This window comes from Delphinus delphis, chromosome 7, assembly GCF_949987515.2.
Source record: "Delphinus delphis chromosome 7, mDelDel1.2, whole genome shotgun sequence".
In the NCBI taxonomy this organism is placed as follows: domain Eukaryota; kingdom Metazoa; phylum Chordata; class Mammalia; order Artiodactyla; family Delphinidae; genus Delphinus; species Delphinus delphis.
The window spans coordinates 90,926,118-91,204,187 of NC_082689.1; the positions used below are offsets into that span (position 1 = coordinate 90,926,118).

The following is a 278,070-nucleotide window of genomic DNA, read 5'->3' on the forward strand; positions in this document are numbered from 1 at the left end:
TGCCCCAGATGTGTTGAAACTGCTGTATCTGCTATCATCCTTATAAAATAAATATTCTCACCCCCTTATATGTTGTTGCCAGTTTATTTTGCATTTTGCTGGCGAGAGGATATTTCCTGTGCTAGGTGTTTTGTAGCACTTCTGCAGCTTTGTTGTGTAGTGATACATTTAGGCTCTAGTAAATTTTCTCATAATAAGAGTTTCAATTATTTTTGGAACATGAGAAAAAAAATTGTGGACTGTTTCTCTCACAGACCTCTTATCTGTCACCCCCACACACACTCTGACTTTCATTTTTCTACTATGTCCTGCATGTTTTACTTCTGTGCTTCCTCTCTCTGTTCCAGCAGTGGTCATTCGAGTAGTTGGTGCCATGTAATGAAGCAGAAAAGTTAGGCAGCCGGGCTTGCACAGAGTCAAATCCTGCCTGAGCCAGTTATTAGCTGTGTGACCTTGGGCAAGTCATTTAGCTTCTCCAGCTCAGCGTTATCACTTCTAATGTAAAGAAAATGACACTTTGTTGATATAGTTTTTGTGGGAATTAAATAATAATGTTAATGTGGAAAGTTTACACTCTGTGGGTCAACTTTATTTTTAAGATTTTTTTTTTGATGTGGACCATTTTTGAAGTCTTTATTGAATTTACGGCAGCTCAACTTTTTGATGTACCCATTTTAACACTATGAAAAAGTTGATAGTCTCACGTATTTAGTGTCCTCTCCCAAAGAAATCATTAGTTTAAAAATATTTTAAAAATAAGCAGACAGACTTACCCTAATCCCCAGCTTATCCAATTATAAAGTCATACCATGCCTTGAGACTTGCCCCATTATTGATACCTCAATCTGTAATTTTTACTCAGATTTCTGAAGTAAGTTTGAAAGTAAGGTGAGGCTTTTGGAGAGGATGATGATATAGTTGGGCACTTTAGTGGGTAGTAAAACAAAGCTGAAAACAGAATTTATCTTTAGGATGTACTACAGTGTCTCCTGAGCTAAATAAAATAGTGAAAGCTCTCGGTACAATTTCTGTTCAAAATGGCAGAGAGAGAATGAGAAACTCACTCATAAAAATGCTGAAACTAAAGGGAGGTAGTGACAAAGTATACCAAAGATTTTGATAAACTTTTGGAAGACAGAAGGTGTGTAGAACCATATTGACAGATGAATCACAGAGGAGAGAACCGCTATTGACAGCAGGCACATGAGAAAATTCTCAGTTGAGGAGGAAGTTGTTCTTCATGGTGGAGGCTCCTGGATTTAGCTTGTGCAGAGTTCATATGAGAAAAGGAAATGAAGTTGAGGCTCTTGTTTAAAGAGCTATTTAACAGAATGTACCTAGGGACCTCATCTCCTCCTTGAAATGGTCCTTGCCCAGCGCTGCTTGTGTTGTCAGGGTCTGCAACAGGCCAGAAGCTAGAGAGATGCTCTATGCAGGATATTGAGCCTTCCTTCTGTCCGGGAATGGCTGACCGAAGCCCCATTGGAAAATGAACTCGAAATGTGTGTTGGTTTCTGCTATTTAGAAGTAAAGCAAGTGTGATTAAAACTAACATCACCACCGCCAACATTACTTTGCCTTTGCCTTTAATTCAGTCCTTAAAGAGACATGAAGGGGCTTCCCTGGCGGTCCAGTGGTTAAGACTTTGCCTTCCAATGCTGGGGGTGCGGGTTCAATCCCTGGTCAGGGAGCTAAGATCCCACATGCCTAATGGCCAAAAAAACCAAAAAACACCCCATAAAACAGAAGCAATATTGTAGCAATAAACACTTTAAAAATGGTCCACATCAAAAAAAATCTTTAAGAAAAAGTAAGACATGAAAAACAAGAAAGAAAAATTGCTCCCTCAACAAGACATATTCATCCCTTTCTCCTTCCTAACCACTAGCAACAACTGACCTTCTTACTCTCTCCATAGTTTTGTCTTTTCCAGAATGTCATATACTTGGAATCACACAGTATATAGACTTTTTAGAATGGCTTCTTTCACTTTGTAATATGCATTTAAGATTCCTCCATGTGTTGTCATGGCTTGATAGCTCATTTTTTCTTAGAGATAAATAATATTCCCTTGTCTGAATGTGCCAAAGTTAATTTATCTATTCACTTATTGGAGGACATCTTGGTTGCTTTCAGGTTTTGGCAACTATGAATAAACCACCTATAATTACTATTATGCAGGTTTTTGTGTAGACATAAGTTTTCCATTCAATTGGATAAATACCAAAGAGCACAACTGCTGAATTATATGGTAAGAGTATGCTTGATTTTGTAAGAAACTACCAAACTGTCTTCCAAAGGGAGCGATGAATGAGAGTTCCTATTCCTCTAATCCTCACCAGCTTTCCGTGTTTCTGATTTTGACCATCCTAATAGATGTGTAGTGGTATCTCATTGTTGTTTTAATTTGCAATTCCCACAATTCCATTTACCATCATATCAAAAAGAATAAAATACCTAGGAATAAACCTACCTAAGGAGGCAAAAGACCTGTACTACAAAAACTATAAGACGCTGATGAAAGAAATTGAAGATGACACAAACAGATGGAAAGATATACTGTGTTCTTGGACTGGAAGAATCAATACTGTTAGAATGACTATACTACCCAAGGCAATCTACAGATTCAATGCAATCCCTATCAAATTATCAATGGCATTTTTCACAGAACTAGAACAAAAAATTTTAAATTTGTATGGAAACACAAAAGACCCTGAATAGCCAAAGCAATTGAGAGAGAAAAACAGAGCTGGAGGAATCAGGCTCCCTGACTTTAGACTATACTACAAAGCTGCAGTAATCAAGACAGTATAGTACTGGCACAAAAACAAATATATAGATCAATGGAACATGATAGAAAGCTCAGAAATAAAACCACACACCTGTGGTCAACTAATCGACAGCAAAGGAGGCAAGAATATACAATGGAGAAAAGATAGTCTCTTCAGTAAGTGGTGCTGGGGAAACTGGACAGCTACATGTAAAAGAAACTAGAATATTCTCTAACACCATATACAAAAATAAACTCAAAATGGATTAAAGACCTAAATGTAAGACAGAATACTATAAAACTCTTAGGGGAAAACATAGGCAGAACACTCTTTGACATAAATCACAGGAATGTCTTTTTGGATCCACCTGCTAGAGTAATGAATATAAAAAGATAAGCAAATGGGACCTAATTAAACTCAAAAGCTTTTGCACAGCAAAGAAAACCATAAACAAAGTGAAAAGACAACCTACAGAATGGGAGAAAATATTTGAAAACAATGTGACAAATAAGGGATTAATTTCCAAAATATACAAATAACTCATACAACTCACTCTCAAAAAACAAACAACCCAATCAAAAAATGGAAGAAGACCTAAATAGACATTTCTCCAAAGAAGACATACAGATGGCCAATAGGCACATGAAAAATGCTCAACATTGCTAATTATTAGAGAAATGCAAATCAAAACTACAAGGAGGGATCACCTCACACCAGTCAGAATGCCCATCATTAAAAAATCTATAGGGACTTCCCTGGTAGTCCAGTGGGTAAGACTCCATGCTCCCAATGCAGGGGGCCCAGGCTTGATCCCTGGTCAGGGAACTAGGTCCCATATGCATGCCACAACTAAGAAGTCTGCATGCAACAACTAAGAAGACTGTATGCCACAACTAAGAAGGCTGCATGCCTCAACTAAAGATCCCGCATGCTGCAACTAAGACCCGGTGCAGCCAAAATAAATAAATAAATATTTTAAAAAATAAAAATTCTATAAATAACAAATGCTGGAAAGGGTGTGGAGAAAAGGGAACCCTCCTACACTTTTGGTAAGAATGTAAATTGGTGCAGCCACAATGGACAACAGTATGGAGGTTCCTCAAAAAACTAAAAATAGAGTTGTCATATGATCCAGCAATTCCACTCCTGGGCATATATCTGGACAGAACTATAATTTGAAAAGATACATTCACTCATATGTTCATAGTAGCACTGTTTACAATAGTCAAGACATGGAAATAACCTAAATGTCCCTCAACAGATGAATGGATAAAGAAGATGTAGTATATATAAGCAATGGAATATTACTCAGCCTAAAAAGAATGAAATAATGCCATTTGCAGTTACATGTATGGACCTAGAGATTATCGTACTAAGTGAAGTAAGTCAGAAAGAGAAAGACAAATACCATATGATATCACTTATATGTGGAATCTAAAATGTGACATAAATGAACATATCTATGAAACAAACAGACTCACAGACACAGAGAACAGACTTGTGGTGCCCAGTGGGAGGGGGTGGGGAAGGGTTGGATTGAGAGTTTGGGATTAGCAGATGCAAACTATTATATATAGAATGGATACACAACAAGGTCCTACTGTATAGCACAGGGAACTATATTCAGTATCCTGTGATAAACCATAATGGAAAAGAATATGAAAAAGAATATATATATATAACTGAATCACTTTGCTGTACAACAGAAACTAACATGACAGTGTAAATCAACTACACTTCAATAAAAAAATTTCACCCCCTCCAATTTTCAATTCCCTAGTGACATGTGCTGATGAACAACTGTTCATATGCTTTCTTGCCATCTGTATATCTTCTTTGATGAGGTGACTATTCAGGTCTTTTGGCCATTTTTTTAATAAAAATAATTTATTTTTTCATTTTCCACAGTTACTTAAATTTACAGTTTTATGAAAATATATTTAAATTTTATAGACTGAATACAGTTACATTTCACTTTTAAATTACTGTCAACAGAACAGAGTGTTTGTGAAAAGTCTTGATTAAAATAATTAATGATTTTACTAAACTAAAGGCAAGTAAAATAAATTTTATGAAAAAATATGTAATAGTTTATAAGTTATGTGAACCCGTATTTTATTATTAATCCAAATATCAGTGGTACATGAATAGAACAACCAGATGTGCACAAAAACTATGCAATTGTCTTTGATATTTTGCAAATATTCAGTCACTTAAAAATGATAACTTTAGGGAGTTCCCTGGTGGTCCAGTGGTTAAGACTGCGAGCTTCCAATGCAGGGGATACAGGTTCGATCCCTGGTCGGGGAACTCTCATACTGTGCAGTGTGGCCAAAAAAAAAAAAAAAAAGATGACTTTACACACAGTTGTCATTGTAAAGGTACATTTTCAAAGCAGGACAATAAAATGTTTGTTGAACAGTGTGATAGCTTTAGTTATAATGTTTGTATATTTCTACGTATGGTATGGAGGCTTCCATTTCTACTCTGTCCTGGGCTCCCTGAGTGTTATGGGCAGAACTAAACCCTATTCTCTCCCACTGGCTGACAATTTGTTGTGCACCAGATTCTCCCACCCCAGGGGCTTTGAAAAGAAAATTCCATAAGACTGCTCCCTGCCCCCCCGCCGCTACACTGTTTTCCCCCCATTACACTCCTCTGCTGAGGCTGTGGGCACAGAGACCAACATCTGCTTGAATAGAGAGGAAAGGAACAGGAAGAATATAGAACTACAAAGTTGTTTTTAAGAAGGGTTACTATTTACAAACACTACCTTACCACACCTGGATAAAGGTGTGAACAATATTCCCCCGGAGCACAGAGGAGTCGAAGTGGTGAACACTCCATACACAGGCAGTTTAAGGACAGCCTCCCTGTTGTGCCTTGAAGTTTTTAAGTGAACTTCTAGATTATGGGTTGTGGGTCCTGAATCCTGTGATGGCCTTGCACCAAAGAGGACGAAAGATCAATCAGTTATGATTCAATAATAAAATAATAAAGTGAAATATATCTATATGTATATAGACATGTTTCAATTATAAATATTCATATTTTTGAAGGTGTCTCCTTAAGCATATTTTACCTCTCCGGTTGTAAAATTAAAAGAGTTTGGAAATCACTGCAGTGAGGCAGTGTGTCAGTATGTGGCCTACAGACCACCTGGTGCCGAATGGAGGTCCTAGGGCATGCCGCAGCAGTGTGTGAAGGTGTGTCTTGGGAGTTTTTCTGTAACAAGCTGCCGAGTTCTTGTGCACACTAGTGTTGGAAAACCATTGTGCATAAGGGCTAAGGAAGACTGTCCTGCTGCACTGTGGAGAAAGGAAAAGAGGGTCAAGAAAGTGAAGTTAAGAACAGGTACTGTGGTTTTATTTTTAAAATTTTTTTTCACATTTTAAAAAAATTGAAGTATAGTTGATTACAAAGCTGTGTTTCAGGTGTACAGCAATGTGATTTAGTTATATATATATATCTGTTCTTTTTCTGATTCTTTTCCCTTATAGGCTATTACCAGATATTGAATATAGTCGCTGTGCTATACATTAGGTCCTTGTTGGTTATCTATTTTATACGTAGTAGTGTGTATATGTTAATCCCAGACTCCCAATTTACCCCTCTTCCTACTGCAGTTTATTAATTCAAAACTTAGATGGTGATGGGCTTCCCTGGTGGCGCAGTGGTTGAGAGTCCGCCTGCCGATGCAGGGGACACGGGTTCGTGCCCCGGTCCGGGAAGATCCCACATGCTGCGGAGCGGCTGGGCCCGTGAGCCATGGCCGCTGAGCCTGCGCGTCCGGAGCCTGTGCTCCGCAACGGGGGAGGCCAAAACAGTGAGAGGCCCGCAAAACTTAGATGGTGAAAGCCAGCTCTAAGGGGAGTGGCAGTGGGAACAGGGAAGAAAGTATGGACCCGAAGAACATCTTGAAGGTAAATTATATAAACTTTATTGTCTAGATATAGGGAGTTTAGGAAGAGAATAAATCTTAGATTTCACATTTTCTAAATTAATTAATTTTATTTTTGGCTGCGTTGCATCTTTGTTGCTGTGCACGGGTTTTCTCTAGTTGTGGCAAGCAGGGACTACTCTTTGTTGTGGTGCGTGGGCTTCTCATTGCAGTGTCTTCTCTCGTTTTGGAGCACAGGCTCTAGGCACGTGGGCTTCAGTAGTTGTGGCACGTGGGCTCAGTAGTTGTGGCACACAGTCTTAATTGCTCCGCGGCATGTGGGATCTTCCCAGACCACGGCTCAAACCCCTGTCCCCTGCATTGGCAGGTGGATTCTTAACCACTGTGCCACCAGGGAAGCCCAGAGTTCACATTTTAAAGAATTATTTCTCCCAATAAACTATCTAGTTGCCCATTCCTCTCCCACCCTCCCACCTCCCAATTTGTAGGCCCGTTGAGAATAAGCGATTTGCCCAAGGTCACACATCTACATAGTGACAAACTTTGAATAGAGACCAAACCTTTAGGCACTAAGGCCAATAGTCTTGCCACCAAACCATGAGTCACACATGTTTCCAGGTATTGAGAAAATGGGTCTGCCATTCAGTATTTTGTTGAAGATCATCTACATGTTGAGCAATGGGCACTGTGCTAAGGGCTGGGATTAGAATGGTGAATAAATATGTTACCTGCTCCCCATTTAACTCACTGTCTGGTTGATAACACAGTGATACTTTTGCCAGAGAAGGTTCAGGATGGGAGGCTGATGCAGTGATGGGGATGTGATGAGTTATTTTAATGTACGTTAGTTTGGGGCATGCTGGATTTGATGTCTACATTTCATGTACATACAAATTGCCTCATTCTCCCTGCAAAATACATGGACGTATTTATTTATGTATATGTGTAGGTTAAGCAAACCTTCCCTAGGTGTCTCTTGGGATAAGGGAGAGAAGTGTAAATAGTGAGGAGAAGGTTTATCACATCCGTTAAAAATACCCTTCCTGAGTTTGTAGCAATGCGACCTCTGGCTTGTGGAAAAGAATATGAGGTTGTTTTACCAGATAGAACAAAGTTGCAGGTTTTTGATGTGATTTTTTTTATCATTACTGAGATATATCTTTCTTCTGTAAAGTGTGTCTTGCCTCCAGGGTGGGTTATTTTTTTAGATTCTTCTATCCTTTGGAAAGAGACAAAGCACAAAGGCAGTATTAGCTGTTTGCAGCCTATACTCTGTAAATTGGCTCTTAGCCAGGTTTCTTCACAGAGATGGGCAGTGTGCCTTTGCCCTACCTTGCGTTGGGAACAGGAAAATGAATTAACTTGGACATACTTTGGATGATTTGCAGCATGAAAACTGATATCCATAGGTTTAAAATGAATGTACTCTCTAAATACTTGGACTCAGAAAAGTTTAGATGAAAATACTCTGTGACGATTCAAAGACAGAACATTGAGAAATAATAAAATTATAATCACTTCAGAGAATTTAAAGAGACACATTGAACAAAGTACCTGTGGATGGAAGTGGACACAGCTCTGAATGTGACTGCTTGAATATACTTCTGAGAGATTTTTCTAGCTGTTAAAGAAAATTTTTATGTTGAGGAAGAGGTCTTGGGTTTTTTATATGCTCACGTGATACAATCTACTTCTTTTCTTCTTCCCTCAAGTAAGGAAGCATAAACATCAAGGAAAAATTTGAAAACTGTAATATTTAATAATTTACTAATAGCAAAATGTCTTCATACCTTATACCATTTTGAGTATTGAATAATAAAAAATAGAATAGAGCCACGAAATCAAGTTCTATATGATTATAGAGAAGTAGAAATATTTTTATTTCTTTTGGTTTATAACTTGAATTTAAAATGAAAAAAGAAGAAACAGAAGAGGAAGAGGAGAAAAGGGAAAGGGGAATATTTTGATAGATTTTAAAAATTCTTTTGAAGACTTTTTGTTTGTTTGTTTAGAGAAACAGGCACAATTTATCCTGATTTTGCGTACACCATATCAATTATTGTTAATATGATCTAGAAGGCTTTCTTTTCCATATTTAGACATTATGTTGGTATAGCTAATAATTACCATAAAAGAAAAAAGTACCCTCATATTAAATGGGGTGGAAGTAACTTAACGAACGCTTACACAGTCACAAGTGGAACAGTTTGAAAAACGCTGCTTATATTTCTTAATTATCGATATTTATTTATGAGCGTAATTCTCTGTTTACCAATCGTCATTAATCCTTACAGCTTTATGGTTTATGTGCTCCCTTAGGCATGAGGTAATGACTTTGGTTAACAAATTTTACTATTCTTACAGTTTTCTGGATTTACCTTAGCAACTTGGCATTCTACAAAGTCATGAACTGAAGGAAAGGATTTTCCTGAGAAGAGAACTTACAACAGCCTAACAGAAGCATGAGCACACGGTACGTGATCAAAGACCCCAAAGAGTTTCTGTCAATAACTAGGTAAATGGGAATCTCAGTGGTACAACTTAAGGGTAAGAAGTTCTGAGCAGACTCAGTGAGGGCTTTATTGTCTGAGAGTTTGCAGTTCCAAGGGGAAATGAATATATCTCTTCATTTCACTGTTCCCGGAGCCCTAATCACTGGTGAAAATAGTATATTCCATGAATTTATCAATATTTAACAATATTTCTCAAAGCAAGTTCACGTGTTTAACAAGAAATACCCCTGAGTGCTGCTTAAACGTACTTATAGTTCTCTTATGAAGACAATTGGCAAAGACTTGTTATGCTCTGATTAGTTTATTAGTTCATTCTGGATCTGATAGAGAGTTTTGAGGCATTGTCTGTCAACTTGCAAGAAATTAGGACAGGAAATGCCTTTGAATTGTCTTTGCTCATTTAACCATGTCTCTGCAGATGTTCACTATTTTAATACGTCTTTTATTTGGAAAGTGCACTATTTGTGTAATCAATTAGAGATGTACAATTCTGAATAAATGGAGAAGTTTATAAGTAGATTAAAATGCTAAAGAGACATACTTCCCCTTCAAATGAGTGTCAACCTGCACATCAACATATGATTAATTCTGAGTGTCAAAAGATGATTTCAGGCTCCCTAGTTACTTCATGCAGTGATAATAAAAAATTACACAGTATAATGTTTACAAAGGCAGCCCATAATGATAGTTTAGCTTGTACGTAGGTTATTTACAAATGATCATAAATTACTTTTTCTGTAAGAATGGAAATATGAAAGAGTTGTTGCTTTAAGGATCAAATTACTTAAAATAATTCTGTAGAAATAGTAGTGGTGTTTTCAAGAAGTGCAGTGCAAAACTCAACTCTCACTGTTTTTTCTTTCCCCAACTCCTGTTTAATCTTGTTATTTTAATATGAATGAGTTAGTGAGATGGAAATACAGCGCAGTAAAGAGAGATTAGACTTTTGAGCTAGATACAGGGCTGTGGCACTGGATAGCTCCAAGGGGTACCATTCATATAATAGGCTCTGTGAATGGCATTCCTGGAGTTGTGCAGTATACACCATGGCTCACCATACACAGTGGCCTTGTGGTAGAATAATGTTGGAGACTTGATTAAATAGTGTTGGGCAAAATTCTTGACTCTCTTTGCACCTTCGTTTCCTTGTCTATAAACTGCAGATGATTTTACCTACCAGATGTGGTTCTTTTGTGAAGATGGGGTTTTACAAGGGTTTATTTCCATAACAGTACTTAACATAGTACCAAGCACATGGTAAGTGCTTAATAACTTAGCCCTGAAAGTAGGTAAATGAGATGAAATCTGACAAGTTGATTAAAAGAGGGGAAAAGATGATATTCACTTAGGGTCTACAACTTAAAAGAAAGGAAAAATGAAATCAGTCTGGAAAGGCGGCCTAAGCCTTTATGTGGCACCTGAGGTTTGCTCCTTGTACTGAATGCAGGCCTTAAGAGGGCAGGTGACACAGAATGGATATATGCATATTATCAGAAGTTTGAAACCTTCAAATATTTAAAACTAGCCCTGCTTATGTATCATGACAAACAGCAAAACTAAATCAGAGAGTTGGTGGTGCTTTCCATCTCAGTTTTAAAATTCTTTCAAAGTAATTCATTTTACTATTTCTGTTCCAACCCATTTTTTCTAAGTGCTTTAGCAAAGACTTTATTAGCAATGCTACACACATGTGTATGCATGCACACACACAAATAAGTGCACACACACCCCCTATAGATTTTGGATACTGAATTTTAAAATGTTAATTTCTATCATATAAACTTTAGACTTTTACAACAAAATATAAAGCAGACATTGGAAATTGTATTTCAGAAAAAGACATTACAACAAAGAAAAAAGATAGAAGAGAGTTTGTATAATTCAATATAATAAAAATAAAAGTGTAATAACAATTACTATAGCTATCAATCTTCAATAATTTGTGAAAAATCTAGCCTCAAATGCAATGAAGCTTTATAAGATTTGTGATTACAGAGTGTAAAATATAACAGATGCTACAATATTTAGATGCCTGCTGGCATTTACCTTTTTCTCTGCACAGTTCATTTCAACTATATGAAAATTTTATGTGCTATATAAAAGTAGAGAAAAAGAAATTTATTTGTAAAATAACCACAGGAGAATTGATGGTGCTTCAGCGATGTGGTATTTGATTCTCTTTGACCAGATGAACTATGTGAGAAAGTGGAGAATTTGATGATACAGTATTACTTTCAGTTTTCATATGGTAGGAGATGCACAGGGCAAAAAATAACACTGGTGTTGAATTCAATTACTTTCTCTGTGGTGTTCAGAGCTGACTTTTTAAGATAGGAGCCCTATTGTCCACAGGAGAAATGGTTTTGCTTTGAGGATTGCAATGGAAATGTATTGGCTTTGGTGACTTTGGAGAAATGGCCAATGTTATATTTCAGAGGCAAGATACTGGGGGTGCAACATCTCATTTTTTAAAAACACATTTTACAGGTTATTAAATATTAGTCGTCTTCTTTTAAAAAAATCCTTTTGCTATCTTACCTATGTTCACATTGTAAACATGATTTTAAATTCCAGATCCCCTAAAAAACACAAAACCCTAAACTGTCTACTTTTGAAGATTTATGCTCCCTCTTTTAAAAGGTTTATTTTAAAATTTCCCATTATATCTTTTTTTTTTCAGAAAAACCTTTTTATTGAGAAAATAATGAAAAAAAATTCTAGATCTGCAAACTAGAAACCTAGAAGTCATTCTTGGATACCTTTACCTCCATCTTCCCCCCATCCCCAAATCACTAACTTCTATCAATTTTTATCTTCTAGTATCCATTAAATCTGTCTGCTTTTCTCTGTTACCACTTGTACTACTCTGCCTGGAACGATGGAAACATATCTTATTCTCCCTGCATCTACATTTCTAAAGCAAATTCATTTTCCATAATGTTTCAAAATGTAAATCTGACCTTGTTCTACCTATATTTACTTCAAGGAATTCCCACTGATCTTAGAACGGAGACCAACATTCTCAGTAGGGCCCACAAGCACTGAGTTGGCTTTGAAACAGCCGACTCTCAGCTGCATCTCCCCTGGCTCTCTGCAGTCTCCAGTCCTCTTCTACATTTCTAGGATCTGAAAGCCTTTATTATTATTTTTCAAAATTAGGAACTTCCCCCCTGCCAGCAGTACTTCAGTTGAAATTCATGCAACCTTGGATGTGCATGAAGGTGTACCATGCACAATGGTAGTTTTATTTTTTATTTTTATTTTTTAAATAAATGTATTTATTTTATTTATTTTTAATTTTGGCTGCATTGGGTCTTTGTTGCTGCACGCGGGCTTTCTCTAGTTGTGGCGAGCGGGGGCTACTCTTCGCTGTGGTGCGCGGGCTTCTCACCGCAGTGGCTTCTCTTGTTGCGGAGCATGGGCTCTAGGCACGTGGGCTTCAGTAGTTGTGGCACGCAGGCTCAGTAGTTGTGGCTCGTGGGCTCTAGAGCGCAGGCTCAGTAGTTGTGGCACATGGGCTTAGTTACTCCATTGCATGTGGGATCTTCCCGGACCAGGGCTCGAACCCGTGTCCCCTGCACTGGCAGGCGGATTCTTAACCACTGGGCCCCCAGGGAAGACCCCACACTGGTAGTTTTAAAAGAGTCGGTTTCCAGGTCCACAACATCCACATGTATTTTTCTCCTATGAACCATCTGCCTCAAGAACATCTGCAGGTGAGGCGTCCAGCTGCTTCCCCCCTCCATTCTCACTTTCACAGTCACTCTTTTGCTTTACAAACAAACAAAAGAAGGTGGACCTTTCATTCATTCTGATTCTTATTGTGGAACACTGCATCTCACTGTAGTTTTGATTTGCATTTCCCGTATGATTAGTGATGTTGAGCATCCTTTCAAATGCGTATAGGCCACGTATTGGTTTGCCTTTTTTGGAGAAATGTCTATTCAGATCCTTTGCCCATTTTTTAAATGGGTTATTTTTTTTTTTTTTTTTACTATTGAGTTGTAGGAGTTCCTTATAAATAAGGATAACAACCCCTTATCAGATGTATGGTTTGCAAAATTTTTCTCCCATTCCATAGGCTGTCTTTTCTCTCTGTTCGATTGTTGCCTTTGCCACACAGCAAAGTTTGATATAGCCCCACTTACATATTTTTGCGTTCGTTGCCTGTGCTTTTGATGTTGTATCCATCTCTGAGAATATTGATAGTAGTATGTGTTTGTTTACATTTTTAGTTCTTTGCATGGTCTACTGCTTCCAACTTGTTTTTGTTCAGTTCTTTCATTTCAGTCTTTCTTTTTCCTCTCAAAGTCTTCCTCCACTGTTTTGTAACCCTTGATTGTCTCTCGCTACAAGAGAATGTGGTTTGGCTGCTTTCTTTTTTTTTTTTTTTATGTTAGTTTCCCGACCAGGGATCAAACCTATGCCCTCTGCAGTGGAAGTGCGAAGTCCTAACCACTGGACCGCCAGGGAATTCCCCATGGTTTGGCTACTGTATTGAGGAGCCCCTTATATTCATCTCTTTAGGACTTTTTTCTTGTGCTGGTCACATTCCCCAGGGAAGATCCATCCAGTCTCCTGCCTACAGGATAAAGTCATGGCTGCCAACGTTCCAGGAGCTGATGAAAAAAGAAGAGAGCTAAGGGGATGTCAGCCTTCAGTAAAAATTCATCCCTTTAATATCCGTTTCCAGTACTCTACCTTAGAATGCATGGTGACACAGAGACCCTCTGTTCAAGGCAAAAGCAAACTTCCAGCCCTCTGCCGGGGTAGGGATGAGGCCAAGTGGAAGAGGGGATCAGCTTCTGCTTCTTATGGAATTTTGGAACAGTTCTCCTTATTTTAGTTCCCGCTCATTCACTTCCACAATTGGAAGTACCTGATGCCACTAATTCCTGAGACTTTGGAGGTCGTGTCATTTAAAACATTGCCTTAATTTTTAGCTTTCAAATTTAGCAACCAGTTTTTTGTTTTGGCATGTTTGTTTTCTGCTTCCGTTCTCACGCTCATTCTTCTGATTTCTAGACTGAAGACGTGTATTGCCAGTTCCCCTTCTCTGTCACCCTCCTCATCCTTATGAAATTAAACATGTTAAAATATATCTTTATGGTACTCTGTTGAGGTTTCAGGAGATAGTGCATTTATATATGTATGTATTCAATCTCCTGACTATTTGGAACCTTGCTTGTTTTTAAAATCCTTGTTTTTGTTGTCTTTCAGGGAACAAAAGTGTGTGTGTGCATCCGAATCTGTCCATTTTTTTCAATATGTTTCTGAATTTTTTTTGAGAAGGGCTTCCTTATATCGAGGTTAAAACAACTCTTTTCTTAAGCTTTTACTCCTTCTGGAGCTTATTTTCGTCTATGAAATGAGGTAGAATCCAATTTTATTATTTTCAAAATGTCTCAATTCTGTTTTTCAAGCAGCTAATAATTTCCCAACTGATATATAATGACATCTTTACCTTTAGAAAATTTTTATACAGTTTACAGATCCAGTTTTTGCTTTTTCTCTTTCACTTTCTCTTCTTCTGCCCAAATTGGATTTTTTTTTTTTTTTTTTTTTTTTTTTTTGGCCTCGCCACATCTTGCAGGATGTTTGTTTCCCAACCAGGGATCAAACCCGGGCCCTTGCAGTGTAAATGTGGAGTCCTAACCACTAACCACCAGTCCTAACCACCAGGGAATTGCCTGGAATATTTTGAATTATTATGGTCTTATGGTCTTATGACATATTTTGACATCTGAAAGATTATTCCCCACATTTTCCTTTTTCAAAAAATTTACTTGGTCTTGCTTATTTCCATTAGTTGCATAGTTATGTATTTGCATTATTTAAAAAGTCATGCTATACTGTCTTTGAAATCAAAGATTATTTGGTCAAACAAGGAAATTAATAATCCAGAAGTATTGTGAGTTTTCTCTATTTATTGTAATCTCCTTTCATGTCTTGTTTGGCTGTATAAGACCCTCTATTTCTTTTTGTTTATTTTATACTTTCATTGCTATTGTGAACATGCCAGAATATGGCATAGAAGGAGACAGAACCTTGCTTTGACTTTTCTTCAAAGCCTGGGCTCTAACATACTTCCCAGCCTCGTCTATACTGGGGTTTCTCAAACTTGACTCTTCATAAAAATCATAAGGCATGCTTTTAAAATACCTTTATACCTAGTCCCACTCCCTTGAAGTTCTGATTTGATTAGCCTAGTCTGGGTCTGGAGTATTAGTATATTTTTAAAACTCCCTTGCAATGTCTAATGTTTGAACAAGCTTGAGAATCACTCCTCTGTACCAGTAACTCTCAAACTTTGCATACATTAGAATCATCTGAAAAGCTTTTAAAAAAGCAACGAAACAACAACAGCAATAACAAAACAGATGCACACACTGCACACCACAAAAATTAGTTTAGAATTTTTGGGGTGGGTCCTAGGCAGCAGGATTTTAAAAAATCTCCAGTTGATCCCAATGGGCAGCCAGGTGTGAGAACCGCTGCCCACCTCTTGCAACTCAAATGGTTGTCCAAGGACCAGTAAAATCGGCATCACCTATGAGCCTGTTAGATGTATAACATCTGAGTCCCAACCCCAGACCTATGGAATCAAAATCTGAGAGTGAATAAGATGCACCAGGTGATTTGTATGCACCTTCAAGTTTGAGGCACACTGCCACATACAATACTATCAATAAATGTGTTCCCAAACTTGCCTGAACATTCCACTCAATTCAGGAGTTTTTAAAAATGCTGTTGCAAGGCCTTAGACTAGATTAATTGGATCAGTACCTTCAGGAGACGGGCCGTAGGCATAAAATATTTTTAAAAAAATTCTTCAGGTGATTATGAGGTGAAGCCAAATTATACCCGTGGACCTATGTATTAAGGCTACCACGTTTGATGTCATTTATCATTTAATAAAAGTAACATGTATGTGACTCTTGTCTGCACAGTCATTAAAATAGGTGTTTCTGGAGACTGCAGCCAAGAGAGCGCACCTCCTCTCATGAGCACACCAAAAGCACAACTATCTGCAGAACAGCCATTGATGAAAAAGACTGGAATATACCAGAAGAGATCTTCTACAGCTAAAGACATAAAGAAGGAACCAAAATGAGACAGGTAGGAGGGGTAGACTCGTGATATCCTCAAATCCCATACCCCTCCAGGTGGCTGACCCACAAATGGGAGAAAAATTCTATTGCAGAATTTCTCCCACAGGAGCGCAAGTTCTGAGCCCCACGTCAGGCTCTCCAGCCTGGGGGCACAGCACCAGGAAGAGGAGCCCCCAGAGCACGTGGCTTTGAAGGCCAGCAGGGCTTAACTGCAGGAGCCCCACAGGCCTGGGAAGAACAGAGACTTCACTCTTAAAGGGTGCACACAAAATCTCACGTGCACTGGGACCCAGGGCAAAAGGAGTAATTTGATGGGAGCCTGGGCTGGGCCTACCTGCTGGTCTTGGAGGGTCTCCTGGGAAGGTGAGGGGGTGAGGGAGGCTGCAGCTCACTCTGGGGATGAAGACACTGGTGTTGGACATATGGGGGAGTATTCAGCCACGTGAACACTGCTGCTGACATCTTGGATCGTTAGCTCCAAGACCTGGCCCTACCCAACAGCCTGCAAATGATAGTGCTGGGACGCCTCAGGCCCAACAACTACCTGGGCAGGGACACAGCCCCACCCATCAGCAGACAGGCTGCCTAAAGACTAAAGACCCCGTAACCACCTCTGGGCTCTACCCCAGACACAGCCCAGCCCACCAGAGGGCCAAGACCCAGCTCCACTCACCAGTAGACAGGCACCGGCCCCTCCCACCAGGAAGCCTCATCCACCAGGGAGCAGACACCAGAAGCAAGAAAACTACAATCCCACAATGCAGGCCAGACCCTAGCCTAGGACCAGTTGGGCCCTGGCCCAGCCCACTAACAGGCCAAGGCAGCCTGTGGGACACCCCAGACCCCAGACCCAGCTATATCAGGAACCGGCCCCTCCCCCCATCCCCCTGCAACAAGCTGAAGTGAGCTCTGGATCCCTGGGCCCTGCAGCCAGACTCTAGGAACCAGCAGTCTGCACTAACCCCAGGATCTGCCTTCACCAGCTAGTGAGTGGGCGACAGCCCCAGACTCTTCGGGGCCCTGACTCTGCTCACCAGTGAGCCGGCACTGGCCCCTGGGTCCCCTAGGATTCTGCAACCAGCCACCTTGTGACCAGGCCCCACTAAACATCAGCCAGAAGCATCCGTACAAGTCAGGGCCTGGCAGCCAACCAGGCCAGGGGCTTACCAGCCTGACCAGTTAGCCCGCTACAACAGAAGGACCCACGTAGCTCTCTTAGGGGGAACCCCCAGAGCATGTAACTTGGGGAACGAAAGGGGAGTGCACTGCTGGGATGCAGAGGATGCCTCCTCCAGAGGGCCACTCCTCCAAGGTGGAGAAACGTAACTGACCTACCACATACCTAAAAATACAGATAGAAATCTAGACAGAATGAGGCCTCAGAGGAATATGTTTCAGCCAAAGGAACAAGATAAAACCTCAGAAGAACTCAGTGAAGTGGAGAGAAGCAGTCTACCAGAGAAAGAGTTCAGAGTGCTGGTCATAAAGATGATCAAGGAAAGTGGGAGGAGAATGGATACAGAGCGAGAAGTTAGAAGTTTTGAATAAAGAGAAGATATAAAGAACAGCCTAACAGAAATGAAGAATACAATAACTGAAATAAAAAATACTCTGGAAGGAATAAATAGTAGACTAAATGATTCAGAAGAATGGATCAGTGAGCAGGAAGACAGAGTAGTGGAAATCACTGCTGCAGAACAGAAAAAAGAATGAAAAGAAATGAGGACAGCATGAGACCTCTGGGACGACATCAAGTGCACTAATACTTGCATTATAAGCGTCCCAGAAAAAGAGAGAGAAAGGGCCCGAGAAAAATATTTGAAGAGACAATAGCTGTAAACCTCCCTAACCTGAGAAAGGAAATAATCACCCGAGTCTGGGAAGCAGGGAGAGTCCCATACAGGCTCAACCCAAAGAGGAACACACCAAGACACGTTGTAATCAAAATGACAAAAATTAAAGAAGAAATACTAAAAGCAGCAAGTGAAAACAACAAATAACGTACAAGGGAACTCCCATGAGACTATCAGTTGATTTCTCAGCAGAAACTCTGCAGGCCAGAAGGGAGTGGCACAACATATCTAAAGTGATGAAAGGGAAAAAGCTACAACCAAAAATACTCTACCCAGCGAGACTCTCATTCAGATTTAATGGAGAAATCAAAAGCTTTACAGACAAGCAAAAGCTAAAAGAATTCAGCACCACCAAACCTTCTTTGCAAGAAATGTTAAAGGAACTTCTCTAGGCAACAAAGAAAAGACCACAACTAGAATTAAGAAAATTGCAGAATGAAAAAGCAGAAAAGGCAAACATATAGCAAAAGTAGGTAATCATCCACAAACAAAGCTAGTAGGTTAAAAGACAAAAGTAGTAAAAATCATCTATATCCACAATAAGCAGTTAGGGGATACACGAAACAAACAATTAGATGTAAAATATGATATCAAAAACAGTAACCACGAGGGGAGGAGAGTACAGATGCAGAGTATTTAAAATGCGTTTGAAATTAAGAGATCAGCAACTTAAAACAATCACGTATGCATATAGACTGCTATACAAAAACCTCAAGGTAACTGCAAACCAAAAATCTGTAATAGATATAAAAAAGGTGTTTCTGTACTCTTGGCATCGTTTCAAATTATTTTGAACAATATATATTTAAAAAACAAAAAAGGATAGCCTTATCTAGCACACATGCCAAAAGCAGGCTTGCTTTACTTGTAAGAGACACAGGCAAATTGAAGTGCTCTAGAGTACACGTGACACACATGGAAATAATGAATGAAAATAGCATTTGAAGCTCTAATGCATGCTGAGATGATCTGCATTTTAAAAGAGTCTACAGGCCACCTTATGGACCCACACGACCTACCAGAAGTCTCATTTTGAGGCCCCCTGTGCTAGATTATAGATGCTTCACTTGCAGGAGTACTTACTTGATTGCTGTATTTTAATTCATAGAATGGCATTGTTGATTGAGTACCCTGAGCCAAATAAATGAGCCACTTATGTTAGGCACTTGTTCACATTCATAAAAACAGCAAATAATATTATCTTCATCAAGCCCTTCCTAAGAAATAGTGATTGAATGATATCTGGTGTTTTCTTTGTGTGCAATTCCTTTCCAAGAGGTGGAGGAAACTGATTTGCTTTTGATGAACCTGTGTTGCCTCCAAACTGATGTCCACAGATTTCCTACTTCGTTAATTGTCCCAGCAATTTAGCAAGCAGTGATTTATATGAAATATTCCCTCTTGTTGCAGGCTCTACAGTCAGCTAATTGATTGCTGTATGAATTATGCATCCTAAACCGAATGCAAGGGTGCATGAAAGATGCAGCCAAGGTCATTTCCACCAAAGAGAACTACGGTGACTAAATGCCTTTTTAAGACAGGCTTTATTACTTTAATTTTGCTGCTTTCTTCATGTATACATCGAGTCCAGAGTAGTGAGCAGACTCTAAAATCGTACCTTTAATTTATAAAAAGATGCATGCACCCACAGTTCAGTGTTCTGCTGCCTGACAAAGGCTATCACTGAATTAATTTGGTAGCACTAAGGAAAGAACCAGAAATGGCATACAGGTGCTTTTTATCTAATTCCAAAATATGCCAAATCCCATCAAATTTGCCTATAGTTTATTAACATTCAAAAGTGCCTGCTCCCAAAATAAGCACTTTGATTAGATGAAGGCCATGTTGGGACTAAATACAGATGATTTGGCATTTCGGCAGGTGATGGACAGTTTTGAAAAGATATTCATACTAAGAGAAGTGAATGATTTGTACATTCGAGACGCTGTATAAAGGAGAAGAATGATGCTTTACTAAAGCTTTCAGGATTAAAGAAATCAAATTGGAATAATGAAAAGATCTTCATTTTCGCTGTCTCCGTGGCTTGGTTTGAATTATCACTTAGCCGTTTATTAGTTGAGTGACTTTAGGCGATTTAACCCTTCTGGACTTCAGTTGCCTTCTGCAAAAATGGTCATAATAATACTTTACTTACATAGTTATTGTAAAGATAAACATGACTGTAAGAGTCATTAAAATCAATAACTTAACCTTAGACAGTACCTTGTTGCTTATACAACAGAGCATACTACCAGGTATAGTGTTCCTCGAATTACAAGTTGCGTGTGAGGTCTGTAAAGAAAACTTCCAATTTGCTCTTAAAATCACCCCCAGAATGGCCATGAGACCATATCAGTATATGCCCCCTAAACCAAACAAGCATCTTCTGATGTGAATGTTTCCGTATGCTCAAAGAACTCTTCTCGGGCATTAATCCACATAAAAGTACATGTTTCAGGACAAACTACAGATACTTGAGGCATACCAAATCACACTCAGGCTGTGCTGGATAATGTATGTGCTATGATTTCACATTAGGAGAACAGACACCTCACAAGAGAGGAATCAATCACAAACCCTTCAGACCAGCACTTCACGCTTTAATGCACTTAGCAATCAGCTGCGGGTCTTGTTAAAATGCTGATTGTGGTTCAGCAAGCTTGGGTTGGGGCCTGAGATTCTGTAGTTCTAACAAACTTCCTGATGACGTGATGCATCTGGTCCATGAGCCACAATTTGAGTTGCAAGGCTGAGTGCTTTTCAAACCCAGCTGCATGTGAGATTTGCCTGAAGATCTCCTTAAAAATAATGATGCCTGGGCTCTTCCTCAGATTAGCTGAATCTCTGGAATTCAATCCCTGGCTTAGGTACGTTTTTAAAGCTCCCTGAGTGATCTTTATTTGTAGAGCCATGGCTGAGAACCAGTGTTTTAGACGTAAAGGCAAGTACTTCCATCACCTCATATCATGTGATCTTTCTAAAATCATTTATTAGCAAAGCCCAGACTGTGTAACATAGAGAGCCCAGGACTTGGGCTTCAGAACGCGACAGTAAGTGTAGCAGGGCTTCTGCTTCTCACAAGGGCCTCGAGGAGGGCTCCACCCGTGTTCCACTTCCCTAATCTGGAATAGAGCTGTCAGGATAGCTTTTCACCAGGCCCTGGGACAGGATCAACACCTCATCGCTTCCCAGTAAGAAAGATCACCCCTATCAGTGATTCTGGAGCTTTGACTTGAACCTGGAGTGGAAGGAAATGCCATATAGCATTGAAGGACCATAAGATTCACGGATTATACTTACAGAGTAGAAAATGCACATGATGGGGAAGTTTTGCTGCTATGGAAGATATCGGTTCTACTTCCAACTACCAGTGACCTCATGCCTTTAAAATTAGCATGCATAATATGCTGTCTGTAAGTTAACTCTACTTTTTCTAAGTTCCCACAGTAGGTTTTTCTTCTTGCTTGTTACATTCCCAACATTGTAATTTTAATTCAATACCTGGTTTCTCCGTTTCAGTGGCACCTGCATCCGATGACCTGGAGCCTTTTAAGGCCATACTGGTGTGCCCATCTACTATAGTTCCTGGTTCAGTAGGTCTGGGGTCAGGACCGAGAAATGGCATTTCTAACAAATGCCTATGAGATGCTCTTAGATATTGGGCCAGGAACTACCCCCTCCTCCATCCTTTGAGAACTACTCCTTTATCATTTCATGAGCTTCATGGGAAGAGGTATTGTGCTTTTATATTCTCCATGCACCACCAGTGCCTAGTATGTAGATGGCATGAACAAATATGGTTTGAATAAAAAGTGATCACCAAGCCCCATCTCATTCATAGTGAAAACACTTATGGAATGTTGGACATTTCATCCAGCCTGTTAAGGATAATGCTTTCCAAAGAAACTCAAAAAATAACATTGACTTAGGGATTTCTGCTACTGTGGAATCTAGAGCATCTGGAGTCACTTTCTAGGAAAGCTTTCTTTTTTTTTTTTCTCAGCCACTAAGGTATGGTAATGAAATCAGCATGACACACAGGTGTGTTGACTGTTTAGGCTTCCATTCAAGGTGCTTTGAAAGCAGAAGCAACAGAATCCCCTCCTGTAGGGCCATCTGCTTTCAATTTTTCAGCTGAACCTCCTGAAGACTCACCAGGTGCTAATTTTGTATATGACTCCATTGGAATTCTATCACTTTTCTTTAGATTTTAATTCCCAAAGGAAGGGAAAGATTCACTGAAGCAGAAAAGCTCCCTGACACAGAGAAGATCGGGAATGATCTCTAGCTGAACAAAGGCCAATTCTACAAATAGTTGACAAATTGTCTGAGTTTTAGTCAACTCATTTTTTAAAGTCACCTCCTGAACGTGTAGGCTTTTGCAATCACTGGATCAGCCGTGCAGTCAATCCAATTCAGTCTCAGAAGGAGGAAATAGATTGTTTTTAAACCTATAGTTTTTACTTTCCTAACTCGGGCAGTCGATACTTTGGACAATTTCGAACACAGAAACCATAACTTTATGAAAATCTGCTGCGTGATTTCCTTTTCACATTCAAGTACTTAGAAATCTCTTGCCCTTGTTACTAGAAAAACTAATGTTGGGCAAGTGATTAGAATCTCTTCTAATCCTCATGTTTCCTGAATTCATATTAACCGAAAGGAGAGAGACCAACAACCTAATCTGCAGTCATTCCAAATAAAGTCTGAGCTTCATCTTCACATTTGAGCACTAAATTTAAGAGCAAAACTCATGACAGAGCAGAGAAAAGGGGCACATTTTAGCAGTTAAGCTTTAGGCCGGCTTGATCCGAACTAAATGCTTTGTAATCTCTCTTTAAACAAAAGCTTTAGCTTCTGTAATCCTCCTTTTTATCTATCCCTATGAAGCCTCCTGAGGTTAAAGCTGCTGCTCATGTAATTTTTTATAAACAGCCTAGATCTTTGCCCACAAATTGCTTTCCAAGGGTGATGGCAGCAGTGTCAACTTAGCTCAAGTGTCATGAGTCATGTTCCCCTCCCTTTGGAGACACCTGCCCAAGCAAAGCCCGAGCATCCTTTGCTGGTATTCTCACTGCACAGACGTCCTGCTACTGAGCATCCATCCAGCCGAGGGCCCTGGCTCAATAAAGCATGGCTGAGAGACTATTGCGTCTATCTGCACCTTCTGTTCTTGAAATCCCAAGGAAAGCTTCCATTTGTCACATTGAACCATGCCCCGTTATACTCTGGCTCCACCCAAAGTCTGGTGTCTTTGATGGGGTTCTTCAGTGCCTGTGAACTTCCACTGCCTTTCCTGAGGGGAAACAGCAAGGAAGCTGAGGCTCCATGACAGACTGATGCCCTAATGAAGCAGCCCAGCCAGGACTGAAACGTCTCACGCTTGCCATTGTGTGGTCACTGTAACTTTCCAACAGGCATCTTTAACGCTGCTTGTGAAAGCCTGCATGTAGAGACAACGAAAAGCTGAACTTCATATAAATGCCAAAAAATAAAAATACATCACTATGCAGAAACATCAGAGAGAGCATACAACTTTTGCTGCACCTATTATAGTAGGACCATGTGTTCACATGTGAGTATAGGCGCACATGCGTGTGCACACACACACACACACACAGACTCCTCCACAAGAGAGCAGCTGTCTTATCTTCTCACAAGCCCAAGCTCTAGCTATGTGTGTAAGAGAAACAATCTCTAGATAAATCCTCATAAGATAAAGACCAATTTTGACTTTCCCTTTGACTTAGAAATCTAGGCTCAGACTCCTTGATAAGAAAGTTGCTATAACTGGGAACTTAAAAATAATCCTGGATTCTCAAGAAGTGGCCTAGTTTAATGGAAGGACTATGGGCTTTAGAGTTAAACAGACCTGGCTTTAAATCCCTCATATTCCATTTATTAATGGTGCAGCTATGAGCAAATACCTTAAACTCTCTGAGCTTTGGTTTCCTTAAATGCATAAAGCTTCTCAGAAGCATTAAAGATGATATGTGTGATGTGGCTAGAAGAGAGTGAAACCTCAGGAATGGTAGGTAGCTTCTACCACTGGCCAACTCATTCTTATTGGACAAGATGCGTTACCTTTTGGGGCCCTGGTTTCTTCCTCAAAGAATCAATTCTAGTGCTCCAAGATTCAAAACTTAGTGCTTATACTTTACTTAGGGAAGGAGGACAGATGTAAAGAATCAGGATTTTCTCAACAAAAGCTGATGAATCTCCTTCTCCTTGGTGTTCCTGGGTGGGTGGTGGATGGGCAAAAGTTCGGTCTCCACATATGTACAGGTGTTAATAAAATGGGGCAAGATGATGATAAATCCTTAGGGAAGAAAGTGTAAAGCCTCCACTTTCATCTTGTCATCTTGGCTTTCTCTCTCTTTCTCTCTCTCTCCTCCCCTGCTTCTCTCTCTCTCTCTATTTCTCTTTCTCTCCCTCTCTCCAAATGAAAATAATGTAATATCTTAGCCTTACATTTCAAAGGTCATTAACACAAACACACTTATAAAACTATATATAAGCATCAGTTATTATTGCTAGCTATGTAATCATCACTGCAGATATTTAACTCTAAATCACAATGTCTCCAGCTTTCCTTGGCTATGAATTATGTTCAACTCTGGACTGTCCTAGAAAGTACTATCTGAAGAAAAGTTAATGTTCCTAAAGTTCTCTACATAGAGAATACTAGGTAAAAGTATCACACCTTCTTGCATTTGGTGAGTTTTCTAAGAGTTCTCTTTTCTACACCCCGTATTTGATTTCTATTAAGCAATGTCATCTGTCATCCAGGACTGCCACTTATTCCCTACAAAGGGAACTCACGCAGCTAGACTCAGTGTCATCATTTCAAAGATGTGTGCACATACAAGGACTCTCTTGATCCTTTATTTAAAAGGTAGGTAACAAAATTTAGATGGGATTAATCAGTGTGCATAGATGATAGATATTATTTTGAGTTGACTAACTGGCATTTTTCACTTGTTTTTTTCAGGCGATCAATCTATTTTAAAATTGCCTTCAAAAGACATGAACTAGTCTGGCTCCAACACTTGAATTTTCATGCTGTCTCATATTGACTATAGTAACTACAGTAACAAACCAACATCCACAGGGTGAAGCTACCCTCTCTCATGCTGGTGAACAGGTGATGAATTCCACTGACCCATTTTTCTTGAATGAAGTAAAGTATGTTTACTCTTTAGAGGTGCCGTCATATTGCCTGAATCCCACTTGTTTTTCAGCTTGGAGGGGCTCTTATAAGTTAGTGATAACTCCCACAGACCAAACCTTTTATAAATGACTTGCTGAAAGCCATAAGCCCCGACCACAGAGCAAATGCTACAGATAAGATGGAGTGTTACAACTTACACCTAGTCCCAACTTGACTCATCTTTATCGTCATTCTGATTTGTGTTTCTGGATAGATGTAATAGTTTTCTCTTGCTATGTAACAAATGATCACAAATCTAGGAGCTTAAAACAACACACGTTTACTATCTCATAGTTTTAGTTTGGGCACCTCTTTACTGGGTCCTTTGCTTAGGGTCTCACAAGGCTTCAATCAAAATGTTAGCTAGGCTGAGTTCTCAGCTGAAGGCTTTATTGGGAAACCTTTCACTTCCAAACTCACTCTGATGGTTGGCAGAATTCACTTCTTTGTGGTTGTAGGGCTGAGAGCCCCAACTTCTTACTGGTTAGAGGCTGGAGGCTGCCCTCAGCTCCTACACACTTCCTGCAGTTCCTCGCCATGTGGACTTCCCAACATGGCTGCTCAGTTTAGCAAGGCAAGTCTCTAGAGTAGGTCTGCTACCAAGTCATAGTCTTATTACATGTGAATGTTATTGCATTAACAATGTAATCATGGGGGTGACATCCTTTACTTTTGCCATATTGTATTGGTTAGAAGTAAGTCACAGGTCCCACCCACACACAAGAGAAGGGATTATACAAGAGCATAAAAACCAGGAGACAGGAAGCATGGCAGGATGAACCCACCTTAGAATCTGTCCAACACAGCAGGTAAAGAAGGCAAAATCTTGGGAATGGGCTAAAGGAGCATTCAGGGGCAACCCACATGCTTCAAGAAGGTAAGATTCAAGGCAGAGATGGAAATGAAAGTGTCGCCAGCCCAGGAAGACTAACATTTGACACATTTCTAAGCTCGTGTTTTAAAAACATTTACTCCGTGTTTATAGAGAGAAGAAATAAAGAGCTGTGAGGAGGGGAAAGAGATAAAAGAATGTCGAAGACAACAGTCTAGTTTGGAAACTCACTCATTAACATCAATTCTTGCATTGAGCTGCCAGCATCTTCTTTACAAGGTGGTCTCCTGACCGTCTGTTGTCACTCAGTTATGCTCTCCATGCCTTCTCATCCCCAAATAGACATGACAATATTTCTTTAACTACAAGTAATAGTCATCTTAAGATGAATTTTGGTAAATTCAATTTCCTGTAACTCTCTTCAATTTCCTGTCATTCCCAATGATATTATATCAGAGTCTAACAGATCAGCTCCCAAGTAAAAGACCGTACTCTTAACTGAGCTATGCTTTTATGCTTACATAGCAGAGTCTTTAAACCTGGCAATGCAAAGAACCAGGATGGGTAGTAGCCTTGACTACTATTAGGTTTTTTGCAAATACTACCTGGAACGGCTTCTAACAATACACGTGTCTCTTTCTAATTCCTTGATTTAGGATTCTGGAGACCTCATTTTGGTAGAATTCAGGGTTGGGGAATTTACCAGCCTTTATGGAAATTAGGGTGGGACATTAACATTATGCAAGTGAAACTATAGAAGGACTTATAAATATTTTCATATTCTTTGAAACAAAACAATACAGATGAAACAACAAAGAGAATACCCATTATGGTATATTATGATCAAGCTACTTAAATTAGGTAAAAAAAAAAAAAGTACAGAAAAAGAAACATACAATCTTTCACTTACTATCACTTTCTCATAGGGTACTTTTTGGAAGTCAGCACTTTGGCCAACAGAGCTTCTGAGGTAAGGGCCCTACATAAGGGGAGCTTCTGGGCCTTCCCATGCCCAATAAGTAGTTTTACCACCACTTGTGCTACCTACCTGGCCTCTGTATGCATTGAATGGTAACCCTAGGTTTCGTACCTCATTTAATTACGTTAGTGCTTTCTCTCCTTTAGGAGAGACCCGTGAGGAAAACAAACAAACATAAAAAACACCTCTTGGCCAAAACTTTGTCTTTTATTTTCAATTTCCGAATCCCCTGTTTCCCTTATTTCTAGATATCACCAAAAGAATTACTTCAAAACTCACTGAAATTAAAATATTCATTGTTCCCCAAAAGCTATCCAAAGAAACCTTCATGAACTAAAGCAGAACTTAAAGGAAGGGTGTTTGTGGTGGAGGAATTCCTATACTCCCAAACCAGCCCCAGCCTCTACCTCTACCTTCCCAACAAGGAGGCACTAGCTTAGGTCAGGCCCTCTCCTCACAGCCCAATCTGGGGCCAATCTCAAGTTCAGCTGTTTGTTCTCACACCAGTCTCAAGCCAGGTTGCCATTTTTACTCCTCCCATGTATGGAAATCGGGGCAAGGCTTCAGGGTTCATCTTCAGTCCCTGGGACTCTCTTCCTCTGCTCCAGTAGTTCTCACCCCTGGCTGTGTAACAGAATCTCCTGGGAGATTTAAATGGAAAAACAAATGCCCATGTCCAGATCCCAAGCACGCTTATTTCCTTGGTCCAGGTTGGAGCATGGTCATTGGAATGTTTGAAGAGGTCCCCAGGTGATTCTAATGTGCAGCAGGCTTATACTTAGTTCCACTCAACTTGAATCATCACATTCCATTTCATAATTTAATTACATTTCCCATCTATGTATGTTTAAATGTCTCAGCTTTGAATGAAAAAAGTCTATTGCTCCTCCAGTTGTGGTTCTTTCTTTGCTCATCTAGTCAAGAGGTCCTTATCTTTAAAATATAAAACAGACTCTAGTTGTCTTGAGCTTATAAGAAAGGAGGAAGAGTGCCACTTTGGGGCATGGGGTAGAGAACATCCCTGTTTCACAGTTACCACGTGCAAAGAATATCAAAGTCTCGGTTTCTGGCAGAATAGGAGTTAACCGTGTGCTGGGATTTGAGGGGTTCTTCGCATGGCTTTTGATTTAAATATCTGTTTTACTCTCGGTGCCACAAGAGAACTTCTGCCATTAGAGATTCACTTACGTGGATTGAGCTTTCACCTTTTTAGGAGTTTTTCATTAGGGATGAATAATCCTAGGAGGATTCATTAAGACCTTTGTGTGAAATAGCTCATGGGGTCACTGTTGCTTGTGACAAAAGGAGGCACATAATTACCTTTTGTAGTAGCCTTTAGTCTGCTTCCTTCTCTAGGCTGTGCTCTCCATAAACGCAGGGCTGTGCCTCTATTATTTCCTAGCACCTAGCTCAGTATCTGGCACAAAGCAGACTCACGGTAAATATCTTTTTGAATGAATGAACGGTGGATGAATAAAACAATGAATGAATAAACACACTTGAGCAAAGCAGTGGCCATAATTAGTCATGAATCCTGGAAGAAGGAAAAGAAACAAAAAGAGAAAAAAAAATAGAATTCTTAGAGGAAAAACATTACCATGTCATAGTTTTCTTGGAGGTCTGAGGCTTTGCACACATCATAGAGAAAGTGCATTAAAGACAACTCACTAATAGTTCCATTTTGAGTCTGTTGACTTATTTGCTGGAATTTCCCCCTCATCTTTCTTCTTCAATAACAATAATAAGAACAATGAGAGCTACCATTTATTAAGCTTTTACTGAGAACCAGACATCATACTAATTGTTTCAGTGTTTTTACTGATCCTCCCAATAACTCTTTGAAGTGGGTATTTTCATTTACCAATTTACAGATGAGGAAACCTAAGCTTACAGAGGATGTAAATTGTAAATGTAATGTAAATGTAAGTTGTGACAATCAGATGGCAGACATGGGATTTGAGCCACAATCTGTCTGATGCCATGTGGTTTCATTGGCTCCTGGTGTGCCTCCTTCCATCTGTTTGCCCTGCCCCAGCACACACTCTCTCTCCTCTGTTCTCTTTCAGGTGGCCACACATAAACATTGGGGATGAGGATGCAGTTGACCCGGTCTGAATGTATGGTGGCATAGAGAGGTTTGAGTAAAGAGGATGAAAGCAATACTCCAACAATAAGGATCAGCGCAGCTTCTGGAATTAAACATAAAACTCACAAACTTTCTCAGGTGCCAATATGCAGAGGAAAATATGGTGAGATCTTAATATATTTTGTTCCTCAAGGAGACAAAGTTTTTCTTCCTATCAAACTTGGGAAGAGATTTCCTGCATTGAAAAGGGGACATATATGGTCTAAAAGTAAAAATTCTCAGCCCTTATGTCACATCAAATGCAGAAGAATCGTATGACAGTGCTTACAGAGACCTTTGATAACAAAGTGCAATTTAGTAGCTCTGATTCAGATGGTAGGGTGTACATCGGGGTGGTCTCATATGGTAGCACTTGCTGAGGAAAGAAAAAGCATAAGTAAGCCTCTGTGAACAAAGCTTGCTTGAAAGTCCATGGAGAAAGTGGAGTATGAGGGTCCAAATACTTAGAATATAGAGTACACGCTTTTAATATGATCATCTCTAAATATCACTTTGTACAATTAGATTTCGTAAAGAAGAGGTGTCTCTTAGATGAAGATTTTATTTTCTATTCAGTGACTGGAGGGGTAGTATTCTGGGGCCCAGATTCTGGAGATTTTCTTTCTTTTTTTTTTTTTTATAAATTTATTTATTTTATTTATTTATTTTTGGCTGTGTTGTGTCTTCATTGCTGCGCGTGGGCTTTCTCTAGTTGCGGTGAGCGGGGGCTACTCTTCGTTGCAGTGCACGGGCTTCTCATTGCAGTGGCTTCTCTTGTTGCAGAGCATGGGCTCTAGGCGCGTGGGCTTCAGTAGTTGTGGCACATGGGCTCTGTAGTTGTGGCACACGGGCTTAGTTGCTCCGTGGCATGTGGGATCTTCCCCGACCAGGGCTCAAACCCGCGTCCCGTGCATTGGCAGGTGGATTCTCAACCACTGTGCCACCAGGGAAGCCCTGGAGATTTTCTGAAGTTTGGCAAACCATATAAGTACTTGCTGAAGTAACGTTCTCTTGTGGCTTAAACAATTTTAACCAACATTTTTACACAGATGGGAAGATCAGGCCCCTTCTCAGGACGAGGCCCTGCCTGGATGGAGTACCTGCAAGACAGAGCAAGTATTTCATCTTCGAGTACTTAGGAGAGAGGCCCCATTTCACTTTACTGAGGAGGGCAAAATTAGTCTGGTAAGTTCTCAGAAGTAGTATTCTACTTGCTCTTTCTGTTGACCATGCTTATCCTCACAGAAGGACCCAGGCTGATGGATTCACCACTGTCTGGATCTTACCAGTCCCTGTGGCAGTGGGAAGAGTATACTCGGGAGGGTCTTGTAACAGCAATTACATGCTCCAACTCGATGCAGCTGTAATTTTTGCTTACACCCTACTGGCCACAACAAGCCGTAGGAGCCACGCACCCACCAAAAGGCATACCTTCGAGGTCAGAGGGCGCTGCGAGCTCAGCGCTGAGTCCTTCACCCGCTGTCCCGCATCGCGCTCACGCACCACGTGGAGAAGCGCTGGAGGCCCCACCGAGTGTTCAGCCCGCAGTACTTCTGCCGCCAGGCCACCGACTCCCGCATCCCTGCGCACCGCCTTGACCAGCTCCCGCGGCCCGCCGCCATCAAAAGCCTCGCCGAGTCCTTCTCCGTGGCCAGCGGCGTTCATGACGCACGGGCGCGCCTACTCGCGGGCCAGTGGGAACGGGGACGGCGGCAGCAAGGGCGGCAGCCTCCAAAACGTCCGAGCCGACCCGGCCCCGCCCCGAGCACGCCCTATCCCCGCCCCCCATCCAGGCCACGCTCCTTTCCAGAGGGCTCGCGCTGGGGGCCGCTCCCGGCCCGGCGCTGAGGCCGGCTCTGGATGCGGGGAAGACTTTGGCCACAGAGCCCCTCCTGCGAAGCGTGGGGACGCACCTCGGTGGCCGCAGCCAGAGTGATGTCCACGGAAGGACAGTGGGCCGCGTGGGGTACTGCGGCGGTCTTGGCAGGACAAGGGCGGACCCCGTGGTGCGTGAAAAGCCGTCCGGGGGTGCTCTGCCTGGCCCGAGCCCCCGGCCTCTCGGGAGCCGTCCCTGGGTAGCTGAGAGGCCTGGCTCCCTTTTAATTTGTAACCGAAGACTTTTCACCCCTTTGGTGCACTTCTCTGGGGCCATCCGGGAAGCCTCCAGACGGCCAAGCGGTGAGCCGACATCAACTGTGGGGACGAACTTGAGCCCTTTGGAGAGGGAGGGAGTTTAAGGCAAAGATGGGAGAGAATTCGCCTTCAGAGTTGACTCTCTCACCGTGTTGGTTTTGTTTTGTTTTATTTGTATCTCATTTTAAGCTTAAGCAAACACAATTTCGGTGATGGATTGGGAAAGAGAAGTTTCAAGGCTGAGTGCTAAGTTTTGGCCTGCTCACCTGAGTGAATTAAGCTGTTTATTGCTAAGTAGAATATTAGTGGTAACAGCTGGGTTAGAGACGAGAATCGAGAGGTTTCCTTTTTTTTGACATGTTAATTGTCAATGCCTAGGTTTACCAGACTGAAGCCCAGGGGAAAGATTTAGGAGTCATCACCTTAGAGATGATGTGTATCTCCGCGAAATCACCACGAGACCTTCTAAGAAGTGGGTTTCGTAGAGAACTTAAGAAGTCAAAGGACTGAACCCTTGAGTAATGTGAGTAAACGGTGTGTTTTATTATTTTTTAATCTTGGAGACTAACAATGCATTGGTATTATGATGGGAAATTGGTGAAGCAGGGAAGATGTGGAGTGACTGCAGGAGCAAATTCCTCAAGAGGGAGAGAGGAATTAGGACACAGTGAACGCAGACTCACTCTGAAAAGCATAAAGTACTAATTCAGGGAAGTTCTATTAGTAAACTGTGTCCTCTAGAAAGAAAAACTCAGTTCTGACTTTAAATTGTCAATGATAAATGCTAAGGGGGAAAAAAACCCCATAGAAGTGCATTAAAAAAGCTGAGCGATGGCTTAAGCTTTCTACAGCTTGAGAGGCATAGCACCAACACCATATAATTTAGGTTAGGAGGTCCAGCTGATTTAGAGAACCTAAAATCACACCAAAAGAGTGCAGACTTCATTGGTAATGTTCTTGTAAGGTTCTCCTGCCTGCTTCAAATTAAAAACTCTCCCAAGACTTCCTTCAGTTACAAAACAAAAAAATATGCTCTCATCAATATGCATAATTTTACATATTATATTCTGTACTGTATTATAGTATGAAGATGATCAGCTTGTCTCTTGGAAAGTTGTGGTAACCGCCTTTTAGTAGTGCTGTCCTGGGGTTTCGAGAGAGCCCCTCTGGTTCCTGGGCTATTGCTCTCCTCCCACATACCTACAATTCTATACAAATGGGACTGTGCTCACCCTCCATACCCCATTTCACTCTCGACCCTACTGCTCTATGGTATCAGCCTTTACTACTTCTGAAAATGTTGTCATTCCAGTGCCAGTAATGACCACTGCATTCATCTGGTAAGGCTGTCATAGCAAAATGCCACAGGCTGGGTGGCTCAAACAACAGAAATTTATTTCTCACAGTTCTGGAGGCTGGAAGTCCAAGATCAAAGTGTCAGCAGGGTTGGCTTCTCCTGAGGCCTCTCTCCTTGGCTTGAGGATGGCTGCCTTCTCTCTGTGTCCTCCCGTGGCTTTTCCTCTGTAAGGTTGCAACCTTGGTGTCTCTCTCTCTTTTTACGGGGACACCAGTCCTATTGAATTAGCTCCCCCCACCGCCACGAGCTTATTTAACCTAGGTTACCTCTGTAAAGGTCCTTTCTCCAAATACAGCCACATCAGGGGTTAGGCCTTTGATGCATGAATCTTAGGGCCACAGCATTTCGTAACAACTATCTTTCTAGTAAACTTGATGGCAATTCTGGCTTTACTTGAATAATGTGGTTTACTTCATGCTTTTGACAGTTCCCTCCTTAAAAAGATTTTTGCTTAATCTCCCTTATTTTCCATGACACTACTCTTTCTTGTTTCTGCCTATTGCATTTATTTTATTGGCCACTCCTACGTTGGTTTCCATCCAAATTCTTCTTCCCACATCTTCCCCTAATTGTTCTTAATCTCTAGGCTTTGTCCTGAACCCTCTTCTTAACTCACTTAAAATGATTTCACTAAGGGGTATTAATCATGCCATAGCTCAAACATGATATGCTTACTACTGACGCATCCTTTTACAACTCTAGTCCAGACCCTCTCTTGAGGTTTGGAATCATGTGTGTTCACTTTCTATTGAACATCCTGGAATTTATTGAACATCTCTGACTAAGATAGATGCATGAGCTCAAAAAGCAATAGGCACTCAATACATATTTGTTGAGCTCATTCAGAACACTCATTCATTCAGCAATATTTGTTGATCACCTACTAAATAGCAGACACTGTTGTAGGTGGTTGGAATACATCAGCGAACAGAAGAGACCAAGGTCCTTGTCTGCAAGGAGATTCCATCATAGCAGATTACTGGCAATGACAAATAAATGCTAAATAAATTATACAGTATGGTGGATGATGTTAAGTAGTTAGATTAAAGAAAAAGTAGACCAGGGTAGGAGGGATCAGGGATGGGTCAAGGAGCGGGTTGAAGAATTAAATTAGGTGGTCAGGTGAACCTCATTGAAAAAGAGCGATTTAAACAGGTTTGAAGAAGGTAAGTGAATAAATACAGTTTACGAAAGGCATCTCAAATATAATACGTCCAAAACTCCACTGAATAAGTCTCTTCCCTAGAATTCTCAGTGTGGTTGCCATTCATTCTTCTACTAGAGTGATCATATAAATCTATCTGCCAAACTAGGACACAATGGAGAATAAAGGATGGTACTACAGGCATTAACCAGCACATCCCCAGACAAACTTGGGTGTATGGATGCATGGATGTATTGATGCCTAGCTGTCACCCCAGGCAGAAACATATGTCATTCTTGTCTTCTCTCACTCCCTCGTCCCTCCCTTCCCCCTTATCTTCTCCGAGTAGATGATCAAGTTCTTTTGATATTACCCAGAATATATCTCTTCTATTTCTAATACTGCTGTCTTAATTCCAGATATCTCAGGATCTCTGACTAGCATAGAGACAGGAGCTCAAAAATGTTCTAACTCTGAGTCTGTTCCTCCTCAAATCCCTTCCCTAGATCTCAGACGGACTCTTCCTAAACACTCTAATCCTGACACTCTCATTTAAAAAATGAGGAGTGAGGGAGTTCCGTGTCAGCCCAGTGGTTAGGACTCCACACTTTCACTGCCGAGGGCGTGGCTTTAATCCCTGGTCAGAGAACTAGGATCCCTGCAAACCGCATGGCGTGGCCAAAAACAAAGTGAAAGGTTTGGGTAGAAAGCACGTAAAGCACATACAGAGGCTGACAAGGCCCTTGCTGGTCCCAGGCCCCCTCCTCTGTTGCCCATCTCCTACTCATGACTTGTATGTAGGCCAGCCCTGTCTGAGTGCCTGTTACAATCTAGCCCTGCCAAATGCCTTCCCTGTAAGGTAAGAACATGGGGCTATCAAGCAGTTTATCTTCAAAACCCACAGTTTGTGTAATTTTAAGTCTAAAACTCGGTGTCTCACAAAGATTAAATGCCCCTTATTGCCCTTAAGTTGTGGGGAATTAAAAATATATCAGATCTCTCTCTAGCTCCTATTTCAGCTCAAATGAATCCAATTAGGTTTCACTGCAAACTATGAAATACGCTAGGCCTATTTCCTCTTTAAATTGATTATAAATGTTGATGCTCTTCAGTATAAGTGCAAATTAATCTAGGGAATTCCATGAAATTTTATTTCTTAATTAAGCAGGTTAGACTAAATTACTTAACTGCAGTGACTACGCTGGCTCCTAAGGTTGTTCAAGGTCAGACACATGTCATCAAATGTAACACAATGATTTTCCGCTTGACACAGACGTTTTCGTCAAACTCATTTCATTGCTTTGGGCTGGAGAGGAGAGGTTGCAGTCTTGAGCCGGGTGATCTCTAGAGACTGGGACCAGGATTATAGGAGGCAACACCAGGTGATGACACTCAGGCCAATTGAAGGAGTTTCTGGAAAATAGAAATGTGGCTTCCATTTAACTAAGAAAAGAACTGGGGCCTTAGACGGTCCAGAAATTAAACTTTCTACTGATATACATCTGGCAATGCTTCAGTGAGCGCAATCCATTTGGTCAGCCAGATGGACCAGTCCTAGCAGCTTTTCAGTCTCATGCACAAAGCACTTCAGCCTGGGGAAGAAAAAAAATCCCCAAACAAAAATATAAATAGAGAAGACCCTAGCATTGTGGCTAAACAATGGGGAAGACTCTTATAAATGAGGTTTCCACAACACTGTGCATTTCAGACATGACAGCTGTTACCTTTTTTCTTTCTTGATTTTTAATAGCTTATTTATCATGGGTGAAGGATGCGATTACTTATCGGAGGCTCCATGCTCTTGGCAGAAAACCTTTACAATGCTCAGTTACTCTCTCCCGGAGGAAAGAAGGCAATTGCTAGCCTCTTTCTGAGAAAATATACTAAATAATACCAACAAAGAACAGTGATAAGAATCTAAACTGAAAAAGATCTTTTGAAAATGCAAACTTCAATATTATGGACTATCAAAGGAACTCCAGCTAAAAGGATGGGCTCACCAAAGAGATTCTCTTTTTCTCATTTAGGAAGCCTTACTCTTTTCTCATTTTCTAACACCATGAATCTAATTCAAGTTCGCCATTAGCTTGAATGAGAATTATCTTCTGTCACTCAAACTATGTGTCTGCGCTGAAGTTCATTGATCATCCTTCAGCTGAACTGCCATGGCTACTCAATAACCATGGCCCATTTCCTACTCCTGAAGTCAAATGCTTAGATGTGACAGCATGCCGTGCACTGAGGAGTCTATGTATGTTTCCTCCTTCCTCGCCCAGAGTTTGCTGAGAGAAGAATAGAGACATAGAAATCCATTCCAAGCAGCCATCCCAATTTATGCCATTTGTAATTATGTACTTCTGAAGTTACTCTTAATAAACATTTTAACTCACTAATCAATAGGTTACTTGGGGGGAGTTAGAGAGTGTAAAGTAAATGAAAAATGTCAATGTCTTTTACTTATTGAACTTTTTATCAAATACGTTTCTTTTTGTCTTTAGATAAATACATCCTGCTAAAACTTAAAATACGGTCCTCCCTTCCCTCTCTTTCCCCCTCTTCTTTCTAGCAAAGATTTACTTAGCTCTCACTCTGTGCCAGGTAACACACTGAGAGATCTGTGTGCATTATCAAGAAAATAAAGCATTTTTGGTGAATTCCAGATTTATACACAAGCTGCCTACATTAGCTAATCTTCAAGTTTCCTCCATTATTTGCATGTTGATGAGATGTCAAGTTCCAGATCAAATATCGCGAATGAAAGTTCCCAGGTGGAGTAGCCCATTTTACATTTTGGTTTTAGTGGGGTTCTTTTGTGGTGTTTGGGTGTTTTTTGTGGTGTTCTGGCTTGTTTAGTGGACTAGATTCCTTAACCCAATCTCAACTCCTCATTCAAAAATATTGGGAATTTTCTTTCTTTATTTCAAGTGAAGAGTAATATGATTTTCTGTCCATTTATACCAGCTACTTTTCAGAATCAGTCCGTTCTTTCATGTTTTTCTATCACTTCTGCATCCAGTCCTTTGCCACGACTGACCTAAGTTCATGATAAAATCCTTAGAATTATGGCATGCTAAAGTCTTTTTGGAGAGTCACTTTCAATGTTTTCCACCATGATGTGAGATTTTTACGTTTCTTATGTTGCTTTCTTGTACTGTCTTAGAGAAACAAATCCAGAATGCTGTGATTGGAATTCTTCAGGTTTGGGTCTTGTCAACTATCCCATAGCTGATATGTTCAGGGAAAACGAGGAATCTTGCAACCGTCAAGCCCTCAGCGCATTTTTCAAAGTGGACCTAATTTGACCTTATCCCTTTATCCAGTACTTTGCTTTCTCAAAGCCTTCATGCTGTTATTCATCCTTTTGTTGGCCAAAGCAAAGCCAATTTAAAAAATCAAGTATATGGTCTAAAGCATTTTGACAAACATATACATTTGTATAACATTCACCACTACAATCAAGATGTAGAACATTTTCATCACCCCCAAAATCTCCCTGTGTCTCTTAAGGTCAGTTCCCCAACCACTCCACATCCTGCCCTCAGGCAGCCGTTGATCTGCTCTCTGTCTCTATAGATTAGTTTGGCTATAAAACTACAGTTCTAGACTATTATACAAATTGAACCACACACACTGTGTTCTTTTGTGTCAGGCTTCTTTCACTCATCATATTGTTTTAAAGATTCATCCACATTCTTGCATGTATTGGTAGTTCATTTTAGTGCTACTAATTTCCATCTTATGGATCTACCACAATGTTTTTACACGTTCACTTGTTAAGGGACATATGGGTTGTTTCTGTTTTTTCTGTTTTGTTTTGCTACTCAAGTAAAGCTGCTATAAACTCACCTGTACAGACTTTGTGTGGATATATCAGGGCTCTTCTGCAAGGAGAGATATTAAAGATATATTCAAGGGCCAAAGTTTAAATGCCAAAGGGAGGAAATAGGTAATATAAATGAAAGAAGCAGAATAATGTAAGAGAAAAGGGGGTGAGGACTGTAGCGATTTGCCACAGATCCAATGTTTAATTCTGTTTCATAATGAAACAATGTTAAGAAAACTGCAGTGATAATGTACCACAGCATCAAAAGAAAAGGTCAGCTCCTATAGGTCAGCTCCTTCCTTGGATCAGGTAACAAACAGCCCTTTTAAGACTTTTTCCTTGCCACAGGCTAAAGTATCATTAAGAATGCATTGTTAAGAAAAATTTAGTTTTAGACAGTCTTGGGTTTGAATTCATAATCTATACATGCTAACTGCATGACCTTAATCAAGCTTCTCCAAATATCTGAACCTTTGTTTTTTATTAGCAAAATGGGGATAATAGTGTTACCCATTTTATAGAATGGAGGTAAAGCATAAAAAAATTAAAGCGTATCTGGAATTAGCCTAAATATTCTTTCTCTCACTTTGGCATAAGCTACAACTTGATTGTCTTCCACATGTCAGGCCCTGTGTGATGTACAGTACTCCATCATCTCTTTTTTTTTAAATTAATTATTTAATTTTGGCTGTGTTGGGTCTGTTGCTGCGCGTGGGCTTTCTTTAGTTGCGGTGAGCAGGGGCTACTCTTCGTCGCCGTGCGCGGGCTTCTCATTGCAGTGGCTTCTCTTGTTGCAGAGCACGGGCTCTAGAGCACAGGCTCAGTAGTTGTGGCACACGGGCTTAGTTGCTCTGCAGCATGTGGGATCTTCCCAGACCAGGGCTCGAACCTGTGTCCCCTGCATTGGCAAGTGGATTCTTAACCTCTGCACCACTCGGGAAGTCCCTCATCATCTCGTTTTATTAAATCTTCACCTCATTAGCTAGACAAGAAACTGAGGTTGAGTGAGGTTGAAGCCATGTGATGAAAGCAGAAAACGAGAACCACTAGCTGTGACTGGAATTTGCTTCCTCGAAGCATGAGTCAATAGCTGACAGGTTTCATTGACTGGGGTCCACCTCTACATTTGCAAAAGGCTGGAGCTCACTTCTTTGCAACCATGTCACTTATGCTACTCGTCCATAACCTGCAGGTCTGATGTCCTCATAACAAGTTGGAGGCCAGGCTTTTCTGAGAGCTTGTCTTTGGCCAACTGTAACCATATTGTCAAAAATATGTGTCTGCCACTGGACTGGGAGCTCCATTCTGAGGACCTGGCAGAGGGCCTCGAACACTGGAGTCAGATCATTTTATGGAGCACAACTTGAACATAGTTTTCCTTCCATTGAATTCAGGAACCAGAATCTTTAGATAAAGAACAAGTGTTTACCTCTTAACACCATCGTGCATGTTACTTTGATCTTTGTGTCATCTTTAATAGCTGAGACAACCACTTAGGTGGTCTCAGTTGGCCTTATGACCAATTATGTATCTCTCTGGGTATAACATCGAGCCATCTATTTTTAAAATGATGTCACTCCACCTCACTGGATCCCTGTTGTTTCTTTGTTTATAAAATGAAGGTATGGACTAGATGCTCTATAAGATCCTTCACATCGTTAACTTCTCTATGATTCAAATAACACCCCCTGGTTCCTGTCCCAGTTCTAATAATTTTGGGGTAACCTGGCATTTTTCTGGGATCAGGTTCCTATAGTGCAGTGGCTCTTCAGACCAGAAACATCAGCAACAACTGGTCCACTGAGTCTCAGAACCACCCCTGCTGAAAGGGGGACCAGCACCCCTCTCCATCTAGTCTGAGTCTTTCCTCAAACATCCAACGCTGGCTCCGACTCCACAGCACCTGCCCGCTGACACCTCCCTGCATTCTGCAGAGGGGAGACAGCCTGGAGAGTGGCTGGAGGAGGTTATGGAGGGGACGTGACCTCCAGTTGACCTGCGAGCTGGACCCGGGCAATCAGAGGTTCCTCATCCCCTCTCCTGTCCTTAGAAGGCACGTTCTGCCCACCATCCCCACATTTGGAAGGAGCCTTGAGAGAGCAATGGATGTTGAGACCATGGATGGCATACATGGCGGAACCCACTTAAGGCCTCTATATCAACTTTTAAATTTCTGGCAGGCAGGTATGGAGATCTCCTGGTCTCACAGCTGCCCAAGACATGCCTCATATGTAAGTTCTCTGGCATATTAATCCTGCCACCTACCTATCTGGAGTGGTCTGCCCCTTTCTTCTGTCTCTTCTTACCCCTGTATGGGGGGCGGGGAGGCCACTTTCAGATTTCACCTGGGCAACCCCTGAGGTTGCAAACCAGCTAGGGTTCTTCAAATTCCACTCCCCCTGCCCTGATGACCCAACATAACATCTTTGTTGGCTTCATTAATGAGTTACGAGGATAATTTCACTTTCCTTAGAAACACATGGCATCCTTCCAAAACTGAGTTTCAGTTTATGAGCAAAGGCTATAAAATGGCTTCTTCCTGGCTGAGGGAGGAAAGGAAAGTGATAGTTGTATGTGTATGTGTGTGGTTGAGGATCAGATCAGGGACTGGCAGTCAAGAAGAGCTTCTGCCTGCGCATCATACCCATGAAAGGGCTTGAACTTAGACTCTTGTTGTAATTTCTAAATTGAATTACGTGTAACCTCACAGCGGCGCACTTGAAAAATAGTCATTATTTCACTTGTGGTCCATATCTGGATTATATCAAGACTTTCTGTAGTGTATTGTGAATTATTTTATAAACAAATGCTGTACTTAACCTTATAGACAACATAATTGTGTTGCATTGGGTTTTCATAAAAGTAATTTGTCACTATATTAAATTCTTGTGCCCTAGTCTTGCAATTATTCAGGATAATGGCCTAAGAGCCTCAATATATCAACTTGCCCTGACCTCTCTCTCCCTTATGAGAAGCTCTGGGAAGATACTCAGTGTCTAGATGAGGTGTTAGGAGGGTCTAACATGAGGCCCCAAATGGATACAATGCAACCTATGCTAATAACTTCCCCTTAACATTGAACTCCGTGAAGCATTCAAAGTACTCCCTAATTTCATATCTTACCTAATTTATATCAAAAGTCAACAAACATTTATCAAGTGCTTACTGTGTGCCAGATACTGTATTAATACTGAGGACGCAAAGATGAAAAGAACAGCCAGTGTTCTCAAAATGCTTGCAGCCTACTGAGGGAAAAATCTTGAATCATGGGTACAATTCATCATACAAAACACTGTGAGGGAAGTACGTACATGATACAAAAATTCCTTTTAACTGGGGAGAAGAGAAAGTGTTCTGGGGAAGACACCCCCAGTAATGGTTATGAATGTGCTATACTACTTCCCAGCACAGGAACGACTGGGGCAGAGGCTAGAGTGTCTGAAATAAGAGTGTGATTATAAAGAGCTAAAGCAACTCTCTGGGTTTTGCTGTGGGCTAAAGGCAGTTTAAGGGGAGTGTGGGCAGGTGGGCCCCATCTCCTGCCCTCAGGCGTTCTTTAAATCTCTAAATCATTTGGTCTAGGTCTGTTGAGAGCTTTTTGCCTAAAAAATTCAGGATTCGGAAGACAGGGACTGGTGAGCTGCTCCCTCCAGGTCTGTCCGGGCACCCAGAAGCTGGCAAAACTGCTAAACAGCTAGGTTGCAGCCGGCCACCACCAGGCTCCAAGTGCTCCTCCCTGGAAAGTGTAGAAGACTGGAAGGATTTGAGGGAAAAAGAAAAGTTCTATGTTAGTGCAGAGAGATCCGTTTATCAGCAGAGAGTTATCAAGGTTAATGAGAAAAATTATCTCATCAGAACAATCCCCGGGTGGAGGCGCGTGCGGGAGCCGTCTCCCACTCTAATCTGCAAGCCTGGGGCCTCCCCGAGCAATACGATCCATCAAAGTCACTTCCTCTGCCTTCCCAGGGGAGCGAGCCCCCTCCTGCCACTGAGGAGGAAGCCGGTGGGAGGGTCCCGCAGATGGCCAGTGGGCGCAAGGGCGATGCCAGGTGTGCCTGGAAGTAGAAAAAGGAGCAGGGGACTGTACCCCAAACCTCCTTCTGGCTTTTAGGGAGCCAGGAACTGAGGACTGAGCAGGTGCCAAGGGAGGGAAGGAAACGTGTGCCCTACACACACACACACACACACATACACACACACACGCACGCACCAGCACACACACCACACCCTGTACTCACGTACACACGTAGTACACACAATATGGACATATGCCGTACACATGCACACTCAGTCACATCCACCACACACATCATGCAAGAACACTCCACACGGTGCACACACACACACACACACAGAGGCATGCTGTGTGTCCTGCTGTCATTTGTTTTCAATCTTTCATCCTTTATGGGAAATAACAACCGTTTAGTCAGATGCATTTTCATAAATGCTTGTCCTTATGGTTCCTTTGGCAGGAGCCTGCAGTTTCCACCTGCTGCCAGCCCTGGGGGTAGAGAGTTTTTTGTTTCGTTTGTTGCAGTTATTGTGGTGGTGTTGGTTTAGTTTTGCATCGTTCCAGGGAAGGCAGGAAGCAGCAGAGAAGTAGCTAGAAAGCCACAACATTTGCAGGTAGGCCGTTCAATATACAGTGCAGTTAGCCAGACTGTGGCTGGCTGGCTCAGGGTCCCGGGACTGCAGTAACTGCCCACTTCCAGTGCCTCCTTCCCATCATTGCCGTACTCCCTTTATGCGAAGGGCAAGCCTTCCACCAGCAGGGGGTGCTACTCTTCGATAAGACCCCCTTCTCTTGGCCACAGCTCCCTTGTTCCCGACACTTCAAATCTTTCCTCAAGCCACGTCCCCTTTGGGAAGCTTTCAGCCTTCACAGATCTTCCCTCTCCTCGGGCATTCTGTAATAAAGTTACGATAACTTTAGTAGTACTCCTCTGTAAAGCACAGTTTAGTCCATGATTTATATCAACTTGTATTCTCACTAGATTTCAAGGATGTCAGTCTCGACTTCTCCAGCCAGCTTGTAAGTGACTGCAGGGCATGATCAGTGTTTTAACACATTCTGGCATGCTCCCTCAGCTCTGAGCAAATGTGGGGAGCTGGGTTGTGATTCTTTTTTTTTTTTTTTTAAACCCACTTTTGTTTATTTATTTATTTTTGGCTGTGTTGGGTCTTCGTTTCTGTGTGAGGGCTTTCTCTAGTTGTGGCGAGCGGGCCTCTCACTGTCGCAGCCTCTCTTATTGCGGAGCACAGGCTCCAGATGTGCAGGCTCAGTAGTTGTGGCTCACGGGCCTAGTTGCTCCACGGCATGTGGGATCTTCCCAGACCAGGGCTCGAACCCGTGTCCCCTGCATTAGCGGGCAGATTCTCAACCACTGCGCCACCAGGGAAGCCCCTGAGTTGCGATTCTTATCTTAAGGCATGGCCAGTAGATTTTATATTCATTACATTTCTTTCTTTGACAGAGGCTTCATTTGAGAAACAACCTATTTTTCTGGATATTCTCTGTGTCTATCCATTGCTAAGAACATTTGAAGGCTTACAAATTGTTCTGCAAGCACAGAACCGCCTTTGACATAACTGCCAGCATTCTTCAGTGGTGAAGCCTTTGCCAGTGGGGAGACAGAGGGGATGATGTCTCAGAAACCATGACCCCTAGCACCTGGAGCCGACCCCATTTGATGACAAGCATGATCTCCTCACATTAGGTAGGCAGAGACACAGTTTCTAGGCATCTCACTGACGTTAACTCCCCAAAGATCCTATACACATTGGTTGGCCAGTATGATCAGAATATAGTGTGATTTATCCATTCATCAGATATTTATTGATTACTTATCAGTTATGCTCTACACTCTGGGCAAGGCACTGGAGGTATGCCTCTGAACAAGCCAATTATAAGACTTGTACTCCAGGGTTACAAATGGTGGTCAGTACCATGAAGGAACTGGAGAATTATGATGACAGAGGAGCTGGAGAGGGAGAGTGGGGCAGGTGTAGCGAGAACTCATCTAGATGGAGTAAGCGGAGAAGGTGAGGACGTTTAGACTAAGACCCTCAGGGGGAGAAGCAGCAGATTTCAGAGCGTAGGGGAAGAGGTCGTTTGTCACGTGGAACGGTTGGTTTGGTTCAGCTCTAACCACGCCTGATTCAGGGCAGCTGCCTCAACAATGAGAGTCCCAGGTCCCAATGATAATAGCTACCTGGTATTTATTGTTCAGTTACAAAATGCCATCCTTACAGGATTGCTCCAGGTAAGCTTATTGCAAGTGAGGAAATGGAGACTCAAAGAGGTAAAGAGAGGGAGTGCATATCCAGCCTGATCTAACGGCCTCCAGAGTGAGTGCCTCTCCCCTCCTTTTCACCATGGTAATGGTAGGTAAGAGAGAGCGTGACCCAGAGCCGCCTAACTCTAGGATCTGAAAAGCTGTTCAGAGAGTGTGTTCTGTTGATGGCCTGTCTGCAAATCAAATCTGAAATAAATTACAGCTGTTTTACTTGTAAAATTTTTCTTGTAAATACCATAAAGTACATTTAGGAGTAGCGAAGAGTCAAAGAATTAAGCAAATAATCCAAAAAGGATAACAATGGCTACCTTGAAGCTTCCTGATCTATATTATATGTTAACATTCACTGGCCCCTGCCTGTATAGACGATAGGCAACCATTATTGACTCTAATTTTTCCTTCTTTCATTCCACAGACACTTTTTGAGCACCTGTTGTATGGCAGACACTGTGGTAGTAGCTCAGGATACGGATAAATATCATGCTCTGTCCTAGATTTACATACAATACTTTGAGAACAAAGAGAAGAAACAATTATAATACAGTGTGGGAAGTGCTGTGATTGAGGGACACAGGGGCATAGAACACAGCCTGGGAGGAGGCACTGTTAGGATTTCAGCAAATGCTCCTTGAAGGAGGTGATTTCTGAACTGAGTCCCTAAAACCTTAGTAGGAGGTAATCAGCTTAAGGCTATAATCCAAAAGTGCTAGCAGGGGACCATTATGGGAACAGCCAGGTATCTGTTGTGGCTGGCCCTAGCATGTGGCCCATGAGAGTAAACACAACAGATGAGGTTGAAATCTAAGCGGAGACCAGACTATGAAGAGCTTCTGCACTGTGGTAAAAAGCTAAGACCTTACTCTGAGTTCTGTGGGATGCCACGGTGTGAAAATGTAAGCAGAGGAATGACATTGTTTTTAGAGTAATCTCTCCGACAGCTAAATGGAGAATGAATGGGAGGGAGGAGAGGCTAGAGGGCTGGCAGAGTGGGGTGGGATCCCTGCTGCGTGCCAGGCGCTGTCCTAGTCACCGGGGCTCCAATTGTGAACAAGGCAAACGTGGAGCAATAGGCTAGTGAGAGAGACACCAAGTTTCACCCATAGATCTCATTTTATATTCATGACCAGCAACCTCCTCTGGGTCCTTTGTGCTGCCCAGCAATCATGCTTTAAGTCCATTCACTCCTCCACTTCCCTAGACACTATTTCATCACTTCTCTTCCCTCAAACTGCTACTTCCTCCCAGAAACTCATACTTCATTGTGGACCTTGCTTCCCACTCAGTGAGAAGATGCAAGCCGCCAGAAGAGACCATCCAGTAGACGCTCAACACCACATCTACCCGCCTTTGGCGTCTGTGCATCCTGACACCTCCTGCCTGGCACCACACAGAGTCCCTGGACTCCCATCTAAAACCAGTCCCTCCCATTCCCAGATCCCATTCCCTCTGGCCTACCCGAAGCAATTCTTTTGCTCTCCAAGACATTTTTTCCCCCCACCCATGGATCATTCCATCAGCATACAATATGCTGTTATTCTTCCCATCTTAAAATTCTTTTGCCCACTTTCCCCACCAACTACTGCCATGTTTCTCTGCTTCTGTTCATAGCACAACTCAGAAGAGTCGTCTCTACTCACTGACCCAATTCCTCTCCTTCCAGTTTCTTTCTGTAAACCTACTATGATTGGGCTTTAAGCCCCACCACTCCACAGAAATTATTTTGCTAAATCCAGTTCTCAGTCCTCATCCCAAGTGGCACTGGTACTGATACAGGGGCATAAATCCTCTTCTTAGATCTCCTCTGTTAACCTTTCCTCCAGGGCACACATTTTCTTGGTTTCTCTTTCACCGGCACTACTTTTTGGTATCTTTTGCTGATTCCACCTCTTCTCCCCAGCTGTTTATGTTAGGGTACCCTGGAACACCACTCCTGATCCTCTTTTCTTTTTTAATAAATTTATTTATTTTATTTTTGGCAGCGTTGGGTCTTTGTTGCTGTGCGCGGGCTTTCTCTAGTTGCGGTGAGCGGGGGCTACTCTTCGTCGCGGTGCGCAGGCTTCTCATTGCGGTGGCTTCTCTTGTTGGGCTTTCTCTAATTGCGGTGAGCGGGGGCTACTCTTAGTCGCAGTGCGCAGGCTTCTCATTGCGGTGGCTTCTCTTGTTGCGGAGCACGGGCTCTAGGCGCAAGGGCTCCAGTAGTTGTGACACGTGGGCTCAGTTGTTGTGGCTTGCAGGCTCTTGAGCGCAGGCTCCGTAGTTGTGGCACACGGGCTTACTTGCTCCACGGCATGTGGGATCTTCTCGGACCAGGGCTCAAACCTGTGTCCCCTGCATTGGCAGACGGATTCTTAACCACTGCGCCACCAGGGAAGTCCCGATCCTCTTTTCTATTTACTTTATACTCTTACCACCTATATGCTGACATCTCACTAATATGTATAAACCTCAGCTCATTCCTCCACACTTTAGGCTCACATATGCATCTGCCTTCTCAAGACCTCCACTAGGACAACTGATAGACACTCAGACTCAGCATGTCCAAAATGGAACTACTGATTCTCCCCTACAAAGCCTGCTCCTTTTCAGGGGGAAGCATCTCCATGTTTCTAGTTGTTCAGGCCAAAAATCTTGAGGACCACCTGGCTTCTGTGTCTTTCACACCCTGCATCCAATACATAAGTAGATCCTATAGCTCTACGGTCATGATGTGGCTAGAATCTTATCGCTTCTGGCCAGCTTCACTGCTACCACTTGATCAGAGTCATCATCTCCTGTTTCAGAAGCCTCCTAATGGGTCTCTCTGCTTTCACTCTTGCCCTTTAAGAAGTCTGCATTCAGCACTAGAACAGTTCTCTTTAAACTTATCACTCTTTGCTCAAAACCCTGAGTAACAGCCAGGGAACCTAAAATCCCTAAAATGTGCTACATAACTTGTCCTCCCCATCACCTCTCTAACCTCACATGCTTTCTCTCCTTTGCTCACTCTCTTCCAGTCATTTTGACCTCTTTCCTGATCAGTCCTTAAATTCTCCAGACGTTCTTCCTCTTAAAGAATTCTGTTTCTCTTTCTGAGAATGTTTTTCCTCTAGATATTCCCATGGTTTGCTCTAGATACACCCTCACCTCGTTTAAATCTTTGTCCAAATGGAACCCTTTTACAAGGCCCACCGTGCGCACCCTATTTTATTTAATTTTTAAAAGATTTTTTTGATGTGGACCATTTTTAAAGTCTTTATTGAATTTGTCACAATATTGCTTCTGTTTTATGCTTTGGTTTTTTGGCCGCGAGGTATGTGGGATCTTAGCTCCCCGACCAGGGATCGAACCCGTACCCCCTGCATTGGAAGGCGAAGTCTTAACCAACTGGGCCACCAGGGAAGTCCTGAGCACCCTATTTTAAATAGCACGCCCCTACCCCTCCAGCATTCTTGATCTTCCTTACCCTGTTTTATTCTGTAGCAATCACTACCTTTTAATTTACCATCTAATAATATGCTTACTTATTATCTTTTATGTTTGTGTCATACTCTGCTTGCCAGAATGTAGGCTTCTCCAGACCAGATCTTTGTACGTTTTGTTCCGTTATGCATCACATGTACCTAGAACAGAGTCTGTCCTATCATAGGCATTTGATGAATACTTGCTGAGTGAATGAATAGCAATGTGTTAAGAAAGAACTGAAAAATGTGCACCCAAGTGAGACAATGTCTATGGAGCAAAGAGAAGAGATACAAGAGATTAAGAAGGTAAAAGAGAGCTCTTTGAATTCAGGGGTAGAAGAAACGAGTAAAAGATGATTCCCAGATTTTAGGCTCAGGTGTCTCTGTGGAGAGTGGTACCATTCAGTGAGATAAGAAATGGGAATTCAGTTTGGTACCTGGATGTGGGACACCACGGTAGAAAGTTCTGTTTGTCAAGGTTTTTTCTTTTAAATTTATTAAGATATAATGCCCATTTAATAAACTTGATCCTTTTAAAGTGTACAATTCAGTAGTTTTTAGTATATTCACAAAGCTGTGTAACCACTGCTACCACCCAATTCCAGAAGATTTTCGTTGTTCCACAGAGAAATCTCAGACATATTAGCAGTCACTCCCCATTCCTCCCTACCTGGAGCCCCTGGAAAACAACTAATAGACTCCCAGTCTCTATGAATTCGGTTACTGTGGATATTTAAAATAAATAGAATCATATATTACATAGCCTTTGTGTATGGCTTCTTTCACTTGGTATAATGTTTTCAAGGTTCATCCATATTGCAGCATATATCAGTACTTCATTACTTTTTATGGCTGAATAATATCCCATTTTCTGAATATACGACATTTTTTTCAGACATTGCTTTTTATTTTTTTTAATTTTTATTTTATATTGGAGTATAGTTGATTTACAATGTTGGGTTAGTTTCAGGTATACAGCAAAGTGATTCAGTTAAACATATACACGTATCCATTCTTATTCAAATTTTTTTCCCATGTAGGTTATTACAAAATATTGAATAGAGTTCCCTGTGCTATACAGTGGGTTCTTGTTGATTATCTGTTTTATATATAGTAGTGTGTATATGTTAATCCCAAACTCCTAATTTATCCCTTCCCCCACAAAGTCTATGAGTCTATCTCTGTTTTGTAAATAAGTTCATTTGTCTCATTTTCTTAGATTCCTCATATAACTGATATCATACGGTATTTGTCTTTCTCTTTCTGACTTACTTTGCTTAGTATGATAATCTCTAGGTCTATCCATGTTGCTGCAAATGGCATTATTTCATTCTTTTTTATGTCTGAGTAATATTCCATTGAATATATGTACCACATCTTCTTTATCCATTCCTCTGTTGATGGATATGTAGGTTGCTTCCATGCTACGATGAACATTGGTGTGCAAGTAACTTTTTGAACTATGGTTTTCTTCAGGTATATGTTCAGGAGTGGGATTGCTAGATCATATGGTAGTTCTATTTTTAGTTTTTTAAGGAACCTCCATACTGTTCTCCATAGTGGCTGTACCAATTTACATTCCTACCAAGAGTTTAGGAGGGTTCCCTTTTCTCCACACCCTCTGCAGCATTTATTGTTTGTGGACTTTCTGATGATGGCCATTCTGACTGGTGTGAGGTGATATCTCATTGTAGTTTTGATTTGCATTTCTTTAATAATTAGCAATGTTGAGCATCTTTTCATGTGCCTATTGGTCATCTGTATGTCTTCTTTGGAGAAATGTCTGTTTAGGTCTTCTGCGCATTTTTGACTGGGTTTTTTTGTTTTTGATATTTAGCTGCATGAACTGTTTGTATATTTTGGAGATTACTCCCTTGTTGGTAGCATTGTTTGCAAATATTTTCTCCCATTTCTGTGAGTTGTGTTTTCATTTTGTTTATGGTTTCCTTTACTATGCAAAAGTTTTTGAGTTTAATTAGGTCCCGTTTGTTGGGTTTTGTTTTTATTTCCATTACTTAGGAGACAGATTAAAAAAGATATTGCTGCAATTTATGTCAAAGAGCATTCTGCCTATGTTTTCCTCTAAGAGGTTTATAGTATCTGGTCTTACATATAGGTCTTTAATCCATTTTGAGTTTATTTTTGTGTATGGTGTTAGGGGGTGTTCTAATTTCATTCTTTTACATGTAGGTGTCCAGTTTTCCCAGCACCACTTATTGAAGAGGCTGTCTTTTCTCCATTGCATATTCTTGCCTTCTTTGTCATAGACTAATTGACCATAGGTGTGTGGATTTATTTCTGGGCTTTCTGTCCTATTCCATTGGTCTATATTTCTGTTTTTTTGCCAATACCATACTGTTTTGATGACTGTAGCTTTGTAGTACAGTCTGAAGCCGGGGAGCCTGATTCCTCCAGCTCTGTTTTTCTTTCTCAGGATTGCTTTGGCTACTTGGGGTCTTTTGTGTCTCCATACAAATTTAAAAATTTTTTGTTCTAGTTCTGTGAAAAATGCCACTGGTAATTTGATAGGGATTATGTTGAATCTGTAGATTACCTTGGGTAGTATAGTTATTTTGATGATATTGATTCCTCCAATCCAAGAGCATGGTATATCTTTCCACTTGTTTGTGTCATCTTTGATTTTTTTCATCAGTGTCTTACAGTTTTCAGGGTATAGGTCTTTTGTCTCTGTAGGTAGTTTATTCCTAGGTATTTTACTCTTTTTGATGCGATAGTAAATGGGATTGTTTCCTTAATTTCTCTTCTGATCTTTGGTTGTTAGTGTACAGAAATGCAAGAGATTTTTGTGTATTAATTTTGTATCCTACAACTTTATGATAAAGTTGCAGGATACCACATTTTGTTTATTCACTCATCAGTTGATGCACATCAAAGTGGGTTGTTTCCACTCTTGGACTATTATGAAAAATGCTGCTGTAAATTTTTATGTGAAGGTATGTTTTTAATTCTCTTGGGTGTATACCTGGGAGTGGCATTGTTGGGTCCTATGATATATCTCTGTGTCATTTTTTAAGAATGTCAGTTGATTTTTAGTAGCATGACCATGTACTTTGGTCTGCCAAGGTGAATCCCAGTCTCTGCCTGCTATCATGGTGAAGTTTTAGTTAGTGCTCCTTTTCACTCTCAAAATAACCCAGATCAGGGCATGAAATCCCATGATCACCTTAGTTGTAAGGGTCTAGAACTGAAGAGGGCAGCAGGACTGTGAATAGTAATTGGAAGGAACAGGCCAAGTGCTACATGAAAGCAGAGAGTCACCCAGAGAGTTTGTAAAATGTAAAGAGAAGGGGGCTAAAGGCAGACATCTGAGATATATGGACATTTAAAGAGTTAAGGAGGAATATGAGCCTATAAAGGTGTAGAGAAGGATCTCCCGGGGTAGGAGGCAAGCCATGGAACAGTATTACGTAAAACTCAAGGGGGAAAATGTGTCAGCAAAGAGAACACGAGCAATAGGATCCGTGGCTGCAAAATGGTTTTTTTTTTTATTTTATTTAAAAATGAATTGGGACCTGTTCAATGAGATAGCATTGATGACCCTGGCAGGAGCAATTTTCATGAAATTTTGAGGAAAATTCCAGACAACAGTACGTAGAACAAGCCTGAAGTCTGCAAAGAGAGGCAATGGAGATAATCAACATGGGTTTCTCTTCTAAGAAGTGTGGCTGTGAAGAAGAGAGATTTAGTTGGTTAATGTTGAGGGAAGGTATATATTTGGGTTTTTGTTGGTGGTGTCTAGTTTTTCTTAAGTAAAGGAGATTTAAATATGTTCAGGGAAGTGGTTGAAGAAAAAAGAGAAAAAGGAGATAACCAGGAAAGCACATCTGCTTAGACCTAGCTAGGCAGGCAGGTAACAGGTGCAAGGGCCAAGGTGGGGAGAGCAGTTCACATGAGACCAGAACCCCTTCTACACTGGGGTTTGGGGTGTGGCAGGAATGGGAGGCTGTGGGGATAATTTAGTGACAAGACCAGACTAGGTAAGGGGAAATTTTTAGAATATTAAGGAAACCGTTAGGAAGACACCTGTTTTCTGTGACAAAGGCAGAGTAGCGTTGAAAGGTGTTTACTAAGTGTGAGGCAGAATGTTGAACAGGTGTCTTGAGGGGAATAGTGAAGGCATGGGAAAGGCAAGAGGCTGATGAGGGAAATTCAGGTTTATGGGCAGCACTGGAAGCGTATCAGAGGTTGAAGATGCTGAATTTGTGTTACTTGGGGTATCTTTAAATAGCAGACTGGGAGAGATGCAGAGAGAGCAACTACTGAGCTGGTCCAGCACTGGATTTCTGCAAGGTGGTCAATCCAGATGTTAAGGGGAAAAGAGGTAGAAAGAGCTGTGATGGTTGAATGTGGGACATATGTGAGTTGAATAGGAAATAACTGATTCCAAACTTCCCGAAGTTTTTTCTCCCTCCAGCCTTATATAAAGAGACATTAAGAGAAAGCAAAAAAGCAAAACCCAAGAAAGGCACAACAGAGAGCCTGTCTTTTTTCTTCTGCAGGTTATTCAGCTTTACCTATCTCAAAATAAATAAATAAAAAGCATTTTCAGATGTTTTCTTTACACTGAACTATGAATAGTTATAAAATGTCACAAATATCTGTTTATGTTCCAATCTGCTCACGGGGAAGAGATGAGTTGAGCTGCAATAAAATTAAATTGACCAAGTATTGAAATCTAACAGATTTTTTTGTTCATTTATGTTGCAGTGCTGAGGTTTAAGATGTGCGTTTACTCTTTCACAATAAATATTTTATTTTTCTTACACTTATGATCAGTTGCATTCATCATAGCCTCACATGACTGATACGATTGGACAGTATTGCCCATTTGCCTTTTATTGTTAAACTTTTGATTGTTAATTTTAATAACCTATACAAAGTGTGAACAATTTTTGATACTTTTCATTTAGATGGTGTGTCCATTATCTGGAACTGTTCCTGAGTTCTTCATACCAGAAAACATAAGGTAGTATAATAAAGGAAAAACAAGGATTCTAAAAATGAGCTTAACATTGATTATATCTAAACTTTCTTAAAATGTTAATTAAAATACAAGCACTATTGGCAAAAGTTAGTTCAGCCCCACTTCCTCTCCAATGACTGGAATAACTGAAGGAATGACAGGCCTTTCATATCAGACAATCATAATATAAATCTGCTTTACACCATGATCTTATTGTTCTAGTTGATACTATGCCCTTCCCCACCTTGCTAATAAATCCTACATATTCTAAGCAGTCAGTCAGTTTTAGTTCTGCTTCCTCTGAATGCCTTCCAGTGGAGGGACACGGTTTCCATGTTATTTATGGTCTATTCTATGCTGTTTCTATACAGCCCAGAATCATCTGACCCAAGCATTCTTTTTCAAACTTATCTCACACCATCTCCCCCTTGCTCATCATACTGCAGCCTCACTGGGTCTGATGGTTAATTTCATGCATCATCAACTTGACTGGGCCACAGGGTGCCCAGGCATTTGGTCAAACATTATTCTGGGTGTATCTGTGAGGGTGTTCCTGGATGAGATTAATATCTGACTCTCCTGGGTTTCCAGCTTGCCAACTGCACATCTTGGGACTTCTCAGCTCCCATAAGTACATGAGCCAGTTCCTTATAAAGTATAATATATATACAGATATATGTGTGTGTGTGTGTGTGTGTATCCATCCTATTGGTTTGTTTCTCTGGAGAACCCATATCAATACACTGGGTTTCTCATTAAGCTCTTTCCTGCCTCAGGGCCCTCCTATGTGCTGTTCCCTTTGCCAGGAACTTCCTTTCCGCCGATCTTTCCATGGCTAATTTTCGTCATTCAGGTCTCTGCTTAAGTTGTTACCTCCTCCTGGAAGTCTTCCCTGAACACTCGAATAAAACCCCTGCTCCCATCACTCCACAAACCCTGATTTTCCATCAAGACACTCTGTTTATTTTCTTCTTATGACTTTGAGGTCTGGAATGATACTTATATGTGTATGTGGTTTTTGGTCTTCCTATTCCTTTACTTGGTTTTACATTACAAGAGAAGCAAACCTCTCATTATTGTTCACCAGTGTATCTCTGTGCCCAGGGAAAAGCCTGGCTCATATTAGCTACTCAAAAAATATACTACCTCTTATTTAATGGTATGAGGAACTCAAGCACAGTTTCAGAAAATTGAAATATCCTATAATTACTTTAAGTATTGTAAGAACACAGGCTACGATGATAAAACCTCAGCTTTGAATCTATATCTTCATCAACCCAAGAAAGCAAGTAATGCTTCCCCTTCCTTCCAACCAAATAAGAACCAAATGGGTGATGTACATGGAAGTGCCCTGAGTACACAAACTATGGTTTATACTATTATATAATAGCTATATATTTTAGTAGTTTCATAATATAATAGTTTAACATTAAACTATTGTATAACTATTACGATACCTTGTTATCCCACTTTGTATCGTGTTTGATTTCCCTTTGACACTTTATGAGCACTTTTGCATGTTATCAAATATTCTTTGCAAACATGATTTAGTGACACTATATGATGCTTCGTGTGGATGTATAATAACTGTAAATCTCCTGATTGCTGGACTTTGAGAGTTTTTTATTTATATTAAACTTACACTGTGATATGCCATAGTAAATCTATATCTGATTATAGTTTCAGGATGGGACTTCAGACATAGAATTAATAGAGCCAAAGAAAGGAATTTTTGTGGCACTGTGAGCATAATGGCAGTTTGTTTTCCATTAGAGATTGTGCCAGTTTTCACACTTAACATCTTCCAAGTATTGAATGAGAATTTTTTTTTTACTTCCAGCACTCATGGGTTTTCTACTGTTTAATGCATATTTATTGCGTTATTGGTGAAGCTGAGCACTTTTGTATATATACTGGACATTTGTATTTCTTTTTCTCAGAATTGCTTGCTGTTATTTTGACCATTTTTCTATTGAATTTAAGGATTTTTTTCATTTAATCAATTTGTATCAGCATATTATAGATTGATGGCTCCTGTCATTTATCATGAATGTTTAAAATATTTTTCCCAATGTGTCCTTTGTCTTAAATTTATATATGACACAGAACTTTTCATTTTCAGGTAGTCAGATTTATTGACAGTTCTTCTGGCTATGATTTCTTTCAGCACTTTTTTAAAAAAAATAAATGTATTTATTTAATTTTGGCTGCGTTGGGTCTTCGTTGCTGTGCGTGGGCTTTCTCTAGTTGCGGCAAACGGGGGCTATTCTTCGTTTTGCAGTGCGCGGACTTCACATTGCTGTGGCTTCTCTTGTTGCAGAGCATGGGCTCTAGGCTTCAGTAGTTGTGGTACATGGGCTCAGTAGTTGTGGCTTGCAGGCTCTAGAGCACAGGCTCAGTAGTCGTGGTGCACGGGCTTAGTTGCTCCCCGGCCTGTGGGATCTTCCGACACCAGGGATCAAACCATGTCCCCTGCAGTGGCAGGTGGATTCTTAACCACTGCACCACCTGGGAAGCTCTTTCATCACTTATATGCTTAGAAAGTTTTTCATTAATTTTAGGTCAGATAATTATTGATATTCTTTTTTTTTCCTGGTTCTGATAGAATTTCATTATTTACTTGAACTCCTAATCCACCTGGAATTTGGGGGTACCTAAATGGGGATTTTACTTGTTCCCCATGCCCGTGTGTAACCAAGCATTGTTCATTGATGTTATCAGTCCCTATAATATATGTCAGTCAGTGTTCACTTTGTTCTGTTCTGATCTATTGGTTGAATTTTGCACTGACACCATTCTGTGTAAAATTTAGACTCTTTAAGTTATGAAAACTCAAACTTACATATTTTGTTGGAATTATACCAAGCCTACAAATTAATTTAGTAGAATTTTATTTTATATTTTTACAATTTCAGGGTTATGTCCCAGCATTAAGACTCTGTTCTTTTCCATTTATTTCAAGAATTGTTTCAGGCTCTACAGTGAAGATTTCTAGTTTTCTTATAGGTCTCTTAAGGTTTTCATTAAGATTATAACTAAATATTGTATATTTGATTTCAGTTCTTATTTAGGTAGCTTTAGTGTTATTATAGTATTTCCAAGGAAGTAAATGTTGCTCATGTGTGTCCTCAGTTTGTCTCATACATTGAGAGAAGAGCTGAGGGGAAACAAGTCCAGGAAATAAGAATTGGAAAGAGAGGACAGAGGATTCAGGTGAGGAGCCATTTCCTCGTGTAGTTTGTAGTTTTGACTTCGTTCCCATCGTGCCTGATTTTTCACTTTTAGACAGTCATTCCTTTGATTTAAAGTATATATACAGGAGTTTATTGTAAAAATGCACACCATTATTATCCTCCAGTACCAGACCATTAAATATTTTAGTAGGTAAAGGAGCAAAAATAAGAGTTGATAATGGTTGAGCAATATCAGAGCAGAAATAATGTAGATATGGTAGAGGAAGAGGATCAAGCTGGTGCTAATGAATATAACCCCTGTGCTGATCATGCTTTACAAGTAGTGTGTGTCCAAAACCAACATGCCAGCAAAATAGTTGTCAGAAATAGAAGCTAGGGCCCCAGAGGTAGAAATGTAGTCATTAGTTTCTGGGTGAAAGGGCTAAACAGAGGAATTCAAGCATGGAAGACTTGATTCAAGGTATTAAGGCAATTTCAAAGAATCTAAGACAGAGAAAGGGGGTGATAAGGTAGCATAAAGGTTAGGCTTCAGTCAGAAAATAAGAAAGTACTATACTAGAAATGACAGAGTAGTCCCAGAAAAATAATAGTATTTGTTTTTTAAAATTTTTTTATTTTATACTGGAGTACAGTTGATTTACAGTGTTGTGTTAGTTTCAGGTGTACAGCAAGGTGATTCAGTTGTGCATTTATCTATTCTTTTTCAAATTCTTTTTCCATTTAGGTTATTACAGATTACTGAGCAAAGTTCCCTGTGCTATGCAGTAGGTCCTTGTTGGTTATCTATTTTAAGTATAGTAGTGTGTATATGTCAATCTCAATCTCCCAGTTTATCCCTCCCTCCCCCCACCTTTCCCCTTTAATAACCATAAGTTTGTTTTCTAAGTCTGCAAGTCTGTTTCTGTCTTGTAAATAAGTTGATTTGTACCCTTCCTTTAGATTCTTCATATAAGTGATATCATATGATGTTTGTCTTTCTCTGTCTGACTTAGTATGATAATCTCTAGGTCCATCCATGTTGCTGCAAATGGCATTATTTCATTCTTTTTAATGGCTGAGTAATATTCCATTGTATATATGTACCACATCTTCTCTATGCATTCATCTGTTGATGGACATTTAGGTTGCTTCCATGTCTTGGCTACTGTAAACAGTGCTGCAGTGAACATTGGGCTGCACCTATCCATTCAAACCATGTTTTTCTCCAGATATAGGCCCAGGAGTGGGATTGCTGAATTATATGGTAGCTCTATTTTTAGTTTTTGAAAGAATCTCCATACCGTTCTCCATAGCAGCTGTACCAATTTACATTTCCATCAACAGTGCAAGAGGGTTCCCTTTTCTCCACACCCTCTCCAGCATTTATTGTTTGTAGACTTTTTGATGATGGCCATTCTGACTGGTGTGAGTTTTGATTTGTGTTTCTCTAATAATTAGCAACGTTGAGCAACTGTTCATTTGCCTCTTGGCCATGTCTTCTTTGGAGAAATGTCTATTTAGGTTTTCTGCCCATTTTTTGATTGTTTATATATATATATATATATATATATATATAGAGCTGCATGACCTATTTGTAAATTTTGGAGATTAACCCCTTGTCACTTGAATCATTTGCAAGTATTTTCTCCCATTCTGTGAGTTGTCTTTTGTTTTTGTTTATGGTTTCCTTTGCTGTGCAAAAGGTTTTGAGTTTCATTAGGTCCCATTTGTTTATTTTTTTTTTTAACTTCCATTACTCTGGGAGATGGATTGAAAAAGATAGTGCTGCAATTTATGTCAGAGAGTGTTCTGCCTGTGTTTTCCTCTAAGAGTTTTAAAGTATCCAGTCTAACACTTAGGTCTTTAATCTATTTTGAGTTTATTTTTGTGTATGGCGTTAGGGAGTGTTCTAATTTCATTCATTTACGTGTAGCTGTCCCGTTTTCCCAGCACCAATTATTAAAGAGACTGTCTTTTCTCCATTTGTATTCTTGCCTCCTTTGTCATAGAATAGGTAACCAGAGGTGTGTGGGTTTATCTCTGGGCTTTCTATCCTGTTCCATTGATGTATATTTCTGTTTTTGTGCCAGTACCATACTATTTTGATTATTGTGCTTTGTAGTATAGTCTGAAGTCAGGGAGCCTGGTTCCTCCTGCTCTGTTCTTCTTTCTCAAGATTGCTTTGGCTATTCGGGGTCTTTTGTGTCTCCATACAAATTTAAAAATTTTTTGTTCTAGTTCTGTGAAAAATACCATTTGTAATTTGATAGGGGTTGCATTCAATCTGTAGATTGCCTTGGATGGTGTAGTCATTTTGACAATATTGATTCTTCCAATCCAAGAACATGGTTTATCTTTCCATCTGTTTGTGTCATCTTCTATTTCTTTCATGAGCTTCTTATAGTTTTTGGAGTACAGGTCTTTTGTCTCCTTAGGTAGGTTTATTCCTAGGTATTTTATTCTTTTTGATGTAGCCGTAAATGGGATTGTTTCTTTAATTTCTCTTTCTGCTCTTTCATTGTTAGTGTATACTAGGCAACAAATTTCTGTGTATTAATTTTGTATTCTGCAACTTTACCAAATTTGTTGATGAACTCTAGTAGTTTTCTGGTAGCACCTTTAGGACTTTCTATGTATAGTATCATGTCATCTGCAGACAGTGACAGTTTTACTTCTTCTTTTCCAATTTGTATTCTTTTTATTTCTTTTTCTTCTCTGATTGCGTGGCTAGGACTTACAAAACTTTGTTGAATAAAAGTGGTGAGAGTGGACATCCTTGTCTTGTTCCTGATCTTAGAAGAAATGGTTTCAGCTTTTCACCATTGAGTATGATGTTAGCTGTAGGTTTGTCATATATGGCCTTTATTATTTTGAGGTATGTTCCCTTTTTTCCCACTTTCTGGAGTTTTTTTAATCATAAATGGGTTTTGAATTTTGTCAAGAGCTTTTTCTACTTCTATTGAGATGATCATATGGTTTTTATTCTTCAATTTGTTAATGTGGTATATCACACTGATTTGCAAATATTGAAAAATCCTTGCATCTGTGGGGTAACTCCCACTTAATCATGGTGTATAATTCCTGCATTTGGTTTGCTGGTACTTTGTTGAGGATTTTTGCATGTATATTCATCAGTGATATTGACCTGTACTTTCCTTCCTTCCTTCCTTCCTTCCTTTATTTCTCTTTCTCTTTCTTTCTTTCCTTCCTTCCTTCTTTCTTTTTTCTTTTCCTTTCTTTCTTTTTTCTTTCTTTCTTGCTTTTCTTTCTTTCTTTTCTTTCTTTCTTTTTTCTTTCTTCCTTCCTTCCTTCCTTCCTTCCTTCCTTTCTTCCTTTCTTCCTTCCTTCCTTCCTTCCTTCCTTCCTTCCTTCCTTCCTTCCTTTCTTCCTTTCTTTCTTTCTTTCTTTCTTTCTTTCTTTCTTTCTTTCTTTCTTTCTTTCTTTTCTTTCTTTCTTTCCTTTCTTTCTTTTCTTTCTTCCTTTCTTTCCTTTCTCTGGTTTTGGTATCAGGGTGATGGTGGCCTCATAGAATGAGTTTGGGAGTGTTCCTTCCTCTGCAATTTTTTGGAAGAGTTTCAGAAGGATAGGTGTTAACTCTTCTCTAAATGTTTGATAGAATTCTCCTGTGAACCCATCTGGTCCTGGACTTTTGTTTGTTGGGAGTTTTTTAATCACAGTTTCAATTTCATTACTTGTGATTGGTCTGTTCATATTTTCTATTTCTTCCTGGTTTAGTCCTGGGAGACTTTACTTTTCTAAGAATTTGTCCATTTCTACCTGGTTGTCCATTTCATTGGCAGATAGTTGCTTGTAGTAGTCTTTCATGATCCTTTGTTTTTCTGTGGTGTCCTTTGTAACTTCTCCTTTTTTATTTTTAATTTCACTGATTTGAGCCCTCTCCCTTTTTTCTTGATGAGTCTGGCTAAAGGTTTATCAATCTTGTTTATCTTTTCAGAGAACCAGATTTTAGTTTCATTGATGTTTTCTATTGTTTTCTTTGTCTCTATTTCATTTATTTCTGAGCTGATCTTTATGATTTCTTTCCTTCTACTAACTTTGTGTTTTGTTCATTCTTTCTCTAGTTGCTTTAGGTGTAAGGTTAGGTTGTTTATTTGGGATTTTTCTTGTTTCTTGAGGTAGGAGTGTATTGCTATAATCTTCCCTCTTAGAACTGCTTTTGCTGCATCCCATAGATTTTGGATTGTCATGCTTTTGTTTTCATTTATTTCTAGGTATCTTTTGATTTCTTCAGTGATCCATTGGTTGTTTAGTAACATGCTGTTTAACCTCCACATTTTTGTGTTTTTTATCATTTTGTTTCCTTATAGTTGATTTCTAATCTCATAGCGTTGTGGTCAGAAAAGATGCTTGATATGATTTAAATTTTCTTAAATTTAACTGAGGCTTGCTTTGTGGCCCAGCATGTGATCAGTCCTGGAGAATGTTCCACGTGCACTTGAGAAGAATGTGTATTCTGCTACTTTTGGATGGAATGCTCTATAAATGTCAGTTATGTGCCTGTGGCCCAATGTGTCATTTAAGGCCTGTGTTTCCCTTTTGATTTTTGGTCTGGATCATCTGTCCATTGACGAAAGTGGGGTGTTCAAGTCCCCCACTATTGCGTTACTGTCTATTTCTCCTTTTATGGTTAATATTTGCCTTATATATTGAGGTGCTCCTATGTTGGGTGCATATATATTTACAATTGTTATATCTTCTTGGATTGACCCTTGATATTATGTAGTGTCTTTCTTTGTCTCTTGTAACAGTCTTAATTTTAATGTCTATTTTGTCTGATATGAGTATTGCTACCCCAGCTTTGTTTTGATTTCCATTTGCATGGAATACCTTTTTCCACCCCCTCACTTTCAGTTTGTATGTATCCCTAGGTCTGAAGTGGGTCTCTTGTAGACAGCATATATTTGGGTCTTTTCTTTGTATCCATTCAGCTAGTTTGTGTCTTTTGGTTGGAGCATTTAATTCGTTTACATTTAAGGTAATTATGGATATGTATGTTCTTATTTCCATCTTGTTAATTGTTTTGGCTTTGTTTTTGTAAGTCTTTTTTTCTTCCCTTCCTCTTTTGTTCTCTTCTCTTGTGACTTGATGACTAACTTTAGTGTTGTGTTTGGATTGCTTTTTCTTTTTTGCCTGTGTATCTATTGTAGATTTTTGGTTTGTAGTTACCATGAGGTTTTGATATAGCAAACTATATATAAACAAGATTGTTTTAAGTTTCTGGGCTTTTAATTTCAAATGCATTCCCAATATCCTGCATTTGTACTCTCCTGTTCACATGATTGCTGGTTTTGATATTATATTTGTGTGTGGATGATCTCCTACCTTCACTGTATGTTTGCCTTTACTGGTGAGCTTTTCCTTTTGTAGTTTTCTTGAATCTAGTTTTGGCCTTTTCTTTTCCACCTAGAGAATTTCCTTTAACATTTGTTTCAAAGCTGGTTTGGTGTTGCTGAATTCTCTTAGTTTTTGCTAATCTGTAAAGCCTTTGATTTCTCTGTCAAATCTGAATGAGAGCATTGCTGGGTAGAGTATTCTTGGTTGTAGCTTCTTCCCTTTCATCACTTTAACTATATCGTGCCACTCCCTTCTGGCCTGCAGAGTTTCTGCTAAAGAATTAGCTGATAACCTTATGGGAATTCCCTTGTATGTTATTGGTTGCTTTTTTTCTTGTTGCTTTTAATATTTTTTCTGTCTTTAATTTTGTCATTTTGATTACTATGTGTCTCGGCATGTTCCTCCTTGAGTTTATCCTGCCTGGGACTCTCTGCACTTCCTGGACTTGGATGACTGTTTCCTTTCCCATGTGAGGGAAGTTTTCAGCTATAATCTCTTCAAATATTTTCTCAGGTCCTTTCTCTCTCTCTTCTCCTTCTGGGACGCCTATAATGTGAATGTTGGTGTGTTTAATGTTGTCCCAGTGGCCTCTTAGACTCTTCATTTCTTTTCATTCTTTTTTCTTTATTCTGTTCCGCAGAAGTGATTTCCACCATTCTGTCTTCTAGCTAACTTATGTGTTCTTCTGCCTCAGTTATTCTGCTGTTGATTGCTTCTAGTGTATTTTTCATTTCAGTTATTGTATTGTTCATCTCTGTTTGTTTGTTCTTTAGATCCTCTGGCTCTTGGTTAAACATTTCCTGTATCTTCTTGATCTGTGCCTCCATTTTTTTCCTGAGATCTTGGATCATCCTTACTATCATACTATGAATTCTTTTTCAGGTAGATTGCCTATCTCCACCTCACTTAGTTGTTCTTCTGGGGTTTTATCTTGTTCCTTTGTCTGGGACATAGTCCTCTGCCATCTCTCTTTATCTAACTTTCTGTGGTTGTGGTTTCCATTTTGCAGGCTGCAGGATTGTAGTTCTTCTTTCTTTTGCTGTCTGCCCCCTGGTGGATGAGGCTGGTCTAAGACGCTTGTGCAGGCTTCCTGGTGGGAGGGACTGGTTTCTGCCCACTGGTGGGTGGTGCTGGGTCTTGTCTCTCAGGTGGGCAGGGCCGTGTCAAGGGGTGTGTTTAGCAGGCAGCTGTGAGCTTACGAAGACTTCAGACAACCTGTCTGCAGATGGGTGGGGCTGTGTTTCCACCCTTTTGGTTGTTTGGCCTGAGGTATCCCAACACTGGAGACTACAAGCTGTTGGGTGAAGCCAGGTCTTGGTGAGAAAATGGTGGCCTTGAGGAGGGCTCATGCCAGTGAACCCAGAACTACCACCACCAGTGTTTTTGTCCCTGCTATGAGCTACAGTTGCCCCCTCCCACCACTGGAGACCCTCCAATGCCAGCCGGTAGGTCTGGACCTGGCTCTCATGAGGTCACTGCTTTTTCCCTTGGGTCCTGGTATGCATAAGACCCTGTGTGCGGCCTCCAAGTGTGGATTTTCTGTTTCCCCCAGTCCTGTGGAAGTCCTGTGATCAAACCCTGCTGGCCTTCAAAGCCAGATGCTCTGGGGGCTCCTCCTCCCATTGCCAGAATCCCAGGATGGGGAGCCTGACATGGGACTCAGAACTTTCACTCTTGTGGGAGAACCTCTGCGATGTAACTATTTTTCAGTTTGTGGGTTGCCCACCTAGTGGGTATGGGATTTGATTTTATTGCAGTTGTGCCCCTCCTACCATCTTGTTATGGCTTCTTCTTTGTCTTTGGATGTAGGGTATCTTTTTTGGTAGGTTCTTGTGTTTTGTAGTTGATAGTTTTTCAGCAGTTCGTTGTGATTTTGGTGTTTCCTCGTGAAAGGAAACATCTTATCTCCCCCAAATAACCGTATTTGGTTCCTTGAAATCCTAGTTAATCATGGTATACTTTTCTATTCAGCAAATCCTGGCTCAAAGCTTAGCCCTTGGATGCCCAAGTCACCTTTTTCCTTTCACCAACTGAAAATGCTGAAAGCAGAGCAAGATGGCTGCCATGGCTGCAGTCCTGGACAGTTGGTGAACATCATGAAGACAGTAAAAATCAATTCATAAATACTGAGAGAGGAGAGAGTGGCCAAAAATGTAGTTGAGGAGAATGTGCTAGTCACCGTATTCGTGTAGCTTACAAGTTTGCCAGTGGTGGTTGAATGAGATGAGAGATTAGAGATTCTGAAAATCTGCCCTGTCATCATATGATGTTCTATTAATAACACTTCACGGGCTTCCCTGGTGGCGCAGTGGTTGAGAGTCCGCCTGCCGATGCAGGGGACACAGGTTCATGCCCCAGTCCGGGAAGATCCCACATGCCGTGGAGCAGCTGGGCCCGTGAGCCATGGCTGCTGAGCCTGTGCGTCCGGAGCCTGTGCTCAGCAAGGGGAGAGGCCACAACAGTGAGAGGACCGCATACCGCAAAACAAAAACAAAAAAAACACTTCACATACAAATTGTATGTTATAGTCTACAAAATGCACCCCAAACCACCCATCCATGGTCTCCTAAATTTTCCTCAGAATCCTGAGGGCTTGTCTGGGAAGTTATAATTAACTCCAATTTATAATTAATAAAAACGAGGTTGTGAGAGATGTAGTGACAAAGCTAGTGAGGTACAGAGATCCTGAATGCAGTCCCTCTGACAGGCCACCTAATTCCCTTTCCATAACCTGCTTTGTTTCTGCTGCTTCTTTAACTCAGCCACTGGTCCTCAAACTTGGTTGCATCTTGAAATCATCTGGGAAGCTTTAAAAATACTGATGCTTGAGTCTTACTCCTTGAAATTTGGATTTAATTGGTGTGACAGGCAACCTGGACTTTGGGATTTTTGAAAGCTCCAAGATGATTCTAATGGAGCAAGGTTTGCGAACCCACTAATTAATTCTCTGATGATAAATGCTTCATTCAGAAAGGTAGCTGGGGATTCAGTGATCCCAGTATCAGCCAAAGTATCCCATTTCAAATCAGCTGGCTGAGTTGGTAGGGGAGGGTGGGTGGTCTGACTCGGGTAACTTTCTTAATTGTAGAGCTAATAAAAGTTAACTGGAGTTGATAAATAGCTCCCTTTCTCATCTTCATATTATGCATTGGAGTATTTTCTCTTCACTTTTGTTACCAAGGAGTACATATGGGCGTCAAGGAGGGTCGTTGGTGGATAATTACTGTCAGGCAGGACATATCAAAGAAAATGCCTCAGCCAGGGTAAACTAAGGTGAGTAAAAGCAGGTTCATAGCAACTGGGTGTTCTGAGTAAGAGTCAGCCAGAGAGGAAGAGCTGAGACAGCAAGGGGAGGTGAGTCAAGTGTAGAAACCAGGCTGGGCTGGAGAGAGTGGGGCGTGGTCCCACATGGAAAATGACATCTATGTAAAATTCCATGTGCTCTCAAAACTGGTCAGGGTGGGTGAACCAGTAGGGCGTGGACAGAACAAAGAAACTGTCCATAGCAGTGGCGGTGAGATGTCATCAGACAGAGTCCGAGCTGGCATTGTCAGGTGCTCATGCAAGCAGTGAGGGGTCACTTTTAACATCTCTGCAGGAAGGGAGCCTTCTGCCCTCTAACTCTCCCGGGCTCTTCTCCCTTTTCAGATGACTTAGCACCAGGAAAGTCAGGTATTTGAATGGATTCTTTCAGAAAAGTATTTCTTATATCCTAGACTGATGCTCAAAATATGTTTCCCACCATAGGAAAAAAAAAAAAACTGCTAGTGAAAGAAGAGTTGAAATAACCCTGTTGGAATAATATGCCAAGAACAAAGCAATTGGGAACTGAAAACCAACTGCTATATTGAACATAATCTCTATGGAGAAGGCATTATAAATTTCAAACTAACTTCCAAATAAACTGGTTTCCACTGCAGCAAGTTTCTTGAGAGCAGGGTCTGTGTCTTCATCATTGCATCCCTGGGGCTTAGCACAGAGCACACTAATGTTGAATTGTTCAAACATGGGCCCATTGTAAGTTGCAAACTGCATCTACTTAATACAGGAATAAGTAAGGCCTCAAACATTTTCATGCACCCTTTTCCCTTCTCTCTTATTTTGATGTGAGGTAAATTGAAGACTGAGTGTTTTATTTATCAAATATAAATTGTAGTACTGGAAGGCAAGTCTAAAGACTTCTTGCCTTGCTGACATTCTAATTTGTGGATGGGAAGAGGTCTTCATCCACCTCCAGTCCAAGGTACCCATGAACATTAACCTGAGAATCTCCCTCCTATTTAGCTTACTGCTCCATTGGTCCTTGTACTGGTTTTGTCTGAGACAGATTGCCCATCACCTGATTTCCCTCTCTCCTTTTTCCTCACTGTGGTTTACCAAGATGCAGCCCTTTTTATCTGCTCACAGACGTGAACTTCTGAGTGCTGGTTTGTGATCAAGAAGCCACAAAGCTGTCATCTCCCTAAACATATTTTTATATTTTGCTTGGTGTTGTCACTATAAGTAAGAGAAAGTATTGCTGGTGGCGTTTTTCATGTGTTGTGCTCTCTTTCTCTCTTCTTCTTTGTCCACGTCATCATCGCCAGGCCCCCAGAGCTGTGTCACCACCCTGAAACGAATGGGGGAAAGCAACCAATGACATTAAAACGCAATATAAATAGAGGGAATAGGCAATTTTTAACTTGGGTTTATTAAAAAACTGTTCACATTCTGGTGGCTAGTCAAGGGAAGGGAACAAACAAAGAGGTTATTTGGCTGTCATTTCATTTGAACTATTACAGGGATCTAAGTGGCCTGGGGAAATAGTCCCACAGAGACCTCTCTGTCTTACAGACAGTTTAGTTTTTGTCTATGTCACTCATTTGGGAGAATACTGAGATACAAGGCATTTCTGTCAGTCTTAGAGAAATTATTCTGGGAACAGGACCTGTGAAGAGGATTGTGAGAATAATGAACATGGAGACTCGAATTCCTCATGTCTTCTAGAAATGGAAAGACAGGAAAAGATAGAAACACTCTGCCAGGTATTGTCATACACATGCCACTCTCTCTTACAGCAGGCAATGCCACCAAGCATCAAGGTGACCTTAGATCCTGAGAATGTGGAAGGAAGAGCTAGTCACACATTTAGCAGGCTACTTGGAAGCATGTGGAGCAGGGGTGATCAGCGTGTCACACATGTGTTGCAGTCTCCCTTGTCATGCCCATGACCGACAGTGTAAACGAATGAAGACCTTCTCCCCCCACAACCCAAATTTAGCCTCGAAATCTATTTCAACTCAGAATGTCGGCTACATTAACCGTCTCCTGGTGACAGCATACCAGGAGAATCTACTTGCTATCGGTGATCTGGAGTGACCTGAAACACCTGCCTGTGAAGTCCGGTGGGAGGAAATGTGATCTGGGCTTTTGATTTAAGTTAGCAAGCACCTGCCCCCTCAACCTGAGCTTCCTGCTCGTACTCCAGGTACCGTCACACCCCTCACCATGATTGCCCCACGATGAGCTTCTACAAATACATTTCTCTCACCATCGTATCCACTTAACTTTGCTTTCTATTCTACCCTGTTACCTCCTGCCTCCTTACTATCCAGGCAAGATCCCAGGGGGCTGCTTTGTGGAGGATGTGGCTGGAATGGAGTTGAAGATGATGATGAGGGAGATGGTACAGGTTTTCTCTCCATCTCTGTCTACCCTCAGATGTACAGTGTATCTCGAGATGTTCCATTCTGTTCATTGAGGTCTGCAACAGAGTCTCCAGATACCTCCACTGGCGTTCTGTTCAGCTGCTATGATGCCCCTTTCTCATTTGTAGGTTATCTGGGAAATCACTGGGCTAATGATGACCATTATAATGATACCTATAAGTAATTTTCCCACAAATAAATTGCTAAGGCACTACAGAGATGACGCTTGAGCTTCATCATTTTTAGACAAAGCTCCCACGCCTGCTTTCATATCAAATGTAGCTGTAATACTGACTTCGGCATACTTTTTATGAAGCTTTCTGGTGCATTCTACCTCCTTCAATTCAAACAATATCACTGAAGTTTGGTAACAGTCTCTGAAAACTCATTTCTGAGGGCCATCGAATCATACTTGTCTACAGTCATGTAGATAAATTTCAACATTTATGATTTATGATTAAAAATTATTTTAATTATAAAACCTTTCAGTCATACTTATCTTCATAATGAGTGTTGTGTTTCTGGAGCTTGAGAGGTGTTTTCTGAGATTCTCATTCTTCAGAGGCTTCTTTCTTCCAAACGTGATTTTTATTTTATTTTTAACATCTTTATTGGAGTATAATTGCTTTACAATGGTGTGTTAGCTTCTGCTTTATAACAAAGTGAATCAGCTATACATATACGTATGTTCCCATATCTCTTCCCTCTTGCATCTCCCTCCCACCCTCCCTATCCCACCCCTCTAGGTGGTCACAGAGCACTGAACTGATCTCCCTGTGCTATGCAGCTGCTTCCCACTAGCTAACTATCTTACATTTGATAGTGTATATATGTCCATGCCACTCTCTCACTTTGTACCAGCTTACCCTTCCCAAATTGAGGAAAATGGTTCAACCTTCAGATCAGGCAGTTGCCTCAGAGTGAGTGGGGTTAGTGGCTGTTCTCAGCTGTGAGGAATTCTGAAATTCTTGCCCACCTCAAATCTGCCTCTTAAATTTCCAACTTTAAGTGTACCCCACTGAGTTAAGACAAGTCTCTTCTTCTTGCTGAGAGAAGTCACTCATGAAACAGTTATTGTTTTATTATCTTTTGATGTAAAGCAGGATGGGAGGGAATGCTCATGCCTTGGAGATCTTGAATAAGACAGAAGCATTAGGCCTTTGGGTCACATCCTCCCCTGTAGCTGGAGTGGCTTTATAGACACTTTGGGGACGTCTTGAAGTCATGGGAGTCACCTTTTTCTTTGACCAGTTTTATGCTACCAGAACATTTTCACAAACTAGACTTCTAACGTAGCTATGGCCTTTGTGGCAGCTCAGCTCCTTAACTCATCACCCCCCTAACATCCTTCATTTGCCACCAAGTGCTAAGCTAGACCCCACCCCTGGTCTCCGCCAGCGTCCAGTTTTCCTTGGAAGCTACTTTTACGCCATCTCTTTTTTTCCCCATGGCCTTTATAGGCAGCAGTTCTCTTCCTATTTCATAGCTCATGGTCCCTGTTGGGATGCTCACTACATTCCCATCTTCTAGAAAAAGGACATCCTCTCAGCTTTCTCACAGCAGTGCTGACAAATGCAACTTGATGACATCAACATATTAAACCCCTCTCATTTTAAGTAGCCTGAGGGAAAGCATACAGAATATTGGCTCTGGCTTGAGCTACACAGAGCAGGGCAAGAGGCTCCCAGTGGACTAACTGATTCACATACATTTGTGAAAAATGCTTTGATGGTTTCAGAAACACTGGTAGGGTGGGAGAAGTGCAGGACCAGAAGAAGGTATGCTGAGGTTCTGAAGTAGGCAAGAGAGGCTAAATGAACCTGGTAGTGCCTTAAAGTTCATTTGTCCTCCCTAGGACTAGGTTGCTGATACCTGGGAATATTTGATTTACCACAGCTACATGATTTCTGTGGGTGTAGGATCAATTGTTCTTAGAAAATATGAGACTCCCATGAGCCGGTGAAGTCACTTTAATTTCTATAATTGTCCATAAGAAGATAATTTGGACAAAAGGTCTTGCAGGTTTATTTTAATAAGCCAATCAACTCAATACTATCTGAAGACCTATCTCTGTGAGTATAAATCTTGTTGATGTTTGGCTTCATAGAGGATGGCTGGATTTCCATATCTGCTTCTGCATTCAATCTGTTTTATGTTGTTTTTGCAGAAATATATGAAGAAATTCTGTGCTCAGACAGACATATAGTTGGAAAAGTAAGGAGAATTCTGCCTTTCTAGATTATTGTAAAACGTACTCTTTTTTTTTGATGGTACACCAAAACTCAACAAGTAGTAGTTTCTTAAAGGCTAGCTGTGTGTGGAAGCTGAATCCATATCAATGGACTTTTCTTATTCTCTTCTGTTACAATCCATTAACTCATCTTGCACTTTGATGACTGTAGCTTTGTAGTATAGTCAAGTCAGGGAGCCTGATTCCTACAGCTCCATTTTCCTTTCTCATCATCTCGTACTTTGAATGGATCTTTTCACTATGCATCATTCTGTAACATCAGGTATTGATAACTTGGAAAATATTGGTTCACTGAGTTACACAGATCTTTCAAATGTTCACGAATTTCATCATACAGTATCAAAAAATGACGTTTATTTGTAATACCACCAAACTCATTAGAAAAATATTTGGAAGCTGGCAAGCTCATGGAGATGGATACAGGTTTTCCAAAATTCAGATTTTCACTTGAAAGCCTGAATTTTATCACTGGCAAAAAATATCCTTGCAGTGATAGGTTTAATTCATTTTCATGATGTTTCCCAAATACCCAGATCTGAATAACTATAGTTTGTCTTTCTTTCATACTTCCAAGTAAAAATGGCATTCATGAATGAAATGAGTAGTTCAGCTTGCAACTCAAACAGTTGCACAAGTGCTTTGTTTCAGGATAACCACCGTCCTTCAGGGCGTGGCAGAAATGCAGTTTTTTATGCATACTTCCCATGTTATTTGTGATGGTTAATTCTGTGTTTCAACTTGGAGGGTGTTTTTGGATGACTTCACTCTTCCTCATCTCTCCTGAAAAGTAAGAAAAGCAAAGAGGTTTCTATAAACTGACAACCAAATGAACGATGTTAAAATCATTCCATAAGGCAATCCCTCCCTGCAACCCTTAGAGTAGCTGCGTGGGTACAAGTGCCTCTCCAGGTTTGATCTCTGTTGGTGCCACGGCCGGTAAGGGGTCAGCACCATCACTCACCCTACTCAGTTTGCTTCAACCCAGTGAGCCCTCTTTAAATAAGAGTACGCATGTCTGCAGTTCCAGACCTCATTTCATGCATCATTGATAGTTCATAAGAAACTATCGTATTCCAAAATATTTTTTTAAAAAAATTGATGAGGTTGAGGTCGTTTATGGTTGTTGTGTATTCACATCAGGGAGAGGAAGCCTTTAAGGAGAAGAATATGGTATTTTAATTTGCATAAAGGCAATAAAACTCTTTCAGCAGCAGTTTCCCCATATATAAAAAGTGAGAACATAGCACCTCAGTGACACAGACATCTGTTACTTAAACAGATGCCACCTTCTAAACTCACTCAAGCAACCCTCTGCTCCAACCAGAGACCCCTAAACCAAAATTCAATGTGCGGATAGAGCTTAAAAGGAGGACTTTGAATAATGATTGATTTTACTTCCCAGCTTTTTTATGAATTTGCTTTGACTTTTGTTTTCAATTTAGCAAAATCTCCATCATCTCTCTCAGTAATTCCTTGCTTCTGACTTAATCTCCACAGTCTGCAAAATCCAGTGCTTCTGTCTTAGGTTCATTGTGATTAACATGAGCCCTCCCGAGGACCGGATAGATCATGGTTTTTGTTTGTTTGTTTGTTTCTTCTTGCAAATGTACTTTAAAGACTTCACAGGGCAGGGCTGCTAGCATCATCTAAGAGAGAAATGAAACTTGGTTTCTTTTTTCTAAATAGCACAAAGAGTCCCAGACTGATTTTTACCAGTTAAGCAATACTTCCCCAGCCTGAGACTGATAAGCGCCTTCAGAAGTTAGGCTTACACTTCTAAATCAGCAGTTCATGAAAGGCATTACGAAAAACTATTATACTGCTATAATGGATGACAGCACAGTTGTATATGTTACACCTTGAAGTAAGCAGTAGGATTTTCAATCACCTGATAACCTTGAAACTGCTAAGGTATCAAATTGCTATCATGAATATTGTGCAGGAGCAGAAATAACTCAGGAAGGTGCCTTTGTGAATAATAGAAAACTGCAACATTTTTACCGAGAAAATGGATTTGAGGCAGTCGTGTATTGACAAACTCTCCAATGGAAAACTAAGGTAGACATTACAAGTACATTTGCATTGGGCTGTGCATCAATCCATCATAAATTCCAACAGCATTGGGTTTGTAAGATCTAGTCAGTAAAAATTTATTAGCAAAGAATCATGTTGTTTGTTAAAACTTCAAGGATGAAGGACAAGGAGAGGCCAGTTATTTTAGAACTGGACACAAGAAACAAAAATCTTTGTTTAGTATTTAAACTTTTCAATGTACTCTTAAATCTAATTCATTTCAATAGAGCATAGACAAGAAGAGACTTGCAAAGTGAGGATTTGCTTAATAGGCATTTAAAACAATTACTACCTGAAGGCATGGTAAAAATTAGACAGTAAATATTTATTACCTATCTCTTTTCTCTAAAATGCGTCGGTTTAATTTTTGCCAAGTCCCGGCTTTGTTCCTGAGCAGAGCACCCAGTGCTGGTCTGTGGCATTTCCAGACACCGGAGTCTCCTGAGAAGCTTCAAGAGCCATATGAAAACTCAGTGTCTGGAGTGATTCATCATCGTGTCAAATTGGCCAGCACTTTGTCACAGTGACTGACAATGGGAGAAACTTGGAAATAATACAGAGATTCTCTGCTCACTGATAGTGTCTGCACTGTGGTTAGAGAAGAAAGCTTTGAGACTGTGAGGAGAATCTGAATTTTCCTCCAAAATTAATTTTGATGTTTTAACCCTTTGTAGGTCAAACCCCACCTAACATCTCCCATTGTGTCTTACTCAAAAGGAGGCATTTTCATTTAAAGTAGTTCCTGGAACTTGAAATCACCACACACTCTACAGCTTATTGGGTAGGGTGAACAATTTTTCACTACTGTTAAGCTAACTATACCAGCTTTATACAAGGCCACTGTATCCACTTGAAAAAGCTAAGTGAAGACAACCTTCAGTAAAAGATTGTCTGGACTGACTGGATGCTACTGATGGTGGTACCAATGCAACCCAAATTTACTCATGCTTAACCCTTTTCTTGGAGTCTGGAATCATTCTGTCTATTCAGTTTGGCAAAATCCTAAAAGGTTAATTATATTAATTGCTGATGTCAGGTAAACTGTTGCTGGATAAAGTATTGGAGAGCATGGGTGCTATTTGTAGAGGTCCTGAGATGCAAATGTAAATGACTTGATGCAAATCCATCCCTTCTCCCTTCTTTAGGAAATAAATAGAATCTTCTGCTGATGGCAGATCAATAATGTCACCTTCTTATTAAAAAAAAAAAGGTTAAAAATGTATCCTATCCAAATAGCCTGATTCTAAGAGGAGTAAATTATCACGGGGTAAACGATCAATCGATACTAGCATTTATTGACTTAAAAGCCAGAAATGATATCTCATTTATTCATAGGAACTCTGTGAGAAACGAATTATCATCATCATTTTATAGATTAGAAAATGGAGACTTAGAGAAGGGTAAATACCTTCTGCAAGCTTATGCAATTTGGAAATGGAGGAATTTGAATTTAAGTTTAAATATGCCAAATATTTTATGTTCCAAGGATATTAGTCATCCCACCAGAGTATCCAGAAGGATTTGAGGTGAGATCCATGAAAGATAAAATCAAGGAATAAAAATTTAAAAAAGAAGAAATGCAGTCAAATATCTATAAGAGGGATGGTCTCAGCCGCATGCAAATCAATGAGGTTAGAACATGCTCTCTCACCATACACAAACATAAACTCAAAATGGCTTAAAGACTTAAATATAAGACATGATACCATAAAACTCCTAGAAGAGATCATAGGCAAAACGTTCTCTGACATAAATCGTACCAATGTTTTCTTAGGTCAGTCTCCCAAGACAATAGAAATAAAAGCAAAACTAAACAGATGGGACCTAATCAAACTTATAAGCTTTTGCCCAGCAAAAGAAACCACAAACAAAATGAAAAGACAACCTACAGACTATGAGAAAATATTTGTGAATGATGTGACCGACAAGGGCTTAATTTCCAAAATATACTCATACAACTCAATAACAAAGAAACAACCCAATCGAAAAATGGGCAGAAGACCTAAATAGACATTTCTCCAAAGAGGACATCCAGATGGCCAATAGGCACATGAAAAGATGCTCATCATCACTAATTATTAGAGAAATGCAAATCAAAACTACAATGAGGTACTGCTTCACACTGGTCAGAATGGCCATCATTAAAAAGTCTACAAATAACAAATGCTGGAGAGGGTGTGGAGAAAAGGGAACAGTTCTACACTGTTGGTGAGAATGTAAGTTGGTGCAGCCACTATGGAAAACAGTATGGAGGTTCCTTAGAAAACTAAAAATAGAGTAGCCATATGATCCAGCATTCCCACTCCTGGGCATATATCCAGACAAAACTATAATTCAAAAAGATACATGCACCCCATTGTTCATAGCAGCACTATTCACAATAGCCAAGACACGGAAGCAGCCTAAATGTCCACTGACAGATGAATGGATAAGGAAGATGTGGTATATATACCCAATGGAATACTACTCAACCATAAAAACTAATGAAATAATACCATTTGCAGCAACATGGATGGAACTAGAGATTACCATACTAAGTGAAGTAAGCCAGAAAGAGAATGACAAATACCATATGATATCACTTATACGTGGAATCTAAAGTATGACAAAAATGAACATATCTATGACTCACAGATATAGAGAGCAGACTTGTGGTTGCCAAGGGGAGGTCAGTGTGGGAGGGAAGGATTGGGAGCTTGGGATTAGCAGAGGTAAACTATTATATATAGAATGGATAAACAACAAGGTCCTTCTGTATAGCACAGGGAACTATACCCAATATCTTGTGGTAAACCATAATGGAAGAGAATATGAAAAAGAATGTATATATGTATAACTGAATCACTTTGCTGTAGAACAGAAGTTAACACAACATTGTAAATCAACTATATATCAATAAAATTTTTTTTAAAAAGAGGGAAGGTCTCAAAATGCAAATCTGATCATATGTCATTCCTCCCTCCCTCTCTCATCTCACCTAAAACTTCACTGCTCTTAAGATTAAAGCCAGACCCCTTATCATGGTCAACAAAGCAACGTGTGATCTGGTGCATCCCTGCCTTCCAAGCCTCATCTTCCACTACCTCGTCCTTCTCTCCATTGCAGCCATGCTGGCTTGTTGGTGGTCCCTTATATCTGTCGTGCTCTCTCCTGAGTTAAGCTGTTTTTAGTCACTGAGATTCTCTTGCTTATCCTCTACCTGGTTAAATTCTTTTCATTCTATGTAGTTCAGTTAAGTGACACCATAAGGAGGTTAGATCCCCCATATCATATAAACCATGTATGTCTTTATTGCCTTTGTCAGAATTGTAACTTATATTTGTCAGAATGATTATTTCTGGATTAATAGTTCTTATCTGTACTTTTTATAGTTTGTATTTAGAGCTTCACTTGGTGTTTTATTGCAACTCAAGGACTAAATAAGCTAGGTATCAGTTTCCGTTTTACAGAAGAAGAAATTGATGCCCAGGGAAGTTTAATGCTCATCTAAATTTACACTGATAATGGCAGAGCCTGCTTAAACCCAAGCCTTCTGAATCCCAGTTTACTGTCGATTACACCAAAGCCTTATTGTGTCATCAGTGGAAATGCAAATTCCTGCTGTCTATCCATAACAGAAGCCAGAAAAAGGGGAGAAAACACACAGAATGTGGTCCTCAGGAACCAAAGAGAAAGCATGAATTTGGGCAGGAATCCTGCAGATACCAGCACTGCTTTCCCAGGTGGGGCTGCCAGAGCCAGCTCAGGGTGCTGGGCAAGCTCACAGACTCTCATAGAGACCCTGGAGGACGAATCCAAAAACTCGAGTGAGGAGTGATCTCTCTAGTCAAGGAGCTGATTGTGAACTCTGAGTGAGTGGGGGAAAGTGGCCAAAGTTCAAGAGCATAGGAGGACACACCTCTGGCCAAGCCTCTGTTTACAGGGAGGCAGCAGGTTCCACTGAGTATTGTGGACATGCCTCCAGCTTTGGACCAGAGCAGAGCAGCTCTTTGTAGGGGAAGGTTGGGGTGGGAGCCCTTGGGACCAAACAGATCCAAGGCCCATTGACGCATTTATTCCCCAAAGACACACAGGCCAGCCCCAACCAACTAAAAAACAAACTAACCAAAACTCCCAAACCAACCAACCAACCAATAAACAAAAACATGCTTTAACTTGCAGACTCCAGCCCAACCAATTTTTGAGCCAGTTTTGACCAGCATAAACAGGCGAGTCTGGGCTGAGCTGTGCAATCAGAGCAGCTGACTGCTATTCCCGGAACAAGCATGCCACAAAGTGTAGAAGTTCCTCTCACCTCAGCTGCATTGCTCAGCCTGAATAACTGTTCTTCAGTTTAATTTTCCCGATTGGTATGACTTCTCTGAAGAAGAGAACATTGCTAGTGACTGTAATCCAATTGGCTGGTTTCCTGCCCAGGACTTCCTATGTCCTTTGCCCCAGAACTTGTCCTTTTCCAGCCCTCCCAGATATTGGTTAGGATCTACTTAAATAGAATAGACCTCTTCACCACATAAAACCATGAAAACCATTACTTTGATTCTCGTGATACCTTGACCTAAGAGAAGACCTGGGTCAGTTCTGGCTCCTGAGCTCCATTGGATAATATCTAGTGGTCTTATCCTCCTCTCAGGAGCTGAATCTAACCCCTAGCTCTAGCTTGGTCTTTCACAAAAGGTCAACCTAGGAAAACTTTGAATGTTATGGCGCACTCATGAGTTTTAACAAATTTTGTCTCAGATTTCTGCATTGCAGATATTTCCTGGTGAATACAGGAATTGCTCAATGCCACTGTTCAAACCAGCACTAGGGTTCTGTTTCCATGTGGCAGGCAATAGCCTTGGACAAGTCTAAGACTTCATGAGAAGCACCTTCCCAGAAGTGTCCACTATACTCATTGTGAAGTTAATCTTTGCTCACCCACTGACCCTGGACTTCTGCACCAAGTCCAGCTTCTCTCCTCAAATTTAATTGACCTTCTTGTGGTTTTCCTTCTGTTGTTTGGACATCTGACTCCCATATGAAATCTTCTCAGGCCTCTGGATACTTCGTTACCAGTTGCCTCTTACCTGCCTGAGCCAATTTCTTAACTCCAAAGGTCTCCCACAGCCTCTCTAAATGTCACCAGAGATTTTTAAAAAAATGAGTAGTACTGCTCAGGGAATTATTGCCTTGTAAACTAGCATGGTGGGAATAATCAAATGGGTGGTTTCAGTGTACAGTCAAGGTAAAGAGCTACTGCTATATTTGCTTAGATTTCAGTGGAAATAGTATTGGAGAGAGAAGGGCAGATGTGAGGGAGAATAGGTTCAAGGCAGAGAAAATAAGTGGGGAAGGTGAGAGCTTAATAGGGGAAGTGTCAGTTGAGAGGTGGGGAGAGATTGAATAAAAGAGAGAATCTGTGCCCTAGGGCCACATAGAAAATGCACTCAGGAGGCAAACAGGAGTGAATCTAACCTAGACTCCTGGTTGTAAACCATTGATAGGAGCAGCACTTACTGGACCTGGTGAAGTCACACTTAGTTCATACAGCTGGAGCACCTAGGCTTGTAAATATCCTTAGAGTCCACACAATCTACCTTCCCACCTTCTCATGGCTTCTGTGAGCATCAAGAATTACTGCATAGGATGGGAATGGGGACGTGGCCGTGGAGAGTGGACTTGGGGACATGGGGAGGGGGAAGGGTAAGCTGGGACGAAGTGAGAGAGTGGCATGGACATATATACACTAGCAAATGTAGGGTGGATAGGATAGCTGGTGGGAAGCAGCTGCATAGTACAGGGAGATCAGCTCAGTGCTTTGTCAGCACCTAGAGGGGTGGGATACAGAGGGTGGGAGGGAGACGCAAGAGGGAGGGGATATGGGGATATATGTATATGTATAGCTGATTCAGTTTGTTATACAGCAGAAACTAACACACCATTGTAAAGCAGTTATACTCCAATAAAGATGTTAAAAAAAAAAAAGAATTACTGCATAGTTCTAACAACCAACTAGAGGACAAAATCAAATCACATGTTGATTTTGATTTTCTTGGCAATCCTGTGAGGTAGGCAAGACAGTTATTATTTTTACCTCAGTTTTATTAGACTCAGAATGGAGGAGTGATTTGCCCAGGGTCACATAGGTACTGAATTCAAGGCAGAACCAAGATTGAAGCTTGGATCGTTTCACTCCAAATGTATATCTTCCTTCACTTCACCACTCTGTCACAAAGGACTGAGAATTCTCTCAAAATACAGAGGTCAGTTTAGGTTGTAATGCCCTGCTTTGCAGCTCTGGGTGGATTGCTGTCATTAAATTAGTGGGAAGGCTGTTTGTTTCCTCATCAGCTGGATCAGTGGTCCTTAAGGGAAATGGTGCCACTTCTTTGGATGCATTTGGAAATCTATAGGGAGTGGGTTTTGGTTGTCACAATGATGAGTCCCTACTGGCATTTAGTGGGTGGGGTCCAAAGATTCTGTAAAAGTCTCATATTACGTTCTCACACAGTAAAGAATTCTAGCATCACAAGTGATGCTGAGAGCCCAGTGGATATCATGTGGGTAAAAAACTTTTGTATAATTACCCAAGTTAAGAAAACTCAATTTTGCATCTACACACAAAATAAGTTACATGGTTTTAATTGTTACTGAATTTTCAGAAACGTGACTCCCAAATAAGTCCAGGGAAAAAATTGTTTATGTTTTTGTCAGAACTTTACAAAGAATTGCTCACCATTTTTAGAAAATCACAATGCATGTGATTTTACCTTAACTTCACTTACTGACTTTATAGTCTTGCCCCAGAGTAGGGGTGGAGGTGGGGGACTTTCACTGTATAGTTGCCAGAAACGGACTTGCACTTTTCTTTAACTTGCTAATTTGTTGATGCTCGACAAACCAGGGCCATAAATTGTAACATATTGAAATTCGTTCTGGGAAAAGCAACTGATTTAATAACCTCATGCTCCACTAATAAAAAGCCTGGATTTTGGCTGAAACAGTGGGTGAGCCAGCTCTTGTCACTGGATCATCCAGAAGCTTACGTGACAAATTTGAATTTGAAATGGAAATGCCTGAATTTGAAAACATTCCACAGAACAGTTTGTTCTATCTTTTCTAGGAGAAGGGATGTTGAGTCTGGATAAGGCATTCTGTCACAGATTCATTTCAGCCTCATGTCATAGCTTGTGTATTATTTAGAGGTAATTTAAGATTCCTGTATATGGTAACAAATACTGAAACTTTCATTTCACCTACTGCACTCTCTCCCTGAACTTTCTAATTCCAGTCTTTGTTTTGGAATGAAACTATTAAGCTGCAATATGAAGTTAAACACACTCAACAGGGAAAGGTGTGTGAGTCAGCAGTTTGTAGATGCCGAGAAAGGAATGAGAGGGCTTTCAAACTCGTGTTATTAATGTGAATTATTTTGAAGACTGTATGGTTGGCGGTTTCACCGAACTTCGGCAGGGATCAGCAATTTGCTGATGATGAAAGTAAAGTAACAAACAACATTACATTCTCCAAGAAGGTTGCAAAGCTGATCATTTGGTAATCAAAAGTTAAAGAGGCAAAGCTGTAGGTGATAGTTTCAGAGTGACCCGTGGAGAAGTCCCCTGACCTCAGCTCATTATTTCGAATGGTCACATCTCAGGTTCACCGTGAATGACAAATCTGCCCCAAATCACATCTGGGCTGTAACTTCTTAGAGCCTTCAGCTCCTCTGTGACAACTGCTTTGGAATCACTTCTAAATATTATGTTCACAGCAATTGTGGGAATACCCAAAGCCCCATTCTGGGAAATCTGATCCAGGTCAATTGCATCAAAATCTTCTGGGGAAAGTAAACAAAACAAAACAAAATAAAAACACGATTCCCAAACACAACCCCCAGCTGCCTGATTTGGTAGTGCTGGTGTGACACCTGGGAATCTGTGTATCAAAGCAATCTACAGATTCAGTGCAATCCCTATTAAACTACCAGTGGCATTTTTCACAGAACTAGAACAAAAAATTTCACAATTTGTATGGAAACACAAAAGACCCCGAGTGGCCAAAGGAATCTTGAGAACAAAAAATGGAGCTGGAGGAATCAGGCTCTCTGACTTCAGACTATACTACAAAACTGCAGTAATCAAGACAGTATGGTACTGGCACAAAAACAGAAATATAGATCAATGGAACAGGATAGAAAGCCCAGAGATAAACCCACGCACATATGGTCACCTTATCTTTGATAAAGGAGGCAGGAATGTACAGTGGAGAAAGGCCAGCCTCTTCAATAAGTGGTGCTGGGAAAACTGGACAGCTACATGTAAAAGTATGAGATTAGAACACTCCCTAACACCATACACAAAAATAAGCTCAAAATGGATTAAAGACCTAAATGTAAGGCCAGAAACTATCAAACTCTTAGAAGAAAACATAGGCAGAACACTCTATGACATAAATCACAGTAAGATCCTTTTTGACCCACCTCCTAGAGAAATGGAAATAAAAACAAAAATAAACAAATGGGACCTAATGAAACTTCAAAGCTTTTGCACAGCAAAGGAAACCATAAACAAGAGCAAAAGACAACCCTCAGAATGAGAGAAAATATTTGCAAATGAAGCAACTGACAAAGGATTAATCTCCAAAATTTACAAGCAGCTCATGCAGCTCAATAACAAAAAAAAACCCAATCCAAAAATGGGCAGAAGACCTAAATAGACATTTCTCCAAAGAAGATATACAGATTGCCAACACACACATGAAAGAATCCTCAACATCATTAATTATTAGAGAAATGCAAATCAAAACTACAATGAGATATCATCTCACACCAGTCAGAATGGCCATCATCAAAAAATCTATAAACAATAAATGCTGGAGAGGGTGTGGAGAAAAGGGAACACTCTTGCACTGCTGGTGGAAATGTGAATTGGTACAGCCACTATGGAGAACAGTATGGAGGTTCCTTAGAAAACTACAAATAGAACTACCATATGACCCAGCAATCCCACTGCTGGGCATATACCCTGAGAAAACCATAATTCAAAAAGAGTCATGTACCAAAATGTCCATTGCAGCTCTATTTACAATAGCCCGGAGATGGAAACAACCTAAGTGCCCATCATCGGATGAATGGATAAAGAAGATGTGGCACATATATACAATGGAATATTACTCAGCCATAAAAAGAAACAAAACTGAGCTATTTGTAATGAGGTGGATGAACCTAGAGTCTGTCATACAGAGTAAAGTAAGTCAGAAAGAGAAAGACAAATACCGTATGCTAACACATATATATGGAATTTAAGAAAAAAAAATGTCACGAAGAACCTAGGGGTAAGACAGGAAGAAAGACACAGACCTACTAGAGAATGGACTTGAGGATATGGGGAGGGGGAGGGGTAAGCTGGGACGAAGTGAGAAAGTGGCATGGACATATGTACACTACCAAACGTAAGGTAGATAGCTAGTGGGAAGCAGCCGCATAGCATAGGGAGATCAGCTCGGTGCTTTGTGACCACCTAGAGGGGTGGGATAGGGAGGGTGGGAGGGAGGGAGACACAAGAGGGAAGAGATATGGGAACATATGTATATGTATAACTGATTCACTTTGTTATAAAGCAGAAACTAACACCATTGTAAAGCAATTATACTCCTATAAAGATGTTAAAAAAAAAAAAAGAATTTCCTGGTAGTTTCCAATGTGCCAACAGGTGTGTTACCTACTGCTTTTGACCACTTATCTATTTAAAAACAGAGTAAATAAGGACAACGTAGAATATCTGTGGGTTCATTTGAATAATTTAGAGTAAATTCTAATTCTCTTCAGCAATTTTACATATTTGATCTGAATATAAAACATTTAATGGTGAAAATGTTAAAAATAAAAGAAGCCCACTTACTGTGGACAAGGCCAGAAAGAAATAGAAAGAATGTTATAGCCCATCTCTTCTTCTGGCCCAGTGTGGAATAATGATCTATGAGCCGCTGGGAACATTTTCTCTATGCATAGCTGTAGCTGGTGGCTTGATGCTAATGGTTGCTCCTGGACTGTGGCTCAGCTTTTTGGGGTCACAGTATTTCAGAGGAAAGCTGGTGAAGGAAGATTTGGTTTCAGAGCATCTAAGGACATGGACACAACACTTCTCCTCAGAGAGTTTCCAGACTCCAATGGCAGACAGAATCTCCATTCCTTTTGCCTATAACACTAGAAAGAACCATTTTCCCTCCAGTGGTTCTTCATTCCTTCTTAAAAAGCAAAGGCTTATGGTTTAATAAGTTTTGACTAAAATATTGTATTATCCCAAGTGAGGCAAGGCTAATAGCTTAGCATTGCTTCTGACTTTGTCTGATGCCTAGTACAATAATATTTGTTGATCATACATTTTGAGCCAATGTACGTTCCCACAATGCTGGCCTTGGCCTCTGCTTTTCCAAAGGGAGAAAAACTCTGCAGCAGTAAATTCTGAAACCCAGGGTGAAAACTGCTTTACCTATTTTATCCCAAACACCAAGTTTTGAGGATCACAAACAATTAGGATGCATCCTCTATAATCAGAGAATCATAAAAGATTATGTTGAGGAGAGATCTTAGGTATGATCTGGTCTACCCCCAACTTGGAGTCATCCCTGATCCCTCTCTATTACACTTTCCATATCTACTAGACAATCCATGGGCAAACTTTTTAGCCTCTATTTTAAATATATCTAGAATAAGACCACTTTTCACCATGTCCTCTGGAGTGACCTTGGGGAGATCCACCATTAGGTCTCACTTGGATTACCCAAATCCCTTCCTACCTGCTATCTCCACTTCTTTCCTGGCCCCCTATGGACTTCCCATCACAGCAGAGAGATACTTTCTTTTTTGTTGTTTTTAATTTGTATTGGAGTATAGTTGGTTTACAATGTTGTGTTAGTTTCAGGTGTACAGCAAAGTGAATCAGTTATACATGTACATATATCCATTCTTTTTTCGATTCTTTTCCCATATAGGTCATTATAGAGTACTGAGTAGAGTTTGCTGTGCTATACAGTAGGTCCTTATTAGTTATCTATTTTATATATAGTAGTGTGTATATGTCAATCCCAATCTCCCAATTTATCCCTCCCACCTCCTTTCTTCCCTGGTGACCATAGTTTGTTTCTACATCTGTGACTCTATTTCTGTTTTGTAAATAAGTTCATTTGTATCATGTTTTTAGATTCCACATATAAGTGCTATCATATGATATTTGTCTTTCTGGGTCCCAGTTACTTCACTTAGTATGATAATCTCCAGGTCCATCCAGGCTGCTGCAAATGACATTATTTCATTCTTTTTTTATGGCTGAGTAATATTCCATATATATATATATATGTACCACATCTTCTTTATTCGTTCCTCTGTTGATGGACATTTAGGTTGCTTCCATGTCTTGGCTATTGTAAATAGTGCTACTGTGAACATTGGGGTGCATGTATCTTTTCTAATTAGAGTTTTCTCCAGATATATGCCCAGGAGTGGGATTGCTGGATCATTTTTAGTTTTTTAAGGAACCTCCGTACTGTTCTCCATAATGGTTGTCAGAGAGAGACTTTCAAAATGCAGATCACATCATGTCATGCCTCAGGGCGAAAAGCCAGTCTTAACAATGACTTGCAAGATTGCTTTCTTTCCCAGTACTTCTCTAATCTCATCTCCTATAATTTCCTACTCTTTCATTCTGCTGCAGACACCCTGGCCTCCTGCCTACTTACTGAACATTTCAAGTATGTATTCCCCTTGTGTCTAATGTGCTGATGGTTCTTCCGTCCAGAATTCTCTTTCCGCATGTATCCCCATGGCCAATTTCTTTAACTCCTTTACATCTTTGCTCAAAGGCCACTTTCTCGATGAGGCCTACCCTGATGAGCCAAATTGAAATTCCCGCTTATCCCCCTCCCTGCACTCTATCCTAGAACTCCATGACTACATTTCCTATCGTTTGTTGAGCCATCTCACACATACCATCACAAGTGGAATTCTTTTTTATTCCCTAAACTTGCTGCTTTACTCAGTGGCATCCGCTCTGTAAAGAAATTCCCAAGCTAGACTTTATTAGGCAAGCTCCATGCCAGAAGCTTTATATGCATTATATCATTTAATATTTTCTCTTGTCCTGTGAAATCAATATACTTACCCTAATTCAAGACAAGAACATCAAGGGCACATAGTGAATGGCAGAGCTGGAATTCAACTTCAGGTCCCAATGACAGCAGAAACAATATCTGTATTCTCTAGCAGGGGTCAGCAAATATGGCTCATAGACCAAATCTAGCCTACCACTTGTTTTTGCATATAAAGTTTTGCTGCAACACAGCTATGCCCATTTGCTTATATGTCAATATTGTCTATGGTTGCTTTCATGCTGCAACAGCAGAGTTGAGGAGTAACCAACAGAAAATGTATGACCTACAAATTCTAAAATATTTACTTTTTGGCCCTTTTGAGAAAGTTTGCCAACTCCTGATCTATACTATGCTGCCCTTCATACAAAGTAGAGGTTAATTTGTCCAGAAATCCCCTGATATATAAATGTATAAGGAAAATTATATAAAGATAAGAGGGTTTAAGAAGAAAAAAAATTGTTTTAAGAATTATTTTAAATTTGTTAAAGTTGTAAATCTCCAAATCAGCTTTTCTTTAGCTTTTAAGTTCAATTTACTAAACTTAATATTCCTTCTGCAGACATAGCAATTATTTATCATCACTGTTGAGGGTGCCTTTGATTATTTTTTGGTCCCAATTATAATATAGTTTAACTTCTTCAAACATTTTAAACCACATTTATAAGTTTAATATTTTTAGTTTCTCCTTTGAGTACTTCAACTCTCTGACATATGCTTATGTAATTTTTAATATAGCAAGTCAATAAAACACGTAGTTATACTTAGATTCCCTAATATATCTCAATATTGTTTATAGATTGAGGAATATTTAAACTTAAAATTCTAAGTCTAAATCTGTTATTCAAATATATATTTTATACTGAAATTATAAATTTCACTTGTTATTCAGTAGGCCAAGTTCTCTTGAACATTATACATATATAAAATTCCAAATGTGCTCTGACTATTTAGCTTAAAAATGCCGTAAGTTTGATTCTTTGAATATCCCTTGCTTGATTCTAAATGTTTTTGTAAGAAAATATGTGTATCATGCCAATCAGTTTTGGGGAACAGTTTCTCAACCAACTGAGACTGGAAAATAACAGGGCTTTTGTTCATAAATTTAACACAGTATGTGTTAATTACATATATATAGGTAGAACATACAATTAGTATATTCTTACTGTAGACCTTATCGAGACATCCTGAGCATTATTTGTAGTTTATAATGGCAGAGTCAGTACTTAAAGAAAGTTAGGCTTTTAGTATGTGTCTCTGTCTACTTAATGTTTGCAACTCTACTAAACAAGTTTACTTTAGTGGATTTTTGCATTTCTTTGCATTCTTTGGCTTTAAAGTGTGTTCTTCAATTTAAAGTCAAAGACTTTGAATAAATAATTTTGGTATTTTTTTTATATATAGTCTTACTTAGAACTTAGAAGTTATGAGAAGACTTAAAATAACAATAATTTGGTAGCAGGTAAATGAATAATCCATGTTTCATCATGCTACCAAAGTTTTGATTTTGGGAGTATCTCTCACCTGTCTGATGCTGGATGAGGTAAAGGAGGTTTTCCAGTTAGGCTTCTTCAATGCAGTAGATCACTTCCTAATTTCACTACAACTCCCCAGGGTGGCTCTGCTCCCCATTCTTCGATACCCATGCTGTCCAATATGGTACGTCTAGTCACACGTAGCTACTGAACTTTGAAATGCAGCTAATGTGACCGAGTGACTGAACTTTTAAGTATGCTCAATTTTAGTTAATTGAAATAAAACTATAAAGACTCAGTTATGGGAAAATTTTTAAGAATATTTGGAACAAGTTAGGAATGTGAAACTACTTTTTCTACTGTAAATTTTATGAAATCTAAATAAAGATCAAAATGTAGATTTAAAGGATGAAAAACTGTAATTGAGATGTGTTCTAAGTGTAAAGGACACACTGACTTTTGAGGCTTAGCATGAAAAAGAATGCAAACTATTTCACTAATCACTTTTGAAGTTGTTTGCATGTTAAAATCATAGTATTTTGGATATGTGGGATTACATAAAATATAGTCTTGAAGTCAATTTCACCTTAATTTTACTATTTTTCAGTGTAGCTACTAGAAAGTTTTGAATTGCATCTGTGGCTTGCATTTATGTCTGTTAGACCATGAGTTTCCCAGCTGTACCTGCATCTATCCAGCATAGTTTTAGCCCTCATCTCCCCGCATATTTCTGAACATTAACTGTTTTACAAAGGGGAGAGGGAATTATTTTCTTTCCCTGGAGGACCCTGGGATTCCCACTCTTTCCATACCAGGTATTTCCAATTTCACAACATTCTTCATCAAACAAATGTCTGTATCCATTCTTTATGGCATCTTCTTCAACTATGAGCTTTCCATTTACAATTTAGTATTGTGTTACAGCTTTATCAAATCATTTTCTGAACAGATCATGAAGGGAAAACTGAGAGGATCCAGGCACCTCTACTGGGGAGATTTTATGAGAGTGGCAAGGTATTGTCTAACCTTGGCATTCTCAGAACATCTCTGAGCGTCAGATTCATATTCTACACCCTGGAAATAATGATACCTGCTTCATAGATTAGATATGAGAATGAAAAGGTATGGAAACTGGGAAAGCACCCAGCACAGTACGTATTTTGGGATTGTTTTTGCTCATTCTGTTTCTAAATTGGCACTTTTATTCAAGTAAAACAATCATCCAGAAAGATGCATGCATCATAAAGGCACAGTTGATGAGCTAGCATAAAGTGAGGGTACCTGTTACCACTACTCAGGTGAAGAAATAGATAACCAGCACCCCAGAAGGTCTCTTCAGGCTCCCTTCAGTGACAATCCACCGGATTTGTTTGGTCTGTTTTCAAACATTATATCCATATAGTCATGTCGTATGCATTCTTTTGTGTTTTGCTTTTCATTTCACATTATATTTCTGAGATATGTCAGTGTTATTGGCATGTAACAATACTTTGTGTTTTGGTGTTACTGCTGTGTAGTTCCCACTTTATACCATGATCAATCTGTTCTTCTCTTGATTGATAAATGAATTGTTTTCACCATGAGGATAGTAAAAATCATGTTGCTATAAACATTTTTGTACATGGTTTCTGGTACTCATAAGTATTTATTTTTGTTAGGTCTGTGACGTGCAGTATTAATAGCTGAGTCACAGGGTGTGTATATGTTAACTTTAGCTGGTACTGCCAATTCCTTTTCAAAGGTGGTTATACCAAATTGATCTTCATACCAGCTATTTATGGAAACTCCAGTTACTCCATATCTTTGATAGCACTTGGTATCTCATTGTGATTTTAATTTGCCTGTCTCTAATCACTAAAGAAATTAAGCTTTTTTTTTAACATCTTTATTGGCGTATAATTGCTTTACAATGGTGTGTTAGTTTCTGCTTTGTAACAAAGTGAATCAGCTATACATATACATATATCCCCATATCTCTTCACTCTTGCGTCTCCCTCCCTCCCACCCTCCCTATCCCACCCCTCTAGGTGGTCACAGAGCACCAGCTGGTCTCTCTGTGCTATGCAGCTGCTTCCCACTAGCTAGCTACTTTACATTTGATAGTGTATATATGTCCATGCCACTCTCTCACTTTGTCACAGTTTACCCTTCCCCCTCCCTGTGTCCTCAAGTCCATTTGCTAGTAGGTCTGCATCTTTTTTCCTGTCTTGCCCCTAGGTTCCTCATGACCTTTTTTTTTGATTCTATATATATGTGTTGGCATACAATATTTGTTTTTCTCTTTCTGACTGACTTCACTCTGTATGACAGACTCTAGGTCCATCCACCTCACTACAAATAACTCAATTTTGTTTCTTTTTATGGCTGAGTAATATTCCATTGTATATGTGTGTCACGTCTTCTTTATCCATTCATCTGTCAATGGGCACTAGGTTGCTTCCATGCCCTGGCTATTGTAAGTAGAGCTGCATTGAACATTGTGGTACATGACTCTTTTTGAATTATGGTTTTCTCAGCGTATATGCCCAGTAGTGGGATTGCTGGGTCATATGGTAGTTCTATTTTTAGTTCTTTAAGGAACCTCCATACTGTTCTCCATAGTGGCTGTACCAATTTACATTCCCACCAACAGTGCAAGAGGGTTCCCTTTTCTCCACACCCTCTCCAGCATTTCCTGTTTGTAGACTTTTTGATGCTGGCCATTCTGACCTGTGTGAGATGAAATCTCATTGTAGTTTTGATTTGCATTTCTCTAATGATTAATGATGTTGAGCATCCTTTCATGTGTTTGCTGGCAATTTGTATCTTCTTTGGAGAAATGTCTATTTAGGTCTTCTGCCCATTTTTCGATTGGGTTGTTTGTTTTGTTGATATTGAGCTGCATGAGCTGTTTGTAAATTTTGGAGATTAATCCTTTGTCAGTTGCTTCATTTGCAAATATTTTCTCCCATTCTGAGGCGTTGTCTTTTTGTCTTCTTTATGGTTTCGTTTGCTATGCAAAAGCTTTGAAGTTTCATTAGGTCCCATTTGTTTATTTTTATTTCCATTTCTCTAGGAGGTGGGTCAAAAAGGATCTTGCTGTGATTTATGTCATAGAGTGTTCTGCCTATGTTTTCCTCTAAGAGTTTGATAGTTTCTGGCCTTACATTTAGGTCTTTAATCCATTTTGAGTTTATTTTTGTGTATGGTGTTAGGGGGTGTTCTAATTTCATTCTTTTACATGTAGCTGTCCAGTTTCCCCAGCACCATTTAGTGAAGAGACTGTCTTTTCTCCACTGTATTCTTGTTTCCTTTATCAAAGATAAGGTGACCATATGTGTGTGGGTTTATCACTGGGCTTTCTATCCTGTTCCATTGATCTATATTTCTGTTTTTGTGCCAGTAACATACTGTCTTGATTACTATAGCTTTGTAGTATAGTCAGAAGTCAGGGAGCCTGATTCCTCCAGCTCTGTTTTTCTTTCTCAAGATTGCTTTGGCTATTCGGGGTCTTTTGTGTTTCCATATAAATTGTGAAATTTTTGCGTTTAGTTCTGTGAAGAATGCCATTGGTAGTTTGATAGGGATTGCACTGAATCTGTAGATTGCTTTGGGTAGTATAGTCATTTTCACAATGTTGATTCTTCCAATCCAAGAACATGATATATCTCTCCATCTGTTTGTATCGTCTTTAATTTCTTTCATCAGTGTCTTATAATTTTTTGCATACAGGTCTTTTGTCTCATTAGGTTTATTGCTACATATTTTATTCTTTTGTGGCAGTGGTGAATGGGAGTGTTCCCTTAATTTCTCTTTCTGATCTTTCATCATTAATGTATAGGAATGCAAGAGATTTCTATGCATTAATTTTGTATCCTGCTACTTTACCAAATTCATTGATTAGCTCTAGTAGTTTTCTGGTAGCATCTTTAGGATTCTCTATGTATAGTATCATGTCATCTGCAAACAGTGACAGCTTTACTTCTTCTTTTCCGAGTTGGATTCTTTTTATTTCTTCTCTGATTGCTGTGGCTAAAACTTCCAAAACTATGTTGAATAATAGTGGTGAGAGTGGGCAACCTTGTCTTGTTCCTGATCTTAGTGGAAATGGTTTCAGGTTTTCACCATTGAAGATGATGCTGGTTGTGGACTTGTCATACATGGTCTTTATTATGTTGAGCTAAGCTCCCTCTATGCCTACTTTCTGGAGGGTTTTTATCATAAACGGGTGTTGAATTTTGTTGAAAACTTCCTCTGCATCTATTGAAATGATCATATGGTTTTTCTCCTTCAGTTTGTTAATATGGTGTATCACATTGATTGATTTGCATATATTCATCAATCCTTGCATTCCTAGCATAGACCCCACTTGAACATGGTGTATGATCCTTTTAATGTGCTGTTGGATTCTGTTTGCTAGTATTTTGTTGAGGATTTTTGTATCTATGTTTATCAGTGACATTGTCCTCTAGTTTTCTTTCTTTGTGACATCTTTGTCTAGTTTTGGTATCAGGGTGATGGTGGCCTCGTACAATGAGTTTGGAAGTGTTCCACCGTCTGCTATATTTTGGAAGAGTTTGAGAAGGATAAGGTGTTAGCTCTTCTCTAAATGTTTGATAGAATTCGCCTGTGAAGCCATCTGGTCCTGGGCTTTTGTTTATTGGAAGATTTTTAATCGCAGTTTCAATTTCAGTGCTGTGATTTGTCTGTTCATATTTTCTATTTCTTCCTGGTTCAGTCTCGGAAGGTTGTACTTTTCTAAGAATTTGTCTGCTTCTTCCAGGTTGTCCATTTTATTGGCATAGATTTGCTTGTAGTAATCTCTCATGATCCTTTGTATTTCTGCAGTGTCAGTTGTTACTTCTTTTTCATTTCTAATTCTATTGATTTGAGTCTTCTCCCTTTTTCTCTTGATGAGTCTGCCTAATGGTTTATCAATTTTGTTTATCTTCTCAAGGAACCAGCTTTTAGTTTTATTGATCTTTGCTCTTGCTTCCCTCATTTCTTTTTCATTTATTTCTGATCTGATCTTTATGATTTCTTTCCTTCTGCTAACTTTGGGGATTTTTGTTCTCTTTTCACTAATTGTTTTAGGTGTAAGGTTAGGTTGTTTATTTGAGATGTTTCTGGTTTCTTAAGGTAGGATTTTACTGCTATAAACTTCCCTCTTAGAACTGCTTTTGCTGCATCCCATAGGTTGGGTCATCGTGTTTTCATTTTCATTTTTTTTCTAGGTAGTTTTTGATTTCCTCTTTGATTTCTTCAGTGATCTCTTGGTTATTAAGTAGTATATTGTTTAGCCTCTATGTGTTTGTATTTTTTACAGATTTTTTCCTGTAATTGATATCTAGTGTCATAGCATTGTGGTCAGAAAAGGTACTTCATATGATTTCAGTTTTCTTAAATTTACCAAGGCTTGTCTTGACTTGTGACCCAAGATATGATCTATCCTGGAGAATGATCCATGAGCACTTGAGAAGAAAGTCTATTCTGTTGTTTTTGGATGGAATGTCCTGTAAATATTAGTTAAGTCCATCTTGTTTAATGTATCATTTCAAGCTTGTATTTCCTTATTCATTTTCATTTTGGATGATCTGTCCATTGGTGAAAGTGGGGTGTTAAAGTCCCCTACTATGATTGTGTTACTGTCGATTTCCCCTTTTATGGCTGTTAGTATTTGCCTTATGTATTGAGGTGCTCCTCTGTTGTGTGCATAAATATTTACAATTGTTATATCTTCTTCTTGGATCGATCCCTTGATCATTATGTAGTGTCCTTCTTTGTCTCTTGTAATAGTCCTTATTTTAAAGTCTATTTTGTGTGATATGAGAATTGCTACTCCAGCTTTGTTTTGATTTCCATTTGCATGGAATATCTTTTTCCATCCCTTCACTTTCAGTCTGTGTGTGTCCCTAGCTCTGAAGTGGGTCTCTTGTAGACAGCATATATATGGATCTTGTTTTTGTATCCATTCAGCCAGTCTATGTGTTTTGATTGGAGCATTTAATCCATTTACATTTAAGGTAGTTATCAATATGTATGTTCCTATTACTGTGTTCTTAATTGTTTTGTGTTTGTTATTGTAGGTCTTTTCCTTCTCTTGTGTTTCCTGCCTAGAGAAGTTCCTTTAGCATTTGTTGTAAAGCTGATTTCATGGTGCTGAATTCTCTTAGCTTTTGCTTGTCTGTAAAGGTTTTAATTTCTCTATCAAATCTGAATGAGATCCTTGCTGGGTAGAGTAATCTTGGTTGTAGGTTTTTCCCTTTCATCACTTTAAATATGTCCTGCCACTCCCTTCTGGCTTGCAGAGGTTCTGCTGAAAGATCAGCTGTTAACCTTATGGGGATTCCTTGTATGTTATTTTTCCCTTGCTGCTTTTAATATTTTTTCTTTGTATTTAATTTTTGATACTTTGATTAATATGTGTCTTGGCATGTTTCTACTTGGATTTATCCTGTATGGGACTCTGTGTGCTTCCTGGACTTGATTAACTATTTCCTTTCCCATATTAGGGAAGTTTTCAACTATAATCTCTTCAAATATTTTCTTAGTCCCTTTCTTTTTCTCTGCTTCTCCTGGGACCCCTATAATTTGAATTTTAGTGCGTTTAATGTTGTCCCAGAGGTCTCTGAGACTGTCCTCAATTCTTTTCATTCTTGTTTCTTTATTCTGCTGTGCGGTAGTTATTTCCACTGTTTTATCTTCCAGGTCACTTATCCATTCTTCTGCCTCAGTTATTCTAATATTGATCCCTTCTAGAGAATTTTTAATTTCATTTATTTTGTTGTTAATCAGTGTTTGTTTCCTCTTTAGTTCTTCTCAGTCCTTGTTAAACGTTTCTTGTATTTTCTCTATTCTATTTCCAAGATTTTGGATCATCTTTACTATCATTACTCTTAATTCTTTTTCAGGTAGACTGCCTATTTCCTCTTCATTTGTTAGGTCTGGTGGGTTTTTATCTTGTTCCTTCATCTGCTGTGTGTTTTTCTGTCTTCTCATTTTGCTTATCTTACTGTGTTTGGGGTCTCCTTTTAACAGGCTGCAGATTCGTAGTTCCCGTTGTTTTTCGTGTCTGCCCCGTCGCTAAGGTTGGTTCAGTGGGTTGTGTAGGCTTCCTGGTGGAGGGGACTAGTGCCTGTGTTCTGGTGGATCAGGCTGGATCTTGTCTTTCTGGTGGTCAGGTCTGCGTCTGGTGGTGTGTTTTGCAGTGACCTTATTATGATTTAAATCAGCCTCTCTGCTAATGGGTGGGGTTGTGTTTCTGTCTTGCTAGTTGTTTGGCATAGGGTGTCAAGCACTGTAGTTGCTGGTCATTGAGTGGAGCTGGGTCTTGGCGTTGAGATGGAGATCTCTGGGAGATTTTCGCCATTTGGTATTACATGGAGCTGGGAGGTCTCTGGTGGACCAGTGTCCTGAAGTTGGCTCTCCCACCTCAGAGGCACAGTGCTGACGCCTGGCCGAGCAACAAGAGGCTGTTATCCACACGGCTCAGAATACAAGGGAGAAAGAAAGAAAGAAAGAAAGAAAAAGATAAAATAAAATAAAGTTATTAAAATAAAAAATAATTATTGAAAAAATTTAAAAAGTAATTTAAAAAAGAAAGAAGGAAAGAAGTGAGCAACCAAACGAAAAAACAAATCCACCAATGATAACAAGCGCTAAAAACTATACTAAAAAAAAAAACAAAACCCAAAATGAACAGACCAGTACCCTAGGACAAATGATAGAAGCAAAGCGCTACGGATAAAATCACACACAGAAGCGTACACATACACACTCACAAAAAGAGAAAAAGGGAAAAAATATATATATATCGTTGCTCCCAAGGTCCACCTCCTCAATTTGGTTTGATTCGTTGTCTATTCAGGTATTCCACAGATGCAGGGTACATCACGTTGATTGTGGAGATTTAATCCGCTGCTCCTGAGGCTGGTGGAAGAGATTTCCCTTTCTCTTCTTTGTTCTCACAGCTTCCAGGGGCTCAGCTTTGGATTTGGCTCCGCCTCTGCGTGTAGGTCGCCTGAGGGCGTCTTTTCTTAGCTCAGACAGGATGGGGTTAAAGGAGCAGCTGCTTCGGGGACTCTGGCTCACTCAGGCCGGGGGGGAGGGAGGGGCACGGAGTGCAGGGCGAGCCTGCGGCTGCAGAGGCTGGCGTGACGTTGCACCAGCCTGAGGCGCACCGTGTGTTCTCCCGGGGAATTTGTCCCTGGATCATGGGACCGTGGCAGTGGCGGGGTGCACAGGCTCCCGGGAGGGGAGGTGTGGAGAGTGACCTGTGCTTGCACACAGGTTTCTTGGTGGCGGCAGCAGCAGCCTTAGCGTCTCATGCCCATCTCTGGGGTCCACGCTTTTAGCCGTGGCTCGTGCCCGTTTCTGGAACTCCTTTAAGCGGCGCTCTTAATCCTCTCTCCTCGCGCACCAGGAAACAAAGAGGGAAGAAAAAGTCTCTTGCCTCTTCAGTAGCTCCAGACTTTTTCCCGGACTCCCTCCCATCTAGCCGTGGTGCACTAGCCCCCTTTAGGCTGTGTTCACGCTGCCAACCCCAGTCCTCTCCCTGGGATCTGACCGAAGCCCGAGCCTCAGCTCCCAGCCCTGCCCGCCCCGGCGTGTGAGCAGACAAGCCTTTCGGGCTGGTGAGTGCTGGCCGGCACCAATCCTCTGTGCAGGAATCTCTACGCTTTGCCCTCCGCACCCCTGTGGCTGTGCTCTCCTCCGCGCCTCCGAAGCTCCCCGCCTCCGCCACCCGCAGTGTCCACCACCGAAGGGGCTTCCTAGTGTGTGGAAACCTTTCCTCCTTCACAGCTCCCTCCCACTGGTATGGGTCCCGTCCCTATTCTTTTGTCTGTTGTTTCTTTTTTCTTTTGCCCTACCCAGGTATGTGGGGAGTTTCTTGCCTTTTGGGAGGTCTGAGGTCTTTTGCCAGCATTCAGTATGTGTTCTGTAGGGGTTGTTCCATGTAGATGTATTTCTGATGTATTTGTGGGGAGGAGGGTGATCTCCACGCCTCACTCTTCCACCCTCTTGAATCCCCTCCAAGCTCTTTTTAATTCCAATGCTGCTTTGTCAGAATTGACCTTTTTTTTTTTTTTTTTTTTTTTGGTGGTACACGGGCCTCTCACTGTTGTGGCCTCTCCCGTTGCAGAGCACAGGCTCTGGACGCGCAGGCTCAGCAGCCATGGCTCATGGGCCCAGCCACTCTGCGACATGTGGGATCTTCCCGGACCGGGGCACGAACCCGTGTCCCCTGCATCAGCAGGCGGACTCTCAACCACTGCGCCATCAGGGAAGCCCAGAATTGACCTTTTTTAAAAAAAATATTTACTTTTTGGCTGCGCCGGGTCTTAGTTGCGGCACGTGGGATCTTTAGTTGAGGCATGTGGGGTCTTTAGTCAAGGCATGCAAACTCATAGTTACAGCATGCAAACTCTTAGATGCGGCATGTGGGATCTAGTTCCCTGACCAGGGATCGAACCTGGCTCCCCTGCATTGGGAATGCAGAATGTTAGCCACTGGACCACCAGGGAAGTCCCAGAATTGACCTTCTGATGTGTTAGATTTATCTTGGCCTGGAACTGCTCTTCATGGTCGACAACTGACTAGTCGGTGCTCTTAATAGGTGTTCTTAGCGAATACAGATTCCTATTCTAAAAATTAGCAAGTGTGTTATGTGGACATTTTCCTCATAGACCAGCACAGTTAAAAATCAACACCTTTTCTAAATATAGTGTTTAAAATATTTCCTTCATTTCTATACCCTGATAAGTACTTGGCAAAGGGTAGAGTAATTTTATTGGTCTAAATGGATATCTTATGATTATCAACAAATAGAATGGATTCCAACTGTGATATTCAGATATCTTTTGAATCAGAAGCTACCGTGAATGCATGTACAATGATAATATCTGCTTATTTTTTAGCCATTAAAAACCATCCCTGCTACCACTCACCCTCATCACAGAGAAGGGCAGAAACAAATTCAGCTACATGAAGGTGACAAATATGTACAAAGGGGAGTCTGTGAGAGGAGATGGATTTAGGTTTTTTGGTTCATGTTCAGGCTTGATATTTTGTAATCTAGTACTGATTTTTTTAATCTCCTTTCTATATTCTGATTAGATAGATCAAACACATGCCTACAAAGAATAAATATATGATGTTATTTCAGATCACACAATTATATGAAGACCCAGGTAACATGTTTGATTTTTTAAGTCTCTGTGTGCTCTGAGAAAAATCTCTCTTTTCATCACTTCACTAGCATGCCAAGTAGTCCCCCATGAAAAAACTGGAAATTGAGAACTGAAACAATGCCAAGAGCGTTACTATATCAGGGACATTGGATTTTGTCTATTTTTACAGTAGAGAAAGCTCAGTATCTATTCTTGCCAGTGTTCTTTAGCAGGATTTGTGATGGTTTAGATTATTGTTCAGCAAATAAATATTAAATCCCTTGCCACTCCTGCTGTGGGGAGAGTCAACTTCCTTGCCTTGTTGATGTTGGGCTTGGAAACTTAGTAGATGTTACACAAGCAGAGTCCTTAATTCTGCTTGTGTGGTTTGGATTGGCTTTTGGACTCCTGGCATTCATCAGGAGAAGAAAATGGCCAGGTGGCCACTGGCCCAAAGAGTGTGAAAATTACGTGTAGCACATCAGAACCCACCCTGGATCCTAGAGTCCAACCTAGCCAAGCTGAGCTGAAGCTGACCAGCCAACTGATCGAGGAGAAATAAGGTCTTGATGTTTGAAGCCACTTAGTTTTGGTGTGGTTTGTTAAGCAGCATTATTATGGAGAAAGCTGACTGAGATAGTTTCTGAGTTTAATGTTTAAGAATATTGACATTGAAGTCCTCAAATATAAGACTTCACTGAATAAATTAGTCAAAAAATATATATGTTTTTGAATATTTATAATGTGTCAGGCACTTTGCTACATTCTAGGGAAAGATGGTGAAGAAAATCAACCTGGGGAAACTTAACAAGGTAATTACAATACAAGATGATCTGTTTCTGAAAGGAATACGCACCTATTACAGGGTGATTTAGAAGGGGGACTGGAACTGGTCTGGACGACTCAAGGAAGTTTTGTCAGAGATGAAGTTTGAGTAGGAATTATCCACGTTATTGTAGGTGGAGGCAATAACATGCTCAAAAACTAAGAAACAGGAAGATATGGTCATTTGGTAGATTACAAGGAATGTTGTAAGGCGGGACTGGATGGCGTACAAAGGACAATGTAAGTCTGAGGGGTAAATAGTTTGAAGGGGCTAAGCAGGGAGAAAGGGTATCTGGAGCTTCTGGCAGCTATCTTGTACACTAAATATAAAGGATGATAAAGCTCATGATATCACTGGTTTTTAAGATTCAGTTATGCATGGAACCAAGGCTAGGTCTCTGAGTAACTCCTACATTTATGAGACAGAAAAAAGGAATGGGTTCATTAATTTAACAGCTATTTTCTGAGTCCTGTGAATGTGGCGGCAAATGAAAATAATACAGTCACTTCCCTCTGAGAGGTTACCATTGGTTAGAAATACAGAGGTAGTAAGAGGCGATTCTAACACATAACGTTAAGGGTTATAATATGAAAATATACGGGACAAAGTGGGGAGAGGACAAGAAAGATTTCAGAGAAAGCAACACCTAAGCTGAGTACATAAAGGAGGAGTAAGAATGACTCAAGTCAAGAGTAAGAAATATATCATTCAGGTAGAGTGGATGGAATGTTTCAGATTCTCAAGGACAGGAGAAAAGATGATGAGTCTATGTAGAGCAGGGGTCCCCAAACCCCGGGCCAAGGACCGGTACCGGTCCACGGCCTGTTAGGAACCAGGCCGTGCAGCAGGAGGTGAGCGGCAGGCGAGCCAGTGAAGCTTCATCTGCCGCTCCCCGTGGCTCCCCGTGGCTCCCCATCGCTCACATTACTTCCTGAACCATCCCCCCACCCCACCCCCTTCAGTGGAAAAATTGTCTTCCACGAAACCGGTCCCTGGTGCCAAAAATGTTGGGGACCGCCGGTGTAGAGGGATGACTGCTTTTAAAAGACAAACTGAGAAAGGTAAATGGGGCCAGACCATAAGTCATGTTATGGATGTTGGATTTTAATTAAGAACAAGGAGAAACCATCGAGGGATTTTAAGGAGGACTGAGAAACATCCATGGCATAGAACAGGCAACACTTGGTGACTGATTACGCAGCTGGGTTAAAGAAGAGGGAGACACGGAGGACACTCAGCTAATGGACTTGGGCACATCACTGAAGGGTGATGCCATTGGGAGCAAAGATGTGGCGCAGGTCTAGAGGGTTGGTGATGAGAATTTAAAGGTAATGTTAAAAAAAAATTAAAGGAAGTGGACAAATAGCCATTAGGGGCAAAGAGAATCAGTGTAGTGCTTATTCACCAGTATAGGGGAAAGACCTAGTTTTAAGAAAGAGGAGATGTTCATCAGTGCCAGTGTGGCAACGAATATGAGAATACGGAGGAGGAAACCATGTTCAGATTGAGATATTGGGGGTCTGTGAGTGACTTTTGTGGAAGCAGTTGTAGTAAATTGGTGTGTGCAGAGACCAGATGATAAGAAGCTTAGGAGGAAGTGAGTGAAGAAATGAAGAAACTGTGGAAGAAATAATGGAATGGCAGCTTAGAGAAGTAGCTGTGTTGAGTCACAGGAGTATTAGGAGAAGGAATTCAAGCCAGTCTGTGTGCTGAGAAGAAAGATCCAGGGGAAAGGAAGAGACCTAAGATATAAGGTGTGTGGGGTCGTGGGGAGACGCTTATAGATCATGTTCTGAGGGAGACAGTTCCACCTCAGGGCTGAAGAACTTATCCCTGAGAAGGAGCGCAGACACTTCATCCTCAGGACGGAAGAACAGAGAAGGGCAGGCTGATGAAAATAAGAAATCTTAAGGTATGGAAAGCACGACTTAAGCCGTTATGTATTGACTGTTACTCCAAAAAGTAGAAGAGGAGGTCGTTGGCTAGCTGCGTTTGAGAAAAGTACAAAAGATTGTAACTGTCCTTCTGAGGAAATCGCTAAGGAGATGGTTCTTAGCTGAAAATCATAGACTTCACTCTAGTTAGTTTTGGTAGAAGTGGAATTTATCCAGGGCTGTTAGGTAGTTCACAGGATTATCAGGAGGTCCAGTGAGCCGCAGCCAGGGACAATGCTCAGCGCGTGATGATCGCTCGTAAGAAGCCCCCGCTGTCAGTACGTGGCGCCTACACCTCAGTCATCAAAATACCATAGCTCGCGCCTGCCGAGCTTAAGATAGGACGTTAGATGTCTCTGAGGGGCCAAGCGCTGGGAGCCGCTGGGAACCACCGGGTGCCAGAAGATGGGCTCAGTGAGTATGTATGTCGTCACATTGCTGCCTTCTGTAGGAGACACTGCCGTTTGGACCCCAGTATATACTCTGTTCTTCTCCCATTGTGATAGAACGTTTAGTCAGTCACATAGCCAGCTGCTCAGAGTAAAAACTACATTTCTCAGCCTCTTTTGAAGCTGAATGTGGCCCTGTGACTACGTTTTGGCCAATGGGAGATAGAAGTATCGTATAGCAGCGATAGTCAGCAGTACTGTATAGCAGCTTCTGACAGAGAAGATGAGCCACTCCCTGGGGTTGGTTAAGTAATCAGCCGAAAGGAGCCTGTGTCCTGTGGGCTGCTTAGAGTAGAGCCATCAGACCAGTCCAGGATGGTCGATTTTTCACTTTTGCATAAGAGAAAAGTAATCTTCTATCTCATTTTCCAAATTCAAAAGCAGTTTTTCATGGCTATGTCTGATGTGTAGCCCAGATCCCTTGCCTCGATCCCGGGATCCAAGGAGTTTGAAGGGAAAGAGTTCAGGTTCTCCCTCTGGCAGCCAGGACTCATAAGGAAGGGAATGTCCCTCAGAAAGGGGAGGCGTTCGAAAGATGTTAGGCAACAGCAATAATCAGTAATAAAACAGATGTTTGTAACAGGGATAAGCAAGGGAGGAGAGGAAGGAAGGAAAAAATGAGTGGCAGAGGGGCCCCAAAGAGCATGAATTCACCAAGATCTGATATCATGGCTTTAAAAGCAAAACAAACCAGAACAAAACAAAACAAACCTTTGACACCGTGGGGGGAAAGAGAAACTAGTCTGAGCCTAGTGAAAAGTGTTGTGGGATCGTCAGACTGTAGAATTCAAATGTGATATAGAAACAACCAGAGATGGAAGAGAGTGAGCGACAGAAAGGCTTTCCCTCCCTCGTGCTTCATCCCAGGGCCTGGTCGGAGGATGGGTATAGGCGGTAGTATGTAGGGTTGAGTGCTGGCAGAAACAGGCAGAGCTTTGGAGTCAGATGTGGATGAGACCCTAACTCTGCCTGACATGCTTACTGTAGAAACTTAGGCAAATTACTTGCCTCTTCAAGTTCATTTCCTCGTCAGTAAAATGGAAAGAATGATAGTACCAGCAAACTTGCACCACAGATAGAGTGTGCTCAGCACCTAACACTGTGTCTGGCACCTTGTAAGCCCTCAAAGTCAAGGTGAACACTTTTTAGTAAAGCTGGAGGGCTCCATTTACTCTTCCACTCTCATCCCCTTGCCCCGTGCCGTCATTCTGAGGCGAATAAAAATACCTAGTTCTATCTGGGGCTGAAAACCACGTGGCATAATTCAAGCCCTTCTCAGAAATAGTGTTTGAACCTAGGAAAAAAAGTCAAGACTCACAATTAGAGAATGGAATCCTCAGGAAAAACCGGCATCTAAACAAGAAAATGAGCTTATTGACATTGAAAAATGTTATTACGTTTTCAATTTCATTAAAGTTTCCAACAGACAAACACATTTATTTCTGTGCTATGTGCCTGATAGCAAAAATGGGCAAAAACATCAGTCTACAAGCTCTGGGACTCTAGACTGTGACAGCACTGATGAAGTATATGTTTCCTGAAGAGACATGCAATCCTCACTATCTGTGACCACTGAAATATTAAGGAAATTACTTATAAAACAGATAAAAATCCATTATGAGAGCATAGCCTAGAAACTGCACAGGAAGATGGGAAGGAGTAATTTCCAATCTTCCTTGGAAATTAAAGAAAAGAATTTTTTTATCTTGTTATTATCCTGGTGAAATTAAATTTCATTGTGTGTTTCTCATCTTCATAATTACCAGGTTGCTTTGAGAATTAGATATAAAAAACCACCTAATTTAAAGGTAGCAGCTGATTTTTCTAAATATTATATTTTTTAAATGATAAAAGAGGAATAACGTTGCAAACGATCATTTTAATCACCATGCTTGTTCTGTGTCAGCCCACCCACCTTTCTCAACACGCTCATTTGCAGCATTGAGGCAGAATAACTATAGGGACATCTACCCAGACCCTAAAACCATCTGGGTCAGTACAGGAATAGGATCCCAAAGAATATGTACTTGGGTTTCTGGAGAAAGTTCCAGAGGCTGGGAGGTATGGTAGGCTAAATGATTGCCCCCAAAGATGTCCACACTCCACTCATCTGGTACCTGTAAATATGCTACCTTACATGACAAAAGGCACTTTGCAGATGTAAGGTTATGGACCACAGAGAGAGTAGCCTGGATTATCCATGTGGGCCCAATCTAATCACAGGGGTCCATAAAAGCAGAGGACCTTTCCCAGCTGTAGCTCATCAGAGAGATTGCTGTGACCTTGGAAGAGAACCAGAGAGATGGCAACATGAGGAGGACTCAGCCGGCTGTCATTGGCTTTGAAGATGGGAAGGGTCATGAGCAAAGGAATGTGGGCAGCCTCTAGATGCTGGGAAAATGAGGAAGTGGATTCTCTCCTAGAGCCTCCAGGAGCAAATGTGGTCTTGCCCACACTTTGACTGCAGCCAAGTGAGACCTTGTTAGACTTTTGACCCACAAATTTGTAAGATATTAAATTTGGATGTTGTTTTAAGACCCTCAGTTTGTGGTATGTGTTGTAGCAGCATAGAAAACAAATACAGGAGGGAACCTATTAATTAACTTGGCACGTTCGCCCAGTTCTTACTGTGTTTGATCTATGACTTTGCTTTTTCGGTATCTCTGCTGAATGTGCCTGTGTGCACATTGGACCTGGGACTGGGCTCTTGTCCCCAGCTCTTTAGACTGAGGTCCTGACAATGTGCCTGCCTCTTAGTAGCTTTTATTTGGGCTCTAGACTCTATTCCAGTGAAAGCAGCAGCCAGCTGGTGTACAGCTCCAATGAGTCATATGCTGCAACCAGTCCTGAAGATTCATTCCTGCTACAGTTCTCGTTTCACCATGTAAGACACATTTGAACATCAGGCATGACCAGGACCTAGTCCTACTCATCAAATATTCCTCCCTCCCTCCCTCCCTCCCTCCCTCCCTTCCTTCCTTCCTCCCCCCCCTCCCCTCCTCCCCCTCCCTCTTCCTCCCCTCCTCCCCCTTCCTCCCCTCCTCCCCTCCTCCCCTCCTCCCCCTCCTCCCCCTCCTCCCCTCCTCCCCCCTCCCCTTCTCCCTCCTCCCCCTCCCCTTCCCCCTCCTCCCCCCTCCTCCCCCTCTCTTCTTCCCTTCCTTCCTCATGATGATGCCCTTTTCTCAAACATCTTAACAAGTAGTACTTATAAAATATTTTTTAAATGTTATTTAATGTTATTAAATGTTATTTTTTAAAAGCTTTCACTGTTATCATCAGCACCATTGTCCTCTTTGTTGACATCATCACCGTCAGTTAAACACATGCACACATGAAAAAAATCAAATGGTAAGAAAAGCATAAAATAAAAACTATTAACCTGCCTTATCACCAGTCACCTTATCACCATACTTCCCAAGATACTAGTGCTTTCATCAACTTCTGCTTTTTATTTACATAATTTAAAAAATTTGGACTAAATGTATATTTACAGAAACGTTGCAAAGGTAGTATAGAGAGTTCTCATGTACCCTTCACTAAGCTTCCCTAATGTTAACAGCTTATATAATCATGGGTACGTTCATTTAAATTTTTTTTCTGCTTTTAATTCTTCTGGTTATTTCTTTCATATTTCTAAATAATATGCTTATAGCTTTATTAATTAATTTATCAAATTTAGAGAGTATCTATTGTCTGTCCCTGTGAAGAAAAAAAATTAGCTTGCATGCACTGTACTCTATTACCCTCCCCCTCGTCTTAATGCATATTAGTTTTATTATATTTTTAGTATCTTATTGGTAAATTTTTTACTTTAAATAACACAACTCAGAAACTATATTGTTTTCAATCATCACTATATCTCTTGTAAGGGAGGAAAAATAATTTTCCCTCTACATTTCTTGGTTCTCAGCTAAGACCCCCCCTGTAATAAGAGACAGATTAACAGAAAACAATTGATTATGTACATATATATGTACAGGAGCCCCACAAAGATATGAGACTCAAAAGACAGTTAGCCAATTGAGACATATACTATCCAGACCTAAGAAGAGAGATAGGGGTCTGGCTTCAAAGAGGGTACAAAAGGGTAACTTCTACTGTTTCCAGAGCTTCTCTAGTCTCTGCTTTTTCTCGGTCTAATCAGCTCGAAAATAATCCTTACGCCAAAGAAGCATATCTTGGGGTGCACTTTCTGTTAGCCTCCACTCTTAAAACTCTACTTTTAAATTCCAGAAACCGGCATGTCTCATTTCCCTCCATTCTGCTCTCCCTGCTTTCTACAACTCAACTTTCATTCAATTATTGATTTGATAATTTTTTGAGCGTGTACTTTCCAGAATTTCCCCAGGATCCATGGATAGAATAATTATAGGTACGAGTAGATGAGATCCCTGGTCTGACAAAGCTTGCAGTTTAGAATTTTGGTCTTGTAAGATAAAAAAATAAACAACAATTTAAAAACTCAGAAAAAACAGTGGTGCAGATAAAAAAAAAAAAAAAGCCTGAAGTGACAGACTAGTTGAGTGTCAGGGAAGACCCCTCTGAGGAGATGACTTTTAAGTTAAGAGGAAATGGTTAGTGTCATGACCCAAAGGTGAGAGTGAGAAAGGAAGGGACAGGCAAACAGGAAAGAGAGGGTGATAAGAGGTGAGGTCAGTATGGTGGGCAGGAGTGAGACTATAATGCAGGTATTTTAAGCAGGGTAAAGAGTTCAGATTTTATTCTAAGCATAATGGGAAGGCTTTGGAAGGCTTTGGGCATGGTGTGGATGTACAGGAACATGGTCTGATGCACAGTTCTAGGAGTTGATTTCAACTGTGTGGAGAATGGATGGCAGGGGTGGGAGGGGCAGGCGTTGCATCAGAGACCAGTTGGGAGATTTTTGCTCTAAAGTGAAAAATCATGATGATTAGACCAATTTGGGATATGTTTTAAAGATAGAGCTCACAGTACTTGCAGATGAATTGGATGCCAGATGTAAATAACAGAATACAGATAAGTCCTATAAGCTGGACAGTGGGTGGTGCTCTTTACTGAGATGGGAAAGCTCAGTGGAAGCCAGTTTAGACGAAAATTGAGATAATCAGTGGTAGCATGATGGTGATGCCAAGAGGCATCTAACTGCTGCCGGTAAGCAGGCAGTAAAATATGCAGGAGGCGGTAAGATAGTCCAGAAGGCGTCATACCTGAGATACACGTTTATAAATTAGTCATAAATAGTTTGCATGTAAAGCACTGAGACTGAATGAGGTCATCTAAGGAGAGACTGGGTGGATGAAGAAGAGAAATGATTTAAGAAGGAGGCTTGGCATGCTCTTACATTTCGATTTCAAGCTGAGAACGAGCCAGCAACAGATTCCGAGAAGTGGCCGATAAGAAGGGAGGAAAACCCGGGGGGAGCACAAGGGAACCCAAGGAGAAAGTGTTTCAGGAAAAAGTGTATATGGTGAACAGTACCCAAAGCTGCTGAGAAGTCAAGTGAGAAAAGGGACTACTGGCCTGGCCATGTTCAGGTCACTGACAATACTCACAAGTGCATTCTCAGAGAAGTGAGAAATAGGAGTTGTCTCCGAGTGGGCTGGAGAAGGGATGGAAGTAAATGGAAACAGGAACTATAGAGAACAACTTTAGGAGGTTTAGCTGGGAAGAAGAGTGAAGAAGTAACATACTCGCTGGAGAGGTGATATTAGAACATATTTGCATCTTTTGGGAAATGATTCAGTGGAGGGGGAGAAAATGAGGATGTAGGGTAGAGAGGACAAAACTCAAGTAGCTCTTACACCTGATATGACAAGAGGGGATGAGACGCAGAACAAAAGTACAGGAATGGCCTGGAGCGCACAGGTAAGGTAAGGGCCTTTATTCATGGCAGTGGAGGAAAGGCAGAACATATGGGCACGTATGCATATAAATTAGTAGATTTGGAGGAGGGATGATAAAGTAGCTACTCTCTGATTATATTCATTTATCACAGAAGTATTGAGCAAGGCCATCAGTTGAGAGAAAGTGGTCATGGGGGCGAGCTGATAATTTGAGGAGAAATAAGTTATGAGGAAGTCATTTTGGAGAGTGTGACAGCAAACAAACTAGAGAAATGCAGTAGGATTTCCCAGAATTTTAATTGCTAACCGAGTCAGTATTGTTTGACAGTTCTGTTCCCAGCTTCTTGGTTGCAGGACAGGAAATGGCACACGGTTGAGTATCACTGCTAAGACTGAGAGTTTGCTAGGCGAGTACAGTGGAAGGAAAGAGGAGTAGAGAGTAAAAAGGTATCATCAGGGGAAGATGACAATGGACTTTGGAAGCCGAGCTGCTTATGGATGGTAGGAATACAGCTGTGGGGGACAGTGAGAAATGAACTAGAGTCAGTGGTTTTGAAATTTTGGTACAGAGTGTTGAGGATACTAAAGACTGTAATATGGAAGGATGTGGTCAGAGAATGAGACACTGGAAGTTATGATTTTAGAGGAGGAGCAGTTCTCAGGGGAACCATACATCAGAAGAACGTAGAGTGTGAGAGAAAAAATTTAATCCCAGTATGAGAAAGCTGAATGGTTAGCACTTACATTATCTTCTCTAACTGAAGTCTTCTGTGCTTTTAAGAATGATTCTAAAAATTAAAAGGACAAATTATCAAATTTGCATTATTGTGACTTTGTCAATAGTGCTTATGTGAAATTTGGTAGCATGATTGAACAAGTAGAGAAGGAAATATAGGAAATTTATATAGGAAATATAAATCTATCCTAACCTGGGGGTACTCAAAGAATAATGTTTCAACTGTCAAAATCAAAGACTTAACTTTTATAACCACTCCATCAAGTGGAAAATCCTGCCACATGCTTTATATTTCAGTCTCTTTATATTTCTTTTTCATTAAATCCTGAGAGAGTTCCTTAACTCTGTTTTATTTTTACTTTTTCTATTGATTTTTTAAAAAATTTCAGCAATCACATTTTTACTTTTCAAGGACTACATTCTGTTCTTTGTTTTCTGTCTTTTTTTTTTTTTTTTTTTTTTTGCAGTACGCGGGCCTCTCACTGTTGTGGCCTCTCCCATCGCGGAGCACAGGCTCCGGACATGCAGGCTCACGGGCCTAGCCGCTCCGTGGCATGTGGGATCTTCCCAGACCAGAGCACGAACCCGTGTCCCCTGCATCGGCAGGCGGACTCTCAACCACTGCGCCACCAGGGAAGCCCTGTTTTCTGTCTTTATATACCAGCCTTTTCTCCTTTTAAATCCCTCTGAATTTTCTAGTTTGAAATTTTTGAAAGTTACCTCTATTCTCTAAATTATATATATTTCTTCTTGAGCCAGTGTCTGCTCGTCTCAGACCTTTTAGTTTATACCATTAGTTTTCCTCAAATGTCTGCTGAACCTTGGCCATCTGAACATTGCTAATATTAATGACATTATTAGTGTCATAAAGTTGGATTATTATTGGAAGCTGATATGAATTTCCTTTGCCATTGATTGTGAACTGTCCTTAAACATTGGGTACATTTTTGGAGAGGCCTCCACACTGAATGAGGAAGTTACTCAGAGCTCTGTGTGCTTGGCAGGATTCTCTCTAGGGTGCATAGGCGAGGAAAATGGCAGATCAAACTTCCATACTTGTACTAGTTTGCTACTGCTACATGTCAAATTACTACAGATTTAGCGGTTTGAAGCAACACAAATTTATTATCTCATAGTTTCCATGGATCAGAGTCAGTCCTGACATGACTGGGGTCTCTGCTGTAGGACTCACAGGCCAAAATCAAGGGATTGGCCAGACTGAGCTCTTGTTTAGAGGCTTTGAGGAAAAATCCACTTTCGAGTTCTTTCAGGTTGTTGGTTGAATTCAGTTCCTTGTGGCTGTAGGACTGAGGTCCCTGTTTCCTTCCACAATGTCAGCTAGGGCTGCTTTCAGCTCCTAAAGGCTGCCTGCATTCCTTAGTGTGTATATCCATCCAGAAATGGAGAATCCCTCTCACATCAAATGCTTCTCATACTTTGAATCTCTCTAACTTCTCTTGCTCTGAGTTTTAGACAACGATTTAAGCACCTCAAGTGATTAGGTCAAGCCCACCTGAATAATCTCTTTTTATTAACTCCAAAGCAACTGATTAACCATAATTACATCTGCAAAATCTCTTTTGTCATATAATGTAACCTAATTATGGGCATAACACTAGGAGGCAGAAGTCATGAGGGCAATCTTAGAATTCTATGATACTCCTCCAGAAGAGATTAGAATATGGGACCTTGTCCTGGTACATTAATATTCCCACTAGAAGCCCTAATTATCCTTAAGCAGATCTTTCCATTTCTTTGAAAAACCGTCCTGCTTAATCCCTGCCATTAAGGCTAAATTCAAGACATTGACCTACATGCATGGGGATAAGTCAGGACACCTGGCACAGTTCTTCAGAAGATAAATGCCTGTCTGTGCACTCCAAATGCTATGTTTCCTACTTGAGTTTGGAGTCCCTCCAGGGCTCTCCCAGTACATTGGCCCCTACTTCCACTGAAGGCTTTCTCAGGTCTCCTTTATTAAAAAAATAAGTATTTTCTGTCTTCTAGAAATGTGTTAATAACCAAATTTTATCCAAACTCAAATTGGAAGTATGCACATTTTTCTTAAGGATAGATTGCTGTATGTGTAATTGCTTAAACTAAGAGTAGGAGTTTCTAAGGGTGAAACCCTCTAATTAAGTTGACCTAAGGTCACATAACTTGTCCCTTTGTAGAATTAGAAGAACAACAGTTTCTCTTCCCCCAGATTAAGCAATTACAATGGGCTGTGGCAAAGTTGCCGCCTTAGTGTCCAGAAAAATGAGAGGACTAAGAGCAGGCTAGGAATGTGGTTTTTCTAGTGAAGCCTAGTGGTTTAAATTCTTTTAAGTAGCTGTCAGTAATCAAAGTTTAGAGAATAGCTAGGGTATATGGGCCGGAAAGTAAATGATGAGAATCTACAGGTGAGGTATAGGTGAGATCTTTGACTCTGGTTACTTGCTCAAGGAATTCACTGGAAGTAAATAGATGGATACCTACCTAGTTTCTGAGGAAACTCGACGTCCAAAGAAGACCTAGACCTGACATGGCCAACAATAGCTTTTGTTCAAATCTAAGGCTATCTCTCACACACACACACACACACACACACACACACACACACACACACACACACACACACACACACACCCCCTCATCCTGCACCTTCAGACTCACAGTGAAATAGAGTAGGCTGTAAAAGTCATGCATACCCTAGGAGGGACATCAATCTGAATTTAAACATCAGAGATGATCCCCCCCAGAGAGCAAATTTATAAGCATGAGTGCGATGGACAAAGAAGGAGATCTTCCCAGAGAGCTACCGTATTGACTAACCAACCAGTTGACTCTGCAGTCAGAGCAGGGCATCTACTGTTCCCATACAGCTGGAGTCGATGTTTGCTACTGATTAGTGACTGCTGGGTAATTCCCATTCTCTCTTGTCCTGAGGAGCAGGTCTTATTATGATTATTCTAGTCCTTGTCCCCCATTGTGTGTAGGATGTGTTATGGGAAGATAACTTTTTAAAAATTCAGAGATCACTGAAACCATGAGAAGCCACATCTGGCTCTCACAGAGAGGAGTGCACATCACCCACTGCAGAAGGTGGGAAAGGCTAGTCTGTCACTCTATTGTGTGTTTCAGGGATCCTAAGGAAACTCTTCCGATGGAACTTGAGCATCCTCCCAGCTACCCTTTAGCAATCTTTTCTTCTTTCTTAGGAAAATAGAGAAAAGTAATATATTGTGACATTTTGGTAAGCAAAGTATGGTGATCAAGGCCACTGTGACTTTTCCTTTAAGATATGTTCACTTTTGTTCCAAGAAGAATGAATTACACTTGCACATCTGTGTGTGCCCTTTCATTTCCAAATAACAAAGGAAAAATCATAGTACTTCTTAACATGGGCAGAAGTCTACTGGGTTTTTACTACCAGTTATACCTAGGATACAGTCTTGCCAGAGGGTTGGAATAAAACGGTATACAACATCAGCAGTCTGGAGGGACCTGGAGAAACTTAGAGCAGGAACAACCAATGTGTCATCATCAGGGTCCAAATACCAAAGACTACTGTCATTTCTGGAGCCCAGCATCCTTCAGATGCATTAAAGTTTACCACCACCAGGCAGATAAATGACCGCAGTGTCGGTAGCGTACAAATATCTTTCAGACGTAGCATAGTGAAGAAAGAGCCTGTGAAGCCCCATGGCCAGTCTCTGGTGTCCTTTGCCATCTGGTGTCCTAAAATTCACACGTATTTGATTAAAAGAATTAAAATACAATCTAGTCCAAGGAAGGGCTACCCTATAACTTCAAATACCCTACTACACTGTTGCAATATATTACAAATGAGACCTAAAAGTATCTATCTGTTTACTTATGTGTATAGTCTAGGAGCCAACAACCCTTTGAAAGATGTAATTTTTCATTGCATCATTTATGCATTTCACAAATATTTATAGACTATTAACTATGTAATATCGAGTAATTTTTAGATAACTAGGAACTGTGTATTAAGCAATATGCTGGATTCTCTGAAAGGACTACAAATGAATTAAGCCCCCTTCAGTGGGTGTCATCAAGGAATACAGTATGCAGAGTGAAAACATTAGAATTTTCATTTCTTTTTTTTTGGCGGAGCCATGCTGTGGGGCATGTGGGATCTTAGTTCCCCGACCAGGGAGCGAACCCGCACCCCCTGCATTGGAAGCGCAGAGTCTTAACCACTGAACCACCAGGGAAGTCCCTCATTTCTTTTTTTTTCCCAGATTTTTTTTTTTTTTTTTTGCGGTTCGCGGGCCTCTCACTGTTGTGGCCTCTCCCGTTGCAGAGCACAGGCTCCAGACGCGCAGGCTCAGCGGCCATGGCTCACGGGCCCAGTTCCCCGACCGGGGCACAAACTCGTGTCCTCGGCATCGGCAGGCGGACTCTTAACCACTGCACCACCAGGGAAGCCCCTCATTTCTTTTTTTTAATCGGATACATTTTAATTTAGATTTTAATATATTTTAGTGTATGTTATAAAATTAAAATATGTTAATATAAAAATAGATGTAATATGTACATAAATTTAATGTGTATGTTAAATTTTACTTTCTTTTTTAACGGCTGGTGGTATAATCAAAAATATTTGGAGAGCACTTGTCGATAGACTGCTGCAGTGTGAGTTGAGATTGCTTTCTATATAATAATGCTAATAGTATTACATAAATTGTAATTACATAAAAATAATTATATAAATGAGCACTTACTATATGCATTACTCTGTCCTTTAGAATTAGTATAAGTATAAATGTTTCTTAAAATAATCCAATAAGTAGGAGTACTTTTTGGCATATTATGAATAGAGGAAATGATGCCTATGGGTTTAAATTATTTGCTCAAGGTTGATTGTCTTAATCAAATATATTGCTCCCAGTTGAAGGAATCAGGGCTCTTGCAGCCCTGTTATTAGGGAGCAGAATGAAAAGGACCAGTATAGATAACCGCATGTGATGTTTCATGCTGGTGAATCCCCTGAGTGTCTCTTTTAAGCCAGTTTGATCATTTCAAGCCATCTCTGAACCCTGGCTGCTGTAAGAAACGGAACCTAAAAATCACAGACCTGAAGCTAATGGCCTAGGAACAGGCTTTAAGTTTCTGGCATCTAAGCTGGCACTCATTTTTCTTCTCTTGACTCACTCTTCAATTTCAGAAATTCCTTAATATATGGTGAGCAGATCAACTCTGCTTACCCATCTCCCAATATAAATGAATGAATATGGTAATTCAATCTAGCCAATGAACATGAATGGGGGAGAGAAATGAATATGAAATAATTGTGAAGATTCTGTGCTCTTTCCTCAATTCTCCTACTAAGCTTTTAGATCTTGGTTTAGATAGCCGTCTCCACTGAGAAGCCTTCCTGACCTCCCAAGCTAAAGTTAAATGACTTCTTCTTCTTTTGTGCTGCCATGCCTCCCAACACTTTGTTTGCCGTGGCTCATGAAAGACTGAGTTTAAACTGTCATCTACTAAATTGTTAGCTTGTTGAGTGTAGAGATAGGTTATCATTCATGGCTATATCCTCAGTGTTTCCATAGCTCCTAACATATTATGTAAACAAAATAGACTCACATACTATGATAAATGAATGCATACAAATGAATGAAGAAATAGCAAGTTGTTAAACTGACCAACAGGTTAAAAGAAGGGAGATTAAACATGGTACAGGGAATCAGCAAAGTAGGGCCATCAGGACTGTGAGAAAAGTTCTGCTTCAGCAAAATCTTACAGACTTTTACAAAAGCTGGAAAATCTAGAAAGAAACTACTCAGTTTCAGCATACATGTAAGTTGTGGATGCACTTGGCCTTGATGATAGCTGGTCACTTATAGAAAGTCCATACAAAAAGCTCCGCTAGTGAAAGGGAGTAGAATATGCCACTCTAAAATATGCCACTTTGTTATATTGATTATTTTGAATTAAAGGTACTTCAGAACATCCAGTGTGAGAAGTACACTCTGACCCTCCTTTGTTCCCTGAAAACAGGAGGTAAGTCGCCCATGTGAAAGGTACCCTCCCTGTACCAGGAGGGTAGAAGGCATCCTTATCACCAAAGATAGGAAATTTAGGGCCAAGAAGGCTCTATAAACAAACCTTGTTGCTTCACCAATTTACTACCCCAAGGCGAAACGCCTTGATCTTGTCAATTCTTCAAAAATTTATTGTTTCTTTGCCTAAAAGGTGTAAAAGCTGCTTTCTTCGGTCACTTTCTTGAGTCTCATGTTTTTATGGGGCTCTCTTACATAGGAAATTAAATTTGGTTTTCTCCTGTTAATGTCTTATGTCAATTTAATTATTAGCCATCCAAAGAACTTAGAAGGGAAGAAGGGAATTTTTTCTACTCAACACTGGTGACCTGTAAAGACAGCTGAATGCAGAACTGAGGCCTTCTGGCTTCACATAAACCACCCTATACCTTTGGTTCCCACAATATCCCATCTCCTGTGTGTGTTTAATTCAAACATGAAGATCTGAAGAGAGGCTGAGGAAAACCAATCAGTTCTTGACCCCTTTCTCCTAGAAATCATAAATCATCCCATGGTCCAGTGGCCACTCTAGACAGAAGATGTACCTCGTTCCTCCTCCTCTCGATCCCCCAAAGGTTAAAGGCATTGTTCCCAGTCAGAAATCTTGTCAAATCTCCTCCAACTTTAAATGACCAAGTGTAGCTCAGGTACTTGAGGAAAAGCTGAGGAGGCAGTGTCCCAAATTGCTAATTGGTCTCACATGGCAAGAGTTGGCAAATCAGCAGCAGAAGTAGAAGACTGGTACTGAGTGGATGATGAAGTATTTGTGAAACCTCCCATTCCGTTCATCTAATAATTTAACACTATGATAGGATAACATCAAGAATGATTTTCCAAACCTGCTTTCTATTTGTTTGTGTTAGAATCCTGTACCTCCCTGGTCATTTTAGTGATTTTTACTTTTTAAGGTTTTTAAGAAGCTGGGCAAATGGTTTTAAGTAAAGAATGGCGTCAGAGCTCATTGTGCTTAAATTGCCCATTATTAGCATGGTTCCTAATAGAGTTTAAACAGCTAGCTATTGACAATCATCTGTGTTTAGACTTCTTTTCTAAGGAGGCCCATAATGTCTGTGTAGCTAAAAGCCCTGGATATCCTCTAGCGATTAATACAGAAGTCATAATAACATAAATCTACATGGTGATCTCTAACATAGACAAATGCCTTTGTCCATATTGGATATAGCAATGAGATTTCTTTAACCCTGGGTGAAAACATAGGCTTTCACAACATACAAAGTTCCTAGGGCCTCTCTAGAAATGCATAGAAGAGCTAATCAAATCAATGGGTTAAAAGCAAAAGTACTTCACCATTAAATGAGAAAAAACTTAGCAAAGCAAAAATGGAACTGTGTTTAACACTGGATAGAAACAACAGAAATGAGAATTTCTAACCTCTTTGGAGAAAGAAATGGTAAGGACAGGAAATGCACATGCATCTCTGTTAGTGAGAGGATGGAACTGAGTGGAAGAAGTAGGAAACAAATGAATTGTCAGTTGAGTGATATTTTGTGCAGTAATCTGAGCCATGTGATAGGCTTATCACCAATTGAGCTAAGGTAGTGAGAGGCTGTTATAAAGACCAGATTGGAAGCAGTGTGGAAACAGAGCAAAGTATTTCTACTAAAAAAAAGTACTAGAGAGGACTAGAAAGGAAATTAGAAGAATTGGGTTTTGGTGTTGCCAGTGACATTTCCTTGTTTGGAGTCCTTGTGTCCGTCCTTGTGAAGGTTATTCAAGGAATGGTATTTTGTACCTTTTCCGGTTTCCAAACTCACTTGTCCAAGTGAAGTGTATTATTTGTCTGCTCTCAAGAACAGCATGGTTTTTAGTAAAAGGGAGGATCAGGAATAACCACCACCACCAATAATGATAGCCTTAATATTTACTGAGGGCATTCTATGTGCCAGAAGCTTCACTAGATGCTACACGTGCACACCCTCATTGAATCAGCACAGCATCCCAATGATGTAGGTTCCACAGTCAAGGACCACCTTATACAGAACTAGGTCCTAAAATTGACCCTTAACTATTTAGTAAATAGCATTAATGTAACTAGAAAACCCCTAGAGACAAATGTGGGATGGATAGATAATTCCTAGAGTCCCTGCTTTCCTAAAGAGTTTACATCTTTCTGTCTTACTGTTAAATCTCAATGACCTTAATATATGTGATTTAAACTAATTACATATAGTGAAATCCCAAGAGAAGAATTAAAATATTTAGAGTAACCCCAGGGGAAGGATGAGTTATAGAAGTAGCACACTCAAATGAATCACAACAGATTCCTGTATTTAATGTTTGAGGAAATTAAAGCTGGAGAGGATAAGTACATTTTCCAAGGTCAAAAAGGTAGTAAGTGATGGAGTTGGGATGACCAATGTGCAATTTACAAGGCCAATGGAGGTAGCATTGTGTACACATTTCAAAAAGATAAAATTTCCTTTGTTGGAAAAGAGTCTAGAAACAGAATATTTATAAAATAGATAATAATCATCTATGTTGAAGCTAAAACATAAACAGAGAAAATGTACACAGCAGGGAAAGAACATTGGCAAATTCATCAATACTCTGGAAGGATAATTTTGTGGACTTACATTTAAAAAAACATGCTTTGATGAATAAGTGAAAACAGCTAATTCCAATGTACCAGAGTTTTAAAATGCTAAAATTTTAAGGTATTTGTGAAAAAAATAATGATTTAGTGACAAATCACAATAAAGCCTGAAGAATTTGGTACAAAAGACACTGAAGTGTAACTCCTCAATTATCTTTTCAACCGGATAGTCACACATTCCCTGCCTAACCAGAACCTTTGTCTGCTTCAAATGGAAGTTGGTTTTTACCTTTACTGAAAAATCCAGAGTGGAGCCAGCAGCCTCAGTCAGCAAATCTTTGGGTGTTCGACCATGTAGGATCACACACATTTCCCCAGAGCTGGCATAAGCTTCTTTTCATTAAAAAAAATAATGTAATTCATTTCATTTTCCTTTTATTTTCCCATTAATTACTAATCATCAGGGCCAGGGACATTTCTGCTTTTAAGTATTTTATATTTAGTAAATCTGACTGGAATCTGAATCTAAATTCATTGCTTTCTCTCTGTTTTGAAGAGCAAAAGTCTTTGCTTCTTGCAGACACCACCCCATCTTGTCACATGGACAGCATCCCTTTGGTGCTGTTCAAGGATTTTGTTCCTTTCTCTCTCTTTGTCCTTCTTAGTCACTGGTACTGTTCTCATCAAGATACAAACAAATTCTATCAACCAGCTTTTAAAAATCTTTCCTTGAGACCAAATATCTCTATTGGTCCTTGCTCCATTTCTCAGTCCCTAATTTGTAGCACAAGTTGAAAAGATCATGGTCAATATTTATTTATTTATTGTCTTCACTTATTTCCTATTCCTTCTTCTTTTTTTTTCTTTTTCTTTTTTTTTTTTTTTTGCGGTATGCGGGCCTCTCACTGTGTGGCCTCTCCCGTTGTGGAGCACAGGCTCCGGAAGCGCCGGCTCAGCGGCCATGGCTCACAGGCTCAGTGGCCACGGCTCACGCACCCAGCCACTCCGCGGCATGTGGGATCCTCCCAGACCGGGGCACGAACCAGTGTCCCTTGCATCGGCAGGCGGACTCTCAACCACTGTGCCACCAGGGAAGCCCCTTCTTTCTTTTATAATTTACTTTGAAGCAATTTTAAACTAATAAAAATTTTGCAAAAGCAGTCCAAAGAATTCCCAAATCTCCTTCACCTAGCTTCCCCAATTGTTCATATTTTACCACATTTGTTCCATCTCCCGGAGAATACTTATAATATGTATCCCATTATCATTATTATATTTCTGGATGACTTACGGGCAACTTGCAGGTATGGTGTCCCTTCCTCTTTAAATACTCCAGTGTGGTTTTCCAAAACTAGGACACTCTCCAACACAACTGCCGTATAATCATCCCAAACAGGAAATCTACATTGATAGAGCACTACAACCAAACCTGAAATCCATTCACATTTTCTGACTACCTCAGTTAGGTCTCTTCCCTTCTGGTCCAAGATGCCATCCAGGATTTTGCTTTACATTTGGTTCTTACGTCTCTTTAAATCTGGAACAGTTCTTCAGCCTTTCCCAGCCTTCTATGTTCTTGGTATTTTTAAAGAGTACAGATCTTTCATTCTGTAGGATGTTACTCAGCCTGGTTTCCTTGGGTCTAGACAGGGCTCATGCGTTCTTGGTAGGAATACCAGAGAAATGATGCTGGGTCCTTCTCTGAAGAGGTGATATCAACCTTCTTGAAGTTGGTGTCTGCCAGATTTTTCGTTTTCCCCTTTGTAAATGATGAGTATTTTGTGGCATGACACACCAAGTCTAAACCTATATCCCACTGTCTTTGGAGTGTGTCAGTCTGGCTGGGCTGAATTACTCTTTCCAGAATGTTTCTGGTTAGGCTGGGCCACACAAGATTCACTATGGGCCATTTTGATGGTGGAAGTGAAGCAGTGGCCATCCTATAGTCTCACACCTGGTCACTTACCTATCGGCTTACCTCACTGGTACGCGGGGCCAGATCTGCAATTGTTCCCCTCTCTCTGGTTCCCTTTTCACCTTCTCTGACTCCTGGGCCAGGTCGAAGGGCACTGACATCTGCAGGTCACACATCATCAACATCAGAAGCAATAAGAATGGACCCAGGTTTCAGTCCATCTTCATGTCTGCAGCTTTTGCTTGTGTTGCAGCTCATTCTTGCTTCCCCCCAGCCCCCAACTATTTTCCATCCATTTTTCCCTTGCTTACTGCCTGCTTTTTGGACTTAAAGCTTCAGCATCACACTGAGACAGCAGCCCACTTAACCTGTTTAACTGACTTCCACAACTGCAGAAGGCCAAATTCTTCTGCAAGGGTATGATTTATATAGAGTGTATCTCAACATTATTTATTATAATTACACTAATTATAAATTATTGTGTAAATAAATATATAATATATATTATCATATATAATGGAATAATTATAAACTATTATATATTAAAATGATATATAAATCATATATCTATAAATCATATCCATATAAAATCTCTGCCTGGATTCTGATTGAGCTGTTCTCCTCCAGCCAGCAGCCTTAGCATCCTTTCATACCTCCCAGTTGAATCAATCATGATTATGATGTTTATCAAATGCTGAGCTGAGTTTATATATCCATAATTCCTCCTAGATTTATTAGTTAGCATTATGCTCTAAGGAAGAACTTTTCCTTCTCCCTGATTTACCTCTTCATTTATTTTTATGTCATGGACCTATGAATTGTTATTTCTTTTAATGGGTTGTAAACCATTACTTCATCATTCATTTTGATGCTCAGGGGGTCTTAGAGTTGGCCACTGGGAATCCTCTTTAATCTGGTCCCATGTCCCCAGCCCTGCTTTTTTTTTTTTTTCTTTTTTTTAATCTTTATTGGAGTGTGATTGCTTTACAGTGGTGTGCTAGTTTCTGCTTTATAACAAAGTGAATCATCTATACATATACATATATCCCCATATCTCTTCCCTCTTGCGTCTCCCTCCCACCCTTCTATCCCGCCCCTCTAGGTGGTCACAAAGCACCGAGCTGATCTCCCTGTGCTATGCGGCTGCTTCCCACTAGCTAGCTATTTTCATTTGATAATGTATATATGTCCATGCCACTCTCTCACTTTCTCCCAGCTTACCCTTCCCCCTCCCCGTGTCCTCAAGTCCATTCTCTAGTAGGTCTGCGTCTTTATTCCTATCCTGCCTCTAGGTTCTTCCTGACCTTTTTTTTCTTTTTTTAGATTCCATATATATGTATTAGCATGCGGTATTTGTTTTTCTGTTTCTGACTTACTTCACTCTGTATGACAGTCTCTGGGTCCATCCACCTCACTACAAGTAACTCAATTTTGTTTATTTTTATGGCTGAGTGATATTCCATTGTGTGTATGTGCCACATCTTCTTTATCCATTCATCTGTCGATGGACACTTAGGTTGCTTCCACGTCCTGGCTATTGTAAATAGAGCTGCAATGAACATTGTGGTACATGACTCTTTTTGAATTATGGTTTTCTCAGGGTATATGCCCAGTAGTGGGATTGCTGGGTCATATGGTAGTTCTATTTTTAGTTTTTTAAGGAACCTCCATACTGTTCTCCACAGTGGCTGTATCAGTTTACATTCCCACCAACAGTGCAAGAGGGTTCCCTTTTTCTCCACACCCTCTCCAGCATTTATTGTTTGTAGATTTTTTGGTGATGGCCATTCTGACTGGTGTGAGATGATATCTCATTGTAGTTTTGATTTGCATTTCTCTAATGATTAATGGTTCTGCTTTTTTTTTTCTATTGATAGTGATGTTTGTTTATTGTTTATTGGAGTACAATTGCTTTACAACAGTGTGTTATTTTTGGCTGTATAGCAAAGTGAGTCAGTTATACATATACATATATTCCTTCATTTTTAGATTTCCTTCCCATTTAAGTCACCACAGAGCATTGAGTAGAGTTCCCTGTGCTATACAGTAGGTTCTCATTAGTCATTTTATACATAGTAGTGTATATATGTCAATCCCAATCTCCCAGTTCATCCCATCCCCCCTTTCCCGTTGGTATCCGTAAGTTCTCTCCATCTGTGTCTTTATTTCTGCTTTGCAAATAAGTTCATCTATACCATTTTTCTAGATTCTACAGATAAGCGATATTATATGATATTTGTTTTTCTCTTTCTGACTTACTTCACTCTATAACAGTCTCTACGTCTATCCATGTTCTGCAAATGGCCGTATTTCGTTCCTTTTTATGACTGAGTAATATTCCATTGCATATATGTACCACATCTTCTTTATCCATTCCTCTGTTGATGGACATAAGTTGCTTCCATGTCCTGGCTATTGTAAATAGTGCTGCAATGAACATTGGGGTGAATGTTTCTTTTTGAATTATGGTTTTCTCCAGATATATGCCCAGGAGTGGGATTGCTGGTAGTTCTATTTTTAGTTTTTTAAGGAACCTCCATACTGTTCTCCATAGTGGCTGTACCAATTTACATTCCCACCAACAGTACAAGAGGGTTCCCTTTTCTCCACACCCTCTCCAGCATTTGTTGTTTGTAGATTTTCTGATGATGCCCATTCTAACCAGTGTGAGGTGATACCTCATTGTAGTTTTGATTTGCATTTCTATAATAATTAGTGATGTTGAGCATCTTTTTATGTGTTTCTTGGCCATCTGCATGTCAGATAGACATTTAGATCTCCCCCCCCATTTTTTGATTGGGTTATTTTTTTGATACTGAGCTGCATGAGCTGTTGTATATTTTGGAGGTTAATCCTTTGTTGGTTGCTTCATTTGCAAATATTTTCTCCCATTCTGAGGGTTGTCTTTTTGTTTTGTTTATGGTTTCCTTTGCTGTACAAAAGCTTTTAAGTTTCATTAGGTCCCATTTGTTTATTTTTGTTTTAATTTTCATTACTCTAGGAGGTGGGTCCTCCAAGTCCCTTTTGACACATCCCTTTCATTCTTTGAGTACTTCCTTCCTTTCTGGCAGAAAAACATACTTGTGGCTCCTTTTGTTTGTTCCTTGATTTAGCCCCAGAATCAGCTATTTTTCTAAGGGAATCTGTTCTTTTAGTGGAGGATGGTATTTGGAAAACAAGCCAAAAATGTTGAACTTCTTGTTTTACACCTTTCTTTTGTCCTCTCCATTATAAACCATGTATTTGTTTTGCATTGCTGCATAACAAATTACAATAAACTTAGTGCATTAAAACAACACAATGTATTTTTCCCTCAGTTTCCATGGATCAGGAGTCCAGGCACTGGTTAGCCACTCAGGGACTCACAGGCTGTAATCAAAGTGTCAGCCGGGCTGTGATGTCATCCAAGGCTTGGGGTCCTCTTCCAAGCTTATCAGGTTGTTGATAGAATTCAGATCCTTGTGGTTGTGGGGCTAACATCCCCTGTCAGTTGGGGGGTCACTTTCAGTACCCAGAGGCTGCTCTCAGGCCCTAGCCACCTGGCCCTCTCCCAGCATGGCAGCTTACTTCTTCAAAGCCAGCAGAAAAATTTCACTCCAGCGTGCCGTGAGGAAATCTCAATCAACATAATATAATCATGGGAGTGACTATCCCATTATATTCACAGGTCCTGTTCACACTCAAGGGAAGGAGATTATACAGGGCATGTACACCAGGGGGCGGAATCTTACGGGTCATCTTAGAATTCTGTCTGCCACAAACCATCAGCAATTTCTAAGAGTTCTACTTCTAATATACACCCAAATCTGGCCTCTTCTCTCCATTTCCCCTGCCACCATCCTAGCCATGACACTGCCATCTCTTTCCTTTGTTCTAATAGTTTTATGATCTTTCTTGCACTTTTGCCTCTCTGTACCATTATCCAAGACTAGACAAAGTGACCTTTCAAAAACGTACATAAGACAATGCTATTAACCTCTTTTAAATTATCAGCAATGTCCCGTTGCTTTCAGAGCAGCATCCACACTTTTTCACGCAGCGCACAAGCTGTCAGTCCCTGCCTACCTATTGCATCATCTTCCTTTTGTTCCCAGGAACTCAGCTCCCATAGCCTCTTTCCCCTATTTTTCAAATCAGCCAAAGTCGTTCCCTCCCTCTGCCTTTGCACTTAATCCGAACAAATTTCTTTGACTATTTGCATCTCAGTACTTCTCTAGAGAAGTCTTTCTGATGCTGTAAAGCAACAACATTCAAGATCAGTCACTCTGAATTACATCAGCTTGTCATTTTCTTCATACTGTTTATCACCATCAGAAAGTATATTTATTTCTCTTTACTTATGTATTATCTGCTACCCCAAGTAGAAGTTTAGCTCCATGAGGCCAGGGACCATGTCTATTTCATTCACTGGTGTATCAGCCGTATCTGATATAGTGCCATGCTTCACACTAAGTAGGCACTTGATTTGTATTATGAAATACATAGAATAATCAGAAGTTTGAGAAGTTACTTAAAAGCACTCAGGCTCTAAGGTCATTTTGTAATGTGAAAATCTATACATACCTACGTACATACGTATATACATACATATTCTCTCAATTGTCTGAAAGTAGGGAATTTAAGAATTACTTTCAAACTATCCTGTTTGATGATATTAAAATCCCCCTTGGACCCTGGAAGGAAAGCATCACTACAGAAACAACCTCTTCACTGCTTCTCCCGTTAGTGCCCTGATATTTTGCAGTGGGCATTTGGCAATGTTCTCCTACAGCAAATTAACATCCTGCTGCAGAATTTCAGTTTATCCCCATTAGCAATAATAATAAAGATCCTTATTCCAGAGACTCTACAGGTGGGAGACTCCTTGACAACGTTAATTCTTCAGCCACTAACCATGAGCAACCCACATCCTGCCAAAGCGATCCCTCTCTATCCTGTTGGGAGCATCTCAGTAGAGAAGGTGCAGTGGGCCTGTTGTTGGCTGGCTCTAGGGTGAGGCCACAGTCTCAAGGGTCCTGCCCCAAGGTGGCAAGAGGGAGGAGCATGGTTAATTGATCTTGGATATGCTCAGTGAGAGCTCTACCTGGGTGACTTCTGGTGTTCCAAATGATTCCACAGCCCTCCAGGTCTTTCCAGGGTGTAGTCCTTAAGAACCTGACTGAAAATAATATGCACTGATGACATTTTCTGTGGTCAGTTTGCTAAGTTAAACTACTATATACAGCTTATGAAATTTAAGAGCCTCTGGCTAAAGGGCTAAATGTAACAGGAATGCTTAGGAACTGTTTATATGCTTGATTTGTTTTACAGTGTTTTTGGTCTTTAGTTTTGATTGGATTGTTTTACTGAAACATGAAGGGCATTTAGAAGGCAAGAAACTGAATAGGATACATTTGCAACAATATGCCCTAAAGCAACATCTTAATGTCAGAAGTAAATAATAACAACTTACATTACTGATGACATACATTATAATTCAAAGCCAGGGGAACTACATCAAGGTTGTTCTCACCAAGATTTAAAAAGGGTTTTCTTTGTACCTTTTGCAACTAGATGAAGACGTTTATTGATGAAAATGGTATCAACAAAAGGTAATAGAAAAAAAAAACATATCTCCTGTGATGCACAAAAACATTTTTTTTCCTGAAGCTTCCCAAAGCCTTTGCATCTATTTCACTGAAAATATTCTTTATTTCATAGACAGCATGGAATGAGTTGCTTTCAGTGTTATATATGTAACTCCCGTGATGTCAAGAGCAAGTATATGTAGAGTTTGGTTGGATCCATTTCTGATCTGAGTATTTAATTGATAATAGCACAAGCTGTAAGTGATGACACTCATAGGATAATGCTTGTGGACAAACTATTAAAACTATTAGGAGCCTAAGTAATTTAGATATATTTGCCTACACAGTCTTTAGTTCCTTCAAACAAACAAACAAACTCTTGCATGCTCTTCTTGGTTAACTTTTGTTATTGTTTATTTGAAGAATGTTTGTTTATATTCATATTCAGATCTTTAAAAAATCTAAATTTAGGCCTGAATTAGCTCTCAAATTATTAACAGAGTAGTCAGATACTTCATGAAAGTTTACTTCATTATTACTGTAAAGATCTTAACATGAGATGAAGACACATGTATAAAGGATAAACATAGAGACATCACAGGAATATTGTCCAACGAAAACAGTAGATCTTATATTCTTTGATTACAGAAGATATAGAGTCTAAAGAGCATACCTTTAATAAGTGTAAGGTCCAATGAGGTATTTCACATCAGTCAAAATATATTTAGTGATTGTCAAATCTCAGTTACTGCCTGTGCCTTATTCTTCATGTGTGTGTGCACACGTGTATGTGTGTGTCTGCAGGTGCAGCTGAATTAGACCTGGGTCTCTGGCACAACTCAACTGCTGACAGGTGCCCAGCGAAGCATTCAGTCAAGAGAGATTCAGCCATTCTTTGCGGCCCAGGCCCCAGTAGCTGAATGCAATAACTTGAAAGCCTAAGGAAAACCTCTCCCTTTCTTTTAGTTTGGTTGTACTATTTCAACCGTCCTGTGGGCTTGCCAGCTTCCTCTGCTGGTATTCCAGGACCTGGCTAAGAATCCTGAAAGGAATTTGGAGATCATCTGAAACATCAGTGGCAGACACGGCAGAGCACCTTCAGGCCTCCCTTCAGGAGAGAACCAACTAATAATATTCATATACTCATATATTATGACCGTAGATAATAATGACTCTTGAATTATGTCTGTGGGTACGTTGGCACCATGGTTCCCTGAAAACCTAGAGGAGGGAATAAACTCTTTTGCTTGTTTCCTTTCTCATCTAAAGACAGCCTTACTTAGAGGGGCTACTGTACTAGTCCCCAGTGAGGGGCTAGGAGAGGTGAAGTCCTTCACCATGTGGAACGATGTCTGAATATAGACTGATTCACAGCCCTGCTCGGGAATGAGGTGCAACTGTTGGAAAGGAATGACTGTTGGAAAGGAATGTGTTGTCCAGGGCCTATTGCCCATCTCATGAAATGTCAGGGTGCTCAGAATGCTTTGAAATAATACTCTGTCAGACAGCATTACCTGAAAGAGGAGCGCAGGTGAGAGTCAGGAGGCTGGAGTTCTAACACTGAATTTACTAAGACTACCTACTATTTGTAGAATACTCCTACCTTCACATAATAGATTTATGAGATAGGAAGGACTCGATAGAAATTTTTCCAATGAGGAACCTGAGGCCCAAATTACTGACTTAAGGTAATACGGTGTGTAGAAAAGAATTTCTTATTATATGGATAGCCTTGTACATTCTTAGAAAATTCATCATCTCTAAACTGGAGCCATTTACAATGTAAGGCAAGGCATAACACTAGAGGTTTGAAAGGGATTATGAAACCGTCTGGGCCAATGTGTCCAACTGGGTTATCAGTCTGTGGTTAGACATGGGAGCTCAGGTTGCTGGAATGTTGTTTTTGACATTGAGCCCCAGTAGGGCGCATGCAGTCTGGACCTTCATTCCACTGCTAAGCAGCCTGGTGCAGTGACTATGGTCCCAGGCCTTCCTGTCAGAGGTTCTTTTCTTGAAATCTACGCCATAGGCAAGTACCGTCATCATTGTTGTAAAACTTGCTACACTGGGTTGTGTAAATATTAAATGAAGTCATGGAATAGAGATTGCTTGATTAATTCTAAAATTCTAGATGGATGTTTGTGATTATAATTATTTATGTTAAAGCACATACACTGAGGCCATCAAGAAAAATATGACAGTGAAAATTCCAAACTAGGATTGTTTGATATTTCAACATTTCTCAGATCTGTAATTCTCTGTAGATCAAAGGTGGTCTTTGATCTGTACTTACAGCATAATTCTTAAAAGCCGTGTAAAAAATACTGATTGTATCTTAAATAAGAAGAAATATCTATTATGCGTGTAATATAATGCCTCCTATTTGGCCTTAGTCTTTCTCTACTCTTTAAAAGTTGGTCTCGCCACCAAACCAAAAGGGTGAAGATAGAATCTTAAAGTCAGTTCTCCTAGAAATTGGATCTCTGCATAGCCATTGACAAAATCTAATCAGATTGGGTCTTATTCAGAACATCATTATAAAAGAAATGTTCAATGACAGTAAATGCAATTTGCTTTTCCATAGTGACTAACACAGCAGGATCTTATTACACCTGCTTAGAGTTTAAAAGTTTCCAGATGATCCTATAATTGAGCTTTTTTTCAGTTTTATCCATGAAAGAAAAAATAATGCATTATGCTTGTATGCTTTACAAAGCATGACAGTTTTACATGTTATCTTATTTGATCTCTGGGAAGGCATGGCAGGCATGCTGATGCCCAGGCTTCAGCTAGAGAAGCGTGTCAAGAGGTGTGCCCCGGGTTGCTCAGTTACTGAGCCAGTGGCAGGGCTTCTACTTAAAACAAGCAGTTCTGACCTCAGATTCTATGCTCATCATCTCCCAACATGATCAGTGCCTCTCACACACCATGTTCCTGCCATTGTACCCGAGGTTTTCCTTGTTTAGAAGATTTTGTTCAGGAGTTAGTTTCATATTACATGGTTTTGAACGTACTGTAGGTCGCTCGTGCTTTCTATAACTTCACTGACTTTAATTGTAAAATGCCAGGTGCCATATCAGCCTTATTATCATTAGCCCTATCCTTCCAAACCAGTGAAATAAAAGCATTTTTCTGTGTTTCAAACATACATAAAATGCAGAAGACCATCAAGGACTCAGTAGTGTTGGAGCTTGTTGGTTACAAGCAAATCCAATAGAAAATGACTATAACTTGAAATTAATGAGTAATAATATTTCTTTAATTGCTCTGGTTTTTGTTTATAAATGTTAAAACACAGTGCATGACTATTTATTTTCTGTTTAGCTAGTAAGGACTTGGAACTTCTGCTTTCTTTAAGTACTAATATAGACTGACATATTATAATCCATGTTTATAGCCAGTCACCTGAAAAGGTTATGATATTTTCAAGTCCTTGACTTCCTCTTCTAGAACCCACGTTCCCTCCTATCACACCCCACCAAAAAGAAAAAAAGCCAGTGAAGATTCAGGTATATGAGGTTTTGTGCTCCCCCTCCTATCTTTTGTCATTGATTTTTATGTCAGTAATAATCAAAGGTATCTGTATTCTGGAAACTGCTTATCTCTTCTTTGTGCAACAAATGGCTGTTGAAAATGAACAAGCATTAAGTTTAATAATGAATCTTCTTAGCTTTCATTTCCATCTGTCTGTGTTTGTGTGTGGTGGAGGGTGACAGGGGAGGGTAAAGTTTTTTTAAGGGGATGCTGATAGAGAAAGGTGAAGATGATTCATTTAGCCAGATTTGATTCCACATGTTGATTCAGTCAACTTTCTGATAGACATCTCCATGTGCACAGTTTTAATTCTTATTTGTATTAGATTTTTTCAAGCAGTGCTCTGGTCTGAATGTTTGTATTCCCTCCAGATTCATAAATTGAAATACTAACCCCCAAGGTAAGGGTATTAGGATGTTAGGCCTTTAGGAGGTGATTATGGGATGAGGCTGGAGCCCTCATGGATGGGATTAGTGCCCTTATAAAAGGGATCCCAGAGAGCTTTCTGGTTTCCTTCCACCACATGAGGACAGAAGGAAAAAAAAAAAGGCATCAGTTATGAACCAGAAAGTGGGCCTTCACCAGACACTGCATCTACCAACAACTTGATCTTGGACTTCTCAGTCTCTAGAACTATGAGAAATACATTTTCGTTTATAAACCACCCAGTTTATGGTATTTTGTTATAGCAGTTCAAACAGACGAAGACAAGCAGTATGGGTCCCTTCAATCCTAAGCAAAGTACCAAAGTGTTTTGAAAAATGGTTGTGAGTAATAAAATATTGAGTTGTATAGCTTTGTAGTGATTGGGCAAAAAAAAACCTGTGAACTCATTAGGAAGTATTTGTAAGACAGGCAGGAAGTTTCCCATTCATGGTCTGATGACTTTGAGAGGAGCACAGTCTATTCCTCTAAAGCAATAAAGTCATCAAGTCCAGATGGCTGATTTTTTTTTTGTTATTTTAAATAGCCTTTAAGAGTCTTTCCACACAGGGAAGGCTCATATAATAGAGTTACTTAACAAGCCATTTACATTTTTAATATGTTGCTGATAAATTTTATTATCAAAATCAAACTCAGAAGTAATGCTACAATGGTCAAGATTATGACCAAGTTTTTGAAGTTCTTTAAAGTTATTATAAAGTGTACTATTCTGAATATTCACCATTAGACCCCATGGCACAGTTATAGAGCCCACATATAGTTAATCATAAATTACCACTATACCAGTTTTATTATTTATAAAGAGCTTTCTTACACGTGTCTCAGTTCATAGTCATAACAATCTAAGAAAACTTGTGGCACAAAGTTGAATGCACAATGTGACCAGCACATCACCTGCACTAGCATTAGCTGTGCTCTATTTCCCTTACTTACATGTTATGGTTTAACTACTGTCCTATTATGGATAAAGTGTTGGTTATTGTTCATATATGTACTCTTATAAATATGCATTATGAAAGCAAGATTTTTTTTCCTGAAATCTGTACCTTTAATCTCACTCATGCTCTTTGATAATGTGGATACACTCAGGACATAGTAGCTCAATCATCATGCATATTGAAGGGAGTCCCTTTCACCACAGAAAGGTCCCAGACCTATAATGACTGACCACAGGAAAACTCAGACGCAAGTCTTCCAATCTTTGGAGAACTGGTTTGAGACTAGTTAAAGGTTGTATCAGATTTATTTCCTCAATTCTTCCAAGCCACTCTTTCTTAGAGTCTATAGCGTTCTCATCTTTGTAGTTGAGTGGCAATCTAGGGAAGATTATAATCAAAGATAGATAAATTTAGAAGGCTAGTAAGGATTTTCCTCCTACACCTCTACTTTCAGTTGCCTAAAAATGAGCGCTTGTCATCACTTTCCTAAATATTTATTCAGTGGCAATAACTGGACACAAAAGTCAACTTTTATAAAAATAGCAGCTTCATGTGGTTCAATCAATCTATCTGTACTACATTTTTGTACACACAAAGAAATACACACACATTTCTCTTCTCTGAATTGTCTGTTTTCTCTGAGTTTTTAGTGTTTATTGACTGTGAGCCCTATCTTTGATGCTAGAAGTTCTCCTAAATGTCTAGAGATCCTACACTGAACAACCACATTAAAGGATGAAGCTCCTAGAAACTAAGTGTATGCTCCATGTGCTTGGAAATGACTTATGGGTGGGTGGGCTTCATTGTAAGTGGATGATGTGTGAATACAGCAATTTCATTGGTAAAACCCTAAATGTTAGCCTCAGTTAACATCTGACGCTGTTCAGAAAAGGGGCTTTTGGTTTCTTCTTCAGTGTATAGACCTGGCTGTTGGACCTCTGAGAAAGAGCTTGAGATCTTACTATTCTATATTTTCTGCACATTTTTACTCAACTCCCCTGTTTCTAATGCAGATCTATCCTCTTGTTCTCTACGGTGTCAAGTGTCCCATATCCAGAGCCTGGTTTATTTGATTTATGCAGAGAATCAACCTCTGTTCTCCTGTTGGAGGAGAAGATGTAGTCCCTGGGCTCTCAGGAGTGGGACTGGGATCCTCGAAGTCCAGCTGTCCCTGGGCAGACTTTGACCCTGAGCTGGGTCATGACTAAGCCTGCCGTACGTTCTTACAGAACTCAAAAGGATAGAATTGTTGCATAGCCAGAATTTCTTCATAAGGTATATGTTAGTTATGGCCCTCCAGAGAAACAGAACCAATAGGAGATGTAGAGAGATATATATAAAGACACTTATTATAAGGATGGTTTATGTGATTAGGAAGGCTGAGAAGTCTCACAGTCTGCCATCTTCAAGCTAGAAAACCAGGAAAGCTGGTGGTGTAATTCAGTCTGAGTCCAAAGGCCCAAGAACCAGCAGCGCTCAGGAGCAGATGGACTTCCCAGCTCAGGCAGAAAAATAGTAATGCATCCTACCTCTGCCTTTTTGTCTATTTAGCTTCTCAGTGGATTGGATGATGCCCAGCCACATTGGTGAGGGTGATCTTTTTTACTCTAATTCAAATGCTAATCTCTTCTGGAGATACCCTCACAGACATATCTAGAAATGTTTTACCAAATATCTGGACATCCCTTAACCCAGTCAAGTTGACACTTAAAATTAACCATTTCAGGGTACTAGCCAGATCTTTAAGGAATAATAGGGTCTATTACCTTTTATAACAGCATAAAAGGCATAAGCCTGTGGCTTCAGGACCTTCTGATTTGTGGATTTCTTGCACATGAAAGAAGAATTTACTACTATTTGAGGATGCTGTTGTGAGAGAAATACAGACACACTGGCAGCTGGGGTACTCTCCAGTATCTTTGTTTTGGGATTATCTTGATAATGCTTACTAATTTATTAATACCAGTGGGAAAGCAATCTTGAACCAAGTCTGAGTTGTCATTCTTACCAGTCTTCAAAGCCCGGCTGACCCTTTTTGGCCTGACTTTATCATTCCATTTTTAGCTCTGTACTCTAGTTACCCCAATTTCTGAGACCTTCTGTCATTTTTTCTGAGGGCCTATAGTTGATCACTTGTTTGTGCTCCCTTCTGCAGGCATTTAGGATTTAGTTTACATTTTGTCATTCTAAATTCTATTGACATTTATTCTCCGTTAACTGTTTTTTCCACTCCTGACCGCTTTGCTCTTATTGATTTATAACTTCTTTTGTTTCTTTACTTTGGTAGGATTTAAAGTGGAAGGAGATATTATAAATGCATGGGCTCTCTGTCATGTTTATTCAGCTTACACCTTATATTTTAAAAATATATATTTTTATTAAAGTATTATTTACATACAATAAAATCCACCCATTTTAAACTGTAAAATTTGATAACATTTGTAGACCTTAGATGTTTGATATGCCCTACTTAATAGTGAAATGCAGAATCATCATACTTGCTTATGTTATTTTCTACCTTAAACCTTATATAGGTAAATATATGCCTTTCTCCTGGAGGAGGCTGTTTGTAGCAGATGCTCTTTTAATGGCTGCTGGTAAAGCATGACAGGCACTTTGAGAGCATCTGATACATTTTTCCCAAGTAGCCCACTGTTCTCTTTGGAAATATTGGAGGGGAGCATGCAATGTATCTCTCAAAATGTCTGAACAGGTGTTTTCATATTGTTTTTAACTTTAAGGCATACGTAAATGCAAAGACCTGTATTTATTTTCAGCGATAAAGTCTTTAGTAATGTGTCTTCTAGTTGGAACCACACACTCCCAACATCTACAGAAGTCAGGCAGGTGTATAAACACAGATGTAGGAAAATAAGGAGTGGTGAATCGCAGCAGGGCGATTCCTCCTGAAGACACTTAAAATAGATTAACCCAAGTCTTTAGGTGTCTATAGACCGCAGGCCACCAGGTTAACCCCTAGTATAGGAAATGGTGAGTTCTCAGAAGCTAACAGCTTCAAGAAAGAGCACATGATATCCTGCACCTAATTCTCAACTCAAAACTTGCTTAAATTTCCTATTTAATCTTGTTCTTGCTTTTTCCCTCCCTACTTCTCTAGTGCTCTCTCCTATGCCTTTGTCCCTTTCTTGTTTCCTCTTTCTCTTACCTCTCCCCTCCTTAACTCACCAAGATGTGAATGAAATGATGTGTGTTGTATATAACTGTTCTTATAAAGGTTGAATCAAGTGTAATCTCCCTATTTGGCTCATTTCCCTCATGAGAAAACCTCTGATAACGTCTCCTTGCCTGCAGCACAAAGACAACAAATGCCTACGCTGCCATTCAAGGTCTTCTTTTTTTAATTTTTAATTAATTTTTATTGATATATAGTTGATTTACAATGTTGTGTTAGTTTCAGGAGTACAGCAAAGTGAATCAGATGTACATATACATATATCCACTCTTTTTTAGATTCTGTTCCCTTATAGGTCATTACAGAGTATTGAATAGAGTTCCCTGTGCTATACGGTAGGTCCTTATTAGTTATCTATTTTATATATAGTTGTGTGTATATTTAACTGACCGCTACTTACTTTGGCAGCCTTATCTCTTAGGACAGTAGCTCTTCCAGTATCAGAAACCCACAAAGCCACAGCAGCCAGTGAGCATGCAACGCATACTACTTCTTCTCTGCTAGTCAGCTGTATTCCTTCATTTTGCCTGCAACACGCCATGAATATTGTAGGTGCTTAATAAACGAGTTGAACTGGAATTTTCCGTTATCACTTTGAACACGCATGAGTCGCACTATTACTATTTTTCAACTTAAAAATTTAAAAGCCAATTAAATTAAGTCACATTTGGCCTCCGACTCATTTTGTATTCCTTAACATCAAAATAAAGCTGTTAAAAGTACAAAAGGCATCCTGGTCTGCATTTCCATGCCTTGTTGTCTTCCTTGTTGGATGAGACAGATGGCACTAGGTTGTTTGACTCTGGCATGTGCTTGATGAGCGTGGACAAAAAAACAAGAAAGCAAGATAGATTTCCAAGCTCAGAAATTGTTGACTAGTAGACCATAGTTCACCTTCACTGTGGAGAGCTTTCGCTGCCAACGTGTTAGTCATTTCTGGGCTCTTTTCCATTTCACACATTTGCTGTATGATTTCTTATGCTTTCATTCACACAGTGCACCCTTTCTTTCCTCAGTGCTCTGGATGGAATCTTGAGAGAGTAAACAGACATTTCTTTGCCATTTACAAAGGGCTTTGTTTGCTCAGAAAGTCCACAATTTAGACACTAATGAAATATGAAATATGCCATATTATACTTTGAAAATGACCTTGTGTCAATGTCAAATATGGAGGATGAGTGTTCTAAGAATTTCATGGTTCCTATCCAAATTTTATGGCTACTTTATAGAACCTTTTACATGCTTATGTGCCCTGATGTTTTTATAGACATTAATACACAAAGAACAATTCAGATTGTTTTAAAAAATCTAAAATCTGATTTATCTATGAGACACACTTCAGAACACAAACCAATTTTGCTATAGTAATACTGTGTCAATATTTCCTGACAGAAGACAAATGTTATTATTTCACCATTTTTACCTTTGTAAAAGTTTAGAATTTTACAAAATGACTCTTCTTTACATGTCAAAGTAGTAAGTTGATGAAAAGAAAAAAAGAACTGCAGCAATTTTTGTATCCGGTGGCAATGACGGGTAATCCACGTGTGTTGGGTTATAAATGGGGCACATACCATATTGACAACTGAAAAAACAGTGAATATGACTTTAATGGAGAAATGTATCTTTTCATCAAAATCACAGATTTTTTTTTTAAAAGCTTACCTTGACTTGTTTCACTTCTTATTTAATTGGATATTCTCCATGACAGAAGGTTGAAATTAGAACGATCTAAAAGTCATCAGTCTCCCTCTAGTAATTTATTAACTGAAACATAGACTAAATAGCTGGGGAGTTAGTTAGTACTCAGCAAAATTGGGAAAGAGAAAAAAATTATGCTTCAGGTTTTCCACCTTTTCTAAGCCCTTTTCTAGATCTCCTTTCCTATTGGCCACTCCCCCCCCCGCCCCCCAGAGTCACTCCATATACTCATACTGTCTGAGCCCTTTTCATAGAGGAATCTGATAAATTCCTTCAGGGTAGGCGCTTAGGAATTTAATGTGCTATCGTGGTCAGGAGAATTAGAAATTAACAAAAGAACCCAAGAGGAAAAATAATGAAGACAATTCATAAGTTAGTAATTGTGGGATTTAAAGAAACAATTTAGGGAGAACTTTAATATCAAGATACAAATGACAGGTCTTTCTCTGCGATGGTGTCCATAACCTTATGAAGAAACAATAGTGTTGGACTTATGTTTTATGTGTGAGCTGGAGCTTGTGATCAACTGGCACAGCTTTGGTTTTCTGGGTGTTTTAGCTTGTGTGTTCCCAGTAATTATTCACTGTTTCTAAGAGGATGCTATACCTAACAGTTCTGCTCTACTTCCTGCTGTGCACCATTCCTAGTGCTAGCCACCTTATTATCTTCCAAAGGCAAGAGCATATTCCATAGAATCTTTCTTCACTTATCCCCATATGAGCAATTTTCCAAAATAACTGACCCTCTCAACTCCTCCTGTGAAGCAAACTGATTCCCATGGGACACTTAATTCCCTGGCTAATCCCTAAAATGACCAACATATATATTTTTCTATCAATTTAGTTGTTCCCAAACCTTTTATGCCAGTTAGACTTGTTATTGTAATTTTATAATTTAATTCAATACTATGCAAACTATGAAAAATATCTGAAATAGTATACAAATATGAGAGTAAAAAAGAGTTTTGTTAGCCTATAAAAAACAAATTGAATGCTTTGCACAGACCCAATAACTGTTAGTCAGAAAAAATTGAGTTAGAATATATAGGGCAAAAATAAATTACCAAAATTAAAGGAATTCTGGAATCAGATTGCTTTGTAAATTTCTTTAGGGTTTTTTTTTCATTTTAAAAATATGAAACTGGAAATTATGGGCAATATATTATGGATATGGTTTATGCAAGAAATAGAATTCTAATGGACCCACAGTCAAAGAAAAGCATTGGTCCTACATCAAAGAATTGCCATATGGATGTGCATTTATATGTTAAATGTTTAAAATTATTTAAAGTATATTTGTAACATTTTTAAGAGCTCAATTTAATCTTTTATTATTATTACCTAAATGGCCCCTTCTGATGCAGTCACCTCGGAGGAACAGGCTTCTATGAAATGTCAGTGGAGGGGAGGTCCTTTGGCTGACAAACCGATGTCACATGAAGTCGGAGCATATGCTCTGAAGTGAGTGAAGAGAAGGCTGCCGATTTAAGAAAGGAGTCCCCCCTTACTGGATAAATAATTCCTGAAATCCCTTCTGTACAGCATGACTAGTTTTAGAGAAAACTTAATATGTAAATATCTCTAGGAAATATATCTAGGAAAGAGAATATCTCTAGGAAATATATCTAGGGAAGAGTATATACAAAGCAGTAAGTGATTGAGATCAGATTTTAAAAGTAAGGAAGAGAGGAAGCACTCTGGTATCTGTGGTATCCCAAGGGGAGTGTAAAAAGTAAAAATTCAGAATGGGAGGTTGGTTGTCTTTGCTGTGATTGGGCTGAATCCAAACCTTGCTAGATGAAGTAAGAATAGTCAGCATTTATACTGCATTTCATCAAGAGTCAAACCATGAAATATGTGCTTGGAAGACCAAGCAACAAGCAGCAGCGGAGGAAACAAGCTCCCGCCAGGTGCAAATATCTTCTTCTTCCTTTGACAATGGTTTGGTAGTTCTTGCTTTTCTCTTCCAAGTAAAATATAAACTCCATGGACAGGAAGCACATTCCCCATGGCTAGAAGAAAGCCTGACATATTGATGATACTCCAAATTTTTTATTGAATCATGGCTTGAACTTTTTCTCTACTTTATTAATTCATCCCCCCTTTGTCTTTTCCCTACCTTTTGGTTCTGACAGTGGTCCTCAGACCCTCCCATGGTCAATGAAGACAGTCACAATACCAATTAGCACCCTGCATGATATTTAAAATTATTTTTTGGATCCTTGAATAGAATGCATTAGACGAGTAGGAATGAATATACCACAATTATTTTAGATCAGGGTTCCGGGAAGCAGATGCCTAGACAAGGATTTGTATACAGATGATTTGGGAGAATGCTCCCAGGAGAAACAGGTAAGGGAGTGGGAGAAGGAAGAAACTAAGCAAAGAGCAATTTCAGGTGTTATCCTAGCCTCAGCCTGATCCCGTGAACTCTACAGTTGAAAGACTGCAGTGTATTTTCCTCCTCCAGGCAAGGGAAGGTTCTTATACCCTGTCTTCAGTCACTTATTGGCTACCAGTCTCCCAGGGGCTATGCAAACTTTAAGGTTCTTCCAGGAAAGTGGTTTCTAGAAGTCCACAGCAATCCTCTGAAGAATGTTGCTGGGATGAGCTGTTAACAGGTGACATAAAGAGGCTGCAGTGAGGATACACAAGACCAGTAAAAGGGGTCCAGGGGAGCTGGGCAGAGTGTAAGGCATCCCCTAATGCCTAAAGCTTTGGTGAGCAAAAGACTCCTATGTCACCTTCTGGTCTGGTTGGTAAGGTGGATACATGAGCACACAGTGTTCTTTGGAGTTCCTGATGCTGTCACCCGTACCATGTGGAAATCTGCTAGTGACTCACACCAAAATGCTTTCAGGTTTGGATTCTGCATCCATAGGTCTATTTTACTGTAGGTCACCACCATTCTAGGAGAGAATATCCACCTAATTACACTCAATCTACACTTTTCTTAGATTGGGCGAGGAACATTTTTGTTTCCCAAAATAAGTTCCATTTGGTAAGTTGTGAAAATTAAGATGACCCACTGTCAACTTGAATGTGCACTGAAGTTTGGTTTCCTACTAATTACTGTAATCCATCTCCCAGCTCCCCACAGACAACATAAATGAGAAAAATGATTATTTTTATGTTATTTAAGTTATAAATATTCTCTAGAACCTAATATATAGTTCAAGATAGACTTCTAAAAATGATGTGGTAAGGATGCCAATCTTTTTTTTTTAAAGGATAAAACACTTTTTTTTTTATTGTTTTAAGTGCCTAAAACAAATGGCTTCCCATTGCTCTTAGAGAAACACCAAAATTCTTAATATGACCCCCCCGCATCCTCTCCTACAACATCTAATACTTCTCCCTTGCTAGGTCTACCTGCTGCAGCCACAGCCTCCTTTTAGTAAGGATGCCAATCTTACCATGAGTATATTAACATCTGTTCTACTTTTTCTTTAATCCTTTTGCCATTCTTATTACTATTTATAAAAAAGTAACTTTTTTTTGAGAAATATAACTCTAGTTTATTTTTCACTTAGATGTAAACAAAATGGTCATGTAATTATAACCTCTTTACATATAATATATAGAATACATATATATATAAGTATATACGTCTGGAGGTCAGCATTATAGCAAACAATCAAAGCACAAACATGCTTTATCAAGAAATAATTGTTTTACAAACACATAGATACAGAGAAAAGAGTAGTGGTTACCGGGGCGAAGGGGTAGGAGTGACGGCAAAATGGATAAAGGGATAAGCCGTATGGTGACAAATGGAAACTAAATATTTGGTGGTGAGCCCACTGAGGTGTGTACAAAAGTCAAAATATAATGTTTACACTTGAAACTCGTATAATGTTATAAACCAATGTTGCCTCAATAAAAAAAGAAATAATTGTTTTAAATGTTATACTGTACAGTGAACAAAAAAGTCACAAAGCTCATGTACCTTCACTATTCTGTTATCTTTGTACGATTATAAAATCAAAGTATTTATTCATTTTTTTTCTTAGCAAACTAATATTGTTGCCAAGCAAACTGTGGTATGGGAAGGAAATTCTTTTCTTGGGCTGCACTGCGTGGCTTGCAGGATCTTAGTTCCCTGACCAGGGATTGAACCTGTGTCCCCTGCAGTGGAGTCCCAACCCCTGGACCACCAGAGAATTCCCAAGGGAGGAACTTCTATAAACTAATATATCTATAGGTAGAAAAAAGGAGGTGTTAGAAGGCAGCAGAAGTATCAACAACTAAGCATACCTGATGAACCGCTGGTCTTGTTGTAATCTTTAGTATAAAACAGTGAAACAATCAATGAGTCAGTAAAGTATGATGTATCCATGGCACTGTTTATTCAAATATAATTTTGATAGATATCCTTCAACAGTAGTTAATTATTTTCAATCCGTATTTTGATAAATAGCAGTTATTTGGAAATTACACTAATGGAGAAGTATTTCATTTCTGAAAATAGTAGAAAAATGAAACACTTATCTGTCTGTCTTGAAGTAGCACAAGATTGCTTTGGTGTTAATGTGCACATATGCCACAAATCACTAGAATATTTTAGGTGTATTTCTGATCAGCAGGGTGAAGACATAACATGTCTTAAGAAAGTTTTCAGTTTGGGTAACATCCAACTTTTAAATTCAAGCAGAGTGTGAGGGAGCACAGTATCCCCTCGGAGTGTTACCAATAGTAGATACAAGTGTCCACTCTGCTGGACATGTAACACACCTCCGCACATTTCAAGACATGTACTGTGTGACCACAGAACAACCGAGGTTTCTGTCAGGCCAGGAGCGCTGCTGAATGTGTTTATCAAGGTGGTTAATTAGAATAAAAACACATAAAGAGGACTCATAGACTGGAAGGTACTTACCACCGACCTTGGTTTTCTGATGAAGCCTACACCTCAAGGAGGCAAGAAAGTAAATAATAATTCTGCTGCAGGTTCCCCAGTGAAGAAATTCCTCTCTAGCACTCATCATTAGTCTTCCCACTAGATACAATTCACAGCGGTGTGGTTTCTGAGTTAGGGTGATTCCAGTAGATTGTGAATTCCAGAACAGAAGGGAATCTGACTTTGCGTTCACTGCTCAGTCTCCAACATTTAGGTGAGTGGCTGGAAGATACCCATCTTATGATATGATTAGTTGAATGAACAAATTATTTAGTATCACTCTCCATGAAATAAGAAAATGACAGTGAAATCAACTATTGGGTAATGGACCCAGGAATAAGCAGAAATGGTATTCTGTGGAGCAGAAACAGAGAAGAAAGCCAGGAGCAGAGGATGATCATGCTGAAGCATGATGAGAGCTGTAAGAACCAACTACACACAAAACCAGTCTGCAGACCTGGAGTTTGCAGGTTCTTAGTTTATTGGTCTCCTAGGAGTCAGCTTCTCTGATATGCAGTAAATGAAATAGGAAAGATGTAAATTTGTCTCCCGAGTTGCATGTATTGTGGTAGCACTTAATCCCTGAAAAGTTACACAGAACTCAAAATAAGCAATTGCAGAAGAAACACTGGAACTGCAATAGGGGGATAATAACATTATTATTAAATAGCGTATCTCTAACGTTCCTACAGGTAACTTAGGATGTGTTCTGGGGAAGGGGAACACTCTGGCTCCCTCTGGAGGAACAGCTCTCAACCTTCTCTTCATAACCCATGTAACAGATGACACTTATCGGCAGGACACACTCTCAAAGGTATGTCCATGGTTATTCATAGTATTATACCATTTATAACTGAATCTGATGCACTGAAAATTCATGTTCACATTTTAAAAAGTGACCTTATTATGTGGATAATTTTGAATTTAAAACAGTAAATCACTGGGAATTGTGTTTCCAGCTATAGTGGAGTATCTGTTACTAGACTCACCTTCTCACAGTAAATTACTGTAAGATTGAACAAAATATGTAAGACAACTGTGTCTAGAACTGAACAACAGGAGAGGGAGACCGTGATCCTTGAGAAAAAACAAACACGTGAGGCTTGTCCCACATTGTCTCACACTTTCTACCACATTAAGGAGGTAGAAGCCAAGAAGAGTAGTGAAGAAACTGAACTGAGAGTGCAGACATGGGAGATAGGGGTTGCTGAAACATCTGGAATTTGTGAAGGATGTTACCAGAGAACAGGAAGCCAGGTGTGGAGGTAAGGGAGGAGGACAAAAGTCTGTGTGAGCCTTCAGTGTAGTTCATCAGGGGCTGAGATGTGCATTCACAAAGCAAGATCTGTAAGGCTAAGCCAAGAATCATTGCTTTGGGTCAAAGAGCTAAACAGAAGTACCGAAGGTTGCAGAGGACTGTAAGATACTAGAGTTCTGTCCCAGGCAGAGTGGAGAGACCACATAAAGACCAGCCTTAAGAGTAAAGACCATACACTAAAATAAGAACTGCCCTTTAGACTAAAGAACACATTCTAAAGTGAGGGATACACCCTGGGACTAGGAGCAAAACAAACAGCCTCCATCTCGCAACAGAAGGAAACTCAGTTCTACAGAAAAGCATAGGAAAAGGTGAAAATGTAGATAAATAAAAGACTACCTTTTTATTCCTTCTATTAATTTTATGTAAAATATTAACTATAAGAAGACTATAATAAATTAGGATGCATAAAAAGTTAATAAATGAATTGATGTGGAAGGTTAGAATATTCACTTAACATAAAATAAATCAGAAAAAGAGAAAGAGAGGAACAAAAGCCAGATGGGACTATGAGAACATAAATATCAAAATAGTAGACATAAACACAACTAGGTCAAAAATTATGATACATGTATATGGAGTGAACACTCCGATTATAAGATTGGATGGAAAAGAAAACCCAACTCTTTGCTGGCTACAAAAGATTCGTTTTAATGATAAAGACACAGAGAAGAAGAAAGTAAGAGAATGGAAAAAAGATTTACCATGCAAATAGTACATATAAAAGCAACGGGGAGTGTGTTACTATCAGACAAAGTAATCTTCAAGACTAGGAGTATCAGCAGAAATGGGGAAGACTAATTCATAATGATAAAACAGCTAATTAATCAAGAACACATAATAGTTGTAAATGTATATCTACATTTACTACGTATCTACAAAATACAAAAACTGGCAGAACTAATGGGAAAAATACATAGATCCATAATTGTAACTGGAGATAACAATACCCTTCTCTCAGTAATTAAGAAATAAAAATATAGAAGATTTGAACAATATATAACTAACATGACCTAATTGAAATTTATAAACAATAGATCCAACAACTGCAGAAAAGACCTTATTTTCAAGTACATGTGGAAGAATCTTTAAGAGGGATAATATGCTGGGCCATAAACGGAAGTCTCAATGCCTTCTAAAAAATGGAAATTATAGAGCATATATTCTCTGAACACAACTGAATTCTTAGAAGTAAAACAAAAATATATATGAAAAATCCTCAAATATTTGGAAATTGAACAGCATTCTTCTACATAAACCATGGCTCAAAGAAGAATCATAAGGAAATAAAGAATTTCAAACTGAATGTTAAGGTGTTAGGGAAAATAAAATATGTCAGTGTCGGTTGAGTGCTGTTAAAGCAATACTTAAAAGAAGATGTATAGCTTTACATGCTATGCTATACATTAAAAAGGAAAAAATGGCTTAAAATGAATGGTTTAATCTCCCAACTTAATAAGCTTGTGAGAGAAGAGTAAATTAAAACCAAAGTAAGTAAATGAGAAGAAAAAAGCAAAGATAAAGGCAGAAAATAATGAAATTAAAAACAAAAAAATAAATAACAAAGTAAAAAGTTGCATTTAAAAAAATGTAAACTCTAGCAAGAATAATCAAGAATAAAAACATTAAAAAAATCTTACCAATTACCAAAATTATCAGAATTAGGAATGAAAGATAGGATATCACTAGAGAGTCTATAGATATTGCAAGGAATATTATACACAAATTTATCCAAATAAATTCAACAAACTTAAATGACCTACTCGAATATCTTTAAAAACACAACTTACTAATACTTAAATGTGATGAAATATAAAATCTAAATTGTCCGATATTTGTTGAAATAATTAAATTTTAAAATCAAAATCTTCTAGAAAGAAAATCCATCCCGGAGAGTTTCATTGATTAATTTTATCATATATTTAAGGAACATATAAACCAATCTCATGTACAATATATCAGAAAATAAGAGGAGAGAGGAAGACTTCCCAATACATTTTGTGAAGCCAGCCTAACCCTGATGCCAAAATCTGACATCAATATTGAAAGAAAGGAAGACACCAATGACTCTGATGAATGTAGAACCAAAACTTAGCAAAATAAGTTAGTTAATAAATTAAATATAGCAATACATTATTAAGAAGGTTTATCTCAGGAATGCTACTTTTGTTGTTTTTCAAAATTGAATCAGTGAGATCCACAACATTGACAAAATTATAAAGGAAGAGGATTGTGTCAACAATAAAAAGCATTTGGCAAAATCCAATATTCAATCATTTTAAAGCTCTTGGCAGAGTAGAAATAGAATTTATTTTTTTCAATCTTATTAATAACAATTTAAAAAATTCTATAACTAGCATAATACTTATTTGTGAAATTTTTATACTTCTCTCTTAAGACTGTGAACAAGCAAGTACGTACACTCTCTCCACTGCTATTCAACATTTTACTGAACGTTCTAGCCAATGCAATAAAGTAAGGAAAAAAATGGCATAATAATTAAATGGAAGATAGGAGGTGAACTGTCTTTATTTGTGGACAACAAGATTTTGTACATAGATTGGGAAACTACAAAAAAATTACTACAAATAATAAGTTACAATTTAGCATTGTAACAGTATAAAGGGTTAATATATAAAAGTTGTATTTTTGTATGTTTTGTGTGTTAGTATATAAAATCTTTGTATTTCTAATGTTACCAAGCAATTGAAAAACTATAAAAAATATTCCATTTTAGTAACATCAAGAAACAAAAAATTCTTAAAATCAATTTAATGAAAGATGTGTAAGACTTCTTAACTAAAAACCGCAAATTATTACTGAGAGAAATTAATGAAAATGAAAAATTAATAATCAGTAATGAAAAATTCATGAAATGGAGAGAAACGCTGTTTTTATACATTATGAAAATTCAACAGTATTAAAATACCTTATTTTCCTCAAGTCAATCTGTAGACTTAATGCAGTCCCAATTAAAAGCTCATCAAATATTTTGTATAAATTGACCACATGATTTTAAAATTTGTAGGAAAACAGAACTCTACAATAGTGAATCTTTAAAAAATATAAATTTGGAGGATTAAAACATGAGACTTTTAAGAATTTAGCAGAAAATATGGGAGCATATATTAAAGCATATTAGGGGAGGAAAAGATTACTTTTGACCCAGAAAGCACTAATCATAAATCAGTACCAACAACAAAGATAATTAATTGGACTTTATCAAAATTAAAAACTTCTGTTGCCAAAAAACCCATTAGGAAAATATAAGCGCAAGACATAAACTGAAAAAAAAATTATTTTACATATATCTGACAAAGGTTCTGTATCCACATGTTTTGGTGAAAACCTGCCTTCTGTTCTAAGGTTTGTTGGATTTGCTGGTGAACTAACCACTCGTCTCACACAAATAAACAGCTTTAATCATTCTTTAATGAAAGGTGATTTAACTTAATTTTAATATAGAATCATTAGAAGGAAAAGAATCCAAATATTAGAAAAACGTAACAGGGTATGTACATCACCGAATTGGGCCGACACCTACTTCCAGATGCAAACAGCAGCTGTGAAGTCCCGAGTAACAGCAATCTGGAATCAAAATTGGGAAGGGTCCCGGGCAGTGCGTCCAACCCACAGGTGAGACTTCTGATTGGAGTTCTGGGGGCTTCTGTTTATAATTCCAGGCCACAAACTGATATTATCAGTTTGCGCCAAAAAATGCAGCTCTGGTTCAATTATAACAATGGTGTTGATTTCATCATGTGAGTCACAAGATTTTCCAGACCCCGGGGAGCCGGCTAGGTCCCCAGGGCTCAAGAAATTCCAAGACCCACTCCCTTTCTTCTCGTAAGCGCCGTTTGACTTGCTAGCAGCAATTGTTAGGTGTGTAAGCAGGTGTGCAGTCCAGGCAAAGTCACACGTCGGTCAGAGGCCTGCTTCTTCTGCCTCTGAAGCCTGAGCGAGACTACTTTATTAATTTTCCCATCAACATGCAAATCAACAATTAAAAGTCAAACACCCGATAAAACGTGGGCAAAACACTTAGAGAGACACCTCACAAGAGAAGATGTAGCCATAGCCAATAAAGGCATTAAATGATTCCTCACATTATTAGTCATCTGGAAAACACAAATTAAAGCAACAGAACATGAGATACCATATCACACTCAATAGAATGGCTACTACTACTAACTGACAATACCAATTATTGGCAAGGCTGTAGAGCAACTAAGATTTTCACCTGTGTTGATGAGAGTGTAAAAACGATTACTATGGACAGATATCTGGCAGCTTTGTTAATGATATTAAACACGTACTTACCCTATTACTCAGAAATCCCACTCCTAGGTATTTATATGAGAGAAATGAAAACATATGTCCACAAAAATACTCGATAAATAATGTTCATTGAAGCTTAATTCATAGTTGCCCCAAATTGAAAACAACCCAATCAATGTTCCTCTACAAGAGAATTAGTAAACAAAATGAATTATATTCATATAGTGGAATACTATTCAGCAATAAAAACGAATAAACTACTGAAACACTCAATGTGGATAAACCTCAAAATTTTTACATTGAAGAGTTAAAGTTATATATCAAAGATCACTGTGCTTTTATACAGTTCGGGTTCCATCCCGAAAGCATGTTTGTAACTCCGATTTGTTCCTAAGTCCAACAAAGTTAGCCTAGGTACCCAACTAACACAGTCGGCTATATAGTACTGTAATAGGTTTATAATACTTTTCACGCAAATAATACATAAAAAATAAACACAAAAAAATAAAACATTTTTAACCTTACAGTACAGAACCTTGAAAAGTGCAGTAGTACAGTACAACAACTGGCATACAGGGGCTGGCATCGAGGAAACAGGCGAGAAGAGTTACTGACTGGAGGAGGGAGAGGAGTGGGAGATGGTAGAGCTGAAGGATTGTCAGCGATAGGAGACGGGGGGCAAGCCGCAATTTCACTCACGCCTGACGCTGATGGCACGGGTGCTGGTTCCTTGCTGGATTCAATTCTATCTACCGTCTTGAAAAAACGATCCAGTGATGTCTGGGTAGTTTTTTTTTTCCCCCATCATAGATGACACGGTAGCACTGGATTGCATTCTGAATGGCTGCTGCAACCTTCCTGTACCATTCTACGTTCGAGTCCTGTGCCTCAGAAACTAACAGTGCTTCCTCAAGTAAAGAAAATCCCCTTGCCATTTCCTGCGTCGTGAATCTCTTTGGTTCTTCAGTTACTTCTTCTTCCTCTTGTCTCTCTTTGTCCTTTCTCTGGGCCTCCAGTTCCATCAGGTCTTCATTTGTAAGCTCCACATTCGCATCTTTGAAATTTCACAACTTGAAGGTTCCTATGTAGGGGACTTCCTGTACAGTTCAAGAACAGGCAAAGCGATCTGTGGTGTTAGAAATGAGAACTGAAGTCATGTTAGCATCATGGAAGCATAAAGTGGCCCTAATTTTATCCCCACCGCCAAGAAGAATTCAGCATCCATCCTCAGACAAAAGTGCTATTGAGGCAGCTGTGGAATCCAGCCCCAAACGCCAAGGGACCCAGGAGGAGTCTCACATGTGTGATAGGCAGACAGACCTCCCAGCAATGGACACTGCCATAGCCCATGAACTAGTTCCAGCCCCTCATGGCGATGGGCCAGGATCCCCTGGAAAACATTGTCTTAGGTAATCGCCAGAGATGAAAGAGGCTTTGTGGAAGTCCAGGTTTTCAGAGGAGAATTTGCAACACTCTTCAAAAAATTACAAATTTGGACATGTTGGAGTGGAAGGCAGTTATGAAGCCTAGAGGAGGTGAATGCTACTTTAAAAATGAAGAGAGCAACACAAAACTTCAAGGAACATGAAAAAAATCAAGATAACATGATACCATCAAAGGATCACAATAATCTCCCAGTAACCAAACCCAAAGACAGGCAGATCTGCCCTTTCCCCGATAAAGAATTTTAAAAAGGTGTTTCAATGAAACTCAGTGAGCTACCAGAAAACAAGAATTCAAGAAATCAGGAAAACAATACACAAACCAAATGAATTTAACAAAGAGACAGAATTTTAAAAAAGAGAACCAAACAGAAATTCTGGAACTAAAAAATACTATGAATACAATGGAAAATATAATAGAGAGCATCACGAGTAGAATGGATCAAGCAGAAGACAGAATCTGTGCATTAGAAGACAGGAACTTTGAAATTTTCCATTCAGAGGAGAACACGTTTTTTAAAATGAAAAAAGAGTGAAGAAAACCAATGCAACATACGGGATACTATCCCAAGAACCAATGCGTGAATAATTAGAGTTCCAAAAGGAGAAGGTTGGGAGAGGGAACAGAAATATAACTTAAAGAAATAATGATAGAAATAATGGCAAATCTGGGGAGAGATTTGGATATCCAAATTTATGAAGCTCATAGGTCACCAAACAAAATCAGCTTCAAGAGATCCTCTCCAAGATACATTATCATAGATATGTTATATGATATATGTTATATGTTATATATAACTGTCAAAAATCAAAGACAAAGAGAGAATCTTAAAATCTGTAAGAGAAAAAAAAGCTTGTAACTTACAAAGGAACCCCCTCCCCCCATAAGGCTCTCAACAGATTTCTTAGCCAAAGCTTTGCAGGTCAGGAAAGAAAGGGATGATATATTCACAGCGTTGAAAGAAAAAAATTGTCAACCAAGAACACTCAATCTGACAAAACTGTCCTTCAGAAATGGAGAGATAAAGACTTTCCCAGACAAATAGAAGCTGAGGGAATTCATCAGTGCTAGACGTGCCTCACAAGAAACAGACAAATAAAAGCTGAGGGAAGTAAAAGCTGAGGGAATTCATCAGTGCTAGACATGCCTTGCAAGAAACACTGGAAGTTCTTCCAGCTGAAATGAAAGGATGCTAATTCGCAACAGGAAATCATGAAAATATACAACACACTGGTAATGTAAGTATATAGTCAAATTCAGAATACCCTGATACTGTAATATGGTGAAGTGTTGACCACTTAACTCTAGTATAAAAGCTAAAAAAACAAGTGTATTAAAAATCACTATGGCTACAATAATTTATTGATGAATACACCATATTAAAAGAGGTAAATGGTGAAATCAAACACATGGGGGGGTGGAGTCAAAGGACAGAGTTATTGTATGTGATCAGAGTTAAGTTGTTACAAGTGTAAAATAGAGTATTTTATCTGGAGATGTTTTATGTAAACAGCCTGGTAACTACAAAGCAAAAACCTACAGTAGATACACAAAGGAAATGAAAATAGGCTCTTAAAAATATAGCTGCAGCCTCACGTTCATTGCAGCATTATTCAGAATAGCCAAGGTATGGAAACAACCTAAGCGTCCATCAGTAGATGAATGGATAAAGAAGATGCGGCATACACACATAAACACACACACACTGTAATATTATTAAGCCATGAGAAAGAAGGAAATCCTTCCATTTTTGGCAACATGGATGGACCTTGGTGGCGTTAGGCTTAGTGAAATAAGTCAGGCAGAGAAAGACAAATGATGGATGATATCACTTATATGTAGAATCTTAAAAAACCAAATAATAGAAAGAGAAAGTAGAATGGTGGTTACCAGGGGTTGGGGGATGGGGGAAATGGGGAGATGCTGTTCAAAGAGTGCAAACTTCCAGTTACAAGTTGAATAAGTTTGGGGAATCTAATGTAAAGTATATGGGGATTATAGTTAATAATACTGTATTATATACTTGAAAGTTGCTAAGAGAGTAGATCTTAAACATTTGTATCACAAAAAGAAATGGTAATTATATGATATGATGGCATTAGCTAACACCGTGGTGATAATCATTTTGCAATATACAAGTGTATCAAATCAACACGTTGTACACTTCACACTTAATGTTATATGTAAATTATATCTCAGTGATGGTGGGGAGAAAATCAGAACAGAGATTGTCTGTGGGAGTTGTGGGTTGACCAAATATAGGTAAGAGGCAGTTTTCTGGGGTGATGGAAATATACTGTTTATTCGCGTGGTAGTCAAGTGGGTATGCGTTTGTGAAATCTCAAAAAGTGTGCATTTCACTGTTCATAAACTTTACCTTAATAAGTAAAAATAGCATGTCTTTTGCAAACTTTGGTCTTTCTACCATTATCAGTAACAAATTACTTAGAAAACTTTTCAGCTCACTACATACCAGAGTTGAGAATTGCTGTTCTCAGGTGTATACCAGAAAGCCATGCCCAGAGTCATTCAGAAGTAATTTGGAGACCCTAATATCTAAGACGTGTAGGTAATGAGAAGCACTGAGTGAACAATTGTGAAAAGTTAGGGTAGAAATGGCTGTCATTGCCCACAATATAAGAAGTTGTAAGCTGCCACCTACAGAAGCCACTATTCATTCATTCATTTATTCAATCAAATACTTAATTAGTGTCTAGTATGAATTAGTACTGTCCTAGGTCCTGGAGATCCAGTGGTAAACTCCCTAACATCATGGGACTTATATTGTAGTGGGAGAGAACGATATCTATCAAATAGTCATAGCAACATATAAACTAATTAGTACTAAAAGTACTAATATGAAAAGATCAGTGAAGTACACAGGGCTATGAGAGCTTTATAACAATAATAGAAACTCCTTATATTTACTTCCTACAACCCTACAAAGTATAATTGCAATAGTTATAATTTCCATTGGATAGCTGAAGAACTTGAGGCAATGGAAGGATTACTAACTTGCGGAAGGTCACAGAGCTGGCCACTGGCCAAGTCAGTTTTCATCTAGATTCTGTGTCCTGTCTCTAGAGTCTGTGTTCTTAGCTACAGTGATATAGTGTATATCCACCTGGTCTGGGTGTTCAGGAAAATGTCCCTGAAAAAAAAAAGATTAAAAAACATTTAAGCTGAGGTCTGAGAGTTGGGTAGGTATTACGTACCTGTGAGCAGGGAGAGCACAGTGTGAGCAAATCCCCTGATATGGTTGGGAACACAGCATAGTTGATGGATGAGAAAGTTGTGCATATCTTTTTTTTTTTTTAATTTATTTATTTACTTTTGGCTGTGTTGGGTCTTCATTGCTGCACGCGGGCTTTCTCTGGTTGAGGTGAGTGGGGGCTACTCTTCGTTGCCGTGCACGGGCTTCTCATTGTGGTGGCTTCTCTTGTTGCGGAGCATGGGCTCTAGGCGTGGTCTCAGTAGTTGTGGCTCGTGGGTTCTGGAGCGCAGGCTCAGTAGCTGTGGTGCACGGGCTTAGTTGCTCCGCGGTATGCGGGATCTTCCCAGACCAGGGCTCGAACCCACGTCCCCTGCAGTGGCAGGCGGATTCTTAACCACTGCGTCACCAGGGAAATCCGTGCATATCTATTTGTTCTACAAAAATTAGAGAAGCTTCTAAGAATGACTGAACAAGTCAGAAAAGAGAGAGAATGTTGACTTTGAAGCTTCATTAGTCATTATACCCTTCCTAAATTAAAAAAGTCAAAATTAAGAATTAAACTATATTCCCAACATCAGCTGAATCTCTTTCTTGTTCTGACCTCAGTGGGGGTAAAGAATGGGCCACGCTTCACAATTCTGAGACCCTTTCAAACTTAGATACCAGTGTTGTACACTGATGTTTAAGCACTGTGATTGCGGTAGCAGAGAAACCTTTAGCTGCAATTCTTTTTTTCTAATCCAGCTGAGGAAAAAAGTTCTTTTCCCGACAACTGTAGCGCATTGTTCCACAAAGACCCTTCTCTAAGAAACATGAAGCAGTTAATTCACCGTGCCAAACACAGCAAGAAGGTGATACTTTTCGCAAGTATCAAATCAGTCCAATTTCATTTAGACTTAAATGATTTTTCTGGCCCTTCTTCATGTAGATACCTCCGCAGTCAATTAGCATTGTCACTTTTAATCTTCTGTAGTCAGATCCTGGTCATTTCCCATTAGCATTCCATTAAACAGATTCTTATGGCCTGGCTGAACTCACTGCAGTATGTGTAGAAAGTGTGCTAGCCATCATTATGCAGCTGGCATTTACTAAAGGTTAGATATTACTGATAACCTTAATCACGAATTATGATGCATTGCCTGAAAATTCACTCCTGGATTCCTTTGCCACCAAACCCAGATGCTCCTGGAATACTCGGCTATTCCTAGATGCAATGACACCTTGAACTATGCATCTCAGCTCAAACCACTTTAAGCTCCATGCACTTTGTCTCAAGATCCAAAGCTCCTGGAGCTTCAGAGGCAGAAGCACCTACATCTAACTGTGATGCCAGCTACACTCTAACTAAAGAGGAAGCAGGGATACATTTTCCTCAAGGAAAGAGAGCTCTGTCCTACTGTGGTTTTACTGAGTTCATCAGGTCCTGCAAATAAAATAACAATGGAACTGTAGAAGATTGAAGGACAGATATAACTTATAGAAAATGTATATCTTCTAAGTGAAAAGACAGGGCCAAGTAACTCAAAACATAGCGTATATTAAATAGCCTCCTCTAACAGAAAGTGCAACAAACCAGGTGTCAGAAAACATGGCTTTCACCTACCCAGTATTAACTGCTCCTGTGACCTTGAGAGAGCCAAATGATTCCACGGGGCCTTTTGATCTGGAAGTCGCTGCATAAATATAAATTGGGTGACTGACAAGTGACATTAGCTGATTAGCATATGGTATCTCATTGGCAGAGTGGGGACAGAGGAGATAAGCAGGGCCAGCCCACTACACTCCTTCTGGGCTGTTCTCTCTATAGAACAGTTTCAGGCAGACAGGTCTGTGTCCTAGGGGCAGAAAGACAGGAAAGGCAGCACTGAAAGACAACTATGTTGAACTGACTACCATGGTTTTGTTGGCAGACAGTCCTAGGGGATAGAGATCCCTTAGATACAGCAGTACAAATAGATACAGCAGTGCAAACCGTCTTGTGGCCTGCTGGCTCCTTTTATCCATCCATCCATAGGCCCATTCAATAAGTTTCTTAAACACTTATTAGATAGGGTCCGTGCTCTTCAAGGGCTATGGTTTAATAGGGAAAAAGTCAGGCTGGCTTTGGACAGATGGCCCCCAAGAGAATCATGAAACTTGTTTTTCTTTTAGACCAAAGGTCCTGGGTCCTAGTCTAGATTTGATTTCTCCCCAGTTGTCCTCTTACAAAGCTTCATCACTGCCTTCTTTATCTGCCTCAAAGACATTCATCATGCGTAAACATGTAGAGTCCCACAGCAAATAGGACTAATTGGTGGATATCGGAGTACCTGCCAACACACGGCATGCTACTGTTCCCAAAGAAATGCAGTTTCTTTGGTTTACCATACCCAGAAGCTCACTCAAGACCATAAAAATGTTCCCCAGTAGGATTCCTGCTAAATTTACTTTAATAAATGGCTAAGGGTCATTTGTTAGCAAATTCTTGCTAAAGGGCTTGAAAAATATTTTCTGAAGTATTTTTAAGCACAATTTCTGAAAATGCCTCTGCCCTGTAGCCTCTCTCATCAAGTTATTATTTTTTTTTTCACACAGCCAAGGTATTTCAGTTTAACAAAGCCAAGTTGTGATCACTTTAATGTATTAAAGCAGATGGTAGAAGTGAAAAACCAGTGTGGTTTTGGAATTGTCTGAGAAGGTTTACTAGAGGATGCCTGAGTTGGTGAGGGTAGGGCAGAGTCAAATTAAATGAAAGGAAAAGGACAATAATTTCCAGGATTGAAATGACACGAGGGAAATTTAGAGGCAGAACCCATTCTGGTGACATTGGCCAGAGGGGTCCTGATCCGCCTGCCTTTTATAATGTCCAATGCAGGAGCGATTGCAAAAAAAGGCAGTTTTCCCACCATTTAAAATGTAAAATAGCTTCACTGAGTACCAGAGAGGAAAGGTATATGTTCTTATATCTACCGTACTAAATAGAAAAATATAAATAAAAACAAGTGGCATTGTTTTTTAGCCACAGCACTATCAATACCTATGCATGTCTGAGAAACAGTGATACCCTCACAGTATTCTAAAATTTTATCCTTGTGTTCATTTGGGTCCTTTGAGAAGCAGATGCTAAAATGTGATTAGACATGCAAAAAATGTATTAGGGAAGATACCTGGGAGGGAAGAGGGAGGGAGCTGAGAGAGGCTGGGAGCACTGTCAGACTGGGATCCAATCTGACCCTGAGTGAAGGAGAGCGAGAAGGGGAAGGAAGCTGGGGAAAGCCCAGCAGGCTGCAGTGCGGGTCTAAGGAAAGTTTGGTGAGGCTCTCAAAGATCCCTCAAGCTAAGGTCAGCTTCAGAGAAGTCCCATGTCTCCCAGGCACAGGGCTGTCTCAGTGTACCCTTGCGCTCCATGACTGTCTGGGAGCAGCCCACAGGAGGCGTGGCCTCCATGCAGACACAGCAGCAGCCACGGCCCTTAAACAATCACATTCCCCGCAGTCAGAAATCTGAAAGGCACGTGCTCTTGGTCGCCATAATCCTGAAATTAGACCTTGGGTCGTATGGCAAAATGTGGGTCACATGCGGCTCAGCCTGAATTCTAATAATTTTAATTCAAAGGGTTAATAATAATAATACCTAACACTGGTAAGGTGCCTTATATACTCACAATAGCACCTCCAAGAAAATATTACCGAGCTAATTTTATAAATGAAGAAACCTAGTTGATACAGTAGGATATGAACAGTGAACTCAGAGCCAGATCTTTTAACTCCATATTCCAGTACTCGTGCTGATTGTAATAGCGAGCAAACTACCTATTCTCTGAGGGAATGAACAGTATTGTGAATAGTGCATGACTAGGGCAGCAGTAGAAATTATCAACAACACTGGGAAAGGGGGCACCTAATAATTCCATCAGGGGAGCGATGCTTTCTTCACTGGCATCTTCCTCACTTCAGTTTATAGTCCCAAAACATCCTCCATGGACAGGCATATAATATCAATCCTATTCAAAGCATGGACAGATTTAGGTAATCCTTAGCAGGATGACCATCTCTAAGAATGACCCCCAGCTCCCTTCTCACATCTGCTTCTTTTTCCAGGGAAAATATTCCCCTTCAGATCCTCTGTGCCAGTCCTCCAGTTCCGTCAAAGTACCTGGAACCTCTGGCCCTATATTTAGAGGGTTTGTTTTGGATTGTAATTACAGACTAAATTTCACATGTATTCAGCATCTTTTACCCCCAACCCTGCATTTCATTTGCAGATGGCTATTTGCCTACAGTATCTTATTTGTTTAATTGATTGACTGTCTCTGTTTTCAGAGTAATTGTTTATCTCAAGTGGCCTAACAGCATGCTCTGTTCCTATGCCATTCTCAGGAAGAGAGTGCTGGCTGCTTGGAATAATTCAATGTCTCATTAAAGAAAAGAGAACGAAACGTAGCTCCCAAACTTCTCAGCCGAGGTACCTCTTCCTCATAGCTTTGCAGGTTTCATCTTTTCCCGATAAATTTGCACACAGGAAAAGTGCTTGCTCAACTCTAAGTCAGTCCAATATTTTAGGGAAAACGTGGACTTCACAATTCTGTCTTCCAGTCTGTTGTGCCTCTTTCCCTTTCTACACAGATCATGATTTTTTTCTGCTTGCTGTTAATGATTTCACAAAGCCTAGGAGTTTCTACCCTGTGGCTGCATGAGATAAGGGTCTTTTAAAACACAGTCAAAGATACATTCTGGCTTTCATATCATGCTTCTGAATTGGTAGTTGGCTAACTGGAGCCAGTCATTTTCAGTCATCATAGCATTAACGGCACCAGCGTAATCCGTGGTCCTTTTAATTATGACTGCAGCCATATTTCTCAACCACTTCTACCTCCATTCCATCCCAGTTCACTACAGCTGAGCTATAACTGTGATGTTATAGCATTGCAAGGTTATCACCAGGGCACTTCTACCAGCAATGGTTGCTTTGTGGCATCTGGCCAGCAAATGATTCCATTTTAGAATCCCTTCCTAAGGAACTTCTTAGGAAAACTGGTATAAAAACTTCTGGTAGAAGTTCTCCTGATTTGGCTGGTCCCAGGAAAATTTAAGTGTAAGAGGAAGTGCAAGGAACATCACTAGGAAAATGGGAAAGTGATACAGAGAAAGGAAGGCAGCCCCAAAGGGTGCATTACGGAGCCTGCCACCAGAAGTGGAAAACTGGGTCTTAATCCTGTGGGAAAAGTTTGGGGACAAATATAAAACACACCTCAGAATCATCTCACATGAGTGGTAGGGGAACCGGGCCATTGTTATACCGATTCCTAAGAGTCATTGATTGAAGGCTTTTTTTCAAAAGGATGTTGATTTTCTGGTACTAATGGCTTGTCACACACAAGGGCAGCATGGACTTCTGCACTTCTGGTGTAGACACTGGGAACTGAAAATCAGCTAGAGCACCTTGAAGTGGTAGAGTCTAAGGGCTGTGGATGGGAGCCCAGGCAACATCTACTGCATTCATACTTGGAAGGATGAAAATGTTAAATTCCTTTGGTTTAGCTAAATAGTATAACTCAGTCCGGGCTCAAATTCCGTTGCTTTCTCTGAGTATTAACCTTATATACAAGGCCTGGATTTCCCACAAGCACTTTCTTAGGTTGTTGCTTCATTCAGCCTGCAGTAAACTGTAAGATGAGGGAGAGTCTAGCTTTGGAGTCAGCCAGGCTGAACTTCGAACATAAGCTCTCCTGCTTGTTATCCACAGCCTTTGACAAGCTTCTGAGAGTTAGACAACTCAGTTTCTTGCCTGTAAAATAGGAATGACAGTACCTACCTCATAAGAGTTACGATGATGAAGGAAGTTATGGTGTATTTAAAGAGTTTGACACAGTGCTTCACAAACAGTAAGCCTTCATTAAATAGTAATCCAAGAGGATTCAGAGGTAAGTTAGAATTTGATAAGGCCCTTCTAACAATTCTCAGATACGCCAATCTATATACCTAACTAGACGTCTTCTATGTGGCCTGCTAGATTCGCCCTCTACATTTTTTCACTCTTCTTTGTGTCCTTAAAAGCTGACCCACATCTCCTGCTTTAGTGGACTCTTGTGTCCCATTGGGTTGGCCAATGGGATGCAGGGGGAAGGAAATCAGAAGACAGGAGAAATTGAGGTCATGGTATCTATCCACCCCCTCTTCCCACCCCATAACCTCCCTTCTGGGTCATCATGGGTTGGCCACATCCCTCTATTAAAGGTCACAACGACTGGTAGGTGACTCTCTTTTTTTTTAATTTAACTTTTTTAAATTGAAGTATAGTTGATTTACAGTGTTGTGTCAATCTCTGCTGTATAACAAAGTGATTCAGTTATACACATGTAGACATTCTTTTTTAATATTCTTTTCCATTATGGCTTATCACAGGATATTGAATATAGTTCCCTGTGCTGTATAGTAGCACCTTGTTGTTTATCCATCCTGTATATGATAGCTTACATCTGCTAATCCCAAACTCCCAGTCCTTTCCTCTCCCACCCCCCTCCCCCTTGGCAACCACAAGTCTGTTCTCTATGTCTGTGAGTCTGTTTCTGTTTCGTAGATAAGTTCATTTGTGCCCTACTTTAGATTCCACATATAAGTGATATCATATGGCATTTGTCTTTCTCTTTCTGACTTACTTTACTTAGTGTAATCTCTTCATACAGTGTCTCTCTGGATGCTAATAAGTTCTCAGTCCCCTTGTTCCTTCATACTTGGGAGTGATATGCTATGCTTTATGGTACTGCCCTATACTCGACTGGATTCCTAACCACAGCTTCGTAAATAATCCCTCCTCATTTAGTCCCATTTCGAGTGTGCCAACTGTTCCCTACCAGGATCTTCACTTCAAGTGAGGAGATGCCCTCACTTGGGCCTTATAGGTATGATGGGGGTGCGTGTTAGGGGGAGAGGGGAATAAGAATGTGTGCATGTACCTGTGCGTAAAGATGTATATTTGCATTAATTATAATTAATATGTGAATTAATTAAATAATTCCAGTGTTTTTCAAGGCACTGCATTCACTGCATTAGGTACACTCGTGCACACGCACACAGGCACACAGAGTCGTGCACTGTGCATGGAAACGGTTTTGTATAAGGAGATACCAAGATCAGGAGTTCTCAGTCTTTTGGCTGCTAAGGGGTAGTTGATCCTTCCACGAGTAATTCTCTTTCACTGTGCCCGTGCTTCTCAGGTGTGCAGGGGAAGTATTTTGGAGTTAATGGATCTTAAAGAGAGATGTTTGAGATTTTCCAGGAGATTCTGACGTGGCCCTTATCTTAAATATCACTCCTCAAGAAGCTCTCCTTCTCCTGACTAGCATTTCAAAAGTTAAAGTTTTCACCTGATGTCCTTTTTCTTTCCTGAGCAAAAGGAAGAAAATGAAGTATAGTAAAAATATCTGGGGCTTTTGAGTCTTACGTACTTGAATTTGAATCTCAAATTAGTCACCATTTGGAGTATTTTTCACGTGTCAAATTAGAATATTGGAGCATTTTTATAAGAATAAAGAGATGTTATGTGCATTATTTATTTTACATGTATGTATCAATACATTTAAAATGAGAGTTTTAAGTGCTCAGTATATCAGTGAAAGGTAGCTATCAGTACTGCTGGGACAGAAGCAGTATATATGCAGAAGCAGGGGGTAGGCGACTTGTAGGTTTACCTCCTATTCTAAGGAGCCTGGAATACAGGCAAGTTTGAAGGGACAGTATTCTCTTTCGACAGCTCCTTTCAGTCCTGGTATTCCTCAACACATCAGGGCTCTGCCCCTTTTCCATGGAGGTTATATACCTCCATGGCCTGTCACTGAGAGCCACACATAGGAAGCAAGGAAAAACCTTGGTGACAAAAGTATCAATTACATGGGAGGTTATATAACTGAGAACCAAGTCCAAGAAGAGAAAACAGGACCTGAGAAGATGACTACAGTTAGGAAATCGAACTCACACTTGGCGTATTCCTGTATTAAACACAATCTGTAGCTCCAGTGCTCAAAAAAGGATGGCTTTATGGGCTTGGCAAGTATATAATCACATTAAATAGTGGAAAACCATGTTATACAATTTCAAGTATATCAATAGTATGAAGTGGCTGCCTCAGAACAAGGTTAATCCAACCCAAAGGAAGTTTCTCGGATTATTTCCCAGCCCCGGGAGTCTGTAAAGGAGGGCACTGTGTGGGAGCCTCTGCCGCGTGTTGCCCCTGCTCTGAAATTGTCTTGGACCCTTTTGCTTTACTTCATTCTTCCTCTCACTCCATACTCCATTGCAACTTTCTCTCCATTGAGGCAGCACATTTGACTGTACTGAAGAAGACAGGGGGCTTCCCTGGTGGCGCAGTGGTTGGGAGTCCGCCTGCCGATGCAGGGGACATGGGTTCGTGCCCCAGTCCGGGGGGGATCCCGCATGCCGCGGAGCGGCTGGGCCTGTGAGCCATGGCCGCTGAGCCTGCGCGTCCGGAGCCTGTGCTCCACATCGGGAGAGGCCACAACAGTGAGAGGCCCGCATACCTCAAAAAAAAAAAAAAAGAAGACATGATTGACCTTGGTGATCCTCAGATCAAAGGGCCCTGGGCCCATGCAAACACAAACAGCATCACAACAGAGAGATTCTAGTGAATGCAAATGTAGGATGCAGATGCAGTACGTAGGAAAGGGGGCAACATTCATTGCACGTTCTTATATCTACAATAACATGGTAACAAATACCAACCACCAGGCCAGGAGAACTATGTTAGAGTTCTCAGGCATCTTTGCTTTTAATCATCTCTTTCTGTTTTTTTTTTTTGTCAATATGGCCCAAGGTCCTACTTCTTTCTCCCCATTGAGGCCTGAAGGACGAGAGTGTTTGCAAATAAATAAAGGAGAGCTCTATCAAAATGGAAGGTAGAGCTGAAAGGGATGCAAACTGTAGAAAATAGAAGCTTCCCTCACAACAGTGTCAGGCACAGCGCAAGAAAAGAATTGTGAATCCTCCTTTTTTCAAATTTAGAATTAAGCAAGCACCAAAGAAAATGTGGGAATTGGCCTCGGCGATGGCCTAGCTCTGCAGACCGGCTGGTTTAGAATATTCTAAGAGGGAGGGTGATGACAAACAGATACTCTTTCCAAAGAATGTCATCAGCAAATGAAAGCGCTGCAGGTAGTTGGATGAGCATGAAGGTAGGATTCTATTAGTGACCAAGCAACAAGAATTCCTGCAGAGAGCCTGCAACAAAAGAGACGCCCAACTTTACCCTGACACCTCACATTACATTTTTTTTATTCAGAGAGCTTCAGAAAAACAATGTTTAAGTTTGTTACAGCTGCTCTCTCAGGAACTTACCAAGCGCTACAGCCGTCGGAGCAATTAAAAAAAATTGCACAGAAGGTAATTAAAAGCCTTACTGGTTCTTGCGATTAGACTGACATTTTAAATGCCTCTGGATGTTTTATTGTGCCAATAACCTATTTCCCTCGTCTCCGAGAGAAATACAAGTGACATCAGTAATTTACCCAAATGCTCTACAGGTAACACGTGCCAAATACAAACCTGCACTAAATTAGGGCCAGAATTTTCCTCTGTGCGGTCGGTATGATACATCTTAATGGGAAACCTGCTGTTTGCAAATTCCTTCTATATGTTTGTGTTTTCAGTGTTCACCATCCTGTTTGCTTGGCTCTGAGAGCACAACCTAATGATGACTGCTGGCTGGAATATGCCAGACCTATGGGCAGGGTAATCATTTCCAATTTACATGTGGTTATACAAGGACAAAGCTCACGGCTTTGGAGGACAGGGCCTGATTTTGTCATCATTACTGAATGATGATGATGTGTCGGAGAAGGTGGATCCCTTAATAGACTACTTCTGCCAAGGGAATTCCGCCCCTCTCCGTCCCCTAACCCTTGATTCGGAATTAGAATACGGGTTTATAATTTTGGTAGAAACCTAATAAAAGGTTTACCATATGAGTGAATTTAAAAAAAACTGTCCTGACTCAGGGACTGGGAACTTGAGGTTGTATCCTAACCTGCAGCTTAGTTCCTCTTGGTTTTCTGTTCTCTGAGGGAAGGGCCCCAAGGGGAGTTTTGGGTTCCCTACCGTAGCAGGACCCACGCCGGGCCGATCTTTCCTCAGGAACGCAAGAAACGAAACGAAAGCCAACAGCACCAACAGCAACAGAAAAGAAGAGAAATGGAATAGAACGTGGGCCAAATTGTTTTCTCGTGATGGAATATTATGATAAAATAAAAGTTAAAGTCACTCTTAAAAATCAAAATTAGGGGGCTTCCCTGGTGGCGCAGTGGTTGAGAGTCTGCCTGCCGATGCAGGGGAGACGGGTTCGTGCCCCGGTCCGGGAGGTTCCCACATGCCGCGGAGCGGCTGGGCCCGTGAGCCATGGCCGCTGAACCTGCGCGTCCGGAGCCTGTGCTCCGCAACGGGAGAGGCCACAACAGTGAGAGGCCCGCGTACCGCAAAAAAAAAAAAAAAAAAAAATCAAAATTAGACAAAAAGGAAAAAAAAACAACCAACCTTGTAAAGTGCCCTATCTTTTCCTCATAGGCGGCACTAAAGACTAAAGGTAAACTAATCTGTAAGCACCTCTCTTTAGACTTTCTAGGAGAAACAACATTTTAATTTGCTCTCTTAATTTCTTTCTGTGTGATTTATCCTTTCTGGTGTGCAGAGTGATCTATAACCACCGTAAATGGCTCTCAACTCTGTCACTGTCCGTTTTGAGCAACTTTTGTACTGGTAAGTGACAACACTACCAGCTCTTCCTAACTCTTGCCAGGGCCCTTGATCTATCTGCATGTGAATGACACACACAGCAGCTTACATCTTTAATCCTTTGGGCTCACAGACCGTGTCACAGCAAAACTGAAGATGGTTGAACATCAAATAAGAATTTGTATAAAGAGAAAATTGATTTCTTAGAGTTAGCTAGGTAAGTACCAGATTTAATCAGATTAGGTGCTGAGATTTTATGAACCTATTAGGGAACTTCATAGGAAGAAGGGGTGAAGAATCAGAGTGAGGAGTCCTTGGGCCCATTAAGCACCTCCCTTCACCATGCCACATACTTGAGTTTTTATTTACATATTTTTAATACATCTCACAACTGTCCTGGAGACCCTGGCCACTCACTTGCATACCCATTAGATGCAGATAACTAGTAACATCTAAGGATATTCTTAGCTTTGAAAGTGTGAATTCTTCATACAGAGGTTAGTAGCAAGGGAAAGTGATAAAATCTAGTCCTCTAAACATTTCAAAAGAGGATAAATTCCAGTGGACCTAAGATGATTAAGGAGGGATACATACAAAATCTTCTTTCACTTTCAGTGAAAAAAAATAAATAAAAGTGGATTTCATTCAGTGAAATAATCTTTGAGATAAGCATTTGGCCATTATCTAATGATAAAAAAAGGTTAAGTGAATTTTAATTTTTTACTTGCTTAGTGTTGTAAAAAAAGGTGTAAGTCATTTAAGCTAAATATAAGAAAACCAAAATGGTCTCTCAAGGTACTGAATGGCCCAACAATGACATAATATCTCAAATATGTTAGCTGAGTTTATTTGCTTATGCAGGTCAACATGGGGAATTGGTGACACTTTCACCATGTCATCTAAAATTTAAATTAGTTCATTAAATCCTTTTTTGTCAGGTGTGAAAACATGTAGATATGCTTTAAGTGAAAAAAAATAAACTTCACAAATGATATGTCAAAAATTCTGAAAGAGTTTGGTTTATATTATTGTATTATGTATGTGGGATATTGAAGCCATTTAATTCCTTTAAGTTCACTAAGAAAAAAAATCCCCCAGATTATATTTTCAAGTGTTTAATTTCAGACATGTAAATTCCCTACACATGCAAACCTTTTAGAAAATAAGCAACTGAATTCTGACAAAAATTACCATTTTTAGGGTAACTACAAAATATTAATAGCTGATAAGCATTACAGGCATAAAATGTGGAAAGTGCTAGAACCTGGGAGGGATGGAATTCAGCCACACTGAGAAGACATGTAAATTCATGCCCTTCTGACACCAAACCATCTGTACCTCCTAAAGTAGACCGGAAACTTGTAAATGCATTAACCTATCTTAATGAAATGATTAGAAACTAAGAAAAAGAGTTATATGCCCAGATACTTGGAACACGTCCTTGTACTTACAGTCTAATCATACTGAACTATGTGTCCCAAAATATGGGAATAGTGAAATACTCTATAGTTCATTATGAGATCAAATGTGATATATTCATTAGACATCATGTTTTTTGAAGAATTCTTAATAATATGAGAGATATTTCCTTGACATTATATTAAGTGAGAAAAGCAAGACACAATATTTTTTTAAATTGATGTGGTTTCAAGTGTCAGAAGCACCTACAGGTGTACTAAAGTGTTACCAATAGTTTATCTCTAGGAAGTGGGATTCTGAGTGACTTTTCTTTTAATTGTTGTCCTTTTTCACTTATTCCAACTTCTCTACCAAAATTATTCTTGTTCCTTTAATAAAAAGTGCTATTGAAATATTTTCAACTACATGTAATAATACTTCAGTAGCTCTGTTCCCACTTGTAAACTTCAGGTTGGCTGTTTCTAAAATCCCTTTCTTCTTTGCCCTCGATTCATTATGTACCTGCTCCCAGGGCCATGCTGGAATGTATGCCTCTTCTTTGCCCCCCTTACCCACACAGCTGAGTTAGTTGATGTTCAGTGTCTCAGGAATTTACCCTTCTACCTCCTTTGCCTCCACCTTAGTTCATGTCTTAATCACTTTTTTCTGCTCACAGATCTTTCTGGATCCCGTCTCATCATGGTCCAATACTTCCTCCACTCAACATACACAGTGATCTGTCCAAAATGCACAACTACCTAAAAGCTCCAACACTTTCATCATCGGACGGGACTCCTTAGCATGAGGCACAAAGCCACTTATAACCCAGCCTCTGTCTGTCTGGCCAGCCTCAGCTCCTGCCTCTTATCTCCCATGGCCTTGCACTTCACAGTAGAGCCATTCTGTACCACTGGTGATGTTCCTCTCACTGTAGCTCTTTTTCTCCTCTGTCCCTTTGCAAGTTCTGTTTCCTCTGCCTAATCCCTTCTTCATCTCCATTTCCCACTTCTCCATCTTTTCTGCCTCACCAAATCCTGTGCTTATCCTCAGCCTGTGTGAAGCCTTTTCCAGCTACCCCCAGAGAGAAGTATGTTTTTTCCATAATACTTCTCAATCTCTCTATATAAGTGTATCACTACAAAGAGGAAAATATATTTCATCTATGTATTTACATGTCTTTTGCTTTTAATAAGATGTAAGATCCCAGGGGGCAGTGACCATGTGATCCATCATTACATTCCTAGAATGTAAATTCATTGTAAACTCTAGTAATCAGCATAGAGTATTACATATGTCAATATCTGTGATTTTGTGGACCTTAAAAATAATTCCAGCTAATTTGACATGGCCATATTGTGTGCCATTTGGTTAAAATGTGAACTCTTAAGTATAACAACTTTTTTTTCCTTCCAAAAGATTCTTTTTTTACAGAATTTTCCCCCTGAATCAAATATTTGTTTGACTAAAGATGTTAATTTCAACTGCTGGACTTAGTTAATTCAATGAAAGAAAAAAAATCAATGAACTAGTTGTTTCTAATGAATGGCTCATCAGTCCATGTCAGATACATGTACTTGCAGATTTCTACAAGCCAACCAAACCTACCTTGCAAGCCCAGTCCTGAATAGCTCAGCCCTCTTACTTCTGCCTTACTTATTTTCCTACAACTACAGTAAAAATATCCAGTCCCAATGTTGCACACACTCAAGAAGTAGCATAAACCAAGTGCAACAGCCTCATCCCTGAAATCTCAGCTCACCTTTTCTACCACTCAGTTGTACCACTCGTTGACTCCCTAACTGTGCCAGGACTGAGAGGACTTTCAGCGCTTCCCTGTTTTATTTGACTTTCCTGGACTCAAGTTTTGCCAGTTTTTTTTTCTCTTTTTCTTAGGCATCTCCTCAGTCATCTGGGCTCTGGTCTTGGTCCCATTTTGCAAGCCTACTCTGTCTACACATGCTTGCCTACATAAGAGAGGGATGCAGAATGGTGTAGAACAGGGATAGAACACTGGTCTTACCTCTTAAGTATTCCCTGACCGATTGGTAGTGGATCCCTATAATATGCTGAGAAGGATTCTGAAACTCTGTACAGTGGGAAGGAGATCTGTGACTGATCAGTCATGTCTGAAATGGGCACAGGGAGAAAGAAGACAGGGAGTGGCTCTCCTTGGTATAATAGCACTAGAGCCAGAAGGTATGAGTCTGTGTTTACAACTAAGACAAGTATGACCTAGGGCAAGTTACTTAACTCTATGAAATATAGTTTCCTCATCAATAAAATGAGGACAGAGAGGCCACTCTACAGGCTTGTTATTAAGATTAAATTAGATACACGGCATAAAGTGTTTTTCATAGAACATGTAGTAGGTGCTCAATAGCTGGAAGATGAAGATAATGATGCTGGCAGACGCTCTTCAGAATTAGATTGTGACCTTTGCTCTCTTCCCAGAATTGTCTACTCAGTCAAATTAAATAAAACTTTCCATGGAGTTTCAAAGTGGTGACAGTGTAAAAGGTGCTAATTTTCCCTGCTAGGTAACAACCCTCACTGGATGTCTCTCTATGCCTGTCAGAGCCATCACACCCTCTGAAAAATATGCCATGGCTGTGTTTGGGTCTCATGGACGTTTTCCAGAATGTAAGCACCGTCTTCCATTTTGAACCCTCCCATTCTCTCCTGTTTTCTCCCCAGTTATCTTGCACTTGGACTTTTGCTCCATTCCTAGTGCCCTTTGGGGATGCCTCCTTCTTTTGATGCTCTGACTTGCTTTGGTGTGGATTTCTCTCCAGGAAGTTGCTTCTCAGATTACCGACGTCACTTTCACGCACTGATGCCCAGTAGTTCTCCTGTCTCCTGTATGCTTACCCCCAAATTCTGTTTTGCTGAACTACAGTATAAATTTCAAGAGGTAACTAGACAATGATGACCCAGATCTTAGATTAAAAAATAAATCCACAAAGCAAAACTTAATTTCCCAGCTCAAAGTATCATCTTCCACTTGGCACAGAGATATATCCTCAGAAGTAAAGATTGCAGTTGGTGCAGGGGATGTAGCAGTGGGGAGTCAAGGCAAGACACAGATGAGCCAGAGGCTACTTTATAACACAGAGAGAAGGATTAAGATATTTCTGTGAGCTTGACCCCTATCTGAGAAGTTTTTCCCAGTATCTGGAGATTGTGCTAAATGAGTATCACCTGGGTCTTTATCTTCCTTCGCTTCTAAATCTATTTCTCACCCTTCTCATTCGAAATTGAAAGTCCTGAGGGCCTGTCATGATAACAGATGTTTCATTCCTTTACATTTTAAAATTAACATAGCACTTGAGTCATAGCCTCTGAGGGCTTTGGGAAAGAAACATGAGCTTGGTACACATGAAAACAATGAAACTGGATGAAAGTTTTTTTTAAAAACAAACAAACAAATTTGTTTAGTGCTGTAAAAACCCAACAGTTAGCACCCCCAGCCAGACTGTGTCTGAGAAAAGTAAAAAAATAGTGTTTTGTGGGAGAAAATGGCCACTCTCCATAGTCTTATATCCATAAAATAATCATAATAATTTGGGAAAAAGAGCAACTGAACTGAGTGTCAGAAGACCTGGATTCTAAGTGAAATCTGCTTATGTCTGAGATGAGCCTTATTTGGCCATCACCATGTCTCCTGAAGTGTAGGCACAGAGGCTAACCTTTTTGAAATTCCCTAAGAAAAATAAAGGCACAGTGTTTGGGAAATGGTATATTGTATAGCTCCCAACTTGGAGAGTCATGATTCCTGATAGCATACTAAAGGCACTGAGAAAACCTGGAATAGAGAGACCTGACTGATTTGTTTATCTCAGTGTCATTTCCAAAACATTTTTGACAATCTGATATTTGTATTTAGTAGCGATTGGTTGATTGATTGATTGATTGTTTGCCAGGCCATGTCACTTGTTTCCACAGGGTATTCCAAGAGTCCCCATGATCTGTGGCAGTGTCTGGGGGCCGGGTGGAGAGGTGAAGAATCTGAAGCAAGCCCAGGCCAAAAGGCTGCTTTAATCTGTCTTTCAAGTTAGGTTTCTGGGTAGCGTTTTATTTAGAATTAAAGGAAAGTTTCAAAAAATAAGTCAAACAGACTAGACCAAGCATTGCATTCCCTGCCTTTCTTGCCTTTATGGAAAACTGCTCCTTCCTCTTCCTGGCCTTTAAGATACAGCTCAAATGTAACCTACTTGGAGAAGCCTTCCTTAGTTCTCTCAGGATCAATTTTCTGTGTTCTCAGAGCTCTTTATTACTGTTCCTGAAATAGCTCTTGTCACATAATAAGTTATATGGCTCTGTCTCCCCCAATAGGAAAAAAAACATGCTCTCTTTATCTTGCTATCCCCAGAGCCTAGCACCATCCTGGTTACACAGTAGGTGCTCAACAAATATTTGCATGAAGAATGCATGACTCATCCAATACGTAAAGTTGAGAGGATTGCCCTTAAATCTAACATACTACCTTACATGTTCTGAAAGTGAAGCTCAGTCACTGTTTTTCAGCTTACTGCCTTAGTCTGCTCAGACTGCTGTAAGAAAATACCATAGACTGGGTGGCGTAAACAACAGACATTTGTTTCTCACAAATCTGGAAGCTAGAAAGTCCAGGATCAAGGAGTCTGCCAAGTCTGTTCCCCATGGGGGTTCTTTTTCTGTCTTGCAGACAGCTGCCTTCTCCCTGTGTCCTCTCATTGCAGAGAGAGGGAGTGAGCTCTTGTCTCTCTTCCGCTTCTTTTAAGAATACTTATCCCATCTTGAGGGTCCAACCTCATGACCTCATCTAAATCTAATCACCTCCCTAAAGCCCCATCTCCAGATACCATCACATTAGAGGTTAGGGCTTCAACATTGAATGAGGGTGTGGAGGGACAAAAACATTCAGTCCATAACATTATGGTTGTTTGCATGGAGAATAAATGAGTCATTCAATAATAAAGTTTAGAGTAATTTCCCCAAATCTAGCACACTTCCTTACACTTTCTGAAACTGAAGCTCAGTTACTACTTTTTGGCTTACTCCTCCAGTCTCTCAAGATATCCCTGCAATTTATTCATGTCACCCTGGCATTTCACTATCAGGAAGAGCTGGTGTCATCAGCAAATTTGGAGATGTCACTGTGCACTCCATCTCCCAGATTACATCTAAAAATGTTCTCCGAGACCAGTCCTTAAAGGATTTCTCAGTTTGCACTTCCTCTATCTAGACCTGCTTATTCTCTTTCATTTTTTCATGGATGGAAACTCAGTCCACAGGGATATGTGATGACGTTATTTTCAAATCTGACTTAATTTTTAAAAACGACTGTTGGAGCTGGTCGAAGGCTTTTACAAAATTTATTTATTTTTTTGGCTGTGTTGGGCCTTAGCTGCAGCATGCAGGCTTAGTAGTTGCGGCATGCAGGCCCTAGAGCATGCGGGCTTCAGTAGCTGCGGTGCACGGGCTCAGTAGTTGTGGCTCGCAGGCTCTAGGGCGCAGGCTTAGTAGTTGTGGCGCATGGGCTTAGTGGCTCTGTGGCATGTGGGATCTTCCTGGACCAGGGATTGAACCCGTGTCCCCTGCATTGACAGGCAGATTCTTAACCACTGTGCCACAGGGAAGTCCCTCAAAGTCTTTTTGAAGGTCAAGTAATTTGCATTCTTTCTGCTCCAAAACATGGAGAGTACTAGAGGAATTTAGAACTTGAATGTTTTGTATTCACCTAGTGCTTCTGTATAGAGTCACAAACACCAGGGTACTTTGGGAGGCAATGAAGTGGTCAGTAATCTCATGAGTAATCTCTGGAGGTGTTATCTGACTGTTTGATCACATGCCAGACTAACTGTTCTCCACTTGAATATGTGTTGAAAATGGTAATGTCAAATTGTGTATAGTTCTTTGGAAGCCTGCAGGATCTTAGTTCCCCCACCAGAGATTGAACCCATGCCCCCTGCCGTAGAAGTACAGAATCTTAACCACTGGACCACTAGGGAAGCCCCTCTTTTGATACTTTCTAATAACTACTTTAATCTCTTGGTTTAATAATAACTTTCAATTACAGTTTTCCTGGGCAACCTAAGGTATCAACTAGAATTCAAATTTAGTATATTTTTTAACTATCTCCAAACACACACACACTCAAAGCATATAATGATAATTTGATCTTTAGTCATCATATTTGTTTTCTATTAAGAAAAAAATTAACCCTGTTTCACATTCATCTGATCAGAGTTTATACCTGTAATTTGATTTTTAAAATATCAGTACAATATTATTATTCAAGTAACCTATGACTGGTATAGATTGTCAACTATCAAACTACAGAATGAGAGTTTTTTTTAATTAATTAATTTATTTTGGCTGCATTGGGTCTTCATTGCTGCACGTGGGCTTTCTCTAGTTGCAGTGAGCAGGGGCTACTCTTCGTTGCAGTGCGTGGGCTTCTCGTTGCGGAGATGGGCTCTAGGCGTGCAGGCTTCAGTAGTTGTGGCATACAGGCTCAGTAGCTGTGGCTCACGGGCTCTAGAGTGCAGGCTCAGTAGTTGTGGCACACGGGCTTAGTTGCTCCACGGCATGTGGGATCTTCCCGGACCAGGGCTCAAACCCTTGTCCCTGGCATTGACAGGCAGATTCTTAACCACTGTGCCACCAGGGAAGTCCCCAGAATGAGTTTGATAATACTTCTCATCTGGAACTATAGACTATAATTTCCTGCCTAAGATTTTTGATTTTTTTAAATTGCCATTATACAATGAGTAAAGATTCCAGACTTTTCAAAACTTAATAATTCTCAAATTGCATTGATTGTCTCTGGGGTATCTTTCTTTTTCCATTTATCCTTTTTTTTTTTAAATTTTATTTTATTCTTTATATAGCAGGTTCTTATCAGTTATCTATTTTATATATATTAGTGTACATATAATGTCAATCGCAATCTCTCAGTTCATCCCACCACCACCCCACCCCCTGCTTTCCCCCCTTGGTGTCCATATGTTTGTTCTTTACATCTGTGTCTCTATTTCTGCCTTGCAAACTGGTTCATCTGTACTATTTTTCTAGATTCCATATATATGCGTTAATATATTTGTTTTTCTCTTTCTGACTTACTTCACTCTGTATGACAGTCTCTAGGTCCATCCACATCTCTACAAATGACCCAATTTCGTTCCTTTTTATGGCTGAGTAATATTCCATTGTACATATATGTACCACATCTTCCTTATCTATTCATCTGTCGATGGGCATTTAGGTTGCTTCCATGACCTGGCTGTTGTAAATAGTGCTGCAGTGAACATTGGGGTGCATGTGTCTTTTTGAATTATGGTTTTCTCTGGGTATATGCCCAGTAGTGGGATTGCTGGGTCATATGGTAATTCTATTTCTAGTTTTTTAAGGAACCTCCATACTGTTCTCCGTAGTCATTCATTTATCTTTTATTTCAGTTATTTATTCTAGTGTTCACTATTGTTGACTTACTGGTGAATTTGAATTTACTTTTGATAACCTCAACTTAAATTTACTTTTCCCCTCTCTCTATAACAAGTTCATTGTTTATTTGGGGAAACGTACATAATATTGCACGCATATCTATTTCTCCTTACATGTTTTCGAAACTACCATGAAGACAAGTTACTGGTAAAATTTTAATATGCTTTTCAGGGACACAGCTTGCTAACGACAAGAGAAAACATTTCAAATAATTTTCAGGAGTATCAATTTAAATTCTTTTTGCACTGTCAACTCGATTAATTCAATAGTTCTATATTTTGAGAACCTCAGTCTGTGTCTGCACAATTTCTACTTCCCTATAAAAATTAGCACATTATATACATCACACTGGAGTCTCTATTACAGAAATATTTCTAGGGGAAGTCGTAAAAACTCCTGTCCCTAGTGCACTTATTCCAGAAAATGTCAATATAAAATTCTTGAGCAATAACAAAATGTAAACACACCTTAGAGTTTTTTGATAGAAGAATTGATTATGTATACATATTCATTTCATACTCTAATAATTCGCAAATGCCTGGCTTTTATAGTACAAAACTGGAGATAATGTATAACCACCTTTACAATAATCATAAGCCCTGAGCTTTTCCACAACGAAACCATGTGGATCATCTTGATTTCTCATGAATTTGAGTTTCATATCTGAAAAAAGATTGCATGGGGAATGTGTAATTTATAAATTGCAAGACCTCCTAATTAAACTGTTTCAGCCTTGATTATAGTCCTTACTCTACAAATAACTAGAAATGTGGATAAGTCCTTTAACTTTCCTGTCCTCAATTTCTCTATCTAGAGCAGTAATCTTTGCGTATTGGGGTACGTGAAAACTTTCCAAGAGTCATGTGAATGTGGATGGTTTTAAGCAAAGCAATGTCTCATCCTCAGTTTCCATATGCATCTGTTCCTAAGGTTAACAGGCCCAGGAAAGTGACTGCTTTCAAAGCATCATGCAAGTTCTCTTTCCATCTTCCCTCTCACATTGCTGTTTTCCAGTTTTTCTGAGAGAAGAATCAGATTTCACCAACCCCCAATCTTGGTATGCTGCATTGCCCTGAAAGTAGAAAACCTCCCGAGGAACCAAATTTCAATATAAAATCCCAGTTTTAGGAAAGCAAACCCAGAGGGAGGTTTCCCATCTCCCATCCTTCCTCATTTAAAGTATTTCCTTCAGAGGCAACATAGCTTTAGAAATATTAGTCCGTGTTGGTATATTTTGAAGTCAGGTATATGTAGAGCGGGAGAGAGGGAAGGGTTTGGGGAATGATGATACTATTCTTTTAACAACCTTACCTTTTCCTTACCTAACTATTGTCAAGTAATGCATCACACCTGAAGGTGGATCTCAGGCGAACAAAGCACAGATGCTCAGATAAAGGTACTAAGGGCAGCAGCACCTTGTTTCATCCAAGCAAGACTCCGTGGCTCATTCATCATCTGTCTGTCTGTCTGTCTATCTATCTATCTATCTATATCTTTAGAATTCAAGATTTAGAAATAGCATAATAAAAAACATCAATCTTCTATGAAATGAGAAATGAGTCCTCTATACATTTTTAGCATTCTTAATAATGAGAATGGCTTGGTGAACAATTTCCCCCCATGTATCAGTCTATGATTTCATTTGGCATCATTTCAAAGAGAAGAGGTGAAAAGTTTGTTTACCTACACTAGATCAACATTACATCTTTGAATAAAAGGGACAGTGTCAAAGTAAATGATTGATATTTTCCAGGACAGATATTCAGCCTTGGAGGAGAAATATGTTAGTTTTCCCAAAATAATCATTGAACATTACAAATACATGTTTGTATTTTATCTTGGGATGAGTGTCCTGCCTTCTCTCACTCATCATCCACTTTTCTGCTCATGTATTCATCCCCACCTTGCAGTTATTTGGTTTATATTAAATTAATGGGGTCATATTATGGATTGAATGCTAAATAATGCATTTAACAATTGTCATTAATACATTATCAATGAGCTTGTGCTTACTAGTGGCCCAGTCACATTCTTTTCTTTTTTTAAATTGAAGTATAGTTAATTTACAATGTTGTGCTAATTTCTGCTGTACAGCAAAGTGATTCAGTTATACATGTATATACATTTTAAAAATATTCTTTTCCATTATGGTTTATCTCAGGATATTGAATATAGTTCCCTGTGTTACACAGTAAAACCTTGTTGTTATCCATTACATATGTAATAGATTGCATCTGCTAACCCCAAACTCCCAGGCCATCCCTCCCTGACGGCAACCACAAGTCTGTCCTCTGTGTGAGTCTATTTCTGTTTCGTAGATAGGTTCATTTGTGTCATACTTTAGATTCCACATATAAGTAATATCATATGGTATTTGTCTTTCTCTTTCTGACTTACTTCACTTAGTATGATCATCTCTAGTTCCATCCATGTTGCTGCAAATGGCGTTATATCATTCTTTTTTTATGGCTGAGTAGTATTCCATTGCATATACATACCACATCTTCTTTATCCATTCAACTGTCAATGGACATTTAGGTTGTTTCCATATTTCGGCTGTTGTCAATAGTGCTGCTGTGAATATAGGGTTGCATGTATCTTTTCTAATTATAGTTTTGTCTGGACATATGCCCAGGAGTGGGATTGCTAGATCATATGGTAATTCTGTTTTTAGTTTTTTGAGGAACTGTTTTCCATAGTGGCTGCACCAACTTACATTCTCACAAAGAGTGTAAGAGGGCTCCCTTTTCTCCACACCCTCTCCAGCATTTGTTATTTGTAGACTTTTTTTAATGATGGCCATTCTGACCATTGTGAGGTGATACCTCATTGTAGTTTTGATTTGCATTTCTCTAATAATTAGCAATGTTGAGCATCTTTTCATGTGCCTGTTGGCCATCTGTGTGTCTTCTTTAGAGAAATGTCTCTTTAGATCTTCTGTGCATTTTTTGATTGGGTTCTTTTTTTTAATTGTGTGAGCTGTTTGTATATTTTGGAAATTAAGCCCTTGCTGGTCACATCAGTTGCAAATATTTTCTCCCATTCTGTAGGTTGTCTTTTCATTTTGTTTATGGTTTCCTTTGCTGTGCAAAAGCATGTAAGTTTGATTAGGTCCCATGTATTTATTTTTGTTTCTATTTCTTTTGCCTTGGGAGACTGACCTAAGAAAACATTGGTACAATTTATGTCAGAGAATGTTTTGCCTATGATCTCTTCTAGGAGTTTTAAGATATCATGTCTTATGTTTAAGTCTTTAAGCCACTTTGAGTTTACTTTTGTGTATGGTGAGAGAGTGTGTTCTAACTTCATTGATTTACCTGGAGCTGTCCAGCTTTCCCAGCACCACTTGCTGAAGAGACTTTTTCCCACCATATATCTTGCCTCCTTTGTCGAAAATTAATTGATCATAGGTGTGTGGGTTTATTTCTGGGCTCTCTATTCTGTTCCAGTGATCTATACATCTGTCTTTATGCCAATACCAGGATGTTTTGATTACTGTAGCCTTGTAGTATTGTCTGAAGTCTGGCAGGTTATGCTTCGTGCTTTGTTCTTTTTCCTCAGGATTACTTTGGCAATTCTGGGTCTTTTATGGTTCCATATAAATTTTAGTATTATTTGTTCTAGTTCTATGAAAAATGTCATGGGGAATTTGATAGGAATCGCAGTAAATCTGTAGATTGCTTTGGGTAGTATGGCCATTTAAACAATATTAGTTCTTTACATTCTTTTCTTTTGACTTATAATTTCTCCAAAGAAAATTAACTGTAGTCTTTAAAACAGTATCTTCTGTCTAGTTTAAGAACAAAACACTCTCAAAATGCAATTGGGGACATAATATCTTGAACTTTAAGTTTAATTAAGATTGCTCAGATGTTAATATATTGTTTTAATTCTACCAAATATATAAATGATAAATTTTACGTCACTCAACCAATGAAATAAGATCACTTATCTATTTTTAATATTTCTTAAGTGTCCTCTTTTCTGTCAATCTTTTACACTTTTTTAAAAGCACTAAAAATGTAACTGAAAACCAGTTAATCATAAAACATAAGTCTTCACAGTCGATGGGGGAAAAGAAGCCTCCTAAATGAACAATATCCAATCTTTTATACTGTTTATATAAATAAGTTTGATCATTACCTAAAATGAAAGGATTCATCACCTATAAAGTAAAAACTGGGAATAGAATTTATACTGAACTCTGTTCAACTCCAGCAATAAAGAATATTTATTGATGAATACATTAATTGAAAGAATCCCACACATTACATTGATATGCACTTCTAAAAATGTTTACTTTTTATATTAAATAACTATTTATAAAATTATAAATATACTTGTTATTTTGATTAGCAGTGTACCTGTTACAGTTGTTATGGTACTTCAATCCAGAATTTTAAATGTTGAAATCCCAAAAACCCAGGGAATTTTTTTAATGGTAATAATTTTTAATTCATTTAATTTCAGAGAATCATACAGGTTAACCAGTAAAAAACTTTCAAGGATAAAATATATTGAATTATAGTAAAATTATCTGAGAGAAGTGGGTTAAAAATACACGTTCAAGGGAAAAAGGAACAACGTAACATTTCTGCTCTCATAGAAGAACTTGTCTGTTTTGATGGGTGATTTGCATATCTAGTTGTTATCATATTTAGACACTTTTAAAGTAAAAGTCTTAAAGTAAAAGCTTTGTTTTTAAATTTCATTATACACAATAGGCCAAAATTATATTATTTAAATTCAAGAGAGAAAATTTTAAATGTTACCTTAAAAATGTACAAGGGAAGTACATATTGTCCAAAATTCTTTTAGGGGACAGAAAGCGTGCACACTATTGACAGAGAAGATGGACATAATAACATTTGACCTGTTTTCTTCAAATGGCTTCACCAGTGACATAATGTATGAAATGCAAAATACTATGATGACTATGATATCCGTATTATTTTAAGTTTTTGAATTTTAATTGGTGGTGTCATATTTTATATGATATTGAGCAACACTAACTGCAGAGGTAATCAATCAAGGGATTGTAGATGGCAATGACCAAAACTTGACACAACTCTGTTTTACATTTGAGTAGGTTTTATGCCAGATCTTACTAGACCAAACTGCTTTCATTTTAGGAAACATTTCATTCACATTTTTTCTCAGGGAAACTTGGGTTTAATTACCCCTTGTTTCTTTTTCTACTAGACTGCGTACCAAGTTTATGTATCTTGAGCTTAAGGTGTATATTAAAAATTAAGGTATTTGACTGTATGAAATTTAAAGTCCTTTTTAGACTTAGTGTTTTATGATTCAAGGAATGTAAACTTTAATGTTAAATAAATGAGAATGAAGAAAGCTTTATTTTGAATGAAAATACAGTTTCTCCAAGTCCCAGCTTAGTTATTCACTCCCAACAGATTTAATTACGTGAACATTTATTTCTTGTGCACCAAAAAATATGCCACATGACAGCAGGTAGCATATCAGGTACCAAATAGTACCTAGATATATGAGTAAAATATTATAAAATGTTTACACACCAGTGGATTTTTATTTACACCCATTCTTTTAAATCATTCACTTCACAGTTGGGGTTTAATTTTTATTCTTTATCAATACAGCCAGCCATATGTTCATTTTTTTCATTTTACTGAATTATCACTGACTGACTATAATTCTACCATTAACATCCTTTCAAAGAATCCAAGATCTTAATCACTGCTATGTTAAGCTCTCATTAATTTTAATTCCGGTTTTTACATTACAGTACAATCTACATGATCACTTTTTTCAGATATGTGTGACTGGTATTGGGTTTCATTCCCCTTCTTCAACAAACTACAAAACAAAATGGTACAGCAGTATCCCTGCAAACATGTATTTTTCCTTAGTCATTCTGCAATTCTCAATCTAGTCCATGTCAGAGTATTTAATATGACCCATTTTTCATAGAGAATGGTAGTCGCATTTACGGTACTGAGATTGATAGCATACCGTGCTATCAATCCCCAAAGCTCTGATGCAGGCCATGGACCTCTACCAGAAGATTCCTTTCTGGGCTATCAATCTCACTGCTCCCCACTGTCTCTGAGCCCTAAATCAGACTGCTTGATACCTCTCCGGTTTTGTATTCCTGCATCAGCAGACTGCCTAAGCACAGCCATCACTCACTAGCACTGTTAACTGCACTTGCTACAAACACCAGACCACTTCCCTCAGCCTAAGGCCAAGTGCAAAATCCCTGCTACATGACAGCACTTATGAATTCCTCCACTAGAAGAAACCATTTTGTCTCCTGGATTTTGAACACTTGGAAATATAATGTGATCGTTATTTTATTATTTATTTTGGTAATGGGAATTTTGAACATGACAGGTAGTCAGTGCTGAAGCAAGGATACTTTGAAAAGCAAAGTGTAAAAAGACTCCATCAGTAAATCTGCACTTTCTTATTCTATCTAGAAGTATTTTGGCCTAGAACTGCTAAGATTTTGTTCAGTAAAATTTATAAAGCCAATTTCATCATTCTTTTTACATGTGTCTACTCAAAGCCAGTGAAATCCTACTGAGGGTCTGCTGTAGGTGAAACAATTTTATAGACAGTGGCTAAACCAGTCAAGGGAGCTCTCCCTGCTGAGATGCCTGAAAGCATATTTAATCCCATCCATTTTCCCGTCTTCACAAATCAGTTTTTGCATCAGTTCAACTGAGAGTCATTTCTGCCAAAGCAAGTCACATGGCCATGCCTCACTTCAAAGTGCAGTCCCTCCATGTTCATGGAAGGAGAAGAGAACTGGAAGACAAAGATGACCAGACAGGCAGTAGTGAGAATTACCTCTAATAAATGCCAAGCAACTAGTACTACTCCTGCATATAGACACTGTTCAATAAATGATAACTTTTTATTAGAGTACGGTTTTTTTCCAGTCAGTTGGCTTCAGTATTTGAAATTAACCCAATTGCTAGTCTTTGAAAAAATTATGTTCCCATAATAATTAGGATCTACTAGTAGACAGGTAGAAGGATTCTCTATGACTGAAGGAAGGAAATACATATTTCTTGCACATTAGACAGTGCTCTGTCTCCCAGTAAAAGTGATTATCACAGTCTGTTCCTTCCACATCAGGACTATATTTCAACAATCTGAGAAGCATCAGACTCTTACTTTACTGGTCCAGTTGTTTGAGGTATCTAATTATAGCACATATCATTGTCAGATGCACATACATAAAATCTACACCATATTACTTCTACTCTAAAGAAAGAAAGTCTTTTTCATTTTATGAAAGAAGATATATCTAAAGAGGTGTAGCACAAGCTGATTCATGCTACAAGGAATCGTTCTTGCATTTATCCCAATGACTCTTATGTGTGTGTATGAGATCTAGTTAGATTTCATATGTCCTTATTTTATGGAAAATAATGGTCCTCAAACCCCTAGCACCTTGAAAACTACCCAAATTTTTAAAAGGAAAAGAGTTATTCTCTACTTTTCCTTATCATATCCTCTTTGTTTCAAATAAAAGAATGGCACTCTTTTTCTTTCTGAACTTTTCCTCTTTCCCACTTATCTGTCCTGGGTTCTATTTATTTAGAACTTGTTTTCTCTGTATGAAAACTAGGTACTTAACCCATAACAAGAATCATAATTCTACCTACTTATTATATATTTGCCTTTATTGGGGCTGTTGTAGAAAACTTCTCCTCATTACATGCATGTGGGCTGTATGTACTCAACTAGAGTTAGGAATCCAAGTTTCTGCTTTAGGTGTGTCACCAAAATGGTTATAACCTTGACAGCTCATAACTCCTGGACCTCAATTTTCCATTCAGAGAAAAAAAGGATGAGCAAGCCCCATGCTATCATCATAACTTTATACATGTGCTCTCTCTGTGAATTGCTCCCTAACTTCTCCCCATCCCCTAGCCACATATTTATGGCTCATTTCTATTATTTGAAGCTCTATTTCTGGTATTACTTCCTAAAAGAAGTTTCCCTACTCTCAATCCAGAAAGGATTATATGATACTTCCCGGGCCTCACAAAATAACTACATGGCTCCATCATTGTACTTAAAACATTGTTAGTTTTATATGCATGTATTTATATATCCCTCTTACTCCACTAACATATATACTCCTAAAGAGACAAGTCAATGTCTAATTCACCTTTGAGGTGCTTGGAAACAGGCACTAAATAAATATATGTGAGATAGATGCATGGATGGATGGATGGATGGATGGATGTATGGATGGATGGAAGGAAGGAAGAATGAATGAATGAATGAATGAATAAATAAATAAAGTAGATGATACTCCCAAATTCCTTCTAGCTCAAAATTCATATTACTCCAAAAAATATATTGGGTTGGGCAAAAAGTTTGCTTGGTTAATGAATATGTTGTTCAATAAAGTTCTTGGTGAAAATGAAAAATGTGTCTTATTTTTACTTAAAACCGAACGAACTTTTTGGCCAACCTCATAAATGCACGACAGAGATATTTGCGAAATTGGCAGCATTTTGAATCACTGCGGCTAGGAAGCTACTTCTGCTCCTTCAGCCTCTGCTTTCTATGTTCTCGTGATGGCCTTTCTCTTCATTCTCTATAGTAAATTTATAATTTACAATAAAATTAATTGAAGTGTTGGTTAAATGTCTGGTTTCTCTTTCATGCTCCCTAGCATTTGATCAAGGGATCTCTGCTCATTTCATCTTCGGAGAGGGACTTTCTGGTCACCAGTCAGACAACAACTGCTAGTACTTCTCTGTCGGAAGGCAGGACCGTTGGTAGGTAGGACAAAGGCTGAGAGTTGGGACTGATGAAGAGCATTGATCCAGTGGCCATGAGAGGATTCCATGAGGACTCTAAAATTTTATGATTGCTCTCATAGCTAGACACAAGGGGAAAGAGTGTGGTAGACACAGAATGCCTAACCCCTGCTCAAGAATAAATTCATCCTCCTGTCCATAAATGTCTCCTCTAGGCAAACAGGCTGATTGATCATTAGCAATATAAATCTCATACTTTGTTTTCTTACCTCTCATGCTGATTTCTTTGCCTTTTCACTCATTTCAGTTCCACCTTTCTCCATGGCAGAAATCCAGAGATCTCCCCCATCCGTCATCCAAGACGCCTCCCTTTTCTGAACTCGGCATATATATTCTTCCATTTGGTACTCGAACTTGAGCTGTTTTAGGAAACCATGTAATTTTTAATATTTAAAATTTTTAATTCATGTTTTTCTTGAGCTTTGTGTGTGTTTATGCCTAGCCTCTTCAACTACAGTGTAACCTCTTGGAGGGAAGTGACTATATCTTATACCTCTTTGAATAACCCTAGCAAGGCACTCAATAACTATTTAATAATTGACTATAGATCAATTATTTCAGCCACTAGGACAAGAAAATCCATCTTGTTTTCTCAGTGATCCAAGTTTATAAAGTGTATATGTTATATCTATAGCATATTTTAAAGCCTTTTGAAAAATTTTCACACTTATGAACTAATTTTTTTTCCAGAACCTTTCTGTGAGTTATATAGTACAGAGAAAAGGAGTACTTTTTAGATGAAGAATTTACACCCTAAGAATTAAGATTCTAGCAGTAATAAGAGCATCAAGGCTAGACTTAGTTCTCCTAACTACTAGTATTTCATTGCTTTTTCTGGCAAAACACATCAAATTCAGGTTCCAAAAATATAGTTCCTTGCACACACCTCTACTACTGATAAAAGGGGACTGTTAGCCAGGGACATAGAAGAGTTCTAGAACTTCATAACCTTCTTTGTGCCAAATTATTAGAAATTCACCTCCAAAGAAAGAAAGAAATGCTAATTCTGAAAGCATTCTCGTAAATCTTCAATAGCATTATAGAAAGGCTTAGCGTACTTGTTGTTTGCTGAGAAGCAGGAGGAAAATAATCATATAAGCTCCAGAGTACATAGCCTCATATTTGGCTCTGGAATATATAGAACAGATTAGAAAACACGAATTCAATTTTATCTCTACCTCTGTAAGATTAAAGCAAAAAACAAATCCAAACCCCAAAGATTTTTTTTTTTAATATAGCAAAGGCTTCTTAACTGCCTGAACCATATAGATTGGATTTGCTTAGTGAAAATATGTATTCATCTATCAGATATGCAGTCATTCTTTTATCCTGATAGAAATGATTATTCATGCAAAATACATTGATTCTACTTTAATTGTCTACCGGCTGTGACTATAAAGCAACTATGTGAGACTTACAATTGAATCTTTACCACAGGTGAAAATGAGGATATAAACCTCTAAAATACAGTTCATTTGGGTCATCGCTTAAGAGCTCATATCCTGTCCAGTACTTCAGAGTAAATTATATTATGTTTATGATGCTATTAATCACATCATATCTTCTATACATCCAAAAGAAAAATATCATTTCTCTTTATATTTTTTACTCAATGAAAATTGCTCAATTATTCTTTATATTGAAGAAAAATGACAGAAAGAAGTTAATTGCTTACCTACATGGTACTTTATTTCTGAAGCCAAAACATTAACATATGCAACAACAATAAAAGTGGAGAAGAGTAAATTATATAAAATAAAACTATGCTTTGATTTATGGGCTGTAAAACAAACAAAGCCTGACTTTAAAAGCTGTTAATATGTATAAATTAAAGTACAGAAGGTCATAATATGTATAAATTAAAGTACAGAAAGGTCACAAAAATAAGGAATGTATTTCTTTAAAGAAAAAAATGAAACAAAGAATCTTCATCACATACAAGACAGTTGTATGACATTTATTATGGCAACGTATTTTTTTTAATGTATTATGAGTTGAAATTTTGAAATGCAGCCAAAGAATTACAGAAAATTGATGCTAAATTAGCAGTCAACAATCTCTGTTTTCAAAAATATTTTCTTATTGGTAAAGTTTTTGTTTACTTTGATTATCAAGATCTATATTTTATATATATACATATTTATAGGTTTTTTTTTTTCATTTCCTGGCAAGTGAATGAGTCAAAATTTAGCTCGAAAAGATGAAGCTTACACAGTCTTATTGTACCTTTATATTTAGTGAATGAAGAAGGTCGCAAATGTTTTTAAGTAATTCCTGTATATTAACTTGCCTTCTGTTAATTAAATATTAACTTTTTAAAGAATTTAAATTGAACTAAATCTCACTGTACACACTCTATGCTCATGGCATATGCACGCACATAGCTTCACTTTCCCAGTGAAGACACTCACTTCACAGGCTTTCATTGTGGAAAAATATTGAATTTGGGGTCCGATATTCTGGATTTTGGTTTGGCTGTCTACCAAGTAAAACCTTATCTTGGGACAAATCAATCAATTGTTCTTTATTTGTGGAATGGGGAAAATTAATAGCTTCCCTTTTTAACCCAGGAATTGTGAGGATCATATGAAATTTTATGACAAACAATATAAATGTAAGAGGTTATCACTTAAAAAATATAAAATCCATTCATCTATTTACCATTTCAAAATACTTAAAAAAATTTTTTTTATTGGAGTATAGTTGGTTTACAGTGTTGTGTTAGTTTCAGGTGTATAGCAAAGTGAATCAGTTATACATATACATGTATCTACTCTTTTTTAGATTCCTTTCCCATATAGGTCATTATAGAGTATTGAGTAGAGTTCCCTGTGCTATACAATAGGTTCTTATAGTTATCTATTTTATATATAGCAGTGTTAAAATACACTTATTAAAAGCTTACAATGAATTGACAAACCAAAATTCTCCCTGTCTTCAGAAGAGACAAATGTCAGGGTTTCAGGAAATCTCTCCTTTGTCTGGACACAGGCTATGCTGGCAGGATTTATCTCCCAACACACACTTTAGCTAAGGTTACTGTGTTGTTTCTGTGTGATTCCCTCTTCTACAGGAATCATTTATTTTAGTTTTGACAGTTCAACTATAAGCTTCTAGGGGTGATGACTGTATACTGTTTGCCCCTCAGTAGCTGCTGGAGTGGACACATACCAGGAGCACGTTCTTTCTTGTTTGGTGATTGCAAGTGGCTGAGAAACTCGCTTGTGAAATGTGTCCAGATGGATGGAAGTAATATACTCTGTTCCCAGCCTGTCTGTGTGCACATTTGATATGCAAATCAAATAATGAGTGCTGCCTCGGCCACTGGCCACCTGATTGGCTATGGGACAGACAAATGGATCTGATTAACATCCGTAGAGATTCACAAAGGCCTGCTATTAATAAAATGTGGTGTTTCCAGGTGAGTGCCCCTGAACATGTTCTGTGTATCTTGCTGTTCTTATAAAAATGTGTGCTAAAATGTATTTTTAAATACTATAATGTAATCACTTAACAGATTAAAATGAGTCACATTCTTTGGAAAACATTTGATATTTCAGAAATAGATGCATTCTTTAGCATCTAAAAGGTTTCCAATGATTTCATAGAATTAATCAATTCCAGGACAGTGATTTAAAAGGTTAGAGACTATGGGTGGATAGAGGTGAGTTACCAAGTTGACAAGTGGTCACTGCAGTTGAATCCCAGCGATGTGTGTTTAGGCTAAGGGTTGGCAATAGAAGGTAGAGAGGCAGAGGCAGAATGGGGAGAGGAGAATGTGGAAGCTAAAGGAGAAAAGGATAAGAATATAATAGAAAAAAGAAAGAAGTAAATTCAGAAAAGACAAGGAAGAAGAGATCACTGCAAAAGAAAACAGAAGGAAAAATAGTGAAAGAAGCTACCATCTGAGTAACTACTTTTTCCCAGCATTATCCAGGAAAATCTTTTTCCATGGTTCAGATAGGTTTCTTCCACATCTGCCTTCTTCTCAAAAGGTTATCCATCTTTTCCTCAAGATGAGAAATCTATCTGTATATGAGTGTACATTCCAAAGTTGCTTTGTTTGACTTAAGTTTGATTTTCCTTTGTGCGTTAGAAGCTATAGTGCAGTGAATCACTTCCCTGTACATCAAAAAGCAGTCTCTGTCACCATAAGCACACACATGGAATTGATTATGCTCCTTCGGGTGGCTATCTACATGGGTTTTGAACACTGCTACTCCAGGTGGCAGCCCCTCTTTCTTACTGTTGATGAGGGCATAAGAAGAGGAGTGTATCTAGTGAACAGTGGGATTATAGCATGAACACCTGTAATGAATTTCATTTTATTTCTGTTCCTCCAGCATTTTATGACTTCCAATGGGACTGTGAGTACTTCTTTCTGATCATATAAATATTTGGGGAAGGGGGCCTTGGGCTTCCTGGAAGGCACTATACACTTCCACATATAATGAAACTTATACAATAAAAAGGATTGAATTGCTGAAGAGTAATGTGGACCATGGGAAAAATGTACATTCCCAATGTTCTGTGGCAAGGTTATATTTTTAAGATATTAACTCTAAGTAGCTTCCCCCGCTCCTACAGTTGGCTAAAAGGAGAAAGAAAAAACAGAATATTGCTTAATTTTCTCTTTTGTTTCCAAAAGAATGTGGCAGTTAAAGGGATTATGCCCAGGGTCTCTGAATTGAGCTTTAAAGTTGAAGGAGAGCTTGAGGACTGAGGAACATGAAGAGGGAGAGATGAAGGGATTTCATCTGGTGAATAGGAAATGTCCAAGCGAATGTGTACGAAAACAGACGTAAGTGGGTGATTTGGCTACTCCCTCTGTGAATGAGGGCCCTGAGAACCAGAGTGACAACTCAGTAAAGGGGCAGTTCAAGAGGTATTGTTCCTGCCAATGGAAGCTGAGTTCCTGTGCACAGCTGTCTTGGTTTCCATGCAAGAGCACCGGCCGTTCTTCCCATAGCAGTCCAGAACAGAACTCTCCTGTTAGCCTCCAGGGAGCTACCCAATACAAGTGGTGACCATCACTTGGGACAATCAGTGATCAAGGCTCCTAGGATTCCATTTGACTTCTTGTAGATGACCTTTCCCCAACAGCGAGATACACATCTGAATAAACTCTTACACACACATACAATGTCCCATAAGAGCAATGAGCACAAGAAAAGCTGAGCTAAGGCTGAGGACCTTTAATTAGTTTGGTGGGAGAAAGTCCCTTCCATCTGAATTTGGGGATGGGTGGTAAACAGAACCAACTTCCAACTCCCCTATTCTAATCCAGAACAGTGGTTCAACACTTATCCAGGACACTACAACTTTTGGACTAAGTTTTCCTAATTCAACAGAGGTATTTAACACTTGGGTAACTCATTGAGTTCAAGTCAGTGGAAGATAGAAGGGACATGGAGATCCTAGTAATTCATTTAATATCCTTTAAATATAAGTAATGATTTTTGCATACTCATTCATACACTTAACCACTTGGAACACAGACACACATACATATACACACTCACATACGTGCACATCCCACTGGCCCAGGCAGTCATGCCTTCCTGGTTACACTGACAGTCTAGCCCTCTATTCAGTACTGTGGGGTCAAACTAATGCCTGGAAGAAAGGAGACATGGATCCCCATGGACAGATAATTAATTAATCCAATTAGTATTTATTGAGTCTACAATATGCAAGTTCCTGTACTGGCTTTGGGGGCTGACACATCGATGGATTAGAGGCAACCCTTGTTTTTTAAGAAACTTAGAATCCAGTAAGAGCGTAGAGTAAAGCACAGCACTGTACCTGACCTAGTGGCTAATTTGCATATATGAATGGATAAATGAGACATAAACATATACGAAAATGTAATAGGATGAATTATTAAAATGTAAACAAAAGCTGTGATAAGGGAAATTATTTAAAAAATAGGATTCTCTAACCATACAGAGGAAAACGAGGGTACCATTTATGCTGTCTTAATCCTCATCACGTGAGGAGAAATAAAGAGCTTTTAAAATTCAAGTCTGTTTAGGGAAGAATTAGGACAAGATAGAGCAGAAAGCTTTGAGAAAGAGGGGTCCAAAGGCGTGGAGAGGGGTATATGTATTGAAAGTTCCGTAAGCCTGAAGAGAGAGATCTGTATTGGAATAGTTTCTGCAACTGGAGAATTGACTAGGTGGGTGATTTCTTCACCATGCACGTAGAGGCTGTTAGTGAGTACAAGGGCCTTAAAACCAGTGGCTAAGATCTCTGCAAATGAGTAGATGGCCAGAGGACTGGAACTTCCTCAGGGGCATCTCTGAATCTGTCCCAAGCAGCATGGGCAGTGGATGATCCACATTAAGGGCTGCACTGGGTAACAGAGAGAGCAGTGGTAAGGATGCCTCCACTGTGAACTGAAGATCTGGCTACTTCCTGATTTTCTAGCACTGTAAAAGGCCCCAAATTCTCAGTGGCATGGTGGGTTTCCTGAGTTAAGGAGCACCTTGCCAATCCAGTATGCTACAGAAGAGGTTCCTCCTTTGGTCTTCAGGTAGACTGCATGAAGTTCCTTTCTGTCCCATTGAAGTGGGGAGGGATACCCGACACTCGACTAAATTTGAACATCCCCCCAAGCAGATAGCTGGGGGTTCAGAAGAGACTTATATGATGTAGAAATTTTTTTAATGTGATAGATCTTATTATTAATGTTGACTTTATAACTAAGTTCTGCCACAAACTAAAAGATAAGGCATGTGTGATAAAGGCCATAAGCTTAATTCAAAATGTTAGGATAATTTAGTCTCAATGAAAATACAAAGTAGGGCAGATGGTTAAATTGGGAATTGGGGATTAACAGATGCACACTACTGTATATAAAATTGATAAACAAGGACCTACTATATAGTTAGCATAGGGAACTATAGTCAACATCGTATAATAACCTATAATGGAAAAGAATCTGAAAAAGAATATATATATATGTGTGTGTGTGTGTGTGTGTGTGTGTGTGTGTGTGTGTATATATATATATAACTGAATCACTTTGCTGTACACCTGAAACATTGTAAATGAACTATACTTCAATTTAAGAAAATACAAAATAAAAGATTCTTTACATCCTCCACAGACTAAATATCTGATAAAGGTTAAACTAAGTCGATATATAGGGTAATTTCTACAAAAACTAACAATTACTATTCACTGTTCTATCTGAAGCCATTCAAGTCTCTTCTCTATGAAGAAGAAAACTAGCAAAAAAGAAGATGGAATCTTACAATAATAAGTCCCCAAGCTACAATTTAACACCAATTTAGCAATTCCGTTAGAGAGCATCCAGCTCATTAAAAACAGCACGCTAACCTGTCTATAAATTGCTTCACTATAATCAAATATTGGCAAAATAACTAGACAGGAAATATAGTGCCTGTCTGAAGTATAGGCAATTAATTGTAAAATAGCCAGTTTTTCTAACATGTCATGCATTTTACCATACACTAATGTTCCTTAAGTTGAATTGAAAAAAATTGTTTTTGACTTTTTAACTTGTATTTTCTTTTTTTTCAAATACATTCAGAAGTTATCTATCTCCACAAATGTGGATTCAATCCATATAAAAACTGAACTTTTTCAATTATGCAAACAAATTTGGAATTATAGGAGGACAACCTTTGAGGTATTAGCCAGAGCCCTAGATGGCTGTTCCCTTCTATAATCCCAAGCCAGGGAGGAGCCTTTCTGCAGACAGCCCAGAGCCTGACATAGGAATCTATTCTCAGTATCTCTGATTGGGCGAGATATTCCTTAACTCAGGACATGGCCCCTTTCACTGCTGAGCATACGTTGCATTATGTTAGAAAGCTCTTTTTTATTGGATTGAAACCTAGATGAATATAATTTTTGCCCCTTCATCCTAGTTTTGCCTTTCAGTCCAACAAAACTACTGCCTCTTCTACCCCAGAGCATCATGAGCATTTGAAGACTGCCCCATACCTTTGATTGATCCTATCGCCTCAGGTCCTTCAGCCACTTCGCAGGAGGACATGGTTTCTAGCTCCCTTCACTCTTGAAGCATGAATAACTTTAGAGATATGCTTATGGGTTAAAATTTAAAATTTCATGTTTTTATGTCATTAAAGGAAAAACCAAGGTTATGGAAGCATTTTGGCTGTATCCAAATTGAACTGTTGACTTGAATATTTGGGGGAAAATCTCCTCTTTTTAGATAAAAGGGCATCCATTTACTTGAAAGAAGATTCTTAAAATGTGCTAGTAGTCAGTAATGGGCTCTTGTATGTGCTGAAAGTGTTAGCAGGCTTATTTTCTAAAATTGAGAATTATCTATGAAAACAGAAATTTTCACTGTAAACATCTAACGAATCAGCTGATTTACCTAGAATGTTGAATTCATTCAACAGGTATTTATTGACTGTGAACAGGTCATTGTGCTAGACATTGTGACAGTGAACAAGCACAGCCTCAGGCCTTGACCTTGCAGAAAGGAACCACTGATGGAATAGTCACACACAGTATCCACTGTGGTAGGTGTTATGAAGAAAATCCACTAAAAGCCGAGAGACAACAGAGGAGGGACATCTAGTCCAACCTGGGGACTCAAGGAAGCTCTGAGTCAACTCAGTCTGCTGTAACAAAATGCCCATAGTCTGGGTGGCTTAAAGAGCAGACACTTATTTCTCACAGTTCTGGAGGCCGGGAAGTCCAAAATCAAGGAGGCAGCACATCTGGTTCCTGGTGAGAGCTCTCTTCCTGGCTTGCAGATGGCCACCTTCTGGCTTTGTCCCCACAAGGCTGAGAGAGGAAGTTCAGGTGTCTTTTCTTCTTCTTATAAAAACACAAATCCCATCATGGGGGCTTCACCTTTACGTCCTCATCTAAACCAAACTACCTCCCAAAGGCCCCACCTCTGACTACCGACATGTTGAAGGTTAGAGCTTCAAATATGAATTTTAGGGACACACAAACATTCAGTCCATAACAGAAGGCTTCCCCATGGAAGTGACCTTGGAGTTCCACTTATGAAAAATAAGTGGAAATTAACCAGGCAAAGACGTGGGAGAGAAAATTGTGGCAAGGAGGCAACCATGGGTTGAGGCTCTTAAGCAAAAGGGAGCAAGGAATGACTAAGAAGCTTAATTGTCCCATTGTGGCTGGGACACTGCAGCAGAGGCTCTAGGAGAGTGTTGTCAGGTGAATCTGGAGAGCTTGGCCTAGGCCAAACCATGCAGGACCTTGTGGGCCACGGTAGACATTGTCTTCCTTATCCTGGGATTAATGGAAGGTCTTTAATGACTTTTTATCAGAGTAGTTTTATTGTTAAAAAGCTCAGTCTAGAAGCGGAGTGAAGAATGAACCTGGTGGGGTGCCAGGGGGGCACAAGAGTCATCCAAGTGAGACCTGATAGTGGGTGTGTGAGAGTGGTATCTACAGAGATGGAAAGAAGGTGACAGATTTGAGAGACATGTAGGGAGGAAAATTAAAGGAACTTGAAGGATGGGATGCAGGGGCTGAAGGAGGGCAACGTGTCAAGGGTGATCTCTTGAATTCTACTTTGTGCATCTGATTGGCCAGCAATACAATTGAATGTGACTGGTACACACAGGAAGAAGCGAGTGTGGGAAGAAAGAAAAGGAGTTTTATTCAGGATATGTTGAGTTAAAATGTCATCTAAAGGTGCTAGTAGACCTGGGTTCAAGAGTGTCGAGCAATAGATGGTAATCAGAACAAAAACTCCCCCTTTACTGTTCCTTGTGGGTGGCAACACCTAGGGATAGCACAAGGTGCGTGTGCTTGGGTACCACCACCAGCCACTGCACAAACACATGCATCACTACCAATAAAACTAGAAAATAGCCAGGCTCTAACGATATTTGGAATCTTTACATATGTCTCAGTCCCAAGCAGAGCTACTCCCCACCATAGTCCTTGTTAAACATGGAGATCCCTTCAGCAAACCAGAGAGCTCTGAATTAGAGCAATTAGGTTAAGGTAAAACTACCCTTGGCAAGCTTTTCTTTGCGGGCTGAAATGTGGGTCTAATACTTGCCTTCTCCTTATCATTTGAAAAAACATTTCCCAGGAATTCCCTTCTAAGAGTTGACTCCAGTCCACTCCTTTGCTACCTCAATTAGGAACCAAGTGCAAAAAGAACACTGAAGTTGAAATGGATTTTTGAGATCATCCTCATTTCCACAGACGAAGACATGGGCTCAAAACAAAGACATATTTAGGCAATGCTTGGAGCAGTTTCCTCCTCCCGTCCTAGGTCTTTTTGTTTCTTTTTTGGATATTTCTAAAGTGAGAACAGAACATACCAATATCTTTATCTGCATCCCAGCTTCTGAGAAGAACAATCTAGGGGACCGAAGGAGAAGACATTGTGTTCCTGGCCTCTCTGTTTTCTGACAGTGCTGCCTGGCAATTATTCAAGGTGTTTTAATACCCACTGAGAGTGTCAGGCTGGTCACTGGGATGGAGTTTCCAAATTAGTGAGGGGGGCTAAGTTGCTAATCCTGTGAAAGAACATCGATTTATTTTCAAATTGTAAAGAAATTCAAAAGATGTCTGGCTCAACTTCCAACCCAATGGATTGCTCTGAGAACACAGCTATCAGGGAGGCCTTTATTAAGACTGTGGGCTCACAGCTTAGCAAGGGCTTTGTCGTCCTCACCATCTTAACTGGTGGTAAAGAATGAAATATTATGAATAAAAACAACCTAGCAGCTTGGTTCTGCTTATTCTGCTTATTTTAAATCAAAATCAATGTGACTTTTAAAAGGAAACCCCAGGTAGAGTTTAAAATGCTGAATGCGCCTGAATTATGCATACATACAAGGTCTACGGCCTCAGGAGCATTGTTAGTATACCATGAATATCAATCCATTCCAGTAGCTGATTTGAGAAGACTGGGGCTGCTGCCCCATGCGACACATTATTAACATGGTGGAAAAGAAGAGCACTGCTCATATGGAGGGATGTTGGTAAGTGTAGGTGTTGGAAGTCGTCCGGTGACAATGCTGTTAATAAAAGCTAAAGTAATGATGATTGAGGACTTTTCTAAGCTGTTGAACAGTTTGGCCACACAGTTCTGTTGAATGCCAGTTATGTGCAAGTTCCCACTTTTGGATTCACAAATAAAAAAGATTGGATTCTGTCCTTCTAGTAAATCATAATCCACCTGGTATTTACACAGCTAATTAGAACAACACAAAACAAACAAGGAGCAGTGGGAGAGGTCAGAAGCTCAATTCAGATTGGCCTGTTTAATTTTCTTTCCAGGTTCCAGAGAAAATGTTTGTGATGGAGTTGCTGTGCTGTTTGGTGTCCTCCAAATTTGTTTGTTGAAGAGCTTACTCAACCACTGTATAATGAACTTTTGGCCTGAAGTTATTGATTATAAAATTTAAGACCTGGAATGGTTATCTAGTCTAAACTGGTTTTTTCAAATTGTGAAAACCAAGGGTAAAAGAGTTTAATGTTATAGGATAATTTATCATGTTATTAATCTTATATATGTGTACATGTATATATTTGTGAATATTTATATACTTATATGTAATATGAAATGCATACTTACATATGATTTTGCAGGTATATGTATGTGTACATATATATGTGTGAGTAGATAGGTAGACATATAGCTATAGATATACAATTGTTCACAGATTATTTTCAGAACCATCAGTCAATTGTATTATATTAGAACCAACTACAGTTTGGATTTGCCAATAAGAGCTGCTTAGCCTAATTTTGTATCTCTTCTTCCTTGAACCCCATGAGCAAAATGAATTCTCTTGAAAAGTCTGGGAAGAGTAAACAATGATAAAACTTCCATGGTCCTCGAAAAGTAGCATCACCCAGACTAAGCAGTATTTATTACCAAACCATGGCTTCCCCTGGAGCACATATCAAAGTAATTAGCTTAAGAAACTCAGCTTTCTGTAATGCAGGGAATGGACTGGTAGAGCGCCTTCATCTTCTATCTCATCTGAAACAGACTCCAAAGAAATAGTGACAAAGGGAAATTTAATTTGTAACTGAGGAGGGAAGAGATTAGATAGCCCTGGTGGAATGAGCTCTGAGACTTGCTGGAACTTAAATATGAGTCTTTTATAGCAAGGATTTATTAAACTCAACCACCTCTGTGGACTATCTCTTGGCCCAAATCAATCCCCATTCTGATATTTCCCTATGGGCCACACGAATGATAACAGAAAAGGCTTTGGCTCTGTCACTGTAAAAACTGTAGGCTTGTTTCATATTTCGTTTGTATAGTAGGCTGTCCCAGGGAGGGAGACATGAGGCTGCAGGAAAAGGGAGAGAATCAAATTGATTTCTTAGACGGGGACATGGAGACCACTTCCAGAGGCCTCACAAGGTGAGAACAAAGCACTGACTCGTCCTTATAGAAAACCGTAAGGTTGATGGGTCTGAACTAAAGCCAGAGCAGAAAAGGTAAGGAGAAGAAATCATTCTTAGAAAGCAAAAAAATAATTACACCTTAGGCTTTTACTAGAATTCTTGCTTCTTAAAGTCTCAAAACATTTCCCTTCTCTCCTCTCCTTTTATCATTGCTGAATTTTTCTGTGGTAGAGACAGATGAGATAGCCCTTTATTTTATCAGGTGGGCAAGAAAAGCCATAAGTAGTGATATAAGGTTGCTAAGAAATAGACTGTTATCTGAGTGGTGAGAGTGGTCCAAGGCCTTCCAATTTTGGATTCACGTTCTTGAGAACTTTGAGCTCAACCTCTCGCTCCCCACCTACCCCCACTCTCACCTCTACTCAGGCGACTTCCTCTGTTCGGAGGCAGCTATTTGAGTTTTCTACTGTCTTTTTGTCTCCACATCTACCAGGAAACATCTGAAGCAAATTTCACTATATGTACTGACCAATAGGCTTCAGTTAATTGAGTGACTGTGCCTGTCATATTCATGCATGCGGTAGAATTTTCTGGTAAATAATACATGGCATGTGTCAAAAGTCATTCTGTGCTAGAGCTACCTCACTCCTCCCCACCTTGATCCAGTACTCGCAGAGTTGCATAAACTATGCTCTATTCGTATCTATTAAAAGGATCACTTTACCTTTTCAGAGCTGCGACATTTCTTGTGCTTTTTGTTAACATTCTTTTCACTCAAGATTCTTCTCTTTTGAATTCAGCTCAGTAAAACAAGTTGTTTACTATGACCCTGCCTATAAAATTCCACATTGCTTCCATCATAGGATCTAAGAGATTTCATTAGGCCGCCCTTTGTTGATCTTTCTTTAGAATTTAGTTCAAAAGAGCCTCAACTTAAGGAAGAGTTATCAAATTCTCTAACTCTTCATGGGACAAAAATAACATATATATATATATATATATATATATATATAAATTCTGATGTGATTACCCATAAATTTCGATATAGTAGGCAATAAAATAAATTTCCTTGGTTCATTTTCCAAATTTACTGTGTTATTTGAGGTAGTTCTTCATATAAACAACTATTTGGTTAGATTTTGTCCTCTTATCTTACAGGTAACACACCTATAAGAAATAAGCTTCATGACCATCACTCTCTTGAAGAGAAATGGTCTATTTTGTCTCATTCTCTGCATGCCAAAATCTCTCGGTTGTACTTGTCACCTGTGTCCATGCATTACAGAAAATAGCAATCATAGTAATGGTGAACATGCATTGACTAGTTCCAACGAGCCACTGTTCTTAGAGCTTTACATACATAAACGCACTTAGTTTTGATGACAGCTCCACACGAGACTATTATTGGCCCCATTTACATTTAAAGAAACTAGCAAAAAAAAAAAAAAAAGTTAACTGATGCCGAGGAAGGCAAATCCAAGCCCTTGCCCTTAGCCTCTAAACTCTGTTGTCTTTACCTGTTCTTTCTGTCTTTGACAATATCAGGTACGGGAGTCAAGTAACGAACTTAGTTTTTCAGAAAAAAACACAAAGGGTTTATTGTAAATGTATAAACTTGCCCTAAAATAAAATCGTAGGCAATTTATTCCACTGGTATTCTAAGCATGAATGTATGCATAAAAATACAAATACTATATAGTGGAAAGGACCCTGTCTATAAAGTTACAAAGTCCTATTCTTAAAGATAGTTCCCAGCCCTAGAACCCTAACCCTAACCCTAATTTTATCCATTGTTCTTTCTGCTCACCTGGCCTTTCCACTCACATCTTGGAAAGCCAGCAATGGCCATAGTCTCTGTACCTTGAACTTGCCCAGTAACTTCTCTAACATGTAACCATTCCATTTTTTTGCTCCACGATCTTGCCTGTGACTCAATTTGTACATCTTATATCTGCTTCTGATTCTCCTCCTCACTTTGCCAACTTTTTCAGACCTTTTCCTCTGGCCTACGAATATTTCAGTCCTTTTCCTCTGGCCTGTGCACCCGTCATTACCCCTCACCTCTGCACGTTTGTAGATCCGAACAGTCTCTCTAGCTTTGAGGAAGAGACTCCATTAGCCTTCCTCTTGCAGAGCTGCTGAACTCACATGCTGCTCCAGGTTTCCTGCCATAGAACGTATCCTTGCACTAGGCTGGAGTAGGTAGCCTGTGTTCTTATAATAGCCTGCACAGGCTTCTATAATTTCTCTGTGAAAATCGTGTTTGTCTTCTGCCAGAACACAGAATCTCTGAGTAGAGGAGCTGTGTCTTCTTTGGGTCACCTGTGCTTTGCACAGTGCCTGGCATATTGATGGTGTGTGATGAAAGGTTCTCTGAACTGAAATAAAATTTACCTCTCTGTTCTGCAAGGTGGGTGAGGGAGAGGCTGGGTTGTGGGAGAGAGAAACCCAGGAATAAGGCTTAGGAATAAACCAGACAAACACATTAAAATGCAGGACGGAAAGTTCAAGAGGGAGGAATAGGGATGGTGGAAGTCCATTACCAGAGATAAAGGAATATTTAAAAACAGTAATGACACAGTTTAAGTTCAGGAGAAACTAAATGTTTAGCGATGCAGCTCAACTAAAGGATTAAGCAAGCTGTAAAACTACTCAAAGATGTTTTGATGTTGACAACAATGTGTAATTAATCAGCCATCATCTCCTAAGCACCTAGCATGGTCATAGCATTATACTATCCACAGAAAAAATATGGATGAAAAAAAATTGGCCTCTAGGAGATTAAAACCCTCCTTGGCAAATGAAATCAATGTATAAGAAATCATTAGAAAATCATAAAATGTAGTATCCAATTAACTACTAAATTATCTAGTGTGAATTAATTGCTTCAGTTACTTATTCAGTTATATCGAGAGAATCCTATGTGCATTTTCTTGTGTCAGATACTCACTTAGGAAAGGAGATTTGGTGAACTCAGTGTGATGTTGTAAAGCATTTCTATTTTGTTAGTGTTAATGTCTGTTTAGCCCTATTAGAGGGGAGCTGTAACACCTACAACTGCCAAGAAAGAGCCAGACATAAGGTCCAGATGGGTTTTGTTGGATACACACTACAGAATGCATCTCAATTACCACGAGCATCTGAAGAGTTAGCAATTGTAGAATCCTGGGATTTTTTGCTCTTTACATCAAAGTGTTCCTAAACAATTTTATTGATCATGAATATTTGTCATCCAGCATAAACTGACAATTCAGTCCTATAGCAATATCTTCAATCCATCAACTCTCTTAGAAACCCCTGGTTTCAAACTGCTGAATCCAAGGTATTTGTTATCGGGATCGTTTGAGATCTGGGGCATCCATCTCAATTCAAGAGATTTATCCAGTTCATTTCTGAACTGATTTTCCCCAATGTTTCATTTGGGAAAAGTACATAAGAATTGTTGTGCTGTGATGACTCTAAACGTATGATCTAATCCAGTTCCAGGGCTGTGCTAAGTCACTGCTCGGCGGGACACTGCAACTGAGTGGAATGCCAATGGGATGAAACACTGGTTACAAGAAATAAATTTTAGAGGCTCTACATTTCTAAATCAGGAGGAGCCACTTTTACTGCTCTCAATGTTCCTCCAGGTGACAATCTATGGGATTCCAGAAATGAAGTGACAAACGACTTCACTTTGGAATTCTGTAGATTGAATCATGATTTACAGAACGGTCCATCTTTTTGAAGAGAAGAAAGTAAATCCAGCTTTGTAGTTTATAGCCACAAACTTTTCCCCCAAAGTAATGTAATTGTTGTTTTGAAGAAATCAGGGAGCCAAGGAATGGATTAAACAGAGTCTAGCTATTTAGCTTCCTCTGAAGTCCACCTACTACCCTCATTCAGGAATAGATTTGGTTCAAACCTTCCCAATTCTCCTCTCTTAACCCCTGTCCAAGAGGTCAGATAAAAGAAATTTCTTGAGTCCTGTGAGCAGAGAATTGTAAAGCCAACAGTGTTTGCAGATTAAGCTCAACTATTCATTAGAGTTTGTTCAATAAAAAAATTACAACAGTGTAATTATCAAGACCTCATAATTTCTGCCGTAATAGTTTTCAAAACGTCTCAACTTAATTCAACCTGGGAGCTTTGCTACAATCCAAGGTCAACTAACAGAATGTGAAACCGAGAGTAAAGCGCAGTCAGGGCAAATAAAATGATCAATCAAAAAAGTTTGAGCCTTGCAGACAGCTCTGAGATAGCATGCAAAGCTTATTTCTGTATCACGCAGTTCTAAGCTCTCTATCAAAGGGGAAAATGACAGTTAGAAACCTTACATTCCAAATTTATGTGCAGATGGAACACAAGTTTGCTTTTTTCCTGTTATTTTTGTCATTTTTAATTAAGGTATAACTTATGCAATAAAGGCACAGATCTAAAGTATATAGATTGTAAGTTTCAGGTTTTTACATTTTGACAGTTTTTACGACCATATAACAATACCACCCAAATCAAGATACAGGACATTTACATTCCATTATTCTAGAAAGCTCCATTATGCTCTTTTGATTTAATCCTCCCCCAGCCCCCGGCATTGTGTATGTGTGTGTATCCTTTATATATTCTGGATATAAGTCCTTTGTCACATACATGTATTGCAATTATTTTCTCCCAGTTTGTGGCTTAGGTATTTATTTTTGTAATGGTGGCTTTCAAAACAATGTTTAATTTTGATAATGTCCAAATTTGGGGACTTCAGGTTTTCTTTTCTGTTGCATGCTTCTTATGTCCAAGTTAAGAAATCTTCACCGATCACAAGGCCGTGAAGACTGTTCCTGTGTTCTCCTCCAGATGTTTTAGAGTATCTTTACGTTTGCTTCTACGACCCACTCCAAGTAAATTTTGTGTATCATGTGAGGTAAGGGTCGAGGTTTATTATTTTTTTTTCCATATCAATACCAAGTTGTTCAAGACCATTTACTGAAAAGCCTCTCCTTTGCACATTGAGTTATCTTTATGCTTTTGTCAAACGTCAGTTGATTATGTATGTGTCGGTATACCTGTGAACTCTCTAGTTCCATTATTTGTTGGCCTTTACCACAATACCGCCCTAGCTTGATCAGCTTAGGTTTATAATGAGTCTCAAAATCAGCTAATGTAAGGTCTCCAACTTTGTTACTCTTTTTCGAGTTGTTTTGTGTATTCCAGGTCCTTTGTATTTCCATATGAATTTCATAATCAATTTGTGTGTTTCTATAAATAGCCTGCTGAGTTTTGACTAGGACCACATTTGAATCTATGGATCAATTTGGGGAGAATGGACACCTTAAAAATAGTGAATTTTCCGGTTCACAAGTGGCCGAATCTCTTCATTTATTTAAGTCTATTACACTTTCCTAGGCAATGTTTGGTAGTTTTCTGTGTAGAGTTCTTGCAGTCACACGTTAGATTCATTCTTTGACATTTGAAATATTTTTATCCTAGTAAAAAAGTTTTAAATTTTCCTTTATTTACTTATTTATTTTTTAAATTGAAGTATAGTTGATTTACATTGTTGTGTTAATTTCTGCTGTACAGCAAAGTGATTCAATTATACATATATATGTATATATATATGCGTTTTTTAAATATTCTTTCCATTATGGTTTATCATGGGATATTGAATATAGTTCCCTGTGCTATACAGTAGGACCTTGTTGTGTATCCATTCTATATATAAAATCTTACATCTGCTAACCCCAGCCTCCCACTCCATCCCTCCCCCAACCCCCTCCCCCTTGGCAACCACCAGTCTGTTCTCTATGTCCATGAGTCTGTTTCTGTTTCGTAGCTAGGTTCATTTGTGTCACATTTTAGATTCCACATATAAGTGATATCATATATGGTATGTTTCTTTCCGACTTACTTCACTTAGTATGATAATCTCTAGTTGCATCTTTGTTGCTGCAAATGGCATTATTTCATTCTTTTTTATGGCTGAGTAGTATTCCATTGTATATAGGTACCACATCTTCTTTATCCATTCATCTGTCGATGGGCATTTAGGTTGCTTCCGTGTCTTGGCTGTTGTGAATAGTGCTGCTATGAACATGGTGCACATATCTTTTTGAATTATAGTTTTGTCCAGATATAGGCACAGGGGTGGGATTGCTAGATCATATGGTAATTCTATTTTTAGCTTTCTGAGGAACCTCCATACTGTTTTCCATAGTGGCTGCACCAACTTACGTTCTCACCAACAGTGTGGGAGAGTTCTGTTTTCTCCACACCCTCTCCAGTATTTATTGTTTGTAGATTTTTTGTTGATGGCCATTCTGACTGGTGTGAAGTGGTACCTCATTGTAGTTTTGATTTGCATTTCTCAACATCCAATGATGTTGAGCATCTTTTCATGTGCTTATTGGCCAACTGTATGTCTTCTTTGGGGAAATATCTGTTTAGATCTTCTGCCCATTTTTTGATTGGGTTTGTTTTCTTGTTATTGAGTTGTATGAGCTATTTGTATATTTTGGAAATTAAGCCCTTATCGATCACATCGTTTGCAAATATTTTCTTCCATTCTATAGGTTGTCTTTTTGTTTTGGTTATGGTGTCCTTTGCTGTGCAAAAGCTTGAGTCTGATCAGGTCCCATTTGTTTATCTTTATTTCTATTGCCTTGAGAGACTGACCTAAGAAGACATTGGTACTGTTTATGTCAGAGACTGTTTTTCTATGTAAAAAAGTACTGTCTATAAATGAAGATTATTTTTTTCTTTTTAACTTTTATGCCACTTTTTTCTTGCTTTATTGAACTGGCTTGGACTTTCAACACAACAATAAGAGTAGCATCCCCTAATTTAATTTTTAATTTCGATAACTAAAGCCAGAGCAATCTTGAGTAATTCATAATACTTCCAACAATATATAATAGTGCCTGTTTCCTTAAATACTCCCTAGAACTGAATGTTATCATTACTTAAGGCTTTTATCAATCTTATGAATGAGAAATGATACTTATTATGCTTTAAATTCACATTAATATGGTATAAAATAAGGATTTAAAAACATGATTTTACTAATATATCATAAATATAGAAAATTCGGTAGCTTTTCTCTTTATTACTAGTACTCAGAAATGGAAAAATGGGCAGCTCAATAATAATTGCTAGCCCTTTCATTGTTTAGAAATACATTTAATAGAGCCTATATAAGGGAAATTATTAAATATAAACAAATACAAAATAAGGTAATATTAAGTGGAATGCAGTTCCGCTGTGAATCTTAATGCATTTTGTTTGGAGAACTAGATTAAATTATTCTAAAGTTAAGATGATGGAATAAGCCTCTGAGAATAAGAAAAGCAATGAATAAAAAAGAATACTTAGGGCTTCCCTGGTGGTGCAGTGGTTGAGAGTCCGCCTGCCGATGCAGGAGACACGGGTTTGTGCCCCGGTCCGGGAACATCCCGCATGCCGTGGAGCGGCTGGGCCCGTGAGCCATGGCCGCTGAGCCTGCATGTCCATAGCCTGTGCTCCTCAACGGGAGAGGCCACAACAGTGAGAGGCCCGTGTACCGCAAAAAAAAAAAAAAAAAGAATACTTAAAAGAGGAGCTTATTTATTTTCACTTTTATTGCCATCTATTTTGTTCCTTCCTGTTTCTCTTTTAATGAATTTTTCTACATCAGTATTTGTTCTTTCTGACTGCAATCCCCCTTAATAATCTCATGTTGTTTGTTTTTTTAAACTGGACCCCCATCCATAGTAAGATGATCTATAGATTGAAATTCGTGGGAGGAATTTTCTTCTGTTCCTTTGGATATTTTCTTCTAGGCTAGGATTTTGTTTATTTCATGTTGTGTTCCTTCCTTTCTGTCATTTTTCTCCTGGAGTATTTTGCATATTTGATATGCCTTCCCGCCAGCTGTCTTTGAAGTCGAGTTGTTTTTCCAGAATAGCTAACTTTGGATGTTGGAGCAGGGTGGGGAGGGTTAAACAGACTATCATGACATTCTTTCGTTCTATCATGTCCATTGCAGGAATATCTGTAAAGATAAATTTTATTACTTCCTCACTTAATGTTGAAAATTTTCAGAAAGTACAACTTCTCAGCAGACACAGATAATTGCTAATTTCCCTCAGATAGTAAAGCCCAACTTGATTCATCAAAAACAAGCAAGGCCATAGTTTGATTGGTAGAGGGGAAATGACAGGTTTTGAATCAAGACTTGGGATTAAATTCTCTTGATGCCATATGACCTTGGACACGTTAATTAACCTCTCTGAGCCTCAATTTTCTGAACCATAAAATGGGGATAAGAAAACTACTTCAAAACTTTTTTCAAAGATTAAATGGGATAAAATGCCTGGAACATATTCAATAAAAATGAATTCCCAGGCTTCCCTGGTGGCGCAATGGTTGGAGAGTCCGCCTGCCGATGCAGGGGACATGGGTGCATGCCCCGGTGCAGAAAGATCCCACATGCCACGGAGCGGCTGGGCCCGTGAGCCATGGCCACTGAGCCTGCGTGTCCAGAGCCTGTGCTCCGCAACGGGAGAGGCCACAACAGTGAGAGGCCCGTGTACTGCAAAAAAAAAAAAAAAAAAAAAATTCCCTCTCCCTTCACAAACCACCATTAGTTCAATAATTTAATCAACTGACATTTATTGAGCCTAGTACTTCATACCAGGAACTCTGCTTGACACTGAAGATGTAGTGACGGAAAAGAGGAACATAACCCCGGTCTCATGGAGCTTGTGGTCTAGGAGGAAAGAATGACAGTTAAGGAGTGATTAAGTAAGAAGATTGCTATAAAGGAAACATAAATTGGTGGCATGATGGCATGTTATGAAACAAATACAAAAAACTTTAAGTAGAATGCAGAGGTCTTTTTTTGTTTTAAAATGTCTTATGTGAAGAGGAAGCATTGTATAACCAAATGGAATCATCCACCGATTAATATGTTCCGTATCATGTATCAAATTAATGTTGAATATCTTCTTTTCCGACTGCCAAAGCTCTATGAAAACATTTACCTTTGGTTTTCCCCTACGGCACATTTGAAGCTGTGTGCACACTACCAAAATACAGGGAAATGTTTATTTTCATTTTTTTCTTCTCTATTGTTGTTTTCCTAGACATACCCTTTTTAGAGCTAAAATCTACTACTGCTCTTTAAGTACTAATAATATGCCAGACACTTTTTAAATTAATTAATTAAGTTAGTTTTATTGATGTAACATTGGTTTATAACATTGTAAAAGTTTCATGTGTGCAAAATTGTATTTCAGCTTCTGTGTACAGTACAGTGTGTTCATCACCAAAAGTTTAGTTTTTATCTGTCACCATACAGTTGACCCCGTTTGCCCTCCCCCTAACCTCTTTCTTTCTGGTAACCACTACTCTGTTCTCTGTATCTATGTGTTTGTTTTTGTTTGGTTTGTTCATTTACTTTTTGTTTAATATTCCACATATGAGTAAAATCATATAGTACTTGTCTTTCTTCATGTGACTTGTTTCACTTAACATACTACCCTCAAGGTCCATCCATGTCATCACAAATGGCAAGATTCCATCTTTTTATGGCTGAGTAGTATTCCATTGTCTCTCTCTATAAAACACATCTTCTTTATCTACTCGTCCATCAATGGGCACTTAGGTTGTTTCTATATCTTGGCTATTGCAAACAATGCTGTGATGAAAGGAGTACATATATCTTTTCAAATTAGTGTTTTCATATTCTTCAGATAAATACCCAGAAGTGGAATAGCTGGATAATATGGTAGCTCTATTCTTAATTTTTTTAAGGAATCACCATACTATTTTCCATAGAGGCTGCACCAATTTATATTCCCATCAACGATGTAAAAGGGTTCCCTTTTCCAATGCTTGTTATTTCTTGCCATTTTGATAATAGCTATTCTAAAGGGTATGCATTAATACCTTACCAATTGTTAGGGAAATGCAAAGAAAAACCACAATGAGATATCACCTCACACCCGTTATTATGCCAGGCATTTTAAATACATCTTCTGTGATCCTAACAGCAACTCTCTATGATAGAAATGATCTCTATTGTATGAGTATACTGAAGCTCAGAGAGTTAAATACCTTGCTATCATTCAGCTGTCACAGTGTCACTAAACTGGTAAGCTGACTATCACACGGGATGGTCCCTATTGAGCCAGACATAAAACTTTTGGTTGCTGGCTTGTGAGACTGTCCAGGAGTTGGTACCATGAAGAATGGGGTAGTCTTGGGCGTCAGACAACATGGATTTACCATACGGTGATTGACGTCTGTAAGCCATACCTTTTGTCTTGTTATTCCAACTCAAGGGCAAACATTTTTCTAGGTCAAGACTGGTATCTAATAATATTTTATATCTTGATATAATTCTGAGTGCCGTAAAACACAGATCCTTACGTAAAATAGACAACCAATAAATTTTTGCTGTGTGATTGATAGAGACAAGAAATGTGTACTCAACTCCACAGTACTTATTTTATATATACCATTATGCTTATATCTGAATGGTATAAGCATATATGCTTATATGCTTATACCATTATGCATATATATGCTTATATGCTTATGGTATATATTTTATATATACCATTATGCTTATATCTGAAAACAGAATTTGCTTATTTTCTTAATGTTGATTGAAATGAGTGATCTGGTTGTTTTTTTTTTTTTAATTTTACATTGGGAGTTTTGCAGAAACAATTACCCTCAAGAGTATGGAAAGTTTTTATGTCTTCTTGATGTTTTCTCTGAACAAGTTTTGCCTTTTGGCTTTCAAGTTGGCCCTAATGGAAATAGTTGTAACCAAGTAAGACATGATGATTTTAGATAACCCAGTTTCCTTCTTTACATGATGACTGGTTATTTAAACAGGGGTTGATGATACAAATGCTTTTAAGAGAAATAAATTTATAACAGTAGATTTGTCTCAATAAGTTGAAGTCAGTATCAGTCATACCCAATTTTGGCCGTATCTCATCAATAGGAATGATAAAGGAAGTTTGATGGTAAAATCGGTGGACAGAGACTTTTATGGTAAAATCAGTGAATAGAGACTTTTTAAAATAAAATAAACAAAGTCACTGACAATACCCAATCAAGTTATCACATTAGCCCGTAACCATTTGCTATGTTATTCTTCATTAAAGGAATGAGTGATACAAGTCCCTATCATATATAATGATGTTCCAGACTTAGCAGTCCCTTTGTAGCCTCTCATTGACCCCAGGATCCTAGTTTTTTTTCTAACAGGACTTACAAGGCTCTTTGTGACAAAATGTAATTGATAGTGCTCAAGCTGTAAAGCCCAGTAAATACTGGTTTAAATCCTAGCTCATCTCCGCTGGTCGTGTGCTCTCAGGCAAATTCTGTTAACGTAGATAAGAATCTGAATGCACTTCCCTGTTTTTAAGTTAGGAATACTAGTACCTATTTCATAGAACTGTTCTGAGGATTCAAGAGATTATGTATAAAGAGTCTAACAGATCCCAGCACATGATAGGTCTGAAAAACTGTAGCTTTCCTTTTCTTTTTCCTCCCTCTCATTGATATAACATTAAGTGAGGATACTCATTCTTACTACTGCTTTCTAAAGATTGTGATGTGATTATGGCTTGGATTTGCCTAGAACTGTGCTTACATTCTGAAAAGGACCTGGTACATTCAAATATAACTGTGACTTTTCAGAGAAAGGTTAAAGTATAAATAATGAGGACCTTCGAGAGATGCAGCAAGACTGATAACCGATACAAAAATTTTTATTATTTTTTGATTCTTTAAAGCACAAAGCTCATTTTTTTTAACATCTTTATTGGGGTACAATTGCTTTACAATGGTGTGTTAGTTTCTGCTTTATAACAAAATGAATCAGTTATACATATGTTCTCATATCTCTTCCCTCTTGCGTCTCCCTCCCTCCCACCCACAAAGCTCATTTTTAATGCATTCTGTAAGATCACCCCGTATTACACATGCATCTGCTGGTATGTGAAAACATTCCTCCAACCTACCCCTTAGTTTCTGGAGCCATCAAAAAAATAAAATAGAATTTTAAAAAACACAAAGAATAAAAATAGTCAAAGACTTATTTCCTTCCTATTTCATTCAAGAGAGAATTATCAAGTCCTTTCTCAATACCATGCACTGCTCAGGGATGTGGGGATACATCAGTGACCTCATGGAGCTCACATTCTAATTGGGGGAAACAAACGTAAGTAACAAGTCAGTCTTAGTGTAGAATACATCAAAAGGTGACATGTTATATGAAAAGTATACAAAGCAACATAGGAAAGATTGGAAGTGTAGGGACGAGGAGAAGGTGTAATTTTAGTTAGGGTGGTCAGTGAGCAAACACTTGAGGACACGAGGAGGGAGCCATGAAGATTTTGGGGAGCAGGGCTGACTTGTCCAGAGGGCACAGCAGACACAGGGCCAAGGGCCCACTAGATTTGGGGAGGCCTACAAAAATATTTTATCTTTTTTTAAAGTCAGAAGAAAAAATAAACTCTGAGAGCTGAAAGAAAATGTTTAAATTTTTAACACAGACTGGATTATGTCCATCTTTATATCAAAAAACCTGTAAAATATACTTTTTAAAATATGTTAAATAGGTATTAGTTTTACATATGTGTGTAATATGTATATATGTTATATATTTATGCACATGTATATGTGTGTGTATATATATATATATTTGTTGTTGTTGTAGTTCGTTTGTTTGTTTTTTGTTAGAGTGAGGGACCCACAGAACAAAGTACCTAAGGCATAATGCAACCCTGTTTGGGAATAGGGCATCTAATCAACTGTCCCATTAACATCAGGATACAATACACTAATGAAATATAGTTGGCTGTATCAACTAGGAAACAGTTTGGGGAAGAATTTGTAGGGCTTTTAGAGACTTATAAAACCACATATCCTTTGTCATTTAAATTGTGACATTGTACCTCAAATTCTCAGATACCTAATTAGATCACAACAGATGAGCTGTAGGAGTTAAAAGTAGAAACATCTTTTTTCCCCCAGTAGTCTGTCCGTTTGTCATTTCTTGTAGAATTTCCCAATATCTCTGATGACAGTCACATTGATAAAAAGCCCTCCATATATTTTATACGGTTAGTACAGGGAGGCTTAAAAAATAACAACACAACAAAATGATAAGAATAAAAGAGAATTGATGGTAATTTATTTTCATCAGGCAAATCATGGAATGGTGATGGGGAGTTAAATTTAACTTATTCAGAATACCCCCAAAGAGCAAGAAAAAGTATATTTCAGTCTCTGTGGAGAAAAGGAAGGTAAAAAGTACAATGAGACATTTAAACACTTGGATGGCAAAAGTAATCTGATGAAAAATAAGGAACTGGGTTAACACACGAAATATCACCAACTAAATTCAAGGATTAAGGGGAGTTTTAAAAAGTTAGACATCTCTGTTATATTTGTGTAGATTAAGGGGAAATTATATAATTCCATTCAGGTTCAACTATTTTTATTTCATGCTCACATAAAAAAGTCTCTGTATTTCTTAGACCAAATACAGATAGATGGTCTCCAATTTATGACGGTTCAACTTAAGATTTTTCTGCTTTATGATGGTACAAAAGCAATATGCATTCAGTAGAAATCATACTGCAGATTTTGAATTTTAGTATTTTCTGGGCCAGGGGTATGTGGTATGATACTCTGACCTGATGCCGAGGCTGCAGCTCTCAGTCGGCCGCAAGATCAGGAGGGTAAACAACCCATACGCTTATGACCATTCTGTTTCCAGACAGCCTTCCTGTTTCTCACTTTCAGTACAGTATTCAGTAAATTTCATAACATATTCAACACTTTGTTACAAAATAGGCTTTGTGATAGTTGATTTTGCCTAACTGTAGGCTAATATAAGTGTTCCAAGCAAGTTTAAGATAGGTGAGGCTAAACTATCATGTTTGGTAGGGTAGGTGTATTAAATGCATTTTTTTAAAATTTATTTATCTTATTTATTTTTATTTTTGGCTACATTGGGTCTTCGTTGCTGTGCGTGGGCTTTCTCTAGTTGTGGTGAGCGGTGGCTACTCTTTGTTGCGCTGCGTGGGCTTCTCATTGTGGTGGCTTCTCTTGTTTCGGAGCATGGGAGCTAGCGCACGGGCTTCAGTAGTTGTGGCACGTGGGCTCAGTAGTTGTGGCTCGCGGGCTCTAGAGCGCAGGCTCAGTAGTTGTGGCACACAGGCTTAGTTGCTCCACGGCATGTGGGATCTTCCTGGACCAGGGCTCAAACCCGTGTCCCCTGCATTGGCAGGTGGATTCTTAACCACTGCGCCACCAGGGAAGTCCCTTAAATGCCTTTTTTGATTTACGATATTTTCAACTTAACGATTGGTTTATCAGGATAGAATCCCATTGTAAATTGAGGAAGATTTGTAATTACATTCCAATTTTATTTCTTTTTTAAGATTTTTTTTTTTTTTTTTTTTTCTGCGGTACACGGGCCTCTCACTGCTGTGGCCTCTCCCGCCGCAGAGCACAGGCTCCGGACACGCAGGCCCAGCGGCCACGACCCACGGGCCCTGCCTCTCCGTGGCACGCGGGACCCCCCCCAGACCGGGGCACGAACCCACGTCTCCTGCATCGGGGGGAAGCCCCGATGCAATAAAGACTTTTTAAAGTCTTTATTGAATTTGTTACAATATTGCTTCTGTTTTATGTTTTGGTTTTTTGGCCGAAAGGCATGTGGGATCTTAGCTCCCTGACCAGGGACTGAACCCGCAGCCCCTGTGTTGGAAGGCAAAGTCTTAACCACTGGACCACCAGGGAAGTCCCTGCATTCCAGTTTTAGAACTCAAATTTTGCAGAAAACATTTCTTAACAGTTTTATATAGGTGTAGTGATTCAATCTATGGGGGGCGGCTATAGGTGGTGTTGAAGTGATGGTGGGGATGATGGTGGTGGTGTGTGTTTATGTGTGTATACACACCAGAAAAAGAGGAGATTAGCATTGACTGACTGACTGATTCATGGGCTAAGAAAGAAGGGAGAAACAGATGACTCCTGGAAGTACAACCACAAAGAACAGAAATGAGCAGGCTTCCTTCCACATAATTTCTGTTCTTGTATATCCTTATTACTCTGTCATCTACTAATCTCTCTCTAGGTTCCCAGATTCTTTCCTATTATAGGTTTACAGGTATGTATGTATCATAGGGATACAAGAGCAAGGTTATAATCCTTATCACTTAAATAAATCAGAGAAGAACAAATAGGACAAGTGAGGGCGTAGAGAAAATACAGGAGTTGAGAGAAATGATACATATTCTATAGAACTCTTTTGAGGATTCAAGAGATTATATATCTGTATGTATATAACTATATATAACTGAAGATGAATTAAGTTAGTGATTACTTGACATGTTTTTCTTCTTTCATTCTTATTCCAACATCCGAAAAACTTTCAAGTGAAAGAATAAGCCAAAATGTATAGATTTAGTGGTGGCTGACCATAGCTAAATCGAACACAAGGAAGCTATTCAGAAATTATTTCTTTCTGGTACCCCCTCCTCTATTCTCCCATGTACATTGTCCAAACCTCTGTTAGACTATCATCATGACAATTATAATCTTGTCACCATTGTGCTATTAATATTCTCATTTTCCCTTTTAATTGAATGCATTTAAAATCTCCATCTTATTGCCTCTTGTAGGGTGCTTGCTTCTAAAACAGAGCTGGAAAAGTAAAGGTGCACAGTAAATGTTTGGTTAATTGACTTAAATTTCTAGAAAGTAATTTATACCCTGAATATGCTATCCTTCAGAGCATAAGAAATTTATTCTACTGTTATAAGGTGCAGCATATATAATTTTATTAAGTAATAACATTGAGATACACAGTATTTAATACATTTCTTAAACAATTTATGATTTACCATTTCTTGGGAGATGTGTTATTAATAGATTTGTCACACTCAGAAGATCAGGAGAAAAAGTTGGGTGAAGAGACTTGAAGGAGAAAAGAGAAGTTACAGGACTAAAATTGTGGCTATTATTGGCATATGGACTCTCACCTCTTCACTGAACTCAAAGGACACTCCATTCTCCTGGAGAGTTATATGTAACTCTGGATGGTCAGATAATTACCTGTTAAATAGTGAATGAAAATTGTCAGGGGGTGACTGAAAATGCAAGTCATTTACATTCCTCAGGAGAATTTGCAAAGTAGTTCTGCAGCTCAGAGTAGTTTAAAGGAAAGTGGGTTGAAGGGTCATTGAAGAGAGATGCAACTGATAAAGGTTGATTGGAATTTCTTGTCATATTAGCCAGCTAATGATGTATTTAAATTATCCTGAAGGCTTTTTCATTATACTTTACTGTTCAGAATTTAACTCTTTTTGTTTGAAAGTCCTAGATAAATTTTTCAGACTCAAAGATGAATAATTCAAATGCTTAGACCTACATACAAGATGAAAAGAGAAGGGTGCTATATTGGCCACAAACTGAGGAAGTCAGTAAGATAAGCCCTTTCTTACAGAAAACTGCTTCAGTAGTTATCATTGGGAAAGAGCATAGCATTTGGGTTGAGGGGAGTAAGGGGGCTTTATCACTTTACATTGAATTTTTGGAAAGATTTTAGAAGAAATATAGATTATCTTGTAATAAAACATTTTTGAATAATTTGTTGATGTTTATTATTGCTTAGTAATTTGGGGCTTAGAGTTAGAAGTCTTAAAATTTATAGGATATATCCTCTAAAAAATTAATCCTGAGACTGTCCTGCAAGACATGAAATAAAATTCAGGTAAGTATTTTTATTCAACGTTCCACAGATCTTCTAACATGTATTTCCCATTCCTTATTAATATAGACAATTATTTAAGATTAAGAACATGTTACCAATTCATTTAAAATCATATTTTAGAGCAACTTTTAAGTAACCTCTGTTACGTTCCTCACCAATCCGTAACTATTACTTTGTTATAGCATCCTACTTATAATTTAAAAAAATGCATCCTGGTATACTGTGTCCTACATTGGGACCAGCTACTTGGCACTTAATGAGCTACCATAAATAATGCCTCCTAGAAATTATGTGTGTGACTGCCAACTTTTGCAAGATGCTGATTCCATGCTTCCCCTTGGGTTTTATCTTCTTTCACTTAAAGATGTTCTTTCCTTCCAGGTAGATTAGAAGAGATAGAAAGCATGTGTGTGTTTGGAAGTAGAGTATATGGTCTCCGGACCCACAGCATTACCTGGAAACGTATTAGAACTGTCAGTCCTCAGGCCCCACCCCAGACCTGCTGAAAACCTTGGGGGCGGCCCCAGCAATCTGTGTTATCAAGCTTTTCAGGGGATTTTGATGCACACTGGAGTTTGAGAACCGCTGAATTATATTCCATGCTTAGCTTTTCTTTTTCTTTTCCTTTTCTTAAAGAAGATGGCCCTTCTCCACTCATCTTAATTTTTTTTCTTCTTTTTTTTTTTTTTAGTTAATTTTGGGGTGGCTGCATTGGGTCTTTGTTGCTGCGTGCGGGCTTCCTCTAGTTGCGGCGAGCGGGGGCTACTCTTCGTTGTAGTGCGCAGGCTTCTCATTGCGTTGGCTTCTCTTGTTCTGGAGCACGGGCTGTAGGCACACAGGCTTCAGTAGTCGTGGCACACGGGCTTAGTTGCTCTGTGGCATGTGGGATCTTCCCGGACCAGGGCTCGAACCCGTGTCCCCTGCATTGGCAGGTGGATTCTTAACCACTGCGCCACCAGGGAAATCCTTCTTCTTTTAACAGTTATTAAAAGTCCCAGAGCTACACATAAAACCATTCTCCTCAAATTGATTGATCATTCAGCCTCAGCCCCTAAGTGCCTCTGTTCTAGAGCCTCAAGAGTCATTTTCTTGAATAGCCTACATCCCTAATGAGGAGAACATTTTGCAAAGTATAGAAATAAAAGATTTCAAAGGTTTAAGCAGCCCTCATTACAGTATGCATAGTTAACAATACATATCTCATTTTCTGTTTTGAACAGAAAATTAAACTTGAGAGGCTTCAAAAAAGAAGGAGAAGAAATGAAAGGAAGGGGAAGGAGAAAGAGGAGGTAGAGAAGAAGGAGAAGAGGAAGAAGAGGAAGAGGTATTAAAAGAGAAACACTTCCATCTTACTTGAAAAGATTGAAGGAATCAGAATGTTTACTCTAGATTTTAAAAATTAAAATGGTTCGATTGCTTTTTCTCTAAATCTGGAGAAATTGAATAAAATAAATTTAAATCTAGATTTCAAAAGCATGATCAAATGAGATTTTTTTTACAAATATTCTTATAGAAATAACTTTTTACTAGTACAGCTTACAGAGTCAGTTTGTAATTGTTACAAATTTTTGAGAAGTGGCTGGAGAGAATCACTTTAATTTTCAAGTAACACACAGCCAGCAAACACCCCTGGAAATATAACTTGGGAGGAAGGAATGCTACCTCTTTAAGAGCACAATGGAAAGTTAGCACCTGCTGAGTGGGAAAAGTTAATCACTGAACTTTTTTAATTCATTTTTTTCTTTCTCTATAGAAAGAGCCTAAGTAGCTTTCTGCTTCTTCCTTCAGCTTATTGCTTGGAAAGGAAAATGTAGACTCCAAAAAAACCTCCAAACTTTGGGGAATGATTTCAGCAATGGATCCTGAAAGGGCAGCCACAGGTAAGATTCCTCATCTGAGTTCTTGGGCTTTAGTGTAGGTAAGAATCCAGCTTTGGACAGTATCAAAATTCTGATTCCAGGTCCCACCTCCCATTAGACTTGCAAGGTATACCAATTCAGCAAGTCTGGGGCATGGCCCAGTAATTTGCATTTTTAACAAATATACTGAGATGGTTCTGATAAGATGGTAAAAAGTCTACACTTTGAGAAAAACTGGCCATCATCTGATGTTTCCATAGGTCACAGAAATAAGATGTAAGTGTAATTAGATGTAGTAGATGGTGGGTTCGAAATGCTTGAGCCAGGATTTTCAAAAAAATATTTTTCTTAGAACATTAGTTCTGGAATGTCCTGGGATTGGTGCTCTAAAAACAAAGCATTCCATGGTCACATATGTTAAGAAAATGCTGCATTTTAAATCCTCCCTTTGGAAATTTGATTCGCGAAGTCCATTAGAACATTAAAATCCCCTGAGAAATTTCTCAATTTACAAACAAGGTTTAGAGCTTACTTAATAGTTAAACAAACTTTTTTACAAGAGTTTTTTTTTTTTTTTTCTCTATAAAATTTAGTGACATTTCTCCAGAAGAGTTTTTCAATCACACTTGTTTGGAACAGGCTGCGTCAAACTGTAAAATTCTATTCTGTTCTGTTGGAAATAGAAAAAATATTTTTTGGTGTTGGATAGTGTCAAAGATAAGCAAAGCTGGACACTAGTTATAGTGGTAAGGACAGATTTTAATCAGTAACATAGTTTTGCAATAGGAGAAAGGATCCAGCAGGAACAAAATTCAACTTTGATTTGTACAGAGGTGACTGAGCATTTTTTTTAAGATTTATTATTTATTTATTTAATTTATTATTTTTGGCTCCATTGTAGTCTTAGTTGCCGCCTGCAGGATCTTCGTTGAGGCATGCGGGCTTCTCTCTAGTTGTGGCGTACAAGCTCAGTAGTTGTGGTGTGTGGGCATAGTTGCCCTGTGGCATCTTAGTTCCCCAACCAGGGATCGAACACACGTCCCCTTTATTGTAAGGCAGATTCTTAACTACTGGACCACCAGGGAAGTCCTGTGACCGAGCATTTTAAAGGGGAGATGAGGGAATAAGGGGGTGGGCATGCAGTCAGTGAAGTTTAGAAGTGAAAAATTACAAAATGCTGGGAGGGGTTGGTCCATGAGAAGCCCATCTGGGTTTGCTACCTGGTGCTTATTGAAGTTGGGCTCCCACCCACCACAGAGACTGGGAGACAGGAACCCTATCTTCAGGTGTTGTCTGGAACAAAAAGTAAATTAGTTTAGTAGTTGAGTTTTCTCAGGTAAGCATTTCAAGGAGGGCTAGGGATCATCCTAGGGATACAGTCACGAGCTGTTAGAAATTAAGTTAGTATTTGTTCAAGTGTTTGTGTTTATTTACATGTTTGTTCAAGGCCAAGTTTGAGGCCTAGTGGAGGAGTGGGCTCAGAGGAGCCTGGCTAGATCAAGGAATAAGTCTTTGTCAGAAGTAAGTGGGAAGAAAGTAGAACAATTTTAGGCTCAAAGCCAAATCAGGAAGTTTTCTAACCTCCCCATCAAAAACAGAGTCGGATAAGTTCTCCCCACGACATCATCTTGGAGTACCACATAATGCAAAACAGTGGGCACTCTGATGAAAGAACAAAGCTGCATAGTCAGGAAAACATTAACAAAAGCTAATTATAGATTAAGAACAGTAACAGTAATAACTGGTATTTTGAGCAAACACAACTCATAGTGTGTAATCAGAATGATTTTATTGACTGTAATGTTGCATTGACAGTTTATGCAGTTGGGTAAGATTTAACCTGTGCAACTGGAAGACTCTGGAAAGCCTCATGCCTTTTCTGATCACTCTTTAATAGTAGAAGTATTAGACACAGTCACAGTTCATTCATTTGCAAATGATATATCTGAGAAGTGGTTAATATCCAAAGTATCAAAGAACTCATACAGCTCAATATCAAAAAATGCAGCAACCCCATTAAAAAATGGGCACAGGACCTGAATAGACACCTCCCCCACACACACCAAGAAGACATACAGATGGCCAACAGGTACATGAAAAGATGCTTAACACCACTAATCATCAGGGAAATGCAAATCAAAATCACAATGAATGGCATCAAAAAGACAGTAAATAGCAAGTATTGGCAAGGATGTGGAGAAAAGGTAACCCTCCTGCACTGTTGGTGGGAATCTAAATTGATACAGCCACGATGGAAAACAGTATGGCAGTCCCCCCCCCCCCAAATTAAAAATAGAACTATGACATGATCCATCAATTCCATTACTATGTATTTATCCAAAGAAAATGAAGACACTAGTTCAAAAAAATATAGGCATCCCTATGTTCACTGCAGCATTATTTATAATCGCCAACACATGGAAGCAATGTAAGTGTCCATCAGTGGATGAATGGATAAAGAAGAGGTGGTATACACACACACACACACACACACATATACAGGAATGTTATTCAGCCATAAAAAGAGTAAAATGTTGCCATTTGAGACCACATGGATGGACCTCAAGGGCATTATTACGCTAAGTGAAACAAGTCAGACAGAGAAAAACCAATATGATATGACCTCTCTTAAATTAAAAAACAAAACAAAACTAAATACCAAGCTCCCATATACAGAGAACAGATTGGTGGTTGCCCCCAGGTGAGGTTGGGGGTGAGAGATATGGGGGAAGGGGGTCAAAAGATAAAAAGAAGAAGTTAAAAACAACAGTTCTCGCTTGGGCAGCACATATACTGAAATTGGAGCAGCACGGAGCAGGTTAGCATGGGCCCCACACAAGCATGGCGTGCAGATTTGTGAAGTATTACACGTTGAAAAGAAAGGAACAGTGGTTTCCAGGAATTGGAGGAAAAGAGAAATGGGGAGTTATGATTTAATGGGTGTAGAGTTTCAGTTTTGCAAGATGGAAGGAGCTCTGGAGATGGATGGTGGTGGTGATGGTCGCACAGCAATATGAATGTATTTATATCACTGACCTGTACATTTAAAAATGGTTAAAATGATAAATTTTGTTACATATATTTTACCACAATAAAAAAATAACACCAACAATTTAAAAAAGAAACAAAGAACAAAGTATTTACATATTTGTTTTAGCCTCTTTGTCTTGTGGGTGCTTCTCTCGGTTTGTTGGGGGGCACCTGAGTGACCCCTCTCTGACTGGGGCTTTCAGTCACTTGGTAGTGCTTTCTTTCCCTTTGGTCTTGGTCCTCCTTGGCCCAGCCCCTCTAAGACTTGCTCTGTTGGATTCCCATTGACCTCCCAAGTGAATCCCTTGGATAAAAATCAAAACCACTCTGGTCTTAGTTTCTCCCCCATTTGGCCCACATCAAGTTCACAGAAATACTCTCTTGTCCTTTAGCTTGTTAAGTTCTGGGGGTGGAGACAGATCTCGAAACAACTACTGCTTTGCTGCCAAAGCAGCTTTCTGGTTTCTCTGGACCCCTAGATTTCCTGGGCACTTGTCAACCAGTCCACTCTGTCTGCCCTTCTTCTAACAAGTTTTCCATTTGGCCCTGCAGAAGCTCTGCTTTTTAAACTTGAAATACGGTAGGTGGTACCTCCCTTCCCTTTGGGTGGGTAGGTGGCAGAACTTAAAGCACAGGGCGTGCTCTCTCCCAAGTGGAATTGCCAGATAAAATACAGGATGCCCAGTTACATTTGAATTTCAGATAAACAACAAATACTGTTTTAGTACAGGTATGTCCCATGAAGTATTTCAGACATAGTTCTATGAAAAAGTTATTTGTTTTTTATCTGAAATTCAAAGGTAACTGAGTAACCTGTATTTTCACTTGCTAATTCTGACCACCCTACACCCAAGAAACCTCTTCCCAAATCTTTCCCTTCCATATCACTCTCCAGTGTTAATATCCTCTAAGAGTGGGTGATAGGTTTTAAAAGATGTGAAACTCATTCTCTGGATTTCTTGACTCGCTTTCGTTGAGTACCTTACTGGAGAATTCTCAGTCTATCGCGTGCTGGTGCATCAGCTGGAAGATAATTTAACAACTTCTCACATTATTAGCAGCAGGCATTTTGCAGAGCTTTGGAGATGGCAAACCTTTGTAGAAATACTCTGGATATTCTCAGTAAACTGAGCAGTCACACAGAGAGACTATTTGAAATAGTCATAGGGCTCTGACACAAAGAATTAGTGTCCAAGTAACAGCAGCCTAGCATAAGGACAGCATGGTACGCAAAGAAGTAAATCAGCAGATGTTAGAATGAAAAAAAAAAAAAAAAAGATGAGGATTATAGAGCACACAGGAGCAGAGAGCTCTGTAAGCTAAAAGTTGCTACCATTTCCTTAAGGATAGGAAAATTAAAATCAGTATAAGAACATTGAACATCTACAATTTTTTCATATTAAGGTAATTTAATTTTATTTCCATTATGAATTATCAGTCATTTCTAATAGATCCTTTTTGTTGTTTCATAAAAAAACAAGTTAAAAGGCTCCTGCAGGTACTATTATGGATCTATATCTGGACCTGAACAGAGCAATCTACACCTTACGGACTGTAGTGTTATATGGGCTCGTTTCAGTTGGTGAAATTGTTTAAGGACCTCTGATACCAAATTGAGGTAATATGCTTAGTATGAACTCGCAGAAAGGATCTGACTCCAAGAAAGAATTCTAGTTTTGTTAGAAAATAAGACTCTTTGGGGGATTATGAAAAGATGGTGACCTATACACATAGGTCATTTAATACATTTACCAGTTCTTTGGGGATGGTTTTCTAGAGGTATGATTGCTGGGTGAAAGGGTAAATGCATGTGAAACTATACTAAATGTTGTCAAATTCTACTCCATAGCTGTTGAAATGTATGAGTACCTGTTTTCCTATTCTCACAACACAGCATATGGTAAGACTTTGGATTTTAGTCGGTCTTACAATTTGTTCGAGTCTACTTTTGTATATTTATGCTTGAATTATTTATTTTATCTTTTTCCATTTTAATGGAATTTTCTCTTCCTTTGTATCTTCGAACTTTTATTTACATATATGAAGTTTCCAATTTTTCAATGTTAGTTTAATATATTGCCATCTTACTAAATTCACTTATTATTTGCAGTGGTTTTCCTTTGACTCTTAGGACTTTTCCAGATATTCAGTCATAATAGAGAATTTTTACTCTTCTACTGCAATTCAAATTTCCAAATATTTTATTTTGTCTAATTACATTAGCTAATATCTTCACTGCATTATTACATAGTAGTGCAGATAACGGGGAAATTTGACTTGTTATTTAGTGGGACTGTCTTTACTATTTCCCTATTAGTTGGCTTTCAAAATGAGGTACATATTAAGAAAGGATCCATCATTTACTATTTACTATATGTTTTTGTCAAAGATGGGTGTTACAGTTTGTCAAATGCCAGGTATCAAAATCAGTGTATTACTAATACTGGACTACTCTTGCATGCCGAAAAATATTTCCACTTAGTTGTGGTATATTCTTTCTATTTAAATATAATTTTTATTGAAAAGTGAACAATTTATTAGGCACAGCTGATTGAGTTTTCACAAAGTAAACATTCATGTAACAGTATACCTATCAGGAAACAAAAATTACAAAACACCAGAAACTTCCTGCCACCTTCTAGTCACTACGGATCCACAACAGAATAACCATCATCATTCCTTCCAACACCATGGATTTGTTTATTATGCTCTTACTCCCTGGAGGCCCCCAGATTCAAGCCATCAATGGCTCAGCAATGTTGCTTTCATCTAAGCTGCACTGGCAACACTAGTAGCCACTAGCCACACAGAGCTATTTAAATTTAATTTAATTAGAACGAAAAACCAAATAAACTCAGAGAATAAGACTAATTAAAGCAAAATCAGGAATAAATAGTTAAGAAAAAGGCAATAATAATAACATCAATTAACAAACTGGTTGTTTGTGAAGAGTAATGAATTAGATGAATTATTGACTAACCAATTCAAAGCAAAAAAGAAAGAAAAAAACAACACAAATACCTCACCATAGAAATAATGGGAAAATATCCACAAATACAGAGGAAAATAAAGGAATCACAGATTACTATTCTGTTCTTTTTTTTTTTTTTTTTTTTTTTACAAGTAAGCTTGAATGTGTGGATCAAATAGAGGAGCTGTCTAGTAGAATTTAAATTACCAAAAACGATCTTATGTGGAAATAGAAAATGTAAAACCTTAAAATTTTGCTCAAGCTTGATTAAAATATTAATTGAAACCGTAGGACAGAAGTCACAGTTTTATTCAGTAAAAAACCTTAGGAAGGAAAAGAAATAGCTAACCTAGTTGCTTCATAGAATATGAGGTCTAGGATAGTCTTTATTTTTTATTATAAATATAATAAACACATAAAATCAACAGTAATCACAGAGAAAAATGAGTGTGTGTTTGAAAAAGAAAAGGGAACATTCCACTTAAGTTATATTTCTACATAGTCCGTATCTTGGCAATAAAAGATTGAGTTCCTGTGTAGCTTAGTTTTTTATAAGAGCAAGGCCTTGATATTCTGCTCTTTAACTCAAAGTAATTTATTGCCATGACTTTAGTATGTGATCCTTAACTGAGGGGCTGTCATTACTGTAATCCTTTTCCTTCTTGTTAGAATAAATTGTATTTTTTTTGAAAATGATGATTGTAGGAAATTTAATGTTGCCACCTGTAGTGTAGGGTTGAATGGAGTCCCCCTGAAAGATGTGTTCTCATTGTGACACCCAGAACCTGTCTATGTGACCTTAGTTGGAAAAAGGGTCTTTACAGGTGCAGTGAAATTGAAGATTCTGAGGCGAGATCATCCTGGCTTATCTGCCCTAAATTCAATGACAAGTGTCCTTACAAGAAACTGTAGGAACAGGGAAGGTTTTTCTCCTACAGCTTTCAGAGGGAGCACAACCTTGTCAATACCTTAACTGTGGACTTCTGAGCTCCAGGACTGTGAGAGAATTATTGGGTTTTTTTCTTTTCAAGCCACTAATTTTGTAGTGGTTTGTTACGGCAGCCCTTGGGAACTAATACATCACCCCTGTTGTAATGTTCATAGTAATACTGTAATGATTACCTTGATATCTGTCAGTTCATTTTATTTGTAACTCTCCACGATAGGTGTGGTATAAATTTACTTCCTTAAGAGAAAGGTTTAAAATATTTTGTCTCGGATTTCCTAGTAGAGGTCTATTTGAGAAAAAGAAATTAGTCATTCTAACAGATTCATTTCACACCCAAATGCAAAGCCTGTATTTAAAATTTTATTTTATTTATTTATTTCCAGTTTTATTGAGATATAACTGACATACAGCACATGTGTAAGTTTAAGGTGTACAGCATAATGACTTGACTTACATACATCATGAAATGATTACATCGTCTCATGTAGGTACAACAAAACTTGTATTTTTGACAAGTGAGATAAATTTGAAAACATTAGCACAGCAGCAGCCATGGAAGAAACGTGCCTACTCCCTGTGCCTCTTGCCATAATGTTGGGTTCAGAAAAGTTTACATTTAAAATTTTTAGACCTTCAGGGGATAGTAATTCCACAACTGAATTATGTGATAGTAAAATTTGGTAGAGATAGAAGAAATATTTTTATTTATTATAATAAAAATAATCTAACATTAAAGTAATAATAGTAGAAAGGACAATGATATAAATGCTTATGAAATTTATTATTTTATAAATGCTTATGAAAATTTTAGAGACTATAAAAGTAGGACATGTATAAAAAGAGTCCTTGTCCAAATTGTTTTAATAGTAGAACGTTTCAATACAAGCAAATACAAGAAAGCACTATTACTAGTTCAAAGGATACAATAAAATACTGAGTACCTCAATTGAAGCCAAAACTGTGTTTATCAAATGTTAACATCCTACCATAATTTTAAACTTTCAAAGTAGAAGTAAATGGTAATAGTAGCATCATGCCTTATGATACGGTAGTGGAGTCATTCCCACTAAAGTCATCACAATAATCTAGAAATTCTATCCAAAGTGATTAGATGACACAAAGAAATGAGAAGTGTAAATGCTTGTGAGAAAATAAGAATATTTTAAGATTATACAGTTTATATACAGATTATACAGTTCATTACATATAACATCAAGATAATCACTAATTTCCAAAAATGCCAATGGGTTTCCTACATATAAAATATATAAATATATATATAAAATATATATAATAAAAGTATACATTATTAAAACAGAAAAGTAGTTGAAATGCATTGACAAAAGATCAGCGTTTAATGTACAGAAATTCTATATTGAAGAAATACTCAAATTATAGTGAGGGATATCAATATATACTTTAATAAATGGGAAAAGATTTCCATTTATGGCAATATGGTAGATCAGATTGATTATCTTGTTTAAAACATTTTTTCTAAAAGTTTGCTTTTAAATGAATAACCTGGTTTTTAAAAAATGATCAGAAGAAAGACTTCAAAAAAGACTGAAAATAGAATTTGGTAGTATTGAACGTAGCTTTTGCTCCAAGGGAAGCTGTTGAATAGTAGTTACCCTGAGCTTCTGTTTTGATGGTCACACAAGATACCGAAGAAGGCATTTGGTGCCTAAGACTTATGAAAGGTGGGGAATGCAATAGGCCTCTGTATAAAGCTGAAAATCTAAATGGATCTCTTGGGATCAAGAAATCAACTTACCTCACAGAAAGAGACGGCAAGAAAACGTGCCTGAGTTGACATTGGTACTAATGGAAAAAGAAAAACATCTTCCCTGAGATGTTTTATTTGCTCACATCATTTTATGGCTTAAATTCACACTACCTGTTTCATCTGAGAGGCGTCAAGTGGAAAATTAAAAGCGGTTGAAGTCATTAGGGCCCCAAGCTAACTGGCAGAAGCAAATGAAAATCTTTTTTGAAAAAAAAGAAAAAAGAAACCAAAGGTGTCCAATAATTCTCTCAGATAAAATTCTAAACAGTATACATTCACAATCTATGGCCATAAAATAGTGAGTCCTCAGGGGGAGGTATCAATAAATTAAAGTCACAGTAACATACTCCACACCCACTAAAATGGCTAAAATTTAAGAGATTGACAATACCAAGTACTGATGAAAATGTAGAGTAACAAGAACTCTCATGGATTACTTGGATACAATAGTATACTTGCTTTGGTGAAATGCTTAACAATTTATTATAAAGTTAATATACACTTACTCTACAGCTAAGTAATTATTTGCCAAGACAGTTACCTAAGTGAAACATAAATATATGTCCACCAAAAAGAGACATATGTGAATGTTCATTTCAACTTGATTCATATTAGCCAAAACATGCAAAGAACCCAAATGTCTATCATCTGCTGAATGGATAAGCCATTTGTTGTACATTCGTAGAATGAAATAATGCTTGACAATCAAAAGGAACAAACTATTGATACAAGTAAGAACATGGGCTAAATAAATCTTGAGGTACCCAGGCAATTACTGCTAGGCAGTGGATATATTGGAGAGACTAAAAACAAACAACAAGTTATGAGTTCACTTGGAAAGGTAATCAAAGCATATTTTACACTAAAAATAATTATACAAATAAACAATTTGCTAAACAGTGTATTTTCCATCTCATTTCTGATTTCAAAGAATAACTTCAAATATGTGCAACTATAAATAGAAAGATGGATGGATAGATGGATAAATGGCTAGATAGATATGTTTAAAAATTGACAAAAGTCTGGAAAGATAAGTATCAAACAGGAGGTGTCTACTCTGGTTATGGGATTGTATAGAATTGATGAAGGAGTATATAAAAAGAGAACTTGCACTGTTAAATGTATAAGTAAGAAGAAAGTCTTCCAGTTCTGGATAATTGGTTTCCTTTGGTGTGAAATCTGAGTTGAGAGGCTGGCAGATATTCACACTGAAGTCAGGAAACAGGCTGCCTACGCAGGGAGCTCTACTCAGTATTCTGTAATAACCTATATGGGTAAAGAATGTGAAAAAGAATGACTGTATCCTTGTGTATGACTGAATCACTTTGCTGTACACCTGAAACTAACACAACATTGTAAATCAACTATAATCCAATAAAAAATTTTTAAGTGCTTGAAATAAATATGACAAAATTAATAGTTGATGATTCTGAGTTGTGAGAATATAGGTTTTCTATGTGTAATGTTTTAAATATCTAAAACAAAGAATAACAAAGAAGAAAAAAAGAAACAGGCTGCCTGTACCGTAGGCAATATGATCAACATTATAGAGACTCAGAAGGGCCTGCAGTCAGCAAGAGCCAAGGGGTGCCCAGTTATCAGAAGAACCGAGGACATCGGCAGAAAATGCTATCAGAATACCTGAGATAGAACTGGGTCAATCAGTCATACCCCCAGAGATGCTAGATATTAAACTTTCAAACAATTCTAGTTGTATAAAAATCATCACATCAGGACCAAGTGGGTTTATCTCAGGAGCGCAAAGTTAGTTTAACATTCAAAAAAAATAAGTGTTATGTGGCCATGTTAACAACGACAAAAAAAGGAGAATTATAGATGCAGAAAATGAATTTGATAAAATCTAACATGCAAACATTATAGAAACCTGAGGAAACTAGGAATATAAGAGAATTACCTCGGGCTTCCCTGGTGGTGCAGTGGTTGAGAGTCTGCCTGCTAATGCAGGGGACACGGGTTCGAGCCCTGGTCTGGGAAGATCCCACATGCTGCGGAGCAACTAGGCCCGTGGGCCACAACTACTGAACCTGCACGTCTGGAGCCTGTGCTCCGCAACAAGAGAGGCCACGATAGTGAGACGCCCACGCACCACGATGAAGAGTGGCCTCTGCTTGCCGCAGCTAGAGAAAGCCCACGCACAGAAATGAAGACCCAACACAGCCAAAAATAAATAAATAAAATTAAAAAAAAAAAAAAAGAATTACCTCAATCTGATAAAGGGTATCTACCCCAAAAACCTACAGCTAACATGGAAGACTAGGGTGAAAGACTGAAGACTTTGACTTTTTTTTGTTAAATGTTTTAAATTTTTATTTGGAGGTCTAAAAAGAAGCCTAGCAACCTTCTTCTCGTTTTTTAATCCACTATAATTCCTATTTGTCATTTATTTCAGGAAAAACATCAGAGAATGAAAGATCATATTTCATCTAATCTAAGACACAATCATTTTGTGTCATACCATTATTTATTGTGCAATTGATAAAAAATTGCCAACTAATTGTCAGATGCCAACAATTAGGAGAAACATTTTAATTTTTGAAATCTTAAAATGTGGAATAAAATTTCATCTCAGAGTTAATGAAGTGAGATACTTAGCAGAGAACATGTAAGATGCAATAAACATATTATGGAAATATAATACAAAAAGAATGAAAAAATACTTAATAGAACGGAAAATTTTTGAGGACTTTGCCCTTAAGGTCAGGAGTAAGACAAGATGTCTATCCTTGCCACTTCCATTTAACATTCTACTGAAGGCTCTAGCCAGGGCAGTATGGCAAGGGGGAGAAAATAAAAGGTATTTAGATTGGGAAGGAATAGGTAAAACTATCTTTATTTGCATATGACGTTATCATATAAATTCTAATGAACCTACACACGAAAAAACTATTAGAAATAATGAATTATGTAAGGTCACAGGAACAATGCCCATGTAGGAAAATTAATGCATTTTCTTATACTACAAAGAACAATTGAAACTAGAAATTCCCCTTTTTAGATCTTGAGCAAATATTGAACTTTTCTGAGTCAAGTTTCCTGACCTATGAAATGAAGGAGTCGGAGAAGATGGGATGACCTTCTTTTCACTTGATTCTCTAGTGTTTCACTACTCTGTAACTTCGTGAGATCAGAGATTCTGTTTTGATCATCATGTTATTTCACAGAGCCCAGAACTGTAGGTATAAATACATTGTCTGTTGAATAATAAAAGAATGACATGCTGGAATAGGCCACCAAGGAACAGGAATGAGACTCCACTTGTGCAGATATTTTATGAAATAAGAGCTGCCGTCTGAAGAGCCTTGTAATTCGCAAGTCAGAGACTAAACTCTGTGGTCTCTTTTAAGGTTTCCTTTGGCTCTAGGAGTATGTAATTCTTCCCATCTGAGAATATCCATCGTGATAATGAACTGCCAATCAGAAAGCTGTTACTTACACTACCTTGAACGTCGCACTGCGCTAGGCACTGTGCGGGAAGAACAGTAGACCATTCCCTGCCAGAGACCAAGAGTCAGAGGCAGAAACCAGAATGGAAATTATGTTCCATCTCCAACAGAAGCTCAAGTGTTTGTAAAATTACCCTCCAACTTCTCTCTCTTCCCTAAAATTATGAGGAGCCAAGACCTTTGGCTGTAATAACTTCAAATCACAGAATACTTAACCTAGTTTAATATGCAATTGGCTTTGAATGTATCTGAGCTCTGCATGCTTCATTATTCTTTTGGCAACCAGGCTGTAAAAAAGTTTGCGTGTGTAAACCTACAGAATGATCCCTGTTGGAATGTGTATTTTACCAAGGTTAGTTCTGCTTCATATCGCCCCTGGGAGGCAGGTCAAAATTAAACTTGATCTTGGAAGCAAACACACACACACAGACACACACACCCAGTGAACTAAAACCAAGAATCTAAATAGTAGGCGACTGAGATTATTTCCCCTGAGCCAACATAGACTGAACTGAGAGCCAGGCAGCTCCAAAGAATCAGGTGTCAGGTGACCTCCGAATGAGTCAGTGAATGTGTGAGTGCTAGGAACACATGCAGAGTTGGTGACCAGGACTCATTTCAGAGAGAGAACAAGGAACCAGGGGGAGTAACAAACATGAAGTTTCAGACAAAAACTAATGGCCCCTAGATTCCAAATGTACTCACATAGTCAAAAGCACTTTTTAGGGTAAAAAGATATTAAAACGGAGATATTTTCAAAGATGAAGAGTATGATCGTAAAGCAGCCTAATTCTTTTTCCTCCCACTGTCCATTTAAACCCCTCTGAATGTGAATGAAAAAAAGGGGAAAATATATATAGAGAGAGAAGGAAGAGTTGGAGGAGGAGGGGAAGGTGGGGAGGTGGATTTATTTTAAGGCACTGACTCACATGATTGTGCCGGCTGGCAAGTCCAAGATCGAGAACAAGCCAGCAGGCTGGAATTCAGGTAAGACTCCTGAGTCTGAAATCCTTCAGACAGGCCAGACAGGCTCAAAATACAGGCAGTATTTCTGTGTTGGAACATTGGAGCCAAATTCCTTCTTCAGATAACCTGTCTTTGCTCTTAAGGCCTTTAACTGATTGGATGAGGCCCACACACATGATGAAGGAGAGTCTGCTTTACTCAGAGTCCACTGATTTCAATGTTAGTCCCATCAAAAAATACCTTCACAGCAACATCCAGACTGGTGTTTGGCCAAACAACTGGGCACCAGAGCCTAGCCAAGTTGACACATAAAATTAACTATCACAGTAGGTAATTCTGCCCCAGCCCCTTGGATGAAAATAAGAGTAGTAATTATGATTCTCTGCTTCCTCCTAGGAAATGAACAGTTCTCAAGTCATTTTAAGCCACAAAACGGTCTCAATTCAAGATTTCAAATAGTCTAAACATCCAGGTCCATATAAGGTTAATGCTTCATCCCTCCATCAGCTCGGGTCTGCTTTGGGCAGGCTGCCTGTATTAGTGGTGGGAGAGGGAGTGTCTGCTTCCACAGATCCTAGCCTAGTACCTCGATTTTTCCTCCCTCATGCACTAGGCAGACTCTAGTTCTTCCAGTGTTGATATCAAAATGAACAAGAGTCATTGATGCTGTCATGAGCTGTTTGGTATTAGCACTCTCTGGGCTTCAGAGAAATTTAAAGGTGACCTTTCTCTCAAGGGATGTTTTTGTCTGCTTTTATAGACACATCTCACCCCATCTTGGGATGTCTCACTTGTCTTCCCTTGATGCAAGTACATAAATGTCTTTCCTCTGACTTAACACTGGTATCCCTTTCTCCGCTCCTGGGAACAAGCTGGTCCATTATCTTTATGTTGGTCACCCCATTCTTCCAGGCAGTCATGTTCTTTCTTTCCCAGGAGTCTCAGGTATGGATCTTGGTAAATACACAGGCATCAAGACCCGGATAAACTGGGATCCTGCACAAAATGCTGTACTAACTGTGCTCTCTTTTTAGAGCAGCTCATCAGGGATAGCTTCAGTCCACCAGATTTCAGAGACCTAAGTTGGCTGTCAGTCTCCTTCACCCTCTAAGCTGTCAGGGACAGAAACTGAGGTCCTGGAATTGACCCATGAGGTCCCCTTCTCTTGTACAGTTGACCCTTGGACAATATGGGTTTGAACTGCTTGGGTCCACTTATACATGGAGTTTCTCCAATAAATATGTACTGTGGTACTACATGATCCATTGTTGGTTGAACCCCTGGATGCAACGCCACGAGTACAGTGGGAGGATTGTCAAGTCGTAGGTGGATTTTCGACTGCTCCAAGGATCTAAGTCCCTAATCCTCACATTGTTCAAGAGTCAACAGGGTTGAATTTAGGGAAAACTCTCCCACCACTCCCTAAGGAAGGTGAGTTTCCTCTAAGGCTCCCCAAGTACTGCCAGACCTGGGCTTTAAGCTTTCTCCCATTTGTCCCCCAAAGCTATCAAACTCAATTTAGGAGATATGTACATATAGGTCAGAGGCAAGTTTGGTGTTCCCTTATGTCTCTTCTATGCATATAAAAATATTTTAGGCAGGGTTTTTAGTTAGTTTCTGAAGGAGGAATTCTTCAAATAACCTAGCCTAACATCATTTCTAGAAGCTAAATTTGAAATTTTCCGATTCTCCAATATAACACGCCACCTTGGAATAGAACTGCTTACTTATCCAAATATAATTAAAGTAGTAACAACTGATGAAAATGATTATTTTAACTAAAAACCTTCTTAATCTTGTTCTACAGAATGACAATAGATGTGAAAGAAAAAAGGAGCGTGGTTTGTGGTCAAATAAATTTTGCAGATGCTGTAATAAACACTTCCTGGACAGGTTTCCTCTGAACTTTAATATGCATACTTATGTAAAGGAGAGGTGTATGTGTTGCTGTCCTTTCCGAACCTATTTTAACACAAAATTTCTTTTATACTGTAGCATCTCCAAGGACTAGTGTTCCACAGCATGCACTTCAGAAAAATAAAAGAATCCTAAAAACGAATAGCTGCAGATTTGGGAAGATATGGTCATATATGTGTATGCTAATTTATTTTTCCCAATGTTTATGCACCTAACTTTGCCTATCTTCAGCTTTTATAAAACCACTTTGTATCTTTTGTATATTGCAAAATGCTACTTGTTCAAAGATCCAAAAAAAGACAATAACTATTATATTATTGGCTGTAAACTGATTTTTCTGTTTTCAGGTTGATATTTAAGGACTTAAGAAATCTTGAGTAGATATGATTTCAAGATAAACCTTGGCACACAGGATCTCTTAATGATTTTCTGATGAGTCCCTATGGATTCTTTCAGGACCCCTATTTTTGTATTCAGTTCTCTCAAAGGTGGTAGTAGCATACAAATATTTGCCCTGGCTGCGGGGGCGGGGGGGGGGGGGAATTGTGAGGTAATTCTGAGTTTAGAGAAGATAAATGTGAAGGAATACAAAAAAATCAATGAGTTTTCGTAAGTTGAATTCTATGTGAACTTTGTGAATCATTTGGATTGAAAGTGTGGCCCCCCTTCACTCTAGAATCAGCCCCAAGACATATTACTAGCACTGCTTGACACTTTGTTAAGTATTCGCCATAAATTCCTACTTTCATAGACAGTTTTAGTTTTAATTAGTTTACACTGGTGTAGCGTTCCTTACAGAAGGAACGTCATTGTGGTGGGGATTATGGATGGATTTCTTGAGTAATGATGAAGGTTACTAACAAAAGACCATGCAAACTCACATCATCTCCTCCCATACTCCTAATATAGAACAGCAAAGAAGTTTAACTTCCCCATCTTATTTGCAGTTATTTTCTTAAATTGTATTATATTCAAAGAAAAAGCTATAAATTATTCATATATCTCTTACCTAATCCTGGATTACATTTCAAAATGATGATAATCAACAGGCTATAGAAAATGGTACGATATTTATAGCAACATGGTAACCAACTTAATTAAGTAATATCAAAGACAAATTGAAATCTCTATGTTCTTTCTCTTGATTCAGACAATTTTCTTCATGATATGATAACTCAGATGGAATTACATGGCTTGATTACTTTTTAAAGTGATTATTGAGTTCTCCAGATACTTATTGGTTCCTCAGGATCAGTTATCCACATTTATTAAGTGCTATATCTAATTGGCAAATCTATTCCACTTACACTTTTTAAATTGCTCCATTGTTGGTCAAATTGTGTTTGATGGTACCAGACTCCATTATACAAAGTAATTTAGTTATAAATACGATTTTAGGTTTCCCTAATGTTGTTTCTCTGATTATACATGACAACTTGGATAGACTAGAGCCATTGTAAAGACTGGAGCTGCCATATCATTTTCCATATTATGGAATCAGTCTATATTCTTTATAAATTTGGATCCCAGCAGCAGGTTTAAACTTGATTTGCTGCATCATCGTTTATATTATAGGCAAACTCAAGTGAGTAGCAGTACAATAATATCCATAGTTCAATAGATGAAGACAGCCCATAAAATCCAGATTGTTTGATGATAGAATCTAAGAGTTAAAAGAGACATCGATGATGTAGTACAACTTCTAACTAAGGCAGAAATATCCTCTGCTATGTACCAGATAGGGGATAGTTATTTTTTTATTTATACAAGTTCAACAATTAAAAAAAAGAAAATCACTTGCTAACAGGGAATCCCATTACAGTTCAAAGCATCAGAGAAGTATCACATCCTTGTGGTTAAGCCTATAGCCTATAGAGCCAGATTGTGTGTTCAAATACCATTTCTACTATCTCCTTACTGGGAAGCTAAGTACATTTCATCACATCCCTGTAGTTCAGATCTGTGATGTGGAAAATAGATTTCTATAAAGATTACATTCATTGAGACATACAAAGACACAGAGTTAATAATGTATAAACATACCTAGAAGAACTATTGGCATGAAAACAATAATATTTTTTAGAAAATGATTCCACATATTAAACTAAACCTGTCTCCCAGTACCTTCCACTCATCAGTTCTAGCTCTGACTCTAAAAGTGCACATTGGGAAACATTCCCTCTTCTACATTTCCAGTCTTGGTCTTCCAGACTTCTTTTCTTCAGGCAGAGAGTTACCAAGTCTCTAATATACATGAATACTGTCTTCAAGCCAGTGGAGGCCTAGGCTAAGATGCATGTGTTTCTTGATTTCTTTGCTGATTCACGGCACTCTACAATGATTTTTAAATTTTTTTTTTTCAGTACACGGGCCTCTCACTGCTGTGGCCTCACCCATTGCAGAGCACAGGCTCCGGACGCACAGGCTCAGCAGCCATGGCTCACGGGCCCAGCCGCTCCGCGGCATGTGGGATCTTCCCAGACTGGGGCACGAACCCGTGTCCCCTGCAGCGGCAGGCGGACTCTCAACCACTGCGCCACCAGGGAAACCCTTCTCCATGTTTTTCTTTGCCTTTAGAAGTCTTTTTCCAAAATTCATCTCTAGTTTCCTTAGTAACTCAGTCTTTACAGAAACTCTTGTTATGTTTGATGCTGGATATTACTCGCCATCTAATTCATGGGGCTTCCTCATCCTACAACTATTAGATTTCTGATTTCAAAGGGCAAGTGGCTAGCAATATGCATGATGGCCTCTTCAGTTCTCATTAAAATATGATTGTAAATATATGAAGCAAAAAATATGGAAACAGCAGAAGATGAAAACTCAGAATAAAGAAACGAAAATTGGAAAATAACCTAATGTCAAAATCAAAGAAAAATTGTAATTATTTATATTGCAGATGGAGCCAGCTGGGAAGATGCTCCGTATTCCATTCTTCTATTCCAAGACCTGGACGATTAAGGAAATAAGCAGTTTTTCTATGATGTCAGGTATGATGTTTACCTTATTTGAGTGGTGGAATTGTGAGTGATTTTGACATATTTTCCAATATTTATTTCTTTCTAATTTTTAAAATCTAAATAGCTTTAAGAAGAGAGCATCTATCTATCAGCAAAGATAATCTCAAATGTGAAGTGGTTGTTTTGGGGATTGGAAGTTTGGGTGATGATTTTGTCCTTTTATTTTATTATATTTCCAAATATTTTTTTTACTATATTTATATGTTATATATAATTATAGAATAGAATATAGTTTTTAAAAGACAATACAATAGAGGACTCCGAGAACATTGGTTTTATTGCCTCTTATTTCAGGTCAGGTTTGCAACAAAATATTTTCTTTCCTACTTGATATTTTTTATCACCAAAGTGAGAAAGATTATCTTTTTTATGAGAAAGACTTGTTTATATGTATATACAAGAAATTCAAATGGTTGTCTGGATTCTTACCCAAAATGGAGGGTGTGTTTGAGTGGTCTGCCTTAAAATATAGTCTAGGTAGCACTCAGAACTTACAATGGTTATTCCAGAGCTAGATTGTGTAGAAGCTAAAACTGAGGATGACTTTTTAATAATAATCATTTTAACAATGTGGAGAGAATTATTGAGATAATCTGTGTCATTAATATAATATCTTTGGATGCATAAGGGGCTGTGGCATATCTTAAAAGATATAGGAGTCATCCTCAGAAGCAACTAAAACTGAGGTATGATAAGAGACTCTTGTAACTGCTTTAGACTTTATTGTTTTATTATTGTTATTATGATTAAGACATAATTTACATACATTGAATGTACAAATTTTAAGTGTACAGTTCTATCACTTTTAACAGATCCATATAACCTGTATAATCTGCATCTATATGAAGGTATAGAACATTTCTATCACTACAGAAAGTTCTGTTAGGCTTCTTACCAGACCATTTGGTTTCTTTCCAGTTTAGGGCTTTTGTGAATAAGGATACTATGAATGTTCTTGTCCATTATAGTAGATACACTCATTTCTGTTGGGCATATGTACAGGAGTGAGGTCGCTAGGTTATGGGGTATGTGTATGTTGAGATTTAGTAAGTACCTTAAAACATTTTTCTATGTGACTGGACCAATTTACACTCATCCCGCTAAGTAAGAAATTCACAGTTGCTCCATATACTTACTAACACTTAGTATTGTTCATATTTTAATTTTACTCATCCTGGTACGTAATGACAACTCTTTTGGGTTTTAATTTGCATTTTTCTGGTGAGTAACGGTGTGAGCCTTTTTTCATATGTTTATTGGGTGTTTCGATGTCTTCTATTATGAAGAGCCTGCCTATCACAGTAAATGTAAATGTCTATTTGCTTGTCTATAATTATGTTCTCACAACTGGTCTGTGAGTTCCCTAAAGGTAAGGAATGTTTTTAATAGACCTTTCTTTTCCTGATACTTAGCACACTGCACTAGCCCATTGAAGATTCTAAAAAATATTAGTTTGACCAAAAAAGGGATAATAATTAAATAGCTCCTTGTATGTGTCAGGTGCTCTTGTGTATTACCTCAGTTAATTCCCACAGCAAATCCACTTACCGATGAGGAACTTGAAGCTCAGAGAGCTTTAAATATTTGCAGTGGCCATAGAGCTGGTGAGTGGCTTGCATTGCTATAGACTAAAACCAAGACTTTCTCCTTTGAAAAGTGTTTCCATTGTTCCTTCTAATCCACTACAATGGCTTCAAATTAGAAAGCAGTCTTTCATTGTATTCATTTTGCACCCATGTTTACTGCTCATGATGGCAGAGGACGGTGTGCTAATATCCAAGTTTCTCTTCTTTTCTCTGGGCACACAGCTAAATTACCTTTCCCAGGCCCCTTGAAGTTGGGTAGGGTCTGTGACCAAGTTACAGCAATAGAATGTGATCTAATATTGTGTATACCACTTCCAGGTTTCACCTATAAAAATCTCCCACACGCAATCGCCCACTTGCTGCCTACATCTTGAAGATGGTGGCAACATGAGCTATAAGGAGGCTGGGTCCCTGAGTGACTGTGTGGAACAGAAACTTCTCCCCTCCCCCCACCACACTGGTCTGTCATGAGTGAACTTGAAGCTGTCATCATGATAGACCACAGAGATGTCAAAGTTTGTTATAGAAGCCCAGTCACCTAAGTCTCTCTCTAGATATTGGTGATGTAGAGATGATGGACTTTGAGAACTTCAGTTTGGTAAATAAAGAATTCTAACACATGGCAAATGTTGTAATAAAGGTACAAACTAAGTTCTATGGCAAATGATGGAGACAGATCAGTTCTGCCTTGTAAACTTAAAGAATATCTCACTGAGGGAATAATATTTTTTTACCTTGTCCTTGGAAGATCAGATCGAAGTGATGGGCATTTCAGGTTGTAGAAACAGCATGAGGAAATGTGTGGAAAGCTAAAAAGCATGGTGTACCGCTTTTGCCTGGAGATTTGTGAAGTTCAGTGTGGCTAGATTACAACTCATATGAGGAGAATGGTAAGAGAGAAATTTAAAAAAAAGAAAAAAAGTTTGGTGGCCACAATTGAAGCATCTACTCTACCATGAAAAGGAATTAGAACTTGGTGTTATGATCAATGGGGAGCCATTTTTTATGAATTGAAGGGAAAGAAACTGGACCAGGAAAATCATTTAAAGGCATTGCAATTATCCAGATGAAAAATAATGAGGATCAGAACTAAAACATTGTCAGTGGGTATTAAGAGGAGGTAGATTTTTAAAATTAATGTGGCTGTGGAGACAAAACGAATGGCATTTAGACTGTTTCTTTTGTTGAATGTCACCCACTATTAGAAAAGTATTACATAAATCAAGTCCAAATGAATCTTTGGTATTTTCAGGTCTTCTAGAGTCTCTGTTTCTTGTTAAAATGTCAATTGTTGATTTCTTTCTCTGACTTCTCAGAACTGCTGGCAGCCTTGTTCTACTTAAAATGTGCTCAACAATAATATTCCGTCAATGAAAAAAACCAAGTTAAGATTTCTGTAATTGTTCCTTGCATGCTGTTCCCCAACATTTCAGTTTGTTTTCTGTTTTAGATGGAAGATAAACACTTTAACTCCACAAATAGTTATTGAGCTCCTATTATGTTCTCAGCATAGCAGTAGTCAATAATGATAAAGAGAGTATAATCCTCAATTTTCAGCCTTTATGAAATTCCTGGTCTAGAGTCAGTAGGGAAAAGGAAATCAAGAAGGATAACAACTCCAAATGGCAACGATACAGTCTAAAGCTGCTACCAAAATGAAGTATTATGAGGGTTCAAATTGCTAAGAAGATTCAAAGGAGTGATGTTAGGTATTTGGAATGGTAGGTGTGGTTTTGTGCAGACTTCACGCAATGTGGTATAGGTTTCAATGATGAAGGTGATGATGATGGTGATGATAATGATGATGATGGTAGAGGACAAGTTCCTTTTAGCATCTGTAATTAGATGACACTGGAGTTACTACTGACATGCCTGTGGGCATATGACCAGGAAGGCTGTTCTTCCACATGCATGCCTGGTCTCCTGCATTAATGATTCAAATCACTGATTATGTAATAATAATAATGAGAATTGCTAGCCAAAGAGTCAATTTTCACTGTTTGTTTTGCTTCTCAGGCGAATAAAGGCAGTTTTAGAAAGGCTCCCGTGAATTAACAGAATAAAGCAAACACACAGGAGGAAAAGTATCACCTAGGATTAAGGAAGCTCACGTTAGAATCAGAGTAGGAGACACACAGAAGCTTAGCAAAAGGAATTAAGGAGCAGTTTCTTTTCTTCTGCCTCTGAAAATTTACTTGCAAACTGAATCACAAGCAGAGGAGGAAAAGGTAGGCCATTGTATGATGAGAGGAGAAAGGAAAAAAAAAGCAGCAAGTAGGATTTTAGTTTGTTTTTTAGAGGATTAAATAAGGCTGATGCCAGGAACATGCTGAAGTAAATTTCCCAAAGGGGTAAGATTTTGGCGGAAAATCAGAATCATGTATTTAGAAATGAGCATTATTCTTTAACTATACCAACAAAAACTCTAAAGTATTCAGCCTGGAAATGAATTTGGAAAGAATATAATAGATGTATTCATTCATTCATTCATTTATTCTGCAAACATATATTGAATGGCTATTATAGAACAGACACTCTGTGAGGCATTGGTAGGAAACAAAGGCTGAGACAGTCAGGCCTCCCTCAAGAAGTTCATGCAGGGTGACTCACAGAAAAACAAAAACAGAAAAGCAATAAACATGGTGGTGCGTATTGTGAAGCTAGGTATGAGCTAGCTGCTAAGGAAGTGTGGAGAAAGAAATTCTTCATCCGGCTGGGGCAGTCAGGAAAGGCATCCCAGAGGAATAACTCTCTTGAATTAGGATGTGCAGATGAATAGAAATTGGCCAAGGGGAAAAAGCGGGATAGATACTTAAGGCAAAGAGAAACAGAAGAGAAACAGATCACGCACCAGTGATAATTGCTGCACATAAGACTCACTGTTGGATGCTAAAATTAGTGGGCAAAAGCTTTTGCATAAACAAAATTTACACAGTCTCAAAGTATCTCCCCCAAGGTATGTATTAACTACAAAGACAAAGAGAGTAATTTTACAGTAGAAAAATTCAGCAGAAACCACCTTCTAGTAGCTAGAGATCAGCATCATCAGTGAAAAGCCATAAGCGTTATGAACCCAGTGATACGATGCACTGAGGAGAACACAGCACTTCTGTATTGTTCTTGCCCAAAAGGCATAACTTCAGTCCAATCATGAGAAGACATCAGACAAAAGAAAACTGAGGGACATTCAGCAAAACAACTGATCGATGCCCTTCGAAGGTGTCAAGGTCATGAAAGATAAGGAAAGACTGAGGAAGTGTTACAGACTGTAGGAGACTAAGGAGAAGTAAGAACTGAATGCAAGGTGGGATCCTGGTTAGGATATGGAACAGGAACAAAGTTAGTGAAAAAACTGGTGAAATTTGAATAAGGCTGTTAGCTTAGTTAATAATATTGTCCCAATGTGAATTTCTTTTACTCGATAGATGGACTGCTGTTATGTAAGACATTAGGGGGTGTGAAGGATATATGGAAAGTCTCTGCACTGCTTTTCCATTTTTTCTGTAAGTCTACAGTTCAGAATTTAAAAAAAAATTTAAAGACACTCAAGTTTAAGATAACAGAATGTACACATGGGAGGATGAGCACATTGATAGAATCTTCATGTTGGATATTTGTGGGAGGTGAGGTTGGCCGAGTCCTTCCAAAGGAGTTTGGGTGTAGGTGACAACAGGCCATTGAGGAAGTTAAGCAGCAGAGCATCATAATCAGGTTTGCGTTTCATGCACATCCTTCTGGTGACAGCATGGACATGAAGGTAAGGACTCTGGAGTTGGGGACAGCGTTAAAGTAGCTATAGGTCCAGAGAAAGATGGTAAAACCTTGTACCATGGCAGTGGTACAGGCGATGGAATGGAATTCTAGAGTTGCACAACAGGCTTCTAAGAGATTCATCATCATTCCCGTATTAAAAATCATATGTAGAGCTTCCCTGGTGGCGCAGTGGTTGAGAGTCTACCTGCTGATGCAGGGGACACGGGTTTGTGCCCTGGTCCAGGAGGATCCCACATGCCGCGGAGCGGCTGGGCCCGTGAGCCATGGCCGCTGATCCTGCGTGTCCGGAGCCTGTCCTCCGCAATGGGGGAGGCCACAACAGTGAGAGGCCCGTGTACTGCAAAAAAAAAAAAAAAAAAAATCATATGTAAAAGTTTCCTAAGCTGATTTTCTATACTTATCACCCATATACCTATGTATGTAGCCTACACTGTTGGCCATTTTATCCTAATTCGGAATTTACTTATCCTCCATCCCATATGTGCTGCTGCTTCCTGACTTCCAGCCTGCAGTTTGATGTCATTACCTGAAGATCAGCTACTCCTTATATACAACAGGCCAGATTGCTTTCAGTAGACCATGCAACCTGGCGATGGGCTTTTCCATTCCCAGAACACTCTGCATGTAGGCAGCAATAAACAGATAAGGAACTTCCTCTCTTTCCCTTTGCTAAAGTTGCCAATCCATCTAGCTGATCAAGACCACTTGAATCCAAGATCAAATAAGCTGTTAGCCATTACTCCTTTGTTAAAGAAACAGAAAAGCGAGAAAAAAAAATAAGTGAGATTGTCAACGAGAATATTTCTTTAATCTCAAAACCAAACAATACAACCCACTTTCCAAACTATTTCTCTTCTTTGAATCTTGTCACCACTTTACAGCGTTTTGCCACTGCCTCCAAAATTCACTACCCGGGCTTCCACTTGAGGCTGCTTAGTTCTGCATTGTATTGATAACTTACCCTGGAGTTTTGATTTTAAAAGACCCAGAAAGGGGAAAGGCTTCAAATAGGATAAAAAGGCTGACAAATGTATCCTTCAAAACCTCTACTCCATCCTGCACCCTCTACTAGTTTCTTGAATGCTTCCCTGTAAAGGGAGCCCAGGTGACCATCAGGTGGCTTCATAATAAAGCAGATTTGAGGTTTTTTTTTTTTTTTTTTTGCGGTGCGCGGGCCTCTCACTGTTGTGGGCTCTCCCGTTGCGGAGCACAGGCTCCGGCCGCTCGGGATCCTCCCGGACCGCGGCACGAACCCGCGTCTCCTGTATCGGCAGGCGGACTCTCAACCACTGCGCCACCAGGGAAGCCCGCAGATTTGATTTGATAAGTAAAGGAAATAAGTTGCCCTCCCCAATGATATTTTATCTGCATTATTCTGTTAAGGACTTACTCCTTTTTAATTAAGCATAGCTTCCTAAATCTTTTTTTTTTTTTCAGTATTCTTTTTTTTTTGCGGTACGCGGGCCTCTCACTGTTGTGGCCCCTCCCGTTGCGGAGCACAGGCTCGGGATGCACAGGCTCAGCGGCCATGGCTCATGGGCCCAGCCGGTCCATGGCATGTGGGATCTTCCCGGACCGGGGCACGACCCCGTATCCCCTGCATCGGCAGGCGGACTCTCAACCACTGTGCCACCAGGGAAGCCCTCAGTATTCTTTTTAAAAAAATTTTTTATTGAAGTATAGTTGATTTACAACGTTGTGTTAATTTCTGCTGTGATTCAGCAGAGTGCAAAGTGATTCAGTTATAAATACATATGCATTCTTTTTTTATATTCTTTTCCATTATGATTTATCATAGGATACTGAATATAGTTCTCTGTGCTGTGTACAGTAGGACCTTGTTGTTAATCCATTCCATGTATAGTAGCTTACTTCTGCTAACCTCAACCTCCCACTCCATCCCTTCCCCAGCCCCTCCCTCTTGGCAACCACAAGTCTGTTCTCTACGTCCGTGAGTCTGTTTCATAGCTAGGTTCATTTGTGTCATATTTTAGATTCCACATATAAGTGATATCATGATACTTGTCTTTCTCTTTCTGACTTACTTCACTTAGCATGATAATCTCTAGTTGCATTCATGTTGCTGCAAATGGCATTATTTCATTCTTTTTTATGACTGAGTAGTATCGCATTGTATATATGTACCACATCTTCCTTATCCATTCATCTGTTGATGGACATTTAGGTTGTTTACACATCTTGGCTATTGTGAATAGTACTGCTGTGAACATAGGGGTGCATGTATCTTTTTTGATTAAAGTTTTGTCTGGATATATGCCCAGGAGTGGGATTGCTGGATCATGTGGTAATTCTATTTTTAGTTTTTTGAGGAACCTCCATACTGTTTTCCACAGTGGCTGTACCAACTTACATTCCCACCGACAGCATAGGAAGGTTCCCGTTTTTCCACACCGTCTCCAGCATTTCTTACTAAGTCATTTTCTAACAAAGCAAAGACTTCTGATAGGAAGCCTCTGCCACGGCCATGTAGTGTGTTCAGTGTTATCGGATCTCTATCCTCCTTGAGTAAAGCAGGTGGAAAGGCTGAATATGCTGGACACTTTAAGAGGAACAGTGGCAGAGGGTGAGGGTTAAGAAGATATAGCAGAGATTCTGGCCTTCCAAGGATGCCACACCTCCAGGTATTAGCAGAATACCTGATTTATTCCCACGTTTGCCCCATTGCTTTGCATTATGTATGGGATTGCCTAAGACATTATTTTAAATACAGAGCCACCGAGCACTTTGAACATTGGAGTAGGTAAGGAGTAGCTTGGTCTTAGGTGAGAGAGATTAGAAAAGGATTTCTGAAAAAGATCTTGAGAGAAGGAGGGAAGAGACTGAACTCACAAGAAGAGCTGGAATTAATTTTTTTAAGTTAAGACACACTAAAAATCAGCTAAATGCCCAAGCTGAGACTGGGAACACAAAATAGAGGAACCAGGGTTTGTAACCAGGACGGGGCAGAGCCGGGTGGCAGGGAAAGATGAATTAGAGAGAGAGTGTAGACATAGAAGCATTTGCCTGAATCATTTGTCTGTTTGCCTGAATATCTTGGGTCTAGTTACCTGGGATGTAACTTTGCTCCCATCAACTGATGTAGAAAAACGTGATAAATGTTGTCAAGTCTAACAAGTTTAGTATTAAGGTTATTGAATCCTTGGCCTATTTTGTGACCCTGTGACAGGGTGGAGGAAGCCAGTGTAGATGAGAAATCCAGTAACAAAACCATCCCAGGGAGAAATTGTAGGTGTGTTTCTATTTTAGGGAATTTTTTGTGCAGATATTATGGGAGATTCCCAACTCCTTCTCAGGCTCCGAATTAATTGCTTCTTCTTATAAGACAATAAGGAGAATTCAGAAAATATAAGGGAAACTTTAGACAGAAAGGTTTTCAGTAAACTCCTTTTATTTTCTGCTCAAAATGACATTAATAATTAAATATTACCCACATTGGTTTCTCAGCTTGGTGTGAATGAGTTCTTTTGCCTTTAATTTTTCAAATGCCAGAGCACAGATTCAAGGTCTCTTCTGTTTCAGGGAGAGGAAACAAAAAGAGATTCTTCTGCCATCAAGCTTGTGGACAATGCTTCTCCCCTCTTTGGGGACCTGTCCTCTGTTACACCAAGACCAATAACAGACACAATTACTTGTTACATCCTTCCCTTTCTCATTTGAATGTAAGAGGTAGGCTCTTTTCTGCTACCACGCTTTTACAAAGTAACAAGCAGGCAGAATTCTTGTGATATATAAGATGCAAAGCTCAAAGAACATGCTACATTCACTTCCCATTCCCTTGTTGTAAATCGTGCACTGGAGTGCACCGTGCTGTTCTAGGGACAGTATTATCAGTTCCTTATACTCATAGATGAAGAAAGTACTGTCACATGAAAAGTGGTCAAGAAGAATTATTCATGGGACATGTGATACAGTTCCAAAGATAAAACCTCACCTAGCTCATAATTTTACCCTGAGCGAGCCCTGAGTTCAGGGAAGAGTCCTAACAGCAATATGGGAGTGGCCTCTCTCCATCATAATCCCACCACTCAGGACTCTGGGACAGTAGAGCATCATCCCTCTCTGTACTTAGTCTCCATCAGTGGTACGAATGCTGCTGTTGGGATGCAGAGGTTGTCTATGGGGATTGGTGGGATTTTATAACAATTACCAAAAACTAATCTTCATTCAACCTCCATTAAGCATGATGTGCTATATATTAAAAATATTACTTACCAGGGGTAACTTATCCATGACCTTTTGCGGCATGAGGAATTATCTTGTCATGTATTATCACAGTAAATCCTCTTTCTCCTTTATCTAATAGCAAACATTTTTAATAGGCCTCTGAGGATCTATTTTAAATATTCAGCCTAATACAGAATGCTGTAAACATATATCTTTTGCAGATAAAGAGAGCTGCTTTTCTTTTTCATTGGAGATCCTGGGCTTTAGATAGAGGGACTGCTGGGGAAGGGTGAAATGTCGAAAGCTATGTATCTGATTCAACCCCCTCACTTTGAAGCAGAAAGCTAAGAGGTTAGCCGATAGTCCAAATTCAAGGGCAAATCACACGCGAACCTAGACTCACGCTGAGTTTCCTTCATTCTCTGTCCAGCACTTTATCCTGCACATTGACTGAGAACAGGGTTTAGAAGCAGCTGCTGTCCAGCAAGCCAAGAGAGGAAAATTCATGCAAGAGTGAGAGGAAGGACTTGGTAACATATATGGTGAATTGTGTTGCTGTCTGTTACTATGCTGCTAGGAGGCGAAGTTGGTTCTGTGCGGAATAAAGAGGTCTGCCTGGAATTCGAACATAGGCCAAGTTATATGTGCAGGAGTCATGGACGTTTGTTCTTTAAACACATATTTATGAAATACCTCTGCACACCAGACATTGTGGTAATTGTTGGCCAGGGATCTCGGGGGCTGAGGTAGGCATCTCCCTTCCCCAGCTTCACGGGTCTATGAGAAGAGACATCACTTGATGTCTCTAACTCCCCCCCACCCCGCACCACCACACACATCCTCCCCAGTTAGGTAGTAGAGGTGGGCAGTGACCTACCTTATTGAAGAGTTTCAAAGAGGAACCTGGCTTGACTCAGCCCCCTTTTATCCTCTTTCTCTTAGGAATCTGTCTGGTCAGCTCTTGGTCGTGTGTTCAGCGTAACAGTAAAAGTTCTGTTCTAATGGGGATGAATCCGTGGTTTCCCCTCCATGTTTACAGGAGCTGTCAGTCTATCTAATACAAAGCCTTAGTTTTATGAAACCAAATTTGCCTCACACTTACGTGAAGTATTCCATCAGCTCTGTTAGTAATAAAGTTGGCTGAAGTCAGACAAAGGGGTGCTGGGTCTACAAGCAGCATTTGGGCCACTGCAGTGCAGGGCTGGGGTCATGGGTGTACGACCAGTGCAATCATACAGGGTCCTCTACTTGAAGGGCCCACGCTAGGCGTAATGCTTTGCTGTCATTGTCTTGAAATTCTGAATTTTTGAATGAGGGGCCCACATTTTTAGTTTTTTACTTGGCCTTACAAATTCTGTAGCCAGTCCTGCCAGGGTTCTTAGTTCAACAGTGGGGACTTAGACCATGGGCTGTGTTGGCTGAATCTTAAGCTACTCAACATGACCTTGGCCTGGTATTGCAATATCATTTTAGTCATTCGTGGATAGAACATGTGCCACGTCTAAACCTTAAGGTGGCTGGGATCTGCGTACAGAGCACTGGGAAGACTCTAGCAGTAAAACGTTAGGTTGATCTGCATTTGCTACCCCCAAATTACGTTCCATATTCAGGGCTACGGAAGGGATTCTGTATTTCTGAGGCTTTTCGAAAGCCTGGAGTATCACTACCCTCACCCCCTCCCAAACATACAAACTGGCTTCAGAGTGATTCAGGACTAGTTAATAACTAAGCTCTTCCTGCGTGTTTCTGTATTGGAAGAGCACGTGTCAGAGATTTGGGTCCTCACAGGGCCCCTACGTACAAGTTTCAGAAGCGATAAAGGCTTCAGCTCCAGAGTACCGCTCCCGCTAAAACCCAGGTAAAGAAAGTGAGAGGCTCTCTAGGAGGCAATTTCCTAGGCCTAATCAATTCCATAACAAGGGACTTTGTTAATAGACACTGAGGCATAGGAGTAAGAATGCCTACCAGAATTCTTACCATAAAAATGTGCTTCTAGAACAAGCTCTACTCAGTAGAAAACTGCGGTGCCAGGGACTCAGGGGTTAAGGGAGAAATGGAAATTAGTAAAATTTAAATACACTGAATGGGGAAGATTGATACCTCAAAAAAGACTTGTTGATTGGACTGCTACGTTGCAAATTTCGAAACCCCCGAAGGTACACTATCTCAAATGATACTTTCTGGGTGACAGAACCCCAGGCAGAATCCTCTCAGATACGATGAAGGCACCATGCCCAAAGAAGCTTTCTTTAAAAAGATCTCCCAACTGAGTTTAAATTTAAAGATCTTGGTCTTCTTAAACAGGCACGGCCTAATTGACATTCTCTGGAGCGAAAATAAAAAATTTCCGCACTTCTTTCAAACACCATCAAATCTTTGCTATATCCTTTGGCAGCCCTAAATTCTGGGTTTCTTTGCCTGAGATGAGGACTTGAGGACTGAAAATTACCTTTGTTTCTATGTCTGCTAGGTTTGCAGCAGTTCTGAAATAATATCTTGTATTCTACTATACCTTTGAACTCTTTAAAGAGTGAGGTACATTCAAGCTTTTATGTGGAACTAATTCAACTCTTGAGGTCCAAAGGAACTGCCTGTATTCTAGTGATGGACAACACAGGCTGTGGCTTCTAAAGGAAGCCAGCTCCATTTGATCACTGAGAGAGCACCTTCGACTAAGACAAAGCAGAATACAAAAAAGACTTCACTTTCTTTGGGCTTTTCATACCCAAGAACAATATCTGATTTTGGACTTTAATTACTTTCAACTTCGATGTATTTGAACTTGAACTTTCAAGGGACTCTAATCTATGGGTTTATTTTCTCTCAAGGAATTTGATCCTGAAAGGGAGTTTATATTCAGGTATTGGGAATTTTACTATTGAATTAACTTTAAGTTTCCCAGTGAGTTATATTAGGCAGTGTACTTGAACATAATTTAGAACTGGGCGAAAATAGGCAGACAAATTTCACCTGGCTGCCGTGGTTTTAGAATTAGTTTAATTAATGACCCATTTCAGTGGGGAACAATCTACACTGTCATCTGCAACCTCAGGAGGGTCCTCAATGAAGGAGTGATGGGTATGGGGGAGAGCTTTATGAAGATAGAATCAAACCACCCTAATGGGCTGCCACTCTCCTCCTCCAATGAGATAATCATTCTGGTGTTGACCGTATATTTAGGGTTAAGCCAAAGGAGTTAAGAGAACCACAGTCTTGGGAATGTTGATTGGAAAGCATCCTTTACCTTGGTTCCTGGTTCCTGTTTCCAAGGGAAGAGACATCAATCAGTAACCTCTTGGCTTCTCCCCTCCTATCTTATTTTTTCCTCGCTAAGGCAGATAGAATGAATTATCAGATTGGTGTGACAGGGAGAGGGACCGGGGATTCTCAGTCCCTTGCTGTCTTTTTTTGCGCTCTCTCTGCCTTCAGAGAACGTGTGCTCTTGCCTGCTCTTGGCCTTGTGCTAACTTTGCGCTTGAGGCTTCCTTTGGGGAGACCTATAGTTTTCTTATGCTCTTTGAGATTATGTATTATGAAGTACACCGTTGCTTTTCACTTAAACTACGATCTCTTTCAGCTGTATAATGGCAAGTTAATGTTTTAACTCTCATTGCCTTGTTGTAGACACTGGAAAGACTTCTATTGTATAAGCTAGGTGATCTTTCTCTAACTAGTTAATCTATTTCTCAGTTTCCCCATGTGTAAAATGAGATAACACCTCTACCTACTTTTGCAGGATTGTTAGAGATGGAAAGAGTTACTGGCAGGTGCTTAGGGAAATGCTATAGCAGTGTTTGCTATTACTGTGTTACCTTATCTACCACTCTGTGCAGAATTTGAGGAATGAGAATGAGAGCCGCATTTTATTGGGTTTCCCATGCAGTCCAACAACATGTACTAGGTACACAAAAAACAGTGTCATGGTCCTGGCTTCAGTCTCGGGGTAGAAACAGACAAGTGAATCAATAATAATTGTAGCATAGCATGTGAATGTTATAATAAAGACCTGTGCTCTGTGCCGTGGGAATTTGGAGATGGGACCAGCTGACAATTTAAATGTTACTGCGGCTGTACTCAACACTAGTCCAAGGCAAATCGTGAATTGGAGCCTCATATTTTTCAGCCGCAGAGTTACACCTTCATTTTAGTGCCTTCTGTCCCCGTTTTTCTGCCACGCCATGATCTATGCTCTCTCACCACCCCCCGGCTTGCCCTCCTGGAGTTGCTCCCTCTAATATTCAGTTGCAGACTCAGTCGCACGTTGGGACAACAGCTGCCTGAGGCACCCATCCATGTCAGCTGCCACACCATCAGTTGAGGGTTGAAAACATCACTGGATATGTAACAAGACGGAGAAAACTGAGCTTATGAGAAAGGAAAGGAAATTGGGTACCAGATGAGGATTATAGTTCTAAGCAACAGAAGCTAGCTCAGAAAGATTGAGCAGACAAGGAATTTATTTAAAAGACATTTAGCGGATCACAGAACCATTGAAAGCAGGCTGGAGACTATTATGTTCACGGCAGTGCTTTAAAGCCACATTGTAACACAGGTCCGGGGAGGAAACTGTACACTAGATGACAAAATGGGTACCAGTCACTAGTGCATCAGGACCTCTGCTCCTGCAGCCACTGTTGCTGCCTGCATGATGCCTCTTCTGTACAAAGCAACTTCACATCTCCTGCAGCCACCACAGATCCCAAATGATGGACGCCTTCTTAAATCTTGCAAAACAACAACAGTGGCGACAACGACAGGACTGAATTCTGTGCAGTTCTTGCTTTTGCCACTGCTTACTTTCTACCAGTTTTGCAAAGGTGCATCCAGTTGGTAGAGTCCAGGTCATATGCCTGGATTCCAGTGGCAAGGCAGCTGGCAAAGCCAGTTTTCTGGCTTCTCCCTTGGGGTGGTGTTGGGAAAGTATCAGACAGCCAGAAAACATGACAAATGTCTAGTATACTACCAAGAGCCTTGGAGGAGGAAGGAGACCCTTTAAAGATTTGATTGAATAATGATTGATGCCAATAAGTATCTTATAAGGTTTTTTCTTCTTTTTTAAAGGAATGGAAAGGTTTTATTTTTCTTTTCAATATTAGCCATTATTATTATTATTCATTTTTCCTTTATTTCTCTCGCTGTTGAGGTTCTACCCAGCCTCCAAGTCAAAGTGAAATCCAGACTTTCCTAAAGAACCCCATCCCAGCACCTCTCTCCCCTCAAACACAACCGTGCTTTGCTCTTCTTTTATAACTCATCACAGTTTCAAAGACTTTTATTTGAGTCATATATTGTCTTTTGCCACTGCCATCACCTCCTTTGTGACCTTTCTAGAAGCCGGAATTGGCTTCATCTTGGGTTCTCCCATACATAGGTAAGTTGCTCATATAAAGCAGAATTTCAGCAAATATTTGTTGGATCGAGCTAAATATTAATTCTTATTTTGTCTCATACCCCTGCCTTTTGTTAATTAGGCATAGAGGATAAAGTATTTTAATAGGACACTGAGTTATTCCTTCATATAACTCATTTTAAATTTTTAAAAATTTTAATTCATTTATTTTTATTGATGTAGAGTTGATTTACAATATTATGTTAGTTGCACGTGTACAGCAAAGTGATTGTTATATATATGTTATTATTTTCATATTATTTTCCACTATAGGCTATTACAAGATATTGGATATTGTTCCCTGTGTTATACAGTAAATCCTTGTTGCTTATCTATTTTATATATGGTAGTGTGTATCTGTTAATGCCATACTCCTAACTTATCCCTCCCCACTCCCTTTCCCCTTTGGTAACCATAAGTTTGTTTGCAATGTCTATGCGTCTGTTTCTGTTTTGTAACTAGATCATCTGTATTATATAATATAATATTTGTCTTTCTCTGACTTAACTTACTATGATACGCTCTAGGTCCATCCATGTTACTGCAAATGGCAATATTTCATTGTTTTTTTTATAGTTGGGTGGTATTCCATTGTGTATACATGTACCACATCTTTATCCATTCATCTGTCGATGGACACTTAGGCTGCTTCCACATCTTGGCTATTGTAAATAGTGAACATTGGGGTGCATGTATCTTTTTGAATTAGAGTTTTCGTCTTTTCCGGACATATGCCCAGGAGTGGGATTGCTGGATCACATGGTAGCTCTATTTTTAGTTTTTAAGTAACTCATGTATTTTTATAAGGGCCTTCTGGAACCACTTTGAAAACTTCTTAGGTGTAGGGGTTCCCTAAAAACAATACAGGTAACCACCCTTGGGAAAGGTAAAGTAAAACCTCACGATACAGAGGAGAGGTATATCCAGAATAACCCCCTGTATTTCACAGGGAAAAAAGGAAACTTTCCTGATCCTTCAGAGAAAGAGTGACAGTAAACTGAGAGAGCTGGCTTCAGGAACCAAATAGGGTATGTGTGGGTTGAATTCAGCACCAAAAAATAGTCACTTTCGGGCTTCCCTGATGGTGCAGTGGTTGAGAGTCCGCCTGCCGACGCAGGGGATACGGGTTCATGCCCCGGTCCGGGAAGATCCCACATGCCGCGGAGCGGCTGGGCCCGTGAGCCACGGCCGCTGAGCCTGCGCGTCTGGAGCCTGTGCTTCGCAATGGGAGAGGCCACGACAGTGAGAGGCCCACATACCGCAAAAAAAGAAAAAAATAGAGTCACTTTCAATCTCTTCTTCCCTTGAAAAATCATTGCTGGAAGCTAGTCGAGTGAAAACCTGTAGTGCTGGACATTATCAGCCAGATTCTTCAGTGACACTTTCTGGTAGTAAAAAACCATGGGGTCAGAAGCTGCAGCAGACTGATTAAAAAACCAGCCTCTCCTTCTTTGGACATGGAAGTCAAAGAAGAGGGTGGGCAACTCTTTTCTAAAGTTTCTCTGGGAGTTTGATCTGGTTTTATTTTAATTTGGAGAAATAAATTGCCATCAAACTTACAGGCTGAATTACAGTACTTGAAACCAAAATTATGTTTTTACTGCTATAGTTGGAAAAGACATGGGGAAGACTGGGAAGCTGGATGGAAAATGTATGACAGTATAAAATACAAGTATAAGTGATTTAACGTGATCACAGATAACAGCTTTTCTTCAGAGTAAGTTCTATTTGCTATTTATTCTTCTGCTGCCTTGCTAAGACCTTTTGAGGGAAGGATTACAGAAGGTTTGTAGAAGAAACTTGGAAATTGTCTAGTCATTTCATCTGACAAAGAAGTACCCCAGGGCTTCCCTGGTGGCGCAGTGGTTGAGAGTCCGCCTGCCGATGCAGGGGACACAGGTTCGTGCCCCGGTCTGGGAAGATCCCACATGCCACGGAGCAGCTGGGCCCGTGAGCCATGGCTGCTGAGCCTGTGCGTCCGGAGCCTGTGCTCCGCAACGGGAGAGGTCACAGCAGTGAGGGGCCTGCATACCGCAAAAAAAAAAAAAAAAAAAAAAGTGCCCCGAAGGCCCTTGAGGAAGTGAGACCTAATAAAGGTCACACAGAGTAAACAGCAGAAGTGGGACTGGAATCAGATCTCTTTTGGTACCACCTGGCCCTGATCAAAAACTATCTAAGAAATACTCAAAGACCGCATCCTTTACTTTTCCCCTAGCCATCAGGCAGACTTTGTTTCTAGCTCTCATTTTCAAAATGATTACTTTGTAAATTTTAACAACCATGTTGGAAAACAACAGAATTCCAATGTTAATTGTTATTTGAAAGGGGAGGGGGACTTTGCAAATATTTTACCCCACCCATCAGCAAACCCACCTATGAGCCTGATCTTTTCTTTCTGACCTTCCTCCCCAATCCCAGTGTAAAAATATTTGCTGATGAAAAATCTATTCCAGCTAGTCCATTTTTCAGAATATGAACACTTCTCTTTGCCTCTCTTTTAACGCTGGGCATCTGTGCGTCCTGTTTTGGCTCTGTTCCTAATTACTATGCTATTAGCTCACTCTTCATCTGTTCTTGGCCATTTAGTCTGCGTGGACTTGTTTTCTCTGCCCTACTGATTATGAGGTGGGCCGTGGGATAACTGAAATAACTGAAACAACCCCACCCAGTAGATAACGTTGTCCAGGATTAATTGTCTCTTTTGACCAAATTATCACTAGCCATCCCCCTAAAGCCTTCCTTTTGAAATCCATTAGTTAATGAAGTTCCCAAATTACCAGTCAGGAGTCCATGTGGCTCAGGCAGACAAATCCTAGGAGTTAATCCTATTAATCCAATCTGGGGCACAGTTTAGACCCAGGGTGCTTCTTGAGAAGTTATATCTAGTTTTAAGGCTGTATTTGGTAGCTTCATTTGGGGGAAGTTTACTAAACAACCTGGTATATAGTTTTCTCTGGCAACCTCTGTGTGTGCTTACGTTTTGCACACCATAACAAAGTGAGACTGGTTGATAACCTAGCTGTAGTCACCTAAATGGAAAGCACGCCCGTGGTTTGACCAATGGAAAGACATCTGAGACTCTCATTCAGATAAATCTGAAAAGTCCCAGTTAATTCATTCTAATTAATGGTCTCCATTTCCAGCCATTCACTGCTTATTACGGAACAGTGAGAGCAGGCCCTCAGAAGAACCCCACACTTCGTTTAATGCTCTACTATAGTTTAATGCTCTACTGTAGTCTAATGCTCTACTGTTGCTGTCTTGAAACTTAATCATTTAATCTTTGAATGTGTGTTTGGTAAATGAAGCCTCATGGGACAATGGAGCACGTACTTGAGCAAAGGACATACGCAGAAGAAAGGTAATTACCTTTCATTTCGGTACTTTTGATGGTACTTTTTTTCTGATTTTTGAGCAAGGAATCTCATTTTCATTTCTGTTCTGAGTGAGAGTGGCATATATCCCAGAGTCCACACTTCCGCTTATATTTCCACAGGGCCTTATCACCTTCTGTCCTGGCTTACATTGTACCCACACACCTACGTCACCTCAGTGACTAAGGTTCACTTTATCTCGTTTTTCCTAACAATGACTTAAACTATTTTTTAAGCACTTACTCTGTGCCCTTCACTTAACTCACATTCTCCATGTAATCACCATGGTACCTCTGTGGGACCACTGTTCTCAGTAGTCCCATTTTACAGAGGAGGCAATTGAAATGTAGCTTCAGAAACTTGCCTAAAGTCACATGGTAAGTGTTGGGGTCAGCGTTTGAACTCTGGCAGACGAAAGCCGGAGCCAGTGCGCTGCATTCATAAGCATAAGTGAGAAATGTCTTTAAAATGCTCAGTCCAAGAATATGATGGGACTTGTTGGACTTTTAACCCTTTAATGATTTATGTTGCCTTTTAAAAAATATAGTCCTACATTATAGTAAGTTTATGGCCCACTAAAATCTGTCTTAATGAGGCATTAATGAGGTGATAGTAGACCAGTAATCACCTGCCTTCTCTCACTTCATTTTTTTTATTGAAAGTGAGGAATATTTGAGTGAACTGTTGTTCGGCTTAAGGTCCTCAGGTCAATATTGCACCTTAATTCACTTCATCCTCTCTATTTCCTGGTCACTCCTTCTGTCTCTGAGACTCAGTTTAGAAAAGTGTGTGCAGTATAGATAGTAAGTTCAAAATCTGTAGAACTGGATTTCTAGAACCTGATTCCAAGAAAGCATACACGGTCTCCATACCGATCTTGCAAATGCATCCGAAAACTGTTCTTTTCTGTCCCATTCACCCTTTAACTCCGGGAACAATCCAAAGGCCCCTCTTCCAGGCATTCACCCTCTCTCCCTTGACTACTACACCAGTCATTCCAAATTCAAAACTTAGACGATATTTCAGTCTGTGAATGCAAGGGGATGAAAAGTTTCCTTTTCGTTTCGTTTCTCATCTTTCCCCGCTGCTGTTAAGTCTGAATCTAAATGTTGCACATTCTGTAGGGCTCCCGTTAAACGGGCCTGTGGGGAGCTGGCAGCTGAGGTAGAGAACATGTCGATCTTATGCTGAGCGTTCCCTGTCCTGCCTAGAGGCTGCTGTATTGCTGGCACTGGACTGTCCAGGGTAGAGAGGGTCGGGGAGGCGCTTTCCCTCTTGCCGTCACTGGAGCGGGCAACCCTGGTTAAGATGCATACATCAGTCTGCCTCTCCCAGGGATGAACACAGTTTCGTCTTATGATCTTTGATCCGGGAAGTACGAAATGCGGCTGTTTTCAGGAGAACAGATTTTCCTACGGAGCTATGTTCTGTTCCTCGTGAGTTTTCCTAAGATGCTCTTGACGAGCAAGGAGAGGGAAAGTGGCAGCAGCAGGAGACTGCAGAGAAGGGTACATTACAAGTTACCGGAACATCCGTCATCATCAAGAGGGCCTAGGCTGTGACCTCTGTGGCAGAAAGCAGTTCCAAAGAGAAGAAGCTCCTTTTTGCCACTTTACTGCTTATAGCAGCCTCTGTGCTGTTAGCCTGACAATATTTCTTGAAGTTAGAGTGATTTCGTGATAGTTTTTATCTGAGGGCCTCATTTTCCGTGATCATTCCCAACTGGACTGGGAAGAAGAAGCTGCAGCTCTAGCTGTGACCAAGAGACAAACGCGCCCCCAGGGCTTCCCTCGTGGCTCAGGGGTTGAGAGTCCGCCTGTCGATGCAGGGGACACGGGTTCGTGCCCCGGTCCGGGAAGATCCCACATGCCGCGGAGCGGCTGGCCCCGTGAGCCATGGCCGCTGATCCTGCGCGTCCGGAGCCTGTGCTCCGCAGCGGGAGAGGCCACAACAGTGAGAGGCCCGCATACCACAAAAAAACCACAAAATGCGCCCCCAGTAAAGAACCACCTGTTTTGAGCTCTCCCATTGCTGCCAGACATAATTACACTCACCGAAGCTTCCAAAATCAGCAAGCTGGGAAGTAAGGGAGGAGCTGTCTGGGCCTTACCTCCCGGCCACAGACAGATCCTTTCAGGCCTAATGAACACTGTCCTCTGTCAGCAGGAGACTCATGCCATCATATGCTGAAGTATAAGCATCGCCGGTCACCAATCACACTCAGCTGTCACACCCACTTCACTCCCCAACACGGAGGCTTCCTTTGCACACCCCCTTTCCCCAAACCCTTCCACCGGTCCTCTGGAAACATGACCGCATGGGCAAATTCCCCTAATCCTCAGCCTATCTTACAGAGGTCCCTCTATCCCTTTGTTTTATCCAAACCCCATTTCCTGTAGCCCACTGAAAAGGAGGGTTTATCTAGTAATAGGAATAGTAGGTGGGGTTGTCTCCCTTTCTCCTTGGGGCTAATTCCAAGCCATTCCATACGCCTTTGAGAAGGACAGACTCCTTCTATATCATCCTACTGATCCTTTACCAACACTGAGACATCGCCTCTCACTCGCTGAATATTGTATCCCTTGTTCACTCTCTTAACATCCACCTCAACTTTGACCCCTCTTCCAGAAGACTTCAAAGACAATGTCTACAATTTGTTCAGCCCACGGGTCTCTCATTTCCTTGAATTAACTCTTCCTTTCAAATGGCCTTCGCCTCCATTTAACTTCAGCCACCCATTTCCACATGCCTGTGTGAAAGTGTGATTATAAATCTATGATCTGTAAATTTCAACTGAGCTTTCAAAAGTGCTTAACGTTCTAACTTGACTATGCTACTATTACGCAGAGTTTACTCCATGCTTTAAAATATCGTTTGTAGGGCTTCCCTGGTGGCGCAGTGGTTGAGAGTCCGCCTGCCGATGCAGGGGACGTGGGTTCGTGCCCCGGTCTGAGAGGATCCCACATGCCACGGAGCGGCTGGGCCCGTGAGCCATGGCCGCTGAGCCTGCACGTCTGGAGCCTGTGCTCCACAATGGGAGAGGTCACAGCAGTGAAAGGCCCGGGTAACGCAAAAAAAAAAAAAAAAAAAAATATCATTTGTATATTCTTCACTGAACTTCTTCATAACACCTAAAGTTCCCCTCTACTCAGTTTCACTAACTATCGAAGACTGCCTCATACCACAAAACAGAAACGATGAGATGGGACCTCCATTTCATCCAGATTAATTTTCCTACATAAAACCCATCCTCCTCTTTTCCGTCTTACTTTAAGGAAAAAATATCCTTTACAGATATTAAGGCTCCAGATATCCAGGTCTTCTCTCGCCTTCCCAGAGACCTCTCCATATCAGTTATATCTTTTTTCTCTTAAATTTGAAGTATTCTTCCTTAGCGGATTCTTCTCCTTAGCATTCAGACATATTCTTGAACCACCAGCTTGATCCCCAACCCCATGCAGGCACTGCCCAATATTTTCCACTGGTCTTCACCGTTAACTTCTTAAATCATCTTCCTGGGCATCCTTAACGTCTCTCTTTCACTCATCTGTAGCATCCAATTTAATAGCAAATTAAATCCGTTGTAGCTTCAGAATATTTCCATAAATCTGCCTTTTCTCATCATGTCGACCACTAGCACCTGGCCCAAGCTGCTCTCATCCCTCACCTGTCCACTCCAGTGGCCAGCTGTGTGCTCCCCCTGCTTCCTCTACCTTGCCTCCTGCAGTGGCCTCTGCTGAGAAACCCCCAGGGGCTTCCCATCTCAGAGGAAAAGCCTGAGTCTTGAAAACAGACTTTCAAGGCCTGACACGATCTGCTCCAGCCCCCGCCCCGTCCCCACTCTGACCTCACCTCCAACCCTTTTTCGCTTTATGTACTTCCTTCAGCCAACCCGGCTTTGCTGTTATTTCTCAAAAATGCCCTGTGCTGTGCTCAGTATTCTGTAACATCCTAATGGGGAAAAGAATTTGAAAAAGAATAGAGGCATGTATAACTGAAAAAAATAAATGTTTCTGCTTTTAAGAACATAAAGGCATTTATCCCAAGGTCCTCAATAAAGGGGATTTTTTTTTCTTTGTAATAATAATGAAAAAGGGCACTTAGAGCAGGCTTCTCTCTCCTACCCACCAAACCACGTAATGACCCTCCTTTATTTTGAAGAGACCTTGGAATATTTAACACTGTGTATTAAGATTATAAAGCAGGAAGATATTCTTCGAAAGAGAATGTATATGAGAAGTAAAGTTGACCTTTGCCAACCTGGTAAAAAATAATGCCCTGTGTGCAGCTGCCTCAGGTGTTTTGTATGTGATGCTCCTTCTGCCTGGAATGTGCTCGCATAGAAATTCTCATGACACATGCTCTCTCTCTTACTTCCTGTAGGTCTGGGCTGCAGTATTACCCTGGAGAGAGAACGTCCCTAGATAAAACCACGGCCGCCTCCACTCAGTAGTTCCTCTTCCCCTTAATAGCACTTTATTCTTTCCACCTGACATATTGCATATTTAATTATTTGTATGCTTCTTGTCTGTCTCTCCTCTATAACAAAAGTGCCTTCAGGCATGTTATTTTGTTTTTGATTTACATTTACTACTCTAGCTCCAGCATCTAGAACAGAACCTGGCATGTAGTAGGTCTCAATGATTATTTCCTGAAAATGTCCCATCTTATTATTTCCACTTTATTCTCATGGTCCTTCCAAACTGGTCTGCTTCTTTGACTTCTACACATGTTCTTATTAAGGTCTTCAGCGACCTCCTTTGCTAAATCCTCATCTAACGTTACCTCACAGCAGGTTTTGATAGAATAGGTAACTCCCTTCCTCTTGGATCATTCCTCATGGCTTTTGTGATTTTCCTTCTGGGTCCCTGGGCCTCAGTCGCATCCCAGCTGACTCTTATGCAGCCCTTAAGCTGTGGAATTCTTCAGAGACCTCTCTTCTCATGCTGCACTTGCTTTCCCGGTGATCTCATTTCCTCCCATGGCTTTATAAATACCATCTATTATTACTGGTCTCAAACTTATTTTCCTGCCCAGCATTATCTTCTGAGCTTCACTAAGAATCATTAAGAATCTCAATATGATGTATGAAGAACTAAAGGCCAAACTTATTATCCTTGAGAGTTACTTCCCTCAGAAAATGGTGTCATTGCCTAACTCAGAAAACTGTCTCTTCCCTTTCCCTTATTTCCTATGTTCTGTTCCCCACCAAGTCCTGTCCATGCTGCTGTCACACCATACCTTGTGTCTGCTGCCTTCTCTTCATCCTTTGTCATACCTAAACCACCATCACTTCCCACCTGCAGCACTGCGACAGTCATCTAAATGGTCCTTCTACCTCTGCTCTGGTCTCCTTTCCATCTGTCCACTACACACTCTCTAGTATGATCGTGCCCCTTCTGGCTTAGAACACTTCAAGCAGTCTTCAGCACAGTTAGGTTATAAAGTCCATCACGATCTGGTCTGTAGCTGTTTCTTTTGCATGATATCTTACATCTCTCCTCCATCCTCAGTCTCTGCCTACACACAGCAGTGCTCACGAATGGCCTTTCTTAGGGCACCTATTATGTGTATTATGGTAGTAATGTAACCTATATTATATCCTATCACAGCTTTCATGCAAATGAACATTAATGTCATTAATCTTTAGATGAGAAAGGAATTTTTAGTTGAATTCCAGGGAAATTGATCCTGGCCCTGAAATCATATTTATGGAATGAATGAGTGAATGAATTTGCCCAAGACCACATTTCTAAACATTGCATAGCTTCTCTACCACGCAGGGTTGTTGGAATGATATACGTGTTAATTTTTTGAAAAGCATAAAGTACTAAAATGTAAATTTAAAAAAATCGTGACACATTTTGGAAGTTTGGGTTACCCTGTATTACACAGGCATTCCTGCTGAGTGGAAAATAAATAACTAAAAGGCTGAGTCCCCACCTTTAAGGAGCTTATCTCCTCACTAGGCAGGCAAGACTTACATATAGTAGAACTCATAGAGAACAGTATAATATGACACTAATAAATGCTGGGGAGAATAATTGGGGCAAGTCCTCTTCTGCATTCTGTTGAGGAAGGATACAAATAAAGGGACCCCGCCCAGTCAACCTAATCTACTGAGTGAACCAAAGGAGTGTCATCAATTATAGCCAGATCTCCAGTGTCCTATGTGAAAGTCCCCAGCACTGGACTTAGCCCAGCATACATAAGCCACAAGAATGTGTTACCTCTGATCCTGCAAAATAGTATCTAACAAAAGAGGTTCTCTCTGACACCATGTCCACCCAACCCTGCAACTCCCCACCCCTTTAACCTGGCTTCCCTTTAACATGATCTGTTTCCTTTCTTCTCACCACCCGACACCATATATTTATTTGCTTGTTGTCTGCTTCTTTTTGTTTATTCTGTCTCCCCCAACTAAAATGTAAGCTTGGGGCTTCCCTGGTGGTGCAGTGGTTGAGAGTCTGCCTGCTGATGCAGGGGACACGGGTTCGTGCCCCGGTCCGGGAAAATCCCACATGCTGCGGAGCGGCTGGGCCCGTGAGCCATGGCCGCTGAGCCTGCGCGTCCGGAGCCTGTGCTCCGCAACAGGAGAGGCCACAACAATGAGAGGCCCACGTACAGCAAAAAAAAAAAAAAGTAAGCTTGAAGAAAGCAGAGACTTGTGTTTCGTTTGCTGTTCTGTCCCTGGTCAGTAACGGGGCTCACAATTGGCCGTCACTGAATAAATAACGTGTTAAATGCATGAAAATTGAGGCACTAGGTTGAATAGAGTCCATTCTTTAACTAAGGGACTCAGGGATTGGGATCATCATTTTTTTTTTTTTTACATCTTTATTGGAGTATAATTGCTTTACAGTGGTGTGTTAGTTTCTGCTTTATAACAAAGTGAATCAGTAATACATATACATATGTTCCCATATCTCTTCCCTCTTGCATCTCCCTCCCTCCCACCCTCCCTATCCCACCGCTCTAGGTGGTCACAAACCACCGAGATGATCTCCCTGTGCTATGCGGCTGCTTCCCACTAGCTATCTACCTTACGTTTGGTAGTGTATATATGTCCATGCCTCTCTCTTGCTTTGTCACAGCTTACCCTTCCCCCTCCCCGTGTCCTCAAGTCCATTCTTTAGTAGGTCTGTGTCTTTATTACTGTCTTACCCCTAGGTTCTTCATGACATTTTTTTTCTTAAATTCCATATATATGTGTTAGCATACGGTATTTGTCTTTCTCTTTCTCACTTACTTCACTCCATATGACAGACTCTAGGTCTATCCACCTCATTACAAATAGCTCAATTTCATTTCTTTTTATGGCTGAGTAATATTCCATTGTATATATGTGCCACATCTTCTTTATCCATTCAGCCGATGATGGACACTTAGGTTGTTTCCATCTCCGGGCTATTGTAAATAGAGCTGCAGTGAACATTTTGGTACACGACTCTTTTAGGATCATCATTTTAACAATGCTCTAATATTATCCTTTCTTGACTGGAAAATACCACCTGCTTCTCCGCTCTCAATTTCCAAGACTGGCTTTTTTTGCTCTTTTACCAAATCTCACAGTAGGAGAAACTGCAGCCCAGCCACCCAGTGTTGCCAGGAATATGACCAGAGGCCTGGGCCATGCCCTCTTCAGAGGCCCTCTGAGACCCTCCACAGGCAGCTGTCTGGCGTCTCAGTGGGCCTCTCTTTGGGCATGGCTCCAGTCCAGAGGATCACCAGCTCATCTCCAAATGTGCTGTTTATGAGGATTGATCCAGATACTGCCCTCCAGAACCCAAGAGGCCCCATGCTGGCTCCATTCAGCTATGACAGTGTGTGCAAAAGCTACCGCAGGTTTCACTAAATTACGGAGCAAGTGTCAGACTTCCTTTGCGTTATCAGACACATATTACATGGCATCTTTATTGGGTTTTTATATCTTGAGGGGGTCCTGATAGGATGAAAGGGAGGCTTGCTAGGTGCAGATGAGTGCCATTTGACTATTTAAAGGCACATTTAATTAAACTGGATTCATTGCCTGCACGGGGCAAGTTAAATGAAAAGTAAATAGATGGAGTATGATTACATATTATTAAGAGGAGAGGCAGCTCTGGAGACCAAATTCTTTTAACAACATTAAGCTGAGCTCATTTCATATGCACAGTTTAGCACTGGCCTATAAGGAGAATGTGTTTTGAGAAAGTCAGAATGGTTATGAGCTCTAAACAGCTTTTAATAAAATGCAGTGTTTCAGGGAAGGAGCAGCTTCTAAGCTTCACTTAAATATGCTAATTAAAGAAAATGAAGTTTCCCACTGCTCCCAGGTTCGCTTTGTTTCCCCTCTGTTTTTTACGTTCGTCTCAACCAGGCTGCTTTCCGCTTTAGCTTATATAAACTCCTAGAAATGCTCCAGATTCCTTATTTACAAGATGTCAGGATTTTCTGTGAGCTGATCAGAAGAAGAAAGCCCAAGTCTGTCAAATCAATGACTTTACTCAAATTGGCTATCTGGGTCTGATTGTCCCTAGACTAACCCTAAGCTTCTAGCTGGTTTCTAGACCATTGTAACCAAATGGGCCCACCATCCCCCTAAAATAATAGTAAAAATAGCTGTGATCTGTTGACTGTCTGTAGTTGGGCAGGTGGTTTACATACATCATCTAATTTGATGCCCACCATCCCCCTAAAAGATAGGTATTGATAGTCTCACATTCTCACAGAAACAGATCGAACAAGGCAAGTAGATGTTGGTGCAGCTGGGATTCAGACTCAGGTCTGAGTGACTCCAAAATCCCTTCCCTCTCACGGGCAGCACCTGCCCTGACCCCATCCGGGAAATCACAGCTCTGGGGGATGGGGAAATATTTGAAAAGCATGTGAAATAGTGTGATTTGATATTACAAAATAGAAACAAAAAAATCTTCCAGTAACTTTCAAAGTGTGAACCCCTGTAGAGGAAGTTTTGCACAGTTCTCTTGGCTGCTGGTCCACAGGTTAAAAAACAAAGTTGAGAAGCGCTCATCTGATTTATCCACCCCGGACGTACAACCTTCCGATTTTGCCTCACCAGTTCCCCCTTCTTCTGATAGCAACACCTTGATGTAACTTCTAAGAGTCCGCTCTCCTCCATTTTCAGTCCAAGTGGCCTTAGCTGTGTGTACCCTGCCCTGTAGTTTCATGTGTTTGCACACATCCTTGGTCTGGTCAACAGGGTCCCAGATTGATTCATGAGACCCACTCCAGGAAAGGAGCTCCAGCCCTCATACTTCTTCCGCTGACTATTGAAAAAGTGATACCCTCTAAGCTGGTAGGATACATACCTGGCATTGTTCATGGTCCTCTTGTCATCAAGAGGGAGAGCCTGCCTGAAAAGAAGCCATACCCAGAGATGGAAAGACTCAGAATCCCCGATGACATTGTTTGAGAACCTGCGTCCAGCCGTGCACCTGGAAAAGTATGCTTTCCCCATCCCCACCAATTTTATAGTTGTAGAACCTGAAGCTCAGAGAGGGAGAATGATTTTCTCAATTTTGTTACTCCTAGTTAGGGACATAGTTAGGTCTAGAATCTAGGACCCCTTCTTTCCAAGTTAGTTTTATCTCCCCGGACCGTTGATTCTCAAAGTGTGATCGCTGGACCAGTGGTACTAGCATCATCTGGCACTTGTTAGTAATGAAAATTCTCCAGACCCTTTCCAGATCTACTGAATCAGAAACTTTGGGGGTTGGACTAACAAATTCCTTTAGGTGGCTCGGATGCCTGCCCAAGTTTGAGAACCACTGCTTTGGATCAGTGTTTTCCAAATTTTTGAAATGGCAGAAACATTTTTTAAAATAGAATATTGCATAGGAGCTCAATATATTGATAAATACCGATAAGGGCAACTTACTTTTCTTGAAGAGGAGGCAAGGAGCCCAGAAACCCGCTTGTTCCTGAAGACACATGACAGCGCTTGAGAACATTTCCAAGGAAGCTCTAGGACCCCATGAGTCACAATTCAGACAGAGAAAGATTGGAGAGATGCTATGTTACATCCACCCCAATTCTCATCACTTTAGGGCACTGCCCCATTACCATTTATGCTCAAATTTTCTATAATCCCTGAAGTGCTGTCTTAGGGTGAGCTATTCAAAATCTCTACATAAAAAAAGGGCTTTTTGAATATTTACAGAATCAGAGGGGAAAGCTCTGATTGAATATCCCTGATATTCAATTGAATATCCCCTGATCTCTACATAAAAAAAGGGCTTTGTGAATATTTACAGAATCAGAGGGGATTGGGGAGTTCACAGTAACAAAGATCTGCCTTGGGAAGTCCCAGGTCCTGTCCCAGCTCACCCCAAATCCAAATGTGGACGTAGGAAGTGAAGAGGCAGCAGCTTCTTTTCAAAGAGCTAAATATCCAAACCTTTGGTGTCTGGAAATGGTGTAGGAAGTGATTTATATTCCCCTCGATCCATCCTCAACATGGATTGCTGTAAACCTCGCAAATTCAGTAGGGCTACTCCTTGACAAATTTATGAAAAACGGAAATGTGTTATGGAACCTGGCACTCCTTGCCCTGTGCTCACGCAGCATTGCCTGGAGGGACTTGGTCTCTTCCAAAGAAAACTGTCTAATCACCCGTGTGTGCTGTGGCCTCAGACACCTGGTGCCCTGCCTCCCAGGGACGTTTGCAGGAGACAGGGCAGTGTTAAACAGAAAGGCAAGCATCTGCCGGGAAATATTTGGGGACGAGGAGATATTACAGCCCTCCTAGGAACACTGGTAACCGTTTCCGTGTCTTAGCAATGGTTGGTCATTATCTCTAAAATGCCCTGTGATCTTCAACTCAGCCCATTTCCAAAAATTCTTCTTCTTCTTCTTATTTTTTTGCGGTACACAGGCCTCTCCCTCTCACTGCTGTGGCCTCTCCCGTTGCGGAGCACAGGCTCCGGACGTGCAGGCTCAGCGGCCATGGCTCACGGGCCCAGCCACTCCGCGGCATGTGGGATCTTCCCGGACCGGGGCACGAACCTGTGTGCCCTGCATCGGCAGGCAGACTCCCAACCACTGCGCCACCAGGGAAGCCCTCTTATTATTTTATAAGTTCAATTATAATAAGTTCAATGACCATCTCCCTTATAAAACTATACATGGCTCCCTATCTCCCTGTCTTCCTGACATTCCTTTTTCAGTGTTCCCATTGATTCTTGTACATGGCTCTGTTATAACATCCATCATATTATTTTAACACCAACAGCATTTGTTTTGGTAATAATAGAAACACGTTTTATATTTATTACTGCCATTTTGGGGATACGCCGCTTCATGATGTGGTAAGCGTAGGGACCATATGGTTCATCTGTGTATCTCGAGAGCTGGGCGCAGCATCTGTCACACCATAGGTGCTCAAAAATATTTCTCCTGTGAAAAAAATAAATTTCTTGCTAGGCTTGTTCTACCAAGGTCAGCTATGGAGTTCACCAGCTTGAGAACTTAATAACAGCCAGTGTGAATCTAATGCTGAATATACGCCAGGCCCAGTGCCTGGTGAGCTTCAGATGAGGAAACTTGTGAACTTGTCCAAGATCCAGTGGCTCGGGAGTGATGGAGGAGTGACTTAATCCCAGTCTTATTTGATTCCAAAAGCTTTGCTCTTATCATTATATCTGTCTCGCCCTCTCATTCATCATTCATTCATTTAACTCACACTTAAGGAGAGCTGGATATGTGGATATCCTGAGAGGCTGTCCTCATCCTCAAGGGCCCAGACTTCCATGAGCTCATAGAATGGTGGAGAGAAAGTCCCCAGAACTGCAACAAATAGATGGACAAATACAGTCCTGTTTGATAAGGGCTCTTGTCTGGGACGTACATCGTACTTTTCTTCTAAAAAATATGAAACTCTGAGTACATAAGCAGTGAGATCATAAAGAGATTGACCTCATTTCAGTCCTTTCCCCCTATAGAAATGAAGCCCATTTCTGTACAACATCCTGAGGCTTACAGGCAGATCAGATTAAGCAGGTAATCTTGGTAATGTTCATTATCCCAGGCCTGCCTGCCTATCCTCTGCTCTAATTGCTAGCTTTCCTGGGCAGAAATATTTCCAAGCTGCGTGCTCTGCACTTTCTCCTCCTTTTTAATATCATCAGATTTGAAATAGACATACACTGCAGTAGGGTTGCTGGAAATATTATAGAAGCCCAGTAGGAGATATTTGCATATTTATGAAAATAGTTTACCTTCTGCTTTGACAGTAACAAATGCTCACAGTCTCAGCGGTTTGTTCACTTTGTGCAAGGAAAGAACCAGGAGTATATTAACAATTTGAGAAGAACTTTTGGGGTATGGTTACAAATGATTTTATTTTCCTTAATGTTACTATTCCAAGAAGTTTCTGTTTGGGCATAATTTCTCATGCCAGGTACAACCTTCTTCTGGCCATGATAGACATGGAAACTTTTGGAATTCTCCCCAGAATGTGCCAAGAGTTTAGGTCAGACTTTGCCAAACTTACTAACCAGTCTACAGTCATTGGTCATCTTTGACAAATATAATTTTGTCAATTTTTATCAGTTTTCTGGATAACTACTTAAGATGGATCTGTTTCGTGAGTCACTTTCACTTTTCTAAAAATCTTTCTGAAGCCATTAAGCAAAGGAGAATGCAAATCTGACTCACTGATAGCTAGTTTTTAGCCTTTTTTCTAGGAAGAGAAGATTCCAGAAGTAATGTTTGAAAACAGAGAGATGAAAATTACAGTGCTTTTAATGACACTGCATCTCTGGCAACCAGTGTTTGTGTTAGACTATCCCCAGATACACCACCAGTTTACTGTAATTTTGAAATAGTTTAAAAGAAATGAGCCCCCTGTGGAATAGGCTGAATGACATATTGGAAAGACAAACGTTTTGACGTTAGACAGACCTGGACACAAATCCCCACTCTCTCACCTACTTGCAGGGCTCTTCAGGGAAAATCGTAACCTTTTTGAGATGAAGTTTCATCAGCTGTATTATGGGGCTGGTCTTGCCCACCTGCATGGTTCTATAAGTTTTCAATGACAAAGAAATATGGGAGAATTCTGAGTACGAAAAGCTCCAAAAATATTAGTAGGTGTTCAGTAAGCTTACTCTTGTTCAATAACCGTATTCTTGGAGTGTGTATTCCATCTTTTACGGTACTTGTGTTAGAGCTATTGTGTAGTTTCAGAGCCATTACCAATTACTTTTGTTTCCTGTGGCTACTGTGACAGACGACAACAAACTGGGTGGTTTATAACGATAAAAAATGATTGTCTCACAGTTCTGGAGGCCAGAAGTGTCAAATCAAGATGTTGGCAGGGCTGTGCTCTCTTAAGGCTCGAGGGGAAAAGCCTTCCTTGCCTTCTCCAAATTCTGCCAGCTCTGTGTGTTCCTCGGCTTACGGCTGCATAACTCCAGTCTCCATCTGTCTTCATACGGCCTTCTTCTCTTGTCTTCTCCTATTTTGATTGCTATAAGGACACTTGTCCTTGGATTTAAGGTGTACGCAGATAATCCAGGATAACATCATCTTGAGATGCAAAGACCTTTTTTCAAAGTCAGGTCCCGTTCACAGGTTCTGGAGATTAAGACACGGCTGTATCTTTGTAGGGACCACCGTTCAGCCCACTACACTAGGACACTGTGAATCTATGGTGAGGCAACTTAGAAGGTAAATTCCCTTAGTTGCATAAGAGGGCGGAGCAAAGCCTTTAAGTAAACTACAACCTGAGTGGACCCATGAAAGGTAATGGATGTGACGAGATGATAATACTGAAAAGTTAGGCAGGAAGACAGAAGAGAATGAATTTAGATGAGACGGTCCCAGTTGTGAAAAGCCAAGTCTGGCTACCCCGAATGACTCTCTAACTTATCTGCAGTAAGCTCAGTCTTTCTAGAAGCTCCCTGGCTCAAATATTTCTGAAATCCCAGAGTAGGAGTAGGGCCAGGGCAGTGAGTTAACTTACACAGTGAATCAGTCTTGCACTTTTTAAAGAACTGCTAGGGAATTTCCCTGGTGGTCCAGTGGTTAAGACTCCTCGCTTCCACTGCTGGAATCAGGGCTTTGATCCCTGGTTGGGGCACTAAGATCCCACGTACTGTGTGGCCCAAATAAATAAATAAACTGTTTGGATCTTAAAAGAGACAGAGAAATTTATAAAAAGATACAAAAAATAAAGAACTGCTAGTTAAGCAGGAAATCAGACCCTCTTGAGACTCATTTTCATATAGTCCCAAGCAACTAGCAGCTGAACTTCATAAATATTGGCCTCCGTTATAGTTCCTTGGGGAAATTGCTAAAACACAATTCCTGTACTCAGACAGTCTGTTACATCTCTCGATATACAGCTCTGGCGATCTGATTCCTTTTTGACCAAATCTTTTTCACCCCTTATGCAAAAAGAGGATACAAATAGACATAGAAAAGTTAAATGCCCATGTCTACCCACCAGTATTATCCAAGCTCCAGACATGACCCAGACATGTTATTAGGACTTTACACCTGAATTTTGGAGCAAGGGGTTTATACCTTCATTTAATGTCATTCTCCTGACCACACGCCCCCCACACACTTTTTATAAATTCCTTAGAAAAATATGTCTAAGCAAACTATGCTTAAAGACAAAGAAAGGTGGAATATTTACATTATAGGGACAAAAAGAAGTACAAGGATCAATGGGTGAGGAACCAGTGGGGAGGTGTACTCAGGGAGAGAGTCAGAGCCCAGGCATACAGCCATCACTTCTCCCCTAAATGTTACCTTCCGGAGACCTTTTCTGTTGCAATACTGAAGAAGCTGGGTCTCTGTGATTGTTGTTAGTATACAGGGGAAACTTATAAACGTTGGAATCAGAGGACCTTGGATAAGAATCCTAATCTACCTCTTAACTAGCTTTGCTTTCTCAAACAAGTTGTTTAGCTCTTTTAATCATTTGTACCGTTATTAAGTCGAAGAAAATACCACCTAATTTAAAGCATTGCAGGGGAGATTAAATGAGAATTGAGAGCTTTGAGCTTTGTCATCACAAAAACCCATTACTTTATAATTTATATAAGCTTTAGTAATTTACAGATTAACTGTCCATGATACCTTTAACTCAGAGCATCTTTGCTGCTGGACCTACCTCTTTGGCTTGTTTTCTTTTCATCTTCAGATTCTCAGGCCTGCTGTAAACTTTGCTCCCTGATAAGTTAACTGATGTGCGCTGAAGATTTAGATGAAAGTACTGTCATTTTCAGAAATCTCTCCTTAAATAAAAACATGAAATTCATATTCTTATCTTTCATTTGCCTTTAAAAATAAACTAATATAGGGACTTCCCTGGTGGCGCGGTGCTCAAGAATCCGCCTGCCAATGCAGAGGTCACAGGTTCGAGCCCTGGTCTGGGAAGATTCCACATGCCGCAGAGCAACTAAGCCTGTGCGCCACAACTACTGAGCCTGTGCTCTAGCGCCCATGAGCCACAGCTAGTGAGCCCGCATGAGAATAACCTGTGCTCTGCAACAAGAGAAGCCACCGCAATGAAAAGCCCTCACACTGCAACAAAGAGTAGCCCCTGCTCGCCACAACTAGAGAAAGCCCACACACAGCAACAAAGACCCAACCAAAAATAAATAAATAAATAAATGTATTAAAAAAACAACTAATATAGATAGAACTTTCTGGTACACTTAAATGCTAGTTTGAAATCACTCAGCTCATTTGCATGGATGACCTCTACTTGAGTTCATTTCTCTGGAAATAAAAGTTTAGTGCACTACTCATTCAACTTAGTAATTGGAAGACTTCAGCAAATGAGGAAAATTCTAATTTTATAGGGACTGGGGACTTCATTCAAATGAAAAAAGCTTCACTGATGACATGAGTTAATTGTGCAGTTAACATGAAATAACCTTACCTAGCATTACAGAGGTTTTAAGAGAATCAGTTTGCAGGTATCAATGATTAAAAGATTCTTTAACGGGAAATGGCATTTCCTGAATTTTCTCCGTGTTGTGTATTAAAAGAGACAATCACCGGTCACTCGAGAGTCTCATACTCTCCATAATGTTATATAGTAGAGCCCTATTATGTCCCCAGATCTAGGCCTAAAGATAGGAGTTCTTCAGATTCCAAGGTACCATACTCTTTCTTTTGCGGAATCCTTACCTTCTACCTCTAAATGTTGGCGATCTCAGGGCTCAGTTCCAGACCCTGTTATCTAATTACATGCCTGCTTGGAGATTTCATCCATCCCTCTGGCTATGAATACCATTCATATGCTACCGATGCCCAGATTCTCCATCTCTCTGAGGTAGAGTCGTATATCAACCTGCCTACTTAACATCACCACTTGGATGCCTCATAGTCATGTCAGATGTAACATGTTCAAAATTAAATTCTGTCTCAGGTTGGGTTCCTTAGAAGCAGAGCCTCAGGCAGGAATTCTCAAGTGATTTATTATATTGATATCGATTTAGCGATATTCAGGTGATTTATTTGGTCAGTGCTCTCAGGAGAACGGGGCGGGCGGGGGGGAATAGGAGAGGGCTGGAGAAAAGAGCTAAGTGAGACTAGCTTCAGTATCACCCCACAGGGAAGCTCTGGAATGCAAAGTGTGCACTACGTTGGTCTCACCTTGAGGCAAGGAAGCTGGCCTTTTATAACCACGTGTCAGGTTTCTGGCTCCCTAGGAGTGGGAGGTTGGAGGACATAAGTTCCCAAGCACCGTTTTACTGGGAAAATTCTCCAGAAAAGGTGGCAGCGGTGAGCAATTAGCATCCAGCACTCATGGCAGCTGGGGAATGGGTGTATCTGCCAATGGAGAGGGGAAGAACGGGGTAGCAGTAGCATCCACTAAAGATTCTTAATGGACCCCTCAGTATGTGGCTCAAATTCTACCTACAACTTTTATCTGAACTGCACCCACTTCTCTTCAACTCTACGTCTAATACCGAGGCCACGCTACTATCATGTCTCACCTATCTGGCACCCCTGGGTCGACTCTTACTCACCAGCAATACATTGTCCTCGTAGAAGCCAGAGTTGTTTTCTTTGTTTGTGTGTTTGTTTAAAACACCAGTCTGATCACCTTCAAATCCTTTAATGGATTCTTATTGCCTTTGTAATTAATCTTGAACTCAAGGTCAAGATCCAGATTCACCAGAGTCAGGCCTCTGCCCCCAATGCCAACCTCAGCAGCGGCCTCTCTCCCTCTGCTGCTTCTGCTGCTGCCCTTTGGTCAACTCCTCGATCATTAAAAGCTTCTTCTGCCTTGTGGCCTTCCCTTTTGTTGTCTCCTCTGGTGAGAAAGCTCTTTCCTCATCTCTTTGTTTGCTTGGCTTCTCATCATTTAGGTCTCTCAAGTGTTCGAGGACACTTGTCTGAGAGAGGCCTCTCCTGACCTGTTAGCTCATTCACAGCACTAATCTCAGTCTGCGGGGTTATTTATTTGTTCTCTACAAACCTGACTATTGAATGAGCCAGACTGGTGTATGGGAGCAGAAAACAACTTTCTATTAGCCTTGATCTCTTAACTCATTATCCTCCACAATAGATAATCCCATAGTGTCTCCCCGATTCCTCTCAGGTATTAAAATTCTAATCGAGGGAGACATCTACCTTTAATTCCTTAGACTTATACTATTTAAAGCTTTTTAGCTTCCCCAACTTGGGCCTGCCTCAGGCTGGAGAGACTGCATTGGGCAAAGAGGACAAGATCAGCCTTTTTACTATTTCCCATAGTTTACATCCCCCTCCCGCCCTCACTGAAGGGTGTAGGCTTCCTGTGTCTTCTTCAGGATTGAAGCAAGGGCAGAGCCAGGTGGGGCGTAAAAGGACTTACTTCACTTGGATAATTGTAACCCGGCATCAGGGCTGTCTATGAGTTGTAGGCCTGACTACTGATTCTCCAGCTGAGACTCCCCCTCTGCAATTTTCTGATATAGTAAATGCCTTAGGTGCTGGTTGATCACACCTCCTTCAATTCCTGGCTTCCTGTGGCCTATTCCCCCAAACAGCCATGTTGGTGTCTCCTCACTCCTTTGACCAATCCACTTTTGAGATAACCCAAGTACAGTTCCCTTTTGCAAAGACCATATCTGGAGCAGAGGAAATAATTCAGCTTTGTGCTGCCCACCTCAGGGCATGCAAGACTGTCTCAGTCCATTCAGGCTGCTACAACAAAAATACCATAAACTGGGTATCTTATGAACAACAAACATTTATTTCTCAGTTTTAGAAGCTGGGAAGTCCAAGATCATGGGGCTGGCAGATGCTGTGTCTGATGAGAGCCCACTTCCTCACTGATGGCCATCATCTCACTGTAACCTTATGTGGCAGAAGGGGTGAGGAATCTCTCTGGGAACTCTTTTATGAGGGCACTAATCCCATTCATGAGGGCTCCACCCTCATGACCTAGTCACCTCGTAAAGGTTCCATTTCCAAATACCACCACACTGAGGATTAGGTTTCAACATATGAATTTTGTGGGGACACGTTGAGTTCATAGCAAAGACTTTTCAATGAAACCTGCTACCAAAGGTTACACAGGGTTGGCTAGCGACATTCAGCTATGAGTAGTAAGACATCAGAACCTATATCTCCCAGACTTCTGCTTTCTGAGGATTAAACTTTCTGAGGATGAAGGAATCTGCTCCCCTACCCTGGGCTGTACTCTGACAACACCCTGTTCGTTACTCCTTACTCCCAGGCTTCTCTTATTTCCTGTTCTTTATAGCCAGGAGGTGAGTGTTAAAACAGTTGGCAGAAGTGATTCTATCCAATCTTCTTGTATAGCCAACATAGAAGATCTAACCCTACATTTAGAGTTTGGAGTACATTACACCTACTATTCTCAGCTTTAAGGCCAGTTAAAACTCCAAGATAGGGAAAGCCCCATTTAACACCCTGTTATTTATTTCCCTTTTGTCTGTAACCCTCACTAGAATATATATACAAGAAAGCTGGTATCCTGTCCATCTGGTACTCTGATGATTCCTCACCACCTAGCCCAGTTCCTGGCACATAGTTTGTGCCCAGTAAATACTTGGTGAGTAAACTAACAGTGCTGTATATATAAACCTTTTTTTTCTTAGTTCCTTTATCTGTAAAATCTGTTTAAAATTTAACTCTCAGGAAAAAGAGAGACAAGAGAAAAAATTATGCAGCACACAGAGAAAAAGTAGGGCACTGATGTTCAGATTATAAACTTTATTTAGGATTTGAAGGGCCCCAGAAGTCAGTATCAGGGATTTACAACCCCCGATGGATTCCCCAGGGGTCTTTTGTTTAAAATGTAGTGTTTAAACTGTTTACTACTGTTTTCCTACCCTAGTTCTTGGTAAATTCTTCGCATCACTCATCTCCACACCTGCTCTCCCTAGAAGGGCTCTTCAACAACAGTTAGTCTGCGTAGTTTCGCAAGGTAAGAGGCCCTTTCTCCTGCCACGGAGGCATCAGTCTCACCAACCCTGTCCCACTTCAGCTGCTCCTGCCTCCTTCCCAAGAGTTCAGAGATCCACAGTGAGAGCCCTCTGTCTTTATATGAGGCAGGAAAAAGAGAGTTACCTGGAAAATTTTCTCTGTCATTGGGTGATCAACAAATCACAGTTATTGTAATAATTATCACATCATTATTATTATGATATGTTAGTAAGCCATCCTGCCAGAGTCTTTTATGTAGTGAAAGTAATGAACTTCCTTTCATCACCACTTTCCTTTGTCAACATGTATTGTTTCTGCAGCTAATTAAGCAAACCAGTGTGCATTTTCATGGTCAGAGTGAGCAATAAATTCTGCAAAAAAATGTTCAAAAGGAGGGGGTGGCTGTCAAGGAGACCTGAGGATTCCACCCTGGAAGGGCAGTTGTCTAATGAGAGGGCATCTAGCTCCCTAAGGGGCTCCTTGTGTGTCAGGTAATGATTTTGTAGGGTCAGTGCAGGTGAAAATGCCATGAAAGTGAATGGTAAGTGTTGAGAGCAGAGGGTTGCAATTTTAAACAGGAAAGTCAGGGAAGGCCTAATGTAGAATGGACTTTAAGTAAAGACCTGAAGGAGATAAAAGAGTCATGGGTCTTCTGAGTAAAGAACATTCAGGCAGAGACATGTAAAGGACTAATAGCATTACATTGGGGTGAGGCGTGATTAAAGAGGGACTCAAGAAGGAATATAAAGTTTCTGGCCAGAGCTTCTAGAAGGATGGCATTCGTATTCATTGAAATGCAGCAAAGATGAGATGGAGAAGGTTGAGATGGAGAAGGTTTGCTTGGGGAGATTAGGAGCTTAATGTTTACGTGTATTAAATTTGTGTAAAGCCTATTACACGCTTAAGAAGAGATTCCACAAAGGCAGTTGTGTCTATAAATCTAGAACTCAGAGAGAGAGAAATCTAAGAGCTGTCTGCCTATCAAGAGTACTTAAATAAATTAAATGAACAGCCCCAAGGTAATAAGAGTAAGCATAGATTAAAAAAATAAAAGACCCAAGATTGAGTCTTTGCCACTCCAAAAGTAAGAGGTCAGGGAGATGAGGAGGACCTCAAAAAGAAGCTGTAGGGCTTCCCTGGTGGCGCAGTGGTTGAGAGTCCACCTGCTGATGCACGGGACGTGGGTTCGTGCCCCGGTCCGGGAAGATCCCATGTGCCGCGGAGCGGCTGCGCCCATGAGCCATGGCCGCTGAGCCTGCGCGTCTGGAGCCTGTGCTCTGCAACGGGAGAGGCCACAGCGGTGAGAGGCCCGCGTACCGCAAAAAAAAAAAAAAAAAAAAAAAAAAAAAAAAAAAAGAAGAAGCTGTATTAGTCAGGGCTCCCCAGAGAAACAAAACCAACAGGATTTATGTAGCAATATAGAGATACATAGAAAGAGATATATTATGAGGAACTGGCTCACATAATTATCGTGGCTAAGAAGTCCCATGATCTGCCATCTGTAACCTGGAGGCCCAGGAAAGCTGGTGGTGTAGTTCCAGTCCAAACCCGAAGGCCTGAGAAACCAGGGGAGCCAATGGTGCAAGTCCTAGTCTGAGTCTGAAGACCAGGAGCATGGATGTCTCAGGGTGGGAGAAGATGGATGTCCCCGCTCAAGCAGAGAGCAAATTTGCCCTTCATCTGCCTTTTTGTTCTCTTCAGACACTCGGTAGATTGGATGATGTCCACCTACATTGATGAGGTGATGATCTTCTTTACTCAGTCTACCAATTCAAATGCTAATCTCTTCCAAAAACAGCCTCATAGAAATAAAGCTTTGCCATCTATCTGTGAATCCCTTAGCCCAGTTATCTGTGAATCCCTTAGCACATCTATCTGTGAATCCCTCAGTCAGTTGACATGTAAAACTAACCATCACAAAAGCCTTAGAAGGACTTCCTTGGTGGCGCAGTGGTTAAGAATCCGCTTGCCAGTGCAGGGGACACAGGTCTGAGCTCTGGTGCAGGAAGATCCCACATGCCATGGAGCATCTAAGCCCAGGCACCACAACTTCTGAGCCTGTGCTCTAGAGCCCGTGAGCCACAACTACTGAGCCCACATGCCACAACTACTGAAGCCTGCTCGTCTAGAGCCCGTGCTCTGCAACAAGAGAAGCCACCGCAATAAGAAGCCGGTGCACCGCAGTGAAGAGTAGCCCCTGCTCGCCATAACTAGAGAAAGCCCGTGCGCAGCAACAAAGACCCAACACAGCCATAAATAAACAAACAAATAAATATTTTTAAAAGGCTTATACTTCCTTCCTATTAAAAAAAAAAAAAAAGCCTTAGAAGTAGTGGCAAATGAGGTGTGAGGCAAAACCTGAGACGGGGTGTCCTGAAAGTCACAGGACTGCGTTTCAAGATAGAATGTGACAAATGCTGCTAATAGATGGAATAAGGTGAGGGCTAAGGGTGTCCCATTGGATCCAGTCACCTGGAGATCACTGGAGATGCTGAAAAGAGCAGGATCAGTGGAGTAGCATGAAGTAAACAGAATGGGCTCCAGGGAGAATGAAGTAACATGAAAATGCATGACAGTGAGTATAGAGAACACTTTTTTTTTTTCTTTTTTTTTTTTTTGCGGTACGCGGGCCTCTCACTGCTGTGGCCTCTCCCATTGCGGAGCACAGGCTCCGGACGCGCGGGCTCAGCAGCCATGGCCCACGGGCCCAGCCGCTCCGTGACATGTGGGATCCTCCCGGACCGGGGCACGAACCCGCGTCCCCTGCATCGGCAGGCAGACTCTCAACCACTGCACCACCAGAGAAGCCCTAGAGAACACTTTTGAGGAGAGTTTCTGTAAAGGGAAAGACAGAAATAACTGGTAGCTAGAGGAGGAAGTAGAATTAGTTAAGCAATTTTTTATGTAGGAGAATAAACAGTAAATTATGATGTTGATGAGAAAGATCTAACAGAGAAAGGAAAATCATGGTTCAGGAAAAAGAGGGGATAATTGCAATATCTTTGAGCAGACTGGAGGAATTGGCACCCAGGGTACAATGGGAGACATTGGCGTTAGCTAAGAGCATGGACAGTGCATCCAAAGTACCAGGAGAGAAGGTGGAGTGTACAGGGACAGATGCAGGTAGGTCAGCAGATGTGGGGGGAGTTTGCAGAAGTTCTTTTGGTTGCCTGTACTTTCTCAGTAAAATATAAAGTTGAGGAGGACGAACCAAGTCATCAACTAAGAAAGGAGGATGGGGGAAGAGGTAATTGGCGATTTCAAGTATGAAATAGTCCACTGTTAGAGTGGGAGAGAAACAGATATGGACATATAATTGCCAGTTAACATGAAGAGCCCATTTGAGATGAGTGGTCATGAATTGAAAGTGAGGCCATTTATCATAGTTTATGCTTTTCTTTAATCATGTTGAGTTGCACAGTAGCAGGCATGGAGTAGACGATTGAATTTAACTAGGGCTGTGCTTTTCCCTATGATGAAGCTAGAGAGGGGCAGAGAAATCATGAATACCTGCAAGGGAAGGCTTATAATTCTTGGTCACAGAATTAAGTCTGGATGAGAAAGGGAGTGAATCCAGAATGGTCAGGAAAAGTGAAACATTGCTATCATTGATAGATTTTAGGTTCTGATGGGTTCAAAGGGAGGTTGGAGAGAAGATACTGGAAGGAGTGGGCTGGAAATATAGCAGGTAGTCATCAGAGAGTGCATTGCTAGAAACAGAGAATATGGAGGGGGCGTAGTTCAGATAATGACAAGGTCTGTGATATATTCATGAGAGCAAATGGCTGAGGAACACAGAGGAACAGATCCTAGGAAGAGAGGAGCTTTGGGACTGAGAAGCCAGGTTGGACTAGAAGGGCGTTGATATCACCAAGAAGCAGGAGTGGTGCTAAAGAAAGTGACAATGAGCCAGGATCAAAAATCTTCCAAAATTCAGAAGTAGCCTGAGTCTGAGTTGACGACTAGTACAGCACCTGATCCTCTGAGAGTCAAAGTGTTTTTGTGGAGAAGGAAGAGAAAATTCAAAGGAAGGAGCGACGAGGGGGTAAGAGGACACCCATCCCTCCTGCAAGCCCAGTGTAGGAGACTGCAGAAGGGCTAACAGTTATCATCTGAAAGGGCTTTCTCGAGAGAGAGTCAGGGTCTGAAACATAAGGAGTCTTTAATGATAATAGACCAGGAGTCCTATAAGTCACAGTGGAAAAGTCTTAGGAATTGGGTACAGTTAGAAGATGTGATCAGAAAACGATTTCATGGGGTTTAGCATATGGAGTATAGAGAATGAAAAGTTCTGTGTGATCTCTTTAACAATGGAGACCAGGACTTCTGGGGTGGCTTTCTTTTGCTGAAACTTTGCGTTTCTTTAACTACTGACTGATAGTTTTGTCTCATTATGGAGGGACTAATTTCTTCTCATGGGGCAAGATGCACAGGCATGAATACATATGTACTGGGCTGTGTTTAAGAGATAATTGTCCCTGTGCTGTGATGCACTGTGCCTAAGAGATAACATATGGAAATTGGGCAGAAAGCAGAGTTTGGCTCAGGGTAGCAAGATCTCTACAGATTAGGAGAAATTCGCATGGCAGTGGGAAGAAGGGGTTATTAGAGTGTAAAACAACATATCTGAAATCAACCTATCTTATTGTTATGGGAATGTTCCTTCCGCTGTCAACAGTATGTCATGCCCTGGTATCGGTAATATAGATTTCAAAGGTGGAAGGACGAAGAAACTGACTGACATAGATTTTGAGTCCTTACGTGAGTGATAGATTACATATTTCGAAAGTTACAAAAGCAGAATTTTAATTTATTTTTTCACAAATTGGACTTGGTTTTTGTTGCTTTCAATTTCATTTCCATCCAGTGGTGGAAAATATAATCGAATGACTTTTAGGTAAATTCAGACAAATAATGGATTACTTAGCCATTTTGAGGAAAAGTTCAAATTCAGAAAGTCTTCCTCTACCCATCCTTCTCTATATGTTTCGGGTAGGGAGAGTTTGGCTGTCACTCTAAGGGAGAGCCAGCACTTACATCTGGTCTGTATAGTGAGAGGAAAGTGAACAAACATGGTGCCACGGCCTGTCAGCAACGAACGCTACGCGACCACTGGCATCCACTGTGCTCTCAGTGTCTTCCAGCCCCCCTGCCCAAGAAACCCTCTCTGATTGCATCTCCTTATCGTGTATAAAATATCTGATGAGGACCAGTGGCCATTTCTTGACCCTTGCACGCTCATTTGGGTATTAGAGGGCAGAGAGAATAGGGATCTCAGGAATGCTTTTTTGTGTCACTCGGGAGCTTATGAGAACATATCCTGGGGTATGGTGTCCTCTGTTTCCCTTTCTTATTTTTTATTTATTTATTTATTTATTTTGCGGTACGCGGGCCTCTCACTGTTGTGGCCTCTCGCGTTGCGGAGCACAGCCTCCAGACGCGCAGGCTCAGCGGCCATGGCTCACGGGCCCAGCCGCTCCGCGGCATGTGGGATCTTCCCGGACCAGGGCAAGAACCCGTGTCCCCTGCATCGGCAGGCGGACTCCCAACCACTGCACCACCAGGGAAGCCCTGTTTCCCTCTCTTGCCCTTACAGGTTTAGCCATGCTATGCTAGAAGTGACAGTTTTACTTTGCAGTACCTCCTCATCATTAAAGAAAGATTGCTCTATGAGGTTTTCTGTCTCCCTTGCCGTGACCCAGGATGGAAGACCCAGATACACTATACTATCCGATCTCCAAATTTTAAATGTATTTTTTGTGTTGTCTCACATATTCAACGTGGAGTCGTGCATATGTGTTTCTTCTCCATCCCCCAATAACAAGAATTCTCTCTTATGTCTAACATTCCTTTTTTTCCAATAACCATATTTGCTATTCTGGGTTTAAACCATCTTTAGCTTATGAAGACATGGGAATTTGGTCAGGGCAGAGAGGAAATCATTCCTTACTGAAGTCATATGCTTTATCCTTGGAGTAAGACATTTGATGTCCTTGTTCTTTGGTTCCCCGTGAAGAGAAAACTTTGGGCATATCATTGGATATGACACATAGTAGGTTTTTACATTCTCCTGAAATATCCATTTTTTTTTTAGTGAGAAGCTTGGGTTGATAAATGAAATAATACACCTGGAAACTGGCAAACTCTTTGCAAGAAAGGTGCTATAGGAATGGGAATAATTGTTTCAAATTCTTGGGCATGGTAAAGAGAGAATGAGCAGGTGGCTCATCATGTTTTCATTGGCTTCCAGTTTGGTTCCAAATGGCAAACTATTGCCTGGGCAAATATTTGGAATCGAAATGACCCTACTCCATTTGTTCAGAATATTTCAGTACTCTGTGTACTATGTAAGTCACGTTCACCATTATAAAAGGACATAAAACTCGCTAGGGGAAAAAAATGTGATTTATTAGAACACTAGGATGGAGTTTGAAAGGGAAGCAAGTGAAAGAACAGATATCTATCACCAAATGACAAAGATGCTAACAGAGGAAGTAAAGAGTCTGAGCACATTGAGAAATTTGAAGTTAAGATGGCAGAACTTTTCTCTAGGGGTGGGCAAACTCTGTGTGCTTCATTGTTATAGAGACCAAAAGCATTTTCAAATGAAAAGTAGAACTTGAATTGTGGATTTTGTTCTAAAAAAGTCAAAGACAATATTGTGTAATTTTGATAGAACCAATCATTTTTATTGAGGAGATAGCAGTATTTATTTATTTATTGCCTTTAGTTAAACATGAAATCACTATATTTTGGAATAGCTCTTGAGAATAAAAGTAGAGCAGAATGATACCATGACTGAGGGCATCAATCAAACTAAGAGAGAGGGAGGAAGGAAGGAAAGAAAGAGAGAGAGAGGGAGAGAGAAAGAAAGGAAGGGAGGAAGGGAGAGCAAAGCATAGTTATTAAGTAACATGAATTAAGGTTTGGCGGGTGGAAACTGGCTCTCTCTTGAGCTCTCTCTAGTTTATTTCATGAGATTAGTTTTAAAAACAACAATATGGGTGGTATAGAGCTGGCATGTGGCACAGTTTATGCTATCAGATAGGCCTGAATCTGAATTCCCACTGTACCACTTAATAGCTGTTTGATATTAGGCAAATCTTAACCTGCCTTAGTTTGCACAACTTGCCAAAGTATCAAGTTTTTCCCTCTGTAAAATGGAAACATTAAAACCTACTTCATGATTTGCAGGAACGCAGTGAAATACATTGATTTCTTAGCATAGTATCTGGGACATGGGTTTAGGATTTTGCATTTAGTCCTTCTTAGTGAATTTGCTATGCAGAAGACTGCACTGATACCGTCAGAACTATTTGACTTTTCTTTCAAAGACATTTGGGAATAAATTCAATAAAAGAGCCCATTTGCTCTGCTTTTTCCCACTTAATGACTGACTAGAACTGAAGGTCCAATGTCCCATTGAAAGAGGCTAGAAGGACCTAGATATTAGCGTTTCCTCGGAATAAAAAAGATTTTTATTCCTTCTGGCTACAGTTTAGTTGCTCCCCTGCCCCCCACCCCCAGCAATTAGTACATTCTGGCTCCGAGTTCTACAAGCATAAATTAGCCTGCCCCACCCCAAGCTAATGGTCATTCCTGAAATAGGAATCTATTATTCTCCTCTTGTGTGACTTATCCCAGAAAAGAACATTGCACTGGGGGATGGGCTGGGGGAGGAGTCTCTAAAGAAAAGGAGAAAAAAAAAAAAAAAGATGTAATTCTTTAAGATCCTGCTCAAAAGGGTCCTGTCCATGAAATCTGTTTCTTTAATCCTCTAGTGAGAATGAATTGTGTTACATTCCCCCAAGTACTGAGAGTTTCTACAGCTCAATTTTGCATTTCTGGCTCACTTTATCATGTATTATATTTTTCTTACTTGTCAGTTCACTGGAGCAGTCAGTAACAGCTGTCAGGGCCAGGCTGAGCTTCTCCTTCGCCGTCACTTTCCCATCCTACCTAACTTCCGGTCTTGCGCACAAGTGTCCAAAGCCAGCCCCTATCAATCACTCCCTCTCTGCAGAACCCCAAGACGTGAGTTTCTTGGTTACTGTGATCGTAGTCATGGAAATGCATGTTCTTAATTTGGGAATTGGGGAGATTTTTCAAGTAACCGTAATTATCTAATACCCCATTTTAAGGTAAGAAAGATCAAAGTTTGTGGAACCAGTTGCCCTTGGAATGCAGAAAGCCCTATTCTGGTCCTGCGGGCTTCCATCTCCTTGGCTGAGAAATATCACAGACTGGTAAAGTTCACCTCCAAGCCAAAGGCACATCTGTTTACACAGTTGTAGCTATTTCTGTTTCAATATTACATTTGCTTCTCCCATGCTCCTCTCCCTTCTCAGTAATGTTTTCTCACTGCTCCTTATAAATTCTTCTATTTTTCAAGTTATTAGTATGAAAGGGGCAGGAGTGGCGGCCCTTGCATGAAAGGAAGAATCACTTGGTATATGTCGTTAACGTGAATGCCTGATATTTGAGTTTAATTGTCACCCTCCTAAAAATTAAATAATGTCTTTTTAAGGCACACACTTGGGACTGCTATAAAGTTTGATCTTAAACAGCCTTAGGTATCTGGGCCAGGTCTAAACATATTTTTCTTGGTGGGAAATGATTACGTCTCACAGGTCCCTTCAATACTGTTGTGCACAGGCCAGCAGACCACCGTTGTTTTTAATTGGAAAATGTAAATCATACTTAAGAATTGTCCCAAAAAGACTCTTGAGCTGAGTCCTTGGAGGCAGAGTTGCAGCTCACTGCAGATTCTGATAGTTGAGTTACAACTCACTGAAAATCAGCGTTTTAAAGTGGAGGCACTGACAAACCTTCAAGCCAGGGCAGCACAAATGGCGCCTTGATAATTTATAATCTACAGGTTTATTATTACAATGACAAATGCACTGTCATCGTTAATAGGATATTTCCCAGCAAGGACTTCTTGTTATGCAAGCCAGGTTCGGTATGTCATGCAGCGCGATGGCAATAAAGTCTACAAGAATTTGTAATGAACTTCAATTACTAATAGATTATGGTTAATGGGAAATATGTGCAGTAAAGATATGGGTTTTTATATGCGCCTTCTGGTATGCTACAAGGCAATGATTTATGCAACAATTTATGTTAACATTTTCTACTATGAAAAGGCCCAATTTGGTAGAAAGCCACTTCATCCATAACAAATATTTAAGATAATTTTGCACATAATATAAATGAAGGTATAAAATTAGATATTAATCTATTTAATTTTAGCATTTTTATTTTTGTTGAAAATGGAGACTTTTTTCTCTCCCGAGAAGTATTGTTGGTTAAAAACTCTTCCTATAAAACAGAAGCATGAGATTTATTGATGTCTTTGAGTTAAATGTAACATTTTGTATGTTAATTTCTTTTTTTAACTTCCTGCTGTTAGAGACCCACTTAAGATTTGATATATTCTGGTGTCTTACTTATGTAAGTATTATTTTAAATTAAGAAAACCCACAAGCATACATGTTAAATTAACATGAATTTTTAATCCACATCATGATTCCTCTTTCTACAGAGATTGATAGCTGTAATATGTAGACGTGCATATATAAATGATTTATGTTTGTGTGTATATGGGCGGGGTGGCATACACACAAACACACACACACGTACAGTTTATATACATGTATATACACTGTGACAAAAACTGACAAAACTGAAAAATGCTAACCACAGCTTAGTCAAGTATAGACCAAAAAATATATATATATAAAATTAAATTTCAAAAAATGAAACAATTCACTAAAAGATTTTGAGTTAAATGATAGTGAATTTAAAATTATGAAAATAGAGCAGGCACAATCTTGGGAAATCACTGAAAGCATTTTTATATCTATCAAATGTGTGTGTAAGTGTGTTAACAGCTAAGATGGTTTATAAAAAGCTTGGTGTTTAAAATTAGCAAAATTGTGTTAATGCTCTTCCTTTTCTTTTAATTCCTGAATTCTTTTTTTTCATGAGTCCTATATGATATCTTGCAAATAGCGTTGTAGGCTAATGAACACCGAGGCACTTACTACTGTCCTTACTTGAATAACCTTTGAAACATGTTTTTTTCTCCCTGATTGATGATAGTGCTAAGAATGAAGAAAGGCCTTAGCATCTCGGAGTTACACTCTTGGACTTTGGAGCAGAGACCCAGCTCTGCCATGTCTTAGCTTAGAAACTGTGCAAGTCTATCTAAACTTATCAAACGGCATTGTCTTCATCTATAAAATAAGAAAAATTAGTAAAAAATGCCTTTTTATTTTGAAAATTAAATGAAATAACGTCAAAAATTGTATATAGTGCCTGACACATAATTAGTTCTCACTTCATTTAGATATTATTAAATAATAATGCAAATGCAACGTTCAGAGGATACCGGTTCAGATATGTCAGTGAATGATGCAATATTTCTATAATTATTCCTATTATTTTTACCAATATTCCATACAAGTTTCCGTATCTGGTGAGCCAGAGAATCACCTGGTTGATTCGTACAAAGACAGGTTCCTGGGCCTCACACATGGTTCAGATCGAGGGTAGAACCAAGAAATTTGCATGCCTAATAAGGTTCCCAGGTGAGTCGTCTGCCCATTGAAAATTTACAAGTAGTGAGTGACTATGATTTACAGAATTTGTTGAGGTTCATGTCTCCATAACTTGTTGAAACAGAATTAAATACTATGATGAATGACTAATCTGCTAGGTGGATATGTGACATCATGCAGATTAAGCATCTAGAATTCAGGTGATTGATAAAATAGGTACACTTATCTTGATATTTTAGCACTATTTGGGGAAAAAAAGTTTTTTTCTCAGAAATAGTCACCTACTCTCCTAGACCCAGTATAACATGTGTTGTATTCTTCAAAGTTTTTTCTTACTTTCTCAGTGTTCCTTTTGGCCTACTTTATAGATTAGAAGAAAAAAAAAGATTCTGAAAACGATGGGAAGGACTTGGTTAAGATTAACCTACTTGTGGTAGGTAGGGCATGGATTCAGCCACTGCTACTTCAAATAAGTCAACATTGTACATGGAAGGTAGAAAGTTATTTCTGTCTCTTGTAACAGTCTGAAGGTAAGCAGTCCACCCCTAATGTGGCAACTCTGCTTCACCAGGTCTAGGGACCCAACTCCTGTTGGTTTGCATTTCCTAGGGCATTGCCACTCTTGTCTGCCTGGTCTGAGATTAGCTCACTGTAACATCCACATTCCAGCCATCTAGAAGGAAGAAAAGCAGATGAAGAGAACATATGTCTTCCTTTGTTGGCATATCCCACAGTGTTACTTCTCACATCCCATTGGCTAGAACTTAGTCATGTGACTATATCTGGCACAAAGGGAGTATGGGAAATGTAGTCTTCATCTGGGCAGCCGTATACCTAATTAAAAATTAGATATTACATTGTCACAGAAGAAGGGGAGAATTGCTACTAGGAAACAGTCTCTGCCATATTACCTTCAACTCTCTGGCCAGCGGGAGCTACACAGGCTTTATGATTTGCCATTTCAAAGTCTCTTGTGTTATGGATACTCACTAAGTGAAAATATAGGTACACAAGATTAAAATAATAAATCATTTCACTGGGATTGTCCTTCTCTGCCCAAGAGGGCAGGCCAGTCATACAGGAGCTGCCGTTTGAAGGTAATACATTGTTGGATCAAAGTTGATTAAGTCAAACAGATGTTCTCTTTGTACCAGAGTCAACAGTTGAGATCAGTCCCCAGGAAGTAGAATGAAAATTCGAAGCTAGGAGATAATTCCTATAAGGAAGCTTGGATAGTTAGGATAGAAAGGAACAGAATCAACAAGGGTCACCCTTAGGCAGCGAGATGTGATGGTTAAGAAGATGGTGTCTGTGGTTTATCGCTGTGGATTGGCATTCGCTGTGAGAATGTGGGGAAAGTTCCATAAGCAACTTAAACCTCAGTTTCCTTCTTTGTGAAATTGGGATAAAAATAATGACTATCCCATAAGCTTGTTACAAGGATTAGATTAAATCATGTGACACAATACCTAACACATCATAAACACTCAATAAATATGAACTATTATTAAAGTTGAGTCCTTAAAATTCCTTAATGTCTGTTATTTAGCAAAGAATCTCCACGATCAACTATTTTTCAGGCTGGAAATCTATAAACTAGAGAGACCAAAGAAAACACAGGGAGAACAGCTAAGCCTGGAAGCTAATATTTACTTCCCCATTCCGAGGACACACAGATGGGAAACCCATGGGTCGCCAACCTTGCCCAAATCAATCCCTCTCATGAGGTGTCTCCTGAAGCAGTAAGCCCTAGCTAATTTGCTTGTCCCATTTTCTAGGTGTCTTTTATAAAATGAGAAAGAAGTCCAAACTCTTCTCCCAGTCAGACCTGGAGAAATAAAAAACCTAATAGATAATAATAAACAAACCACAAAGACTGTTATACTTCTCCCATTAAAAGCTACTGTGGGATAGATGAAGCCACTTGGAAAATGTGCAGAATAGTAGCAATCTCTTGATAAATAAGCCACAGTTGCAGTGTGTTTGTGCTGATAATAGGTAGCATGGAACAACTGCCTCTTCTACAAAACCCTGGGATTTATGTCCAGTCCACCTGCAACGGGGACTAGAGAATTAACTCATGAAATCCATCCATCAACATGTAGAATAAGGAATCACAGTATAGAAATGAAATTAGCATAAAATTAGTTAGCTGTAGGACATAAAGAGAGGTACTGACATTTTCCTGCCTCTTTTGTATCAAATGTCTTTGGAGAATTCACGAAGCTTGGACTGTAGTTGATAGCCCCTGTGATTTATTTCAACATTTTCTACTGTAGGCAGGTTGTTTGCAAAGTCCTTCAAGTATCATTAAGACAAATCAGGAAACACAGATAATTCTTCAGGAGAAGAATCTGATCATGGGAAGACACTGATTATATAGGATAGCCTCCAGAACCGCACATCACTGTATTTATTAAACCATAGCTGCAGAGATTACGGCAATCTGACATGGAGTCCTAATGAATTTTTGGCACATTTGGAAATTGTGACTGTTGTTGCCCAGGGAGCCTCTTAAATCAACCCCCCTTTTACTGCAGTTGCCTTTTTACAGCGTATATCACGTTGAGAAATGGACTACATGATCCATAGCTTTAACTACCCTGCATTTGTTGATCGCATACTATGAAGGCATATTGCACAGTGTATGAATCGGGGGGACCTAGGATAGGGGTGACAGATAATTTCAACATGAAATGGGTGATGCTTGGGACCTGGTAGGAATAGAGGTAGAGAAATAAAAGCAAAAGTCAAGGCAAATGGATGAGAGAACCCAGGTATTTGGCAATAGATTAAAACTACCTTATTATTGAAGTACAGTGTTCAGAAAGAGTGCCATTTCACCATTCAGTGAGGTGATTCTTTTTTATACTACCCTTTGACCATCCTATTGTTTTTTCTTTTCTGCAATCAGATCCCTTCAATTTGCAGATGGGCATTTGGGGGCAAAGGCAATTTAGTCTGATGCAGTGTTACTCTTTAAGATAACCTACATCTGTGATGACAGAGGATCATAAACTTAATTTTCCCAATGTACGGAGGCACAGTGTGAAGTCAGAATGTGTAAGGGCTAGCTTACCTTCTTTTCCAAACTTATTTTGAGAGCGGAGCAAGTCATTTAACTTAGTATCTCAGCTTCATCACCTCCTAAATGGGATAGTAATAATCAGTCTTTCAAATTCATTAAGTAAGAATCAAGTGAGATCTTACACGTTATTCTAACAATGCCATCTGGGAGGCAAGAGGCAGACACCCACACAAACACCTTGGGGAAAGGGGTACTTGTTTTCCGGCTAAACATAGACAGGAATTGGAAATAGTAAGGAACATTGCGCAAGACAACCAAAGCACATCTCCTGTTCCAAGGCCGTATGGTCTTATTCTCTCTGTAGGTCTGCTCCATTCTTCCCTTTCTAACTGTGGCATCCTAGTGAGGTCCTCCCACGTATGGCCACTATGGTGGCTACTCTGGACTAGAATTCATCTCATGACTTTTCAGCCCACCTACTGTAGAAAGCCACCTAACCTCCTGACGGTCCTTCAAGTGTGTCAAGCTCATTCCCACATCAGGGACTTTGTACTTGCACTTCCTTCTTTCTGAAATGCTCTTCTCCCAACTCTTTGCATGGTTGCCCCTTCACTTCATTTAAATCTCTGTTCGAATTTTACCCTTTTTCTAAAAAAAAAAAAAAAGCCTTCCTTGACCATTCCAACCACTCTTATTTTCCCCTCCAGTACTCTTTTCTCCTTATCTACTTTTGTTTTCTTAATCATGCCTATCATTATCTGACCAATATTGATTTTTCGGTCCACCCTCCCACTAGAAATCAGGTCACTGACGTTGGGAACTTTGTTTTCTTTACTACTTTATCACCTTTGCTTAGAACAATCAGTAGTGATGAAATGTATATTTCATGAATGAATGAAAAGATGAAAGCCTAATTTTCCCAGGTTTGGAATTCTAAATTAGTAAGAGAATTAAAGGGATGCCTTTTATATTTTGTGAAGAGAAACCACTCCAGTCAATCTCTGGCCAGCCTATGTATTGCCATCCTTGTGTCAGCTGCCCACCCTTTCTTTGGTCTACTCAGACAGGGTTGAGATGGGGCCACTATTCATAGTATGGAGCGCTGGTACTTATAGCATCAGGCAAGCAGATGCCCTCAGGTGGGATTTGAGTGGCTCAGCCCTGGTGGCACTTGGGCTTCGTGAAGCACCAGTTCAGCAATAACAGAGAGGCCATCTTCCTTTAGCTAGAAATGTCAAGGTCAGGAAATAGGTTGCTTCTTCCGGGTATTATCTCTCTCTCTGGCCTCAGTCATAATTTTCCTTAATTTTAATTTTTTTAAATGTGTTCTACATTTTATACTGAATTTTTTGAGCAGTTAATAATAATTATAGTTAATATTTTTGAAATTCCCTATAAGCCTGTCACTTTATGAGCATATTTCTGTACCTTGACTCCTAGAATCCTCATGACCACCCTCTAAGGTCGGTGCTGTGATTGTCATCTTCATTTTGAAGATGAAGAAACCTGATAATAGAGAAAATGAATTGCCTGAGATCTCTCAGTGAGTAATTAATAGAACCAGGATTTGAACCCAGGAAATCTCGTTCAAGCTGTCCATCTAACAAGACTATTTTAGGTAATCAGTCCCTTGTGGGGCTTATCAAGAAGTCCTTATTTTCTTAGAAATAACATTCTGATGGGGTAAATATATGTAAATATGCTTTTAAAATGACAAAACACTCTGTGTAAGCTATTTTTATTAAGCAAACATTTTAAGTACATTAAATATACATTTGCGTCTGTGCAATGTCACAGACTTAAGATCTAGTATTTTCTGTGATCTTTGCATCTGTTTTTTATGGATACACACCAGAAATTTAAATTTTTTCTTTTGCCCAGATTGGCAGGGTTTTCTTTTTTTTATTTTGTTTTCTTTTTTATATTTTTTATTGAAGTATAGTTGATTTATAATGCTGTGGTAGTTTTTGGTGAACAGGAAAGTGATTCAGTTATATGTATTTTTTTATTTTTCATATTCTTTTCCATTATGGTTTATTACAGGATATTGAATATAGTTCCCTGTGCTATACAGTAGGACCTTGTTGTTTACCTATTACGTACATAGTAGTTTGTATTTGCTAACCCCAAACTCCCAATCCACCCCTTCCCCATCCCTCTCCCCCTTTGCAACCACAAGTCTGTTCTCTACGTCTGTGAGTCTGTTTCTGTTTCGTAGATAAGTTCATTTGTGTCATATTATGGTTCCACAGATAAGTGATATCATATGGTATTTGTTATTTTCTTTCTGACTTCACTTAGTATGATAATCTCTAGGTCCATCCGTGTAGCTGCAAATGGCATTATTTCATTCTTTTTTATGGCTGCATAGTATTCCATTGTATATATGTACCACATCTTCTTTATCCATTTATCTGTCAATGGACGTTTTGGTTGCTTCCCTGTCTTGACTATTGTAAATATTGCTGCTATGAACATAGGGGTGCATTCATCTTTTTGAATAATAGTTGTGTCCAGATATATGTCCAGGAGTGGGATTGCTGGATCATATGGTAGTTCTGTTTTTATTTTTCTGAGGAATCTCCGTATTGTCTTCCGTAGTGGCTGCACCAACTTATATTCCCACCAACAGTGTAGGAGGGTTCCCTTTTCTCCACACCCTCCCTAGCATTTGTTATTTGTAGACTTTTAATAGTGACCATTCTGACTGTTGTGAGGTTGGTACCTCATTGTAGTTTTGATTTGCATTTCTCTAATAATTAGCGACGTTGAGCATCTTTTCATGTGCCTGTTGGCAATCTTTGTGTTATCTTTGGAGAAATGTCTATTTAGGTCTACTGCCCATTTCTTGATTGGGTTTTTGGTTGTTGTTGTTATTGAGTTGTATGAGCTGTTTGTATATTTTGGAAATTAAGCCATTGTCGGTCGCTTTGTTTGCAAATACTTGCTCCCATTCCATAGGTTGTCTTTTCATTCTGTTTATGGTTTCCTTTGCTGTGCAAAAGCTTGTAAGTTCGATTAGATCTCATTTGTTTATTTTTGCTTTTATTTCTATTGCCTTGGGAGACTGACCTAAGAAAACATTGCTATCTATGAATTATGTCAGAGAATGTTTTGTCTATGTTCTCTTCTAGGAGTTTTATATGTCATGTCTTATATTTGTCTTTAAGCCATTTTGAGTCTGTTTTTGTGTATGGCATGAGGGAGTGTTCTAACTTCATTGATTTACATGAGACAGTCCAGCTTTCCCGATACCACTCCCTGAAGAGACTGTCTTTTCTCCATTTTATATCCTTGGCAGAGTTTTCAATTAAGAAAGTTGCCAATTTTTACAATAAGCAAGAATCAAGGCCCTAAAATACTTCGCTCCACTTAATACTTTGGATTTGGCAGGACTCTCTAACACATGCAGAAAAGTGTCAGAAACACTTTAAATAAGTTAAGGTTTATACTAAGGGCAACAAACAATTTTGTTGGGTTTCTTGAGCTGTGGTTACAACAAGAATATAAACACATAGGTATAAGATAGGTGCTTGAGAAAGAAAGTAATCCATTACTTAGCATCTTCTCTATGCATGGCCCCATGTTAAGCACTGGGAGATGTACGATGATGTATAAAACAACATTCTAAATTCATGTTGTGGGCTTTTTTTCTGAACCACAAAAACAGACTTGAATATTCAAT

At 39.6% G+C, this 278,070-nt stretch overlaps 1 long non-coding RNA gene across 1 annotated transcript; it reads left to right on the top strand.

The window, feature by feature from the left end:
* The first annotated feature begins 31,174 nt into the window (after nt 1–31,174).
* LOC132428660 (uncharacterized) lies at nt 31,175–223,201 on the top strand. Its single transcript, XR_009520176.1, has 6 exons — nt 31,175–31,474; nt 31,808–31,952; nt 136,013–136,134; nt 204,342–204,445; nt 204,910–205,001; nt 222,963–223,201. It is a non-coding gene; the product is annotated as an uncharacterized lncRNA (long non-coding RNA).
* Nucleotides 223,202–278,070: the final 54,869 nt, after the last annotated feature.